Here is a 259,263-nt window from a genome sequence, read left to right on the forward strand (position 1 = left end):
CCTGAAGTAAATGGTTATCATTGTAAATTGTTAACGGTAGGGTATGTACTTTATCAGAGGGACTGGGACGTTTGGAAAGAAACAAGAAAAGAAAATAAACTTATTCCATCCACATTCATTATTTTGATGGTGGCTAGAGCTGGTATCAAACTTTGGTAGGCTACTTTTTAGGTAGGGACTGAAATGTGTCTACATAACTATGGAAAAGTATTTGGGCCAAGAACAAACAAAAAAATGAGAGGAGGAAGAATTTTTTTTATCTTTAATTTTTAGAACAGTCGAGATGGCATTTCCTTTTTTAATTGATCATTATTTTATTATTATTTGATTTTATTGTCAACATTTGATTTTATGTTCAACATAGAGCCTAAAGTCTATGCATGACATTTTGACTTTATTTTCAAAATGGAAAAAAGTAATAATACAATAAAATCTTCTCTGTTTTTAATGCCTAGCTCTAATACTGAAAGTTCAACTTTATACTCAACATTTCAACTTTGTTCTTGATATTTTGACGTAGACCCCCCAGACCCCTTAGACCCCTTACACTAACCTGGCCCGAAAAATAAAATAATGCAACAAACTTGGTCAGATTTGTTATCTTGTTAAATAATTCTTCATTGACATATTTATTGAATCAAATTCCAGTTTAGGCAATATTTAGACCATTAATTTAGACAAGTTTTGTACAGCTGACAGAGAACTTGGGCTTCTTGTATTAAATTAGTAAAATTCACAGAAAAGCAATTAATTGAACAATAAAAACTATTGTCAGTAGTACTGTTATCAGTACTTAAACTCGGGGTGTCTACATACTTCAACTAGCCTATCAAAAAAAAATCAAATAATAAGAAATAGGTTACTATAGTATAATATTATTAGACTTATTCATATATGTGCACATTCTCTACATATATATTTTTATATTTCATTTTATATATACATATGATATTTCTGTCATCTCTAACATGCAATTATCTTGTGCAATACACTGTATTAACAATTTTCACTGTTAAATCATGCTGTGCAATTGTATCTTCAAACTGCAATTTTTCTTCCTGCTTGTATTCTATTTGTGCAATCCAAATCTGTTTCTTTGTGCAATCTACATATGTACGAGGTAATGTCATTTTTTTTTCTAAATATAATGCTACATACTGTGTGTATTTACAACACGTGTGCAATTATCCTGCACAGTTATCCATATATCTCCATATATATTTAAGTGGAATATGTATATAACCTGTGTGTATAGTTTGTTAGATTCACAATTTTCTTGTTTTATATTTTCATTCTACTTATATTTTATGTATTTATCACTCACTCATTTTTCTACCTGTACTCTAATTTCTCTAGTGTAAGATCATTAAAGTCTATCTTATCTTATCTTAATATTAATTTAATATGAGAATCACTGATGTATATTATCAACCTTGCTGAGTGGACAATAGCTCCAGAGATCCTCTGTAGATGAGGACAATGTTTCTGATATATTCAGCCCTTTTGAGTTTTTCAAATTAAAATTGTGATAAAGAGAAACCAGAGTCTCTGTATAGCTGGATATCACTAGCTGTTATCTTTTTTGATTTTGGGTGAACTGTTCCTTTAACGCCTACCTCCTCAATCCACCATTTATGGTCCGGCTTTCATCTACAGAGTGATTCATCTTCTCAATACACAACCTTCGGAGGAAAACCAAAACCGATCGATGGGCGTGACGTCACATGTGTGCTAAAAACCTATTTTCCGCACGGGTAGCGCGCATGAGTGTGTGTGAACGCCCCCTCCAGCACAGCGGAGCAGAGCGGAGCTGGAGTGATAGTATGTGGGACACGCAGGAAGCCCTCAGGACACACAGGCACAAACACTGAGCCATGTTGTGGCCTGTGGTCACTGCCTGCAATATGTTGTCAGTGTGTAGATACACTGACAACATATAGTACATGTGATCAGTCCCATCATTTACACTCACCTGCACACTGTCAGGAAGACACAGGGATAAAAGCAGGTGGGTTACAGTGTGGAAGAAGGGTCGATATTACAACATTTGAGGGACAGCTGAAGGTGTTTTGACTAAATACTTTTTTTTTTTTTTTAAGGGATATAGCCCACTGATGAATAAGACTTCAAGTTGGCCAAAAATGATGCAAGGTTTAAACTGCACATCAAAGTAATTTATTTCTTTATGAGGATGGAGGATGTTATTTTTTACTTTACTTATATATTATTATTACATGTCAAAGGGGTACACACACAGAAATAGAATGAAAATACAAAAAACCCACAAAAACCCATTAGGTTAGGAGAAAGATAAATTTAAAAAAAGAAAATAGATTAATTAATTAACAAATCTAAAATAAATTTAACTTTTAAAATCTTGTGTTTTAATAGAGAATCATATGGCAACACCAGTCAAAATGTTATAAAAGATAAACATTAATGAATTTTCAACATATTATCATTTCATAGCTTTTTAATTCAAAAATACTCAATAATTATATTGTGAGACATTAGCCAATATTTGGAGGTCAGACAATAAAACTTGCACTTTTTTTATTATATGTTATTATTTTTATTTTTATTCTGAAATGCGTTTTAAGTTGCAAAATGTGTGAAAATCTTTTACAGCCTTGTCAAACTATGGCACTGCCAGGGATGGAACTGATTACTACCCCAGTGGTGCTCATCTCTCTCTAGTGGTACACTGAGGAATCTCCTAAAATTTAAAAATGAAATTAATTAATTTAAAAACATAATCAAAGTAAGAAAGTAAAATTTCAAATTAAAATACTTAAACTATGAGATTGCTGAAATGTGATTTAAAATAAGTAACAACAACAACAACAACAAAACTGCATGAACTGTCACCCACACTACTGTACTTTTACATCACTTCTAATAGTGGTACTTGGACAGCCTAATATTTCTGGCGGTATTATGTGATGTAGAAAGTTTGAGCCACACTTTTTTTTACAGCACTCTGACTGCTGCCTCAGGTGTACAGCAGCACCTCTTCTCATGTGATATATATTGCTTTAATAACATTTAAAATGTGAAGAAATTTTTCATTTTTATAATGCAATTTAAGTTGACTTTATTTTTAATTTTCACAAAACTGCACAGTAAAATGAGTCCAAATTCCTATTTTTTGTGACTTGATAACTTTTTCCCATCTCCACGCAGACACCCCATAAAATAAAAACAAAGTAACAAACTGTTTAAGAAATCATATGGCATTTTCATACGCAGGCTATGAAGAAGCTTAGAGTTGATGTAATTGACAATAATCTTAATCTCAATTTAATTGGTGGTACTATGTAATATATCCAAACCCTTAAAAACAGGGATTAGAAATAGAGAAAATCCACTTTTAAAGTTATTATATTTAGACTTCCCAGATAATAGCCTAATACAAGCTTTTTAAACTATTCGTTAATGCATCTATCTGCTGAAGTTCAAACCGAGCATCAGAATGGGGAAGAAAGGTGATTTAAGTGACTTTGAACGTGATTTGGTTGTTGGTGCCAGAGAGGCTGGTGTGAGTATTTCAGAAACTGCTGATCTACTGGGATTTTCACACACAACCATAGAACCCTATGAGAATGGTCAGAGAATGGTCCGAAAAAGAGAAAATATCCAGTGAGCTGCAGTTCTCTGGGCAGAAATGTCAGAAAAGAAAATAGTGAGTAGTAATAGTGAGTCAAATAACCACTCATTACAACCAAGGTATGCAGAAGACCATCTCTGAATGCACAGAGTAGTTGAAAGAAAATCATGACCTGAGTAACCAGGTCATGGTTTTTGGAGACACACTGGCTCTCTGAGCACCTCAAGGCGAGTGCCAGTTTGTCCCATTTTATTAGAGAGAAGGCAGACATCTCTACAGCTGGTATCTCCAAAACTCTGCAACTCACACCAAAACTATTGAGACGGATAAACAGCACTACAGGCCAGGGGGAAAATATGTACTTTTGATTTTAGTTTGAACTGTCCCTTTAAGGTTCTGTTCCATTCAGGTCAAACAGAGTCAGGGTGCTGCTCAAAGATATAAAACTACAGTTTCAATTAGTGTCATTGCTAACAGCTGTGTTTACCCCACTATTTCTTATAAATATTACTGCTGTGGAAAAGGTGTTCATGCTGGTTCATGGTCTCACTGTCATGACTCACTGGGACATAGAACAAAGTCATGCTTAATGTTATTAGTAAAACCTGAGCTTCTCCTGCTGTGACCTGTCAAAATGTCTGCTGTGGGAAAAGGAAATAAATCCCACAATGAAAATATTTAATACATGGAACACAGCAACAATATGAGAGTTCATTTAACTATGAGACTGTTAAATCAGATGTACAATCACACAGAGCTGCCGCTCTGCCTACAGCTTGATACATTAGACCAGGTCAACACACTAAAGGTCATCATCACTAAATGCCAGGGGTGGAACTGATTACAAGTACTGTAATTAAGTAGTTTTTTGGGTACTTGTACCATTATGAGTAGATCTTCAAGTCTATATTTTTATTCATGCTTAAGTATGCATTACACTATGTAATCTACTTAGTTCCCTTTAAAATCATAATTGAGTACTGAGTACATTTTCGAAATAATATCCAAACCTTTCACCTGCAATTTAATAGCCAATAAGATGATCCGATCACAAACAGGCCAATAAATTATTATTTAATCAATAGTCATGGCAGTAACTGCACTTCATTTGACACGGTTTTGTCTGGCAGAGCCATTTACTGACTAAGGAAACTTAAACTAGAGACTTAAAATGAGAAAAAAAAAAACATGTTCGTATAAGTTATTAAGAGGGTCGAGTTTAGTTTGTTAGTCAGAATTTCCCAGGAAAAGAGTATTGCAGAATCTCCCAAACAATGGAAGTGAATGGTGACAAGTTTTCAAACCGAAAAAAAACAACAAAATAAAAACATAAAATGCCTCCATACTGTCAGTCTGGCATAATCCAAGTCTCCTAAAGTCATGACATGCTGTTTGCACACCACCACAACACACACACTCACAGTTCAGACAGTGTGCACATGAATGTGGCTCCAAGCTAAGGATCCACAGTGAAGATTCAGGCTAAAAACATGGTGTAAATAAGATTTTTTTTAGTTGACCTGGGGGACACTTTAGGCTTTAGGAGACTTGGATTGCACCAAATGAGCAGTATGGAGGCATTTTATATTTTCATTCTGTTGTGTTTTTTTCTGTTTGAAAACTGGTCACCATTCACTTCCATTGTTTGGGAGATTCTGCAACACTCTTTTTCTGTGAAACTCCAGCAGTGTTTTGTGGACTAAAAAGAACTAAATCTTACCTTCAGTTGACATGAAGGTGAATAGATAATGTCCAATTTTTCATTTTTGTGTGAATTATCCCTTTAAGCACATTCACCAGTCATTTTATTAGGTACACCTTGCTAGTATCAGGCTGGACCACCTTTTGCCTTCAGAACTGCCTTAATTCTTCATGGCATAAATTCAACAAGATTTTGGAAACACTCCTCATCCTTGAACCATATCTCCTGTTCCACCACATCCCAAAGGTTCTCTGTTGGATTGAGATCTGATGACTGTGGAGGCCATTGGAGTACAGTGAACTCATTGTCATGTTCCAGAGACCAGTATGAGATGATCTGAGCTTTGTGACATGGTGTGTTATCGTGCTGGAAGTAGCCATCAGAACCTTAGTATCCCTGTTAACACATGTGTTTGCCCTGTGATTTCATGTCAAACTGTCTGCTGGGACAAAGGTCTATTGAGATGCACATTCTGAGCAGGCTGTAAACATGACCAAAGAATGCTGCAAAAACCTGAAAAATATCACCATACCCTCCATAACTTCATCACAAAATGCTGCATTCAGAATAGCAACAAAACATTATAGAGTCACTCTTTGTGGTTGTTTTGCATCTCGTTGTAGTTATTTTGTGTCTCTTTGTAGTCATTTTATGTGTCTTTATAGATAGTTTGCATCTCTTTGTAGTTATTTTGTGTCTCTTTGTAGTTGTTTTATGTCTCTTTATGGTTGTTTTGCATCTCTTTGTAGTTATTTTGTGTCTCTTTGTAGGTATTTTGTGTCTCTTTGTAGTCATTTTGTGTCTCTTTGTAGTTAATTTGTGTCTCTTCATGGGTATTTTGCATATCTTTGTAGTTGTTTTATGTCTCTTTGTGGTTGTTTTGCATTTCTTTGTAGTTATTTTGTGTCTCTTTGTAGTTGTTTTGCATCTTTGCATTTATTTTGTCTCTCCTGTGTGTCTCTTTGTAGTAATTTTGTGCCTCTTAGTGGTTGTTTGTTTTGTGCGTCTTGAGTGACATTTTATCAAGCCCATGGGGGGCCCTGACCGTGTGGGCCCCTGAGCCTGTGCTCATGTCCGCAACTGCTGCATGTGTAATTACAGAAAGCAACTGTTGTCTCGCAATTCCACCATATCAACTTAAAAGGTGATGATACATTAATGTTGTCTCCACTGCCTACAAGTGTCAGATTTAAAGGTTCATACAAAGTGTGAACAGGGACAGTCAGGACTCACTACTGGACTGATCGGCAAAACAAACTTAAGTTAGTGTCACTCATTTCTCTAAGAGACTATAAAGCTGGTATACTTACTGGTATTTTGCACATACTTGTAAATGTTACAAATGTTGTCTGAGAGTGTGATTGCTTTGTGTAACTGAACTGTCCTGTTGTGATGTTGTATACATGTCATTTGTTCTCACGTCTTTCCTGTAATACACTCCCTAACTGAATAATGTCTGTACAGTATATAGCAGTGGTGTTATTGCAGTTACACATGATTCTTTTTAATATGTGGTGGAGTAACGACTGCTGTGTTGGTACAAAATGATACAGAATGTAGTACAACTGCCGGGCTAATTGTTGACAAATGTCAGCGTGTGCGGGGTGAAGGGGGAGGAACACTTCCTAATTATATTTAATTATTCATCAAATATGAATAAATCCCTTCTGGCAACAAAGTGACAGTCTGTACACCAGCTGGAAGATACGAACATGTTGTCAGTGTTGTGCAGAAAGATACAACTACAGTTTCCTTTGGATGTTGCTTTGTGTTATCAGATTTTCTACTATGTTGGTCAGCTGGTTGGTTTGTGTGGTGATCGTAACAATCACTGTGTATGATTTACATTAAGATATTTAAATCATATGAGTACAGTTTGGTATCCTATATCATGCATGTAATAATGATAATGCATGGTAAATAATGCTAATAATGATGGTTATCTTAAATTATTATTATATAACCAAACTTCTGCTATCAGATTTGATGGTTATTGTGTACTTTTATTTTAGGTCAGTCCTTGTCACCTCTTCTGAAATGTATGAACATTACAAAGTTTGATTAATTTATGAATATTAAGTTTTGACTAACACTATTTTATGGGAGGCCCTTGCGGATTAATGCTGCTGATATTCTATATTTATTATTTATATGCGTTCTTAGTCAAGAGGGACCTGGATGCAAACCTCTGTTGCAATTGACACGACATCTGATGCAAAATGCCACAAAACAGAGATGGTTGTTTGATAAAACTCAAAAGAAAAATAAGAATAAGATATATGGATCATATTTCATGGAGAAAATATTTCTCTTACTGCAGAGGAGCTTTGGAGTGGAGGTGTGGTGCTGCAGGAATGCTGGCGGGGAGTGGCACTGATATTGGGCACCGGAACCGGAGCCAGGCGAGCAGGCAACAGAACCAGGCTCAACAAAATGTTGCCGTTGGCTGAACGGCTAACTGAGCCAACTAACACAGGCAGCTAGTGGTTGCACTTAGCAGCAACAAGTAAAACAATCTATTCATCAGGAAATTCCAACATCAGAGGGAAAACCAGAAAACTTTTTTTCTGATTTTTCCAAAATCAGTGAATAACGTTATATATAGTTTTGTTTTGTTCACCTTATAAAGTTGTGTTTTTGTGATTTATGAAAAGTGAGAAAGAAGAAAACAAATAGAAACACTCTGCTGTGGGGGTGCCTCCCTCTCTGCCACAGATCTCCGTTGTTGTTCAAGAACTACTAAACTAAACTCATCAATGAGCCACACTGTTGCACTGGAAGACTCATTCCCTCATTACCATAAACACACACACTGTAGTTTATTTGGACTCAGTCTCACACACACTGTCCTGCTGCCCCTAAGAAACACCAGAGCTCCAAATGCAGATTAATCCGCCTCTGAAAATAGTCCCCAACAAATGTGCTATTTGCTGCTGTTTGAGTAACGTTTGTTAAAAATACAGAGATCACCTGTTTTATCCATCTTTTCGTGAGACTAGTCATGATATGAAAAATATAAAATAATACTAGTCTAATCCTTCAACCTTATGATTCTGGTGACACATCTTGATCAGATTTTAACCACAGTGAGTTTTCAGAACCTTTTCCACATTAAGATTCTGAGGAGAAACACTGAGCTACGGAAGCTGATAACGGCCATACTTCCAATATTTTATAGAGTTATTATCTTGAGGTAGCAAAGCTCTTTTTCACCTTTTAAGTGGTTAATTTATCTCATTATCTCCAGTAAACAAAATGCTGATTTCTTGAAAAAATGAGGGGCGTGCCAGTTTACTGTATGTGCCTCGTGTAGTGTTATCGGTCTGCTTTATCCTGTCCGGGCAATTTCTGGAGCTTATTACTACAAAGTTTACTGTGAGAGACCTGAAATGAAACTGTTGTTATCAGGTTGGTTGGAGCCAAAAAGTGATGCTTGTACCTGAGTCATCACACAATGTGATAGAGAGTACACTGTAAAAACTGAAGTGTAATAACTCTCAGTCAGCAGTCTGTTTTTGTGGATTATAACAACTTGAAATTACACTTGTTCTTTTAACCTGCTGTGTCTATTTCAGTACATTTATTAGAGAATCATTTACTTTCTTCCTGGTGTTGAACCAGGCGACAAAATCATATTTTGTGATCAAATATATTAGATATAGTTGAATTGGTTAAACTGAACCAAACCAGCTATTACTAACATTAAATAAAATAATAGACTACAGGTTACAGTTAGGTTAGATAATTGTCTAATTGGTTAGGTCACCAATTAGACTGTTGAGCAGGATTTTCATTCTGGGTAAATAACTGAGATGGAAAATTAGAATGTTTTGAGTTGACCTGCCTTAAATTTAAGTTGCTTTAATGCAAAATTTGAAAGCAATCAGATTATTAAGTATATCTGACTCAAAGTGTTTGTGTTTCATCTAACTTGTTAACTTGATTTGAAAAAACTTGTGTTACCAATTGAAGTAATTTTTCAAGTTGGTCCAACAATTCCCATTTCTCATTGAGTACACAACTGCTACTTTTTGCTGTTTTCATGAGATAACAAGATAACTGAACTCATGAGAAAAACAAGTGTTTTTATCTCGGGACAACAAAATAATTAACTTGTGACCTTTGGATTTCAGCAGTAAAGGAAATATCTGCAAGTATGGTCGTTACCAGCTTGAACTCCTTTCTCTGTTTTTTTTTTTACCATAAAACTGTCTAATTTTACATGACAAAAAGTGTAACTAAATACTCATGATAACTCAAAAGCATTGGTACCTTCTGTTGAAAACAATCACACTACTAATCAGCCATTATAAAATCATCAAATTATTAGAACCTATTCACTGAAACAATATGAAGGCCAGGGTTGGGAGTGTTACTCTAAAAGTGTATTCTGATACAGTTACTTATTACCTCGCCAAATATAGAGCTGCAACTAACAATTGTTTTGATCATTGAGTAACTGGTTGATCATTTTCTTAATTAATTGATTAGTTATTTGGTCTATAAAATGCAAGAAAATGGTGAAAAAGTCCAAGATGACGTCCTCAAATGTCTTGTTTTGTACACAACTCAAAAATATTCAGTTTACTGTCGGAGAGGAGTAAAGAAACCAGAAAATACTCACATTTAAGAAGCTGAAATCAGAGATTTTTTTAATTTATTTTTTAATTAAAAAATGACTGAAAAAGGATTGATCAATTATCAGAACAGATTCAGATTAATTTAATAGTGGATTAATATCAGAGTAATTATTGCTGCTCTAAGTGTTTTATGTTGGTTGTTAGAAATATTAGTTCATCTTTCTGTTTCTTCCTTTATTGTGCACAATTTATTGATTGATTTAAAGACGAAAATTGTGAAATTTTCCCCATATTAATGAACTACAACTGTAATTTGATTGCATCTTTTTATTTGCAACTGTAATGGAATACAGTAATCTTTATTTGTATCCAGATTATGTAATCCATTACTCCCCAGGCCTGATGAAGGCATAAATCCATGTGATCACAAAGTGTGAGAAAGTACAGCCTTTGTTCTATATTTACTCTCCCGAGGTGAGACATGAACCACTGTTGCTTGTTAATAGTTTGTGTGTCTCCACACACACACACACACACACACACACACACACACACACACACACACACACACACACACACACACACACACAGGAACATTCTGAGTACCAGCTGGATTTAAAGCTCTGGGGGTTTTGTTGTTAGATTCAGCGTGGGTGGTAGTGTTCATAATAACTGCAACAATCTCCTATACAATAACCAAGACACCATATGAGGACAAACTGTCCCCAGTCTTTGTCCATCATCCTGTTGTGGTTTGTCTCCCAGCTCTTGAGTCCTGTCTGATCCCTCTGATCTGTGCTGTGAGTTCACCACCTCACCGCTGACGGTCACCTGTTCTGAACTGAGGCTCATTGTGTTGTTGCACTAACAACACTAACAACATAGAAATGGAGTAAGAGAAGAAGAGTGAGACTGACCTGTGGTCTGATCCTCATGATGTCCTCATGGCAGAGATCCTCTACTTGTACTGTGTGTCACTGCGTTCAGATCAGCTTCAAGTGTTCGCCTCACTCTGCTCTGTAGTCACTTATAGAATCTGGGCCAGTAGAATCATACCAGTCCAACAGGGGATAATGCTCTCTCTCTCTTCTCTCTCTCTCTATCTCTCCCATGCTCTTTCTCCCTCTCTCTCCCTCTCAAATTTAAATTTCAAATTTTTCAAACTACTTCATTGGCATGACGTAACTTCTGCCCAACAGGAAAAAGGCAAAAACTTCATTTTTTGTCAAAAAAAAAGTTCTAATCATTTTTGTGACGTTAAAGAATGAAATCCTTTGTCATGTGGACAAATATCTTCTCTCAAATGTGTTTTATTTTGAAGAAAATAGGAGGTTGAAATTACATTAACTGCGAAAAGCCACAGAGGAACCACAGCAAACCACCATAACTTCATTTACTGTATTCTAACAAGTCAAATATCTGCAAGAAAATGAAGTAATATGTCAACTATGTCCATTACACAACTATATATAACAACAGCATAGAAAAATATTAAAATAAGAGCACAGAGTCATAACTCTCAGACTCTGATTCCAGGTGTGAAAATGCATTGCATTAAAATGATCAATCAGTGTCATATTTTATTGGAAAAGGTTTGATGGCTTTTAATATTATTTCTGTTGCAGCATATTGACTTTTATACTTAAAATTTCAATTTTATTTTATTCGAATATAAATATTAGTACCTCCAAATGCTCAGAAACATCCCAAAATCACTGAAATAATTTAATTTAGGAACGTCACAAGTGTACCATAATATAATAATAAATGTTGTAAATAAATAATGATTAAAACAATAATTGTGTTGTCAATAATAGTTGTACACTCTGAGAGGTTACTGCCCTTTTCTTTTGTAGAACTGTGCTGCGAAAGCAAAGCATTTCTGAAAAGGCTAAACACAATGACTATAACAACAACAACAGACTATAACAAATAACATACTACAGAAAAATAAAAATACTACAACAAAGGAGCATATTACAGAAAATAAACACACTACAAAACATAACAAATATCATGTACAAGTGTACATCAATAACCATGAGTGTGGCATAACTGTCTCTCTGTTTCAATTCAGTTTCAATTTAATCAGCTTTATTGGCATGACGTTTTAGACCAAACATGTTGCCAAAGCACAAAATCACATTATACACAATATACGGCGATCAGGCATAACATTATGACCTGCCAAAACAGCCCTGAACCGAAAGGGTGCACATGGTCTGCAACAATGTTTAGGTAGGTGGTACGTGTCAAAGTAACATCCACATGGATGGCAGGACCCAAGGTTTCCTAGAAGAACATTGTCCAAAGCATCACACTGCCTCTGCCGGCTTGCCTTCTTCCCATAGTGCATCCTGGTGCCATGTGTTCCCCAGGTAAGCGACGCACACGCACCCGGCCATCCATATGATGTAAAAGAAAACGTGATTCATCAGACCAGGCCACCTTCTTCCATTGCTCCATGGTCCAGTTCTGATGATCACTCATTGTTGGTGCTTTCAGTGGTGCACAGGGGTCAACATGAACACCCTGACTGGTCTGCAGCTGTGCAGCTCCATACACAACAAACTGTGATACACTGTGTATTCTGACACCTTTCTATCAGAACCAGCATTAACTTCTTCAGTAATCTGAGGAACAGTAGCTCGTCTGTTGGATCGGACCACACAGACCAGCCTTCACTCCCTACATGCATCAATGAGCCTTGGCCATCCATGACCCTGTCGCCGGTTCACCACTGTTCCTTCCTTGGACCATTTTTGATAGATACAGACCACTGCAGACCAGGAACACTCCACAAGAGCTGCAGTTTTGGAGATGCTCTGACCCAGTCATCTAACCATCACAATTTGGCTCTTATCAAACTCACTCAAATCATTACGCTTGCCCATTTTTCCTGCTTCAGAAACATCAACTTTGAGGACAAAATGTTCACTTTCTGCCTAATATATCCCAGCCACTAACAGGTGTCATGATGAAGAGATAATCAGTGTTATTCACTTCACCTGTCAGTGGTCTTAATGTTATGACTGATTGGTGCATATAATATATTATACAGTAAATAGTGGATAAAGATGAAAAAGGAAAAGAAAATAATAATAAAACTTACACTGAGAGATTTCTTGCTTCGTGACATCCAGTATCATATTCTCCTGCCAGTTCTACTGCTCTGCCATCCTCTCAGAGGGTTTGAATGAGTTTCTAATTTCCTTGTATTTGGGGTACAGTCAGTTATGAGAAAATGAGTTTCTGTTTCAACTTCTCCTGTTCCACCGTGCACACAGCTTCTTTTCATTCTTTCCAGCTGTTCTTTTTTATGGAGACCACATTCAATTTTAGTTTATGGTCACTGAGTCTATATTTTGGGTTTGTCTTTTTGTATCTTGCCCAATTTGAGTTACAAAAATGTATTTATTGATTGAATTTCTTTTACACTGGTTGAAATATTTTAGTTTATTGTCTTTATTTATTTGTTTTACTCTCTCTCTCCTGTCCTCTCTCTGATTTATAGAAACTACCAAAATAATATCTTTATTTTCTAAGAAATCATCTGCACTGTTGACAGAATATGGCTTAGACCTGCTCTAATTAATAAAATAGATAACACTGAAATTGAATTGAATTTATTTCTTTGGCTGCAGGTTTAAATGGAGAGAAAAAAAAGTTTCATCATTTAACTATTGATTCAATTTAGGAAATATTTCTACCTTTTACTGCATTTAAAACAGATTTAATTTACCCAAAGCGATATATCCAAAATAAAAGAACCTTAATTGGTATTATTGGTGACTCCTGCGGTTAGTCTACAATTTCATGTCAAAATGGCCTCTAAATAAAATATGAATATTTTTCATAGCTTGTTGTGGTCTCCAGCCAGCAGGTGGCAGTGTGCGCTACTGGCCGACATTTTTACTGCAGAAGAAGAATCAACACAGCTAGCTAACAGCTAGCTAATGTCTCCAAAGTAAGAGCACTGAATTAAAATGCGTGTCAGAGTTTTTTCGTTCGTGTCTCTGAGGTCCTGAGCTTTTGACACCGTGTCTTTCCGTCAGTTCACGGGACGGACACACACACCGCGACACCTGGAGCCACTTCAGCTACATGTCAGACTAAGCTAACTTAGCTCAGCTATGGAGAAGAGGTTCAGTCAGTGGAAGCAGCAGTGTCTGAACAAGCTGGACCTCAGTAAGAAGGGCAGTGTGGACGAAGACATTGAACATGTGGTGTCTCTGCTCAACAGCTGTGAGGAGTACTTCACCACCAGCTCCTGCTCCGGGAGAGTCATCCTCATCGACGGGGTTAGAGACAAGCTGTATTGAGGACAAGTCCTCTGTTTACAGACTGTCCTAACTAACTGACAACGGTCGAACAGAGGCGTTCATAGCGGTGTCTTCTGCCTTCAATTTATTGCTGGAATTTTATTTAAAATAACTAAAACTCATTGAATATTAGTAGAGCTACCATCACTAATTGATTAGCTGCTTATTAATCGATTACTAAATTTATCGCCAAATGTTTTGATAATAGATTAATCAGTTTGAGTATTTTTTTTTAAAAGAAAAAAATAAATGTTCTTTTTCTCAGCATTTTAAATATAATGATTTTTTATTTCTTTACTTTTCTGTAGGGCTGCACAATTAATCGAAATTTTATTGAAATCACAATAAAGCTTTCTGCAAAAGGACGAACAATATTTGTCAAAAAACATTTAAATGAATGACTGTTGTGAGGCAGACGTCCTGTCCTACAAATCAGATTCTATAAACTTAAAAAAAAGTCTTTATTTGGTACAGATTCCTGCAAAAAATCACATCATAGTCATTTTAACATGTGATGTCAAAATTATCATTACCTCTAATATCACAAATCATATCACAATTGCAGTATCAGTCAAAATAATCGCAATAGATCGTTTTTCAATGGCTCAGCTCTACTCCTCTATGACAGCAAACTGAATATCTTTAGGTTCTGAGTAAAACAACAATTTCACTATTTTCTGACATTTTAAAACAAACTGCTATTAATTGATTAATGGAGGGGAAAAACAACCGATTAATTGACTTTGAAAATAATCATTAGTCGCAGCCTGAAATATTAACACAGCATCTTGTCCTCTAACAGTAGTCTGCTGTATATTGTTGTTGCTTTGGTTATTAACATCGTTTCCTGTCTTGTCTCTTGTCCTCCAGGCTCCAGAGAGAAATGATGTCCAGAAACAGAACTGTGTTTGGCTGTTTGTCTCACACCAGAAATGCACTTTGGAAGACCTGGTGAGACATAATGGACTTATGTACAGCGATATGTCATCTAATAATGTGTAGTCAGTTTTAACGAGAGAAAGCGTGAATGCTGATTGTTGAAAAGCTGATGCAAAACTAAATTGCTGGCTTTAAAAGTTGAATAATACCAGTAATGTATGAAAAATGTGGAATAGTGTAAGGTTTGTTAAAAACGCTGACGCTAAAATGCATTGCCAGCTTGAATTCTTATGTATTTTAAAATATGAAGGACTAGGCACAAGTTTAAAAAAGTATGAATAGTTGGAGAAGTGGGAGAATGATTAGGGATGTAAAATATAGTGTAAGCTGGGAACTAAACTGCATAGCTGGCTTCACTGTACTAGTATTTAATATTAACAAGTGTACACTGTGTTGGTTCCTCAGATGTCTGCTCTGGACAGGTCCAGTGGAGATGCAGTGTTCAAGTTTGAACCCTTCGTGCTCCATGTTCAGTGTAGGCGGCTGGATGATGCACAGCTGATGGTGAGAACGACAGTTTATGTGTCTGTGTCTGGTGTTGAACAATTCCAGTGTAAAGTTATTATGCACTCTGTGAAGAGTGGGACATACAACACCACACAGCTCCATGCTGCTGCTTATTATTAACATTATTAAAAGTTTGCCCAAGGATTGATTCTTACAAACTGAGATTAAAGCACCATATTAGTCATTTTACATGTTTAACCAGCTGTTACACACACACTTCACTGTATGGTCAGAGATCTTACAAAGCCCACCATACTGTAAGTCTGTAGGCTGGTTTTTGTCTTGGCACCACATGTCTGTATGTAGTACAACGAGCAGCAACAGCTTCTTATTATTTTGTCTCCCACATGTCAAATACAGTCATGATTGTTGCAGGTATTAGTCAAATCCTCAGGCATTACCAGGGAAACTGAGTTATGACCACTTAACGTTTTTTTCTTCAGGCAGTCAACATGGTATAATCAGGATAATGCCCCTAGAGGTGTCTGTAATCAGGAATTAAGGACGATTAAGGACGATGTGAAGGCCAGAATCATACTCCGTTGCCTCCTTGGAGGGGATGCCGCGTCGGGCATTATCCTTCACATATACACACTAGTACATGGACTGCACTTGAAAGTCATTTTCGGCATATTAAATGAACTGAACAGTCAGTCCCTGAAATGTCTCATCTCTCCTCCAGCACTCAGTGGCCATCAACTCAGGCTTCAGGAATTCTGGTCTCACTGTCGGCAAGTCAGGAAAAATCATCACGGTATGCTTTGTGACATATTTCCAGGATGGTGGACATGGCTACAGTTGCTCTAACTTTAATAGCATTGCACTTTGAACAGTAAAAAACAGTAGAAATAGCATTTTGCTTTGCTGCATGTGTTGCTTCCACGTATTGTGTAAAAGGAGTAAATGAATCTTTGATGTATTTTGTCCCTTTAGGCAGTCCGTAGCACCCACGGATTGGAGGTTCCTCTCAGCCATGAAGGAAAGCTCCTGGTTGGACAAGAATACATCCATTTCCTTACTCAGATAGCCAATCAGAAGATGGAGGAGAATCTTAGACGGATCCAGAGGTCAGTTTGCTGTTCACTGATTGGTCAAACTAACAGTGACTGTTACTTGCAGGGAGTTCCGATTTTTTATTATTTCTGTTTTGTTGGTCATCTCAATCTCAAGGTTTTACCAGAATCTCCAGTCAGCCCTGCACACAGGGAACCTCCAAAAACTACAAGTCCCAGATCCTCCCATCTCACAGGTACTACAAGATTCCCCTGTCAGACTAGAGACAGAAAAGAGGGGAGAATCAGAAAAAAAGGAGGAGAAGAACAAAACAAGTGTGTACAAACGGAGGCGGAAGAGAGAACAACACCGTCAGACTGACTGTTGCCATGGTGACGGGTCCAGCAGCGAGCCAGAACTGGATGACTGTCTGGATCTGTTCACATGAAATAACAGATGCTCCTTTTATCGCTGACAGGGTGATGGTGTCGCTCTCATGTGGATGTTTCAGTGCTGATTATTCATTTTATTTGACGGAGCAGGAGTCTGCATCACACAGAAGATCACCATGGTAACCTGCACTGCACCACTAACCTGCTCTGAGGCAGGTTTAACTCAGCTGATGAGTTTAAAATGAGCAGACTGCCTAGAGATGAATCAGCTCCCTGGAATAATGGATCATTTACAGGATCCCAACATGGACACAAGTACTGCAATTATAATAAAATGAAAAGTAATAAAAATATTTTTATACATCAAGAGATTCAGTTTCCTTTGCAGTGATTTCACAAATCACAGAATACATGTCAACTCTGTAGTCCTTCTAAATCAAAGCTAAATAAGAATTATAATATAAAATATAGTGAGAACTTTGCTCACTGCGACTCTGCTGTGAAATGAAAAACATTTTGTCAACTCTGTAAGATGCCTACATTTAATAAAAAATGAATCACTTGGAGGTTGGCCAGTTACAAGGTTTAACACATTCTTGAGAAAAGGGATGAAGAGGGGTTTGATTTTTACTTCTCAGTTATGTTGGAAAATATAATTAAAAGATGAAATTCTTGGCTATTAAACCTTGTAACAGGCCAACCTCCTAGTGATTACATTTTTTTTTATTAAATCTAGACGTCAGTTCTTTCAGATGGAAAATCTGAAGCAGTTGACGTTGACAAAATGTTAAATCTTTTCATTTCACAGCATAGGTGTAGTGAGCAGCCATTGTATTTTTTTAAGTTGCTTAGAGTTCTCTTGTTTGAAGTTGTGAATTCTTGTCTGGGACAAGGGTGTTTTCTGGCACAGAGAAAATTTAGAAATATATAAATCCTTAAAGGATAAATGTTAACCAAAACTTGGAGTTACAGTGATGGTATTACTAATATTTAAAGTTTTCTTTTTCTTTCCTTTTTTTGGTAGGACATGATTTGTCCCAGTTCTCAAGAATAATGACATACGTCCCAACTTCATGATCTGAGACACAAGACTGTGGCAGTCCTATTATGTGTGTATTTGAGGATTGATTGAAAGCTTGTCATGTCATAAAGTACAGTACATATATGCTGCTGGGTGGAAGCTGTTTGTGGTTATTTACATGATGTTATGTAGGGCCACTAGAGGGCAGCAGTGCTTATTGTTTCCTACTGCAAATGCAAGCCACATTCTCACTGTTTTCACTTTGGAGGCTTAACCTGAGGCATGTCAGTTCACAAACTCATTTATATTTTTTAAATAATATTCATTATCCAATAGTGACGTCATGTGAACCTGTTTGGACGAGGCACATTGTGCACCTTGTTGCTTCCATGTTCCCATCAGGCACTGACTCCACAGCAGAGTACACATGTCAGCTTCACTATATGCCAGGACCAGTGCACTTAGGCCCTGTTCACACCTATATGAGTATTTTTAAAAACATAGATTTTTCTATGTGTTTGTGCCTTTCATTCACACACAAATGGTGTTTTAGATCACTAAAAACAGCTTTTGGAAAAGGCCTGCCTGATAGTTTTCAGCGTTGTGTAGACAGGAAGTTTTTGGCGTCTAACAGTATGTATCTTTGATTTACATCAGTGTGCGCTGTTACAATAATAATAATAATAATAACTTAATTTATATAGCACTTTTCTTAACAAAATTACAAAGTGCTTCACATAAAAAGAACAATAAAAATAGCCAATACAGATCAAAATACAGAATGTGAAAAGGGGCCAAATAAAAACATCATGAGGATCCAAAAAGTTTGAGGGAGACTGTTCCACAGCCCGGAGGCTCTGACAGCAAAGGTCCGGTCGCCTTTGGTCACGTCGGAACATCCAGCAGGAGATTCATCCATGGATCTCAATGACCACCGAGGCACATAAGGAGTCAATAGGTCGTTTGTATAATTTAGAGCAAAGCCATTTAACACTTTAAAAGTTATGAGAAGAATTTTAAAATGAATATGAATTAATATGAAAAAAACAGGGAGCCAGTTTACAGTGGCTGGCTAACAGTAATGTGTTCATATTTTTCAGTGCAATACAGTAAAAAAAAAAAAAAAAGAAAAGAAAGCATGGACATGTTGTCAATAATGGTTTCATTGTGATGCATCAGTGTTATTTAGCATTAGCCTCTGCCCACTTGTGACTGGATCACTGAGACACATGTTAATAGCAGGTGTGAACAGGTCCTCTGTGTCTGATGGATGTGTTACTATGCAGCCGTTTGCTAACACTTCATATCAGCTTAAGGTGATCATATCAGTGCCATGTCTTTAGCTTGTTCTGCTGCCCCCAAGTGACCAAAAATACATCCGTAATAGTGTCAAAACTCCTGTTTTTAATGTTTTACCTTTGCTGCATGTTTAACACCCTGATCCAACCTGTACAGTCAGTCTAAACTTACCTACTTACTCTCTGCCCTCCACTTTCTCTTCTTCAGTAATTCTGAGTTTAGTTCAGCAGCCTGCAAGTGGCTCTTTAGAGATTGTTCAGTCAAACAGAATGAGTTCCTGCTTCACTGCAGTCAGATGATTCAGGAGATTCACAGGAGCGGAAGGACGAGGTTTCCCGCCCACAGAATCACAAAAAAGGCGAAGAACGACTTTTTCTGTCTCTCATCATCATCATCAGTTCATTTAACCATCAACTGTGGTTTGATTTTTGCACTGGAGTATTTTTGAAGAATTGTTCAGCTAGACAGACATAAGTATTTGGGAATTGGGACTACAAAGCATCATGGTGGGTGACATTAACCTAGATTATTCACCATGGTGACAAACTAAAAGCTGGCAACACTGGACTTGAATCAGCTGCAGTAATTGGAAGTTATAAGTTGGATTTTTCATCACCGTGGTAACAGGGGGACTGAATCCACCATGCTGTACTTCCAGGTGGTGATCCTGGCGGGTACAGTGATGCTGGTTTATTACTGTGAGTTCACGGACACGTTCAGTCCAGCAGAGCAGGGCTTCATCTGCAGAGACCCGACTTTAACCAGACCTGATCCTGGACCCGAGCAGGACAGCCTCATCCAGCCCGTCATACTGTACTCTGTGGTGGGAGGGCTGCCTGTCGTACTGGTGAGTCCAGCTGTGATTTAACACACGTTTTCTCTGTTGGGATGAAGTTCTAATGATGCCACTAGACAGAGAGCTACAGAGAGGCCGTACATGTTAGGTGCAGTCAGAATTTTTTAACATTACTTGGCTATGTCTTTATATTTACATAAAATGATATGAACATGGACAGATTATGAGACAAACAGGACCCTGGACACAGGATGTAAAAGACCCCCAGCCCTCCTTTACCAGAGCACACCCAAATTTAAAGAGACACAGTTTATCTTTTAAGTCATTTTGCCAGACCTTGTCAGTTTTGTGTCCTTTTGCAAAGACGCAAAGTAACAAAGTACATATACTTCATTTCCTATAAAGAAGTAGTTTTTTATATATTTGTACTTTACTTGAGTGCTTATTTTTTCTTTTTACTTTTATTCCCTACATTTTAACAAAAATATGTGTACTTACATCTTACTCCTTACATTTTCAAAACAGGCCTGTTACTTTAGTTTTAATGTATGTGAGAGGAATTGATTATTTTTATTTCATCATTTCATCATAGCATCATAGCTCGCTGCCTTCCCAACAACAAGTCTGATTTCAACCCAAAGGGATGGAACAATAACACATAGAAAATATGATTCTTCTGTGTATCTATCAGTACATATCACGCATGACAGATGTAACAAGATGAAAACAATGTAACTACACAAATGGATGTAACAGAACGTAACAAGAAGAAATCAACGCAACAAGATGTAACAAGGCAAACAACTACGTAAAAGACTATCAAGATGAAAAAGACATAACAAGACAGAAAACTGGGTAAAAGATGCATCAAGAGAAAAAGAAAAAAGACAAAAGACAAAAAGACAAAATCCATCCATTTTCTGTAACCACTTATTCCATAAGGGTCGCGGGCTGCTGGAGTCTATCCCAGCTGACATTGGGCGAGAGGCGGGGTTCACCCTGGACAAGTCGCCAGTTCATCACAGGACACATAGACAGACAAACACTCACACTCACATTCACACCTACGGGCAATTTAGAGTCACCAATTAACCTAGCATGCATGTCTTTGGACTGTGGGAGGAAGCCGGAGAACCCGGAGAGAACCCACGCAGACACAGGGAGAACATGCAAACTCCACACAGAAAGGCCCTGATCCAGCAAGCCGGGGATCGAACTCAGGACATTGGTGTAGGACCATGATGTAGCAAGTCCTGCCTATGTTAAAGAGCTAACTAAGACATAACATGACAAAAAATTATGTGAGAAGATAAAAAGATGTAACAATACAACAAACAATGTAGCAAAGCAAAGCAACAAAACAAAACAAATAATTTATAAAATAAAATAAAATAAAATATCTGTAGTTCTATTTGAGCAAAGAATGTGTGTACTTTTGCCACCTCTGTCCGTTTGTGATATTTTTGTGTCTCTGTAGTTGTTTTGTGTCTCTGTGTAGTCAAATGATTGATTTTGTAGGGAAGTGTTAACTGTTACTGTCAGAAAGACTCTGTGACTGTCCTACAGGAACACGCCCAGGGGCCAAAGGTGTCAGGAGTGCTGGGACCCAGAGAGTCATTCCCGTTTTTAATTCTGTTTCAGATTTCAGGTGTGGAGCTCGTCATCTTCCTCCTTCACTACAACTCCAACAACCTGTACGACCAAGATAAGGTTGTTGTCATGGGTGACTGTTGCTACGTGAACCCCATGGTGCGCAGGACCTTCCGTTTCCTTGGTAATCTAACTACAAATATTGTACTAAAAAAATATAACCCTATTATTTTCTTATTTATAATTAAACATTTCTTGTGGTTTAATCAAAAGACCCATTTTGATGATCATCAGTCAGTGTCATTCAGTGATGACTGTCATCATGTTTTTCTGTAGGTGTGTATGTCTTTGGTCTGTTTACAACAGACATCTTCGTCAACGCAGGTCAGCTGGTGACAGGAAGTCTGGCTCCTCACTTCCTGTCTGTTTGTCAGCCCAATTACACCGCTCTAGGCTGCCAGGACGCGGCGCTCTTTGTCAGCCAATCGGATGTTTGTACCGGTGACCCTGATGACATCATGAGAGCCAGAAAGAGTTTTCCCTCCAAAGAGGCTGCACTGAGTCTGTACACAGCTGTTTACCTGGCGGTGAGTGGCTCTCTTTAATGGAATGGAATGAAATATACCAGTTTAACATCACCACTGCTGAACACCATAAAACAACCACACAGTAAAATGATCCTCCTCTTCAGATGTACGTCATGTGCTGCGTCGGGACCAGAGGAGGTCGTCTGACTGGCCCCCTCCTCAGTCTCTCATTGGTCAGTCTGGCTGTGCTGACAGGCATCAACAGAGTGGCCGAGTACAGAAACCACTGGAGTGACGTCATCGCAGGACAGGCCATCGGGGGAGCTATCGCTGTCTTTCTGGTCAGCTGTCACTCAGCTGGAGCGGCACATGCATGCATTAATCTAATTACCATTTAAAAACTTAAGTTGAGAATTTTAAAAAGATTTTTTTTTTTAATTTATGTGAATTCTTGAGCACAATTAGATTTAAAATAAAAAAAAATCTAATTCCTAATCATGTGGCCTAGATGGCTGCAGCCCAGTGTTTGAGAATGGTTGACTAAAGGGCCAGTTTGGATTTAAAGTAACGTGTTTAAAACACTTAAGTTACACAATACTACAAACTAACTAAATGATCGAGGCAGTGATAGACCAGCAAAAAAATACATTTGAAGAGCTCAACAGGATTATCTCTCATAACCAGGTCATGATTTCTGGAAAGAGACATGGCTGTTCAATTTTTCAAATGTTACATAGCTTCCTACGCTAGTACTCTAGTAAATAATCTTCAGACATTGTCTGCAGCTAATCTGTTTTTCACAAAACCAGTTTAGAATTTACTGGGTTTAATCGAGGAGTTTTTGTAAATAATTTTATATCAGAATTCAACATCCAGCACACTTAAATAGAATTTGCTTGCTTCATCTGTAGTTCTGCTACAGTCAGAACAACTCGTCTTTTCCAAGATTACCAAGTAATGATTCTGATCAGGACTGAACTAAATATGCCAATCAACAGTCTCATTTCCTAACCTTTACATATGACTGTCAATGTGAATGTAATAAAGGGAAGAGGCAGGGAGAGTCTGAAGAAGCCAAAATGACAGAACTGTGTAGAAATCTGAATGAATTTAGAGGGTTGATCATTTTAGAAATCAATAAAGCCATTAATAAAATCAATAAATCGGTCAAATAAATCAAACACAATCCAAGTATTTAACACTTCAGTAATCCTTACATTTGAGGTTATTATTTAGTCACTTTTAACTCTGATTACAGTACAGATTTTTAAATAAATGACTTCCCTCAAATATGTTACATGTTAAGGTGGTTTTTAAACGAAGCAGAGAATGTGAGCCTGTTGTCAGAGGGTCAGAGCAGCACTCTGCTCGAATAAAAACTGCTCTAATGGACTAACTTGCTGCAGGACACCAGTTGTTGTTGCTTGAATGAACCTGAATTCCTCTTTTGTGCAACACGCCATGCACAACAGTCCTGACTGGGACAAAAAGCTGGGTCACACAAACAATCCAAACAAACATGATGAAGCTCTGGCTCCCTGCAGCACAAGAAAAAGATCCCCTAACACTCTGTGTCCTGTTAGCCTCACTATTTTGTTGTATGACTCTGTTTATGTATTTTCCTTGTAATATACAAATTTTTTTGGTCACGTAAAAAGGCAGATTTGTCCTAAAAATCATTATTTCAAATGATTAAAATAACTGTCTAGGACTGTCAGTAATGTCTCTTCTCTGTCTCTGTCCAGGTGGTGTTTGTGGTTCAGTACTTTAGAAAGAGACGTGTGATGTCTCAAAGTCTGTCAGATTCAGGCACAGCAAACACTGATGAGGCTTCACCCCAAGTTAATCACACCATGGAGAGCAGTGACAAATACACTGTTGCACAGGTAAAGCACACATATTACACTTCTATACATGAAGGTGTCACTTTTCAGTTTTCTGACATGACATAACTTGAAAGTAAAAAAACGTGAAGCAAAAACACTTAAGTAAAAGAAGTGTCCATCACAGAAGTTTCAACAGTTTTTCAAACAATGATAATATCATTGTTTCATTATCATATCAGTGATAAAGTTCTGCTCAATGTACAATTTCTGTTTCATTATGGAGTCATAGGAGTGCTGAGTGCAGGAATTAATATGAATCCAGGATTCATGTGTGCAGCAGTTGATATTCTGAGCAGGAAGGCCCGCCCAAATCCAGTTGATTGACAGCTAGCTCCTTCAAGGAATAGCAACAGGCATATGAAGGGAAAACAACAATAAAAGGATGATAATAAATAAATGACATTAGATAAGAATAAATACATTTTAAAAATATACTGAAAATATTTTCTATAATTTATTCATTTGTTTGCAAATATATATGTATTTTTAAATATCTAAATAAATATATACAGAAATAAATGAACAAATACATGAGAACATAAATGAAAATACTGATTATTTTTTATTTGCCTTTATATTTACGCATTTATTTATTTATTATTTTATTTATGTCTCTTTATGTTCACACATTATTATTCCTTTTATTTATTTATTTTATATTTTCATATTTTAAATTAACTTATTTATTCTTTTATTTATTTCTCTTTATATTTATATGTTTAATCTTTTATTTATTGTTTTGTTTATTTCTCTCTATATTTACACATTTATTTATTTACTATTTATTTTTCTTCATATTTACACATTTTTATTTACAGGTTGATTCTTTTAATGTCATTTCTTCAAATGAATATATAGGCCATTTTTTGATTTAAATATTTTTATTTTGTGCTCCTATAGAGCCCAGGATCCATCCCAGAAGTCACATGACTATGACCGCCCTCCCCCACATGACAGAGGGGAAATGGAAGTCACCTCATCTACGCCACACCTCGAGTTTCATATCTTTATTATTGTAGCCTCTTTGTTTGTACGATCCTTGTGCAGCATTTGAAAATCATTCAGTCAAACTACTGTGATTACTGTGAACTACTGAAACTACATAACTACATGCATCTGCTTTATATCTGCTGCTTTAATTTACAGGACAGTCAGCGGTGCTGTTCTCTCAGAGTGAAATCTGGCACTTAAAAAAGTTACAAGTTAGAAAAAGATGCAAAATAAGCAAAAGAATGAATCAAAAATGTGGTGCTGATTTTGACATCAGACAAAAGACTTTTTAATAGTTTAATTATAACAAAGCATATGAGATTTTACTGCTCTACTGTAAATGATGGTACATGCAGCACCCTTACCACAAACAGACGCAAACAACTACAAACACTTCATGTCTAATATTTGATGCCGTAAAACGGCATAACATTAATTCATTTTATACATCAAAGAGTATAGTAGCAATCCATAAGTTACAGGGTTTTAAAGGGAAAACTGTGTAAAATATAGTTAATATTTTATATATATATATATATATAATAAAATAGTTGTATGTGTGGTTAGTTTCTCTCCTGTTGTCTATGACTCATGGCAATAAGACAAGATTTTCTCCAGCAACAATATTCATAGTCATTCTTTATTCCAACAACTGATATCCTTCATGTCGTCTTAACATGGTAGTTTGGTTTCACAAACAGAAACATTTTGTTGTTTTGGTTTCATACAGCTTTATTTTGTGATTTTTATTTTTCCCAGTTGTGGAGATACTCCTTATGGTTTAAATAAACTCTACTTAATATGTGCATGTTTGACAGTACAGTGTTATGTGTTACTTCAAACTCACAGGCCAGCAAAGAGATTTCATTATTTTTGATACATTTACTGTGTTTTGTCCTTCATGTTGCTCATGTTCCAATAAGTTCTACTGTACATCTAAACAGCCACAACTGAAGGCCAGGGGGAAAATATGTATTTTTGATTTTGGGGTGAACTGTCCCTTTAAACTAGTAGTTCAACTACATTTAGCAGTAGCTTGCTAGTAGTTCAGCTACATTCATATTTGCATAGCGATTCAAGTAGTTAAATTACTTTGTCATTTTTTCTGTAGTTAACCACTGAAGTGACAAACTATTTTGGGCCATAACTGTACAGTAGAATTTATGTTTTTATTTATTCTATTTTTATTTTATTCTATTTTATTTTATTTGACCATGCTTCTCTAGTGACTGATAGACATCCTATACAAAACCAAAGCTGACATTTCTTGCTCTTTCTTATTAATAGTGGAGTATCTTATTTTTGTGTTTTTTATGTGACCTGTTAACAAGTGGATACTTTTACAATAAACTCAGTTGACTGTCATGTTTGCTGGCAAGTGACTTTCGTTTTTGTAGTTTTTGTATTTTGTATATTTTGTTAAAATTGTACATTGTCGATGTAATACTTTCTTATGAAGTAGCTTGAGCTACATTTTCTACGAAACCTTAGTTAACTTAACTCTGGCTCTTCTGAATTTGCTGTAGTTTTCTAAAAATGTAAATATGTAATTTTATTTTATATATATTATTTAGTGTCATACTGAAGTGGATCTTGACTTTAGTTGTGATGTTGTTATGGTTGAATGATTTCAGATCAAACTCATGCTAAATATCCGAGTCATTCCTAATTTTTTTCTTATGATATATAAACAGATATATGGTGTTTAAATGTGTTTCAGTCTTTGATTTACCTGAGACAACTTTTTATTTAACTTTTAATTATTTGTCCATCCAGTAATATAACTTTTTTTTTGTTGGTGATGTTTGAGTTTCTGAAAATACAAAGAGTCAGACAGGTTACTGCTTAAGTCAGTGCTTCAAAATTAAATGCAATTTCTGTTTTAATTACACTTCACTGTGCTGTCTTGATTCTGCACTCACTGCATTATGATTTCAGTTTTAACCAAATTCTAAAGAAAAGACTCTTTGAATAATAATCTGCATCAATAATCTATAATGATAACTCTGATACAAATGAGAGTAACTGAGGGACACTTCTGAGTGATGATCATGGTCGTTTTACTGGTTTCTGCAAGACTGTAAATGTGACCATTGAAAATGCTGAGGAGCAGTCAGTCAGTCAGTCAGTCAGTGTTTATCCATTAAATGATGCAAGACTCCCATCTGCTGCACGCTGACTTCACTGCAGCTGACTGATGCAGACAGCAGTGTCAGCAGATAAAAGATTACTGAAATATCAAGCTTGAGTAATGCTAAATGTTCACTATTAGACATGCGCCAACATAAAATACTTGATAGTGTTATTATTATTACAGTATCATCACAACTACATACTGCTCAGAAATGAAACCATTCAGCTGTCTTATGACTTACAATGAGTTTATAATGCATGCATATCTTCAATGCATTATTTATTGTAAACCGTACATAAAAAAAAGTACGTGGATAATCTGAAATAAACAAAATAACCACTTGTTTCAACTTTAAAACATGCAGTATCCCTTATGACCATCTAATGTTTCTATCAATGCACATACCAGAACATATTCTAGATATGATAATTGACTTTACATCCACAATAAAACCAATGTTTTTGTTCTTCAGAGGACTGATATTGAACTGCAACATAAGTCATTTCCATCAATGTGGTGGAAAAAAGATCCTGTCAGTCAGAGGTGTGCCTTTTTTTGTCAGCAAAAGACCCTTTAAACAACAGACAATACTGTATAGTCATGTATGTCCCGGGAATAATTTGATGTAGCATGGTTTTTATACATTTCTACTCAGTTATGTGAAAGAACAAATCAAGAGAGATGTATTAGGAAGACATTAGATATGTATTCAAATATTTTCACCATGTCAACATATAATACCCATGTCTTACACACACACACACTGTGACAGTGTTACTGCACTGATCAAATAAATTATTTCAACTATAAATAACAATAACAATAAAAATGTAAAACATATAGAAAATATAATAGGAAGCCTAATAAAAACCCCAAAACAATAACAGTAGGCCTTGCTGGGGACTGGAATATGAAAGATCTATAAAACTATTTGTGGAAAGGAAATAATTTGTGCAATAAGATGTTTCACTGAAAAATCTTTTGAATTTTAGTAACTTCATTGAAGTGAAAGTGAATGATGGTTAAAATTTTAATGTTTTCAACTAAAACCATCTCATTTTCAGATACCAAAATAATGACAAGTCAGCTGTGAGCAATTTCTGAAATACATTTCCTTGAGTTTCTAAAACTCAAAGATTCAAGTTTATCTAAAGAAGAAAAGTAAATAATCTCAACTAAAGATTATAGGTTGGTAATTTTTTTAAAGTTTATTTCAAAGTTTTAAGAGTTTGAGTTGGGCTCAAAAGCCAAAAATCTATTGCAGTAACTTTCCTTGAAATTTTGAGTTGTCTCAACTATTTTTGACAGTGTCATAAAATAAATCATAAAATGAATGCATGTTTTTAAATATCATGTTTTTTAAATGAATGAATCTGAAAACTTTTCACAAACCCTTGAACCCTATTTGAGAACCACTGCAAGTCATTATGAATAAACAGTTTCTCATTATTTTCCTACACTAAGTCATTATTTTGAGACTGAGTAATCGTCTCAAGAAAGATTCTCATTATAATGACTTACAGGATCTTTTTTCATCACACTGGATAGACTTCCCTGCATTTCATCCACAGTTTGCTATAATTCAGCATGGAAATATATAGTTTTTATATAGTTTTTTGTGACCTTATGCTCTGGACTAGAATTCATTTTGAACAGTTACAAACCAGCAGAGTTAATCAGCGGTTTTGTTTGACAGTGTCAGAGCTCTGCAGTTCAACAGAGGATTTACAGTAAGTCGACTTTCTAGTGGCAACACTTATCTCATTGCTATTGGCCAGCAGAAGGTCAGCCAACTGTCAATCAACTGTAATTAACCGCACACACACACACAGAGCCCCGCCCACCTGCACCTGGGGGCTCTCGAGCTTCCCGCGGGACACAGACAGAGCAGAGCGCGAGAGAGAGGGGAAGTCTATTGTCAGGTAAGTTAACAGAACACTGTTTACTGTGTGTTTTTATTTTGTATTTTTAATTAATGTAAAGTATTAAGTGTTTTCTAGTCATACAGATATTTAATAATCTGTACCATAAACTATAACTATTGTTTTGTCATAAAGACTCAAGTTTTTCAACATGTAGCAACATTGTTTCATTGATCCAGAGGCTACAAGCTAACCTAAGTGGTCAAAACCAGTTATAACAACAGGTATTTATGTTGACAAAGTGTCGAGTTTGTTATCTTTAACTCCCCTGAAACTTGTCCTGGAGTTATGTGGACAGTCATGGCGAGTTTAAAGTTGTTAAATGGACAGACTGGATGTGGTGATGTGTGGCTGACTGAGCATTCGGTCTGTCAGAGGGAAAGAGACACAGAAAGACAGAGAGAGAGGTGGAGATAAGTCCTTAATTCTGTTTAAGCTTCAGTTTCTCTGCTGCTGCTCTTCTCTGTAGGAGTTTGAGCCTGGAGTGTAAACCACAAACTCTAACAATGCAGTTTTACACTCATTTCAACATTTTTATCTCACAGGTAAATTCTTCTTTAAAGGCATTTGTAAATTTGCCTGATTTGCCTAACACAAACTCACTGAACTGGTCTGAGCTAGTTCATTATTTTCCAAGTTTCAAATTCTGTTGCATTTGCATGCTCCCCAGATGGTCCCATTTCCAGAGTTGGGAAGTTGTTCCTGACTTTGGTGTGTTCATGATTTTAAGTAGGTTAGGATGAGTAGTACAAATAAATTATTAGCCAATACTGCTTTATGTAGGCAAATATCTGTTATACTAATATTTCATTTGACAGATTATGTCAAAGAAACTACAGGTTATATACACTTAATTTTAAGTACAAAAATATGATATCTTATCATATTGGCCACGAGAAGCACATAATTGTCGGTTATTGGTAACATAATATGTCTTACCTGACTTGTTGTCGGGGTTAATGCTAATAAATAACTTTAAATAACTTTTAACTAACCTAGGTCAAAAATCCAAAAATAGGTCCGACCAGCCCTTCATCCAAAGGGCTGTTGCCTGACACGTCACATGTGGTGATACTATTAAATGTCCTAAAGGAGCAGTTTCTGGTGTGCGTACCTATTTTGGGATTTTTGTACTTGTTCTTCTGTCCAGCACCCAGTACTCATCATTTTTGGATGTGCATGCCGTTTTTTGAGTCTTCAGTTTGTAACAAATCTAAGTCATTCTACATGGCCATCATCAACAGTTTATAACCATCAACCAATCAATCAATTTACTTCAATTTTTGCAAATATGACGTCAACAACTTGGCAAGTCGTGTCAAAATTTTTTTCCTACTTTCCAAGTTTTTGGTCTGACTTAAGAGGCATTCCCATCAGTTTTTCCCAGTTGGGATCTATATGTTCTGGATTATTAAATAAAGTTATATTGCATGGCTTCCTGCATTCATTAGCTTGACTTGACACTAGTTTGAGGTCACTGTGCGCATCTAACAGTGTCCTGCATCACTGTCAGCTGAAAAAAAAAAAGGTTTCTCTGAATTTGTTGATTGTGTTTTTAGAAGAGTGACTCTTGTAAATGTTTTTGGAAGCCCCTTAAGGAAATCATTTCTACCATTCTGAAAAGATTTTCAATGTTTTTACTGGACAAAATCCTACTCATGTCATTTTTCTTGTTTTTTGTGTGTTGATTTGGCCTGTTAGAGTTGACTCCACATTAAAGATCACTACCACTCCTAACTACTACTATGTAAGATATTTATCTATGCTGGGGAAGGGTTCAATCTTGATTCCTCAGTTAAATAAGACATATGGAGATGACATGTCTGTGAATTAGTTGTTTAACTGATGAGTTGACAGAAAATTAGTTGCCAACTATTTTATATTAATCATTTCAGTCGTTTTTCAAGCAAAATTATAAAACATTTGCTGGCTCCGGCTTCTTAAATGTGAGGATTTACTACTTTTCTTTAAATGAAGAGTATCTGTGTTTTTGAATGTTGAACAAGAAGATGTCACTTTGAACTATGTGTTGTTATGAGTACCTGTAACATTTTTTGTGACATTTTATAGAAACAATTAATCAATTAATTTTTGAAAATAATTGGCAGATGAATCAATAATGAAAATAATGGTTAGTTGCAGCCCTACTGATATAACTATCTCTCTAAATTTTTTAGGATGGCATGCATTAATGTTATTTCTTTGAATAAAGAAATCATACTCCTACATTTTTCATTCAAATGTAGAAGCAGAGTGTAGAGCCCTGTGAAATGATAATATCATAGCCATAATATGAAGTAAATCCTTTTGGAAAACAAATGTGAGGAGAATTTTCAGGTATTGAGCACATGGCAGTCACACTCATCAGCCCACATGGTCACTGTGTCTACAGTGTAGCTGGCAAGCAGATGGCTTACACAGATTAACAGCCTCATGAGCAGATTAGCTCGGTGTGCCCACTGTTTACTGACTAGTTACCTGACTGACTGACTGACAGGCTGATGCAAACTCTACTCAGCTTGTAGAAATGAGAAAAAAGTCACCCTAATTGATTACTGACAGGCTGGTTGTGTTGCCTGTCTCTGTAAGACATGATGTGACAGCTGACTGACTGACAGTGTGTGTAACTGTAGGTGGGTCAGGTTAAACCCCCGCCTCAGGCTGACAGGCAGGGCGCCTTGTTTGAGGGAGTTGGGGCAGAATAACGTGTAGTTCCTCTCCTTCAGAGTGGAACGGATGGACTAGTTTGTTAAAATGACTTAGAGCAAAATTAATGTGACCAAGAACCTTTTCTCCCACTGACCTGAGGCACTGGGTCAATAACAGGTTAGGATACTAAGGTTAGGTTAGTTTAGCCCTGTGGTATACTGCTGCAGTATGGAGCATCGCTAAAATAGCTGCAGAATTGAACTTTGATGTAGAATCTGATAGAATAAATTACTGTAGAGAAGCATATGGGCCTTAGAGCAGCCACCTGGATTTTCACTCAGAGTTTGTCAAATGCTGACCTGGAAATAGAAGCAGCAAATATGTTTCTTTCTAAGAATACCTCCCACCCCCTCGACCCCCTTAGACATGGTTGAACCTTGCTATTAACTCTCCTGACCCACATCTATAATAAACAAACAGCCTCCAAACCTATATCCATGCAGCAGTCTGCAGGGTGGGAAACTATTAACCCAAAGAGTGGTTTTACATGTGTCTTTATTTTATAATGAACAAAAGATCAACCCTGGAATTGCTGTGATGCACAGAGATGTTTTTATCTGTTGACTCAATTGATTCCTCCAATGTGGTCAAACAGCTCTTTGAAAGTCCTGCACCTGAAGCTGTCTGTTTTACAGGTGAACAAATAGTGTAATTCAGACTGCTCTGCTGGTGTGTATACTCTGCAAACTGACTGACTGAAGAAGATAAACAATGTGATAATGTTACCTCATGGCCTTTATGATGAACATATTTTTCGTGTTCAATATTGTTTTTTGTTGTGTGCGGTATTACAGATGAGAGGGAACTGACCAATGGGTGAATAAATAAGAGCAAAACAAGGGCTAAATTAAAAAGATGCTCCAAGGGCACTCTGGAGAATCGCAGGTTCAAGTCTGGTTAGGTGCCTTTGTTGCCTGTCATTACCCCCTTGTGCAAACTTGGTGGAGTGCCCCTTTAACGAAATCAAAATCAAAGAGTAAATGAACAAGACTAAGAGTCTGACCTGGAATCTGATGCCAGTTTTCACACGGTACAGACACAATTCAGTTATAATTCAGGCATAAGTATGTAAGTTTAATATCCAGTAGGGGTGTCATAATTTCAACATTAAATCGAAAACTGATTGAAATAAGCTTTTTCAATCTCAATCAGTGATGATTCTGACAGTTGTCAGGGCATAAAACCAATGATTTGTTGATTTTTTTCAAATCAAAACTCAGTCAAACTCATAGTTGAACAATGGCATAACTGTCAGTGCAAAACAAAAAAAATGTTTTCATTGAATTGAATCGAATCTTGGCCTTAAAATTAAAAGCCATCAAAACATGACCCTGAGAACTGTTATTAGATATATATAGTTTTAAGGGTTTTTTGTGTTTCATGTGAGTTAAATTTAAACCACAGACTGAAAAAACATTTAAAAGCACAACAAGGCATTTACACGATACACAGTGTGGACAGCTGGAACAGCGGGACGTCAACACTCCCCCAGCAGACAGCCCACTGACCCAGTGGATAAAAATAAAAGATTTGACCCAAGAGTTTATAAAAAAAAAACACAGTGCTGTATTTGTGAACAGGAAGTCACAGAGCTACTTCATCTAGGGATGACTCTGATAGCAGCTGTTACAGTTTTAGACATTTACTTAAAAGAATTAGCACTAGGATCACAATGACTAATATTAATACAGTATATATACCATACTGTAAACATAAAGTACAGTAGAAGTAGAAATATGATCGTTGAAACATGTCAGTAGAAAGATTTAGGCTTAACATGATACAGGGTCACTTCCAAAATTATCAAAAGACTGATTGAGAGCCTATGTGGCAGACAGCCAGTCTGGGAGAGACTCACACACACACACACACACACACACACACACACACACATACACAGAGTCAGAGCAGCTGTAGTTAACGGAGTCTTGTAAATCAGAGGATCCTGTCATACAGTTGTCTGTTGATTGAATAGACTGACAGAGTGAGGACACAGTGCTCAGGCTGAGGTAGCAACAGTTAGCAGTAACCACAACAACAATGACCTCTGTTGTTATTGTTCCTCAGGGTCACTGGGGTTAAACTGGGAGCAGCAGGGACAGCAAGACCACCAACAGCTGAAGGGAGATTTAGTGGGACAAAGCAGAGAAAGAAGTACTTATGTGCATTGTGTATATTGGTATGCAAAATGAAATGTCCATATCCTAAGAGGACGTTTAATTGCAACATGCAAAATGTGCAAAATGCAACTCAAGTATGTGAGTGGTGTGGACTTTTCTTGAAGTGTATGAAACAGATAGCAAAGTTGCTGTTTGAAATGATTGTTTAGCGATGTTCATCCCAGGAGGAACCAAATCACATTCCTTCAGCAGTGTGGATTTAATTGACCATCTCAAGAACCTGATCATTTTGACGAATATGTGAAGATCAAAAAAAAAAAAAACAAACCTGTCAGCTGTAGTCAGCTGTTATTTTTTTTTTTACATTTTGATAAAGCACTGTATTTTATGTCTGCTTCTGCCAGCAGGCCATCACTACAACAGTATGTGGAATTATATGTTTATCCCACCATAGGAGAGGCTTAATGTTCTCCAAGTAGAGGAAAGAAATTAGCATATATCAGTATCAGCGATTGGGCTAGAGTTGGACGATATGTTAAAATTTTCCAAACGATCATCGGCGATTGGCGATATCATCGTCCCCCCTCCCTCCTCCTCCTGTCCTCTTGGGTCTCAGCTGGGAGATATGTGCAAAAAAACAGAAAAAAACAACAAACACAACCTCCCTTCCCTTTCTTTAAAAGGTAGACATTGTGATATTTGCATATACCCAAAAACCTGTTTAAATGCAAGACTTTTATGATGTTTAGAAGTAGGTGTATTCTCCTTCTGACCAGAAATGTGGCCTGTTCTTCTCTAGCCTGCAAACTGATGGCTAGTTGTAGTTTGTTTATTACTCCCAGAGCTGACCATAGACAGACAACAGGCTGTGTACCATAAACTGCAGCACAAACCCCAAATGAGACATATATTCTGACTGTGCCTTGTCCACAGAATGCTACTACAACCTCAATACTGACATATCTAACATGTCTTAATCGGAGAATGCTGCATTCAGAAAAAGGCCTACTTCAGAATATCTAGATATGCTGTTTATATGACTTGTATACAGTTCATACTATTATCATATTTGGAATAAGACTATAAAATTAGTGGACATGTAAAGATAGTCCATAATCTGTCTGGGGGTTTAAGTTTGATTGGTTAATTTGTAGTTAAATGCAGTGTACATTTATTTCAACATTTAACTGTGGAAAAACATGTCTGACAAGTCCTTTCCTGTCCACTTTGTCCATGCTGTCTTTGTCTCTGTCTCTTTCTCCCCTCCCTCACTGTCTGTCCTGACACAGGATGGAGGAGTCTGACCTGATCAAAGAGAGACTACAGGCCATCACTGTAAGGCTTTTACTCCACTCTGCTCAGTGTGGTAGTTTTGTAGTCATAAGTATATAATCTGCTACACCTGCTAACCTAAACTTTCTATAAAAAATACCTTCTCTGCATATAACTGCATTACTCATTTATCTGCCTTTAATGTGACAGGAGAAGCATCACATTCAGGAAGACATTAGACAGAAGAAACTGGAACTGGACCAGGAGAAACTCAGACTGCAGCATCTAAAGGTTAATTTACACTTAAATACCGTCTGAATAAATCTAACAGTAACACCCAATGAAGTATGTGGTGGTAAACAGTTTGGATGGATGAGTATTATCTCTCATTAGCATGAATAATCACTCTGTCCATCTGTCTGCCCACAAATGTTCATATTATTAGTCTTCCTGTGACCTCTACAGGCTCTGAGGTCACCATTAACTCTTTAACAACCGGAGGAAATGACACCTGTTGACCGCTGCAGCTGTAAACCTCAAATACATTTAAATACATCTATGCCTGTTGGTATCAACATTCATACATGTTCACAAGTGGCATTATAATGCAACTCCTCGTGTCTCGAGAGACCACTTATGAACAGACCTCACTGCCCCACTGTATCTGCAAATAAACATATAGGTACATCATTTCTTTTTACAAAGATAAAATGTGTTATTAGAAATACCTTGATGTATAACATTTGCTTAATTTACAAGAAGGCATTAATGACTAAGAATTTGTTGTAGACAGATTTTCACAAAGTTTATAAAGTTTTTCCTGACTCAACAACTCAAAAATGTATACATTTTTTTTCAGGAACTCTGAGAACTTTATCCATAAGCAACAAAGAAGTAGCCTATATTGGTTTATATTTAGTGTATTTTTAAAGTTGACATGGACACTGTCAATAAAATGTTGTCTCTGTTTATTACTTTAATGAAAATGATGAAATCAGTTGAATCAGTGTGTTCAAACAGGTGCTAAATGTTGTCATGTAGACACACTTAGACAGGAGCAGCCACTAGAACAGCCATAAAAATGACGCAATGTTTTTTATAAGGAAAGAAAAACTTAATGTATTGAATTTAATGCAATACAAAAAGGCACAAATTATTAAGAATTTGCTATAGCAGTTTTACTTCCCTGCTCTATATGCAAATAAACACGTACATCATCTCAGTTCTCAGAGACTAAATGTGTTGTTGTTTTTAACCGACTGCTAAACAGTAGTAGTTAACCACTGGGACAAACAGATGCAGTATTTTTACATAAAGACAGAAATAACTTATTGTAGAACATTTGCAGAATTTACACGAAGGTCCAAATAATTAAGAATTTGTTGTTGACAGTGTTTCACAATGTTTATTAAGTTGGTTCTCACTCAGCAACTTTAACAATTGTTTGATTTTGTAAGGGAGTCTGGGGATATTGCTTTTACTAGCTATGTTGGCGGGTCAGAGAGCCCAAACAAGTCATTTGAATTATAGTGAACAAAATTAAAAGCTATTTCATGTGGACTTACAGGACATCAGTTGAATAGGAGTCTTTCAGTGTGGCTCAGAACACACTGTGGACACACTGCTAAAAGACTGTGGTCACATGCAACCGGACCACCTTAAAATGAGCTCTGAGCGATCAGATCTCAGTGTGTCCACAATACATCTTGGGTGCATTCACATGTACAGCTGGAACAGGCTTTGTATCCACATTATTGAATGTCCACATCTGTCTTTTGAAATCATCAGAAAAAATCTCTGAGAGAGCAGTGGCTGCTACAGGACTCAGCTTCCCACAATGCAATACCAAACCCACAACAACAGAGCCTTTTATCTGACCAGGAGCAGACCAGAGCTCTGCAGCTCAGCATCCACAGGTACAAAACACACAACCACACACACACACACACAACCACACACACACACACACACACACACACACACACACACACACACACACACACACACACACACACACACACACCAGTATGAGGTACAGGGGGTTTTGCTGATCTGCACTGTCTTCTGATCCATCAGGATAGAGATGGAGGTGGAGTCTCTGGAGAGAGAGGAGTCTATGATTTCTACCAAGGAGGGCTTTATCCTTAATAGACTGAAGGCTGTGGAGAAAAGTTCAGAGGACATTATCAAGGTACACACACACACACACACACACACACACACACACACACACACACACACACACACACCATCTCACAGCCGTATTCTTGTGTTTTTATTGCATTGCTTTCACTGTTTTGTGTGTGTCTTATAGGAGGTCCAAGACAGCTTTGTTCATGGTAAGTCATTATATATGAACTTTGTTGAATGTTTTAACCAATACCAAAGATGAACCTGTGTTAACATTTCTGTTTCCTGTCCTGCAGAGCCATTACAAGTCACCACAATGTTCCCCAAAGTCCCAGAATCCCCCTCTCCACCACCCACTCTGCAGCACCAACACTCTGAGCCAAGCACACCAAGAAAGAGTGAGATTTTTACTCATTCCTGTAATATCATTCATTGCACATTGTACATTATATGTTGCCATTTATGAGTTTTCATATACACTGCCTGACCAGAAAAAGTCACCACCTGGATTTAACTAAGCAAACAGTTAAGATCCTTCCATTTGATAATTACTACAGTGATTAATATGATTCAGCTGGTAACTGATGCAGTGAGCAGTTTCTCATTTCTTAAACAACCAGGTCAGAAGACATATCCTGTGGTCGTGGAAAAGATGTTACTCTGTTTAGAAGAGTCAAATTATTGTTCTGCATCAAGCAAAAAACAACTAAGGAGATTGATGAAACTACTAAATCAGTAAGGATCATCAGAAAAAAGGCTTCACTTTACTGGGGAGCATAAAGATTGGACTGTGGATCAATGGAAAAAGGTCATGTGGTCTGATGAGTCCAGATTTACCCTGTTCCAGAGTGATGGGAGCATCAGGGTAAGAAGAGAGGAGGATGAAGTGATGCTCCCATCATGCCTAGTGTCTACTGTACAAGCCTGTGGGGTCAGTGTTATGATCTGAGGTTGCTTCAGTTGTTCAGGTCGAGGTTCAGCGACGTTATGTGACCAATAATGATTTTTTTCTTCACTGATGACACGCATATATTCCAAGATGACAATGTCAGGATTCATGAGGCTCAAACAGTGAAAGAGTGGTTCAGGGAGCATGAGACATCATTTTCACACATGGACTGTCCACCACAGAGTCCAGACCTGAACCCCACTGAGAATCTTTGGGATGTGCTGGAGAAGAGTTTACACAGCGGTCAGACTCTCCCATCATCAATACAAGATCTTGGTGAAAAATTAATGCAACTCTGGACAGAAATAAATATTGTGACACTGCATAAGCTTATCAAAATGATACCATGGTGAATGTGTGCCGTAATCAAAGCTAAAGGTTTTCCAACAAAATATTGGAGTGTGTTTTTTTGTTTTTTTTTGGCCAAGCAGTGTACAACAATTCACAAGTGCAGGGTTCACTCATAATGGTGTAGTTTGATGGCAAACAACCTTGAATAAATATTCAATTGAAAAAGGTTAGGATAAAAAACTACTATCATAGCAGCAGCTGGCAGGACCTGGCCTGATGTAGTCATATTCAGGTGCATATGAGATTTGTCCAACTTAAACTGATATTAACATAGACTCTGTGCCTCTGTCTTCTGTCTCAGCTCTGTTTGCCATGGAGATCAATGTGACTAAAGACCTGTTGACCGGGGAGAGCACAGTCCTCTCTACTGCCACAGTTCCACCTGAGGAGTTAGACCAACATGAAGGGGTCAAGGTTTACGATGACGGCAGGAAGTGTGTTTATGCCCTGAACTCACAAGAGGTAATATAATTTACATTAATAATAACATTTATTTATGTAGCACTTTTCAACCTTGTTACAAAGCGCTTCACATAAAAATCAAAAATGTTTTGCTATAATAGAAAGTTGAAGTTAAGTTACATTACAGGCTGCATTAAAAAATAAATAAATGCAGAAATATAGGTTTATAAAAAGTTAGTTTTTAGTATAATAACTATAATATCATAAATATAATTTAATATAACAAATGTAACTATCAGTATAATGACTCAAGAAATAAGCTGTTTACACAAATAATTTATTGGTATTTACAAAGTACCAATATTTGAACAAATTCATAGATAAAAAATTCATACATGCTTAGCCCTGGACTTGTCAGAGTAACTAGACATGTTTGAAAATGGGGATTCAGGGGGTTTAATGTAATGTGTGTTAACATTTATATTACAAACATTTTGCTATAAAACGTGTTAGGCACCTCACCTTAGGCCACTGAGTCAGCTATGTTTAGTTGCTTGCTTTATTCATTTGCTAATATATCAAACTTTATTATCTCAGCTCAGTAGACCTCTTCTCAGAGGTTCACTCAGTCACAGCTTTGTGGCTATGGAATTGAGCATAACTCACCACTGGTTATGTGCACAGTGTTTCACTTGATATTGAATAAGATTTCAGAATCTCGTCAAAACACACTGGTGTTTAAAAAACACATTGACACAAAAGAGGCACAGGAGAAGACAAAGAAATCAGCTGGGGCAGTGTTGAGACATCAAGGCAACTGTGCCCTCAGAGAAAACAATTTTTTTAGGGGCATGAGGCCAAACTAGTGAGATACGGCAGCCATGGCCTCCATTAAATCCCTGCCCTGTTTCTGTTTAAATTAAAACATGCTTTCACTGGGCAGTAAACAGTGTGATCAGATAAGTTATTTTGCCGTGGACAGTGGCATTGTCCATCTGCCCAACCTTAATAGTAACTTAAGAGTAACTAGTCTGAGGTTAATTGCAGGTATATACAGTATGGGCACAAAAGCTAAGAAATGTAGGCTGCAGTGCTTAAAAAGTAATGCTTAAAACCTTAAAGTTCATTTGAAAATTTACTGGAAACCAATCATTGTTCCGGTTAAGTCTGGCTGCAGCACTCTGTATAACTTGAAGGCATGAGCGGCTTTCACCACTAAGGCAAGAAAAAATATGAAGTTGATGTAAACAGGACTGAACTACTTTATTAACATGATTTAAAAAAAAGTAATATTAGAATAAGACAGAATTGCTGGATTTCTGGCACTAGAATTAACAGAGGAGGGCAGGTTATCACATTTATCAGTAAATTCTGATGTATTTAATGACCTGAACAAGATTTTTCTTCATTGAATTGGAAGAAGTTATTAAATATCCAATACTTAATGTCAGTTAGCCAGTTCTTTCAGGATTTTACAGACACATAAAGTTGCGTGTCATCGCCATAGAGTAATAATAATAAAAGTAACTGTCTCAGTCTCATTCTATGATTTTCCACTCCCAGCAGCGACACCTTTTTTGTTTGTTTTCTCAAGATCATCCGCTCTTTCTGCTTTTGCCATTGACCTCACATTGTGTTCTCCTACTAGTGACCTGTATTCCTCTCCACTTTCAGGGGTCACACGACCGGAGTTGCGTGTCTGAGCTGTCAGCCAATGAGGTGGAAAAGTTGCTAAGAAGTGCCACAATACATCGCCAAGTAAACCACCAAAACTACCAACAAAGTCACAGCAGAAGGGAGGAGCATTGCTTTTACAGACACCAGGATGAGAGAGACAGAGTGGACAGGTATGACCTCAGACACCAGGGAAGACAGTATGGTCCCCATGTCCACAGAAGCAACACAGTGGAGAAAGACTTTAGATATAGGGAAAACTGGCAGAGAAAACCAGGGGTAGAGCATCGCTGTGGAAACCAGGAAAGCCATTACAGATGGCAGGAAGAGAGAAATAACCAGAGCAACCTGAGGGAAGCTCATCGCCTTGGAAACCAGAAGGGGTTGGGACGTCACTATGGAAACCAGATAGATCGTCCCTACAGTGCTTACCAGATTAGAAACTCTGTTCAGGAAGATCGGCTTGTTGGCCGCCACACCAACAGCATTATCAGAAGCAACAGTATGGTGAATGGAGGCAGAGCCAATGGCTGTCCTCCTCCCAGATCACATGACCAGGAAGTAGTGTCCCCCTATCAACCACAGCTCTGCTACACTCCAGCCAATTATATTCCTCTTAGGGATTATATCAGTGTAGACGAGGAAGAACTTTATTGCTACCACAGCCATGATGGAAACTCAGCCACTGCTCTGTACGGTGGCCCCACCCACTCTGACAGAGTGCCCTCCCCCCTGTGCGGGGACAACACCCCTTACACCATCCTCAACACCATGGAGACCACTGAGCCAATCACTGCCATCTTCATGGGCTTCCAGACAGCACAGGATGACAGTAGGCATGATCAGGAGTTTGACGGCTCGCTGAAGGCAGAGCTGGTCATCATCGAGGACAACGAAGACAACAGTGACGACAAAAGCATGAAAGAGAAGAAGAACCACGCCCAGCTGGGAGGATATAGTTATCCACAAGGAGGTTCAGCCAATGGAAACACAGGACGTATGGATGGAGTTGGAGACAAGCGGACAGACAGACGGGTGGGACCAGGTATCAGAAAGATCCAAAAGAAACAGAAAGCCTGCTGCACTGTCTGCTAACTGGACTTAACAATGCATGTCTGAGTGTCCAACAGTCTGCTAACCTAATGACTAACCGCTATCATGCCTATCATTGCTCTGTGTCACAGGTCTAACAGTTACTGTGAGGAAAGAAAGTGAAGCAGGACACCACCCCATCATGTACATTACGGCTGTTTAGTATTGCAGGGCAGCAATCAACAACTACCCAGGTATCTGTGGTGGGACTCATGGAAACCCCCTGCAACAAATTTAGATCCAGCTTCACCCAAGCTGTTATAGCTTATACGAGCTATACGATTAATGCAGAGTTCACGCTACAGGATTGTATCCAGTTCAAAGACAATCTGAGAGCTCACTGATGCCTCGTAGATACCCAAAAGATATCAAGCAGGTTGAATATCCGCTCGTGTCAGGGACTGGTCGGGGAACCATGCAGCGAGTTACAGCCATTAAGAGCAGACCACAAGCTCAGACACGAGTTGGGGGAGGAGAGGAGTTCAGGAAAGATGAAAGAGCACCAAAGCAGCCGCCAGAAAAGTCCACTTTCTTTAAAAATGAGCAAATCGTAGTTATGAAGTAAAAAAAAATAAATGAGTAATGTAGTAGTTCTAAAGTTATAAAGTAGTTCAAATTAGCTCCAACTTCAGCAGCTGCAGCAATAACATAGTGTGCCCTGATGCTCAGTATTCATAATCTACGGTGGTAGATTAATAATCTATCATAATCTATCAGTATCAAATATTCATCCCAGCAGACCAGAAAGGTGGCACTAAAAAGATGCAAAGTTTTCATCTTTGGAAGAGAACATTTTCTGTGAGCTTGAATTCAGTGCTTCACTACAGATAAAAAAAATAAAACATCCACAAGAGTTTTGTAAACCACACACAGGACAACGCACTTGTCTAAATGACTTTAAAAATAATACATATACTTTTAATGAATAAATGCATATGTACAATATGAAATGCAAATAGTTAACTAGAGTATTTAAGAATAGAATATTAGCTTAAGTGATTACACATTATGAGGAGGACCTGAGTAAATGTGTAAAACACAGTGAGCTGCTGTCCTGTGGCTCCCTCTGCTGGTGTAAAGATGCTGATGTGCCCTAGTTCATAATAATAGCAGCTATTCAAGACTGACAGCAATGCTGGACTTAGAGATAATGAAAAACTCTGCAGTATTTCAGCTGAAGCTGTACGGAATTTGATGAGCTCAACAATTGTTCAACAAAGTGCTTTTTTAGTATTATATAGGTCTGTACACTGTAGTCTACTGGTTTCCAAAGTGGGTTTCAGACCTTTAGTGATACCCAGAATAATAAACGCAAATTCATTTCAACTGACTAATACTGGGAGATGGTAGACCAATAACAGAATATGAGTGTGACAGTTCTGATCATTGTTTTGACTTGGTATAAAAATCAAGGTCTTCATTAAATAGGGTCTGAGGTATGACACAGGATTTATTTTAGTTTCTCTAAATAGAAATGTTGGATCAACAGTGTCAAACCTGCACCCATCTGACACAGTACATACTTAAAAATGATTGTAGAAACATAAAACATTTGGTTTTCAGTCATTATTTTTTACAGATTAAAAATATCTTACTGTATCATAATTCAAGTAGAAAGCATGTCAGGCCTGACAACTTTTGTAAAGAACTTCAAATTTGACATTTTAAACTTTTTCCCAGCTGCTGATGCTTTCCACGTTTTTATACTAACATGAAATGTTTGAACTGTACATACAGTGTGTTTGTCTACAATATGCCAGATGATGAGCATGTATAATGATGATGACGCTAATAAACCTTTGTTACTGATGGATGTTAACAGCTTGCTCTGTGTCTAATCCTCATGACAGCACTGCACTTTGTGTACGTGTGTGTGTGTGTGTGTGTGTGACATTAATCCTGTATGATGTGAATCAGCTCAGATGTCCCCCACAGAGTCATGCTGGACATCAGTCTGTTAGTTTATATTGACACTGATGTCATCTCATTATACCACTCTGTGTGTGGCAGGTATTACTCACGCAGTGGGGACACAAACCTGTTTACACGGTCACGTTGTGGGGACCCACCGTCCTTTTGGGGAGAAAAGTCAAGTCTCTGGAATATAACCCATTAAAATTTAGGATGATGAACTTCTTTAAGGTTAGCGTAAGTCTAGGAAATGAATGTAAATCAATGTGATGGTGATGAAAGCCCACATACAAAATCCTAAAATTTTAGACTTTCTTCAAGGACAGGGTAATTTGGAGGTATATTGGGGTAATTTTGAAGAAATTTTAAATATATTATTTGGTAATTACCATGTATTTATGATGAAATTATGGGACCTGGAAATTGAAGCATTACTGACTTACCCCAACCTTAACCACTGCCCTATATGTTACCCTAACCTTAAACAAAGTCTTCACTCTAAAATGTTAGGACTTGTTATGTGGACTTTTGTTTGGTTCTCAAGAAGAAGAAAAGTCCCCACAATGTGAGTTGATTAACAGGTTTATGTGCAAGTAATACATGTCACACGCACACAGTCATGTTTCCAGAGGATATCACATTGACTTAGATTCATTTGCTGGAGACTTACCCCAACCTTAACCACTACTTATGTGATAATTAGTAAGTACCATTTTCATGTAGTGGGTAGAAATTATGAAGCAACATATTTGAAATTTCTCTTTTTTATTGGTAAATTATCCCCAAGTATGTGATGATTTGAGAATGTAGTTTTCAAGCAAGTAGGTGGGAATTACTATTTGCTTTCTTTGACATTAACTGCAAATTTACCCCCATTTCTTTTGGTTAATATGTGATAATAAGGAAGTAACTGAAATTATCCCATTAAAAATGCCCCTGTATTATTTAATAATTACATGTCACTATTTCTAAATAAGCAAATGTAATTACCACCTACTTGCATGAAAATGACACTTGCAAATTATCACATAGTTGACATGAAATTTGGAGGTAATTTGTGGGTAAATTCAGAGAAATTTCTATTATGTTGCTTTGTATTTACCACCAACTATATGAAAAGGATGCTTGGTAATTATCACATACTTCACCATGGAATTTCTGGGTCATTTGTAGGTAATTGCTAAGAAATTTCAAACATACTACTTTGGCAATTACCACCTATTTACCATGAAATTATGGGACCTGGAAATTGAAGTGTTACTGGTAAATATTCAGGGACTGAATGGAAGTCAATGTACTGTCCTTTGAGGTGATGGAAACACGGCTGTGTGTGTGTGTGTGTGTGTGTGTGTGTGTGTGTGTGTGTGTGTGTGTGTGTATGTACAGGTTCCATCCTTTAGCTGACAGCATCAGGTCCAATGACTTTACTGACAGTTCTCGAGTCATTGGCCCTGGCAGACAGCCAACATTCATTAGTCACTGGACACAGTGGTAACATTGTTATTGTTACGGCTGCCGGACAGAATCAGTCCACAGGTTACATTAACACCACCACTACGACCACCCCAAGGAATGTCAAAGACAAAAGACAATCTTTGCATAGCTGAGAAAGCGATCTCAACTCAAGGACTATTTATTTGTTTGTTCAAATGCAGTTTCTAAGACAAGACTGAACTGTAAGCTCAAAATAATGAAAAGTTTTAGCACATGCAGTTCCAAGAGAACACAGTAAATTTCATCTGCTGATGAAGACCATATGAAATGGTGGAAAGCTCCAGAACAGTTTCTTATGTGGACCTTGATTTGATTTTTCTTTTCTTTTTTTTTTTTTTTTTTTTTGTCAGCTGCTGTTTCCAACATTAAGAATGAACATTCATACATCAGTCTGTACGGATGAGCATCAGGGCCAGGCACAAAGGGAACAAGATGTTTTACATTTTGGGTGTTGAAATATTGAGAATAAAGTCAAACTTTGTACCAGGCATGAGAAAAAATAAATCTGATCAAATCGTCAAAATAAATCACAATATTAATTTGTGTCAGGTAGGAAACTTAATTCCCTACAGGATAAAATTCAGAGTGCATTGTAATGTTTCATTGTAATGTTTGTCTTCTCATTTAAAATACTCCCCAAATAAAGTTATTTAGTATATGTGAATATAAAATATACTACATACTCTATAGGGAAATATATAATTTTCAGCAACCTTTTTCTCTTTTTCTATGCATCATCACTTTGGATTATGGTTGTTTTGCTTTTGTAGTTCAACAGCACTATTTCATGGTTTTGTTAATCACAAGTGTCAAGTTTTTGCACCCAAGCCCAAAGTCAAGTCGTAAGTCCTAAACTTTGAGTTTCAAGTCCTAAACAAGTCATAAACTTACCATTTTTTATGCGACTTCAAATGTCAAATGACTTGGGAATTTGTTGCGTCTCTGCCTGTAATTTTCATCCTACACATTTTGCAGGCTACACTTTTTTCTTTTGTTGACCACTTCATAGTTTTTATACATGAACAAAATGATCTATCTCTATCTATCTATCAGTTGATTCAGGAAATGAGCAATAAAGTGATCTGTGCCACACTTTATAAATAACATACTTGTTCATCTTTGGGCTTGGGGGAAGCCATCAAGTATTTTCAAGGCAAAAAACTCAAGTCCAGGTGAATTCACGAATCACTGGTGTTCAGTCATTTGTGTTCATTGGTTAATTTTGTCAAGTCAAGTATAAAGTCATAAAATTTGTCCAAGTCACTTGAGTCCACACCTCTGAAGTTCAGAATGTAGAATTCCTGAAATCATTTCTGTTTTCACCACTTTGCCTTTGAGCCAGGCACATTTTCAGTCAACATGAAACTCAAACGGCACAGTGTAATGTTTTGCTGATGACGGTGTGATGTGTGTTGCTGTGTGTGTGTCAGGTACAGAGGAGTGAAGGAGGATGGCTGATCCATCTGACACACAGGAGCCTTCAGTAGCCTGACCACACTGACCAGTTCATCATCGTCAGCCTGCTGATCAGCCTCCACTGCTGCCTTCTTGCATCAAAATCTCTTCCATATTCCAGTGATCCTCTCAGCTGAGTCCCTCCTCTCTGCACGTCTCTGCAGTTTGACAATCTGCCAGAATGAACATGTTGCATTTTCCTCTTCTTGATGCTTGGCTCTGTGCAACCTTCATACTACACTCTTCTTTGTTTGTAATTCCTAAAACATTTGACCCATTGACATCTTGTTGATTGTCCTGATTATCTTGTGAATTTACTGTTGGTAAGATGCCTCGGGTCTTGTTAAAAGTATAGCTGTTTGTGACTCTGATCTTGGCTGCACACCTTCAACAATAGTGATGCACTGTAGGGAAACTGACCTAAAACTGATTACTCTTATATCTCTTGGACACTTAAGGAATATACTAATTAATCACACATTACCTGCATGTACATGATTTAAGTGATTTTGTTCATTGATTTGTATAGTCATATTTCTAAGGGTAAATATTTTAACTGATTCTTCTTATTGATTTTGTATAGTTGTATTTCACATGGTGTAGGCTTGGAATCACAATAATTGATTTTTCAAATAATCTTAAAGAAAGTTTGAAAAAATCTACTGTCCAAAAATAAAAGATGAAAAAAAAATCCATAGGGCAAAATACAGGGGTCTCAGAGAGTCAGAGACGACTTGATTGATACTTGAGACCCCCTAAAAGCCTCAACAGCAAACCTCTGGGGGGTCTCTGGAAGGATCTTGACAAATATTATTTGTCAATTGTTATTGTCACTAAAAATGTCAAACTATGTCCAGTATTCACTATTTAAATTGCAAAACATTTATTCAAAAATATAAATACAGAAAAATATAGACCCTTTTTACAGCTGTCACTGAAAAGCTGTGCACACATTTCAGCAACAGCAGTAGCGGCCTCCTACAGTCATCCAGACAAATGATCAAGCTGCAAATGTTGAATTAAACATTTTACCAGCAAAAACATTGCCAAAATGTCTGGTTGTTGTGTACACAATACATCAGAATCCATATTCCACTGGTTAACTTCATTTGTTCAGAATTGCAACAGGATCACAGAGCAATCGGTGGTGTCTACATCTGTAAGCTACCAAACATGTTGACTGGACTGAGGATGCAATCAAAACTAATTGTGTTTGCAGCGTCCCATTAATAAGCTGTGGTTGTCCACCATACTTTCCTCGCAAAAATGCATGTGTAGCTTTCTCATTGGTTACAAATTGCAAAATGGTCTATTGTTGGGCTGTTTCATCTTATATTGCTCATTAAGTGCCCAGTTGATTCTGGTTAGACCTTCCATGGGTGGTGCTGCTTCAGATGATCCACAACCAGTTTAGAAAACTTAATGTTTCCCTGTACAACTTGAAAAGGCTTTTTTTTTTTCCCCTCCACAATATCGTGGTTACACTCCATTAAAAACACAAACTCAAAATCTTGTAGGTCTATATTGCAATATTATGTTGTGTGCCTGACCTGGTGTGGTTTGTAAAGAGTTATCTTGCTTTTGTCTTTTGAGTTTGTCAGAGTGTAAATTCATTACTTTGTCAGTAAAGACTTTCTATATCACAGTTTTTTGGCTTGTTTTTTTAAGAAACATATAAAACCCACACACCCACTGTATCATCCTAAACTCAAACGGTGTAAATTCCAGTGAGGATGAAGAGGTCACTATCATTAATTCTTGAGAATTGAGACAAAACTGTATGGACCGTTCCTAACCCTTTCTATACCCGATTAAATCATTTTTATAAAAAATCTGATGGAGTTGACGAAAATCTGGGACACAACTTTAAAGGGCCAACATTTTCATTTAAAATTGATTTTAAAACAAAGATGATTATAATAGTACATTTTAAAACCTCTGTTATCAGGTATCAGGTATTGTTCGTTTTAGGTTTTGAAGAATTTTAAAACATTTTTTAATTGTTTAAAGTTGTGAATTTTTGTCGGGGACAAGGCTGTTTTCTGACAGAGTAAGTTTCGAAATAAAAAAAAAATGAAAGCAAACCAAACATTTCATAAATTACATATATTTCATGTATAAATCCTTAAAGATTATTTTTTAACCAAAAAACTGGAATGAGAGTGTTGGTATTATATTTTTTTTTTCTTTGGTAGGACATGATTGATCTAAATTCTCAAGAATGGGTGTTAATACAGCAAATGGAAATTATGACTACTTCCTTTTTGCAAAACACTGACAGACAATATGATTGTGGTTGCTGACAAACAAAGCGTGCAGACACACAGTAGGTTTCAGGAGTCACCCACTTTATTGTAGATGTCATCATCAGACCTTTCAGTTGGCAATACTAAATGACTGAAACTCAAGGCAAATAAACTAAATAAACAGAAGCAGAATAAATAAATGACACTAGTGAGGAAAAGCTGTAATAGTGAAGACAGCTGTGTACATGAGTCCATACAGAATATTCTAGCAAGTAGCGTGTGGTGTCACCCAGTGTTACCTGTGTATTCATTGAGAAGTGGCATGAACACAATCAGAAATGTTAAAGAACTTCATGACTTTTTTCTCGAAACTTAAAGTAGTGTTGCTGAGTTAAAAGGTGTCTTAGTTAAAGCTGACGTGAAAAATTGCACAAAGGCTAAAAAGCCAAACCAGGTATGAATGTGGATACAACACCACAACTACAATGAAATCACAGGGCAAACACTGAGTGTACAGTAGTGTGTAATATGTGCTATCATACAGTATATCTAACAGTAACATAATGACATGCTCAACATTAAACCTGCCCTGCTTTTCACATAGCAGTTATTATTGTGCATTCAATACATCTCAGACTCTCATATGACATCACAGCTCCGAGTTTTTTGTTCTTAAAAAATGTTCAGATTTTTTTTCCGAGTCTATCTTAATACAATACTCACATCCTCATCTCCATACTGGCCCTAATGGGATCCCCTCCTATGAGACTACACGAGAAAAGATGAAGGACAAAAACAAATCTGTGCAAAAATGTGTTCCAAAAATCAGCTGAAGTTAAGATGAGGGTTCAGGAAATGTCCCATTGGACTGTAACCCCATTTGTCAGATAGTCTGTTATCCTGAAAACAAATGTCCATTGCTCTGAAGGCCCATTGCTTTGAAAACCAAATCAAGTTGGTATCTTCCAGGGTGCCATGTCATTGTTCCGACCACCCACACACTCTCCATCTGCAGTGCAGTAATTAGTTCAGTGACTGCCGGCCCAATCCATGGTGCTGAATCTTAAGGGGTTTTGCCCTTATTAGGCTATCTTCCTGGCCTTACACCGAACATTTTATCTCAGTTGGTGCATGCCCCAATCACCCAAGCCATTAGATGTAGGCTGATCAAACCCCAATCCTGACCCAAACTAACCATTGCAGAGAGTGTGTATTTTTGAAGCAATGGAGCTTCAGAGAATTGGACGTCTGTTTTAAGGATTTCTTGAACTTTTGGGACCATCAAAACAATGGCATGACACCCTGGGAGATATCGATTTGATTTGGCTGTCGGAGTGATGGGTCTTCAGAGCAATGGTTTTCAGGATAACAGCCTATCTGACAAATGAATTTACAGTCCAATGGGACATTTTTAGGACTACTGTTTCAGAATAATGGGCCATCGGAACCATGGGCAGTCCCCTCTTCAAGTTACAGTCAACAATGAGCTTCCATTCACATGTAACATGTAGTTTATTGCTGCAATAGAGTTTCAAAAAGTTTTACCTCTGTGCATAAATACTGCACAGGAACAGTATACATGAAATTGTAGAGTTACATGTATACTATTTTGCTCTATTTTTATGCATCTGGTCAGCAATGATCCAAGCTCTAGCAGCAACTGAGTGCATATTTGAGAAGCATCTTTGTTGTATGTGGGAAAAAAGGACTGTTTCCTGTGGAAACCCATTTCTGCAAAAAACACAATTATAATGACAAACTCATTATTTCAAGATAGTAAGCCATAATTTTGAGATACTAAGTCATTACTTCAAGATAAGTTAAGTCATTATTATGACAAAGTTTGTCATTACTTTACAATCCAGTGTCATTATATATTTTGAAATGCAAAGTTATAACTTCAAGAAAGCTTCCCAACAAACTCCTGCTTGCCTTGTCCTCAATCTTGCAATACTCATATCTGACAGCAAAATTTCAGTGGAAACAATACAGCTAGGTGAAAAGAGACTGTAAGGTTGGGTTTAGGTGAGGAGAACATACCCTTGCCTGTACAAAGATAACCTCTTGATTCAGCTGAGTCAAACTGCTGACACCTCATTTCAGCTGAAGCTGAACTAAGCATTTTTTCAAAGAATGAGGATATTTTGTGCCAAATCTCTTACAGTGTAGCTGCACTGGAGTAGGATCATTTACAGCCAGTATAAAGAGGAGGGAAAAGCAACCAACAACTCTTTCAATGTATATGAAATTGAGTGTTGTATCAAGATAGCCTTAAACAAAATCAAACCTAGCCTCTCCATATTTAGGGCAGAAAAAACAGATACAGGCTACATCATATAGACACAGCTTCAGGTTGCACAGTGACTCATAGTTCAAATGTAGGCTAGTTCGCTACGTAGGTAGTTCAATCCTTTGTATATTTTATACTGTAACACAGTAGTGCAAACACATCAAAGCTTATAGCACAATCAAAATATAGTGTTGCTAAACTGAAACTGCTGCTGTTAGCATTCCACTCGCCTGGTATTACTTCACCCTGGCAGTTAAAATCATCCCATTTCTGAGTTGACTTGAATGCACCATCATTCCACAGCCGAGTCAGGTTGAGTTTGTCAGGGAAACCAGTGAGCGAGCTCGTCCTGGAGCTACAGAAGCCAAACTAAAATAAGCTCCGACTAGCTGAAGTATGAGGATGGATTACTATAAAACACTCATACACACATGCACACACCACACACAAAAGTCATCTTCTAAAAAACATGGCAGACTTCAAATAGTCATTCTGACACAATATATTATAAACCTTTTACAAATAAAAGCTTTATAAGCATTGCTCAATTCATAAATATATGCAGCAAAAATACAATACAATAAATCTCTTTTTAGGAATCAAGACAGGACATAAAAATATGTAGAAATCTTCACTAGACATTAGGATCAGAAGATCTGATTCTTCAGAAGTGCTCAAGTTATTTAGCTAAAACAGCAGAGCCACAGAGCCGGCAGAGTTTGACCAGGTTGTAGCAATCAAAAAAACAAACTCTTGACTATATGCTAACACTTCTAAAGCTATAACATTTGGGCAGCAAATAGGTTCATAATTTCTCTTTATTCACCCCAAACAGCTAATACAACGACTGCACAGATGTTAAGTGTAAGCTAGCCCCCAATATACTCACCATGGATGTATAATAAGATCTAGATATCATGCTGCCATTCAGCCTTACTTCAAATTCTGTCCAGTACTGCGGCGTAAAGCCCCACTAACCACCATTATACAAGAGATGTCATAAATCTATTAACTTTTTTGGCATATACACCAAGTTTGTTGGACTGAACAGGCACCATCTCTGTGTCTGGTATTCAGGTTTTATTAATACATCCATGGTATCCATATGTTTCATTTGATGCCAGTTCGCCACATTCACATGACGGCCATTTTCATCTGACCGAACAGTCAGGGTGGGAAGCTCTAATGTCGCTCCTGTTACGTGATAGCTAACATTAGCATTCATCCACTTCCTACCTAACATTACCAACATCATTACTGCCACACATAACACTCACTCCTAAAGTGCTTAAGGAAAGTAAGTACAAAGTTCTGTGTTGGACATTACACAGAAATTTCTGAGGTTGGGTGACAATAGCAAGAGAGTTAACGTTAGCATTAGCCTACATTGCAAGCTTCATTACAAATACTGTGTTTTACTTCCAGTTTAAATGAATGTCTATATTTCAATGTATGTATTTCAAAATTAATTTCTATCCTGTCGTGTAAAACTATCAAACAGTAACATTAGCTATGATGTGGCTGAATGCTAACATTAGCCACACCAGCTACAATAGCCTGATGCCCCTCCACATTTTCACTATCCATTGTCTTTTCAATCCTGATCAATCAGGACATGGTGAAATGATAACAATTTGTCAGATTCCCTACGTTTACACAACTTGTGTGACATCAGCAGAAAATGTCCGCCATGTGACTATGGTGAATGGGTGCTGCCTTGACTTGACTACCACTATACTTTTATGCTGTTTTTGTAATGTTTCTGGGAATCTTACAATTGTATGATGGAGTACAGTTGTCTATTTTGTGTGCCTTTGTATGGAAATTCAAATTCTGATATCATGACAACTCTGTGATGGAGGGTAGCAAATAACTTTGTGTAGAGCATCAGCAGCTTTAGTTAAAAATGGCCATGCCTTGTGCCATGCGCCTTTATTACATGCTGATGAAGGAATTAAGAAAACTAGCAAGGCTTCAAACTTTGAGAACACAGTCTGCTCATGAAACAAGAGTGTATTTACTCTTTGTACTTTACACAGAGCTGTACTCCGATCAGGAACTCTATCTGGATTAGAACCAACCTCCAAAGAAGAGGTGAAAACTAATCTGTGCAACTGACTGTGACCCAAATACACTCTTACAAATAAAGGTGCTAACTAGAACCATAAAGGGTTTCTCTGTTTGTCCCAATAAGAGCAACCTTTTAGGTTTCTGGTAGAACCTTCTGGTTTCCACTTAGAACATTTTTGGAGTGTTCTACCAAAACCCAACATGAGGGGTTATGCAAAGAGCCATCTGTGAGAGGTTTCACCCAGAGCTCCCTATGAGCGGTTCTACAGAGAACCCTGCTATAGTGTAATGGTTCCACCCAGAATTCTCTCAGGTATTCCAAGGGTTTTATTTAGAACCCACCAAGGGGGTCCTACCAAGAACAGTTTTTTAGTTCCAAGGGGTTTATCTAGAACCCACCAAGGGGGTTCTATGCAGAACCATTTTTTTTAGTTCCAAGGGTTTCATCTAGAACACAACCAGGGGGTCTGACCAAGAATAGTTATTTAGTTTAGTTTTATCTAGAACCCACCAAGGGGGTTCCACAGAGAACCCTATATTAAGGTACAAAGAACCTTTAACAAACCCTTTAGAAAAGTGTTCAAGGATTTCAACAATCCTTGAAGAACTCTTTCTCTTAAGAACTTTAGTTCAAAAAAACAAAAAAGCCTTTCTTCAAAAATGCCTTCTTCAGAAGCAAATGGTTCTGGGTAGAACCTCAGCTCATCAGGAAGAACCCTTTTGAAAGCCTTATTTAGAGTGTAGCATCCAGTTAGCAGCTAGCACTGTTTAGCCAACATGGCTGACACAGAAACCTGGGACATCCAAACTCTCTTGATCAATGGCTCGTTATAACATCCCACTGAGGCGGTGACTTTCAAAGTCTGGGTCGGCACATTTAAAATACATGAATTAAACACAACATGCGAAATAATTTTTGCATATAACTTCTCAAATTTCTGTTATGCATAGTTGCAACATTTTCAAATAAACTGCTGTTTAAAATTGAACTAAATGAATATCTGAGATGAAAAATGTGACCGCCCAGAAAAGTTTCAAAATCACTGCACTACAGTCAATCATAAAAAATCAATACATGTCAACAAACAGTTGTACTAGGAGCATAATTAATTAACATCTAGAAACCAAAGTGCAGTAAATATTAAATATTAAAGGAGAATACTGCAGATTTTGACATGTGCTTGCAAAGTTTAGTTAAAATATAGGCAACGTGTCAAAATCAGTGCTATTATTGTGATTGCAATTTTATACTCACCTATTATTGTGATACACCTCCTGGGAATGTGAAAGTCCACAAAAGTTATTATATATATAAGGAAAATGTCTAAACTGTGCCATGGCAGGCAGTTCCATTGTGTCATACCTTTGCAGACATCATGCAAAAGACCTGTGTGACTTTAAAGCAGGTTCTCTCGACTTTTTAAACCATTAAAACATTTTGGAAACCCAAACTAGGTCAATTATCTTCATGTGTGAAACAAAAAGAAAAGAAGTTCTCTTCCCACAGAGAACAGGTTTGTGACTCAGTGGTTTTAACCCAGACTTTTGACAGACACTGCAGTAGAAACTGACTGCTGACAGAGAAGGACAGAATGAGGAAGAAACAGAGGAAAAACATCATTTTGGCTTTTTAAATGGCTGTCAGTTGAGCGCCGTCGTCGTCGCTCACTCCTTCTTCTGATTGGCTAATAGGGAGGCCTCCCATCGCTGCGCCATTGCGTTCTGTCGTCGGGGCACGGAAGAGAGGGAAGGGGGGAACTGGAGGGGGCGAGGGGGGAGATTCAGCTAAACCACTGGAGTCAAGATGGATGGACAGATGGATAGTTTCACGGTGGGATGGATTATGGGATGGATGGATGATTGATGGGCGGGGCAAAGGGAGAAATGCACAGAGGATGGGATAGGTGGAGGGATTATTGGACAGATGAATGATGGGTGAGTGATGTGCAGATGAAAAAATGAGCCAAATAATGAAAATATTTGCTAAATTGTGAACCAGTGGATTAAAAAATTAATCAGTCCAACTGATTAACAAATCAGAAAGTTCACAATTAATAACAAATGAATGAATGAGTAAAGGAAGAAGTCAATTACCAAACATGGAAATTCCAAAAGAAAAACTTTGAATATGATATGATATGATATAGACAGTGTAACAGTATTCAGTCTAAAAGTCATATTTACACATTTTACATTACTTCAGAAACATGTGAGACAATATTACTGTAAGGGAATAGAGTATTATTATAAAGTCAGATCAGGTGTCAGCAACCTCCAATATCAAAAGAGCCATTTTTGGCCTAAAAAGAAAACTGTCTGCAGCCGCAACTATTAATTTCTTTAGTTTCTTCTGAGACTTTTCTTTTGTTGGATTTGGTATCCAGAGCTATTCTGGACAGACTCACCATTTTGAAGAAATGGCGCTGAGCCATAAACAGAGACTATAGATGAGAGCAATCCATCTGGGTGCATCATGATTCTGCCTCTTTCTGGGTGAAAACAGCCACTCTAATCTGGCTGTCAATACAAATTCTGAGGTCTTTGCCAGTTTAACTGTGTAAAATAAGAAAACCACACCACCGTTGAACTATTAGAAGCCCAAACCCTGTGGGCAGTCAGGTGAATGATGCCATGTATTTGGCATTTTAGAAAAAATTACAGAAATTGGGTTTGATGAGTGTCTGTTTCAATCAAAGTGGAAGAACAAATGTAAGAGTCGGTTTAGGCCAACAGCGAGGATAATTGGAAATTAAAATGTTAAAAAGAACAATTATTCATTTCCCTCTGTTTTTCTGTCAAAGCCACAGGGAGCCACTGGAGAGAGCTGCAAAAGAGCTGCAGTTTGATGTTTCTTCAGTGGTACATTGTATATGTACTGTATTTTAAAACTGCACTCATTAATATCTGTATGCAAATAATGGATCAATATGGAGCATTTTAGTGTTGAACTTGGAGCATTTAGTAGCTACGGTACCAGATATTTTTCTCTGAAGATGCAAAGAGTAAACTGTATATTGGACTGCCGTTTCATCAAGTGAGCCAAAACACAAATCCTAATAAATCATCATGTTGCTTTGTCTGATAGATGTGTCAGTATTTGTGTTGCAATTCAATTACATCAATTAATGCAGCTTTAAAGGCTACTTCTCAACTTGGACCCTATTTTTCCATGTTTTTTTGACTAGTGGGGGTGACAGTTTTTTAAGTGAGAGTGCTGAAGCTGTCAGCCGCGAAACCGAGACTGGAACGTAAATCCTTATGGTGAAAGGCACCTGTCAAAGTGCATCCACTAAAATGCTGACAGACTCTGATTTGTTAAGTGTCTGACAGCATTACTGAAAGGATCCCTACAGGGATATACATTTTTGTTAAAGAGTAAGATCATTTTTGTTTAACTTCAAACTTCTGTTATTGCTCTCACCAAAGCCACCAGACTCCATTTACAAAAACAAACTTTTTATGCCTAACGCTAACCTGCTGTCTCGCTCAGTACAGATACAGATGTTGCAGCATGAAGCTTCGTCTCTATATAGATAGACAGATACTGTAGATAAGAGTTTTTGTGTGCGTATGTGTGTATATGTGTATGTGTCAGCCAACCTTGTGGTCACAAGACAAACTGGATCGTTCTATTTTACGGGTCCTGGAGGGGGATGATGGGGAGGAAACACATCTGTCTGGAACCTCTGGCACTGGAATAAAAACAAAAGGCATTTATATTAGCATATAATACAGTCATCTGCAGACAGAAACCATAATCCTTATATGTTTTAGTTTTTGGAAAGTTTTATATGTATTTCTTTTTCTTTCCAAGAACTTTTTATTGAGATCTTCAACAAAATTTTCCAGAGTTGTGAGGATATATTCCATATTACTATAAGGTGTACATCAATGTAAGACTGCAAAAATATAGGCAATGACAGTGATGACAGCAAAAAACCCCCACATCTCTAAAACTTTTCCTAAGAGCCACTGATTGAGATGTGTATCATCTCCACTGTGAGGCAGGACATTATCTCTCGAAGCCACTCATTAAGCGTGGGCGGGGCAGCATCCTTCCACTCCAGCAAGACTGCGTGTCTGGCCAAAAGCAACGCAAAGGCAACCATGTTGTGCTCGACAAATATCAAATGAAGACTGTCTCTGTCAATAACACCAAGCAGGCTAACAGAGGGTCTGGGTTTAAGTTCTTATTTAGGACGTTGGAAAGAGTGTGAAAGACGTCACTCCAGAATTTCCGTAAGCGAGGGCACAGCCAGTACATGTGGATAAGGGTAACCTTGGACATGTGGGCTCTATGAACCACCTTAACTTGCACAAGGCAGTGTCTTGCTATATGTGTTTCTTATCCACACAACACAACAGTGCACAGGTCACCAGGTGATTCTACTCATTTATAGAGCTGATAACCTCATGGATTTATAACAGGAAGCCTTTTATGTGTTCCTGGATAAATAGGTCGTCGCCTCCTCTGCTACAGATAAATTAAAAAGATGGCCCCGTCAGATTATCTGTTGGATGTCTCCGTGTGTGTCTGTTTAGTGCACACAGCTCTGTGTCAACGATGTAAAAAGTGTCCACTCGTCTCCCTCTTTCTCATATCTTAAAACAGCTAATTTAACACAAACAGCAGCGAACATGTAACTCAACAGCGTCCTGCAGAAACTGAATCTGGCTGGGAAGGAAGGGTGTGCTACATTTACAACACAAGACAAAACGTGACACTCCACCACAGCATGCAGCACAATAATCGTTTGATTTGGATTATCTTGTTTTAATGATCATGGGAAGCCAAAACTGTAATTGAAATTAAAATCCAACTAATCGCCCAGCCCTACTTTATATAATTGACTTATATATAGTGTTTAAAGGACCTACGCTGGCCTCGCCCCTCCAGGTTCTGATCAAGTGGGATTCATCACTCAGATCACCGGGTAAGAGAAGATTTGGATGGTTAAAAACATATTTTTTTTCTCTTCGCAGATTTTTTTTTTTTTTTTAAGATTTTGAGTTTTTTAAGGCATTTGCCTTCATTTTGACAGATGACAGCTGAAGATATGACAGTAAAGGGCTGGAGAGAGAGGGGATGACATGCAGCAGACGGGCTGCAGGCAGCAGTTGAACCAAAATATATTTGAAGCCCAGTGACACCAACACAGCTGAGCACTGGCTCAGTTTTTTCTTTTTTTTTTGCAGTCTGCGACTAAATTTCTGATCGCATATTTTCCTGAATATTGGCCAATATATTTGGGGATCCATAGCGGTTACATCAAATATAAGCACCGGTTCAGTTGGTGAAGTTTGGTTGGTGTCCAGTTGATTGAAAATTTCAACTGACATGTATTTAAAGTGAATCCTATAAGCTGAACTACAACACAATAGGAATGTTGTTCATGTCTCTGATACTTGTGTAAGTGTGTTTGACTCTACGTACCATTGTAACTGATGTTGTCGCTCAGGCCCGGTGACACCAGCACAGTATCGTACCTCTCTCTCCCTCTCCTCCACTCATCCTCCCTCCTCCTCCTCCACATCTCCTCCCTCTGCCTCCTCCACTCCTCCTCCCTCTGCCTCACCATGCGGATCTCCTGCTCCACCAGCGACTGGCTGCTGAGGGAGCGCAGCTTGAAAAACGGATTGGACGAGAAGGTGCTCTCCTGGGTCTCCATGGACACAGGGGCGGAGCTTAAGCAGAACTCGGAAGCGCTGCGAATGATCAGATTGGAGGTTTCCACGACAATGACATTGGCCGAGGGCACCGTGTCCAGGCTCGACGGCCAATCGGAGAGGCCCCCGATCGCAGAGGAGAGCAGGCGGTTCCTGGAGGCGGAGCCAGCGCAGTCGGGCTCCAGGATAATGACGTTATTGGCCGTCATTTCATGGTAGACAGAGCGGGAAAGGGAAGAGGAGCAGGAAGGGGATGGAGAGATGGACAAGGTGGGGGTACGGCAGGCTGGAGGTCTGGCTGGAGATCGTCCTGTCTGCAAGGTGGTTGGTCTGAACACAGAACAACAGAAAAATAACAGTTAACAAGTTTCTTTTTGACTCAGTTTATCTGGTTCATATTAGAAAGGAACAATGTTATACCAGTCACCTGCTCTGCAGTTCCTCTCAGCTGTCTGGGGCATTTTAGACTATTAGTTCATTGTTTAGGTTTTTCTGGCCCCACATATCACTCTAAAACCTGTTTACAGACACAGCAGGCAGCTGTTTCCAGCAATAATGCTCTGATAAACCCACTGCAGAATATCTTTGGGTTTTGGTCTGACAAAAGAAGACACTTAAAGACATCACCTTGGACTTTGAGAAACTAGGATGGACATTTTTCACTATTGTCTGACATTTTATAGATGTTGCAGCCCTACATTTAACATGACAATTAGCTTTAGTCTTAGGCTATTAGGCTATTTGGTAACCACTAATAACTAAAACAAGTGGTACAGGGGCAAGTAAAAACTGACTTCAGGCAAGAGATTTCTGACTGAGGTCTGGAGCAAAAGCCATCATCACCCCGCGTCTTTTCAAGCTGACCTAGAGTCAGTCATGGCCATCGCCACAGAGGCAATGCTCGGCGAGGGGCAGCTGGTGTCAGCTCTCTGGCAAGGATGCTTTTCCTCGTGGATACTGTTCTGTGCACTCATATCATGTCTACATAGTTGAAAACAGACTCTGATTGGTTGACAGACTTAACCCAATCCTGTCACTTTCAAACTTTATAATATGCCAGCACTGTGTTTCCTTTGGTTTCCCCAAAAATATCAGTGTCCCCAAACTTTACAACTAGTGACAGATTAAGGACTTACCACAGACAAACAATGCAGTATTTACCAAGTCTTTCCATATGGCATCATCCATTTAATCAGCTGTGGACAATACTGAATGGATCAGATGTGTTTTTCATTACAGACAAGGTAATACTAGCACAGTATATTTAACGATGCCATTTTATACACGCCTTAAGGCTTTTATTGTGAAACATTTGCTGGAATGTGTTGCGGAAAATTCACTGACTTACAAGCTTTGCATAGAGCCACTTGAAATTTAGTTACTGCCATCTTGTGGCGCTTTTATGTTACTACAAAATAGCTTGGCTGAGACATTATTAAATATACATCTACAGTAACACTTTTGATGACTAATCTAGAATGGAGAGGTGTTGAAAATAGCCAGATTATACTGCAGAATTCATTAAATCAGAGAGATGAAATATACATTATGCTTAGTTGGCATCCACATAATATGACCTGGAATATATCCATCCTTGTTTTTTACCCAGCCTTTATTTGTTTGTGCTGACCATGCCCTGTCCTGTTTGCGTCTGCTATTATGTGAGACCCATCTTTTACTTGATTACTAGTTTTTATTTGAGGAAATAAAGCATAAGTTGTTGTTATTAGTTATAGTTAGGGTCAATTTGAAACCCCTAAACCAAACTCAATGAAGCTGGGCTCTGATTCCCAAAAGCATATTATGGCTGATATGATCTTTCTCCTATTTCAGATCTCTGAGCTATGATGAGTCTATAAATGCTTTAGGTGAACATGGGCCCACGTTCTGTTCTTTTCTAGTTGTTAAATGTCACATCCATGAGGTCTAAAATTTATTATGTGGTGAAAACTACTTCAACCCATTCCTCCTCCTAAGCTGCTCCAACCTCATGTTCCTCTACACGTAAAACCCAATCTATAATATACTTCCTACTGCACCACAAAGACTGCATTATTCTCATGTGAAGGATTCTACAAAAGTAATAGCCTGAAGAACCTAAAAAGAGCAGAAGAGGAACGTGACCATGTTCCTTGTTAGTTACCTGGGTATAGTCAGGCCCTGTGTGATCATCCCCCTCTCCCTGCGGTGTCGTTCCTCTCTCTCCAGAGTCAGTCGGATCTCTCTCTCCACCGCAGTCTCTTGCTCGTCCAGGGGGCTGCGGTATGACGAGTCATCCAGGCCTGAGTCCTCTGAACTCGGGGACAGGGTGGAGGACAGGGGGGGCTCCCTAGGCACTGGTGGGTGGATCTCCCTTCAAGAGGAACAGAGGACACCCAGCTTAAGTCAGGATGAACTGAAACTAAGATCTGTGTTTCCATTTAAAAGTTGTGCGAGTTTAAAGAAAGTTTTTGCATTGTTTTTCTGATTTTGTCCTTTCTGATCTACAAGTGATCAACATGCAGACTGCAGTGTTTTCACCTTTCTATCACCACTATGTGATAGAAAGGGGATTAAAATACAATAATGGTCCCTATCTGGTTGCAAAATGAGGGAGTTAGAATTATGTACACCTCCAACACTCAACACAGTTTTTGAAAAGTGTATTTCCATCAGCCTTGCACCATCTTCCTCTTTGATTTGCCAATTTCCCCATTTTATCTAAGCGTAAAATCATTTTTGCAATACCATGGCTTTTCTCCAAATTTCTGTCCATACAACAGGTAGATGTGTACCAAATGTCTGACATGCAATAATACATTATAACTTTGGATAGATGAATCTGCAAGCTCATGTTTCATTGGTTCTAGCCACAATCTCATTCAGAGAGGTTTCCAATAGCCCTGGAAGTCTTCATACCAGTCACAGCCATTTATTTAAAGGAGAAATCTGTGATATATTTACTGTAATAAATCATAAAATGACTAGAATGTTGTCATCAGAGATCAAGGAAACATGCTAAGTTGAAAAACTCGCTACTCTGACATCAAGGCTGCAGCCATGGTGTCCTCCTTTGAAATTTCTATTCTGGACCAGACTGTTTCAGTTTAGTTAGTTAGTTAGTTTAGTTTAGTTAGTTTTCATGTTAATCAGAGCTCAAAGTAATGTAGAATGTTTGTCGAATGAGTTTTAAGAAATCTTGTTGAATCTTGCAGAAGCTGTAGATGTTCATAACACTTCAACTGAGCAAAATGTTAATGAAGTTTGGCAGGCAGTTAGACAGGCAGCCGCTTTACCCATCATCCAGAGCGTGTTAAATCAGAGCAGAGAGCTTTTGTTTTCAGGATAACGGGCTTAACTACATCGACAGACAAATGACCGCTGATCAACTCACAGTGGAAGACTCGTCCTTGCTTGTTATTGTCACTTTATGATGTTGCGTGTGTCCTGCAATCCTGCAGAGCTCCTGCAGCCTGCAGAGCTTCCTCAGGTCCTGGGAGGAACTCACTTTAACCATAGATCATATATTAAATAGGATATCAACCTATTCAGGCTTTAATTTGCTATCTGGACTACTGTACTCATTTTTGCACAAGCAATTGCTACATATTGCAGATTTTAGAAGTCATATGTCAAATGTTTCGAGTGCAACACCCCAGGATAATGGAAATCAGATCAAACTAGGCGGTGCTGAATCTAGATTCTGTTACTGGATTGCCTGTTCCTCCCCTCAGATGTTTTCAGAAGCACAGTCTATTGTCCTTTTCAGATGTAATTTGACCAGGATGCTATTTTCTACTTCTGGAAAACAGACTGAGCACTGGCCCAACTTGCACGTATCACTCAGTGATTTGTCACGTTTCTTTGCTTTGATTGATTGTAGGTCCATCCAATAACAGAGGCATTGTGTTCTGCACCTGTTAATTAACAGTTAACAGCCTTTGGAAAGTGAAAATGAAGTGACACTTTGCAGACTAATGTGCATTTGTGAATTAGTCTGGAGTTGCCAGGCTACAAAAATCTAAAAAAGTGTGAAAAATGTCAATCATACTTTCTTAAAGCCTAATGAGACATATTCAAATGTCTTCTTTTGTCCAACCTATAGTCCAAAACCCAAAGATATTCAGTTGACTATCTACTTTACTGTCACACAAGGCAAAAGAAAGCAGTAAGTCCTCACATTTAAGAAACTGGAACTGTTTGCTAGTTTTGCTAAACTATTCACTTGGACCAGGCTTCACCAACACACATTAAGTTAATCTAAGTTTAGAAAAAGAGCTTCAAAATGAGTAAATCCAGATTAAAATTAAGCAGAGCTCTGCTGCACATTAAAAACTAATCTAAGTTTAGTAAATCAGAGTCTAGTAATTTAAGATGAAATTAAATAAGTGTTTGATGTATATGGAGATGCTTGCTTCACTTCACTAGCTAAAACATTAACAAAATATTACATTGTTTGCAAGCTAACTAAAAAGTTAATAAAATGTTAAATTGTTTGCTAGCTAGAGAAAAAAGAAAAAAGTTACATTGTTTGCAAGCTAACTAAAAGGTTAACAATATTTTTTATATTTTCCTCGCTAGCTAAAAGTAATAAAGTAAGAAAAAGCTAAGGAAAAATAAACACTAAGCTAAAAAGTAAACACTGAAAATTTGTTCACCGAATTATCAACTGGAGTGAAAGAAAGAAGAGATGCATCATAAATGTCAACTGGATTGAGTCTGTCCCGTAACTTTTTTCAAGGACCTTGATTATTTTCTTCAATCCATCTCAAAAATGCAGCTATTTTTAAGCTATTTTAAGTTAAGTTAATCAATTAATCCTCATTAGTACAGCCTTTATTAAGTAGTTGTTTCAGCTGCACAGCATGATCTCTAATAAATCAGTCCATTCAAACTAAGGACTGATGTTCTGATTGATTAAATCATGCACAGAAAAGGAAAATAAAACGAACCCTGGCAGTGGGATGAGTTAACTCAACTTGATTCTTATTGAGTTTTAGTTTAATAGAAGTTATGTTATACTTGTTACGAAATTGGCACCAACAAAATCAGCTGTGTTGTGGAAGAGCAACACATCTAACTTCTGATTTGGGCACAAACTTGCAATTGAAATTGATTGATAAAATGTTTAAATTGTATAAATTGATTCAATTTTTGAATTAGTATAAGCACTAAAAGTACCTGCAGTATTTCCTACCTGTGTTTGAGTCGGGGGCTGCGGGTCGGGGGGTACAGTGAAGAGTGGGTGCCCTGGAAGCTGCCCTGAGCTCTGAGCCCTGGTTTGGGGATTGGCTGACCTTTAACCTCCTCCTCCATCTTCTTCCACTGCTGGCGGGCCAACAGGAAGTCCACATGCTCAGTGGAGACGTTCTCGCTGTGGGTGTCCTGGTGGACACAGAAATCTACGGGAAGCTGACGGGACAGATGAGGCTCAGGATCAGACGACTGAACGTACAGGACGTATTCTATAGGACATATTCTGATTATGCTGTCTGCACAGTAACATCATGTGACACGTTATCTGACAGACCTTTGCCATGAACAATCTACAGTGACCCACAGGCTTCATTGACATTCACCACCCGACCTTCACACACGGCTAGCCAACAGCATCGAGGGTTACAGTAATATATTGCTTTTATTACTAACAAAGTAAAATAGCATCATTTTCATAGGATTTCAGCAATATTACTGCATTTATTATGTCAAGTAAATCCACACCGAGTCACTACCACCAAGTGTGGAAGGAGTTATGGGAGCGGAGTTATGTCATCAGAAAAAAACAAAACAGAACACTCCTGGTCTACATATATTTCATATAAATTATATTTACCTTCGAGTCTTGATCAGACCAGCCATGTTGACATAACACAGCAATGAACTGAAGCAGTCAAAGTGGTGTCTACGTACTATATGTCTATGGTTAAAATTATGAACCAGAACAAAAATTAATATTACCAACATAAAGCTCCGTCCACAGCAGCACAACAGACAATACACACTTAAAAAAAACTAACATTTGTATTCTGAAACACAAAACAGCAAAAGTCCAGCACGAGGCATGATGGGAGATGTGGGCCATTGCTTGACTTCATGCAATATTTTAAGACACATTACATAACATAGCTCTAGTTTTCAGCAAACTTGGTTGAAAATAAATGTCTAGGCCAGGGGTCTGCAATCTGTATGATCAAAAGAGCATTTTTGACCAAAAAAGAAGAAAAAATCTGTCTGGAGCCACAACAACTATATTATCTGTTTGCCCTGAAGGCATCCATAGTGAGCTTGCATTTTAGCTGACAAAATATTCATTCATTCATTCATTTTCTGTAACCGCTTATTCTGTAAGGGTCGCGGGCTGCTGGAGTCTAGTAGTAGTGGTAGTAGTTTCTAGTAGTTTGTAAAACTTTTTCAAAACCTAAAAATTATGAGTTGTCTCAATTTTCTCATAGACCTACAGAAATGTTTTTTGTTTTTTTTTAAATAAAATAAATAAACTGTTTTTCACGTCCAAATATTTTTTTGCCAAAGTCAAATGGACTCACTGGAGACGGGCTAAAGAGCTGCATGTGGCTTTGGAGCTGCAGGTTACAGACCCCCAGTCTATGCTGTTTAATTGTTGTATATCATCACACTATTGTTAATATAAGAGCCTGTGTCCACATGGCGTTTTTAGCCAGTGTCCTTTTTCAGTTGTTTCCAATGAGGAGAGAGCATCTTTTTAGTGTTTTCAGTTTAAAATCTCTGAACTTTGCAGAAAGGTTCTGTAATGTTCACTGTCACTTCTTTGCAGGCAGCCTGTCATATATTAGATGGGGACTCATCACCCTGGTAACCAAGAAAATAGAGCCTTTTCATTGTTTTCCTTTTCCTTGACTCAGCTCATGACTGTGCAGGAGCCAAGAGAGAAAGACATCGTGTGTCTGTGTGTTCAGTTCTTCGTACTTTTGTAGCTTCTTGTGTGTGAATCTCTGTGGCTTGAAGTGTAGTTTTTCTCCTGTGTTACTGTTTGAACTCTGAGGTATCTGCTTTATTCACAGTTGCAGCTGATAGGAGTCACTGCTGGCAAAAATCCAACATTTCCAGATTTTGCTGCTTCATACTAAAAGTTTTAAATAATAAAAACAATGGGGGAGACTTATTATTAAGAATTTATATGGAATTGCATATGGTTAACCAGCTTTTTACAGCCTTGACTCAAGACAAGCCCTTGCCAGGGAACATGTTCAAGTGGGTGTGGAAGATGAACAATCTTGATTAATAATCAATGTATAGATTTTGTGATGCTCTGTGTTTAAGTAGTGAGGAAGACAGATGACAGTCAGCTGAGAGAAAAACTAATGGGACATTGTATTGAGGAAGACTACTGTGCTGATTAATTGTGAACAACTGGAGGAAGCACTGATTGAATCTATGCTGTCATGGAACATTCCTATTTTTCATATTTCCTTTTGCTTGTATTTTTACATTTCATTTTTTATTGATGCTTCTTTGTATTTTTATCATCTTATCTTGGACTGGCACTTAACACTGTTGTATGCTGTATAATCATTTAATGTGAATGTAATTCCTAGGATTACTGGACTGGATATAAATTATGTCTCACAGCTAAACATCAGCGTTCATGTGGGGAAGAGAAATGGTAAATGTACTTTTTGGGAGTGAAGTTTGAGGTGTGTGTCACAGAGGGGGAGGTCTTACCCTCTTGTCGGGGTCTGTGGAGCTGGCTGTGGAGCTTAGAGAAGGAGAGCGCAGGAACAGATCTCTCCTCGACCTCATCTGCTCTTCATCATCCTCCCTGCCTCCCCTCCTCTCCTCCTCCTCCTGCTCCTTTTCCACCTCCTCTTTTCCAGTCTCTACTCCTGCCTCCCCTCTCTCTTCACCCTCTCTTCCCCTCTCCTCTTCCTTGCTCTCTCCATCACAGACACTATCACGAATCCCACCGCCTGCCTCTTCCTGGTTGGTGACATCGCCGGGCGTGAAGCCTGCCCATTGGTCCTCCCCGGCGTCGCTGTCCGAGTACACGATAGCCAGCTCGGCCTGGAGGCAGTCGCTGAGGTGACTGTCGCTAAGGTCGTCTCTGTTGCCGAGGTCATTACCCCAGGTCTCCTGCAGCATGGCTTCCGCAGGCTGCTCTGAGGTGACAACCAGGGGCTCTGAGGAGGGAGGACACACTTGACTGTCAGAGAGGGAGAGGAGATCAGCCATTGTATCATCCTTCATCTCTCCCACTGTCTCTCCTGTCCACCCGTCCTCTTCTTTTGTGTCTCCTCTTCCTCCATCTTCTCCTTCTGTTCCTCCAGTCCCTTCATCCTCAGCTTCTATTTTTACTTCACCTTCACTTTGTCCCTCAGTTTCTGTTTTCATCCAATCTTCGCTCTCTGTTTCTGCTTTACTTTCATTTTCTACCTCTACTTTTCCTCTTGCTTCATCTTCTGTCTCTATTCCTCCTCTCCCCTCATCCTTTCCTTCTGTTCCTCCTCTTCCTCCATCTTCTCCCTCCACTCCTCCTCCCTCTGTCTTTTCTCCTTCTTCCTCCCCTCCACTCTGTCCTCCAATCTCAAAAACAAGATAGTCACACTCATCTCCATCTGTTTTTCCATTTTCTCCCTCTGCAGGCTCTTCTTCCTGCTGCTGCACCCCGTGGACCTCTGGGTAATGGAGTTCCTCTACTTCCCGGCTGCACCAGCTTTCCAGGTCTGTCAGCGGTGGTGATGAGCTGATCTCCATGGTAACTGGATCTGTCGGCTGTATTGGATTTGGAGAGTCGTTGACAGGGTTACTGTTGCTGGAGTTACCGTTGTCGTGACTACCGTCCGTCAGCTCAGCTGTTGTCCTCCTTAGCCCAGCTGTGGCTCTCTGTGGACACAAACACGTCATTACAACCCAATCATTTCATTACAGCCTCAATATCAATACAGGCTAAACATTTTAAAATGTGTGTATGGAAGCCTATTACTTCCAAGAAAAAAAAAGAAAACTTTGTACTTCAAGTCAAAGTTATAAGACAACAAATAGCTAACAGGGTTGTATACCTGCCTACGACTACCTACGATATTAAATTCTACCATTATTCTACCATTTAGTGTTGTTGAAGAATACAGAATTTGTGAAATCATAATAAAGCATTTCTTCAACCTCAAAAGCCCTTTTGTCTTCATTCCTTCATTCAGGGTCATTGTGGGTGATGATAATAATGTGTAGTGCAATAATAATAATAATAATAATAATAATATAATTAGATAAAATAAACAATATATGATATTTTGATTATTATCATACTTCACTGGACAAAATATAAAATTGTGAATATCATAATTAAAAATATTTGATATCATTAAACCTGACATTTCTTTTATTAGATTAGTTTAGATAAATAAAAATACAATTAAAACATTTTGATTATTATGATATTTTATTAGATAAAACTTAAAACAGTAACATTGACTGTTATAGAATTTCATTAAAATTCATCAAAATTTAAAAATGAGAACATTTTGATGCTTTTAGAGTAAAAAGGTAAAATTTAAAAATAAAATTTGATCAGACATTTGAATGATTGCATTTGAGTCTTACTAAATCAAAATGATATGATAAAAATGAAATGATTAAAGTCTGACTTACATGATGAAATACTTTTGATGTATTATCTCATAATTGTGACCTGCAGTAAAAGGTCACAATTTCCACAATGTATCTCAAAATGTTGACTTAAAACTTTTCACACATTTTGTCCCTTTATACACATCTTTGCTACATATGATCTGATATATGAGATATGAGAGAGATTCAACCTGAAAAAAAGCAGATTAATATTTAAGCAATAAAAGTGGTTTTAAGTACAGAACAAGGAAATATCAGTGATCACTTCAGAAAAACACAAATTTAACTGGATGATTAATGCATTCTTAGGTTACATCAGACACGCGCGCGCACACACACACACACACACAGTTGTATGCACACATAACCAGGTCACATACAGTACGTACAGGAGCTACACAAACACAGTGTAGATTAAAGCAGTGTATTTGCCCTGTAAATGTTTGATGAGCTAAACTCAAGCCTTCATATTGTTACCATGGTGGCAGTGCGTTGGCTGTGAGTGGGTTAGCAGATTATTATGGTCTGTCGTTCCAGGCATGTGCTGGTGACAGGCGGGAGGTGTTGCCATGGCAACACTAAGTATAGATGCAGAGGCAGGCAAGCTGCTAAAGTCATTTCTCCTCAGTTAAGTCACAGTGTGTGAAGTGAGAAAGATCACATTGATCACACATTACACAGCAGCGATCCTCTGTTATCTACACGCTCTTATGCTGATGTGATGACATAACAGATGTACAGAAGTTTAACAACTAAAATATGAAAAGTGCCAAAATCTGTATCCATGTTCGCTAAGCTGAAAACATTCACAAACACTCAGGAACACGAGAGCTAAAATAAACAGAGTGCAGAACGCAGCCCAGCCTCAGAAGGCCAAATGAGAGCTTTTATGAAAAGATTAGTGATGCTTCTGCACCAGTATGAACATGTGTCAGCTGAACGCCTGCCAGAGCATCTGGAACAAGCCAACAGCTCTGTCCACGCACAGGTTTTACAGCTTCCAGGTGGAAACACACTGAGCGATGCATTTTTTATGCAGACTGGTTTCTAAATGTTCGCACAAGGAAGCAAAATGTGTGACAGGATTGTTTCATGTTGGTCTGTACACGAGGGAGCGTCATCTTTAGATGCACTTTGTCTTTCTTTATGTTTATTCTTCACTAAGTAGGCCTCGGCAGTATATTGGTATTATATCATTATCATGATATGAAACTAGATATATAATAAATGTTGGCTTTTACTTTTTTTAAAGTCTGCATCACTGTAAAATCATGTAATTTAATCTGAACTTATCAGACTGTTTTAGCTGTTCTGTTATCTGTCTTTACCCACTTCATCATTAGATCCACATTACTGATGATTATTTATCAAAAATCTCATTGTGTTAACTAGACATGTCAATGATTCATCCTAAATTGATTAATTGATGTTAAGAATTTAACTTAATGTATTAATTGATAATTAATCAATAGAAATGGCTGTGATTGCCACTCATTTGACTTTGCTCTGTCTGGCTGAGGCATTTGTTGAATAAGGAAACTTAAACTAAAACTTAAAATGAGGAGAAAAAAAGAGAAAAAAATTAAAATGGGAAAAAAAAACTGCATTTTGTATCTTATTTATTATTATTAATGATTAATTGATTCTCAGCCAAAATATGCAAACTTTGAAACTCTACTTTTAATATTTTGTGAAAGCACAAAGAGTCATACCTATAATATTGTTGCAATAGCGATATAAAAGGTATTTGGTCAAGGATATTGTGAAATATGATTTTTGTCTTCATTGCCCTAGCAGCTTCCACACAACATGTTGTTAGTCGCATCCTATATGATCAATAATTACCAATATCGACCGGTATAAAAGTTGGCTATCATCATAGGTGTTTCAGCTATATGACCCAGACCTATCACTCAGCCAAAGTTAAATCATGTCAGAAGTAATAATGACTCCTGAATTTATCCCTATCAACTCATGTCTCATTCTTTTAGACCCCATTTATTAAAATGCGATCTTTATGCAGACACGTTATCTGCACAATTGGAAAAATGCATGTTAAAGCAAGATGTAAACGTTATGATCACAATGTCAACCAGTTTGCCTGATCACATCTGTAAGTGCTCTGGATTAGGGATGGCAATTTAGTAGTCGATACCAATACCTGTGAAATCCTAGAAATCATCCCATTCCTAGTCTAGCTCACCATGTGTTCCGATCATAGGTAGGCATAAAGGCAATGATTAGGATATTTGTTTGTAGTGAATATAAAGTATAAGTTGTTATTCAAATTATGAGAGTGAGCAAGTGAAAGATCAAAAGATGATCAAATTTCAGATTTCCCAAAAAGAATTCCTGTTTCTTATGGCAGATTTTTTCATTTTTTTTCTAACAGCAGCCTATCATACCCTCAGAAAATCACGTGTAAAATATGTCTTTTCTGTTTTTGTAATCAAATTTGAAGTTGTCAATGTGTGAGTTATAGATCAGCAAGAATCTGTTTTCCAAAAAATGTGTACTTGTCACCAGAATGAAGCAAAGTCTCTGAAAGTCAAATTTTTCTTAGAGAGGACTGGTCGGCAACTCTGTGTCTGTTCTATGTTATGAAAGCACTAAAATATGTTAGTCAAAATAACTGCACTACTGAGGTGGTGAATGATGTACAGCAGGAAACATCTTTGAGTGTGACGGTTCACGTTGATCTGAACTGATCTGTTGTTATCAAGATGTAATTTACCTACACAGAGCAGCCTACATGTCGGTACTGCAACACACAAACTGACAATATTTTTTATACAAAGAGAAGAATAACTTAATGTATTACATTTGCCAAATTTACAAGAGGGTACAAATAATCAAGAATATGTCATGGACAGCATTTAACAAAGTTACTAAAGTTTCCCTTTGTTCAGCAACACACAACTCAGATTTTTTTAAGGAGGTCTGGGTCTGATTTGCTGCCACCTCAACTTACTCACAGAGGACAGAGATCTGATCTCAATGAGGACAACGAGAACTAGGACTGAAACATGTACATGGATCAGTTTGACGATAAACCACGATTAAATTTGTGATGGTTTACATTACTGTTTCAAATTTTAATGATCATAAAACTGTGTATGATTACGGCGCTTTGAAAAACTCACCATCCAAAGTTAGTAACAGTCTCCCAGATGCAGGCGCAGCAACGTGGGTTTGTTTTGCGCCAAAGTTTACCAGTACATTTTGAACTTTTTCAGCACATTTTAACATTACTGCAGTAATACTGCTTGTTTTTTGGTCATTATAATTCTTATACTTTCCGGATATTTAATTTCTAAAAAGAACACATAACAAATACCAACTGTAACGGCAAAGGCAAGACCAGGTTGCATATTCTCCAGATAACATATACCAGGTGTAAATGTGGTCTACAGCACTATTGTTTGGACACCATTTAGTTGTATAACATCCATTCTTGAAAACTAGGACAAATCACGTCCTACCAAAAAACTTTTTGGGTGAAAAGGTGTTCTTTAGGGATTTATTTCTATGAAAAATATTTATTTTATTAAATGTTTTTTTTCTTACTTTTCTGATAACAGAGGTATAAAACTGTGCTATTATAATCGTATTTGTTTTAAAATAGATTTTGATGAAAATGTTGGTCTTTTAAAGTTGCATCCCAGATTTCCATCAACTCAAAAACCTGATTTAATCAGGAATAAATAGGGTTAGCTCTACCCCAAAGACTCCTGTCTCACTTCCTGGTTTAAAACAGGCAGGAATACTGCTCAAGCACTGGTAAACTTTATATTTTTCAATAAATTCATGAAATAATATTGCTATCAGATGTCTGAACCACAACATATCAACTCTGTAGTCCTTCTAAATCAAAGCTAAATAAGAATTATGGTTTACAAATGTGTATTTTGATTAACATTAAGAGAACTCTGAGACACTTTAAAAATAAGATGGCTGCTCACAACGACTATGCTGTGAAATGAAAAAAGTAACACTTTGTCACCTCTAACATTTAATAAAAAATGTAATCACTAGGAGGTTGGCCCGTTACAATATTTAATAGCCAAGAGTTTGATCTTTTTTAAAGTATATTTTCCACTTTAAAAATAAGGCTTTGTCCCAGTTCTCAAGAATGAGTGATACATTTAATTTCCTTATCATTCAAACCCTCAATTAACTGTGATGGCAGGGCTCAATAGGCATTATCTTGAAACAGCCTTCATTTCAAGTGCATCACACAGCCGATGAACAGTTCTTTCCATCACTCGAGCATCAGCACGAATTCTTTCTTGATTGGATGAAAGCACCACTAGCTGGGCTGTCTTCAGTCAAGTAAGAGTTGAAACGGTGAGCAGACATTCTGAGCAAAACATGATGCATTCACATTTCTGTTACACGACATGCACAGGTGCTGCTACAGTCATCCAATCAGTTTATTCTCAATATAGCAAAATCTTCAGTTCTTCAGAGAGGTCACATATGGGGACGGATTGCAGAGTTATTAGTTACGCAGCAGCTCTCAGCTCTAATCCACGCTTCTGATCACTGGCTGCCAGGATCAGAACCAGCGACCTCTTGGATTATTGGCAGACCTCTATGACCTCTGTCAATTGCACAGCTGCACTCTGAACCTCAGATTGAAAATATATGGAAGCTTGCAGTTTCTCCTGTACATGGAATTACCTCTGAAAGTGAAATCACTTCTCGTCTCAAACCTCTGTTTGTCCCCATCAACAGCTGGAGATCATCAGCATCACTTAATCAGACACCTCTGTATGTGCGTGTGTGTATGTGTGTGTGTCTGTGTGTGTGTGGTGGGAGGATTACAGAGCAGCTTTAGGCATCATGTGTTTTATCAAAAATGAGGAATAAGTGAAGGCGTGTTCAACAATTCTGTCCTACTTTTCTCTGTCTTCAGTCATACCTGTTCTATTGCATATATTTTGCTGTTATGTTCTATGTTCTGTATCATCCAGTGCAGTTACATTATAATGATAATATTGTGTTCTGACTGTTCTGCCAGATGTGTTATATAAGACAGCATCCTAACACCGGGCAGAGCCCCAGAATCGTGACAGATAATCGGACACACAGCAGCCAGAGAGCCGGGCGGCTCTGCTCTTTGATGGTAGCTCGCGCTAAGCCAACCTCGCGCACAGGCTCGTGGTGGCCGCCAAAGAACGTCCCCAAATCTGCGCCGCACGAGGAGGAGGAGGAGGCCATAAAGCCCGGGAAAAAGTGTCGTCGTGTGCTCTAAAGACGTGGCGGACGTGTGTCAGTGATTGGTTCGTGTACCTACCAACAGCTTCCAGCACAGCAGCCAAAACGAGATCATCTCCAGGCGGCCGCGGCGCGCGCATTCCTCTCCACCTCTCCCCAACGGCAGCGCGAGCAGCCAGGCGGCCACCCGCCGGCGCGAGGACGGACGCATGTACAGTGTGTGTGTGTGTGTGGTGGAGAGAGGCAGGCACAGAGTGAGGAGAGAGAGAGAGTGAGAGAGAGGAAGGATGTATCGACCGGTGCTGTTGTGTTGCCGGTGAATTAGAGCAGAACAGATGAATGTGTATTGACACACTGTTGGACATCTCTCTCTCTCTATCTCTACTGTATCCCTCTCTCTCTCTCTCTCTCCCTCTCTCTCCCTCTCTCCATCTGTCATCCCTCCACCTGCACGCGCGTGCTGCATCCGGCCGTTCCCGCCCTCGAGCCTCCAACACTGTAACAGATAGCCATCTTAACAAGTGGGCTAGCTCTACAGGGAGGCAATTCACTAAATACATGGTCTGATTGGACGAATTATGGTGACTTCGCGATTTGATAGGCTACACTCCTGATACAACAAAATAAAAGAATAAAACTGTTCTCAGGCCACAGACTGTGAACATTAACTCGGTAAGGGCTTGCTTTACCCTGTAAGTACTGCATGTCAAAAAAAGCTAAGGAAGTTCACAAAATCATACATAAAATATACCCTGCTAACTGTTTTATTGCTAAGTTTACAGTCACTGATGTTTCAGGTTTCTTTTGTGATTACAAGATAGAAACAATCTCTCGTCTACATTTTATAACTCCTTTAATTTTAAAGATATTGTTTGTTAATATTCCAGATGACAGTACTCTAGAGTATTTCATTAACTTCATTATTCTATATGCAACGTTATTTTACCCACAAACAGAGGTTTTGCAGATCACTTCCTAAGATTGCACCTTTTAGAAATTAAATAAATGGTTTCATGATTTGTTTACCCAGCTCTTTTTCTCAGTGTTTATGAATCACCATGTTAAGACATTAATAACATATTTACATGGAAAAATAAGAACCTATGGTTTTTTTAGGTGGCCAAAAAACATTTTGCTGCTGACCCTGTCCACAGCAGTACAATGCTTATATTCCTACCTGCTGCTTCTCCAAACTGGAGGTGGGTCATAACTGACCTTATACAACCAAACTTCAGATAACCTGAACTATCCCTTTTAAGTCAGAAGAAATGTTGTTTCTGGCTATTTAGCACAATTCTCATAACATAAACTTACAGTCTATGCCAGTTCACAGTGTCACATGTTATCTGGTAAAGAAAGAAAGACAGAAAGAGGAGACTTCACATTGTTTGTTCAATCCAGTACAGGCCAGTATCTATCCCAGTGTAATTTGGCGTGCTTTCAGTAAATATTGATGCATCAGTTTTTGTGCTTTTTCTCTCATAGCCCAGGGTGCGCAGGTTTCCGGACAACAGGTCAATATGTTAGCCTGGCACACAGCACAAAGCAAACTTAATGCTTAGTGTAACAAAAACCAACCAAGACTTGTTCACTAATCTAATAGATTGAAGGAAGCTGGTGCATGAAAATAATGCATATGAATCAACATAAGTTACACAAGAGCTTCTTAAACACTGTGACACACTGTCAGTTGCTTGTACAAAAAGCTTAAATTTGTTGTGTTTGCTTCTTTTAAATACCATTATCTTGAGATCAGGAGTTAATTATTCCATTATCTCGAGAAAACAAGCTCTGTAATCTTAAGATAACAGGATAATCAACCTCTTATTACAGCCAACAGAAAGTGTCAGATCAGCGAGTAGCCATCATCGAGCAACGCATCACACCGTAGTTCAATCAAGGTCTAACACTGGCTGAAACTGTATTGTGTCTTTCTGTTAGAGATCACATTCAAATCAGTCCTCATCAGTTAAGCAGAAGACTAGCTGCAACTTCAGAGCGCACTTCAGTGATTGTTTTCTAGTTAAATTATCTTCTAACAATTACATTACAAAAGTCTGCCTTTTATTTCTAAGATAAAGATAAGATAACATAAATTAACCTGATATCACAAACAAATTTGCTTTGTTATCTTGATCTTGTGATAATGACATTGAAAAATAATTGCAAGAAATTCCATACAAAAGATCATCCATAAATTCACTTTAAAAACAAGAGAAAAGGCCCTCCTAACCTCTCACGAGAATTTAAGTTTTCTTCAATTTTCCACTGATGGTTGATAGCTACTTCTGCATTATTTTAATGGTGCCAATTTGCCAAAATATAAATAAATTAATAATAAAACCCTTGTTTCAAAACAATGAGGTGTTTTAGCAAATGGTTGCAAATGGACTGCATTTTTATAGCACTTTTATCCAAAGCAATTTCCCTCTTGAGAGATGAAATCGACTGTCGGATAAGTGCTTAAATGCAGCAGGAGCTGGCCTGATCATCAAGAGCACTTTAGTGTCTTACCCACGGACAATAAACAGGAGAAAACAAACAGCATGAATTAAACATTTAATGTGTTTAATGTATCTAAATTTGAACTGACCAAAATTTCCTTTTATCCTCGTCTTTTATGCCTCCCTCTTCACTCCTCTTCCACCTCCTTCCTTTCCTTTCCTACATTCATTTGTTTGTAGTTCATCTTTCTCTACTCAAAGGAGATATTTGCAAAATCATAACTAAATATTCTTGTCATTGCTGCATGAGATGCAGCTGATTGAATGAAATGACCCTGCTGATTGATTAATGACCTTTAACACTGACTGACAGACAGTTATGTCATCTGTGTGTGTGAGAGAGAGAGAGAGACAGAGAGAGAGAGACAGAGAGTTTGTGAGCTAGGTGAGCTGAGGTAAGGTTCCAGTGTCTGGACGCTGGATCACATCTGGCTGAGTAGACCAAACACACACGCACGCACACGGCAAATGACTGGGTGCCAGCCACCCTGGATAAGGCCAACAGATTAGGGAGAGGGATGCAGACGGACAGACAGACAGATGAGCAGGAAGAGATGGAGACACAGACAGACAGAAAGAGAGAGAGAGAGAGAGAGAGAGAGAGATGAGTGGTTCTGCCATCATGGGAGGCAAAACCCCGATTTGACCTTCAGATAGGAAATCATTATTGAACCGCCACCAAACGAGACGGTTGATGTAATGACTTGGACTTTAATCTGGTGACAATCTGCTCTTAACCCTTCATAGTAAATAAAAACCTTGGAAGGTACTGGCCACTACTGGGACTATTTTATATGCAATATTGACAGATATTTATATGAAAATAATGTCAGAGATTACAGTCCATACATACAGTAGTGCCATTATGTGGGCGAATTCTAACTGGCATCCCTCAAGTGTGCAGTAAAATCAAGTCTAAAAAGACAAGACTATGCCAAGTATATCCTTCATGTCTGTCCCAGTGTTTTCATATGAAATAATGAATAGTACTTATTCTTGAGAATTGGAACAAAACTGTATTTTGAGGGCGTTTTGATTTTTATTCAATTATGCTGGAAGATCAAACTCTTGGCTATTAAACCTTGGAACAGGCCAGCCTCCTAGTGATTACATTTTTTATTGAATAGACGTCTTGAGTTAAAAAATGTCAATTTTTTTCATTTCACAGCAGAGTTCTCTTAATGTTAATCAAAATACACATTTTAAAACCATAATTCTTATTTAGCTTTGATTTAGAAGGACTACAGAGTTGATATGTTATGATTGAGACAATATATGTATAAAAAAAAGAAAGTTTAAAAGGAATTATACTAGCAGACCTATATGAGGGAGGTGATCTGAAGTCATTTGAGAGGTTGGCTACTGAATACAACCTACCCAGAAGTTTGTGGAAGTATTTGCAACTACGACACTTGCTTGTCCAAGTTATAGGGAAAGGAATCCCACCTCAACAGTCAGATCTCCTCTCTCAGATTACAAAGATAATTGATCTGGGACACAAGGCATCAATTTACTATGTAATAATTTCCCAGCAGAAAGCTAATGCACCTTATGCTCTTAAGTTAACTTGGTCAGCAGACTTGAACACTGACGTCACAGAGAAAGAGTGCGATCATGTATGTGAAAATATTAAGAGGGTATCAAGAGACATCAAAATCAGATTCATCCAGTTTGGACTAGGCTGTTCAAACTTAAACTGAGGGACGTGCTGCAGCTCTGAAGGAACTCAATTCACCTACTCTGAGAATGTCCCATGATTCAGAGTTATTGGCAAAAGTTTCCTGATCGTGTAAAAAACATCACCCGAACCAGCTTTGACTTCTGTCTGAGACTGTATGTTCTCAGCGACCCACAAAAGACATCTCACCATGGAGCCGAGGCCTTTATTCAGACCAGCATAATGGTGGGAAAGAAAACTACTGAGACACCGGAGGGACCCAGGTGAGCCGTCCTTTCAGGAAAGGTTCACAGAGTCGGCAAAAGTGGCAGCATTTGAACAAATATCTTTCAGCTGTAAGGACAGGACTGAGAAATACATGGTGAAGTGGAGAGACTACTTGGAGTTCATTATGAATGTGGAAAGATCTTGATGTAACAAACTTATCATGCAAATATTGTCATTCTTAATGGGACTGAGAATGACACTGTTGATTGTGAATTATTTATTTATTCATTTTCATTTATTTTTAATTAATTACTTGATAGATATTTGGTATTAGTGTCTTTGTTCATTATTTTATACATATTGGAGTTGTTTAAACTGCTGAGCAAAATGTGACAATGTTTATTTGAAAATTCAATTAAATACTAATTACAAAATGGATCTATGTGTTTCTAATTACAAGAAAGTTGACCAGTGCTTGAGCATTATTCTACCTTTTTTAAACCAGGAAGTGAGACAGGGGTCTTTGGGGTATAGTTAATCCTTTTTATATCTGATGAAATCATGTTTTTGAGTTGATGGAAATCTGGGATGCAACTTTACAAGACCAAAGTTTTCATGAAAAAAAAATCTATTTTAAAACAAATATGATTATAATAACACAGTTTTACACCTATGTAGGTTTTGTTTGGTTTAGATTTTTAGGCTTTTAACATTTTTAAATTGTTTGAATTTGTGAATTCTTGTCTGGGACAAGGCTGTTTTCTGACACAGAGCAAGTTTAGAAATTGAAAAAAATTGAAGCTTACTAAAATGTTTCAGAAATTACATATTTTGTCATATAAATAATTCCTTAAATAATATTTTTTCACCAAAAGTGTTGGTGTTAATCATTTTTAAAGATTCTTTCAATAGGACATGATTTGTCCCAGTTATCAAGGATGTAATGATAAAGGTTGTGTTTTGGCAGTAACCTACTGAATCTCTGTAATAAATCAACCTGCTGCTGTTCTGCTCTGTCTGGGTTGAAGTCACATGTCACCTCAGTCAGTGACAGCAGCTGTTAGTTTTTAGCTGTCAAAGACCAAAAGTACTTCAGAACTGAAACTCATAATGAAACCAACCACCTCATAAGTTCTCCCATCTAAATAAATACATTTTAATGAAGTTGTGGGGACAAGTGAAAAGAACCAAGTTGTGAATTTTCTTAGCAACTTGTCCCATGGAGAATAAAATCACACTCTGAGCATGTCAAGTAACAACAAAACTAAAAAGGCTCAGGATTATAAATCATGTAACAAAATCTGCTTTATTCGTTTAATTCATATTTGAGTGAACCTGGGGGTTTACACAAAGAAGTCAAATCTTTTTGGAGCTAAAACTCGGTCAAAACAGCGGCACAGCATGAACATGTGAGAGAACAGAGCACTGATGAATGTCAGCAACACTGACAAATGTTATTTTTTGATCAAATTAAATGACATATATCACTGCAAAAAAATCAGTGAATAATTCAACCAAACACTGAGCAAGTTCACTGAGACGTACATGTATGATGTTTGTGGAGGGGACTGCTATGATTGGAAGAGCTCACAGGAAACTGTGATGATTGGTCAAGTTAGCAGAAAAGACAAATTTGCAAGGTTACACAGAATTCACAGGGATTTGGTTGAATTTGCGTAAATTGTTGCGATTACAACAACACATCACAACTTCTGGGACGAACTGTGTAATTTGCCATCACATTGCAAAATGACAAATACAGTATGATTATTTTCTGATCTCTGCAAACCATTAATTGATTATCAACATAGTAGGCAATTAATTTAATTATTGATTAAATGATTAGTTGTTGCAGTTCTATCAATCTCAGGCACAAAAATTGTTTGGTTAAGTTTAGGAAAAGATGTTGGTCCTGGGTAAAAGAAACCAACACTGGCCAGAATTCTGGCCAAACGTAGCACTACTGGCCTTTTTCTCATCAGAGATTTTAACACATTAGTGATCCGGTGAGTCAGATTTAGGGGGGTTTATTGGCAGAGTACGTCAGAAATGGAATTTAATAATCTTAAGTATGTTTTCATTGGTATATAGTCACCTAAAAATACAGCTGTAAGAATCGTTGTGTTTCCGTTACCTTAGACTGAGCCCTTACAGAGGTTGTCTGTCCTCTTTCTCTTAGGACACCATGCTGCAAGACACACTGGCTCTTTAGATTTTTTTAGGAGTTTGACAGTGACAGTAGTTCCCCCTACAAACGTCAAAGGAAATGGTGAGGCGAGTGGTATTCAGTTGGTGGTGATCTACAACCTGACTGATGCCACTGAATCCTACAGACACTGATCCTTTTGAAGCAAGAACTTCACAATTCAATGCCTGCTACTGAGAAGAAGTTCTATTTAATGATAAATACATAAGTTTTAATACAAAGTAAGTAGATTTAAAATAATTAGTTGATTAGTCAATTGCCAGAAATTGATATAAAAAACTACAAGCAAAATTCCCAAGTCTGGATTTGCTTCTTTTCTCTGTTTTGTATGATTCTAAATTAAATATCTTTTGTTATTGGACTACTGGCTGCAGTGCTGCTGCTACATAAATGTGCATCATGGTCTGTGCGAAGGGCATCAAGAGCTGGAGGGGGCAACAACACAGCCTGATCATGGACATGGGAAATGTTGTAAAAACCATCAGCTGATGATTTAGAAACCCTCTTTGATTACAAGGCCCGATGTTTCTCTGTAATTCTGTAGTGTATCAGTTAAGTGTATGAACAGCACTGCAGGCTGGAGTCTCAGATAACAGTGAGAAATACACATATCTGTGTTACATGCTCATCCTTCATGAAATGTTTATATATAGAAGTCAATTTCTGCTAATATGAAAGGAAAAAAGAATATCATGCAACTCATATGAAAAAGAAAGTTATAATCTAAAATCATGATTACATATTTCAAAATATTAAGTAAATATCTCAAAAAATGCCTTAGCGTCTTAAGATAATGAGAAACATATCCAAAAAGACTTACCATTATCTATTACAGCTTAGTAATAGTAAATTATTTAATTAAGTATTTTGAGATAGGGGAGGCCTGGGACATTTGTAACATTTTTTATATTTACTTGCACTTAAAAAAGACTAGTTATCTTTTAATATGAGAAGCATACATATGTGCACTAATTAACAATACAATTGATATATTTTCACCAATGAGGACAAGACTGTAATATTAAATTTCATGCAAGAAGTCAGAGTGTTCATTCAAAGCAAAAATGTAGATCTGTTTTTGCAGAGGGCTACATTTTGATCATTTGAAGGGTTAAGAGCATTCTTAATTTATTTTTTTGTCAGCACAGGTGAACAAGGTGCATCATGGTCACTGTTTCATCTGGATTTGTCATAAAGAGGACTGCACTCCCAAATGGACAAAACAAGTCATATGAAGGCATAATAAGCCCTTGGGTTCTTGGAACTTGCCATGCACATTTTGTACAATTTTCTGACATGTTACAGATTACAGAGCAATCAATTTATTAACAAAATAGTTGCTAGATAAACTGAAAATGAAATAATAAAAAAAGGTTAGTTGCAGCCTTAAATGTATGGAAATTATTGTTTTGAGCTCAGCTGCCATTTACACAACAATTGTGAGACGCTGTCACTGTGCAGCGGGAGTCATTATTTAAAGTGATATTATTTAAGCACAGTGATATGCTGTGAAGTTCACAGTGACCTGATCTCTACCCAGATGAAGATAAAGACAATTTTAGAGCGACATTCTAGACAGCACTCTGCACCAGCACCAGCATCATCAAAACACCAAATGACAGAATATGTTTCATAAGAAGGCTGTTCATTCATCTAATAATTTTTTACACACAATTTTTTTTTTGTCACCATGCCATTTCTATGCCAGTGACTGGACCAAATTCATTTTTTAATCAAGCAGCTCCCTATATGGTGTAATCCTACTTTTATATGATATTAAAATGCCTTTACTGTGATTGTATCACACCACAGTGGATTTTTCCAGCAGTGTCAATCATTACGTGCTTTTCTCCTGACTAGTAGATGAAAGACAAGGTCACAGCTAGATGCCACTGTGCTGCCAGCTCTATCACTCACACACACACATACTGTACACACACACACACACACACACACACACACACACACACACACACTCACTGCCTTCCTCTTCCTTTCACTCTGTGTTAACATCATTACAGTGTTTCCTGTACTCCACACTCACAGATCAATGGATCCATTGGATAACACACTGCATGAACTCACCCCTCGGGTTAAGAGACCAAAGTCAGGCAATCAGCTAAATAGACTTTTTTTTTTTCATGTTGTATTATAATGACACATGGCACACAGATTCCATCAGAGACCACCATGTTGCTCTTTATGCAGTTCAGTTCTTTCGCCTTTGTGCAGTAGTTTTACGTAACATGAAGAAGCCATGCATCAGTGTGACTGGGCAAGATTAATCAATCAACTTGAGAAATATTACTAAACATTTTCTAATCCACCATTTTAAGACTTGCTAAATCCATCAAAGTAGAAGAAAATCCCTCCTCCTTTCACTGATCTTCAATCAGTGTATTTCAGAGGATACTTAAAGATCCTGAAAAGCAACAATAAAAATCTGTTTGAATGATTAAAAAAAATGCTAAGTATAATAAATCAGGTCTCAAAATCCTGAAAAAATAACCACAAAAATGAACTGAGACATGCACTGCAAAAACAAAAGAATTTGAGAAAACTCTGGATTTCTGAGTTTTGAGCCCAAAACAAATTCTTAAGTTCAAGAAAACCTTTTACCAACTACTGATCTTTTGTTGAGATGATTTTCTTTTCCTTCTTCTTCATCTTTTCTAATGCAGTGCCTTGCCATGAAATTTTAAGTCATCTCAGTACAGTACTTTTACAATGTGGACACTCTGTCTGGTAGTAGACATGTCCAGAGGACGGTGACAAGATGGTATTTTTTTCTTCTGTGTCAGGTCGTTGGAACTGAAGTGAGCTGAAGTGAACTGCTGGGCTGATTTGGACTGAAGTGTTGCTGAAGGTACGTTTGTAACTGATCATTAGGGAGGGTTACTAGATAGATAAACAGCCTTCTCTTTTTCCTTTACACAGACTTTAATCATCAAAAATACATTTTTGCATCAATTTTCCTCCCTTGCCCACTTCTACCTCAGTTAGCAGATATATGGACTGGATCACATGGTTTGGACTTGAATTAGACACGAGTCACAAAGAGTCTTCACTTGGTCTTAAGTCCTCTGCCTTGAAAACCTTCCCTCAAGCTAAAAGATGAAAAAGTTTCTTATTTAAAAAGTGTGAATCCATGAATTAATTAATCTCCCTTCATTTCCTTAATCAACCAACATTAACACTACTCATCCTCAGCAAGTCAACACTGAATTCTCAAGATCCATTTAATCTGAACCAATCTAACAGCACCCAATCAAGTCACAGGAGAGAAACACCAAGAACTAATGTCACGTTACTACAAGGTGGTCAAAAGAAACAAATTACATTGTGAAAAATATGCATCCTGAAAATTACAGGTGGAGATGCAACAGCTTCCAGCTTTGTTGAACTAACACAGGGTTAACAAAAAGAATGCAACTAACGATTATTTTCATTACCGATAAATCTGTTGATTATTTTCCGAATTAATTGATTAGTTGGTCAACAAAATGTCTTGTGAAAATCAATTGATCAGTGTTTCCCAAAGGCCAAGATGACGTCCTCAAATGTCTCCTTTTGTCCAAAACCAAAAAGATATTCACTTTACTGTCATAGAGGACTGAAGAAATCAGAAAATATTCACATTGTAGAAGTTAAACTGAGAGTCTGGACAGTTTCTCTCTGAAACTGATTCAAAACAATTAATCAATTATTAAAATAGTTAGTGATTAATTTAATAGTTGGTTAATAGTTGATTAATAATTGAGTAACTGCTTAACTGTTGCAGCTGTAGTTAACAATGTGAAACGTCACAGCGTGGTAGGTTTAGGGACTAAAAGTACTCGGTTAATTTTAGGAAAAGGTCATGGTTTGGAGTAAACTATGTATGTAATGTTATATAAGTCTCATGACATAAGTGAAGTGACATGACACAAGACATGTGACACATCTCATGTTATGTAACTTACTGAAAACTTTAGGTAGCTTTGACCTTTGGTTTCACCTGGGACATGAACCTCAGCATGCTGGGAGAAAAGTCCCATGGTTGTTAGACCAATCCACCTCCTCCATATGTGGACTACATTGCTCTTTATACTGCGTCACCTGACATTGATGGGTTTACACTGAGTTTACATGCTAAAGGAAGACTGTCTGAGCTGCTACACAACATTTCACAAACTTGTCAGGTGCATTGACAATATATTGTATATTCACAAAATGTAATAGAATCAAGTACATGGACACAAATTGTCATTCAATCAATAACTATTTGTCCCCACTAGGACATTTGATTGTGCAGCAGTGAGATGCAAACATTTAGCACACATAAAACACAGGTCACATATATACAACACTAAGAGCAAAATAACAGAGATACAATGTTAAATTGCTCAGTCAATTGAAAGGATAAAAAATATATATATATATAATTATAAGGGCGAACATAGTATAAAGAGCGACAAAGTCCATGTATGGAGGAAGTCTGGGTCAAACACAGGACTTTCACACAAGCAGGAAACTTTAACCAAACCTAACCAATTAGTTTTGGTGCCTAAACTTACAGATGATCTTTACTTTTAAAGCGTAACCAAATGTTGCAGATTACTACAGAAGGAGAACAATGGTGAACAATAGAGAGGCGAAGTCACGCCCCTTCTGGTGGACCACCATGGGACCTACTGTAGTCAATGGTAAGAGATAATATTTTTTATCTTGTTCGACCACACATATGATGTTTGACAATTTAATTGTTATAATTTCATAAATCAAAAAGGTTGCCTTTTGTTGTACAACTGTTGAAGTATCAGACTGTGATAGGAAGATACGTAATTAGAAAAATACACACCCAGAAGTCACACCGGAAGGGGCGTGGCTTCACCTCCCTAAATATTTAGTCTTACTGTCACAAAACAACAAAACAGAAAATTCTTGTCCATATCACAAATCTAATCAATTAAACTACACGACTATTTCACAAACTGCTGCAAGACTATGTTGAAAATTTAAAGACAAAACAATCCTACATTTTAATGACAACCTTGAGCTGCAGGTCAATATTCTGCAGAAACTTTGTAAGTATACTTTCCAGAGTTTTACCCTTGGTTTGGCTTGGGATTCAGACTTTCATAATGAGCAGATCACACACCATGGTGAGAATACACACCAGATTGTGTTATTTTTTCCCTTACAGGTTGCATCCATACAGGTGTTGTAACTCTAATCCTTAGCTTCACTGCAGAACACCTTGGATGGATGGACCCCTTCCTAAATGCATAAACCATGCAGAAAACCACACAAAGATAACAATCTCCTGTTGGAACAAAGAAGTAGTTATTAATTCCTGCTTTTTAGTCTTTTACAGCCAAGAGAAAAACTTTAAATCCATGCAGAAGCTCAGAAACAGTAAGGAGGGAGGTGTCTTACCTGCTGTTCCAGCTGTTAAAGTGCTGTGATGTCAACTGTGTGAAAGAGATAAATTGTTCTGTTTCTGTTCCTATACCTCTGTGCTTCTCTTCTCACTTATATTATTTCCGTCTTTCCCCTTTATATCCCCCACGTCTCACTCTCTCTCTCCCATACACACATCTCAGTGCCAGCGGGGTGCATATTGAGTGTGTGTGGGCAGCAGCCAATCAGAAAACAGCAGCTTTAGCGACATTTGCGACACACACATGTTCAGCCTCATACTCTAACACTGACATACTTATCATAGGATGGATACAGGCATTCACAATACACACACAGAAGTGAAGCACATCTGTCGGCTGCGGCCGTCTTATCCAACCTTTCAGAGGATTAGTGTGTTTTTGTTTTTTTGACGTTGAAACTCAACTTGATAATCTCCTACACACACTCACAGTCTATCTGCCATCTTCATTGCATCATTGTGATTTTGTGTGCGATGTTTTTGCAGCGTAACAGTGCTTGTTGTGTTTCATGTGAGGCATGGAAAAGCTCCGATTTGTGATATCATACCAGTTTACATGCAATATCATGTGGGGGTAAGAATGTTATGTAATATACTGATGTCGAATGTGATGTCACAGCAATGTAGTATTTTTACTCAGAAATGCTGCAAATAAAAAAAGCAGCATTGGACAACATGAGCCTGAGGACATGACATGAAATTATTAGTCATGCAATACATTCAAATTAACACAAAAAAATACATTATCATGCAGCTTGAGTTCTATGTAAAAGAGCCCAGTGTCTTCTTAAGGAAAATGTACTTCATCTTTTTTAATTGTGAATGTTTCACCTGTTTATTCTAATGAATGTAAAGCTTTAAAGCCCAGCCAGTGGACCCCTAGATCAGTGTTTCTCAACCCTGGTCCTCAGAGCTCACTGCCCTGCATGTTTTAGATGTTTCTCTGCTCCAACACACCTGATTCAAATGATCAGATTGTTATCAGACTTCTGCAGAAGATTGATGAAGAGATGATTATTTGAATCAGGTGTGTGAATCAGGACCAGGGTTGGGAAACACTGCCCTAGAAGCTTCAATGTCTATCACTCTTATGTTGCACCCATGTTTGAAAAAAATGTGTAAAGTGCCCTCTAAAATGCCCTTCCAGTAATTAATTTGCTACATTAGCTTTGGCCAAACCAGGCATTTTTGTTTCTATGGAGAGAGTAAAGTATGGAAAGTATGGAAAAAAGCACCGTTGGATACTGGTATGGAATTCCAGGTACCATTACTGGTATTGACTCAAATGTGAATGGCTTTTGTGTATTTGTTCACGGTTCTTATATTCCAGGGTTGCGAAATAAATTAAATAAAGACTATGTCCAATATAATAAATATACAATGTACCTAAAAGAAAAGTCAAGTTTCAGTTTTGCTGTCAGTTGGATGTTGTATGTCAGCTGTATTTACAGTTATTATGGTTCAAGTAAATGGAAAAAAATTAAAAGCATCAGAAAGCATCTGCAGGAGACTATTTTGCCGATTCAAGAGTTTTCTTTACTGAATTATTCAATAAAAGCCTAGAAGTGCTACTATTAAACATTAATAATACCACTGAATATAGAATTAGAAAATCAACATTAAATTAAAAATGTATTGGAATGCCTACACACATACAAACAAAAATCTGAATATGAACAAAAAAAAAACAAACATACAGTAAAATAATTTAAATTGATAAATAAAAATGATTGTATGTTTGGCTGAATAGTACAGTGTTATTTGACTTAGTTAAACCTGGAATTACAGTGTGTATATAGAGTAGGTTCTAAGCTTTATTTATTTTAGTTTATTTGTCATTAAATGTCAAATTTCTGCAATATAAGACAATAAGGCCATTAGGAGACCAGCGTTTCCTAGAGCCAAGACAGCCAGGATGAGGGACTTCATGAAGGACCCCTGAAACAGAGAGTAGAAACATGATCTCAAAAGTGAGCTAAATTCACCTGGCGGAGTTTATACACCCTTTTTTTCTTTTCTTTTTTTTTTTTTTAAATCAAGGCTGCTTAAGGAGCTTACTTGTTTTACCGTAGGGTGTAAAAAGGATCCCAGCATGCATTTTGCATCAACCCGTGGTGGGGGTTGAGGATATCAGACAGACTTATTAATAATTTCTGTTCCATCACTGTTATTGTATTTTTGTTTTTGGATGAGAAATCCATTGTTGAGATGGATTTGAATTGTGTGGCTGACTTACTAAAATGTTTGTTTCAACATTTACTGGATTTTTTTTAATGAGAAGGAGAACATGACTAACCTGAAGTGGATGTAACAGTATCAGTGAAGTGCCATTAATGATGATTTTCACTAAAAGTCTCTCATTTTGCATATTAGTCATGTAACCCACTGTTAGTATAAAATATTGATTGTAGCCACTTAAAGGGACAGTTAGCCCTAAAATCTTCAACATATTTTTCCTCTTACCTGCAGTGCTGTTCAATCTAGATGGTTTTGGTGAGATTTGAATGTTTGATTTGAGGGTGAACTGTCCCTTTAAAAGCAAATGTCATTTTGTGCAATATTCTTTTTGACTTTCTTGATAAGACTTGGATGAGAAAACTGATACCGCTCGTATAGAAATGAAGTTACAACCAGCAGGAAGTTAGCTTAGCTTAGCATAAAGACTGAAAACAGGGGTAAAGAGCTAACCTGGCTCACTGTTGATCAAACCCATCAACCAAAGCTCACAAATGAACTCTTCTCATTTGTTTAATCTAAACTAAAATTGAACATTAATTGAATGTTCTTTTGGTTTTTGACTCCTTATGTATACAGATCTGAACATATTTCAGTGAAAAGTTATAAATGAATAACAAAAACAAAAGTAAGCAATGTGAAATAGAAGATCACAATTCATTTCATGTGAATGTGTATTACAGTCAGGTTTGGTGCATCTGTTCACTGCATCTCACTACAGCACTTTGAAAAAAAAATGCATTAATATAGTTTGTTTGTGGCTGATACTTACCCAGCAAAACGTCTCTGATTGGTCAGGCAGGATGCCCTGTGTGTCACCTGACTCTAGTGCTGCCGGTTAAACACACAAAAGTTAGAAGCACACAGGTACGTGGAATATACTGTAGTGCTCTCAGTACTCTGCCATGTCATGAAGAATACACTGAAAAAACAAAAAGGTTCAGAAAACTAAAAATTTCAAGAAAATGGCCTGCGACAGACTTTTGAGTTTTGAGCTCAACTCAAATTCTTAAGTTCTGAAAATGTTTTAACATATACTGATCTTTTGTTGGGATCATTTACTTTTAAATCTTTGAGTTTTAAAAACTTTTAAAAACTTTTAAAAATATTGAGTATAATCACTGAAGTGAAAGTAACTGTTAAAATGTTAATATTTTCAATTAAAACAATTACATTTTTCAGGCACTAAACAAAGACAAATCAAGCTTGCAGTGAAATGTGAAAATTTATTGATTTATCTATTGATTTATTTATATTTTTTATAACTTAAAGATTCAAGTTTATCTAAAGAAGAGAAGTAAATTGTCTCAGCTAAACATTAAAGGTCAGCAAAACTTTTTTAAGTTTATTTCAAAACTTCTGAGTTTGAGTTGGGCTCACAACTCAAAAATCTATTGCAGTGTGTTGCCTTTAAATTGTAAGTTGTCTCAACTATTTTTTTAGTGTAATCTTTGTCATCATATATCATCAAAATAAGTGTAGCTGTAAAACCCTAAATGTACAATCAACATAATTCAAGTTTTCATACATCTCTTGCTGTAAAGGTGCTTCTGTATCAGGAGGAGGACTCTAAATGAGGCCAGCCATGCCACGTAGCCAATCAGAACATCCGTTGCCCAAGGCTGGGGGAGGAGCAGTGATGATTGACGCATCCCCAGAAACATGGCCGCCACTGCAGTCACAAAGAACACAGGAGGGAAATTTAAGCAATACTTTGTCTAAAAATGGTCAGCCACCAATCCTACGCTGTATTTATAACACATTTTTATAAACTGTTTGTAAAATCTGTTTGGTATAGAAGCCCATTTCCTCCAGTGAAAGAAAAAATACTCTCATGGTAAGTCAATATTATGAGATTCAAAAGTCAAAATTATGAGATAAAAAGTTGTAATTATGAGACAAAATGTCAAAATTAAGAGATAAAATGTAATATTTAGATAAAACATCATAACTAAGAGATAAGAGTTTAAAGAATGCACTAAAAAGTCAGAATTATGAGACAAAAAGTCAAAATTATAAGATAAAAAGTCATTATTATGAGATAAAATTCAAAATTCCGCAATAAAAAAGTCAAAATGATGAGATAAATAGTCATAATTATGCAATAAAACGTTGAAATTCTGAGATAAAAAGTCACAAGTTTTATATAACATTTTTTTTTTACTTTTTATATCATAATTTTGACTTTTTATCTCATAATTATAACTTTTTAAAATCTCATAATTATAACTTACCATGGGGATCTTTTTTCTTTCATTAGTGAAAATGAGCTTCCATATTTTTAAACGTATCTGAATGCAGACCAACCTGCCATGATCTCAGTCACAGATCCAACCCCCCAGTGGGCCCAGTTAAATATAAATCTCCTGGACAGAGACACAAATAATAATATATTGACATACTGTCAATACAAAAAAACAATATAATTACATATAAATGCAAATCAATCTCACAGTTACAATCTCTCAGTCCACTGATTTTTCAGTCACAGATTCATGCAGTCAGCCAGAGAAAGCAGAAATCTCTATAAAGGATATCTGTAAAACTCTGTAATCTGTAAAAACTCACACTACAACTGTCTAGACGGATAAATAGCACTACAGATAAGAGGAAACATGTCTTCTTGAACTGTCCCTTTGTGCCATATCTACCCAGTGTTGTAATCAGTCATTTTAAATGTCAGTGTACCCAATCACACAATACAGGTGCCGTCATTAACCTTTGCAATCACAAACCATTAATTAGACTGACAGTTCAGAGTGGGAGCAGAGAGACAGCTGGTATTACTGGTCCATGTTTTAATTACTGTTTTATGCTCATTTACTCTGACAACAGAAACAGACACATCTGTGAATGAGAACAACAAAATCACATGTTTGACTGTAGTGTGCAGGTGTTTAAGTGTGGAGAGAGATCTTTATGAAAACAACCTGTAAAAAGGCTGAGGATGGACTCTTAGTACAAATGTGTCAGAAGTCCACACATTCTGTACTCAAGTAGAAGTAAAGATACTTTTGTAAAAAAAAAAAAAAAAAAAAAGACTCTGGTATAAGTAGAAGAACAAACTCAACTTCTTCACTTAAGTAAAAGTGAAAACGTACAGGCACTGAAATGTACCAGAGTATCCAAGTAAAGCGTCGTCCTCTGAAGGACAGCACAAAGCAAAGCTAACTGAACTCACCTTTTCTCCGGTCAAGCCGTCCTCTCTGTCTCTTTCATCTTTTTACATCTTTTACATAGTTTTTAGTGTTAGTGTAACTTCTTTTCATCTTGTTAGTTTTTTGTCTTAATGCTGTTTTTTTTAAATTTGTTATGTTTTTTATGTTGTTTTTCCTCTTGTTACCTCATATTTAGTCTTGTTACGTCTTTTTTGTCTTTTAGCGTTGTTATATCATTTTCACATTGTTAGTTTTTGTCTTGTTATGTTCATACTGTGCCTGAAGTGATCTCTTCCTAACATGAGTCTAATGTCAGAGATGAGGGACAAAATCCACAATGTGAACCTGGTATTGGCTTCATGAAGCAGGCTGACCTGATGTTTACCTCAGAACCTGAGGAAACACTGCAGGTTCTTGTGCATATTAATGTAGTGTGTTTGTGTTTGTGTGTAGTGTACCTGTGTGAGTCAGGTGGTGGTCTGAACGCAGCCATTATTGGTTGAATCAGCGATAAAGCCAGAACACAGCAACCGAGGTACGGATGGACACCTGCATGCTGTACACACACACACACACACACACACACACACACACACACACACACACACACACACACACACACACACACACAAAGATAGACACTACAGCTGAACAGTTACTGATAAGTGATCCAACATCTCTCTCTGCTGGTGATGTCTGAATATAACAGCAGGTCAGTAACAGATTGTGCTTCTCTTGTAGGCTGCTTTGTGTTGTTTAATACTAACATGTGTAATAATAAAATATACAAAAACTGCAGATACACATGAAATAACTACACACTAACTAAATGCTAATCTGAATCTTGAGTTAAAATAATATTATCAAACATTAATAATGTGCAATTTATTCTGTTTAACATCATTTTAACAACAGGCAGAATTACTAGTAATAGTTCATTTAGTGCTTGTGTGTGTGTGTGTGTGTGTGTGTGTGTGTGTGTGTGTGTGTGTGTGTGTGTGTGTGTGTGTGTGTGTGTGTGTGTGTATTGTACCTTGCTCCAGCCTTTCCTGTAGAAAAATGGGAGGCAAAAGGCTACAACAGTCAGAGTCACAGTCAGCATCAACAGTCCTCGATGAACCTGCACACATACACACACATAAGAAATTGCAGTGATCAGTGGTAAATGCTGCAATGTATTATGACGTGTGCACGTGTGTGTTTGCATGATGTCTACCTGGAACCAGACTTTCTGGCCGAACAGAGTTTGATTTGGCCAATCAGGTTTGTAGAAGCTGGCGATGAAGGTACCAACACTTCCTGTTAGCATCCAGGCTAACAGCATTAGTGCACCTAGAGAAGTGGAGGTAAGTTAGTGGTTACTGCAGGCTGCAGAAATCTGATTATGATTATCATTACATATGTGACATATGTTATACATATGACTTATCACCAGACTAATTTGCAAATGCATATTAGTCTGGAACCTCTCAGTTTCTATTTGATTTGCAAGGGTTAGGGTAAGTGCCTCTCAACACAACCATTTAGATCAACGAAACATCATCTACAAACAACTTAAAGCAATGAAATGTATAAGTTACACATACAAGTTGGGGCAGTGCATGGTCTGCTTTCAAGCAGGAAAAAAATGTCACAAACTTGCTCAATTTACAGCTAAACAGTAGGCTACACCAAAATGTGTTTCTGAAAACATTTGATGAACAGGCCATGTGGTAACAAAATCTTGATCCATATTTGATCAGCACTGCCTAGTTTGACAAGGCTGGTGGAAATCTGTCTGAACAGGAGGGAGGCCAGACGTATCTGCCAGAGCAAAAGAAACATGAACTCACAGATTCATCTGATTCTCAGGCGTGGTAACTCACAGAGAAAAGTAATCCTTGGGTTAATTTGACAGTACCATTTCACAGGCACTCTTGCAGTCTTTGCACCAAATATTGCTCTGTTTGTTAACTGGTTCCATTCAGAATTCTTGGAACGTTTGTGCTAGAACCAGCCCATGTTTCCTCTAATTCTGAGCGATCAAGGATGCGTTATCAAGGAAGTAAACAGTAGTAGCAAGACAGTGGTGCTGGTACTCTTTCTAACCTGTAGAATATGACAAGCCCACTGATGTTGCCATGGTTCACACCTCAGGTCAACAAAAACCTTTTATTTTTTTTTTTAATTCCATCTGGGAACCAATTTTTTGGGTTCTCAACCAATTTAGTTTTGGATGGAAGGGGTAACTGTCCGCCAAATTTACTTTAGTTCTTGAACTGGTGCTGTTTAAGATTCTCAGAACCTTGATGCTAGAATCGGCTTGTGTTTCGAACGGAAACATTGTAATAAATAATGCGTCATCAACGAAGAGCCTTGCACAGTGCATAACAGTAGTTAACAGTAGTAGCAAGATGATGGTCCTCTTTAACCTGTAGAATGATTTTTTAGGCTTTTTATGCCTCCAGTCAATAGGGCAGCTGAAGACGTGACAGGAAATGGGGAGAGAGAGGTGGGAAATTATATATAGCAAAGGGCCACAGGCGGGACTGGAACCCACAGCCACTGCAGAGGACCCACAGCCTCCATACACGGGCCATGCGCTTCACCAACTGAACTACCCAGGCACTGCACTTCAGATCAACGAAAAAAAAAAATATATATTTTTTTTTAGTTCCAGCTGGGAACCAACTTTTTAAGTCCTGAAGCAGTTTATTTTGTTGAAATGCTCTGAACGTTTTAAAATTAGGCAACCAGAACGGAACCTGCTCTATGTTGGTGAAAAAGGAGTATCAGTGCCAAAAAGAACTCTACTCACCATGCATTTTCATAATGATGGGACCCCGGGAACCTGTTAGAACCTCAGGGGGTCCAGTGATGTGTATCCTCTGGGTGGAGATTAACGGCTGGCGTTTATGCCTCCATATTTTACCTAAAGGAGAGACAAAAATGGTGTATGCATTTTTAGCAATTACTGTAAATGTCAGATTACGACTCTCCCTAGTGCATTCAAGACAAGTAGGACATAAAAGTTCTCAGTGATACTGTTTAACAGTCATTCTAGGAATCTTAGACCTTTAGAGGTCAGATAAAGCTGACAGGAGCAGGTTCACATATTCTCTGAACAAACAGCCATAAAAAAAAATACTTATCCATCAAGTATGTGTTAATTATGGGACACACAAGTGCTACTTATGGTTAAACTTAAACTACAGCAGCTTCATAACATTTTCTCTGGTAGTAAAGCAACCAGGAAGTAAAAAGTGAGAATCAGTTCATGTCATGCAGTCATAAATTGTTTCAGTATTACAAGGCCAGTTAACCATTAACAGAACTGTAAAAAGAAACTCTTAATCACCAAAACAGCAGTAAATAATACTTTATGTGCTCATCATTTCCTCTTAATGACATCCTGAAACCTGACCAGCAAACTCTACTGTGACACAATAAAGACAGACTGATAAGATCTTGAAGAAAAAGGATGACTGTCAAGGTCAGCAGGTTCAGTTTCAAAAGTGTGTGTGTGTGTGTGTGTGTGTGTGTGTGTGTGTGTGTGTGTGTGTGTGTGTGTGTGAACTTTCTCACCGTTCTGAGCATGTCCGTCGGCTAGAAACAGAAAGTAGTCTTGGTCCAGATTGAAGCGGGCTGCTTCCTGATCGCTCAGTTTGACTGGTCTACTGAACCTGCACTGAATAGCTCCGTCTGCCAGCCGCCATGACACAGAGGACAGACCAGACTGCAAACGCACACAGACACACATTTGGTGGTTTAGGGTTTAAAATAAAGATTTTAAGGATCCTTCCTTCAGTATTTTTGGGGTAATATGTTTATTTGCTTTCTTTGTGAGAAGATTGATACTCATCTCATGTCTGTCTCCATGTCTCTCCTGTCTTTAAACACATTATATGGTGAAGTAGCATGGAATCATGGGAGTTTTTGTTTTCACTTTTAAACAACTGCCAATTCCTCTTACCGCTGCCTCTAAACCAAAAACTGATATTCTCTGTTTGTGTACAGATTAAACAAATGAGACACAACCTTTTAATTAGCGCAGTTTAGACATGGTAATATGTGTATTTATTAACTTTGGACAGAGCCAAGCTTACTATTCCCCCCTGCTTTCAGTCTTTATGCTAGCTAGGCTAACCATATCCTGATTCCAGCTTGCCTATTGCAGTATTTTCAGGAACAAAATTGTAAGATAGAGTACCCTGGTAAAATTTTTAAAAAGTTGAGGATGAAAGGATGTCCCCTCTAACCCACAGTTTTGACTGCCAGCAAGTCAGACGCAATTGTCACTCACACGTAGATATGCTTAGATTTTTTACAGTACAACTTTGCACCAGCTTGGTGCATCTTGTGTTCCAGTTGTGTCTGATGGGCATAAATGTGAGCTACGCCATTTATTTAGATTTTAAGTCTTTTTTTCAACAAAATGCACATAAATGCAAGGCTGGGGCCCAGTAAAAAAGCACCGGGAACATATTACATCCATATGTTGTAACCTATGTGGAGCAGAGTGTGTTCTCCAGCTCAGGATCATCTCACTCAGCTTGAGTTTAATCTCTCCCTTCACTTCACCCTGCAGTTGGTCCAGGAACTTCTTGAGCTTTTTCTGCAGCGTTTTCGTGGGCAAATTGTACATTTACTGCCACTAGACAACTTTACTTTTAAACTTGAACCTTTCTGATCTGTTCACACAGACCTGCCTGCACTGAGCACAATCACCAGCGCTCTCTTTATTTCCTCCTCTCTTTTCCTCTTCCACATCCACTGCATGCACGTGCACATACACAAACACTGCTGTGGTCAGGCATGATGTTGATGGAAAATAGATCAGGAATATTCATATATATTGAAGGAAAACTGCACACTGCACAGAAAGTTGGGCTGCTCATTTGTTGCTTTGTTACTATATATACAATATAGACACATGCTTCAGTGTGGTGTGAATGCTCACGTCACATGAGTGTGATGCTGACGTGACGTTTGCAGTCTAAACAGGGGGCAACTCTTCAACATTACATTAGATAAGAAAAAAAACAACCATATAAATATTTGTATAAGACCTGACAACATTAAGAAGATCTGAATGACAAATGTGAAAATATCCATATTTAGCATACACGCGGTAAGTGCTTGTATGTTTTTTGTACAAGGCATCTTGAAAACTGCTTTCCTTTTGGTTCTCAGTGATATCTACTGTATTCATTGTTCTCTCCTGTATGTTCTATTTATATTCTATCATTGACAGAAAGTCTCACCTGTGACTGGTCCTCAGGGTGTGTTCGTCCACTGACGAAGGCAGCACTCACTGATACTCTATGCCCGTCTTTTACACACATATACACATCGTCATTGCCCTGCACACACACACACACACACACACACACACACACACACACACACACACACACACACACACACACACAAGTACATAATACATACAGTATACTTTCATAATCAGATTAATAGAGGTGCAGCATGTTGGTAAATGCATCCTAAAACAAAGGTGTTCTCAGAATTTCTGCAGCACACTGAGGACTGATTCTTGCTTAAAGCTGATATTTTTCAAACTGCACTGAAAATCAGCATTATCTATATTTGATGTTGTGTTGCACTGAGGGATAAGCTCACCATCCATGTGTCCCAGGACAGTGCAAAGGAAACGTATCCCTCCGCCGGGCCACTCAGCTCAAACATTACAGACTGTAGAGAAATGTGATTGTAGTGAGAAAGATCATTTTCAATTTTATTAAATATATTATTAATATAATTTCAGATAGTCCAGTCTTCTTGTAGCTATGAACATACATTTTCCTGGTGTATGAACCAGTTGACATTACTGTATTCTGTCAGTATTTACTACAGTTTTCCTCATTTGCATTCTGAGAGTGGGTGCTCCTGACAGTTGCTAGAGAACAAATAGAGACTTACAGAAAGATTTTTAGTGCAACCAAAAAGAAAGAGAGTGAGTGCTCATTGTTCACCTTTGTAGTGTTAAAGGGAAAATTCAATATTTTTTATGTGAATGTCCAGTCAATATTGATGGTAAATATAGTCATTTACATAAGAAATAAATTCCTCAGTGTGTGCTATATTGACCAAAAAAGCTGAGTTCTCCAGCTGAGAAGTCTGTTGTTCTTCCTGCATCCAGTGATGTCAGTGGTGTTAAAGAAGAACTACAGACTGTTTCAGCTTGGATTTCTAGTCTCTAACTATGCGTGGCCAAGGGGATGTGGTAGACAAGTGTTTTTGTCACCTAATGCCATGTTTTGGCCAACAAAGTAATAGCTATAAGCTTGGGCGGTGATACCCAGCAACATGGGTGGGCGTCAGCAGCTTGTGTACAGTGCATCCTGGTAGATGTAGGCACTGATGCCATAGTGAAGCAACCAGGAGAATTAAGCTTTCCTGGTCAATAGAGCACAAACACGGACTGGACATCCAAATGAAAAGAGCAGAATTTTTATTTTAATTTAGCAAAAATTAATTTAAGAAACAGAATGAAACAATATATGAATGGCAACTGGCAACTCACAATAGCTGCATTCCCATCTAATTGTCAAGCAAATTTAAAGAAAGCTTTTGAAATGTTGCAAGAGAGGGGAAAAATGAGTTAGACACATCTCCATCAACTGGTTTTAAGCAAATGAACTCCTAGAAAAGGTTTCTTCTTCTTCTAATGGAGCAAAAAACAGCCCATAAGTCATGTGAGTTAAATGTTCGCAATGTCAGGAATTAGGCACCTCAAATGAGCATAAACACGTTTTTGCGAAATTTAGCTGAGTTTACGAATTTTGCATTTCCATCAGCCTTTTCTAAGGTCATCATTCAAAATGCATGTAAAAATGCATTGATGCAAACACAACTAATGTCTCAGTTTGAGTGTGGTAAATATTCATCAATGTAAAATATACAATAATGTAGCACATGTAATTGTATTAATTGTACCTCTAAATGAAACAGTTAAAAGTCAAACCGTTTTGCCTGGTCCCTCTGTGGTCATGGACAGGAAGAAGCAGTGAGGATCTTCTTTTGGGTCACAGCCTGGAGGATCTAGCAGGCAGGATTTTGATTGGCCACATCCCTCAGAAGTAAACTGAGGGTGTAATATGAGAAAGAAGTTATTAATCTTAATATGTTACACTCATTTCATATTCAAGTTTATAGATTATTACTGCATGTACACATAGGGTATACAAATGTATCACTCACAGGCCCAGGCAGGATGGAGGGTGTGGTTGTCTGCACTGGAGGAGGTGTGGTGTGTGTCTGAGGTGGGCGGGGAGTAACTCCATGCTGATAGATTATTGGTCCAGGAACCTTCACCCAAAACTTACTGTAGTGGGCAACTACAGTCACACTGGAAAATATACTCATAAATACACATGCATTGTAAAAAATGGCAGCACAGAAACAGATGAAGGCCGATCATTCAGGTGTGCATGCATAGTCAGTCTCATTGGTGTCTCACTGAGCTCAGTTATTTCAGGTTACATTAGCTAACAATGCTAACACTTAAAGGTGCAGTATGAAAGAATTGGACACCTGTCAAATTTTTTCTCCAAACACATAGGGGGCAGGATATCACCAGAGTAAATGTTAACTGCTGCTCACTGTAGCTGTCATTAGCTAGTTAGCTCAGTTAGCCATGCAGCTAGCACCCCTATTTGAGTCTGCCCAGACTGGGAGCTGTGAACTAGCTTCAACTCTGACTGTGGGCATGAAGACATCAGCAGCCAGGAAAAATAGCATGGAGAGGCAGAATATTTTCACATTTCCACAACAGTGGAAAGCCTAATCAAGTTAATCAGTTTTGGTCAGTGTTATTTTGCTTCTGTTGAGTTTCAATGAAATGTGTTTTATGATATTTTAACAAGGCATTTAAGTTAGTCTTAGTTTGGTAAAAGAGACAAGCTATCCAACTCAGTGCAAGAAACACAAGAAGTTCCACAAGGCATTGTTCTGGGCCCATTAAAATGTTGAATTTACATGCTGCGTCTTGGTTTTATCATTAGGAAACATGGGCTGGGATTTCACTGCTATGCAAATGTTACACAAATTTATACATCAACCAACACTAATATGAGTAACTTCTCCTTGATCCCTCTCTCTGCATGCTTGAGGGACATCAAAATTCAAATGGAGACTATTCTGACTAGCACTGTCTCAACTATATAAAAAAAAAAATTAAGCAAGCAATCTAAACATAATAATTGACAACACTCATCACTCATTCTTTCACCCACACAATATTACAAAAAATAAGGCAGTTCAAAACTAAAACTGTTCTTTCTTTATATTCTGTTGACAATTTTAGTTAGGTTTTTTTAATGTTTTAAACTAAACTTCTTACATATTGCACCTTTAATGCTGTTTCACTGGTAGACTATTTTTCCACATATCCAATTCAGCTCTACAGTAATCATCACTTCAGACCACAGTGGCCACAGCTGAGCATAGTTTCATATGCTAGCTTTGAATTAGCATTTAGAAAAACATAAACTCACAAAAACTGAACCTGTGTGGGAGAATCTGTTGGAGCATTCCAGATGACAACAACCTCTGTCTGCCTGGCATCACTCGTGTGGCTCACTCCTGAACCCTGGACACACACACACACACACACACACACACACACACACACACACACACACACACACACAGAAACACATTTCTGTAAGTGAATGTCATATATTTTATTTTTTGTACATTTTATGTTTTGTTTAATAATAGTTAATGCGATATCTTTCTGGATTTGTGTTCAGTCACTTTTTACTGTTTAATACTTGTACATTTTGTGTTTGTTATCAAAGGGACAGTCCACCCAAAAATCAAAGATATATATTTTTGATTTAAATATTTATTTTTGCTATTTTCTACGTTATTTTGGTGTGAGTTGCAATTTGACTGAGAGTTTGCTCAAGAAAATCCCCGGACCTTGTTGCAAGTAATTTAATTCAACTGCTACTCTCCCTCTGTAGCAGAATCTACTGGAACTACTTTCATTTGTACTAGAAATACACAGTAGTTCCTACAGGAAACTGCTCACAACAAGTTCTGTGGGTTATCTTGAGTAACAAGGTCGTGATTTATGATTTATGTGCCTCGAGCACCATCAGTCGAATGCCATTTAGTCCCATTATATCGGAGAGAAGGCAGACATCTCTGCGGCCACGATCTCCAAAACTCAGCAACTCACACCAAAAAAAATCTAGATGGATAAACAGCACTACAGGCCAGGGGAAAAATATGCATTTTTGATTTTGTGGTGAACTGTCCCTTTAAACTTCACACCTCATCACCATCACTACTACTAACTATGAGTCTTTGTGTTCATATGTGCGTATGTACACCTGGTGTTTATTACAAGCGAGCAGCTGTGTTGTCTTCAGATTGGTCAGGGTGAAAGTGCCAACCGCGGATACTGAGCCCTGATTGGCTGCATCTCTTGCCTCAAGCAGGAAGCCCTCAAAATACGTTGCTCCGGATAGAGTGACTGGAAAAGGGTGTTTCAAAAAGTAAAAAAGCGTTGAGTTTGAACAACAGATCTTGACGACTCACCCTCACAGCGATTTGTTACCTTGGATTTGATCTGTGGGACTGAACGTGGTGGTGTTGGTTTCTAGGTGGTAGGGGCTGGGGCCGGTCTGACCAGGGGCACCATGGTGGGGTTCCATGCTGCCACACACTTTGGTGACCTTGCCGTTGGCATAGCAGCCTGCTGGCACCCAGTAACAGGCCAAGATGGAGATAAAGAGAAGACAACACACGCCTGCAGGAGACATCTACAGGGTAAAGTATGAGCCGCTACAAGGTGTCCACAAAGTCTGAAATAAAAAAGAAATCACAGATTCATCCCAATAATTAATTAACATGATCATGAGCAAGATTTATGAACATATCTACAAACTGTTTCTGACAAACTGTATCTGCTTTGCAGATTTTTTGGGGAATTTTTTGCCTTCATTTGACAGGGACAGCCGAAGACATGACAGAAAAGGAGGTGGAGAGAGAGGAGATGACATGCAGCCAATGGGCTGCAGGCGGGAGTCGAACTGGCGGGAGTAGTGCTGTTTATCCATCTAGATTTTTCCCATGTTAAACCAAAAATACTACTTTTTTGGCTTAGTTGGCTTGTAGGATTTACGATGTATAAAGCTGCTGAATGCACTTTGTATACAAACTTTGACAACATAGCTGAGCACGCCTGTTCGTGGTAATGACATATTTCAATTTTACCAGGATGCTGAAGAAGGGTGGTCACCTGACAGCAAGGTAACATCCTGGATGAATTTTCTTCTTGGAACTATTTTTTAACCATGACAGGATGTCTAGGGTGGATGTTCAAACCACACTCATTTAATGTCTCAGTGTTCACTGGGTACTAACACACTGCAGTTCCAGTGGCAGACTCAGACTGGTTCCTGGTTTAGACAATTGCTTTACTATGTGATCTAAAATAAAACAACTACTACACCTCTGTAGTAAAACACACAGGACACTATTAACTATTTCATCATTTAGATGCCAACTAATTTTCTAGCATGTATAGCCTAGGGGTCGAGAGATAACTCCTGGCAGCAGCCAGATGGTTGTAATGAAACCATCAGCATGTAATGAAAGTAGGAAAGTCAGGAAGCAGCTTTCAGGAAAACCAGCCCCTTAAAAAAATCAACATGGCAGACAACCTCTCAAAATTATGCAAAAAACTGGCCTCAAAAAAATGTAACAGTCGCCTCACTAATGGTTAAAATTATAAACTAGCACAGACACAAACACCAACAAAAACTATCATTTGGCATTTTGCAAATTAAAATAGCTAATCTAACCAACTACTCTGTCCAAGCATGATGGGAAATGAATTCCATGTTTTGGACTGGGAAAAGGGTTTTATATTACATCACTTAGTCATAAACATGGGGGGTCATGACTCAAAAAGATCACTGCATTTAATTCCCCAGATCTACTTTGTTTGAACCAACCTGACAGCAGTGAACCATGAGAAACATTTCAAACGTTACATTACTGAGCTCCAGTTGGATGATGAACAATGAGAGAACTTGACTGCAAAGACTTTAGACCAGGGGTATTCAATTAAAATTCAAAGAGGTCCAGTTAGAGAAAATTTCCTAAAGCAAAGGTCCGGAACATCATAATGTCTAACTTTCTTGAGTGGGCCGAACCAGTAAAATTTAAGTATAATCTATCGATTATTCTGCCGATTAATCGAGTAATCAGATAAGAAATATTATTCTGCGTTTTCTTTTATTACATTACTTTTGCTTTATTTAAGAACAATGGTAATATACAAAAGAAAAGATAAGACAGGTCTATTAAATGAACAACTATAAATTGCTAAAGTAAAAAAACTTTAATAATTAATGTAGATTTACTTTTACTGTATTTACTTTACTTTTTTACTTTTTTTTTCAAGTACAAAGGTAAAAGTAAAGGTAGTAATGTCTGCAGAAACCACAAACAGAAGATGGAACTAACTCTTTTAACTGAAACAGTCACCAGATGTTTTGTTCACATGTTAAAATCACAATATTTTTCTTCTGGAGCAGGACAGATGCTCCCAGACCCCCAGAGGACAGGGGACTGGTTTACCAACATGCCACCTTTTTCTCCTCTTATGAGTTTGCAGGTCTGTATTTAGTCATTAAAAAAAATAATGATAAGAATACAATTAAAGTACAACAACAGCAATAAAAATGTTGATTTTTCAAAAATGGAAACAATAACATGCAAAATATTAAATTGTAATTAAGTAAAAACACTAATACCACAATGTAAAAATACCAGTGTTTCAGTGACTCTCTGTGGTTTAGTGAATAGTGTTTTATTTATGGCGGCCCGCCACATTAAAAACATCGGCACCGAGACATGATCTTCCATTTTTGGAGCTGCGCATCTTTTTCGGTCGTGTCTTGAAGGTAACGCTTTATTTGCACAACTCTCGCGAGATTTGTGTTCGTTGTTTCTACTAAAATAATCAAACTCGCGCGATCTTTCGCGGGTCTAGGGTTACCTTCTAGACACGACCCTCTCTGTCTCTCTGTCAAACTACAGACAGCAGACTGTCTGTAAACGGCACGATGTTACACTCAGCAGTGTTTCACATAAAGACTTTATTTGTGTGGACATCCAGGTTTGGTTTGTCACGAGTTTTGGTATTTTTATTTTTTTAATTAGTCCGAGAGGACGACGGTATCAGTGATGGATTAGTGATCAGTCTGTCCTCCTCTCCGCACCTGTTCACTCTGCTGTGAGAAGGTCTAAAAGTTTCTCACAGAGAAACACAGACTCTCCTGTTTTATGTATAGGCTTTTTTATACAGTTGTTTAATTTTATAAGTGCATCTGGTTGGTGTCGATGTTAACCATCACGTTAGTTTCTGTTGTAATAAACTCCGTCATTAACAAAAGTCTCCTCCACACGCAGCTTCTCTGCAGTTGGTCTGTGTTTCCTGATCAGATAAACCAGCGCTGGAAAGACTAGAATAGTTGCGCCAGTTAAAATAGAAGCGTCCCGTAAAAAAATAAAATCTATTAATAATTTATTGGTTATAGGTCCGGGTCCGTATCGGATGGCGTGTGGGTCCGGACTCGGACCGCGGTCCGCCATTTGGGGACCCCTGCTTTAGACCAACTTGTGACTACTACTGGTAGCTGGATTTTGTTCCCTTTGGGTGGAGCCATGCTAGCAGTTTCCCTTTTTATAAAGCATATTGTTTAGTGATGAGAGGAGAAAGAAAAGCCTGTTAATTCCATCTAAGTGCACTTAATCTGTCTCATTTCTGAAGTAGGCCAAAATGTCCCATACTGCTTTCCCGATAAGAGGAAATAAAACCAAAGGAATGGCCTGTTAACACAGTCTGAACGCATTTCACCAACAGTATCTCCCTTCACCCATTCACTGAACACACATCAGCACTTGTGGCCTCAGTGACCTGACACAGTTTCAAAACAGTTTCAAACACTAAATAGAAAAGGTTTCCATTCTATTCTAATCACTGCAACACAATTTTGATGATGGGTTTTGTGGTGACAAGACACTTTGCCCTGACTTAAGTTGCTGAGAAACTGTCACTTGAGGTCCACCACTTCAGTAACAACTCTCGGACAAAACAACAATTAAAAAAAAAAGTGAGTCTTCCTGTGGACGAAACTTCTAGAAGAAAACTCTAAAACTGTAGAGAACGACAAAGCTGTTACTCACCACTCTGCTGCAGTAGAAGAAAAACCTGACTCAACTCTGCAGAATCATTTCAAAGTGTGACTATAAATACTGTATATGCATGTGTGTGTGTGTGTGTGTGTGTGTGTGTGTGTGTGTGTGTGTGTGTGTGTGTGTGAGAGAGAGAGAGAGAGAGAGAGAGTGTGAGTGTGTTTCAAAGTGTAGCACAAGGTATTATTGCAGCAGTTTTACAACCCGATGGATGGACTATTGGAACGTGCTGATATGAGTTTTCACTGTGGGGCAGGGTGTTCATTACTTCATCACATACACATCTCATTTACATCTATATACTGTTCAGTACTGTAGAAGTAGAATTAATTTGGGAAAGTATATAATTCATCTAAAAAAAGTTATTCCTAAACAGGACAGAGGAGTAATGGATTACATGTAACAAGATTACATAAACAGGATATAAATAAAGGTAACTGAATTCTATTACAGTTACAAATAAAAAAATAAGGAATGATATAGAACCATGCACAGTGCACACACACACACACACACAGCTGCACAGACTCAAGTGAGAAAATGCTTCACTGGGTGGATTTATTTATTTTTTTTATCTTTAAATCAATCACTCAATCACTCAATCACTCAGTCAATAATCAATCAATCAATCAATCAATCAATCAATCAATCAATCAATCAATCAATCAATCAATCAATCAATTAGTTGTGCACCACAAAGGAAAGAACAAACTATTACTAATCTATTGTTAATCTTAATTTTTTTGTCTTTTTTAATAAATGTGAATGGTTTCTTTACTCCTTTCTGACAGTAAACTGAGTATTTCTGAGTTGTGGACCAAACAAGACATGTGATGATGTCATTGTAGACTTTGGTCAACTTTTTTCATCATTTTCTGCCTTTTTATGGACCAAGAAACAAATCAATCAATTGAGAAAATAATCATTAGTTGCAGCCCTAAAAACACTATATTTGGCAAAACAACTTCACCATATTTGATATTGAAATAAGAGTAAAAAATAAGAGAAGTTACATTTATTTAATATTGTGATATTTGGATTATGTTACTACATTTTTTAACAGGTAATAACTGTATCAGTATCAGTGGTGGACAAAGTACTCAATCCCAGTACTTGAGTCAAAGTATAGATACTCCTGGTCAAATATTACTTAACTACAAGTGAAAGTTGCTCAGTTAAAATTTTACTTGTGTTAAAGTACTAGAGTTCTTGCTTTTAAAAATACTTAAGTATTCAAAAGTACATGTTTTTAAAAATACTTAAGTATTCAAAAGTACAAATTACAAAGTACATTTTCTAATATCAATACATGCTGTATTGTTTTCATGATGCATTTACAGAAGCTTGTAACTCTCTGAAACCATCTAATGATGCACTGACCTGCTTGTAGAACCACTCTGCTACACAAAGTCTATAGAAACACCTATAAAAACTTCAACATAGAAATACAATCAAAACCAAAAAGGACAGCTGTTGTCATTTTCTGAAATAAATGTATTAAAATCACTGCATAAAATTAGATTGAAGTTAACTGTAAGGAGTTCTCCAAGTCTGTTAAATAACTGAGATTTCTTTCTGTCTTCAGAGACAGTATATATACATGAATTATGTGGTATTTTTCACCCCAATAAAAACAATCCAACTTTAAAAGCTACCTGGAATAATGAATAATTATAATAACATCTTGAGATTTAATTGAGTCTTTCTCTGCCGTCACCATTACCACTTTTTGTTTGAATGAAAGAGGGAGAGTTTACTTGTTCTTGTTAGTGCGTCTGGACGTATTTCTGCTTTTACATCAGTCCCATTTGAGAGGAGCTACTGTGATTGGTTTCCTTCTGTGAGGAACACAGCATGTGACCAACTGCATTTTAGAAAAGAAAAAACACCAACAGCTGACTTCAAAGCTTAGTCGAAAAGTAACAACAACCTTCCTAGAAATGTAGTGGAGTCAAAAGTACAATATCTGTCTTTGAAATGTAGTGGAGTGAAAGTCAGAAGTTTCCAAAAAAAACAAATACTCAAGTAAAATACAGATACTCAAAAAATGTACTTAAGTACAGTACTCAAGTAAATGTACTTCACTACTGTCCACCACTGATTCAGTATACATTTTGAAGGTAACCCTCCCAACTTCTTCCCAAGACAAAGGAGCATTAAGATGGTTTTGATACAAAGTCTTCCTCTTTTCATACCTGTTGTTTGTTTCCTCCTTGGAAAACTGGATGCCATCTGCCTCTGATATAGACCAAATGATATATAAAACCTGTTGGAAAAGTGGTGAGGATGTTGTCTTAGCTGTCAAAGAGCAACCAGATAAAGCGGCAGCATGTGCTACCGACAGTTTGTCTGCTGCTGATTGTGCAAGACGCCACATCCTGTGCATTATAACAGCAGGTTTTACAGTATATTGGCATCAGTGGACCAGGACTGTGAGACAGAGTAAAGGAAAACTGCTTCCATCATGTCATTATTTTATTGCACTGATGTTTATTGCTGTTAGTTTCCTGCTATCACCTGAGATTTCTGCTACCGTTGCAATGCAAAAGTAAGATTGGCCAGATGAGTTCCTGTCATAAACTCATCGTTAATTACTCTTGTGATTTGATGGCTGCAAATTGTGCATGTGCAACAAATATTTTCCAGCATTTAAAATGATTTCAACTGTATTTCTGTCTCCCATTCCAGGATGTGTTGCTGTTTTATTGTCATTTCCTGGCCTGGTGTACAGTAGGTACCAGATGTAAATGGCCCTTACATTCACAGATGTATGCTGAAAAGTGTACGGATGCCAAGTGTAACTACACAAATTTGTAAGCCGGTAAAACAAACAGTGTTGCACTGTCTTTGGGTCTATACAAAACATGGATGTGTACAATACAGACCACAAACTGCAGCATCACTCCCAGATCTCACCCTCCCCTTCCAAGCATGTAGAGCTCCTGTGGTGGCTGTGAAACTCGCCAAAAAAGTGAAGGCTGTATCTAGAGCCAGTGTTTGGTTTGTTTGTTCTGGGCCACTGTAGAAACATGGCATTTCAACAAAGCGGCCTCCCTGGAAGAAGACTCACTCCTGTAGATATATAGGGCTCATTCTAAGGTGATGAAAACATAACAGTCCTTATTTTCAGGTGCCTTTATGATCTGAGATCATTCAGAGATACAGCCCTTCAATGAGCAAAGCTCCATTGTGCGGCACATTGACAAGCAAGGCTGACACTTGTAAACACACACATGTGGACTCTCTTTTCCAGCTATGTTGCTTTACAGCAGTGGTTCCCAAACTGGGGGGAGGGCCCCACTAGGGGGGCACATGGATGAGCAGGGAAAAAATATGGAGCAAAACAAAGTTATATGCAGTGGTGGAAAGAGTACTGAAAATCTGTATTCAAGTACAAGTACTGTTACACTGCTTAAGTAATATTCAACTAAAAGTAAAAGTACTGATGTTAGAAAAATACTTGAGTAAAAGTACAAAGTATTCATTGCCAAAATTACTCAGAGTATGAGTTACTTTAACCGTTGATGTCTTAGTCACCACTATGAGCTAGGGTTGCAAATTTTGTGCAATTTCCTGAACCCAAATTCTAACAACTGATTAATAATTAATAACTCGTAAGTTTCAAAACCCATTTTTTTCCCCTCATTTTCAACAAATGGTTCCATCAGACAAAACAGTGTCGAATGAGGTGCAAAGTACTGCCCTGTCTATTGATTAAATATCCATGAATATATTTGTAATTGATTAAAGTCTTAATGGGAATGAAATGATTGATGATTAACGTCCTTGCTCCAGATGTGTGCTGCTGCAGGGATTTGTTTTGTTTTTCATCCACATGTCCTGGTTTTCATTGGCCTGTTTGTGATCAGATCACTTCATTGGCTACTAAAATGCAGATTAAAGGTTTGGATATTAATTCAAATTGTACTCAGTACTCAACTATAATTTTAAAAGTAACTAAGTAGATTACATTGTGTAATGTATACTTAAGTATGAGTAAAAGTGCACACTTGAAAATCTACTAATAAAAGTACAAGTACCCTAAAATCTATTTAATGACAGTAATTTGAGTATTTGTAATTAGTTACTTCCACCCCTGGTTATATGAATAAGATTTATGTATGGAAATAAACAAACAAGAGTTTGCTGATGCTATCATGCTGATTTTTATTTCACTAAAATTAAACTTTTTTCTTATCAGCTGCTTCCAAAATTATTGTTATTGATTGATTAGAAATGTAGGGTCAGAGGGGCCTGAACATTTTTCAGCTTCTGAAGGAAAGTGTGCCAGAAAAAGTTTGGGAATCACTACTTTTCAATATGCAAAGTGTATGAAATTATATGGACCCACAGGTTTCAGTTTGAACATCAGGACAGGCCACACGCTTTTAGACACTGCTCCATTTCAGGTTCATTTATTGTCCCCTACTGCCATCATGTGGTCAAATATAGAAAACAAATATTTTCTATTCAATGAATGGACACTGTAGGAAATGTGCCCTGATTTTAAACAGACTTTTGATGTTTTTAAAAGACATTTTCATTAGGTGTTTTCTGAGAACAAATATATAGAATATATGAAGAGATGACATAATCCTGGCATTATGTTACCAGCTCTTACAATGCAGGCCTGCCTGGTGTGCTGCTCTCTGTCTCTCCGACAGCTGCACTGCAGTGCCAGGTTATGTAACTCTCCTGTCTGTTTGAGTGTGTACGTGATGTGTGTATCCTATGGGGCTAGTAAAGCTCAGAAATTGCGCAACAGAAATGAAGCAGTCTTTGTGAGCATTTTGGCAGCAATGTTCCATAAAAATTAATTAGTTATTGCTGTAAATAGACAAGATTACATTGATTTATTTGGCATTACACAAATACTGTTAAAATCAAGCTAGAGTATAATGTCACACTAAAATTAGATACAAGTAAAAGACCTTTGTCTCAGCATTCATGTTGATAGGAAATAGAGTGTCAGTGATACTAATTTAGGTCCTATTACATTAAGTTAAGTGTAAGTGTAACCTTTACAGTGAACCAACTGTTTCATGTAAAAATGAAAAGGGCCTACTGACAAATAGATGACAACTTTGCTGTTTACACTGCTATAAAAAATCACAGCAATAAAAATATGAGACTTGGGTCAAGAGTTCGAATTAAAAATGCAAGTGGAAAAAGGTAAATTCAGTACTTCAGGAACCACCATTTAAGTTCTCATGACCAAGGCACAACTAAATAAAGGTATGTTATGAAATTAATATGTGCTTTACCTAATCACAAAATTTTCCGCTAAATAAACGTGGTCTGAAGACAGTATAGTGTTTTCTCCCCTATCTATTCGGGTTATTACGGTAAGGGAAGGGGACCTTCTTTTCCGTCGTGCCTAGAAGGGAACTTTTGACCTGTGAAAGATCTCGCGAGAGTGATCAATTCAACACCAACTATGATCTGTCTCAAACCCTAACCAATTGTTTTCTCATCTTGACCCTACACAGATTTTAACCATAGCAGTGTCACAAAACATAACGTAGTACGCATGTACAAGGTGCACCACAAAAAAAAAAACGCCCAAATCTCGCGAGAGTTTGCAGATTCCGGGTTCCCTTTTAGCCCATATTTCGTGCCACGCCCCCTCAGTTCAGCCACTATCCAGGCTTTCAGGAAAAATAGAGCTGCCAGTCTGCAAACTGTCCTCCTGTTGCTGTGACTTAGCGAAGACACAATTGACAGGTGAGTGGGACTGGGCATTTAAGCATGTTTTTTGCATTGTCGTGTAGTATTGTCAAATATTATTTGGCTTTTACAAGTTTCATCGTTAGCTGGCGGCTGAAAGGAGGAAGATAAATTAGTAGCTACGTTAGCTAGCTGACATAACTTTAGCTAACGGTTAACTGTTATTACCTCAACTCCTAATATTAACGCTTTTCATGCAAATGGAAAAAAGTGGGAAAATGCTTTCTCAGTTGTTTTGAGACAACGAAAGCTTCTGAACATTCAGAACTCTCTCTTCTAAGTAATGTTTTAAAGTCTTATTGCGTAATGACGAAGGTACATAATGTTTCCAAATACAACACGCTATTTAAATCAATTCTCACGTCTGCCACCTTGCATTACTGTCTTCAGTAACGTTTCAACTTGACGGCACCGCCCACTGCAGGGCATTCTGGTGGCGGCCGACTCCATCAAGTACCTAATATACCAATGGTTAATTATATTGCTTTGTTAAAATAACGTACCTTTGGTCAAATATACGGACGCCGAATTAGTAATTGGTTGCCAATAATTAAACATGGGCCTTGATTTTGTGTTATGGGGAAAAGGAGCATGCTTGTAAGCGATGCAACTTTAAAGTACCACTATTTTGAATGGAATTTGGTGTGGAGCTACAAACGGGACATTAGCTTTGCAGGTTCTTGCATTGCCGTGGCAAATAATTATCTACCGTCATCTCTATATGATATTACGTCTGTGTCTCTGTCACTTTGTGTACCCGATGTGCTAAGCAAGAGGGAAGGGTTTTATAAATAGATGCTGACATTAACGGTTGGATTCCTGACCTTGTTCTGGTCGGACAGAAGCACTGCGCAGACTCAGAGGGAGGGTTCAGTAGGGTTCAGTGACTCTGGATGCATTCACCTGCTCCAATTATTACAGAACTGAACCCAAACAAAACTCTCATGATTTGGTTCTCTGTGCAAGTATGGGCTGATGTACTGCAGCAAACGTACCATTCAAACGTACTATTCAGGCCAGGTTCAGGTCAGGAAGTGTTTGGCAAACAAAAATAAAGAAACAAACAAAATATTGCACATGCAGTCCTAATTCATCAAAACGTTTTCAAGTGATTTTATTGGAATTCAATTCTATAAAACAGGATGAGTCTGATCTTAGTCATTCAGTAGTGTTCCATCTTCTAAAAACATATCGAGGAACAACTTTATGTTGGACTGCAGTCCTTGAAAATCAGATTGCACACTGTAAGGAAACAAAGACATTTGTAATTTGTTGATATGTAATGTAATCCCATAATCCAAGATGCTAAAATAGTCAGTGGTATATGAGGTCCGGTATTTACATCCTTTAAGGAAGTAAAAGTAGCAATACCACACTACAAAAATACTCTATAAGAAGTATAGGTCAAGTAAGCAAGTAAAGTAAGCTTTCATTGTGCAAAATCGCCTGGGACCAATGCCGACAACGTCAGGGTTAACCTTAGGCCCTTTGCTGCATGTAATTCCCCCACTCTGTCTACCCCTTTCTTGTCATATCAGTGTCAGCAGTGCTACTAAATAAAGCCAAAGGAAAAAACAAAACAAAAAAACAATAACAACAACAAAAAAGAAAAGAAAAAATTAAAACAGTACTAATACTATACAATACATACTGGACAACATATATGCCAATACTCATATAGACTGGTATAACTGTGATAGGTTAATATCAGCCAACCAGTATATCTGTATGGCTCCATTAATTTGTTATTGTTAATCCATTAATATGTATGTGCAATTGGCAGTCAAACAGCATTTTAATTTTTAATTTTTACTACTTAATATGTACTACCAGGTAGATGAAGCTTTTGCAAAATACCATATTTAAAACAATATAAAGTACAGTATTTGTAGCAATAGTATATTGGCTTCTGAAATGTGGTGGAGTACAATTATACTTAATAAGTGCTTGAGATGGTAGCTAATTCCCATCACTAACACTGATTGTTGGTTTAATTTTTCCACTTGTCATCATGGATAATTGCTTTCAGTTATGCCAGATGCTTAACAGAGCACCATTTGCAATCAGTTGCAATGCAGTCTCTAAAATTAGGTTACCAAATCACCAGCTGACTGAGTGACTAAGGAAGGTTTGTGTCCAAACTCGGTTTTTATTAGCAGTTATTGATTGTTTGAGCTGAAGTACATACAGTGTTGGGCACTAAGCTACCAGTTACACTATATGAAGGTTCACTACACTGAAGCCCCTCCCAGAAAAGTACCAAGTTGTGTTCTTTTTATATTAACCAATTTCATTTCAAGTCATTAGTAACTCAGTGATCAGTAAAACTGTAGGTCAGACAAGTTGGCAGGTAAAAAAAATTGGATTAAATGAAAAAATTAAACAATAAGCTGTGTGCTCTGCTCTCACTGCTCCACAAACAGTGTGGCAACAAAAACAAACAAAACATGTGCTCCATATGGAAGAACAAGCAGATGCTGAGAGCATGTATATGGTCATTTATGTTTGTGTGTGTGTCTGCATGGGTATGGTCCATTTAGACTTGGGCTTGTTGTTTTACTAAAACTCATGTATTTCTCGAGGTACAGCCACGGTGACTTCCTTGGGAACGGTTCCTCTCCGTCCTTCGTCCTCACCCTCTGTCATCTTTCCATCAAGTAAACTCAAGCTAGTGTATCTGTGCTTCTGTCAGCTACACGTCTCTGTATGGCAGTGGCGTCACTTATTTATCTTTATCAGTTTTTTTTCAGGCGGCAGCAGAGAGCTCTGCTACGCTCGAGCTTCAGAAATGCTTAGGAAAATATAGCTTGTGTGGACTGTGATCAATAAAAGATCTTCACTACTGAAAAGCTATTTGATTCAGAAAACAGCCATGCTACCACCACGCTACCACCACGCTATGCTGCTGTTGACAAATGTAGTTAAACTAGCAATGCTACTACTTGCAGGTAGAGTTGTTCTGATACTGGCAGGTGTTTCCAGTACAGCTCAAAATGCTGTTTCGCATATCATTTGTGAGTCTATGCACCAATTTGATACCATGTAATTTTTTAACCTGGAAATGGGACCCTGGGTCTCCTTCCCAGCAGGGTCCTGTATGCCTTATTTTTTCCCAGGATGGCAAAGTCATGTTCTATGGCATTTATTCTCTCTATATGCTATTTCTTCATGTTTTACAAAGGGGTTAACTTGACCCAAGCTACCCAACAATGATAGGAATTATGTCACATCCATACAGGATTAATAGTATACAACTGTAGTAATAATAATAATAATGATAATAATAATAATGATGATGTAAACTTTTTAACACATTGGATTGAGATTGGTACTTGGTTTTGGCCAATGTGTAAAATCTGGTATTGTAATCTGTATTATGAAGGAAAAAGTGGTATCGGAACATCTCTACTTGTAGCACTGCTCCTGCTCAACACTGAGTGCACACTTCATGTACCTACTTGTACTGTGTTACAACAGGTTGCACAATGCATGTCTCAATCAACTGATTGCCTAAAAATTCTTGTTTAATATTTAACCCTTCAAATCTTCATGTCAGTTGGAAATATTTGCCAAATTTATATGTGCTATTTCAGTCAGTCTGTTGATGAGTTTCAATATGTGAATGCTGCTCATTTTGGTCAGTGCATTTTGTGTTTGGGATATGTTGTCATAATTTCCCAAATGTTCCCTTTTGACATGTTAAATTAGTGTGTTTTGCTATATATGTACTTTGGTCACATGTGATTTGGAGCTTTGATAGTTTTTTTCATGTTGCTTTAAGAATTTGCATATTGATTACATTTCTGATTGCCAAACCTCTCATACCTGACAAAAGCAGATAGATAGCATTCAGCCTACTGTGGTATGACTTACTTCAGTAGCAGATTATGTAACTTGTAACATGTTACTTCAGAATTTAAGTACTTTTCTTTGAGGCATTTACATTTATTATGTGGACGAACACATTTGTCTCTGCAGTTTGTGGCTGTATTGTTGACTGGTTCCACTCCATGGTCCTTATGCCACGTAATAAAAAATATATAAGCTCTAGTTCTGCATCTCTGCAGCTACGATCTGAATAGCAGCAGTTTCCAGATACTAAATCAGATGGTTGGTTCATTGGGTGGAAAATAGGGCTTATTTTCCCACACAATTAACCAACCATCTATTTTAGTACTTGTTTCAAAATGAATGACTTAAATCCTAAAAACACAGTTTTATTTTGTTTGACCTTTGTTGGTTTCCGTCACCATCACTGAGGCATCAGTGAAATGTAGCTGTTTTATTTTTAAAGAGGATTAGTCTGTGTCAGTGTATCTGTAAGTATGACTTTGCTGTTTCTCACTATGTAGAGTAGCTTACATGTAATGGAAAATAAGGGTCCACAGAAGTAAACCGCACTACAGCCACAAACGACAGCTGGACATTACTATAAGCTTAACAAGCAGCAGTATAGTGCATGCTTTTTTGTATAAAGGGACAATTCATCCCCAAATCAACAAATTTTCCCATACCTTGAAGTGCTATTTATCCATCTAGATTTGGTGTCAGTTGCAGAGTTTTGGGATATCAGTCATGGAGATTTCTGCCTTTTCTTCAATACAATACAACTAAATGGCACTTTGTCAAATACATTTGACAAATTCAAAACCAGTGTCTCTTTCCAGAAATCATGACAGTTAGAGTTAGTAAGATATCCAACCTTGTTGTGAGCAGTTTCATGTAGGTAGATTCTAAAGTAGATTCAACAGATTCTACTGCAGAAAGAATATAGTTCCTACATGAAACCGCTCACACCAAGGTGAGTGCCCTTTAGTCCCATTATACTGTAGAGAAGGCAGACATCTCTACGGCTGATATCTCCAAAACTCTGCAACTCACTCCAAAAAAAATGTAGCTAGATAAATGGCACTACAGGCCAGGGGAAAAACTATTCATTTTTGATTTTTGGGTGAAGTGTCCCTCTAAGTATGTTCTTTCTAAATATTTTATGCTGCAATTAAAGAAAAAAAAGAAGATAAAGTAAGGTGTCCGCCACAAGCCTCTAGAACAGCTCCCATGGTTGTCATGGATTCTCCAAGTGTGTGCAGCTCTACTTGAAGGATAAACACCATTCCTCTGAAAGATTTCCCCTCATTTGGTGTTCTGAGAAAGTTCTGCTTGACACAAGTCATGATTAAATCCAGTTTAATCAGCATAATTCTCTAAACAGGAGTCACCTTTAAAGCATGTTAAGTTACCACTGCACTGATGGACTAGTTAACAAAAAACAATTTATAAGATTCAACTAAATGAAAATGAGGCTGTTTGGAGCACTTTGAGAAACTTGGAGAATCTGAGGTAAAGAAATGATGCTTGGTAACATTCAAGGTTCAAGCAAAACTTTACCAAATTTGAAAGTCATGAGTTTTGACCATGGATTCCTGCTCTCAATTTTTGTTTCAATAACAACAGTTCATCCAGTAGAAATTCAGGTAAGATTAATCTGACGTCCACTGTACGCACAGAGGCTTGAATGTTATTGGGTTTGATTTCCTGCTTCTTTTCACTCTGCCGAGCTACCTGTCAGCCTGGATTTTTCCATCCATCCATCCATCCATCCATCCAAGCATTTCCTCATGGTTAAGGGATTTCATTCCGTTTCAAGACTTAAGAATTGGTTTAATAATTTGAAAAGTGTTTTGTGGTAGATAATCACTGTTTATTTAGTAACCTGTATCTTCCTCTCTACAGGAGGCCAGAGATCCGTTCACTTTAAAGAGATCTACTTAATATGTTGCCACAACACCTGAAGCAGATACGAGTCCTGATGCTCAACGACAAGGAGAATTTAGAGAGAACCCTGTTCAGGCTTGAACAAGGTAATGCTCTTTTCAAACAGCTGTGCTCTCAGTGTTCCACTTTAATTAAAGCCTGAGGCTGTTCAGACAATACTTTACATAGAGTAGACTAGACTCTACTGCTGCAGCTAACTCAGATATAGATATGGTTTGGGTTGAAGCTGTTGATTTAGATATTTTGTGTCAGTAATCATTACCTTATAAATCTGTGACCATATCTAAAGCCCCACAATCTCAATGTTTCCCCCAGAATTTGAACTCCAGCTGGGTGGAGTATTTCATTCAATATGAAAGTTCCCCCACTGGCAACCAGTATAATGTTCAAGTATGAAGTAAATAAATATGTTATCAAACACATATCAGTGGTGGTGAAAATCAACTAACTGATTTTTAAGTGAAATTTCTGGTATACAGTAGACGTCCTATTGGCCCCTCCTAGTGGACTTACAATCTGTGATGTGTTCAGTTAGTGACGCAGGTATGTTTTGTGGATTGAAAAATTGGATTTTGGTAAGTGAAATGAATTCCTCCTTAAAGGGGTAGTTTGGATTGTTTGAAGTGTGGTTGTATGAGATACTTCTCCATAGTGTATTACCTATAGTAGATGGCTGTCAGCACACCCCCAGTTTGGAGAAGCAGCAGGAGTACTGGTGTTGGAAGCAAAGCAATGTACTGCTGTGGACAGGGTCAGCAACAAAATGTATTTTACACACTTTAAATTCTATTTTAAATATAAGTATTATCAATATTTTTTTTAACCATCTCTGACACCCGAAGTTGTTAGATCAGGAGACTTGGACAGAAACTACACTGTTTTGAAATGTAAAGTTTTGCTAAATCATATCAAAACACTCATGTCCCAAATCACAAGTAATGGGCTAAATTTATATATGTAAGTACGACCTGAGGCCTGGATGAGTCATCAACAATATTCAAATCTTTTGTTGAAATAGAAAAGAGAGGGGTGTGGATGTATAAAGTTTTAAAATCCCATTTTGATACATATTTGACATCTCTCACAGAGAGACAATGCAGGGACTCAGGATCAGAACTTGATAAGAAAATGTGCTTCTGCCTTTAAAGCAGGATTCAGTGTGACACATGCCCCCAGTTACATGAAGAGGAGTAGTTGGTTGTCTTGGAGAGAGAGAAGTGAAGCATTTGACATTTACAGCACGCTGAACCTGATAGGGATTTAGAAGGCTGCCTGTTAAACTGGACTATATATAGACATCCCTGTCAGGGTTCAGACTATGTAGAGTCAGGAAGTTTGACATTTTTTATGTGTATGTGTTAGGTATTCATTTGTTGATTTCAGAGCTGCTGAGCAGTGTGTGTGTGTGTGTGTGTGTGTGTGTGTGTGTGTGTGTGTGGTTGTCTGTGTGTGAGTTTGTTGAAAGAGGGTTACAGACCCAATGTTGAAACTATAAATGGTCAGTGTGGATGGGGAGCAAGCAAAAAACAGGCTCATTACAAGAGTTTGTTTAATGAAATTTTCACCTACAGAAATGAAAGTTTGAAGGTAAAATAGGAAATAGTTTTGGACATATAATATAGTCACAAGGGTTTAGCCTAAACATACCAGTTTGTCTTACAAGGTTCCAAATGTTGAAATAAAGCACTTAGTTTAAATGTTTCTTTCTCCTTAGGGTTTGAACTCCAGTTCCGACTGGGTCCGAGCCTTCAGGGGAGGAGGGTTATGGTTTACACCAACTATCCACTTGAAGGACAAGAGTTTGACCGAAACAACTTCCGTGTTTTGGCGTGGAACTACCCGACAGGAAGAGAGGATGACTCTGATAAGTACTGCTCTCTGGACCTAAAGATAGCCGGCTCCTATCAATACTACTTTGGATATGGGTAAGACCTTATGGATAATGGACTACAGGCTGTGTGAAAAACCTGCTTTGTTTCCAGAACAGCATTACATGATGTCTTATCTTCTTGAATTTATCTGGATGTTTCTGTACTGATAGTAATGTCACCTTGAATTAGTCTGCATAACATAACATGATACTCATTGAGTTCATTCTTAAATAGTCTGAATTAGTTCAAAATAGTAGTTCTATAAAGCAATCTCAATTCAGTTAACTTATTAAAGTAGCTTTTTCCAGAGCTTTCAACCGTATCACACTCCTCATCAGCATGTGGAGTTTTCAGCTGTCATGGGGATGAATCTGTTGATATTCAAGCTAAGTAGCAGTTATTAACATCATCCGTGGCACTTTTAGAACTTCTCATCCATGTTGCCTTAAAGGGTGACTCCAGCATGCATTCAACACCCGCTCAGTGGTTAGCAAAAAGCAGTGATGGAGGTTACAGTGCTGATGCCCTCCCCTACCCTTTCTTACTTATGATGCTTCTGAGCGTAACTACTTTCACAAGCTCTTAGCTTTTATAGTCTAATAAATAAACAACACAAACACACAAAATGTCAATAGAAAAGTCACAGAAAAAGGTAGTAAGTAGACCTCGAGTTATGATGGCTTTGTCAAATGATACTACCTGTTTTTATAATGTAATTTTGCCTCCAGAAAAGTGGTGATGTGTGACATTTTGCAGAATACTCCCCAAAGATCACTTTAAATCAAACTTTGTCTTTATCTTTGATGTGATGTAATGTGTACTTATGTGTCCTTTTATTTGTATAATAAAGTAAAGATAATCTCCATAAACAGATGTCTGCATATAAATGTAGAATCTGTTTGCAAGGGACAGATTTTGGTTTTAGAAGTGTTCTGCTTTCAGTTTGGAGTGTGTTTGTAGTTCAAGTAGGATTTGAGTGGACTTTGGTTGCATGCAGGTAAACAGTCAATGTGGAGAGCAAAAGAGATGGAACGCATTAGCCACAGTGTAATCTTGGAACCCACTGACTGTTGTCTAATGAAGGTGTAGCTTTTTTCAGCTTTTTAAAAAAATTATCTGCATTTATATTCAGATATCTTTTTATAGGGAAATTCAACTCCATTCTCATGTCTCAAATTGCTAATTGGGCCATAAACTGTGACCAGTTTGAGACTAGTTTTGAAAGGTCTTATAGTATTAATTATCTTACATAAAGTTTTCTGTGATGTCTCGTAGTTTGGATATTTTAACTTTTGTATTTGATTGGATTCATTCTTTTCTGCTCAGTCACTCTATGATACATGTCACTACACTTGTTAACCAGAAGTGATAAACACTTCTTCACCTCCACTTTGTCCATCATTATTTTGATTTTTCTTTTCCACAGAGATACAGAGCAGGCAGGAAAAGGATACATTGTTGTCGACCCAGTCCTCCGCGTTGGAGCAGACAATCATGTCCTACCATTAGACTGCATCTCCATCCAGACCTACCTGTCCAAATGTCTGGGACACCTGGATGACTGGCCAGACAGACTGAGAGTGGCCAAGGAGGCAGGTATGTGGTGCATTTCATTTCATTTTTGGTGGAATTGATTAGTGAGGTAGAGGTAGCAGTAAAGTTGTTAGTGGAGGCTTATGTTTATTGCATCACTAAATGAACTCAAGTGCTGTTTATACACAGAGATAACTTGTCTTCCTTGATTAATGTGTCCATTATCAAGGTTTTGTAGGCAAAGATTTCCAATTCATGGGAACAGATTAGCTGCTGAATGAGTTGTTCAGACATAATGGATGATTTCAAATTAAGTTTTGAGTAAAAAACTTTGAGTAAAACAAAAATCTAAGTATATTTAGTAATAATGTATGTAGACTGCAGTGAAGAATGACATTCTTACAGATGTGTGAGAATGTTTGTGACCCTCCACCTAAGAGGTCACTGACAGCCAGTCAGTGTTTACAGGATGCTATTTTAGCCCTCACCTTGAACTCAAATGGCTGTCAGATCAATCATTACCTTTGTGGTGTGTGTGTGCGCATCCTGTCTTAGAGACAGTGTGTCAAGACAGTAGGCTACTGTATCCTAGTCAGAGTCACAGGCAGTGCACATTATCATTATTAACCGGTGTGATGGGTTGGCTTAGTAATAGTCTGTGTGTGTCTTTCTCTCACAGGATACAACATGATCCACTTCACACCTCTGCAGACTCTGGGAGAATCCAGGTCCTGTTACTCCTTGGCAGACCAGCTGGCCTATAACCCTGAGTTTAGTCCACCGGGTCGGAACTACAGCTGGGCAGATGTGGGGGCGCTGGTAGAGAAGTTACAGAAGGAATGGAACATGCTGTGTATTACAGATGTGGTGTACAATCATACAGGTGAGTGACTGTGTGCATCACTGTATTCCTACTGATTTACAGTCCAACCAGAATGGAGACCACACTGAAATAGAACAAACCAACTTTAGTGCCTCTGCTTAACCTTGGAAAGTCACTCTATAAACTACTGCTTTAATATGGATACAGTCTGTAATCACACTGTTGTGTCATGAAAGTGGTCCACTTAAAGAGCAATTATCCATCCATGATCTCACTGATAATAAATTAAAGTTTTCGCTCATATTTTAAATGAGCACCTTATAAAAGGAAAATATCCCAGTGCTTGAATATCAGGACATGGTTACAGTTAAAGGGCTGAACACGCTTTTTAAATCACTTGAGGTGATTAGAATGCAGGGTCAGTACAGTTTATTAGCCTTATTCTATACTGACAGTGTGTTTACATTAGTTTACTGGCAGCAGGGTTGAGACCAAATCAGATAAAATGAAACTTTTGATCCCTGAAGTTGAATCCAGAAACTAAGTCAGTGCAGTAAAGATACATTAAGGAAGAGCAACGTATGTATGAAAAAGAGGCAAAACTATTAGTATATCAGTGTATATACTTTGCCATTCCATATACCAACAGCTACATAGTATATCATCTCATAGTAACTACTCTACACTGAGTTTATGGTAATATTCCTATATGGTATCTGTTTGAACCTTTTGAAATTGTATTCCTTCTTCCCAGAGCAATAACTCAGTCAAATCAAACACAGACATTGCACACACATTCCATACTGTTTCAACAAAGCATGATGGGCATTAGGGGATTAGCCCTTGTTAGCAGGTTAGAGAGTGCAGGGAGGTTGTTTAGTTGAATATCGTCGCTGTCCCATGAAAAGCATTCCAAAATTTCCTTTTCCTTTTCCTCCTTTTCAGGAGCTAAGAAAAACAGCCATGTTTTCAGCTTTGTGGCTATGTGTTTTTCAGATGATCCAGTGGCTTTGTAAATGGTTTGTTTGGCTTAAGAAATAGGAAAAGTGTCTCAACTTATAAAGGAGAACTCAATCCGTCAGTTACAGTGAAATATTCAATGTCCTGTCATGCAATTCTTGTGCATGCTGGACTTAATAGTTTGTAGAAGTCATTCTTTAGAGTCTGTGTAACGGAAAAGGGAGTTTTACTTCTAAACAAATTATACGTTAGAAAATAGTTGCTGAAAACATATAAAAAGACTGAGAACTATGTAGTATTGAATTGTGGAGTTAAACCATTAAACTATTAAACACACACTCCCTAACAAGCTGTTAAGAATGTGACTCTCTCAGTCCAAATTAGCCCAGCAGTTCACTTCAGCTCACTTAAGTTCCAGCAACCCGACACAGAAGAAAAATACCACCCTGTCACTGTCCTCTGGCTCTGGTAGCTCAAATATGTCTGGACATGTACAATAAAGCTGCTAGACAGAGCGTCCATGTTTCAGGTGGTTTCCAGTCCGTAGTGGTGCTTGACATTGAGACAAACATTTGTTGTTGCTTTACAAGATATTGAATAAAATTAAGTGAGGAAAATGATAAATGTGAGAAGCAGGATTATCACACCTCACACTCACAGCAGTCATTTATTAAAGCTTCACTGGAAAAATATGTTTTAAAATCCCATCAATGATGCAACCTGAGAGAGAAAACTGTCCTTAAGTCACTGATATGTCCCCCTCTCTCTTGTGGTATGCATCTCAGACCACAAGGTCATCATGACTAGTATCAAGTTAATGTCATTGGATTGAAGAAGCTTGTTTGGTGGGTCCTTTAAATCATCCATTTTTAGATCTGACTGTCTCTGTATAACTTCATTAGTTATATATACAGTATTTAACACTGTGAATAAGACTGTGGAACATTTTCTTCAACTTTCAGAGTATAGTATCTCTCAGTCTCTCACTCTTTGTCTCTGCCACACCCACACATGCATTGTGAAGTATGTGGTGTGTGTGTGAGCAGCATACTAAACCAAGCCACTGGCATCAAGGCATAATGCAGAGTCATGAGCCTTTAGGGAATAATGAAGAGAGGAAGGTGACCCCACTAAATGAAGTGCTGCAGAGTCCTCCACATGCTCGGTGACATTTGTGAAAATGCTGGACATTAAAGGGATAGAACATATGATTAAATTCATAAGTCCTTTTGACCAATAAGGATTCACATAATAACAGTGGATGAATAAATGTCAACATTAATATCTCTGTCTCTATTCATTGGTTTTCTTGTGATTGCATGAAGCAAAGACCAAGAACACATTCATGTCTAGTAGAATGATGACAGATTTAGTGACTTATTTCACAAGTTAAAAGACAAATATTCATGATGATATAGATTCACTCTGTTGTAATGTTAATTAATCTATAAAAAAAGAGTTGAGGGAAATCAGTGATAAACTTGCTTTAGGTTCAGTATGCTGTTTAAAGTGCATTTAATGGGGTGTAAGTAATTAATAAAATGTGAACAAACTCATATGAATAAGAAAGAAGGTAAAAAGACGCTGCAGCTCTGCACTGTCTGTGCTGTCCTGTGTGTGCGGCCATCTACACTTATCACCCCAACCTCCCTTTCCCAGTAAAGGTCAGTAAAGGCCAGTAAAACGAGCCTGATTAAAAGGTTAAAGACTAGCCGAGTGGTTTATTTATTGTCTGTCTGTCTATCTATAGATCTCTGCAAACTCTTTTTTTTATATGGCAATCTTTTCCAAATTATTGAAATGAGAATGGTTCTTGATCTGCTGCTGAAAATATGGTATGATACGACATCCCTTTTTGTCTGATATGGTTTTGAACCCCTTCATATATATGCATATTTTTTTTCTTGTACAGTACCAAATTGTACCAAATTCCTAATAAAACACAAAAAAGTCCTAATTTACAAAAAATGACCATGTTGCCTGTGGCTTGCTTTACAAAAGTTAATAATGGAAGTTTGTTTTTTTTGTTGTTGTTGTTCACAAATACTTAGCCATAGCATTTTCCAAATGTATTAATGTAACAAATATTGTTGTATGTTGTATAATCTCAATGATGCATGTTTGAAGGGAAAATTTGGTACTTTTCATGTGGATGTACAGAGAGTGTTGATGGACTGCGTCCAGTGATGTCAGAGTGATGTTGTTGGTAGGAAAAACTACAGAGTAATATCAGCTTGGATTTCTAGTCTCTGCTTCTGGGTAGGCAGGAGGTGTGCTAGCTAAGTATTTATGTCACCTACCACTGTGGTTTGGCCAGCAAAGTAATAGCTGTAGGCTAGGGTGGTGATGCATGGCAAGATGGGTGTGAGCGTGAGAACCAATGCTGGCACGGCTCTGTGAGCAGGGGAGCTCAGCTTTCTCAGTCAATACAGCTGCAGGATTAATTGCTTCAATTGACTACATTTACCATAAACACTGATTTGACACATTCACATAAAAAGGTTTGGGTTTTCCTTTAAAGGGTGGGTCCACTATTTATTTATTTATTTATTTATTTATTTTAGTTTTTATGTCATTATATAACTCTCCAGTAGTGCTCCTTGTGTACGTTTCTGCAAGATGAGGTTGCTACATAGAAACCTCCTAGGTCTGAGGTGCAGTAGGTGATTCTGGAGAGAGATGATTGTAGAGTCTCGTTCCCAGGTCATAAAATACCTTGAGGGAATCACTTTCTCCATAATTGCTTATACACCTTTGAGTGAGGGGAGGGGAGCGCATCTGTTCTGTAACCTTCGTCACTGTTTTTTCTCTAACATACAAGTGTGCATTTCCATTTGAAAAATTCTGGAAAAAATGCAGATGGTCGCCCTTTAATGCAGATGCCACATGAACATTGAAATCAGATTCAAGTCTGGTTTTCAGTCAAGACTTTCTGTTCAATCCAGGAAATAATGTCAAATGAATTCCCAGCTGTGAATAGAGTCACTACATGAATCCTTTCTAGCTCATCATTATTGCCAACAGTTTTGTATGTTTTCCAGTATTCATCATACCTAAGACAGTTTAATCACTTGTTATTTAAACAGCTAAAGGGTGGTGATTTTGATTGTGTGTTTCTCTTTTTCTCTACAGCTGCTAACAGTGTTTGGATCAAAGAACATCCAGAGTGTGGTTACAATCTGGTGAACTCACCCCACCTCCGCCCAGCCTGGGTCTTAGATAGAGCTATCTGGCATTTAACCACAAGAATAACAGAGGGACGCTACAAAGCTAAAGGACTTCCTGCTGACATTACCAACGAGAGCCATCTGAATGTGAGTGAACACAGCCGATATATTTTACCATAGCATTCTGTAGGCCTTGAAAGACATTGTAAGAAAGGCTGATTTAATAATAGTGATCATTTGTGTGTTTGCTTCTTTCTCTCTGTGTATGTTCATGTGTGTATCAGGCCATCCGTAAGGTGTTGTGGGAGGACGTGTATCCTCAGATCAAACTGTGGGAGTTCTTCGAGGTCAAAGTGGAAAGTGCTGTGGAGCAGTTTAGAACCCTGCTACAAAATGGTCTGTAGATCAGTGGTGACTAGAAATGTTTCTGCAAGGCAGTGTAAACTAATTAATGGTTACATGTGTGAAAAGATAGACCTGAAGTGTTAAAATTCACTCCTTTGCAAACACCTGTATGAATTCAAATAGAAGCATATCTGTTCTGCCACACACACAAGTGTGCTAACATGGACACATTTGCTTTAGAGGCTATTTAACAGACTCAAAATATCCTCTGTGTGTACTCTGTGTGTTTTAGGCACCAAGCCAGACCACAGTAAAACTGAAGGGAAGAAGGGCCTGAAGATCATTCAGGACCCAAATTACCGTCGTTATGGCAACACAGTGGACATGGACTCAGCTCTGGAGACATTTGTACCTCACAGGTCAGACTCAGAACTTTTTTTCAGTTAACTGCAACTCATATGGTTCCTTCACTGCCAACAGCACTAACTGTAGATGTTGAAGATTTCCTACTTCATAAATCCCTTCAAAACATGACACGAAGAATAAGTTAAAATGAAGAGGGCAGAGATTACAGAGACATAACATGATGTTGTCAAGTCAATATAAACAATAAAGGGATCACATACAAGCAAGTCTATAAAAATGGGTTTTAAGAAGTGATTTAAAAGATGTTACTGAATCTGCAAGCCTTATCTCCTTGGGCAGGTCGTTCCAAAGTCGAGGGGAACGAAAATGTCAGGAAACCACTCAAAGGGTGACACTGTTGCAAAGAAAGACATAAATGTTGAAAATAATAAGCACAATACATAATGTTTACCATGTAATTAAGTTTCTGACATTACAAATGACAACTGTAAAGTAGACTGCAGGATTATATAATTGTGGTTCACATTCCATGGTTAGGCATATATCATAAACTAGAAAAGCAAGAATATATGCAGTATGTACGTAATATATGCCTTGGCAATTTCATACCGTTACAACAAGTGTTAACAGGTTGAAAAGCACAAACACCTCCAATTAATAAGCCTGACCGTGCAGACTCTTCATATACTATAAAGAACAGCTATATTTTCTTTTTTATTCATGTTACCTCTCTCTCTCTCTATAGTTCCTCCCCACACCACATTGAGGAGTGCTGTGGTTGGCTGAGACAGAAACTGAACGATCTGAATGCAGAACAGCTCCACATTGTGCGCCAGCATCAGGAACAGGTGAGGTTAATAATATAGTATACTAATTAAATTTTAAATTAGAACATAGTGTATTCTGCATAGTATTTATAGAAAATGTGGAACTGGAGACACACAATTCAAACTGTGCATCAGTAAGTGTTCATTATGTTCTCCTTCTCTTGTCTTCAAGGCTGTCAACTGCGTTGTGGGAAATGTAGTGTATGAGCGTTTGGCAGACCATGGCCCCAAACTTGGTCCTGTTACCAGGAAAAACCCTCTGGTTACCAGGTAATGGATTTAAAGATATGAATGGGTTTAAGGAGAGTGGAAAAGTGATGGGATAGATCCAGTACATTGAGGTAGAAGAGAGGTGAAGGCATGGGAGATTTCCTCCATGTACTTTTTAGGTTAAATTTACTGTAGACTTGAGATGTTAGCTGAGGAAAACTCACTGTCACTAGTCTTGTAGGATTGCAGTGGACCATGTGAGATTCTACCAATGTTTCAATACTACATTGTTTAAAACAATACAATACTGACATTCGATAGTGTCAAGAATACCTAAGCTATAATAAAGAAATGATCTAAGTGGTTCAAGACTGCAGTGCTGTTCAGTTTTAATTGTTCTGTCTGAAATTTGGCTTGGAGCACAGCAAAACCACGTCCATCCAGCACTGTGTACAGGTTGGAAAAAAGAAAAGAATGTCCTAATTTTTGAGTGAAGGATTCTACAAATATGAATGACAACACATCACATCAGCCTGACACCATAACAGACGTCAAAATAAGTGTGTGGGCAAAGCTATTATACAGGATTCAAAGTATAGATAGTTTTATAATTGTTACAGAATATATTTTTTGTCAGATGCTAATCTGTCTGCTTAGATCCCTTCCTCAGATGCTCAGGGATTAGTTTTAAGTACACTGAATATCAGCATGCATGTTACTTTGGTGTTATTCCACATACACCAAGAAAATACTGAGAAATATTTAACCAGTCCAAACTTCATTCCTATTAAAAGTAGCTGCACAAATCAGCTTTTTCTCTAATGTTGTATACAGTGGGACAGTTACTCAACCAGCTTCTTCCTCCCCTGTGAATTGTAACAGTTGAGATGGATGATACAGACACATAATAATGATAGAAATATTAAGAGTACATTCTTTACAGCTAACAGGGATCTGAGGTTCATGGTAATATGTGATTTCATCTGTCTGTCTCAGGTATTTCACCTTCCCGTATCAGGACATGACTCTGGAGCAGGAGATGCAGCTGTTGGACCAGCCGGACAAGATGTGTCACTTCCTGGCTCACAATGGCTGGGTGATGAGTGACGATCCACTGCGTAACTTTGCTGAGCCAGGTAGATATATTGAACAAGTTCTTGGAAAACATATTCAGGTAGATGAAGTGAACAGAGGAATCACTTGTGAAACTGTGACTCGCTGTATCAGTGCTAGTCTGTGTGTGTTACCCACAGGCTCCAATGTGTACCTGCGTCGAGAGCTGATTTGCTGGGGTGACAGTGTCAAACTCCGCTATGGCAAAGGGCCTGAGGACTGCCCGTACCTGTGGGCCCACATGAAGGAATACACTGAAATCACTGCCAGATATTTCCATGGAGTCAGACTGGACAACTGCCACTCTACACCACTACATGTAGCTGAGGTATTGTATTATCATAGTTAAGTACATGTTCTTGTAATCCTGTAATTAATACCAACTTTGTTAAACTTGGAATTATTAATTATTATTAGTTGTTGTATAGTTGTTGACACTGTGTCAGAAGGTTCTTAATTCAAATCTGGTCATTTTTGAGGCTGTAGTTTGTTGTGTTATTGTTGTGTTAGATATTTTTCACATAGTTTGGTGGACATCTGGTGTTGCATGTTTAAACATCATATTCAGCACATAACCTGTGCTATGTTAGCTGGAGTGGTCTAACAGAAACCAGTATATTGTAGATGAAAACACCTGATCCTGGTTTCTGAAGATTCTTTTCCATGTGTGCAGGTGCATCCTCAACTTAAGTTACACACTGTAGCAGTTAGTCAATAAAACCTAATATATGATGATGGAATGGAAAGATAAACATGCTGAAATCAAGGAGAAGCTGACATAAGTAGGAAATGCAGAGCATAAATTGTTAATCATGTTGTATTATTGATGATCAGATGGAGAACCTAAATCCAGAGTAGTGAGGAGTGGTAAATGCAGCGGAGTTCAGACAGCAAGTGAACAAACTGTGTACATCCTCAACCTTTGGCTACAACACCTGGGTACTGTCATGAGCATGTGTACACTGAAATAAATAACCAGGCTTCTCATGTTTCAAGTAAGCATCATATCCTGAGTACCATTAAAAACAGAATGAGGAAAAACACTGGTGTGCACTATTAGAAACACATTCCAACACTAGAATGCAGTTCTATGCAGGATCACCACAAAGTACAGCCTCAACAATGACCATACAATTAGTCAACATGCACAAAACTACAGTTTCAACAAAAATGGAACATTTGGGGTTTGCATGACATCATGCAGGTATTATTATTTTTCTAGGCACGTTGTGTAAGATGAATAAATAGTACAGCTACACATTGGCTTTTCTGAAACAACTCAAATGTTCTGATTTTTCAGTGCTGCAGTCACTGTGGGATGCAACATTTCCTACACTTCATAGTGTCGTCTTATTACACAAACCAATTTCGAAACATTTCTCAGACGGAACACTGTACCCATCTCCCAACCCCGCACTTATCTGCAAAACTGCATATTTACTTTCCACTAGTGATCAGTATCAAGAAGCGGTTCCTGGTGCCTGGTTTCTGATCGGTCGGTACCAAAGTATTGATCAGCTCCTGGACAAATGGTCCTGTTATCGATATTGATGCGACCTTAATTTGCTCTAAAAGGGACATTAAGACAGAATGAGGCATTGCAGCAATCAGCTACAGGGCTGTGCAGTGGTGTGGGGAGGCTTTATTTGTGCTTAGAACATAACTACTGTGAAACAGTCAGAGAATAACATTTTATTTCTCTGATTCAGCATTCTCTTTTCCCATCAGTCTGTACCCTGCACATACTGTCTATCCCCCTCTCCTTCTCAAACACATACACTTAAGGTGGGCTGACCTTTAAGGTGGACCAGCCTGTTTTCATTTACCCCAGATGGTATTTTTCACATCTTTGCATACTGTCTTTATTTTTTGCATCAAATTATGAAAAATAGCATTAATGAAAGTATTGTCAAGTATCAGTGTCGATAAACAGTATCAGTATCAATAAAATATTAATGATACCCATCCCTACGTGCCACACCAGTCTAATGCTTAGGCTTTTTCTTGGATACTTTGTGCCATAAAAATGACAATATCATGTTGTCAACCTTAAAGTGCTGTCTAGCTTGAGGATGAGCTAACTTGCCTAAAACAAAACAGCACTCTTGCTCAGTGTGGCCACATTCTTATGACAGACCTACAGGAAATGGTATGTGCTGCAAACTTACCCAACTACACAAACATGTTCATGCCGAGGGTGAATTTAGACAGAAACATAGAGAACAGTGGCTAATATAGTTTCCATATCCTGTTTTTCTAACTGTATTTGTAAAATATTAAACATTTGTTGGATAAAACCACACCTTATAGGAGTGTAACCCTGTTAACTGCAGACTCTTCTTCTCTCCCTGTCTGTAATGCTGCTGTATTGTCTTGTCCAGTACATGTTAGATGCAGCGAGGTCGGTCAGACACAATCTGTATGTGATAGCTGAGCTCTTTACAGGCAGTGAGCTCGTTGACAATGTGTTTGTTAACCGGCTGGGAATTAGCAGCCTTATACGAGGTACATGTCTCACGCATGAACTAACTTTGTGTTTTTGTCTCTTTCTTCTCTTCTCACTGCATTATTCTGCATTCTCCATCATACCCAAACATGCCCTCCCTGTGTGTTTATGGACTGTGTGACTGCATGTTGTGGCTACTTTGAGGCCTGTTATCACTAACTGGCTGCATCCCCATCCTCCCCCTCCTTCTTACCTCTTCCCCAACCTCTTCCTCTGTCTCCCTCTCTCTAAATCATGACCCCTTGCTCTGTGTGCCTTTTTGGTGTGTTGCCTTGCTGTGGTTGGCCAGTACATGCTGGACGTGGCCAGAGCAGTTTATCCTAACCTGTATGTGGTGGCCGAACTGTTCACCGGCAGTGAGGAGCTGGATAACATCTTCGTAACCAGACTAGGGATCTCATCACTCATACGAGGTACAGTCATATATATATATTTAAAATGCACACTCACTGCTATATACATACCTACATATACAGTATATTCATTAACACTAACAAAGCAGACAGTTTGAGGTACCAAGGTAAGGATTTATGTTGCTTGTCTATGTTTTATGGTTATATACAGTACATACAGATGGGTGATAAAGTAAAAAGCAACATATTTACCAACAAGTGTGTTAGTAAGTTGTTGTTCCACACAAGTTTCCATGTTCAGTGCTACCTGTTATAGATTCTCTGAGTCTGTCTTGCTGTAGCATATTATTCACAGCTTTCATGCTACTTATATCATTCAGTGAGTCTTGTGAATGGACAAATTAGGAAACGATGGATAGATATGTGACCATCTCTGCTACATAGGAGCAAGACACAGACTATGTGGTTAAGCCTCTTTTTGTAGTCACTTTACATTACTTTGTAGTTGTAATGTGTCTCTCTGTAGTTGTTCTGTGTCTCTTTGTGGTCATTTTGTATTGGTCATTTTGTTTCAGTTTGTAGTTGTTTTGATCTCTTTGTGGTCATATCACATCTCTCTATAGTTATTTTGTGTCTCTTTGTGGCCATATTGCATCTCTTTGGAGTTATTTTGTTTCTCTTTCTGGTCTTGTGTCTCTCTGTAGTTATTTTGGTCTCTTTGTAGTCATATTGTGTCTCTGTAGTTATTTTATTTCTCTTTGTGATTATATTGCATTTCTGTGGTAATTTTGCATGTCTCCATAGTTATTTTCTGTCCCCTTCTGGTTGATTTGTGTCTTGTTTTGTTTTTGTTTCTCTTTATGGCTGTTTTGCGTCTCTTTGTGGTCCTGCTGCATCTCCTTGTGGCCCTGACCGTTTTGGTGGCTGGGCCTGTACCCAGTAGGCCCATTCAGTAATCCATCCCTGTCTGTTAGCTATATTGAAAGTTACATTGTTTTTTTTTTTCGCTTTAATTTGTCACCTGCCTTTATATTTGAAACGAGTTCCCAAAAGTACAAATGCAGACCTAAACAGTGGTACAGTATTAGTTTTCTTGGCACAAGTGGAATCCATTGTGAATCTATTCACAATTATAACATACACTGTACATAATGCCAGAAATCTAGTTGGATGTAACATCTAAAATAATTTAGAAATATGCAAAACTCTGGAATAGTCATGCCTGTGAGCCCTAAATGTAGCTACTGAAGGGAAGCTTGTGTGCTTTGCCAGATTGGAATGTGGCCCAGCTCAAATGTGTGAAGTGCTGCCCCAGCATGGATTGTGATTTGATAACTGTTCTCCCTCTCATGGACTTTTCTTTACCTGCCACTCTGTCCACAGAGGCCATGTCAGCTGGTGACAGCCATGAAGAGGGCAGATTGGTCTATCGTTATGGAGGCGAGCCAGTTGGAGCTTTTGTTCAGCCCAGTCTGCGCCCACTGATGCCCTCCATTGCTCATGCCATGTTCCTTGATGTAACCCATGACAACGAGTGTCCCATACAGGTGGGTTTCTGTTAGGGTCAGGTTATGATGGGGTTGAATGACTGAAGATGCTGATCCATTTGTGCTAGTATGTAGTTTCTTTTTATTTAACTATATCTAAGCCAGAAAAAAAATGCTAATTTTGTGGGTTTCCCTCTGTCTAATTAAATTTTCATTTTTCAATTCTCACTATAATGTATAAAATTCCAATTTACCATCTTTCCTCTAATAATAACTGGTATTCAAATAAAAGCTTGGTTTCGTATAATTGCTGGGGGCATGATCAACACAAACAAATACAGGGCCAGCCCCAAATAAACCCAAGGAAAAAAACAAATGTATTCCAGCTATGGTAAGCATAATGTATATTTACATTTGTATATCTAATTGTTTGACTACAGTCACTGTGGATGTACGTGTGATAATGTCTCAGCCAAACTGCATTGTATAGTAAGGTACAAAACACAGCAAGACAGTAGCTGCCTTTGACGTGTTGCTGTATAGAATTTCACAAGTCGATGAGTTTGACAACATGTTGTGTTTCATAATAAAACCCTTTTTTGATAATATTTTACTGGAAGGAACATTAGGTGAACAAAAAATATACAGATACAATTTACAATGGATTGTATCTCCATTTTTTGCAAATTTTTGAGAGATCCTGGTTAAAAAAATGGAAGATTTCGTGCTTTAGTTTGAAACTGATACAGGAAGTGTTTGTATTAAAAGCACAATGTAGTTACTTTAATGCAGAAAATGGGAGCAGATCAAAACAATGCAAAAACAATTACACTTATCAGACAGAGGGAATTAGCTTCAAATAAAGGCCACTTTGCAGTCTAGGTAAATAAAGGCCTTGGACACTATATGAGGAAATACAGTAATGGCAGTCCTCATTCTGTTGCTGCTTTCTCTATTTTCACCTGCCTAAAGAAGCATAAAATAAAACATGACATAATGGCCAAAACCTGTAAAAGTAAATGTGATGTGGTCACTGGGTTCCAGTGTAACATATGAAACTATCCAGATGTCAGAGGGTGTTTACAGTAACTCCTGCTGTGTGTTTGCCTCTTTGTTCTACAGCTGCGTTCAGCCCTGGACTCCCTCCCCAGCTCTGCTATCGTCTCTATGGCCTGCTGTGCTACTGGTTCCACCAGAGGATACGACGAATTAGTGCCACATCAGGTTCATAAAAAAAAAAACAAGCACACACACACAGAGCTATTTCTTCCATTTGATATCGTTTTGGCTCAACAGTATTGTCTAGTGTCTAACTATAATCTGCTTTCTTACAGTGCAGATGCTCTGCTGCCTGCACTTTGCCTTGCTTCTTTTGTGGATATACTTGTTTTTTTCTGCTAAAAGCTACAGAAAGTAAATCCTGGATACCTATAAATCACTTGGACTTTAATTTGTGAAAGATACAGGGGACTATTGCCATGTTTTTCACCACTTTTCCACCTCTTTAGTACTGTGTGCGCAGGGCTGAGACACATTGCAAGCCTTTTACTGTGTCTGTGACACAGACACAGCCAACAGACAGGCAGAAATCCTTTAATGATCTCAAACGTAATTTTAATGTTCTTTTAATATTTTATTTTATTTTAGCCTTTATGGTACTATATAAATAAACTTGCCCTGCCTCGCCTTTCAAAGCATAATATAACTAACTAGTTAACTATAAACCAATATTGGCTCATTTTTTGCAGTTATGAAAATATGATTAACGTTTATTTTATATAACACACTTGCTCAACTGTTTGCTTTGCTAGGAGAACTAATATTAGATTAACACACAATTGACATTGCTTGGTGTGTTTGTGTTTAGATCTCTGTGGTGAAGGAGGAGCGTTTTTACCCCAAGTGGAACCCCTCAGCAGCCTCCACCTCTGCTGGTGAGGTTGGGCCTCATACTGGTATCATAGCTGGGAAACTGGCACTCAACAAACTGCACCAGGAGCTGGCTGCCCAGGGATTCATACAGGTACCACAATATACTTTGTGTGTGTGTTAATGGAATCAAACATCATCTCACACTAAAAGCTGTTTGACCAGAAATGCTAATTGTTGCGTTTTTGCACCACTTTTCCATGTCAGTGACCAGCTTGTCCAAGTTTAATCTCTACTCATCCTCCTCACCAGGTGTATGTAGACCAGGTTGATGCAGATATTGTCGCAGTCACTCGTCACTGTCCCAGCACACACCAGTCTGTGGTGGCAGTGTGCAGGACAGCTTTCTGGAACCCCAAAAACCACCAGTATGACACCAACGTCCCACCCATGTTCATACCTGGTATGACCATAATGTGATTTTCTTTATAGTCTTTGTAGTATTATTGTGTTTCTCACACTATATCAATATTATGTCAAAGAATCTGTTGACTACATATATAAACATGGCTTCCCAGTGTTGAAAATCTCTCTCTCTGTCTCTCTCTCTCTCTCTAGGGAAGATAGAAGAAGTGGTACTGGAGGCAAGGACAGTGGAAAGGCATGCTGGGAGTTATAAGAAGGATGACAAATACATCAATGGCATGCCAGAATATACTGTGGAAATCAAAGAGCATATTCCTGTAAATATCGCCATGATCATTGTAATTCTATGTATGATTGAAATAAATTAACATACCAATAAAATAATCATGTTCTATATCTATAGTTGCAGGAGAGTACAGTGGTTAAACAGGCTGGAGTGACATCTAAAGGTCGATCAGAGTTTGTGCAGGAGATCACCTTCCAGAAGCTGACACCTGGCAGCATCATTGCTTTCAGGTAATCCACACACACAGTTTACATCATCACTAAATTAAATTACCAGGCACATTTATCATTCTTTACATGGTTTGTCAAAAGAAAATGTATTAGCAACATACATTTTGGTCAGTTGCTCGTCTCTAAGTTTTCTACCTATCTTCCTCACAGGGTTAGTTTGGACCCCAAAGCCCAGAAGTTGGTGGGGGTTCTGAGGTATTATCTGTCCCAGTTCAGCCCAAAATACAGGAGAGGAAGTGTAGCAGAGGAGAACCCACCAGAAGCACTGCAGAAACCCCTGGCACAGTGAGTACACATGTACATACATCACCCATGCCCTAATCGCCCTTATTTCCCTGATTTCCATTGCTTGTATGGAGATTATGAAGATTAAACTCACCTTAACTACAGTAGGCTTATTTCATATTTGTATAGTAGACTTTAGCATCCATTTAAGAATAATATTAATTATAATAGACGGGAGTCAACTTTAAAGAAGTCTGTTTGCAGGAGTTGTGGAATTCTAGTGTATATGTGAAATAAGCCTTTGTGTCTCCAGAGGGAGCTGTATGAAGCAGAGTGCAATGATAAATCTGTGCAGAACTCTTTTAAGCTGTTTGTGATCTCATCAAGGAAAAGTAAATAATTTTAGGTTCATGTGAATTAAAAAAAAACATCTCGTACATTTGATAGAATGGTTTAGCCTTGGGTGTACATTAAAAAAATTGCAGAAGATACAGAATATAACCATGTACAGTATCTCATTTGGTATATAAGGTACAGTAATAGATATACAACTTAGCTAAAAAAAACTGAGTGAAACAGTATAAATATATAAAAGGATTCTCTGAGCTACATGTCTGTGTTTATTTTAAAGTTGCATTCTTTCACAGGCTGATGTCTAAGCTGACGTTAGCAGATCTGAATGTGCTGCTGTTTCGCTGCGACTCAGAAGAACAAGAGGATGGCGGAGGCTGTTACAGTATCCCAGGATGGGAGAGCCTCAAATATGCTGGACTACAAGGTAGTTACACAGCAGTTACATATATACAGGTATATTTGTGGTGCATTAAAGGGTATTTTTCAACCTGGACCCCTTTCCAATGTATTTGTGACTAATTGAGACAAGAAGTTTTTTGTTCCAGTATTGAGTGAGACTGCTTGAGCCATCAGATAAAGCTCACTGACAGGCTCAGATTGTATTGTAATATTCTTTTTGTTTGATTTATCACTCTTGCCATAGCCACCAGACCCGGTTTACAGAAACAATCATTTTGTCATCTTTATTAAAACTCAACAGAAACAAAATAAAAAACACCAAAGCCATTTTAGTTCATCTGTTCATTGTTTCAGCAAGCACCAGCTCTGTAGTTTGGTTGAAATATACCCTTCATTCATGGAGTTACTGTGAAAATATCAGAAGAGTAGGAAGAAACAGTGCGTACAGCCAGAATATTTTCACATCTAGCTCAGGGAATAAAGGGTATATTTCAACCAAACTATAGTTGGTGACTTTTGGTCAATAAAAAGTGGAAAGATGAGTGAGTTTCATTTTGTTTCTGTCAAGTCTAAATGAACTATGCTTTTATAATAACAAAAGTACTGTAAATGAAGCCTGGTGGCTATGGCAAGAGTGATAAATCTGTTACTGGTTTAATAAAACTAATCTAAGGGGCTTTCCACACCAAGAACTACAACTATAAAACATTTAAAATCATTCAAACTCAAGTGGATGGTGTGTCCACACTACAACTGCAGTCCAGACTCCACCATCCACTTGAGTTACAGCAATTTTAAAACTGTATTTTGTGTAGTTACAGTCATTTGTGTGGACGGCTCTTTAGTCTTTAAAAAGGTCTCTCTTTGTATCCTTTCCATAATGTCAGACACTCACAAAAACAAACACTTTTAGTTGATGTACTTTGACAATGTGCAGTTGCCCATATGTTTTACATGTGCCAGCTGCAGCTGCAGTGGTCTTTCTCAGTGCCAGTTTGGGACTAGTTTGTCCCCACTGGATACAAAAACATGGGATAATACAGTCCTGGTTGAAAAATACAGAAGTTATCCATGAAATGTACAGAGTGTACTCAGAAAACTATAATGATCTACAGCAATGAGCAAGTGCAAATGACAGAAGACAGAAACATTCTGTGTAGCTTTGTAGTGGTGTCAAGACGAATCAAATACTCAAAGCTTCATTAAAATGAGATAGGTGCTTCCATTATAACTGCATTGGGTTTATCCCTTGTCACAGTCTGGAAGTAGACACACATGCATCTTAAAATGATGAGCAAATCCCTGCTGACACAGTTTTACTAAATTTAAGAATTGATCAGGTGTGCTGGTGTCAGCCATGTGATATTAATGCTTGCTATCATATTCAGGACTCAGAGGGACACATTATTCCCTTTTATTTGCAGTGCCTTGATAGACTTGTCCTGTGCAGACTCTCAGCACTAACACACAGACAACTGATCTGTGATTATACTTGTGAACATGCAGTAAGGGTACAGAAAGGTAACAATCTCTTGCCAAGTTGTTCATGGGAGTTTCTTTAACTTTACAGCAACTGTCAACACTGGTGCTTTAGTTTGTACAGTACTGTTACAACCATGCAACTTAAAAAACTATACTCCTGTGTAATGCATCTTGTGCGTTCACCAGACAACACTGAGAAGATTTAGCCCCAATGCATTCATTAAAACACTTGAACAAGTGTGACCAATCCTCTCTACCGGCTTGTTTTGCCAGCACACTGTTATTTGATGTTGATATTTCTCACATCAGTGGCCTTCTAATCTGACAGCAGTGTGAATGTTGTTGTTGTTATTGTTGTGTGTGTGTGCAGGTCTGATGTCTGTGTTGGCTGATATCCGCCCCAACAACGACCTGGGCCATCCTGTGTGTGCGAACCTCAGACAAGGGGACTGGCTGATAGACTACGTCTCCAACAGACTGATAAACAGAGAGGGACCACTGGCACAGGTTAGGCCTTTACAGTTTTAAAGGGACACTCCACCCAAATTACAAGAAGTACAAAAAGACATATTTTTATTTGTCTTTACTGGTATCTAACCATGCACAATAGATTTAGCTTCATTTGTTAAGGTTTTGAAATATGTCTCTTTGTTATGATGAGTACTCACAGCCCTTAAGCTAATCCTGGAGCACATTATCCATTGTAACACTGTGTGTCTGCAGGTGGGTCAGTGGTTGGCAGCCATGTTTATCTACTTGAAACACATCCCACGCTACCTCATCCCCAGTTATTTTGATGCCATCCTGGTTTCAACCTACACCACCGCTCTGGACGCCACTCAGAAACTCATGTCTGGGTAGGAGACACTCTGGAGACTGCACGGTTGACATCAGAAATTCAAATATAAACTATGGATTATAGGGTCTGATATGTTGCTGTCAAGTGAAAATTGAACAAGCACGTCTTGACTTCCTGGAGCTGCTTATTTTCTGTCTCCTTGTTCCGCACAGTTTCATCCAAAATGGTTCCACCTTCGTTCGTCACCTGGCACTAGGTTCAATTCAGATGTGCGGTGTGGGACGCTTCCCTGCCCTCCCTCCCCTCTCTACGAAACTGGAGGGCGTTCCCTACCGTGTCAGTGCGATCACAGGCCAGAAGGAGCAGTGCTGTGTCTCACTGGCTGCAGGTAAGTAAACTGAAAAAATAATGTCTGTAAGTGAATTTATTAAGCTTGTAGTACCTTCAGGAATTTGTTAATAATTTTCTGGTTTTAAATCACCAGGAGTGTGAACTTATAATGTACACGCAGTATATAAAGTAGGTGGAAGTCCTTTCCTGATTGGACTGACATGCTAATTGATATTCTTCAGGTCTTCCTCATTTCTCCTCTGGGATTTTCCGCTGCTGGGGCAGAGACACTTTCATCGCTCTCAGAGGACTGATGCTGCTCACTGGCAGAGACACTGAGGCTCGGTACGTACGTGCGCATGTGTGCGCGTGGCTGCTTCTGTGGCCATTTTTTTTTAAATATCAGCACTAAATTGCACTTTCTGTCAGGTTTATAACAGCACCAGCCTGCAAATGTCCACAGTAATTAAACATACTGTCTCATGGTCTCCATAGTAACATCATCCTGGCCTTTGCGGGGACGCTGCGTCACGGTTTGATCCCCAACCTGCTGGGTGAGGGTCGCTGTGCTCGATACAACTGTCGTGATGCTGTGTGGTGGTGGCTGCAGTGCATCCAGGTAAGACAACACTCTAATACAGAAAGTAACGGGGAAATAGATGTAGAGGCAGAGCTAGAGGAGTGTTAATACTTAAAAACTTGAATGCTGGGTGGTTTTTAGGCCCCTTGGGGGCAGCAGAAAAAGCTGTAAACACCACAGTAACATACCATTACCTAATACTGTAAAGTTAGCAACAGTTCATCATTTACAAATCCAGCAGAATCAGAGCAACACCAGCTTTTATTTGGCCTTTGTGTCCACCTGATGAATCCCAAATTCAGTTTCTTTTAGCTCTAGTTTGGTCTCCACTAACTCTGGAGAAAAATATCTGTCTCTTTTGCTGTAAATGCTCCACTATGTTGCTAACTTTGTCAGCCATCTGGTGCTGGGCAGGGAGTGTACAGTGAGTTTATCAGAGATATTTCACTGAAAGCAGCTGCTGCTGCTGGGAAAAAAAGCTAAAAGATGCTGAAAGGTTCTGTAGAATCGAGGGAAAGTGCTCAGTTGCTAATCAGTACAAATGACCCTTTTTACATGACAGTCGTTTGATAAAGTGTCATTAATATAAATGTATAGATTAGAGCAGCTTTAAACTGTGGAAAAATCCCAGCAGCTCATATAATTAGCCACCCTGGCTCCTAATTGTGCTGAACGTACAAAAGACTGCCTGAAATGCAGTGAATAAGAAAACTAGTTTTATTTACATGCATTCACACTCAGCATGCAAACATTTGACCTGTCAGATGGAGCCCTGAATATATGGGCCATGCATTCACACCATTTGGCCAATCAGATGAAGCCCCAGCTCTAACCAACAGAGGAGAGAAGGGAGGTGAAAATGTAGTTGACGAAGACCTTGTAGTGAAAAAGAACAGCACTTTGTAATTATTTTGGATTCAGGAGAGACAACAGCTGTGCCAAAACTACCAGAGGAAACAAGCTAATATGCACACTTAACTATTTATTTATTGCAGTCAGATCATTATCACAGTATTAACCAATGTTATATCACATTACAGATTTTACTCATATCATGCAGGCAAGGGCTGAACAATTTTGAAGAAATATCTAATTGCAATTATTTTGACTGATATTACAATTGCGATTTGTTTTGCAATATTAGTGGAAAGGAGTAGAATTATATAATTATTCTCATTTTCATTGAAAAAACACAACAAAACAACTATGGGTTTATTATGTTCAGGCATCTGTACTAAACAAAATGCTCTCTGATGTCTAGAGAATGATATGTTACCCAGGACTTGTCAGCAGCACAACAATATTTCATTTAAAATGGTATTTTGACACATTTTGCCTTTAACAAATATTGCTTATTCTGTGATTTGAAAATTGCAGTAGACCATATTGCGATTTCGATAAAATTTTGATTAAATATTCAGCCCTACTGCAGGCCTACTACTAAATGTGCTTGTATAAATAAAGAATATAGGCCCATGATCAATAAGTCAGTGGTCACCCACCAAATAAGCCAAAAGAGGCATCAATATTCATCTGATGGTATTTCTCATTTTTAAAAACAGCCTACAAAACATGCTGTCAAATGTTGTTTCATGTTTGACTTGGGCTGAAATGATAAACTTAAAGATAAGATGTTTGCTCTGTTTTGGAAGATTTAGTTTGGAATTACTGAATGCTTCAAGTTCGGTGAGAACAATGATCCACATGTCAAATACCACAATGTTTGCTTCACACTGTTAAACATAAGGGATTATCCCAGTTTAATAGATCTTTCTGTTGTTTTTGCTGTTGAACTGTTGTCACATACTTACTTCTAACTCTATTTAGAAAAGTTATTATAATAATTATTCAAATAAATGTATATCTATCTATGATGTAATATGTCATAATGATGTATTTATGTACTTACATGTACTCAACTATGTACTTTTGTTTAGGACTACGCTAATCATGTTCATGATGGGCATGAAATCCTTCGCTGCCCTGTCACACGCATGTATCCCACTGATGACTGTGAACCCTGCAAACCTGGAGAGGTGGTATGTACACACACACACACACACACACACACACACACACACACACACACACACACACACACACACACACATAGAGGCCAGCAGTGTGCTGTGCTGTCTGCCACATCTCACACGTACAGTATACATTTGCGTGTGTGTGTGTGTGTGTGTGTGTGTGTGTGTGTGTGTGTGTGTGTGTGTGTGTGTGTGTGTGTGTGTGTGTTTGTGTGTGTGTTTGTGTTTGTGTGTGTAGGAGCAGCCTCTGTATGATGTGATCCAGGCGGCTCTGCAGCGCCACCTGGAGGGAATTTCCTTTAGAGAGAGAAACGCTGGACCCAAGATAGACATGAACATGAGAGATGAAGGTAGGACAGGGAGTGTGTGTGTGTGTGTGTGTGTGTGTGTGTGTGTTAAACTATACCTGTGTATGTATGAATAATATAAGTGTATGATGATGTACAACTGTAAGCAGGGGTGTCCTAGTGCAAGAGAATATTGAACAGTAATTCTATAGATCACTAATATACCAATCAGAGCCATAGGGGAAATAACAGCTTCACAAAGTATTCCTCCATACAGAACACAGTATCTGTGAAATCCTCCACCCCCTCTTTCCCAGGGTTCAATGTGGCTACTAAGGTGGATCCAGTCACAGGGTTTGTGTCTGGAGGAAACCGCTTCAACTGCGGCACGTGGATGGATAAAATGGGAGAGAGTGAGAGAGCGAGGAACAAAGGCATGCCTGCTACTCCAAGGTAACACACACACACACACACACACACACACACACACACACACACACACACACACACACACACACACACACACACACACACACACACACAACAACAACAACAACTGACAGAAAGTCATCCTAAAACTAATTCCTCACAGTTATTCAGGAATACCAGTCAGAAAGTTTGCATTTCTCCCTGATCTTTGCATCACTGCCTGGTTGCATAAAATCACAGAGACTAAGGTTGCCTTTAAGTTTTTTAACTTGGGATGTTGTGAGAGAAAATCCTTTTATGTTTAAGTGTTTTATCTTAGCTACTTAAATACTTCCATATGCACTGCTGAAGGGCCATAGTGAGCATTTTCTGCAGGAAATTTTAAGGGCCTCTTAAAAGTGAAATATTTATGGTAATTGAAGAGGAGGAGGAGACACCAAGACACAACACCAGCTGTTATAGTAAATCTTTTGAACATTGTAACATTAATATTTACACTAGCAACTTTGTAACTAGCTAAACTTAACCCTTGGCTGTATCATTATTTTAAATCTCAACAGTTTTTGTCGGCTCCTGTTGAACTCCTTTCTCTGCTGTCACAGTAATACTTTAATATTTCTTCATCTACAGTTGGTTGCTCACATTGATTTTAACATTTACATCTTGCTACATCATGTGCTTGTGAATATTTAAGACTCAAAACACTTTATCACAGTAACAGAAATCTGTCTTAAGTTGGGGGCTAAAATGATATAAAATCATAAACATATTAAAGAGTCATAAAATTGCATTAAATCACAAATAATGCCATACATAAATAAAGAAATAAAAGCAGATGATGAGAAGTTACTGTACTTGTGCTCTTCAAGTTTTTTGAGGAGAACAACATTCAGATTGTCTGTCCGGTTTGGCTTTATTTTTTATTTTTCTGTTCTCTTTGTTCTCAGTTTTGGAGAAGCTAGCTAACTGTCAAGTAACATTAAAGGGTAGCGATGTGAGTCAAGTGTAGCCATGGTAACTGAAGGGCACATGTGCTGTATTCTGACAGCAACTACTGTGAAAACCTTTGGCAAGGAGACAACCTATGAAATGCTTCTAAATGAAGCCCTCAGCTTGGGGACATATTTTGCATGAGGGACACTGAGGGCACTGATTTTGATGCTGTGTTTGATTTGATCAGTCCATCAGCTGTTCCAAATGTGAAGATTTGCTGTCTCCCTTATTTTTACGTCATTGTAATTGTATATATTTCAGTTGTGGACTGTTGGTTGAACAAAACAACATTCAAAGTGGTCATTTTTCACTATTTTTCTGATGTTTTATAGACTAAATAATGAATCACATAATCAAACATATTTCAGAGATCAGCTAATAATGGAAAAAACAGGCAGAAGTTGTCTAATTAGTATCATGTGTCACTGTTTGTGTCCAGAGACGGAGCAGCAGTGGAAATAGTTGGTCTCAGCAAGTCAACCATTCGCTGGGTTGTGGAGCTCCACGCCAAAGGACTGTTCCCTTATGATGGAGCTAAAATACACAGAGACGGTACTACACTCTCTCTCATACACACACACAGGCACACAAACAGAAGCACTGATCTATACCTTAGCCTATATTTTCAGATAAAGACTCAGTCACTGTGAATGACATCTGTAATAAGCACTTGTCTTTGTGTTCCAGGTAAAGAAGTGTTCATCTCGTACTCCCACTGGAACCAGCAGCTCCAGAAGTCCTTTGAAGGTTGTTTCTGGGTGTCTGGGGTCCCAAATGACCCCAATGAGAAACACCCTGACCTGGTGCATAAAAAGGGCATCTATAAGGACAGTTACGGGGCCTCCAGCCCCTGGTGTGACTACCAGCTTAGACCCAACTTCACTATCGCCATGGTGGTGGTGAGTCATCTGTTACTGAGCGTAACTATTGGCTGATAGGCCTTTACGTCTGTTGATTGGCTGCCTGATATGATGTGTGTGTTAAAAGGCTCCAGAGCTGTTCACAGTGGAGAGAGCCTGGAAGGCTCTAGAAATGGCTGAGAAGAAACTACTGGGACCACTGGGAATGAAGACACTTGACCCTGAGTAATATATGTCTTTATACACTCAACACATAATAACACAGAACTATTTTAAATACTTGTGGTAGATCTACTGCACTCACACTGTTGTCTGGCCACTTAAAAGAAATGTTTCATTACAAGTTAAATAGAGTTGTATTTAAGTGCAGATCACACTGCTGTCAGCCACATACTGACATCATATTTGTGTTGTCCTCACAGTGACATGGTGTACTGTGGTGTCTATGACAACGCTCTGGACAATGACAACTACAACCTGGCAAGAGGCTTCAACTACCATCAAGGACCAGTGAGTGTGACACAGTACTTTAACTGTATTTTAACTCTTCTGGAACAGTTTGTCTGAAACCAACCAGCCACCCAAAGCCTCTGGAAATTTGTAATTTGAAATAGTAAAAATACAAACAAAAAGTATGATATTAAAGTTTACTGTAGGGATATCCTGGTGACAAATTTTCCTGTGGATTAAATGCAAATTCTAACTAAACTAGTCAACTAATCTAATAGAAAGAAAATCAGAAAGCTGTTAAAACTGTCCTAAAAACTACTGCATGTATTAAGAGTCATTTGAAGCCTTTAATCAGTCTACAGAAGCCAAATCATGTTTTAAAAGCTGCTGAAATGTGACACATTGTGCCATGCATTATGAACATTACACATTATCCTTCAAAGCATGACAACAACTCACTAAATGCTTCAACTTTTCAGACTAAACAGAATCACAGTGTCTGCAGCTAAACAACATTATTCACCCAGAGCTGACATTAGCTGCCAGCCTGACACACAGGCTAACATTAACGCAGTGCCAACAGCAACAGCTGCTCTGCTTGCAGATTAATGTCTGTGTTTGTGCTGCGTGTGGTCACACATTGCTCTAGTTGAGTGGTTATATATGAGATTATTTTGACAGAGCCTACATTCAACCTCAGTTTCATTTTCTACATCAAAATATTGATAAAATGTGCTGTTTACCAGCTGTCTGTCCCACTTTGCTGATAACAACATCCGGACCATCGGGGCATTTGTGCTGGGCGAGAGGGGCTGTTGTCTGTCTGAGCTGCAGCTCTGACTAGTGGCTGTCAGCTGGAAACAGCATAGAGGCAACATTTAACTGTCATTGTACATGATTAAAATATTGATTAATAGTTAAACTGACTAGTATTTCTGGTGCAGACTAGCGAGGGTGGTGATGTTTAATCATATCATCGACTAATTGAAGGCATCCACGAAAATCTGAGCAAAAGTAAATAATCATAACTTAAAAACAAACAAACAAACTGCATTACACCATTTCAGCAGCAGATCAAGTTTTTTTTAACATCTCAGGAGTCCCAACATGGAAGCTGAACAATGTACTGCTGTGGACAGGATCAGCAGTAAAAAAAAAAAAAAAAACAAAAACAAAAACTTCAGTTAGTTAGTTAGTTTTTTTAATTGGACACTGTATTTAGAATATTTCCCTGGTTTACTATATCAGTCAGCTTTTTTCAATGGGAAAACAAAGCCAGCAATTAAATGCGTAATTCTTGTAATAAATGTCCAAACATAAACATACAAAAAAAATTATATTTCAAATTTGGATGCAAACTTTCTAATAGCTTAAATGTAAAACTGTATAATACACATAACTTTGTTATGTACATAAATCCTAAATAATGTCATTAGAAGGCTTTTGTGGGTTTAAAGTCTTTTTTTATTGAAGATATTGAACAAACAGGATCATCAACCTGAGCTGTTAAAATGTTTCATGCTATAAATGTATTGATAACACACTGTTTGACATATCAGTAACTCTGTTTTTATCAGGGCTAATTTAGGGATTCTATACCAATATGGAGTTGGGCAATATGTTAAAATTTTCCAACCAGCCTTCCTTAACTCAGTATATATTGTTTTGTGTGTGTGTGTGTAGGAGTGGCTGTGGCCAGTGGGCTACTTCCTGCGTGCTAAACTCTACTTTGCCAGGAAGATGGGAGAAGACACCTACAGCAAGACAGTGACTCTGGTGAAGAACGTTCTGTCCCGACATTATACCCATCTGGAGAGGTACGACTGTTACCACCTGACAACATTTAATAACTGCTCTTATTTCTCACTCCTCCTGTACCATCCTCTGTTTTCAAATCTAAAACTCATCATAAAACAAGTCTTTTTTTTTTTTTTTTTTTTTTAACGTGACTGAATGGAAGGTACACTAACTGATCAGAAACATTTCATTGCTCTCTTCATTGTTGTGTTATCTATCTGCCTCCTCCTCAGGTCTCCATGGAAGGGTCTGCCTGAGCTGACCAATGAGAATGGCCAGTACTGCCCGTTCAGCTGTGAGACCCAGGCCTGGTCTCTGGCCACGGTGCTGGAGACCCTTTATGACCTCTAAATGACATCACCCTGCCCCCCCACCCACCCTCCACCCTCCACCCCCCACCCCTAATCCCCTTAACTGATAACTCATTAGTTCATATAGAAACCTCAGAGTTTATTTTCTTCCCTATCGGACATAAATGCAGCTTAGTTTTAAGTTGTGCCATTAACAATTAAAACCAGTAGCAACTCCTGAGCTGATCTTGTGTCACTGTCCTTCAGTGTTCTTTCTCAAACATGTATATGTCACAGTCCTGGTGCCCCGCCCCCACACAAGTATTAATATCACAAATATTTTATCATTTTGTAGACATTTTCTTGACCTTAATAATCCACAAAGTATTTTGTCACTAGTCAAGCGAACTGAAATCTCCCTCCTTTAACTTAAACTTTATATTAATTTTTTTGAGAAGTAAAAATTGTAAAATTACATTTAATTAAAGCAACATTTCAGATTTAAAAAACAATGCAAAATATTCTCTAGTACTTACATGAACACTTACATGAAGCTGAACTCAGCTGTGTGGTGTTGATATGTAGCTTATATCATATCAGTCATTACACACTGAAGCTCTTGTAACCTACCTACAGCCAGCAGTCCAACTAGAAAGGGCAGAACATACAGTTTTTGCTTCCTGAGAGGGTGCTTTTATTTTGAAACATATCTTTTATACTGAAATCCAACAACCTGCCACTGTGTGCATTTACACCTTGAATCCTACCTCCCAACCCGTCTGAACAAGTGACCTGAACACCCTGTGAGCTGCTGTAGCACCAGTGATTTTCACACATTTAAATGGTCTGTTCCAGTCCAACACCCTCCACCTGATGCCTTTATACAAACACATGGTCTTCCAGCTGTTTCGCCACATGTTCCCCACCAGCCTTATCATGTAGTATTATGATTCTTTCGTGTGTAAAACAGTTTTGTGCATGATTGTTGTTGTTGTGGTGTTTCTAAAGGTTTTCCTCTAGTGTGTAACCATGCTGTAGATCTCTGCTGATGGCCTTCCACTGTCTCACAACCGTAGATGTTACACATTTTTAAGTAACAAAAATGAGGAATCTGGTGAGCAGAAATACAATATGAAGTATTGAAGCTCCTGTTTGAATCGTTTTAAGATGCTAAGAGTCACTGGTCCATTGTCACTGCTGTTAATTGTTCTGTTTTTATTGCTTGTGTTTTAAAGTCCAGCTGACTTAATCACAACATATCATCTAGTCTCTTTGGATTTTTGGGTACGAAGCAGAAATTTTAATGTGAATCGTAACATCCTCCTCCTTCGATGTTTGGAAGAGTGCCACCTGTGTCTCTACAGAACACAGCAGCATCTTAGATCCATTTGTAAGATGCCGACACTGCCAGGTCTGGAAAGTGTACAAACATATCCTAGTTACGCTGTTGAAAAGTGAAATTAATGGTCAAAATCATGGGGATGATAATAATTGCAATGAAAATTAAACTACTCACAATAAAGAGCAAAGTGCAATGTCTGATCGAATGTGGAGGAAACATTAAGTCCAAGTTCCAGACCTGTTGTAACAGTGATATCACGTCTCTACAGTCACACAATCCAGTCATGTAGGATAGTACAACGCTATGTGAACTCTGTGTTGTGACATGCATATAGGTACCTGCTGTTTCATCAGTGTGTCTGTAATAATGTTGTTTACACTGTGTGTGTAGTGTTACAATCGCCACAGAGACAGAATAAACTGTTACAAGACTTGACTTTTGCCTCCTCTTGTGTGTGTGGGTGTGTGTTTGATACAGAGCGTAAAAAAAAGAATGAATCAAACAAAACTGTCCATGCAGGATGCAGGACCACTGTATGCAACCAGATGGACAAAAAACCTTCAGAGATACAAAGATCCATTTACAGTTTTTACTGAACCTTCCTCCCTCCTCTCAAAACTTTGAACTCAAAACTGTAAACTACTCTCACAAAACCTCTGACTCTTCTGACAAAAATCAAATGCCTTTTCAAAACCATTTATCTGTGCTCAAAATCAAACAGTAAAAGCATCAATAAAAATGTCTGAAAAGTCTATTCTAGTCAGCTGCTTACTGTAAGGTGCAAGTGTTACCCCTGTGAGGAGTGGGTGTTGCCAGTTTGTTATTAAAGGAACAAAAGAGATTTTACTATCATTTTGAATGTTGTGTGTGTCAGAAACTGTGTAGTATTTTGCAAAAATTGTGATTTACATAGGATTGAAGGCAGAGTGTATGGCAGAAATTGTGCTTGGTTTAGGATCTTGAGTTTCAGATTTCAGTGATTGTATTTCAAGTTCCAATTTTAGTGTGTAAACAATAGTTAAAAACTGACATCAGTAAAAACAAAGCAAAATGATTCCATAAATGGTTTTAGACCCCTGAGCATTTGCTTCACAGAATGAGGTTTAGAGTGTTTTAAAAATTGTTAAAGTCTATAAAAAGTGCCAAGTTCTGTATATAAAGTCAGAACACTTCCTCCACAGGACTCACTAAATGATCTCTTATTAGTAGTTCAGTGTGCCTGATGTACAGGCAGATATATAATCCACCATACTTCATTTTATTATTTTTGGCGCGTAACTATTCTACACAAAAAGCACATAAAAACGTGGAAAATTCAGAGTTGTTCAGCGTGCTCTGCAGTGAGACGACTTCTCTTGCTTTCATAAATGGCAGAGACTTCACTGAAGACGCGCTCACTTGGGACTGATGAGGGTGGTGCACAAAGAAACTTTCTTGCTTGTTTCGCAAGTAGCTTGAACCACCCTTCATTCTGTCTCCCCTTTCCGCCCGTCGATCACTGGCTCCTTGAGGTACAGATGTAGCTCATCCTCAGTGCAGCTCCTGGCCAGCAGGTCACCAGTGTGGGGTGCCAGCAGAGAACTCAACATCTCATCAACACGGCTGCAGAAGGATGTGTGTTCTCTCCGTTGCTCAATGTCGTGGCAGAGGAGAATGCATGACTCTTATAACGAGGATCTAAGAGACAGGCCAGCACCACAGTTTTTGTGTCTTCTAACACTTGTCCAGGCTCTCCCTCATGGCTTGCCTGAGCCTTCTGATGCCTTTTGTGGAGGGACCCTCATCATCTCGAAGTAGCATCTTCAGCACAGTCAGGCATGAAATGATGCAGGATGCTGATGAGTTACTGTGGCTCACCTGAAGTGTCACTTCCTCTATAGGGAGAAGAGTTTAAATTGGACACAAGGTCCCACTGGTGAGAAGTGGGACCTGCAAATAATGGCATGATAATGGCATTACTACGTTCTCTTGTGATATTATTTCAAAAAATTCTAAAAGAATGGGAATTGCTAGAACTGTGTTAACATCTTGTCCAATTTGGCACAATGCAATTTTTAAAGCTACGGGGAACCCACTGTCTAAACACATTTGGCAGCAACAGAACATTACAGAAGTTTCACAAATTATTCAGAATGAGGAAACATTGTCTTCTGAAGAACTCAGAAGGAAATATAATTTGGACACAAACACCTTTTTACAGTATGAGCAGTTAAAGTCAATTTTCTCAAAACTCCACAAAGAATATTTTGATTATGATCAGGAGACAGATAGACAATTCAAGTCTGCAGCATTGAATAGAGGTACTGTTTCAAGTCTGTATAAGATGCTGATCTACTCCTCACCGTATCCCGACACCCAGACTCAGTCTCAGTGGGAATGAGATCTGGGCGTCTTACTGACGCCTGAAGAGTGGCGAAAAATATGGAGGTACCCAATGGTGATTTCTAAGTCTGTTAGAGACAAAGTTATACTATTACAGATCCTTCATAGAGCTTACATCACACCATCCAGAATTAAAAAAATAGATCCTAGCTCTTCTGATCTTTGTTGTCATGGTTGTGGGTATTTGGGAACTTTGATTCAAATGGTATGGCACTGCCTGGCAGTCAAGTCTTTTTGGGCGGAAGTGTGTCATTCGATCTCAGTAATAATGAATATAAATCTCTCCCCATGTCCTCTGTTTGCTTGTTGGGATGTAGGACTGCACAAATTAAGTCAAGAGAAGACTGGAAAACAGTAGGCTTAGCCTTATTGGCTGCTAAAAGAATGATACTGTTGAATTGGAAAATTCGTAAGCCAGCATGTTTCTCAACAGAAGCATGGTGGCTCGAGTTCTCCAGTCTTCTTGGTATGAAACGGGTAGCTGATGATTAGTGACAACTTTTTGAAGTAGGACCAAATTTGGAATTGTTTCTGCGTGGTATATTTGAAACTCTGTTAGACTGATACTGAGCAGCTTTATGGGAAATATTTCTGAATTTCTGGTTTTCCATATTCATGGCAAGTACTTTTTAAGATATATGACTTAATTTATCAATTATAGGGCATAATACTGTATACCCCCTTTTATGTTATATGGTGTCTCATAATATGTTACTGAATTATCTTATACCTTTTGTTGTCGTGTTTGTTATTGTCGTTGTCTTTGTTATTGTAGTAGTTGTGTAATTATTTGTTGTCCTTTTTGTTGTTAATCTATGTTGACAGGAAAATATAAACAAAAAAATAAAAAGAAGAAATGCAGTCAGTATCTTAATACAAGTACACAAAATTTAAGTAATATAACATGATTACTTTCCGTTATTTTTGGATTACCATAATAACATATGTGAGAAAATTGTTTAGCCTAATATGTGTTATGTTCATTGTTAGGTTTATTAGTTGTTATGGACAAATGTATGTTTAGATTAACATCATTTATTGTGCACAGTTCAATGTTGTTTGTTTGTCTTTGTCCTGTTTCACAGCTGAAGGCAGAACTGTCACTGTTCTGTCATGTTGTTCCTCTTTTATGATTTAAAGTCAGAATAATGTTGAAATTTCCACCCAGAGACAGTCTGTTTCACCAGAGGCCATCAGCTGGTTTCAGTCCCGATCACATGGTAGTGTTACGCACACGCCGCCAGGTCCACACCAGCTTCCATACATAAACAAAGCTTTTTATTAAATGTATCTGTAATCTGATTACATCTTTTGTTTCTGTAACTGTAATGGAATACAGTTACCTTTTTTGTATCCTGATGATGTAATCCCATTACATGTAACCCATTAGTCCCCAAGCCTTACTACTAGCACCTCATCATATTAACCAAGGTGACATGGTTAAAGCACTCTTTTTATTGTCAGCACAACATTCAACAACTACAGTTCCCATGAGTCAAAACCACAGACTGTCAATAGTTCATGAGCCACATGACTGATTTCATGTACAACAAAGCTGATGATCATTCACTATAAAACAACTAGATTTGTTCAATAAAATGAAATGAAATGAAATTTCCATTATTGTTTTACACAATTATTTTGTTAAATTTAAGGTGAATTTCTTGGCTATAGAATTTACACTGGCAAAAATAAAATATAAGTGTGTGTTGTATGTGTGTCAGCAGCAGGCAGACAGACTCAGCAGACTGATGAAGAGCAGAGCAGAGGACAAGACCTGAAAACAGAGACATGTCAGCATCACAGTGCAACTCCATCAGCAGAGACAGTCAGTCAGTCAGTCAGTCAGTCAGTCAGTCAGTCAGTCATTCAGTCAGTCAGTCAGTCAGTCAGTCAGTCAGTCAGTACTCACTCCAGCTGCAGAGCTTCCACTGCTATCCAGTCTCAGAGTGCTGCTGTTCAGCTGGACCCAGAATGTGGTGTAGTCCTGGACCAGACTGGCACTGTCAAGAACAGGGACAGGAGACGTGAGTGAGTGACTGATGAGGTCACTAAGTATACTTAAGTCACACGTGCTCCAGTCTGGATCCACTTCTTCTGTGGTGGATTGATGGATGCTGGACATTTATGATATGTATTCACAAGTTTGAACTTGAATCCAAAGATCTGGGTTTGGGTGAGGACATAGTGTCGCGCGTGCGTGTATGTGTGTGTGTGTGTGTGTGTGTGTGTGTGTGTGTACCTGAAGTAGATCTCTCCATAGTTACTGTTGCTCGGTGCCTCCCAGGTCAGCTGGACTTTCTTCCTCTTGGCTCCTGTTGCCTGACTAACGGTCGAGTTCTGCACATGGACACACACACACACACACACACACACACACACACACACACACACACACACACACACACACACACACACACACACACACACATACACACAGATTGGCTCTCACAAAGATGGAAATACAAGCCCACCCCCACTGGATGTTCTTATAGAGAGTGTGACTCTCATGATGTACATGATTTTATTCATGTACTAATAAAATCAACTGTTTTTTCAGTCCACTAGTTGGTGCTTTTTTGTCTGGTGCGGTCAGTAGAGGTCATGGTAGGTTTTGATGACAGTGTTGGTCAATGTGTGTCAGTGTGTGTCAGTGTTGGTCAGTGTGTGTCAGTCCCTTTGTGCTGCAGTAAAAATGACTGAAGTGAAATGAACTGACTGAAAACTTCTTATTAAATAAAACAGAACAAAACAAACAAAACAAAGTTTTCCTTTGCAGACATTTGCAGTTGGAAAAAGCTAAGAAATCACAATGCTGCAGTACTGAGAATATTGCAAAATGTTTAAAATCACATACCTCCTTGTTATTACAGTGCAGTGCAGTAAACAGGGTGGTGTTGATGTTGGTGAACTTTCCTACAGGCCACAGCACAGCTGCAAGAAAACAGGACACACAGTTTGTTCCACACAGGTGCTGCGACTAAATCTGTACTGACCCTGCAAACTAGTTTCTGTTGTAAAAACAAATAAAGACACTGTGAAATTAAAACTAATTTAATGATGACAGCAGTAAACAGAAGATTTATGGGAAAGTACAAGTAGGGCGAGGCATAAGGGAAAAAATGAATAAAGTTAAAATGTTATGGAATAAAGTTGAAATGTTGAAAATAAAGTTGAAAGCTGGAGAATAGAGTTAAAATACCATTTTAAGAATAAAGTCAAACTGCCAAAAAATAAAGTCAGAATGTCAACATTGTGACCTTATTCTTGAAATGCAAAAAAGAAAACGAAAAAAATGTATATATATTATTTTTATTTATTTTTTATTCTTTCTTATGCCTGGTACTAATAAAAGAATGGTATCCTTTCTTGTGACTGACTCCTCAGTACAAACATTATCATCTTGAAAATAATCATCAGCAGTTTCTCGTTCAGTGGAAACAGATGTCACACTCTACAATTAACTACTGCAAGGATGACACCAGGGACACGAATGTTGACACAACACCAGCATGAGGTACCAGCACAGAAAACTGAACCTGGTTACCATGGCAACCACATATGCAGTATTTATCGTGACCCACACAGTAAAATCACAGCACTACTACTTATCACCTCAGTGCTCTAATTGATTTCCTGTAAATATCAGTACAGATTTTTGTGCTTACCGTTGCCCTGCCTGCTCCTGGCCTGTAACAGGAAACCCTGGAACTCTGCGGAGCTGTTCACCACCACCTCCACCGTCACTGTGAGGAGAGAATCAGGGAGGTGAGAGGAGGGACAGGTCCAGGTGAATATGAGACAGACTGACTGACTGCAGGAGCAGCAGGAGGTGAATCAGAGACGGCTAACGTGGGCTAACTAGAGAGGGCTGTGTTGTTGGGAAGTAAAGGGAGGAGAGGGGAGGCATGAAGGCAGAAACATGTTCACTGAAGTGTTCTGATGATGGAGGGGAAGAAGAGAGGGGCTGGGGGAGTCTGAGGTCAAAGGAAGTCCCCCTTAACACGACCTTTGACCTCCGACATGTTACACAATACCACCTCTGGGATGGAAGGAGGGGTCAGGGAGAATTAGAGGGGAAGTCAGAGGGTGAGGAGGAGTGAAGAGAGGTGGGATAACACAGAGGGAAAAAAGGGAAGATTCAGCTATCGTTCCACTTCAGTGATCCTAACAGCATGGTTCCTTGACTTTTACTACACTTATTTTTATGCTTCAATTATGCTGTAAAATATATTTTAAAAGATCAAACTCTTGGCTATTAAATCTTGTAAAGTGCCAACCTCGTAGTGATTACATGTTTTTTTAAATGTAGACGTCAACTTTATCAGACAGAGTTGACATTGTACAAAGTTCTCTTAATGTTAATCAAAATACATTTTTAAACCATAATTCTTATTTAGCTTTGATTTAGAAGGACTACAGAGTTGACATGTTATGGTCGAGACACATCTGATAGAAATATTATTTTATGAATTTGTCAAAAAAAAAAAAGGACAGTGTAGTAGTGCTTGAGCAGAATTCACACCTTTTTAAACCAGGAAGTGAGACAGGCGTCTTTAGGGTATAGCTGACCCTTTTTTTATGTCTGATTAAATCATGTTTTTGTAAAAATCTGGAGTTGATAGAAATCTGCAACACAACTTTAAAGGGCCAACATTTTCATGAAAAATATCAATTTAAAACAAAGATGATTATAATAGCACATTTTTTATACAGGAGGTATTGTTAGTTTTAGGCTTTGAACACATTTTTAAATTGTGTGAATTTTGTCTTGTCTGAAGAATCTAGCAGAGAGCAAATTTAGAACTTAAAAAAAATCAAAGCAAACCAAAAAATTGGAAAAATCGGACTGTTGGTATAAATAATTAAAATCTTCCTCTGACCAGATGACCTGTCACACACACACTGAGCAAGAAGCCTTGATTATCTCACTTCTTCAGATTGTTCTTTGGTCTTTTCACAATATTTGACCTCGCAGTGTGAGACAGACACAAGATTAAAGAGGGGACAGGATGACGTAACAAGGGTCCCTGGACAGAATCAAACTATGGACACTGCTGTTATGTGGGAAGAGAATTAACCATTAAGCTGCCGGGGCACATGCACTCTCAGGGTTAAACCAACATGAACTTTTGCATGCAACACAGTTATGGACTGTTAAGAACAGTTATGGACAGTTATGGACACACCTGTGATGACTGCACCGGGCCTGTAGGTGGCGTTAGACGTAGACAGTGTAAATGGCGGGATGCTGGTGGAGGGGGCGAAGGGTGGATGTACAGGCATCAAGCTGCCACAGGAGAACGCCACTGAGCCATTAGGGAAACACACACACTCCTCCACACAACACACACACACCACTGCTAACAGCAACATTACAGATGTAGGCGACATCTGAAAGACACAGACGAGAACGAGGCTGTGACATCAGGGTCAAAAAAAAAAAACAAAACCCACAGACAAGATGAAGTTAAAATAATGTATCCTGTCAGTCTAGCTCAAGATACGCAACAAACAAGGACTCATCCCCCCCACCCCACCCCACCCCCGTTTTGGTGTGAGCTGTCTGTGATAATTAAAGAACCAAAAAAATGCATTTGTAAAAATTCAAAACCAGTGTCTCTTTCCAGAAATCAGGACCCGGTTGCTCAAAACAATCCACAGGATTTCACTCTTCACATAGGACTCAGACTACTTCTTTCTGTAGTAGAATTTACTGGAACTACTTAAGAATCTACCAGAACTTGTTTCTTTCTAATAGAAAAAAGTAGTTCCTACATGAAACTGCACACAGCAAGGTCTGTGAATTATCTGAAGTGACAGAGTCATGATTTTCTGAAAGGAATGCTGATGCGAAATGTTTCAAATGTATTGTTTTGGTGCTTGGAGAAACACAAGCAAAGTGCCATTTAGTCTCATTAAACGAGAGAAGGCAGACATCTCTACAGCTAATATCAAATCTGCAACTCACACCAAAAAAAGGCTGGATGGCTAAACAGGTCAAGAGAAAAATATGTATTTTTGATTTTGGGGTGAACTGTCCCTTTAAAAAAGCAACAGATCTACTGAAATAATCACAGGTTCATAAGCCGTCAGCCTTTTATTCCTTTGGGTAAAGTGAATCCATGTTGGATTCACTTTAGACTTTGATCAAATGTCAATTTTCCTCATCATCAACATGTTAAGACACTATAAACAGACTAAACACTCAGAATCTAATCTGCAAATAAATCTAAGAGTAGAAACCATCCTGAATGTTAGTCAAGTTTGATTTAAAATCCATATATTTTGATCTGTATAGATTGGGTGCAGATACTTACCTTGTGGCTGGAGCTGCTGGTCTTTTTTCTGCAGACACACACACACACACACACACACACACAAAGACACACACAGGTTTATCAGGGGTCCTTAAAATAAAATGACAGCTTAATTGTTCCTGTATCTAGACAAAATTGCAAAATGAGATGAAATCACCTGGAGGTCCTCCTGTGTAACCGACAGACGCAGACTGCCTTGTTGAGACCAGTTAAGATGAGTAATTGGAGTTTGTTCATGTGTGTGATTTGGTCTCACCAAGGAGACCTCCACTGGGATCCCATCTCATGTAACCATGACAATGCTAATTTGTGCGTGGTTTGAGGGGTGAGAATTCTAAACAACACAATGGTCAATTATGACACAATCACAAAAACACACCAGAACAACCAGGTCATGTTTCAGGTGATAGCCTAATTGGTACCCACAGTTCCCCTTTCTTAAAGGTACTTCCTTTAAATCATCATATATTGTATCTCTGCTATTTGCTTTCCATACGACCTCAGCTCCAGTTACCATAGGTAAGCTGGAAACCACTGAAATATAAGATATTTGTTTTGGTTAGGTTGCTGGCTTTTCAGGTCTTTACATTGTTATCCAACAGTCCTCCTCTGTATTCTTAAAACTATCACCTGAGGAAAGCTTTATTGTGTCCCACACTACATTAAAGGGTTAGTCCAGGCTTTGCCACAAAAGCCATTCCTTATACCTGACATGTCTTTTATTCACTTCAGTACATTTCAAGTGACCACTTGTGGTTAGAAATAAATCTAAACACAAGGGTTGTTTTATCAGTTGAACTATTCATTTGTTTTTTAATTATGAAGATTTGACAATTTGTTGCTTTTTTCCAGTTTAGCTTCATGTTATTCCCCTCTGTCAGCCTACATGAGCATCACATTTTACCTGTGCTGTCACTCCATGGTGCGCTGGGATTTTACACCTCAGCTGATGTTTTTACATCACAGATGATGAAGAGGCACACATGTCAGAGAAAGTAAAAGTGTGCGTCCTGCTCAGGTGTAAAATCCCAGTCCTCTTGCCTGCCCATCACAGCAACTCACTGTGGACCTGATTTACTAAGATCCAAAATAAAGAGCACCAAATTGCGTGTTCATTCTAACATATTGCGTGTTTGGTTGGTGTGTGTTTTGTGGGTGACTGACTAAGAATAATTGCGTAAATGACAACGGGTGCAAACACTGTGGAGACAGCAAGATTTAAATAATGGTTTTGCATGTTTTATAAGTGTCCACTATGGGGAGTTTGGATGGAAAGCAGAATGGCCACAAGCACAAAATCAAATTTGATTCCATGGAATTATGGTTTGTGAAAGAGGCAAATAAACATGTTGTTGAGTTACAGTGAAAAAAAGCCTGAATAGTACAAAAAGAAAGGTTATATGGGAGAGTATCTGCAAGAAAATCAAGAACAACAGATCAAATTAAGAGAAGATATAAGGCAAAGAACAAAAGAGAAATTGGCTTATAATAAAACTTAATCTTGGTAATTTTCACTACAGTGAACCAAATGTTGTACTTACAGGATGTCAGTGGGTGGTCCTTTAATGAGTCCCAGCAACCCAGAACACATTATATAAACACAGCTAAAACAATGTGACCATATGCAACCAAAACCAGTTCTGAATGTGGTCTGAGGTCTCAATGAGACACCACCTGTACCTGTACCTGTACCTGTACTGTCAGTGTGTGATTGGATCAGCCTAAACACAGTTATACCAGGTGTGAACAGCGCCCAAGAGCAGCAGCAATCAGGAGTCAGACACAGGTGCTTGACAAAAACAGCTCATCTTTTATTCTTATGTGTGGTACAGTAAGCAAAAACAACAACAGCAGCTCTGTGGGCGACAACAGGTAAACAACAGTGAGACCGACAGTGACAGTCAAGTGTACACAGTGTATTGATAGATGAGAGATTGGCCCTACAAACACAGTATGTCCCTGCAACATTACAACTGTGACATATCACTTGTGATGTGTAACGACATTACTGCAACATTACAGTTGCGTTACCATTAGTTGTGTTGCTGCTATGCTGCTGAAGATATTCTATGGTATTTTGGCAACATCTGGTCAACGTCCTCGGCATGACCTCCCGTGTCCTGTACTTTATATAATGATGTTGCTACAACATTGCTAAATTGTCACAACATACAGGCAACGTTTAAAATTACACTGGAATTTCACTTGTTGGGTTGCTACATCGTTACATGTTTTAAACTATGTTTCTGCAACAACTTTGTGAGTAAGGATGTTGATGTGGTACCACACTTATGCCTATAAGCTGTTTCTGGGTTGTGTTGTGTTAGTATTATCCTTCTGTTTTCAAGCCAGCAGCTTCAGTGGTGTATTTTCACAGAGTTGCTTGCTGAACTGTAGTAATAACCAGGGTATAACCAGGTGCACTAAAGTTACTGCACCTGCAGATGCCACTTTTCACAGCACTTGAATTGATTTCTACATTTCTCATTTCTGACAATTCAAATTCCTTCAAGAGGTAAACTCCTCAGAGGTACCCTGGACTTCTTGTACGGAAAATTGTTTAATTTTAAAAGAACATGTCAACATCTTTAGAAATACGCAAGAGGCTCCGGGCTACATTGGCCGCTACTAGCATAACACATCCAAATCTTTGACCGAACTGTCTGCAGTTCAGTTGCATTGTGAGTAATGTGAGTAACCCTTTGACATGAAGAAGAATGTGTGCATGAAAAAAGATTACTCTGGTTCTGCTACATCCAGTTTTAAGTACCCCTGTCAACTGTTCATAGTTCAATAGTGTGTTTGACTTGTTTGTCTAAGTGGATGCAGTTGTGTTGATGTGGTGTTTGCACGCAGTATGTGGTAGGTGTTATATAACCATTACTATTATATTTCAGTGTTATACTTTACTTTTTTAGTCTGCTACTGTTTGCATGTAGTTTAATTACCATAAACTGTTGCCTGTCTTGATGTTGTAGTAGTCTTGATGCAAGTGGTAGTTAGCTAGGTTTCAGTTGCTACATACACAACTTCATTCAGAGCACCCACTGGACGTTTTAGAGGAGTTCCTTTCAGTGCTGCAGTTTGCTATTTTGTTGACAAAAATGGAGCTGTGGCATGAATCAGCTGCTCACAGTGATGAAGCATTGAGCTTTTTTGGCACTTTATTAAAAAAGGAGCAAGTGACAACAGTGAAGTTGGTGGTAACTCAGTCTATGGCAAACCCTTTTAACATTCAAAGCCAACATACCCATGATGTGTCATTTATGACTAGTAACTGTAATAATTAATTTTCTAATTATCATCACTAGTCAAAATGTTAATTCTTGATATTAATAATTCAGTTCTCAAGAGTGGAAATGTCAATTGTTGATAAACAGTTCAATTCTTACTAGTGTTCAGTGTAAATATCTAGAATTGTTCTTCTATTACAGATATGATAAACAGAGTTCTTGATATCTAAAGTTGAATTTTGACTCATCAAAATGAAATTATTATTATTATTATTGATAATTCATCTTGGACTTGAACTAGTAAGAATGTGTATGTAGTGAAAATTATATTGGTACTAGTAGAAATTGTATTTGAGATTTTTACAGTTCCTTTTGTAACTAGTCAGAAATGAATTTTAGATATCAATAAAGGAATTTCCATTCGTCAAAATGTGACAGCAGATAACTTCATGTACATATCCAAAATGAATATGTAATTAGGGCAACATATCAGAAATGTGGAAAATTAATTGTAGATATCAGTGATTGTTATTTTTATTAGTGAAAAAAATCAAAATCACACTTGACATGCTGTAATGTCATTTCCACTGATGAAAACTAAACTGCTACTTGTCAACCCTGCTGACAGTGAAGAAGGTTTGCCATAGTCAGTCTAGGGCAGAGGGTTGTGTGTCTGTTGTGTGTTGTGTAAATTCATTTATTTTTGCGTGGCAGAAAAAGAGCAGAGTTACATGTCAGCATGGCACCAGTAATACAACTTGAAACATACTTTGAATATGCTGTTAGAGGGACCAGATGAAGGCTGGGCTCAATTGCAGTTTTGTCCCCTAGTCCAGTCTGTCTCTCTGTTGCTGCAGTAACAAGCTGCCTTTGAGCTTTCATGAGTTTTGGATGCACCTTCTTTCATGGGACATAGCACCATAAGAAGTGAAGGAATGGATAGATTATAGATATTTACTATATGGAGCATTACTTTGAAAATGGGATGGGAGTTTCTTGCAAAGACGCACTGATGGATGAATGGAGAGCTGTTGAGGGTTTTTACCCCTTAAATGGAGGTCACCCAAAAGTGAAAATTCAGTCATTATGTACACACCATTATGTGGACTGAAAGTCGGCTTTAGGTGTTTAGTCCACAAAACACTGCTGGAGTTTCACAACATCATTGTAGAATCTCCCAAACAGTGGAAGTGAATGCTCACCTGCTCCTCTTGTGTAATCCAAGTCTCCTAAAACCCCGATATGTCAAACTGACTTGAGAGACGTCATTTACACCATGTTTTTGGCCTAAATCTTTTCTGTAGATTCTTAGCTTGGAGCCATGTTCACGTGCACACTGTCTGAACTGGGTATGTGTGATGGTGTGCACACGCAAGTGAACGGCATTTTAGTTTTCTTTTCTTTTGGTTGTTTTTTTTTCATTTGAAAACTGGTCATCATTCACTTCCATTGTTTGTGAGATTCTGCAACACTGTTTTCCTGTGAAACTTCAGCAGTGTTTTGTGGACTAAAAAACTAAACCTGACCTCCAATCAGCATGAAGGTGAGTAGATAATAACTGACTTTTCATTTATGGGTGAACTATCCCTTTAAAATGGTGAGCGTGGCAGTGAGAAGAATGGGAATGAAGAACAAAGGTGAGATAAGGTTTACCATTAGACTGGTTTGCTCCTTCTATTTTGGATAAACAGGAAACAAAGTGTGTTGTAAAGTTAGTCTGTCTTCACATTGCTGGGGAGGCCTGGGTCAGGAGGAGCAGGCTAACTGCTTGTACGTTGAGTTATGACGGGGTTTGGAGCTGTTTACCCTTCCAGTTGTAAAATATCACCACAGAGCAGGAACTGGACTTTTGTCTGCAAAACTGTTCTACCAATGCCTCTTTGCGGAAGCAGTAGGGGTAATTCTGATTGGTCATCTTTAGTGGTGATGATACTACAACGTACACGAACAGATTGACTTTTAGGAGCAATTCTAGGTGTGAGGAAACAAGATCAAAGGGATATCATTGACAGGTACAGACAGTGACCACAGGCTGACCTTTGACATCAGTGACAGGAAGAAGAGTTAGAAAGTTAACCTAATGTCATAAGGCCTTACTAGCAGCAGGCTTTTGTGTAGCACCAATATAAATGTAATGTGACCTTTGGTACCAGTGGTTTGTGTGTTAAGGGGTTGAGGTGAGAGGTTACAGTTATGACTTCAGGGTCTTGGTGCCTTACAGGACTGGCAGCAGGCCTTTCTGTAGTACCAGTGGGAGCACAGTTTCACCTTTAGGACCAGGGCACAGTTGGCTGTTGGTTTGTCTTGACAGGAGTCATCTACTGCTACTGATGCTGCCGGGGCCGCTGCTGGATAAACACACAAAAACCAAAGAAAAGTCTGAGGAAAAAAGCACCATTTAATTTATTAGGGCACTGCAGGGAAATACTTCCTCAGAGTGACGCATCTAGGAGTTAATTTATCCTCTCTGATGGAGCTGAAAGTGTGCTGAAATGTTGCATCACCTGCAGTAAATGCGCACACTGTGTTTGTTTTTGTACCTGGTGCCTCCGTCGGACAGCTCTGGATTTCACAGGTCTGTCTGGCTTCTGGCTTGAGGGCAGAGTCGCAGCTGTGGCCCCTGGTTACCAGCTCCTCCCCTTGGTAACACTTCACTTCTCGAACCTGGACGCCACTCCCACAGGTCTTACTGCACTGAGGGGGCATGAGGGGACAGGATCTTTCATTTGTCTCTAAATATTATTGATGGTCAGACTTACACTCTGTTCAAATATAGCTGGACCTGCAGAACACAGTCTGTCAGTTGAGCCAACAAAATCCAAAATAGGACTTTTGTACAGAAATACAGTTTATCTTTACGGATTATATTGATACTGAATTGTCAACATTGAATACCTTTTATCTTGTGTTTCTAGTGTTATACATTTGTACATGTAAGGAACTGTTAAAGTGTCATATTTCTTAAAGGGAGTTTGGTGTAATATTTTCCTTGGAAAGCGCAGGGAGCTTTACTTTAATTCAAACTGCTAATACATCTATTTTTTAATGTTCTGTCGGCACTACAGAAAAACAAGGTAACTGCTGAAGTATAATAAGGTTGTCCGACTTTGACTGCTTTTAGTTTGATTAATGGCTTAATAATGTGTGTATGATTACTGACAGAGGTTAATAAAACTAATTATCAACTATCAATTAAACTCAATTTCTAATGGCTGTATGCACTAAATGGTTGCCATTTGCGTGAGTTAATCTGTCACACACTGCTGAAAGTACTGAACACAATGAACAGTGCGGTAAGAGCTGAGCTCTATAGTAAAAGAGCTGCTTTATTGATCACTAATGAGGCCCTAGTGGAGGAAAAGCATTTTTCAGAGGTTAATTAAAACTTAAAAAATAGGCTATACTAATCCTGCACCCCACCTTTTAACTAAAACTCAGAACCCATGAGTAGTCGGGATGGACGGACAGATAGTTACCTGAGACCAGGATGTGGTGAACCACTTGGAGCAGGGTCTCTGGAAGCATGAGGAGCTGGTCTCTGGTTTGTGGCTTTGGTCACAGCTGCTGTCTGGAAACTCTTTGAACACACCACCTTCTAACCCAGCACACACCACCTGACGCTGCCGCACCCCGCGCCCACATGTAGCATTACACTGACACAAACATACACAACAAGAACACAGGCAGACATAATAACTTACATATATGTCTGTGAGGTTTGACTTTATTTTGTTTGTCACACCTTCCCACATAAGGTTTCTACTAAAGCACCACACTCATGGACTAATTCTTTAAATGTTTACCTGTTGCCATTCCTGTTCAACCCAGTGGGGGGCGCAATCTCTATCACCACAAGGATAGATGGCGAGCGGGCGCAGTGATTGGTCACACTGCTCTTCTGACATCACTACCCCACCTGACGATCGACACATCACTGCACGCACCATCCTTCCCTCTCCACACACACCTGAGCACTGACACATGGACACAAATTTTTAACTGAAATGAAATGTAAAATTATAATTTTCATAAAGTCAATACATAATGAATGAGAGGTGGTAAATTGTCTGGACTACTCTGGCATGTGTGCTGCTGCACTGAAGCTGTGTGTGTGTGTGTTGTTAAACTCACAGGTCCCCAGTCAGAAACTGTCCATCTTCTGTCACAGGGCGGGCCTTCACATTCCTGACTTTCTATTGGTTGAGAGGACTTGTTACATAGTTTCATTTCCATGGAGCAACGAACCTCCCGAGTACGGACACCCCGAGAGCCACAACGAGCTGAACACTGTAGTGACACACACAAACACAAATGTACAGCATGTAAAACTCAAGTCATTGGATTTTTTTTCTATCTCAGCTACCCACTTAAATATCACAGCAGTGAACTCAGAAAAATCATTCAACAGCAACCAACTCTCACTGTCACTGACAGCATTACTTAAAGTGACAGTTCACCCCAAAATCAAAAACATATTTTTCATCTGGTCTGTAGTGCTATTTATCCCTCTGGATAGTTTTGGTGTGAGCCACAGAGTTTGGGAGATATCGGCCATAAAGATGTCTGTCTTCTCTCTAATATAATGGGAATAGATGGCACCCAGCTTGTGGTGCTCAAAGCAAAAATAAAAAAAATAAATTTGAAAAACTCTGAAAGTGTCTCTTTCCAAAAATCACTTTCTTTTCTACTTGAAAGAAAGTAATTCCTTCATGATTTTTAGAAAGAGACGGTGACTGATTTAAAATTTTTCACAATTTTTTTTTGGAAAATAATCTTTTAAAACTTTAAACAATTTAAATTTCAATTAGAGCTCATTTGCTGCATGTCATTCTCCCTCTCTCTACCCCCTTTCCTGTCATGTCTTCAGCTGTCACTATCATAAATAAAGGCAAAAGCCCCCAAAAAAATCTTTATATAATGAATGGTCCTGTTTTTCTTAGTCTGTCCACTTTGTCCTTGTGTAATGTACCTTTTTCTTGATTTTTGGAGGTTATATATTATATGTTATAATTTGTATAACTTATGTATATGTATATGTGATTATGTATTGGTCAAAGAAAGCTTTGCTCTTAATTGGAATCCCCTTGATTAAAAAAATTTTCTCTCTCTATTTAGGTTGTCTGTCAGGGAATCATGACATTGCATATGGAGAAAATATGAGCAATCTAATCAGAGATGACCAATATACGTGATACTGCTAATGTGTTTCCTTTTCCTTTCCTTTTCACCTACAAGCCAATGAGGTGTGCTGTTCTGCAGTTATACAGAGCCTCAATATTGAATTGCTGCTCCTCAGAATTGAGAGAACCCAGCTGAGATGGTGCAGATACCCAGTGAGGATGCCTCCTTGCTGCCTCCTTTTGTGGATATCCTGGGGGCGACCAACTGGGAAGACACCGCAGGGCAGACTCAGCATATGGTGGAGGGATTAAACGTCCCAGCTGGCCTGATAGCTCTTGTAATAGATCCTCCAGGACAGGCAGGAAAGTCTCCAGACATTTGAGCTATTTGGCCATCCCACGCTTCCCACCACAAATTAATGAATGAATGCCAAGTTAATTATTCAGATTTTAAATTCCAGTTTAGTTTCAGCTTAAAAATATGTATATTATTTCTGCTACTGTTTGTTTGTTTCTGTTAATGATGACTGCTCACTGCAAATTTTGGTGTGTGACATTATATGGGAAATGTTTTGATACTGAGATTGAAACCTTTTCATTAAACCTTTGGTTAACAAAATGTGCAATTTTAGTTTTTGGACATTAATTATGCGTTTTTCTGCTTTGACAACACTAATTCAACTTCAATTTAGTGTCAAAATCTAAATTATGTGACCAAGAAAATACTAGCTATCGACATCAACAATACCACTGCACATCCCTCCATCAGAAACATTGCACCGTGGCCTGCTGTGTTACCTCTGACCACTCAGACACCTCCCACTGGGGTCCACAGCTCTGGCCATGGCAGACCTTTCTGTTGGCTGGTTTGTGAAGGTCATGTGACAGACACAGTGAATCGTAGACAGAGGAGTCCAGACCAGGTGACAGCATCTTCCAGCAGCGCACAGTACGATACTGAACGCCCTCGCCACAGGTTCGAGAGCACTCACTCCAACCACTGGTCTCCCATCTGAGGAGACAGTGGTGAGATGTTTGGGAAAATGTAGGACAGTTTAAGTCACAACAAGAGAATCTCATTCCTTTCTCTTCTGCCTATGCTTTGAATTTCTTGGGGATAATCGTTGCCACCTTGTCTTTTTTGTTACGACCACTAGGGATCGCCATTGTCAAAAATGTTCAAATCATACACAACTCCTTAATTAAAGATAAAAAATATAGATTACTGAAAATAATTCACACTGTAGGCCTGTATGACTCAACAAACAGCATATAAACATTTTTAAAATAGAGGAGGTAAAATTCAAGACCTTTAAGAGCTTTGATTCGGGACACATAATTAGAGCTGCAATAATTAACTGAATAATTGATTATTAATCGCCAACTATTTTGAAAAATTAATAATTTGAGTAATTTTTAAAGAATACTTGATTCCAGCTTCTGTAATGTAATAGCTAATCTATTCATCTAAAAAATAAGTGAAAGATTAAAAAAATGGGAAAATAATTGTTATTTGCAGCCACTGCAAGTCACTGATTTCACAACAAAAATCTCCAAACTTTGATCTATACTTTAAATAATCTTGTTTGATTTTAAATCACCACTTCCTTTCCACTGGCAAATGAAACTGTTCCAGAGTATTTCATAAGAGTTTTAGTTTGACAAATCAGTCAATCGGTTTATTAGAGTCAGTACCTTGGAGGGCATTCCTTTCCAGTGCAGAACTCGTGTGTGGGCTCAGGTCTGGTCAGAGAGTCACAGTAACTGTCATCGACTTCAGTACCATCATACCGTACACACAGGGCATAGCTAGTGGTGATACCTGGCAACACACACAAACACGCAGTGTTAAAAGGGAGAACACAGAGTGCAGACATAGAAACTGTTTACACCTGGCATAAACATGCGCCCTGGGTGATCTGATTACAAGTGGACAGCTCTGAGTACAGAGGTGAATGCACCCAAGACACATTGAGATCTGATCGCTCAGACCACACTCAGAGGTGGTCTGGGCTGCATGTGACCACATTCTTTCAGCAGTGTGTACGCAAATGTGTCCTGGGCCACACTGAAGGGCCGCCTACTCAACTGATGTTCTGTAAGTGTGTCATTTGTTTCACTGTGATGCAAATGACGTATTTGGGGTCTCTTTCAGTTGATTTTATAAGAGAGAAAATTCTTAATCATTCACACCTTGTAAAATCAACATTACATGCAAAACATTAAAGTTGTTTCTTTCCTTATAAAAACATTGTGTTGCTGCAAAGAGCAAACAGGAGAGACGCTCTGAACCAAATTAAAGAGGAACATATGAGAATCTTCATATTGAAAACAGTACTGGACTGGACTGTACTGGACATTCAACTGAAAAACCACTTGAGACATCTGGAAACACACTGTAACACCAGGTGTGAAATGACAGACTCAGAGCTGTCCTCTTTTGATAGGATCACCCAAGATGCATGTTAATACCAGGTGTGAACAGCCTAACAGATCAGCAACATGCAAACATGTGCACAATGTGTTTCTAGCTCATAGTTTGTATTAGAAGAGATGGACAGGGATCACAGCAAATAAAGATAATGCAACAGATAAATGAGTACAGAACCTCTGTGGACAGAGTCAGAGGTTAGATAAGTGATAATGAATGACAAGTAATACAAGACATTAATGGATGAGGCACAGGTCAGGAGCAGTATTTTCTAACAGCAGTTTTAACAGACAACTACAGTACTAGCCAATCAGACACTAGTATTTTAGTACAGTCGTGGCTGAAGAACTTTCACAAGCTGCATGATCAGAATAAATAGAATAAATGTGGGTATTATCATATTGGTGTAGCTACATGTTGTGTGTGTGTGTTTACCTGTTGTACAGGTGGAGCTGCATGGAGCATATGCAGAAACTTTCCAGCGATACATGTCTGCCAGACTGATATCTGGGTCCAGACCCACATCAAAGTCATTACTAGAGACAGACAGAGACATAAAAAGACAGGAAAACTTTTGTGACCTCAAGTTCATTTTATAAACACCCATGAATCCATGAATGTAATAATTATTATGATTTGTTCCTTACTTTTATAATGTCTATGAATATCTTTTATCTCACCAGGAATGTGCAATCATTTACATATCTTTTTCTTATTTTTGTTGTATGTATTTATTAATATTGGCCATATACTGTATTTAAGATTATTGCAGCTGTGTAGACTGTTGCCTGGGCCAATTTTCCCCTTGGGTACAATAAAATATATCTTATCTTATCTTATTATGTTGATGAGTTGACAAGTTAATTAAGTTATGTTAAAACATTTAGACCAGCAGGCAAGCCTCTGCACAATCATCACATTCTTTTAACAGATTTTAAATCTTTAACATGAAATATCTAATATACTATGAATGTATCATGTAAGTATTGCTCTCTATAAAGTACATACAGCACATGGTAAATGAATAATGATCAGGATTATAAGGTTATTATGCAGTAAGCAGCAAAGATCCATAAATGTACAAATATGCAGTGACAGCTGTCCCATCATACCTCTCTGTGTTGGCTGCCTGGACCGCAGACACCTGCTGCAGCTGAACCAAGATGACACTGTGTGTGTCTGTGTGTGTGCCAGGTTCTGTTTCTGTGTGTGTAACAGAGTGTGTGTCAGTAGCTGTGAGCATATCTGAGTTTATTGCCAGCTGTGGGTCTGTGTCGACTTCTGTGTCTGTAGCATGTGTTTCTGCTGGTGAATGTGGATCAGTGATCGTGTGTTTGACAGAGTGTGTGTTTGACTGTGTGAGGGAGTGTGTGTTTGAGTGGGTCTGGTTGTAATGTAAGTCTTCCAGTAGCAGGTAGGGGGCGTCTTCTGGCAGGGTTGCAGGATGAACACTCTGACTGCCTGCAAATAGATATAAACAAATGAATATTGATACTTTAGACATTAACAGATGTTAAACATATTTATTTTACAAAATTTCTTTTACTTTTTTAAAAACTACTCTGTAATAGCTATTAAACTAAACTTATTTTTATTTTTTCTGTTTAAATATTTGCTGGTCTCTTCTCTTCACATAGAGGTCAGAAGTCACAGTACAGCTACAGAACAGCACAATGGAGTTGCTAGGACCTGTTGAGTCTGTATGTTGTATGCTTGAATAGGGTATAATGTCTTTCCAGCCACTTCCCCTCCTATCCAATCTCTTTGTGTAGAGGATTTGCCATATTGAGGCCTGTTCCAAGCATGAGGACAAGCATAACAAAGGTGTATTGTTCTCATAAAGGTGTTTCAATACTCGACTGTGGAAAAAAAAAAGAAGCTTCATTTGTCTTTCCTACCTGGGTAAGAAAGTACGAGGGTGTTGTCATCAGCAGTGGAGGGCTCGTCAATTGAGTTAGAGGAGCTTCCTTAATGGCCAGAAAAACAAACAGGCGATGAGACAAATAGATACAGTATACTGATGACACACGGATAAGTCCACATCAGAGGCTGGACAGAACAATTATACTAATGTTAGGGACAGTATGTACTCCAAAAGAAGTGCTGTTTAGAGTCAGTCAGTCATTCCCAGAGACTCAGGAGTCAGGGCCCACAGGCGGATCACAGGAGATTTTATTTGGGTCACGAAGTCATTAATTATGAAAGAAATTCAGCAAATTAAAGATAAAATGTGTATATTGTTTTACTGATGAGAGGAATGAAAATAAGTGCATTTATTTCTCATTTATTATGTATGTATGTTTTCAATACCTCACGTCAAGTTAATATAAGTTGATGTCGAAATGTCAGTAAAATGGTCAGGAAAGTTCATTTCTGCACAAATTAACACTTCCCAGGGGTTATTGATAAGGCCTGTTGTGAATTGGATGACGATGGTTTGATATTTTTAAAAAGTTGGTCCCCAGAAAAAAGTTTGGGAAACACTGGTCTAAGTGGTTTGTTGTTTATCAAGGCACCAGTGAGAGCTGTCAAAAGGACAAATACACAATTACACCAGCTTTCTGTTGTCATTAGCCAGGCGTGCATGAGGGCGAGACTGATCATCCGAGATGACACATCAGCCATATTAGATTATCATAGACATACCATGTTGGCTTATATGACAGCCAATAAGTAACAAGACATTCTCATACAGAAAGATATGTTTGAGGTCAGTTACAGTGTCCCCCTGTCCCCCATTACATAGTCATAGTTTTAGAGCCGTTTCAAGTGTGAAACATCCCACTCAGTACATATCTTGGTTACAGAATCAACTATAGTGTGATAGTGTGCATGAATATGAAATAAGGCATAGTGTGGAACAAAAACTCTTTTTTTCAAAGCAGTGGCAGTGGCTTGTGGTCAATATATCCCTGCTCTGGAAGCATACAAATGGACAGGCTGACAAAATGACAATGATCTAAAGGCTCTGTTGCCAACAAAAAAAGCCTGTTTCATATGATTACATCACACAGTTATATGAAACAGCGAAGCAATCTAGCCTTTGATTTTGAAAAGCTATAACAAACCAATTTTTAAATTGTAACTCGATGACTCACTATTTGTCAGCTGACTGATCATTTCAGCAGTGAACTGTCTACTGACAGAGTCTATGCACAACTGTGTTACCAGTCTTTAAACGTATCAAGCTAATCCGATAACAATCAGTACTTAAAAGGAATGGTGATCAGCCAGCCATGTAGAGGTTCAAATTATCCAAAGCAAGATTTTTAGCATTTCTTGCAAATCACACATTATATGTATGACATTATAAAGAGCATGACTTTTATGGATAATCTTGAGATATCTACTGTTGAGAAAACGCTGTTTCAACAACCAGAGAAGGTGACTCTGAGTTCGTTATATCATGTAATGAATGGCATGTCTCCTATAAAGACACATATGATTAAGGGTATGTGGGGGAAGGAACTGTCAGTGACTTTTGATGAAGAGAGATGGGAGGAGATTTGGAGTCATGCCAAAAAATATCCATCTGTACTTGGACAAAATCTTTAAAATGTAAAACTGAATCTGAATCTTACAAGTATTTTACATGTCAAAGTAGATCAGTTCTACAGAGTCTGGCAGTCCTATCTGAATGATACTGGACATGATTTCTCCTCCATTATCTTACAAGGAGTCTCCTGAACATTAATTCTTATATTCTGTGATTATCCTTCAATATGGACTATTTCCTGTAACCACCTACTATGTTTGTTGATCTGAACTGTTTTTTGTTTGTTTATTTATTTGCATTAATATTGCTATCATGTCTGTTTGTTTTTATTATTGTTCTTGTGGAAAATAAGAAAACTCAATAAATCTATTGTATTAAAAAAAAAAAAGACTGATCTGTCAGATCAGTCTCTGACTCACGGTAGCTGGATGGTACTGGAGGTCCCCGCTCCTCAACGTCATTATGGCTGAACACATGACTGGTGACATCTGCCGGTCTGTAGACCAAAATGGCAGCTGGCGGTGGAGGGCTGGGTGTCCTGATCTCCCACACTACATCTTCCTCCTCATCTTCCTCCAGCTGGACATCTGACTGGCCATCAGCTCCCAGCTGGGTGTCGTAGTGATGTACAGACGTCACACTCCCTCTGCTGTGATTTGTCGCTCTAAATTGATCCCCTCTGATGTCCTCGTTAACCTCGTTATAGGTGAGGTTAAGATGCGACTGGGAGGGGCCTGTGGTGATGCCCTCTACAGCTGTGATGTCATGAGATGTGCGGGGGATAGTGTACTCGTAGGTGATATGGGGGAGCTTCCCATTCAGGTTGTAATACTTCATGTACAAAGAGAAAATCACAGGTTAACTACTTCATGAAATCATTTTTTTGTTATAGTAAAATGAGACACAAATGTGTGTGTGTATTACCATAACATTGAGGCCCTGAAGCGTGGGTCCCTGGGCAATGATATATTCCAGCCCATCAGAGAACACATTGCTTGGACGTCTGTATTTAAACACTGTTCCTGCCACACGGAAGTTTTGAGGGTTGTCGAACACGGTGTTTCCGTTAAAGAAGAAGTGACCAGATTCATCTGATAGGGCTAGAGAGGAGAGGAAATGTCAGGGGGAGGGACTAAGACAGTCATATTCAATACTGGATCAGAACCCCCCAAAAAACCCAAAGAAAAAGTCATTTTCAAGATAATGGTAGCTACAGTACAATATAGTTACTGGTTCTTTTTTTCTTTTTCGGAAAGACCAATTACCACATTACCCAGAATTTGGCAAGAAGATCAAAATGATCTTTGCGCAATCACTACAAATATAGGTCCTTACAAATTTAGTCTGATCTCAAATTAATGTTAAAAACATATAATTCTATAGTAGAATATAATCCTACTTCTATGCTTTACATGTTGATTAAAAGCTGTTGATTTTGTACTCAGTTTATTGACCTTAAAGAAGTTGTAGGTTCTCACCCAGGATGTTCTCAGTCTTATGTCTCTCTATGATCTGAATGTCTGAAGCTCCAGCTGGGATATTGGTGATGAACACGTAGCCTGAGGACAGACACATTTACTTTAAACACTGGCACAGTTGTCTGTTGTGAACTGTGAACAGGAAGCATCACAACAAAATTGTATACAAAATGAAGCAAAAGACAGACTGTGCTGGGATGTCACATGTCTTCTTTTGAGTAATTTTATTGATATGGAATACAAAACCAAAGTGCTCTAAAATGATAGATACCAAAATATGAAAAATATTATTTTTTGTGATTTCAGTACAGTATTAATTTCTTTAGTGAAAACTACAATGAAATATTAGTCAACAACATTTCATTCCTTGATGAAGACAAAATGTTGATAAGACGACAATAAAAGCAATAACTGTGACTAAATCTCCATATTATTGTGCCGACACTAGGGCTGCACAATTAATCACAATCGCAATAAAATCTCAATGTATGAATAAATATATGCAATATATGATATATATATACACAAATGTGTGAGAAAACAGCATCATAATGCGTTACTGTGGTGTTGCATAGATGTCCTGGCCTAAAAACCTTGTTCTACAGAAAAAAAAAAGAAATGTTTGCTTGGTCGAGAGCTCAATAAATACCATATCAACACAGTTTTTTTTCAGTGAACATGAAAATTGTAATGCAAAACTAATCATTCAACTAATTGTATTGCAGTAAATAATGGCAATATGACTTTTTTCCCAAATTGTGCAGCCCTAGTTGACACTGGTTACAATGTGACTAAATGGAATCTCAAAATAGACTAAATTGTTTTCACAGAATCAAATTTCCTTTGTGTCATTGTATGGCCACACATTTCTCTTCTTGTATACCCGTATCTTCTTCCCAGTGACTCAGCAACAGTGTTGGGAAGTGTAGCAGTTATGTTTTCCACTAATGAGTAGTGTAAGGGCTTACAATTTCCAAAACAGTAATTATATATAGTTATTACTTCAAGTAACTCTGAGTCACTGAGTTACTTTTTGACCTAGGTATGCAATCTTTTCATGATGTGTACATGCGGCAGGTCAGGGCAGGTCACGTTAGCTAGTAGCTGAATAAAAGCTAAGTGAAGGATGGAGGATAAGAGAGACAATACTTCCACTGGTGCAGGTGTTGTCATTACTTTGTGTTTGTTTGGCTCCTTGAGAGAGAATATGTGATAATGGAATCTAATTTGAAGGCCCCACACTGGTCAGCTAACAACAAAAGCTTGCAGAGTGTTCAGCGGATCAAGAGTTCAACTTTGGAATGCAATAACACTGAAAACAAGGCACAAAAGCAATTTAACAAGTAATGTAACTTAATAATTTTGATACTAAGTAATAAGTAAGGTGCTATTATTAATTTTTCATATTGTTAGATATTGTGGATTTTAGATGGCTCCATGTAGATAAATATAGTCTATTTATGACACACAGCATTTTATGTGGAAAACTGGTTTGGGGCTTGAATATAATACAATGGCTGTCTAGTACAAACTATTATTAACACTTATGGATATAACACAGTCTATAAAACAGCCCAAACCAAACACTACCACTAAGGCCCAAAGAATTAAAATTAAATCACCATCTCTCTAGCATTAAAATACTATCATTACTGCATCTAAAAGGGTCTTTATCTCTGCATCACATAGCAGTCAACCAGTAACTTAGTTGTGTCTAATAAGAAAATAATAAAGACAACATGGAGATGTAATGCAAAGAATAGCAGTAACAGCTACTACAACATTTAAGAAACACAGAGCAACTTTATGGCAACTCTAAGGGGATACAGTCCCTCAAATACAGAATGCTTTTAAATCACAATGTTAAGATGGTAAAGGACTCTGTGGTTGATGACTGTCAGCCATTGCAATGGACGATGGCATCAGCTATCAGCTCAACGCTATAATTTGCAATAATCTTTGTGAGGCTATAACAGCCATCACACTAGTTTCAGGCTTCTAAATCTAGATGTTCTGCAGTAAACATGTCATGAACATTAATTACAGTGTAATTGGATGAGTGGGCTACTGAAGGCCAGATAACTGTTTCCTTGGAACTTATGTGGTATAGCTGAGTGTAACCAAATTCAACACTAGATAACTTGACTTTTATCATGATGGTACATCATTTATACTTGTATGCACATCTGTCTACATGTGTGTTTGTGTGTGTGTTACCTAACTGTGTGAGTGCCTTCCTGTATGATCCAGAGACGCGTTGGCATGATGTCCCGTTGCCTCCACACACTCCACATCTGTCTACTGTCTTACTGCTGTACAGCTGCCCATCACAGCCTACAGGCTGGAGGAGAGGAAAAGTTAGAGCACTTTTTAAACAAGTACACAACCAAAATATATATTTGCATGTTATTAAATACCTTTAGTAAATATTGGTGATTCTTACAGAAAAAATCATTCTTACCTGACATATTCCCTCGATGCAGACTCCATGGTATTTGGTATCACGACAGAAGGTACCATCGTGAGCGGGAACTAGCAGCTGACGCTCACCACTGATGGTTGTACACTGCAGGTCACATGGCTTATTGGAGATGCTGATGTAATCAGCTACATAGGAAATTACATATTTAAAAACGTATTTACATCACTGACAGCACATCATAAGATTTCTGTGTAATGAAGTTTAAAAAGTAATGAGCAATTAGTTACATGTGGTTAACACAACAATGTTCAATTGTGCAAAAACTTATTTTCATTTCATTACATTTCATAAAGGAAAACATACCACTTGAATTAAATATTATACTGTATGTCAAGTATGGCTTGAAGAGTATGGCTGAGGCCAGACCGAGGAATTATGGTTTCTAATGACTAATGGATTTGTATAATACCTGGGTAAAGAGGTATCCACTGATAGTATCTTCTTCCAAAGGCTTTAGAATTGAATTGGGAACACTGATGCTGTTTGAAGCTAACACTGGGGCTGGGACAGGCCTGAAAAACACAACAGCATAAAGACTGCTTAAACAGTATTTTTTACTAATTTCTTCCAGTGAATCTCAATGTTTTAATGCTGAGGCTTCAATAAAGAACTAATCAGTATAGCATTAATATAAATGAAGCTTCATACCTGGTTTGGACAGAGTTGGTACTGCTTGGGTGAACCAACACAGTATGAGCTGTTTACATTCTGTGTGGTGGACAGCCTGAGACAGGGACAGGAATTGATATAGGGTTAAAGGCTGTTATTGAGATCACAAGTGAATAATTTTGTCATCTCAAGATGACAATACTTGTTTTCTCGAGAGAACAAGGTAAATGAGCCTATTATCATGAGAAAACAAGCTTTTTTATCACAATCAAAATAACTCACTTGTGATCCTGAGATAATGGCACTGAAAATATTTGCACGTACAGCTGTGCTTGGCTTTCATAAATGTACACTTTGCTGATAATGCTTCTTTTACTTATGTATAGATTTTATACTTTTACTTGTACTGGGGTATTGTACACTGTGATATTGCTACTTTCACTAAAACAAAAGATATCTGAGTACTTTTTCCACCACTGATAGTTACTGAATTTCAGTTTTCACACCAGTCTACTAAGAAGAAATATTCCCCTAGTCTACATCAAGTACAAGTTTTATGGCTGTGGCATTTATATAAAAGAAAAATCATTAAACTTCTGGGCAGTTTAGGGACCAAACTGTGACAAGTACAATATGCACAGATACAGAAAAAACTTACAGAGGTCAAGAGAAAAAAAACACGAGAAATTCCTGTTGCGCTGCTCCAACTACAGAGGAGGAGATAAATTAAAGAAGAGGGCAGATCTCAGAGCAGTGACCACAGACTGCGACGGAGTCAAAGTGGAGAGCAAATGTGCTGTGACTTACAACACAATTCACAAAGATGCATCTATTGCAGTTGATGATGATAATGATGATGTGGGCTTTTATGGTGAATAAGCTGATTATGCATTTCCTCCTTTTTTGCATCACACTTCTTGTTCTGCAGGTGACGGACACTAATCAGCCCCATTGTGACCAACTAACTCAATATGCACACAATGGCGAGTGCTGCAAAATGTGTGGTCCAGGTAGGTCAACACATTTGCTCTACTGAACTTAACACCAGTGTCTCTTTCCAGAAATCATGAACCAGTTCTTCAAGATAATGCACACACCCTGTTTTGAGGTTCGTGGGATGTAAATATTAATGGTGTCTTCATTGGCTAAGCTGTAACGCTGGCACCACTGAGCTAGCTAGCTTTTTTTAAGATCGGTCCAAAGTGTATTTACAACATTCCAAAAGCTAAAAATTACAATACTGTATTTTAGACTATTTAAGGGCAGATTCACACCAGTCTTGTTTAGCCTGGCTGAAGTGAACCCTGGAGTGAATTTTACCCTCTTGGTTCGGTTTGTTTGGGTTGGTGTGAATGCTGGACTCAAACTCTGGTGCAGACCAAACAACCACTCTCTGGTCCACCTCAAAGGAATGGTCTCAGACCGCTGTCATGTGAACTCTGGAGTGGTTAATTTCTAGTGTGAACATCATGTGAACAAATCACAGGAGCGTACCACTGTATGTGTCATTTCATTCTCTCCTGTTTTGGAGACTGGTGAACTCGTAGTGTGTTTCCTACCAAAATGTTGACAGGCAGGGGACAAACAGAACAAAGTAAGAAAGACCTCCATTATTAATAGTAATTAATGTCACTGTCTTACGAGACGTTCATATTGGTGGTCCACTAAAGTTTGCTTATATGTGCTCCAAATCAACACCAAAATGAGAAGAACTTAATGGTTCTACATGATAAATGATAGCCAAGTTGAAATTGGGATAGGTTTGTCATTTTACCCACCGACTGACTGTATGACCAATAATCAAACAACATTTCCATTAAATGACTTTTGTTTACAATTTCTAGACCATTTTGATTTTAGTAAGATTGCAAGATCTCAAGATCATGGGAGAATCCATCTTGCCAGGCTTTGAGCTATCTGTTTGCGTTCGCACTGAAAGTGGTGCAGCCAATCAGCATCCAACATGTGACGACAGCAAGAAGCATCCATGGAAGCAACTTGTCTTGAAAAAAGTAACGGCAGCTCCTGAAGAAGTTAGCATAGATGTTGTCATAGCATCACTTATATGAGTACTGGAGAGTATTTATTAATTGAAAGAAGAGCAAAGAATGATTTTTTGAAATTTGGAGAAAATGAATGAAATTTTGTCCATGGAAAAGATGTTTTTTCACTCTTCTTTTGATCCGCTTCAGCTAACTGGTTGAAGTTAGTCCGTGTTAGACAAGATAGACAGATGTGTCATCCAATCACCTGCCAAGTGCTTTTGTGAATGTGCTTGCTCTTTTCCAAACAGTTTCTTAACTTCCCAGATGGTTCTGTGTAACAAACCAAATCAAACAAAAACTTTCTTTTACACAATGTGTGAAATTTCTTTTTATAGCTTTTCTCTCTGCTTTTGCCACAATCATCTTAATGCAGTCAGTAGAAACGAAAATTAATTAGGGATGTTTCGCTGACTATTTAAAGGCAACTATGGATGTTACATGATGCTCGCAAAAGGCGTGCCACAGTTCAAGTTGATTGGGATTTACAAAGGGACATCGACGTACAACATCCCTGCACAGTGTTATGAATCAGAATATTTTTTGGCAAAAGCGCTTTGCATGTTTCGTCCGTATGCAACCTTTTGAGTTGAATCCTATGCACAGTTTTATACATGAGGCAGGCATCCAGCATCAGCATCCATACAACTGGAGACAATAAGGAGAAGGACAGCAGCAAGGCTTCAACCTGGAGGTTTAAGACAAAGTGGAGCCTGTGGTGGTGCTGAGCTTGCTTGTTTACTTATGTTACTGACACTTCCTAGTTTGCTACCTTAGTATTAGAAGAAGTAGCTGTGTACAAGCTAGTTTACATTAACACATCAACTTTGATGATTTAGTTCAGGTGCAGAGAGATTTTGTATGTGAGGCATTAATAGCTTTAACAGATGCTGACAACTATAAACATGCAAAGTTAGTGTTAATGTTAGGTAAACAGCGGGCTGAATCAAGGTTGAAGAAAGAACATCCTTATCTTTTTCAAAAGCTTTTCTTCTGATGTACTGTCTGCTGTACCCACACACAGCTTACGTGACATCTCACCAATTCCTGTTTCTTTGCGGAATAAACAGTGATTCACTGACATTTAGTGCTCATAATGAAAAGTGAGTTTGTCTCTGTAATGAGTAGCTACAGCAGCTGCCACTATGAGCAAACAGTACTTATATACACTTCTCAGACACTTGGCACCAATTCACACAACACATTCAGAGTTCTTCATACTGACTAATGCTAAAGTTATCCCAATTTCTCTCAACTTTTATACACAGACTACTTCCTAACAAACTTATTGCCTTTACTTGCTCAAAATTTTGCCATGTCAGCCCTAAACTCCACCTCCTTTTTACTCAATCTCTTGAGTTCCACAAGCATTAGTATTACTCTGTACATTACAGTTACTGTAAACCCCTATATATCTCCATATTTGGATAGTTTTTCATTTCCCTCAATAATCCAATTTTGCACACCACAGAACACTCTGTAGACTCAACAACTCCAATGTATCACCTGTACAGGGTTTAACATATTTATACACTTAAAGCTGCATTAATTGACATTTCTTATATTAATAATGGGTCAAATGGCAATATGCAACATGAAAGGTATCACTAGTAGTGACAAACCCACAACAGACTATCAACCAACTCTAAAGTTTTTAAGAAGGAAAACTGTTATCATCCCACTGTGTGCTACCTTTCCAAACAGCAGACTCACATAGACACAGCTGGTAAACATACTTAAATATTTAGGAGTTAGAGCCAGAGGTCTTTTCTCAGGACTTGGCGGAGACCAAAGCAGAGCTAAGAGAAGACTGATTGGATTTACATTTATCAGGTGGACAAAACTCGATATAACGCTAGTGCCCAACAACTGCTCTGTGTCTGCTGTGTAAATAGGTAACAATTACAAAAAATGTAATTAAAACATGTCAGTTGTGTATTTTTAGCCTGTTTGTTGCCCCCTCGTGGCTAAAAATTAATTAGCACAGCTTGAAGGTGAGACTGATCTATCTATCTATCTATCTATTATATAATAACAGGTGATATGTCAGCCACTGTCCCTGTATCCTATCCTGCCAGGTGCCTGTAACACAAGGAAAGCCACTAGGTTCTGATTCAGGCCCACTTTTATTCATTATTAACATGCTGCCTCTTGGATAAATCTCAAGGAAAGAAAGAAAGAAACTATGTTGCTACACAGATGACAAAAAAAATTATATATCAAACATTCCTGATATGATGTGATAGAAAAGCACTTTGTAAAATAAATACATTATTATTGTTGTTATTATTATTATTATAATATTATTTCAGTTGTATGTGTTATCTGTCTTATCCTTGTATCATGCATGTCAGAATATACTTAGGAAGCCTTTCACACTCTGGAGGTGATGTCACTATATGGGTTATTTTTGGGTTTTGCATGTTTTTGTTTAACAGCTGGGCAAAGCGTCAAAATGTAATTTTCTATTTCAACAGTTAAGGAGTAGTGACTTCTAGATTCACTTTAAACCAGCTGATTGACACACATCTCAAGGTTCTCAGTTTGCAAAATTTTGTAACAACACTTGCATGCATCTGGAACAAGAAAAATCTATCTGATTCCTGTCGGTTATGGTTAACATGATTCCAGTTCTGTGTGTGTTGGGAAGGACCTACAGAACTCCAACATGGAGTTAATGCATCTGTCTTTCATTACCATGTGAACTGCAACCCCCCCCCCCCACACACACACACACACACACCTCCTCTGTCCATCTATCTGTGCCTCTCTTTCTTCAGTCCATCCTCCTACACTGTTTAGACGGTAAAGTAAGAGAGACAGCAAGACGAGGTGAGCGGGAGGTCACTATGTGAGAGTGTCACATCTAATTGGTAGAAGGTGATGAGGGTAGGACAGGAGAAGAAGGGGAGAGAAAGAAAAAGCAGGAGGAGAGGCTTTATGGGGAGGAGGTGAACAGGGTAGGGAGGAAGAGGAGGAGAAGAAAAGGAGAGGAAAGGGGTAAAAAATGGAAAGAGGAGTAAAAGGGGCAGACATGACAAGAGGAAATGGGAGGAACAAAGACAGGAGAAAGAAAGGGGAGGAGGGGGAAGAAGGGGAGAGACAGAAGGCCAACAGTGAGGGCAGAGTGGCGTTAATCTTGGTTGACAGAAACTTCCGCAAGTCTGACAGGGGGAGGTCAAAGGTAACAAGATGGCTACAAACACACACATTCTGTCAACGCCCTACCCAGCTTCCCTCACTCACCCTTCCACAGTGTGTTATTGCTGTGTACATGACTTTACATATTTGTGTCTATACATGCACTATGTGTACAAGGCATGAATCATCAAATACCCAAGCTGCTTTTTCTGTTTTTAGCATCAAATTGCATCTTTCATTCTAAATACTTGGGGTCCTATTTCCTGCCAGCACAAAGTCAGCAAATGCAAACTAAACTGCAATGCAGTGTGCAGGGAGTCCACTTGTGAAGGTTTGGTCGTTTCCTAACTCCAAACAAACCCACTTGCGCAGAGGTGGCCAGTTCTGAGGATCTGTTTATACAGAAAAGATGGCACAGAGCAATTTTGGTGCTCATTTTGGCATAAAATTGTGTCCACCACATGTCCACCTGGTTAGACCACCTCTTATTACAAACATAAGGTGATTTCAGTGGCTTTAGTTTGAGGAGTCATGCAAAACCCACGTGTCTAAAAAATTACAAAATAATATCGCCTTTCATGTATGCTGAGTTTGTCTCTTTCAGTTGGCCACATAGTTTTTATTAGGGCTGCACAATTAAACAATATCAGAGGAAATGATACATTTCATTATTCTTATTTTCAGTGAAAAACATTAAAATGATTATGATGAGATTTTTGTGGGGATTTGTATTAAACATTTTTTTTTCTTAAGTCTGTTCATTGTTTTAATGGAATGTTGAACTAAAAAGTACAAAGGATTTGAGAGGTTTGTGGAACTGTAACATGTTTGTGAAGATTCACAGTGCGGGGATGAAACTTGGAGGCCACAGGGAACTTACATGGAATATTTGGTGGCCATTTCCTCACAAAGTATCTTTTGGCTCGTGGCCACAAAATCATAATATGATCTAGTGCAATATCCAAATATGATACAGGTAAAATTTAGAAGAAACAGCATGATAATTAAGTACTGTAGTGCTGCAGAGATGCCTAAAAATCATTCTCCATTATGGTTTGCTATAACTTTGTATGGCATGTACATTGTCAATTTGATCAATTTTATATTGGACTACTTTTTCAAAATACAGTTAGTTAATCAAACTCTCTTGGGTAGCTTTAGTGTAGTTGAAATTCTTCCAATGTGAAGTAATTGGTAGCTTTCCAAGCTCTGCCTTTAAAGTAGCTTCCCCAACACTGCATTTGAATGTGGTTAAAGGCAGAGACTGTAACGGGCAGATTAATGGCTGAGTCTTATTAATGATGTCATGCAGCAGTAACTCCAATTATTTAAATCTCCTGACATGGTGACAGGGTTGGTTGGGATCTAACAGGAATGGAGGTTCAGTGTTCCTCTACACACTACACAAATAAGCTGTAACACACAGTTTCCAGATTAATTTAGTATGGCAGCCGTCCCGACAGCTTTGATGGAGTTCAGGATGGCATTTATATTTTAAGCAAAAGTCCTAACTCCATGTGCTGTCACATCTCACAATATTTTCAGTAAAGCATTGCAGATGAAAGCATAAACAAATACTTAACACAATCTTTTTCACTGCTCAAGTGTATAAGAAAAAAAATGGCGGATGGTAATAAAGGACGTTATCTCATTATACACATAGGCCTACCATTTGCTCAACTAAACTTACAATTTTGCAAACTTGTGGTCAGTATAGACGTACTTTGCTCAAATCAGAGATGAGGACAGTCTTATCCATTTCTGCCTCCAAGGCAGAGACAGGCGAGTGAATGCTGAGCAGTTGCAAAAGCATAAGGAGAGTTGAGCTTGTGCTTGTCACAGCTCACCAGACGGCGTTTGTGCATCAGGAGTAGAAATACTCCCTTGCAAAGATGCTTTGCAGCTCTGTGCACTCATATCATGTGCATGCATCTGTTTTTTATGTGCGCAGGTTTTGGGCAGCACTTGAAATTAAGGATGTCCCTTTGTCTCTGAGACTACAAAAATAGTACCCAGGACTCAAAGATTGGGTGTGTGGGACAATTCTAGGACAGTGGAGAAACTTATCGATATGTTTATGCATTATGGAATTTATATTAGTTTAATTGTTCAAGCGTTCAAAACATATGAGCTGCCACATGCACAAGCTGTAATCTACTTTACACGCACACTTACACTGTCATGATGTTTCACGTAGAATTTAGTGTTTACTTTGAGATATGTTCAAAGTGTGTCTATGTAAATTTCCATAGCTGTGTACCAACCAGAAACACTTAGAAGTAAACAAGACACAGTAACTCAAGTTATGACTAAAAGAATAATGGCCCATTTTAATTTAGATATAAGTACAGGGAACAACTAGCAGAACTTCTACGGTGAACCAGAGTGAGCCTGTGAAGTGATGTGAGTTACTGAGACAAAGTTACTTGGGACAGTTGCAGAACACTGAGGAAAAAAGTTAATTCCCAGGCCTAGTTTTTAGAACTAATTAAACATTTTGCAATTATTTTGACAGCATTTAGGGAGAGTGATCGTTTTGTATTAAAATTTTCATATTTACTGGAAGAAAAACAATTAGAATCGTAATAATGTGACATTTGATGGGGTCTGTATCAAATAAACATGTTTTGCTACATCTGGAAAACAAAATTTGTTGGCCAGAGCATCTCGGCAGGACTACAGTTCTTCATTGCAATTAGGTTCTGGTTGTGCAATTTGGATAATGCACTTGGCCACATTGCGATTTCGATCATTTTGCGATCAATTATGCAGCCCTAGTCTATTTCTTTCTTCAAAAAAATAAAACACTGAATACTGATTTGGATATTGATTACCATGGCAATGGTAGAAGCTTTAAAGCTTCAAAGTTTCAGGTCTGCCCTAATGTACAGAATATTTGTGCTTTAAGACTTCAAAATGACACCTCAGCCTTACACCTGTTGGTCTGTTCCTGCTGTGTTTAAAGGGGATGAACAAAGCTCCTGTGATTGGCCATTCTCCACCTGCTGATTCTTTATTCCTAATACTTATAAAGATATCAGTCTACAAGCTGTCCCTGGTTTGAGCTATCACAGGTATATAGTTGTTCACATTCACATGCACTTGCGAAACAAGATTGCGCTTGTCTCTAAGCTTGCAGTCAGTTTCCCTATGTCCGTCAGTGTAAAAAAACTTTTATACATGCAACCATAGGTTATAGCATTTAACACACACTACCTCTGTATAAGACAGTGTCTCTCCTGACTCCTCACTCCTCCTCCACAGCTCCTGGAACAGGAGGACCAACTGGACCACTCCCCCCACCACTGAAATACCTCCTCCTGAGAGAAAATATACACAGTACAGCAGTCAGAAAAAACAAGGTGATAGAGCACATCATTTCAACTATGGAGACGACAACATCAAATTTAAGGGCTTGAGTTAGAGAGAATCATCAAAATCCTGCTGAATATTAACCAGCCTTGTTAAATCAGACAATAGAGCACTCTGAGGTGATAAAAACCTATTATGATGGGATCTTACCCCACTGCTGTGTGAGTTTACATTGAGAGCAGTAGGTATGCAGCTGTATTGTCCTTAATGTTAAACAACTATAACCTAAACAGAAGCATGTCATTGGTGGTGACTGTCTGCCTCCTGGCAGCCTGTCCCTCATTACAAGATTAAAATGGTCCTACCTGCAAAGATGAAGAGTCACACAAATGATAAATAAATGAACCTAGCAAAAACTGTATTCTCAAAGACTGGAAGACACTTGTTTCAGTTATTCACATGGAGAAACTGTGATCTGTTAATCTAATTCAGTTCAATTCAATGCAACAGGCTTTACTGGCATGAATGTTATAAAAATAATATTGCCAAAGCATCAATGATAACAGTTAATAATGACATGAAAAAATACAATAATTCATTTAAAATGTCAACATTAATGGGGAGAATCTTGAGGTCCCTTTTTGAAACATCTGGCCTCAGTTTGACTGCATTTGTATTGTGACATTGATTGTGATTGTGTTTTTTTCCTTATGCGTTTTCCTCTTGGTTCTGGTTGGAACTGGTATTCTGGTTGGGTTCATTATGAGAATTGAGACAAATCATGTCCCACCAAAAAAAAAAAAAAAACTTGAAAAATTAACACTCAATTTTTTAGTGAAAATTTGTTCTTTAAGTATTTATGAACATGAAATACATGGAATTTATGAAATGTGTACATGTGCTTTCATGTTTTCATGTTTTCATGTTGGTCTGTTATCAGGTTTAACAGCCAAGAGTTTGATCATAACTGAAGAGTAAAAACCAAAACCTCAAAAAATACAGTTTTGTCCCACTTCTCAAGAATGAGTGACAGATAAACCTAAAACATTTACATTTAATTTACACATTTAAAAGTGATACAAAGAAACACATTCAGAAGTGTGTGAGTGTGTGATTACAGTACCTTGTTGCTTGTCTGTTTGACATTCTGACTTCCAAAGCTGTGTGATTGTAGCTGGATGTTATGCTGCTCCACCCTCCCTTCACTTCTGTCCTGGCAGACACACACCACACACACAAACACATACACATGAACATGGAACACTTTTACTGTGTGAGCCCCAATGTATTGGGGTGGATGCACTGAAAATTAGAACTCTCGGTTTAGTTGAACTGAACCTTTAATCCACTGACGAACTTAACCATATAAAAGCTCCATTACACTAGAATGTCTTTGTGGTCCACTTCTGTCACAGGTGTTGTGATTAGTTAGCACATGTGAGGTCAGTGGTAACACCTAGGTCAAATATAACTATTTCTATCCAAGTTCAGTACAACTTTGCAGAAAAATGAAGTTGAAGTCTGAAACCACATCTACATGTATTTATTTTCAGCATGCTATGAAGAAGACACGATAAACTGATAACTAAACAGCATAGGTGTAATATTTTATCTGTATGTGACAACCAATCAGGTCCAAAAACAGTGTCAGTTGCACTCTTGGTCAAATTATGCACCAACACATTTGCCTATCAATATAAATTCATTTAATAAGATGTTGGATGTCTTTTTTGTCTTTTTTTTATTTATATAATCACCTAGCGCTTAGTACGTTAGCTCGATGTTCATGCAAATAATGGTAATTCCCACTGACGTGCAAACAGAAATTAGCATTGTGAAACAGGAGCTCAGATTTTCAGGAATATATTTCTTCTGTTCTGTGAAAACAAACAGTTGCTGACTTCACATTGTTAACTCAATCTGTTTTCAAGACTCCACATTGACCAACTACAGCATGAGCAAAAACTGTTACAGGCAGCACTTTACTTCAAAAAGTATTTTATTTCCTACTTTTAAATGCAGTTTTGAATTGATGCTGCTCTAATAAAACTCAGTAGGACTGACTGACATGTGATGTACATTGTACAGAAGTGTTTGACTTAATTTTTCATGTGGTCTTGTGTTGAAAAAGCGAACAAAACTGCAATAAATTGTCAAATCAAATCACAACACACATTGAATAAGCCTCTAAGTATCACAAAAGTGTTGACTCAATAGATAAGTGTATTGTCTCAGCCCCACAATACAGGTTTGTTTGGCTTGTGGAAACAACCTAATGGTCTGTGAAATGGTTAAACAACCTGACACTGAATGTGACAACATTTCACTTTTTTGGATGCCTACCATACTGAAAGCCATTAGTACAAATGCTGCATACAAAAAACAGTTCACTGGGTCAGTAAAACATCTGTATTTTATTAAGTGTTACCAAGGCTAATAATTATCAGCCACTAATGGGACATTATTATTATTGTTATTATTGTTATTTATTGCTCTAATAATGCAATTATAGTTGATAAATGTCAGCAACAATATCTGACTTGACAGATTATGTCATTTCATTTAATTTGAATTAATGAATGTTTGTGAAGTTTTTGATGAACTTTACTAGAAAAATGAACTGCATGTTTGAGAGTCAGAGCTGTTTGCTTGTGGTTGGTCAGGGCTGAGGAATACTTAATCACTAAATCTGAGCCTTTCTTACCCTTGGATGAGCATAAATGACAGGTTATAGGTCCTTCTATTTAAAATGTGAAATTCTCGGGTGTCTCGACAGTATCAGGGCATGAGGAGGAGGATGGCTGAAAAAAATCCATGTCACACATCCCTAATTTGGACACTAGTTGGACATGAAATTAGTGCAAACATGAAACTTGACAAATCTGTCCCACTTAGAGCTAGAAGTGAGAGACAGAGATTTGATTTGCCATGTATCAGAAGGATGTGATTTGTGTCAAGTCAAATCTTGGTTAGGTTGTGTCTTTTTTAATCCCACAACAACAAACACACACACAGAGGCTCAAAGTCCCACTACTACGTGTGTCTCTACAGGGTCCTTAACAAGCCCACACAGGCTCCTTACTCTGTCAGATTACCCTCTGGCTAATTCAAGACATAAACACACAAACACTCATCGCTACAGTGTGCATGTGTGTGTGCATGGTTGTTTGGATATTTGTGTGATTTGGTGAGCAAGTGTTTCTAAGAAGACGATGGGACAGGCGTCAGAAAAGACAACTTTATGTTATTATGCTGGAAACATCATATGTAAAACGTTTGTGCACAAACAGCATGCGGACACCTCTCTGCTGAGTAAGGCTGGTCCGAGGTGATGAGGTATAAGAAAGGAGCCTCTTCCAATATAACCTGTAATGTGTATCATAAAAAGAATTTCTATGTAACTTGACTACAGCCATTGGACAGCCTGTCCTGTATCTCTACATTTATAACAGAAATAGTAGGAATAATCTAGTAGAAAAGAAAGTAGTTCTGGCAGATTCTACTGCAGAGAGAAAGTAATTTCTACATGAAACTGCTCACAACAAGGTCTGTGGATTATCTTGAGCAATGTGTTTTTGATTTTGGGGGTGAACTGTCAGTTTAAAGTCAGAGCCTTTGCATTTGAATCCTCCTGATGTGACTGATTTTTTACTTGTGCCTATGAGCTGTGTATACTGACGTTTATGTTGGTGTTTATTTTATTTATGATTTTAGCTACCTGCTCTGGTCTGTGTAAGAATCTGGTCAATGTAAATGTGATTTATAAATAAATTTGGCTTGACTACTCTGAAATGTATTTAATCTAAACTATATTTCATGATTATGAAAGCAAGATTGGACTTGTGTTGCTCTTACATTTTTCACAAATATGAACACATGTTAATACAGGCATGTTGGGTGTGTCACGATTCTCTGAATCATGATTCGATCGGACTTTCGATTTTAAGGTTTAAGGTTTAATATTTCGTTTTAGCACTGACAGCTCTGCCATTGTTAGACCAGTTAGATCAGTCAAGATCAACAGATCATTGGTTTTATGCCCTGACAACTATCACTTAAATTTTAAAATTCTTCTTTAAAAAGGTGGTATCTCGTGTGATAGAACAGCTGGTGAGCTATGCTGTGTCATCTCTTAAGTGTTGTTTTTCTCTTCAGACAGACACCACAAGTAGTCAGGGGTGGAGAGAAAAAATGATGGAATAATTGCCAATTCTGCCTTTTTGATTCAATTATTGAAACGGAAAGCTAATTTCAATTGATTTTGAATGTTATATTGAAATTGTGACACCCCTGCAATCATATATCATTACATACTATGATCTAGAGTTCAATAACCTTAATAGCTCAATGCAATGCACATAGGCATTACCTGTATCACATGTGCATGCAGCTGAATTAACCAGTCCCTCTCTCTATGTCTTGATAGGAAAAATGACGAATGCTTTTTCAAACTAAGTCATGTTAGCACCATAAATCCAAACCTTTAAATAGAAAGCATTACCTCACTGTTGCTATGGCGCATTACGTTTGTGTGTAATAATGTGCAAAGAGTGCTTTAGCACTGTTGGAAGACAATGTCTTTCAACAGACTTTGCCAAAAAAACATTTTAGATGTCATGCCAGTTGTTGTGTGCTCAACACAACTTTCCTTTTTTACTGTCGCCATCAATTTTATGTGCAGTCGACTTCATCCACAAAACTCAGCTTCATATGCAGAAATCCAGACCTCTTTCAAGCTCACTATACAGTATGAGCTTTTTCTTTAATTGGCAAGAATGAATGGACTGAATGATAAACCCAGTGCTAACCAGACAAATATGAGGCATTTTATCAGCTGTCTCTGGGGCATTAATGCTCAGTACATTCATGTGCACTGAATAGAAACCAAGCAGTGTTTATGGTTTCGAAGAAGAACTGTGAGTGCTGCTGGAAAAGTGTCTGCAAACAATTGTTTGCACAGCCTTTGGTAATGCATCTGTTTAGAGTTTCAACCATGAGACCCCGAGACACCCTGATAGGCTGGCTGGCTGGCTGTCACCATGTTGTCCTCTTTACTCAGGCGAGCACTCAGACTGTGTGAAAGCCTTTTGGTCAAGAGGCAGAAGATCAATCTGTTAGTCTGTCAGTCCGTTAGCTGTTCATTTAGCCCACAGTCAACAGTGTAGCCAAATGGTCAGTCAGTGATGTGACTTTCCAATGTTAAGACAAGGACATTGTCTGTCTTGCAATCTATGAGACTGGAGTCACATGTTTGTTTGCTGATAGATAATGTTCATTTGACAGGTTGAATTACCGACTCACTTATATACTGTCTTGGCCACATGAAGAAAGGCTAACTGATTTTTCCTGCAACAAGAAGCTACAACAATGCCTTTAGGGGGAATTAACAAAGATAAAATCAACAAAATAGCTACATACTGAATGTGTATCACTGTAAAGAAACTTCTCACTTGTCACTGTTCATCCAATTATATTATACTCATACAGAAAAGAGTGAAGAGGATATAGAGTGAAGGGGAGCACAGGAAAGACAAACACATATTTGCAAGAAGATGTATAACATTATGAGAAAACTGTTAGAGGACAGCACACAAATAACACTTTGTTCTTACATAACAATAACCCAAAAATAAAAAATACATATTCTTCCTTTCCCCTGTAGTGCTGTTTATCTATCTAGATAGCTTTGGTGTAAGTACAGCTGTAATGATTAATCAATCAATCAATTAGTTGCCAACTACTAAATTAACTGCCAGTTATTTTGACAGAAGAAAAGAGTCAAAATTATCTGATACCAGCTTCTTAAATGTGAATATTTTTTGGTTTCTTGTTAACTGGATATCTATGGGTTGTGGAGAAAACAAGATATTTGAGGACATCACCTTAGATTTTGGGAAATAATGATAGGCATTTTTCATCCTTTTCTGACATTTTATAGACCAAACAACTAATTGATTACTTAAGAAAATGTTTGACAGATTTTTTTGACAATTAAACTAATCATTTGTTGCAGCTCTGTGTGAATTGATGAGTTTTGTAGAAATTGGCTGTAGAAATGTCTGCCTTCTCTCCAATATAATAGGACTAACTGGCACTCAGCATGTGGTGCTCAAAGCACCAAAAAAACATTTGAAAAGTTCAACACCTGGTCTTTTTCCAGCAATCATGACCTGGTTACTCAAGATAATCCACAGACCTTGTTGTGAGCAGTTTCATGTAGGAACTATTTTTCTACAAATCTACACTTGCCAAACAAATCACTACCCTAACCCTAACCCTAGCTCAGTACTGCTACCATTACAGTTCAGCCAAGGAAGATGCTATTAAAGTTTACATTTCCACGGTGTCACAAGTACAATCCACTCGTCCATGAGTACATGCATGCTTCCATTTGCACAGCGATATGGTTGGCGGGTGTAATTGGGTAGAAAGAAAGCAATTCCTATGTGAAACTGCTCACAAAGGTGTGTGGATTATCTTGAGTAACTGGGTCAGGATTTGTGGAAGGAGACATTGCTGTTGAGCTTTTTAGTTTTATTATATTGGAGAGAAGTCAGACATCTCTATGGCCGATATCTCCAAAACTCCACAACTCACACCAGTACTATGTAGACGGAAAAACAGCACTATGGGTAAGACAAAAAAAAAACATATTGGAAAAACAGCACAATGGGTAAGACAAAAAAAAAACATATTCTTAATTTAGGGGTTAAGTGTCCTTTTAACCTGCTCTTGCGCTTGTTATTGTCATGATTTGCATTGACAGATATTTCTCTGAATTATAAAATATAAAACGTATCAAGCATTGATTCTGTTACATCCAATGATGAAGTTGACAAGTTAAACAAAGCTGCAATTTCTAGCTACACCACCAACAAACCGGCTAGTTGAACAGGGGTAAGCAGTATGTTAGTCTAAACACTGAACCACCCTCAGAATGTATGCAAGTCTGGCTATAAACTGTGGAATAAATATTTCTACATTTTATGAAGTAAAAGTAGCAATAAAACACTGTAAAAATACTTGGTTCAGTAAGTCTTACATTCAAACATTTACTTAAGTAGAAAAGTATTACCAGCAAAATACTTAAATACTGAATAAAAAGTACTCAAAGTATCCAAACTAAGTGATATACATCATGAATATTAGTGCAGAAACAATAACTGTTGCATAACTGAGTTTATGACAAAACATCATATCTTATAAACTTTTAATATCTTTTGTTTAGTAAAATCTTAATTTATAGTCACTAACTATAACTGTCATATAAATGTAATTAAGTACAACATTTCCCATTGAGATGTAGCAGAGTAGAAGAAGAAAGTGGCATGACAAGAAAAAAAGTATTTTAAATTTATATACATACATATATATATATATATATATATATATATATATATATATATATATATATATATATATATAAAAGTACATTACTTGAGTAAATTAACTTAATTACTTTTCACCACTGGTTTTGAACTAGACTTAATAACTTGTCACCTTCATTTCTAATAATTAAGTAATTAAAAGTAGTAGGAACCTTGCGTGAATTCTTCAGGAATTCGTCAATGCTGTAGTTAGTTTGGAGAAGAGGTCCACCAAACCCCATTTACAATTTACATAATTTATGTTGTGTCATTTCGCTGCTGCCTTGTTTATCGTCTGGTGTAAACACATCTAAACAGCCGTTTTACAAGTCGTTACCGTTCATTCGTTGACGCAACATGCATGAGAGCATCCCACTGGCGTTTACTCAACAAAGTATCAACTTTTCTAGGAGGTTCGCCGAAGGGAACAGTGACATTCCCGCATTTGGTAACAGTTAGCTTACCTTCACATACACAATTACACTATGGTTAAATGCTTTTCGAAGCCCGAACTAGTCCAGGCACTGAAGTTTCATTTAGACATTAATTATATCTCAGCCGAATTAGAAGACGGACTCCAAGAATTAATTTGAGGTGAAAACTACAGAGTTCTTGACGATAAAGCAAGGCAGAATCAAAGTGACAGACTTATGAGCAAACTACCCCTGTCCCCCTTCTCAACTTTAAACCAGTCTGCTAATGCAGAACCACAGCTCTGAGAGGTGAACAGCTAACTGTTCTGCGAGCTACATTTACCTTAACGGGCCAGTTGTTGGTTAGCGGGAGAACCGGGAGGTGTAGCAGGAGAAAGGAGCAGACCGGGAGAGCTAAGGCTCCGTTACCGAACATGGTTCATTCATGTCAGGGACCGACAAGTCTTCCCCTCCCCTTTACCTCCGCTCCCCTCCTCCTTACTCCTCTCCTTCCTCCGCCCACTCCGACCCCCTTTTGATGTAGCCACGCCTTCTGCTTTCTCGCTCGTGCTCACACAATGTGCACGCGCGTAGCCTACTCACGCACACTGCACAGGACACCCCGACTTATGTTTCATTCAATACACCCACATAAGGGCTAGGCTTTGCTGTAGGCCTTTCGGGATTTTTTATTTTTATTTTTTGTTGGATTCAGTTAGAGTTGTTTTGGTGTTTTTTTTAGTATTAGGTGTTTAGAATTTATTTTGTATAACAGACCATTTTCACAGCAGCCACACTGATATGAAAGAGTAGTGTAAACACAGGTGTTACCAATGACTAATTAAGGTCCTGTTGCATTTAGTGTAGCAGAGCTTTTCCAGTGAGCCAACATGGATGGAAAAGAACTTTAATTAGTATCATTGGTAACACCTGTGTTTACACTACGGTTTCATGTCAACAGCTGCTGTGCGAAAGGTCTATTTTTCAAGTTGTGTTATAAACTAATAGGACATATACTGTAAGCCAGTTCCCAAAGTGTGAGGTCATGAATTTGCAATTTTATATGTTTTAAATTACAATAGAGTATTTATGATTCATTTGATAAAAGTAATCAGAATTAATGAAACAAAGTCATGGGATTTAAATTAAATGTTATTCATATTCATTTATCTGACCCAGTTATAGATAGATAGATAGATAGATAGATAGATAGATAGATAGATAGATAGATAGATAGATAGATAGATAGATTTTTATTTCAAACATAAAAATAGACAGCAAACAAAACATTAAATTATTTTAAGAATAATAAAATGAAAACATAAAGTACAGAAAAGTTCAATGAAGAAATACTAAAAAAAAAAAAAAAATTAAATTAAAGATCACCCAAAAATGAAAATTCAGTCATTATCTACTCAGCCTCATGCCAAATGATTAATTTTTTAATCCATAAAACACTGCTGGAGTTTCACAGGAAAACAGTGTTACAGAATCTCCCAATTTTCAAATGCTAAAAACAACAGAGAAAAACAAAACAAAACATAAAATGATCTGTACTGCTCGTCTGGTGTAATTCAAGTCTCCTGAAGTGTAGAGGTGTATAGTGAGTTTTTTGGTGTTAAATAAATTTGGTATTGGCTATAGTTATCTATCAGTGATAGACTGATTCATTTGAATTTTGATTCACTTGTTAGTCATTTTTTTTTTTTTTTTTGGCATTTTGAGGTCACTGGTATCAGCTGATGCCTGCCATCATGAAGCTGGTAAACAACAATGTATGCAGACACATCTGCAGACAGGCTTGTCAGTGTGGATGCTGTGGAACAATGTTGGTGCTCCTCCTTGTGAGTGTTGGGAAGGCGGTGAAAAAGTTAGCTTAGTTTGAGGAAATGTCCTCAGACACCACTGTTTTTTTCAAATTTTAATATGTTTCTAATGTCATCCTAAATTAAAGCAAATCTAATCGAAAACTGTCACTGGCTAGTGTTAAAAATATGATGTTATAATGTATAGAATAATGCAGTTATACAGTATCTCTTCTGACATACTGTATGTCACTCTGTCCTCATGTTCTGAAATCCATAGCGGTACCTGATATATTTTTCTATTGAATTAATTAATAAAAGTTCCATCTAAAACAACATGTATCTGGATAAAATAAACATGTATATTAGATTGTAATGTGCATGGAGTAATGGCATTATGCATGACTTTTCTTTATGGAGACAGTTACAGGTGTCAGTCTGACAGGGCTCAGTCTCTAGTCCAGCTGAAATGCAGCTTCCTAGTCAGTTTCCAAAAATATTGTTCAACTTGTACTTTTGTCTAATAATTTGCCAATATTGTTACCCACTCTGTCTCATCATTCTTTGTGAACATAGCCATTCTATTACTACTGTCACCACTTTATCATTTGCACACGTTTGCAGAACACGACTGCCTGCTGTGCAGAAATTTCAAACCTGTCCCCACTTGGCCCTATTTAATCCAAACATTTGATCTTTTATCTGCTAATGACCCCTTGCTCCACATGCTGTATGGGAAGTCACTGTGTCACATGCACATTTAACAGTATTGTAACACTGATTGCACAGTATCCACAGCAGCCAGTTTTGCACAGTAATTAGGAATAGCTTTACAAAGAAATATGATCACTTAAATGATGAAGTGAAGCCTAGACTTCCAAGAAGCATCCATGCTGCCAACTGTAGACATCGTTTGACCTTCGCATCACCAAATGAATACTTAACAGCAATAATCAATAATAGATCTCTAACACTAGAACTCTGACATCTTCTAGTGGCAACAATGTAAAACTACACCACAGCTGATATTAGATGAACAGCACCAGTAGAACCTGAATGAATGAGAGCAGTGATTTGGGATTCTGAAGGGGAGATATAAAGGAGAGGAGACAAGATGTAAAATATTAAACAAGATTCCCTCTTTTCCCCTTTTTTCATCAGCTTATTTCACTCTCAAAAATTTCCAGCACATACCTTTGCCCATCAGAATTTAAGCCACATAGTCTATTAGGATCTGACTGCTGTCTTCTCTCTTGTCATTGCCAAGCAAGGCATTAATAGGCTTCCATGCTGTACTTCTTACCTGCTTTCAGAGCTTGATTTATCATTGAGTTGCTCAGATTCAGTGCTAGGACCATGGATGGTCTTGGTTCTTAAATAATATAATTTTAGATTCAAGGTTGTTTCAAACATGCTATCTGTTGTTTTCATCTTATCATGCAACTCCATTCCTTTTTTATTATTTATTTGGCTATTTCTCTATCAACATTAACAGTAAAAATAAATCAACATAGGTGGACTGTTTCCTTCAGAGGGGGTTCTGTATTTATTAGGTCTAATATAGGGAAACAATTCAAAATGGAAATATATATAAAAGTAAATGAAAGCAAATTGAAAAACTACTACTACTACTACTAATAATAATAATAATGATAATGATAATGATAATGATAATGATAATAATAATAACAACAACAACAATAATAATAATAATAATAATAACAATAAGAAAAACAATACAACCAAACCTGGGTTATATATAAACACCTTACATAGATATGCAGATTCAATCCAGTATATACAGGAAAACATCCATATTACTTATAAAAAAAATAGAATAAAATGTCCTTATTTTATCTCATTTCAAATAAGTTATATTAGACTATGATGCTTTAATTATTTCCAAAAGATATCAACAATATGCATCGCCAAATTATATGTAAATGAATAGCCATGATCCCTCCACATGTCCTCCAACACCTACTTGAGGGGTTTGGAGTAATCTTTCCTCAATTCCTTTTTGATTGGGGGACCCCGGGCCCCTCTGGCATCGCGCCTCAATTTCCCAGACAACATCGCTTCTTATGCAGCCGCCATATTGCCTTCATCTAAACGCGCTGGCTGGATCGGCTCGTACCTACAACAGAAAATGTAAGTACAGAAATCATTTTTCATACAAACTAGGAACGATTTGATCATTTTTGTATACATGTGTATATTGTGGCCGTTCTCATACGAGTTTGCAGCAGTTTAATTATTGAAAACGAGGTTGTAAAAGCACGTAGCTCAGCTCTGGAGGCTGGAGCGTCGGCTCTGTCTCTGTTGTTGTTTTTCCCTCTGCTCTGTCACAGACACAATTTACATCCACGACTCCCTCGCAATATTTTACATAATAGCATTTTGTATCCCCAGCTGTAATATTTAAATGGACAGGAAGGAACTGCCTGTTCTTCTTTGTCTTCTCTCGGTAGCATACATGCTATATCTTGAGCTTATTTAGCTTCTAATGTTGGCGTTGCGAAGAATAGCTAGCTTCTGTGGTAGCTAGTTAGCTTTAGCGTTAGCTGTAACATGAAATCTGTGTGCCGCGTTTGTCTATTAGTGTAATGTTAACTGTTATTACTACGGACCAAATCAAATGTCGGTGCGTTACCTCTCCTTTTATTGTGCTAGCTAGCAAAACTGACCTTACATAAAGCATGCATGTAATTAGAGTTAATAATATTAACACATTGGGCTTTGTTTATTGTAATCAATTCATGATTGCGGTATAGATAATGTATAAGTTGCGGTTAACACCTATGAACCAACATTGTTGGTTTTGATTTTCTTGACATTTTTAAGCTTAGCCTCTATGTGGGAAGATGAGTTTACCTGCAACGACCCGTGTGTTTCATCCGGACCACCCCCACTCTCACCTCGTCTGTCACATGTATGGCAGCATGGCCACATAACTGCGGCAGTCTGAGGAGAGCTTTGACGTGTTGACATCCAGGGTTCTCGATTTATTTGTCTTTTATAAAGGCTATTTGGTAGGAATATAAATAATATTATCTAAAAGACCTAGATGGTGCAGTGAAATAAATGTTGTGTCTGCACAATACCTTTTAAACTGTTATAGGAAATCTTATTTGTACATATATGCCGGCTGAATGATGAAATACTCTTGCATTTATGTAACATAAGGTTAAGCACTACATGGTACCAATCCCAGCTGTAGAGAAATTGGCATAGTACTCAATATAAGGCATTAATATATACAAATATATATTATCTAGCATGACCTTTTGTTGTGCTAATTGTATGCAATTTATTATATGTATTGTCTTGTTATTTTATCTGAATTTTGAGTCTGTGTTAGTCTATAGGTAGCCTGTTAGGCCCAGTCCTCAGTGTGGGCTGTGTCTGGTTGAGTTGAAGATATTTTGGTCATGAATTCAAGCTATGCACTGCCCAAAGGTCTCAGGTGGCACGGACAAAGAGTCAAAAAACGATTCCTTGACCTGAATTGAGATATTCAGATTATTCAAGGCAAACCTGCCCAGACTCCGGCTCTGTTGTTTGGAAAATTCCTTTCTCTTTCAGGCTGGGAGATATGAACAAAATCAAAATATATCAAGATGTTTTTGACCAAACACTTTTTATCGTTATTTATTAATAATCATCAGTAATGTGGATGTAAAGGCAAATGACAAAACAGTCCATCACTTTACTGTAGAACAGTAAACAAGAAAAGACAAGAAAGGAGGACACCACATGCATGCATACATATCACAAAATAAAAATATTTAGTCTTATTTCACAAAATTTATATAATATCGATATATTGCCAAGCCCTACTTTTTTTTTTGTCTGTTGGGACCCAAAAAGATTAATTTCTGTGGAAGGGGAGTAAGAAATAAATATTTTATTGTAGGGGTTACACTTCAGTGTGGATGAATGCTGTAAAATTATTAGAAAACTGTGACATTTTTAAGTTGAAACTTAAACTCCTGATTTAATAACATGAAAACATTGTATTTTAATGTTAAAATTGACAGTCTCTTAAATGTTTCTGTTTCTTGGCATTTCGTTACTTTTAGAAATAAGCTTAAATACTTCAGGGGGGTTAGACATAATAACAACAATAAATGTATAAAGTCATCCAGTACAGTGCAGACATGGATTTAACATGGTTGTATAACATAATATGAATATTTAACTTTTTAAATATCACAGTTATCCTTAATACCAGTATATCAAGACACCCCTAGTGTTTATGAAAGCGAGAAAAGTAGCCTTACTCAGCAAGATGGGAATATAAGGACATAAATGCTAATGAACAGAGGCGTTGAATTCAGGTGTTTTAGTCTTCTTGAGAGTTGCCACCAAGTGTGTTTACATGAGCACAAGTATATTTTTATGACTCCTATCCTGTTTTTGATCATATTCAGGCTATTGCACTATCATGGAATTCATATCCTTGTACATGATCATGGCAGTATCAGGGTTTCTAATCATCTGCCTGTAGGTGTGTCTTGATCTCTCACCATTTCAACCACTCTGTTCTGTATGTTCAGAAACCAGGATGAGGTGTTTACATGGCACAGTATCCCTGTTTCTATAGGAGTACTCCAGATATTAGATTCAGGTTTCTGAAAACTGGGATGAGGCCTTATCCAGATTTCTGAAAGCAGATAGGCCATATGTTGTGCAAAACATAATCATCAAAAATATGATCATAACCAGGATATTAGAGTGCATGTTAACACACTCACTGTCACTGTGTGTATTACCCATCTCTGAAATAAGACAGCCTTGAAGCATTTTGGTGTAAACTTCTCTATTCCCATTCATGCTCGTACTCTAAATAAAAATTTAGGGCCTTTTGTTTTACTAGTGAACAAGACCCACAAGCAGGGTTTAACTAGGTTTGGGTATTGGTACTCAATATCTTTTAAGGTACTGACTGAAATAACCCAATATTAAATAGTATTGAAACCTCTTCAGTCAAACAATACCGTCATTCAATCCTTTTTGTACCAGATCTAGAAAAAAATGAGTATTCGTTTGTTTTGCTGGCAGCCAGTCACCGCAAGTGTTCGTTGACTTCATGTAACATGTGAATGGTCACTACTGCAGCTACAGCTAGCAGCTACATACAGACTGAGAGGATGAAGTCAAGTGTGGTATATTTGACTGGTTTGGCAGTTCAGCAGCAGAGATGCCACCAAAACGTTGAAATTATGAGAGTTAAAAAGGTACAGAATTAAGTACACTATTGGTATCCTTACTACTAAATTTGTTTAATCAATACCCAGCCCTTCTTGGACCCCATTAGTACTGGTGGAGCCCTTTTCTTTACAACCAGAAATTCTATTTTGATATCATCACCAGGTCCTCATCACATCCCAGATTTCAGAGGAAAAATCTAATTTTGCCTTTGTTTCAGTGTTGCAGTGATGACTCAGACAGTTCAGACCAACGGGGTCCAACCCCTCAGTAAGACCTGGGAGCTGAGTCTGTATGAGCTACAGAGAACACCACAGGTAACAATTCATACTAAATGACTTCATTCACACAATTGTCTTATCAAAAGCAATTTTTTTAAATCACCCAACATGTTCATATTTGTTTCTGGCAGACCAACTGTAAATCTAAAGCACATAATCACTTCATATCAGTACACAGTTATGAGCTGCACATTTAGCTCCCCCATGCTCCTGAAAATAGAACAATGAGATGTGCAATATCCAAAATGATGACTCTTCAGTTGCTGTGTGTATGAGATTTTTAGGACCTAAAAACATCAGTCAGACCTTTGAGCTGTATCTGAATCACTTGTGACATATCACTCCAGAGCCTGATGTATCTTGCTGCGTACTAACCTTCATCTCCACATGTTTCCTACTGGCACAGGAGGCTATAACAGATGGTCTGGAGATAGCAGTGTCGCCCAGGTCCTTGCACAGCGAACTTATGTGTCCTATCTGTCTGGACATGTTGAAGAACACAATGACCACCAAAGAATGTCTGCACCGCTTCTGCGCTGATTGTATCATCACAGCTTTGAGATCTGGGTGAGTTTTACCATCTAGTAGAAACGAAGAGAGCCCTCTCTGCCTCTGTAGTGCTATTCAGATTTCTAGTGATCTCACCTGAAGGTGGGAATGCCAGCTAATTCAATAAAGTGAATGTCAGAGCTGTAGAGAATGAGTAATGGTGACCTTTGAGGGAAGAGAGACTGTCAGGTGAGGATTCTTGTCATCATCTTATTACATCATTAGTTGTAGAAGCTAACATCTCTCAAAGACTTAAGTTGATGTTGATATACTGGACTGGTTCACATTACTCACATGCCCAAATGTACATAAAAAGTGCTGTTGAGATTGTTCTTCCTGTCTATTATGGCCACAAAGAGACCCTTAAAATCAATTGTCCTCAATTTCTGTGCAAATTATTGGCTTTAGCTGAAATTAAGAAGTAATTTTTACCCAGAATGAGGACAACCCATCACTTATATTCACATTTCTTGAAAAAAAGAATCTCTTCACAGTCAGTATTGACAGCAGGGGTGAGTACTTATCCTTTCAGTGTACATATGGGCATGCAACGATTCATCAATTATTTATCAACTATTAAATCATTGCTTTAAGTCATTTAAAAAATGTTCAAAGTCTCTGATTTCAGCTTCTTATACATGAATATTTTCTGGTTTCTTTACTCCTCTCTGTAAGTAAACCAAATATGTTTGGGTTGTGGACAAAAGAGACATTTGAGGATTTCACCTTTGGCTTTGGGAAACACTGATCCACATTTGTAGCATTTTCTGAAATGTCATGAACCAAACAACTAATCAATTTATTGAGAAAATTATCAACAGATACTATAATAAATATAATCAGTAGTTGCAGCCTTACTTGCTATGTTGTGTAAACTCATACATATACCATGCATTTTCTTATGGCTTTTATTAAATTATAGACATAAGCTTAAACATAATGAGAAAAATAAGGAAATAAGGAAAAGGTGCAATATGTCAGAATTTAGTTTAAAATGTTCAGATACTTGAATTATCAACAGAATGTGAAACCATAACAGCCATTGTTGTGTTGCATGGCATGCTAACTAGCAGCCAGTTTGGTCTAATAAATAAACAAAATAATCCTAATAACATAACCCTTTTCTTATTAAAGAGAAAAGTACAACCATACACCTTCTCAATTCAAATTTGCCTCTTTTGATGAACTAAGGTGACTGTAATTACCTTGTTAATGCATCATAAAACACACTTTATTCAAACTTGACAGAAACGAAATGACATGAAAACTCACCCAACCATCACCGGTCTTCATCCTGTTCCAGCAATCATCAGCTCTGCTTTGATGGAAATAAACCCTGAATTCACTGCGTTAGCTGTGAAAATATTCTGGCTCCAGCCGCTGTTTTCCTTTCAGTCATTCTTCAGCTCAGTGGTCATGTTCTCTGCCACTGAATGAGATCCTGTCGCTGAGCAGCAGCTCTCAATCCTTCTCCTGTGGCAGAGCATTACAAGTAGCAAAATAAAATGACAAAAAGCACCCAAAAAAAATAACCATTGATGGCCAATGAGTCATAGATAGAGATATTTGTCCAACTGCCCAACCCTAATGTGAACCTATTCTTTAATAATATATTCAGGCCTACACAGCGTCATATATTCAGGTCTACTCAGCTCTGCACAAGCTACTGTCATCAACCATTAAACTGTGGCAAATGACATGTTATTGTACTGCAGGTGCTTAGATGAGCACTTACTCATTAGTCTGCAGCTCTCTTATTCCACTAAGCAGTGACATTTACTCTGATGTGCTTTTGACCATAAACTTTAAAAGGTTGCTGAGTAAATGCCAAAGAAAAGCTTTGTGTACATCAGTTATGTGTTGTCTTCGTTCCCACATGTAGTCTGAAGAAACCTCTCATATTCAGGTTAGACTCTTAACATATTGTTTTTCAGTGTATTGTTTGATTGAAACATACCCAGACTGAGATAATGCATTTGAAATGTGTTGCATTAATAATACAATTCCACAGTGTTGCCGTGCCACTGTTGTTTTAGTTGATGATGAACATGTCTGTCCTTCCTGTCTTTGCAGTAATAAAGAGTGTCCTACCTGTCGTAAGAAGCTGGTGTCCAAGAGGTCGCTGCGTCCAGACCCGAATTTTGATGCTCTGATTAGTAAGTAACCAGATGTGCACACAGGCGATCAAGAATGAATCAGAATACTGTGTTAAATGTCCTGAAATTTACTTTTATATTCATTTATCCTCTTTCAGGCAAGATTTATCCCAGCCGTGACGAGTACGAAGCCCACCAGGAGAGAGTGTTGGCCCGCATCAGCAAACACAACAACCAGCAAGCCCTGTCCCACAGCATAGAGGAGGGGCTGAAGATACAGGCTATGACCAGGTAAACACAACAGTCTCAGCACACAAACATAATGCAAACACATTTAAATCACCATCTGCTCTAACAAGTTGAATATTTGTCAGACTTCAGCGTGGTAAGAGACACACAGTGGAGAACGGCAGCGGAGCAGAGGACAATGGAGACTCCTCCCACTGTAGCAACGCTTCTGTCCACAGCAACCAGGTAGGTTATGATGGCTAACACATTAGTAGGATGTGAGTAGGGATCTTTAAAAGCACACTTCTCTTCCAGGTGTGCTTTGTCATACAAACACTTTGTATTTGGACATTTTTCTTCAGGAGGCAGGCCCAAGCATCAAGCGCACCAAGACGAGCGACGACAGCGGTTTGGACATGGATAACGCTGCAGAGAACGGGGGCGGGGACTCTGTGATCGATGGCGGTGCCAGCGAAATAGAACTGGTGTTCAGGCCACATCCCACCCTGATGGAGAAAGATGACGGTCACAACAGGTAGTGGGACACACACATACAGAATGAAATAAGCCTCATAGACCATGTGCACCTAAACCAGAGATCTGGGCCACGTTCAGCCTTGACAAAACGTTAGCAAAACATTTATTTAAACAGAGACCATGCTGTGTTGAACACCCTGTTGTGCAAGCAAGTGCACTGCACTTTATTGCCTTTTTTATATGCTGGTGTTTACATAGATGTTGCTGCTGATTGGGTAATATGAAAGTTCCCCTGTTAAGTGTTTCCACTGCAGACAGTTCTCTTTGATGTCAGGGTTCTTACCTGACATCAAGCCACATCAACCATCACAAAACTCACGGTTCTGATCTTATCACAGTTTCAAGTCACGGATCGGCACTTTTTGGATCAGCAATAAAATAAAAATAATAACCATACTATAGTAGTATAGTATAACACACTGCACAGTATAATACACTACTACACTCTGTAGTCTGGCTCATTGCACCGTTATCTGATTGGTTAGAAGTCATGAGTAATAGCCAATCAACACAGACACACTGCATCACAGACAGAACTGCACTGCTGAACAGAGAGGAACTACGTAGAAGGTGGGAGAACAGATATTGCCACAATTTCAATAAAAATCACAATCTTCTGGTCAGTTTCTATGACGACAGCATGCCCAGTTTCCCCAGTTATACACCAATGAAAATGCCAAAGTCGTTGATATTTCACTCATCACTCTTCCTAATTTTTTAAAACTTCGCTGCGTCACAGATATGCGCTGTAGACAGTGTGTGAGATTTCGGCTATTATTACGTTAAAAAGTATGATGAAACCGTGCAAACCTGCTCATTTCTGGCCATTTGTGTTTGTGTGTGTCTGCAGTGTGGAGTTTGTCCCTCGCTACATCAAGACGTCCGGTAACGCCACAGTGGATCACCTGTCCAAATATCTGGCTGTCAGACTGGCTCTGGAGGAGCTGAGAAGAAACGCAGAGGCCAGTCCTGTTAATGTGGAGGCAGCTTCAGAGAAACAGTACACCATCTACATCCCTACTGCTGGAAACCAGTTCACTGTGAGTACACACACACACACACACACACAGTGATCATGTAGGACAAGCATGTATGGCAAGCTGTTTTAACATTTGACGTTATCTGTAATGTAATTTGAAACTAGTAATAATTTTAATTTAAAAGTACCTATAACTCAGTTCTCACTTGTCAAAAATTATTGATATCAAGAATTCAATTCTCAGGAGTGGAAATGTCAATTTTCAGTATCTACAGATACATGTATCATAAATTGAATTCACTCACTAATTTAAAATTCAGTTTTGACCAGTCAAAATTATGACAGCTCGGAATTGTAACCAGTAAAAATGTAATTTCAATTGTAACTAGTGAAAATTATATTACTTACTTGTAACAATTATATTTGAGATATTTGATCTAAAATTCTTTTTATATCTAGTCAGAATTTAAGTTTAGATATCAAAAAGTCAAACTGTCATTGTAGATACCTTTATTTTTCATATAATATATGCTAATTAGGGCAGTACATCCAAAATGACCTGTTGATATGTCAGAGATATCAGAAATGCAGTTGTTGATTTCTTTTTTCAACATGCATTCATTTATTTGTAGATATCTGTTGTTACTAGGCTTAGGGTATTGTTTAAAAAATCCTGATACCAGTAATAATCGCAGTACCCTTAAAGTGATACTGATACCAATAGAGTACTTCATTCAATACCTTTTTTCAAAGGCTTGTCTTTCCTGACTTATAGTATCATAACATCAATCCACTTTTGTGAGTTAGTAAATTATATGTTCAGAATTTTTCTTAAAACACTTTACTCCTCAAATCAAAAATCAAAGCTTTATTTCACCACAACATATTACATATCGTCACTGTCAGGCACAAATCTTGTATCTTCATATTTTGACATTTTTTATTTTTTTCATGAATCAATGCTATTGGTCACCCTCTCCATCTGTCTGTGTTTTACAAATATTTAACTACTGAAAAGTATTTAACAGTGCTACTAACTTTGACCAAGCAGCATTCAGTTAGTTTAAACATGTTTTTTTTTTTTCTTATTTCCTGGAAAGGAACATACAGGGTTTCTGCTGGAGAGCAACAATATTCTCACTGCCTATGAAACATAAAGACGTAAAGACCAACCTATTAAACACATATAATATCAGATGACATGTGAAGCCCAGTCATAAAAATAATGTTATATTCTAGATCATTTTTTGACAGCAGATTGATTAAATTCTACTTATTCTACTTATTAACCATTATGATTCCTAGTACAGACACTTTATTATACCTCAAGATGCAAGGATTAATTGATTATTAATCAATCATTAAATTAAGCGCCAACAACTTTGATGGTGGATTCAATATTTTTTAGTAAAAAATATCCAAATTCTCTGATTTCAACTTCTTAAAATGTGAATATTTTCTGGTTTCTTTACTCCTCTCTGACAGCAAACTGAATATCTTTGTATTTTGGACATAATAAGACATTTGAGGACACCAACTTGGCCTTTAAAAACAGTGATCTGATCCCAGTCTGTAGTCTTTTTTTTCTTTTTTTATTGTTTGTCCTTTTCTGGGAACGATGAGTCCTTCTGTGAGAGGTATCTGTTACTTCCTCATGCTGTCCTCCACATCATGAACTGAGTTGCAGCATATCTACTTCCTCCCTAACACTCCATAAAGCATTCTAGGTCTGAAGTGGGTTTTGAATATTTAAAAGGGACATTTTCTAAACAAATCAGGATGTTGTTTCTTTTAAGAATTTTGAAAAGTAGCTGCAGACAGACAAGTTTGGAAATAGTAGGGAATTATATTTTAGTAGCTGAGAAATAGATTGCATTTGATGGATGTGATTCAAATGTAGTGGAACAAAGAACAACTCTGCTAATACGGGTGAAGGTAATTTGGGATGACACAGGAGTGAAGAGGTTAATTCCGTCAGCCCTCACGGATGTTTGAACTCTGTCCACAGGTGCTGAATGGTTCCTTCTCCCTGGAGCTGGTTAGCGAAAAGTACTGGAAGGTGAACAAACCCATGGAGCTCTACTTTGCCCCTACTAAAGAACACAAGTAGTCACACATAAAAACACATATGCATACACACACGCATGCACACACACACACACATACATACACACATACATACGCACTCACCAGTAAGAAGTAAACACATGGACTTGGCTACACTTGCACACACACAAACACGAGGAGAGGAATGTGTGTGTCTGAAGGAGATGAGAGGGGTTGGTGAAACCCTCAAAAGGACTCTTGTAAAAAGAAAAAAACCCTTGTTTTATATTCTCTGTATCTTTCTCTGTGTCTCTTTCTATCTTTCTCTCTGTAGAAGGTAGCAGATCAGTACAGCAGCCAGCAGCTAAATCAAAGAGATCGTGGATTCTCTCCAACTCTGAAAAACAGGGTCCATGCACAGTCTGAACTAGAAATACGCTGTTTTCCAAGTTAGAAAAAGGGTATTTGACGATATTTGTCTTCAGCAAAGGCCCCTTTACACTACGTGATTTTGTTCTGTACCTGTGCTGATGAATTCTTTAGCTCTTTATCCAAAACTGTGGTCCTAGATCTCACTGTGGGACATGTCCACCAGTGGATGATTTGGAGCTTTGGAGACCAAGACCACCTGTGTTGGTGTTTTAAATGTATGACCATGACCAAAATTGGGACTGCTGGTAGGAAAACAGCATGAAATGATGAAGAATACATGGACATATATACAAATACCAAGATGAATCTGACATGTATGGAAGCAAAGAGAGGCCAGAATAAATCTAATTTAACTGAAAACTGAAACTAAAAACTAAATTGTGAAATTGAATCACTATTGAATACGTCATATTTTACTTTGAGATCAATCTATCTCGATTAATGTGTTTATATTTTCCTCTTTGAAATCTTTGGCAATTTCAAGTTTTGCGATTTTAAAAACTATTTTTTAATTTTTTTTTGCTGGGGTTACTATTCGCTCATCTGAACTTGTCACATGACTAATAAAATGAAATCAGTCACAGATTGAGGTTTGGTTGATTACCCTCAGTAGTCTGAATTTTTCCGTTACAGTTTCTCACTGTGAATTCCTACAGAGGACGAGAACACCAGAGCTTGTAATTATTTTTTTGAAAGCCATCTAGTAAGCTATCTCAAGATCACAAGTTATGTATTTTTTGTTATCTCAGTAAGACAGGCTTTACTATCTCTAACAAAATAATTAATCCAATCATTATCTTAAGATCAGGAGTTAATCCTTTTTTTGGTAACTTAAGAAAACAGGCTTTTTGTTATCTCTAATAAAATAATTAACTTGTGATCATTATCTTGAGATTACAAGTTAATTATTTTTTGTTAACTTAAGAAAACAAGCTTTGTTATTTCTAACAAAATAATTAATCTGTGATCATCTCAAGATCCTGAGTTAATTTTTCATTATCTCAGGAAAATAAGCTTTGTTATCTTGATAACAACAGAAAAAAAAACAAAACAATTGCAAGCACTGTCGTTCCCGGCCTCAGCAGAATCTCACAAATCCACGTCAATATTGTGAAAATGACTCTGTGGCATCTGAGCATTTTCTGTCTTAATTTTTGGATCCTAAAACCTTTTTGGAATCGCAATTACTTGAAATGAGCTACTGGATATTTTTAAGAGTAAAATTCATAACCACATAAATTCAGACAAGAAGCTTTTCAAAAGCTTTTCAAAATAAAATCAGGAATCAGTAGTGATTTAAGTTTCAGTCTGACACAGTTGTATCAGACCCATGAGGCACAGTGTGACATGTTATCACATAGTGTATCCTGTGTTGAATACTAATACAATAGGTTAAAGGTGCGTTCACACTGAGGAACCTGACAGTTTTGGGAAGCATGTCCAGCTGCATCTATATGGTACAGATTGTAGCAGGCCAGTCGTTTTAAGTTTTTTTTTCCCCCATACTGTTGCAAATGGTCTCAAAACTTTTTTTTTTTTGTCATGTCTCTGTAGTCTGAAATAAAACTATAGAACGGTGAAAGTTTGAATGTCTGTAGTGTGTCAAACTGAAACATAATAACAGGGAACAAGGGAGAATGGTCTCTCTTTTGAGCTAGCAGTGTGAACGCATGCTAACAATCCAGCTGCACCATCAGCAGGTCTTGCTTTAGTTTTGTATAATACAGTCAGGGTTTAGTGTACAGCAGAGTAACTTGTCTCAGACTCTTTGGAGAACCCTTGAATAGTCTGAATCTCGTAGCTGTTGTCTTGATCTGTTGCCTGTAGGAACAAACTGTCCTCTAATATCTGTGGCTGCTCTCTATGGCTTGTCCTTTTATAAATGTCTTTTGTAACATGGAGAGGAAGGAGTGCGTGTGATTGGACGAGGTGGGTGGGGTGGGAGGGTATTTTTGCAGCACCATACACAGCCAGACCATTAAAGTATTGAGCATCTCCACAAACCTGCTCCCCTCTGCTGTTGAATCACCACTGACTCACCAGTGGAAGGTGATTGTCACTGGAACATTTTCTCGCCATCACTTGTTGGATGTAAAGGACGGACGCCGACGCGACACCCGAACTGTCTTCATCTATGGCTCAGACGTGACATCACAGAACACATGAGTGTACGTTTGTTTCTGTTGTGTTTCATGTGAGGACAGACACATGGTGAGGACTTGGTTCAGTGTTTAATACAGTTTGGTTTTAGTGTCCATGTTATGGAAACCCATTTACACCAGTGTGATGAAAAAAAAAGATCCTGTAACTTCCTCAAAATTATGACTTAGTGTCTCAAATTAATAAGAAACTTTACCAAAATCACCTGCTGATGTTGAAAATAATGACATTATTTTGAGATACTAAGTCATTATTGGAAAATACTAACTTGTTATTTTGAAATATTAAATGATATTTTGAAAATTATTTTGGATACTAACACATTAGTTAGAGATAATAAGTCATTATTTCATGGTAACTAAGTATTTAAGGTTTCTCATTGTAATGACTTTTAGGATCTTTAGGTTCTTTTTATATCAAAATAATGACTTTGTATCTCAAAGTAATGACAAACTTTATCAAAATGACTTGCTTATCTTGAAATAATGAGTTGTGTCACAAAAATAATGCCTCAACTTATTATTTTGAAATACAGACTGTTAGTTTGAAATATTAACTCCTAATTTGACAAAATAAACCATTATTTTGAAAGTATTCAGTATGAGATATTTGAGATATTAAGTCATTATATCAAGATAAATAAGTCATTTAAAATTTGTTATTGTACTTTTAGGTTCTTTGTGTTTTTTTTTAAATCTGAAAATAATGACTCGGTGTCTCAAAATAATGTCCTGGTATCCTAAAATAATGAGAAAAATTACTTTTTATGAAATAATGAGTTAGTGACCTTTCTTCAAATAATGTCTTATCTCATTATTTTAAAATACCATGTAAGTAAATCATTATTTTGATAAAGTTTCTCATTGTATAAATCATTGTAATCTCAGAGTAATGATTTTGTATCTCAAAATAATGACATCTTAAGATTTAAGATTTTATTTTGAAATGCAAACTCTGTATTTTGAAATAATAACTCATATTTGAAATTATAAGGCATTTTAAAAGTATCTGATTATTCTGAAATACTTTGAGACATTAAGTCATTATTGTAAGATAATTAAGTCATTATTTAAAGTTTAGGATTGTACCATTGTAATTAGTACCTTTAGGTTCTTTTTTTTTTTATCTCAAAATAATGACTTAACATTAAGAAATAGTGACTTTTTTTCTTAAAATAATGAGAAAGTGTCACAAAATAATGACTTATTTCATTAATGTCTCATTATTATATTAATAGGAGTTCATTATTTTGAAAGTACCTCATTATTTTGAAATACTAACCCATATAAATTCTCATTGTATCATTATAATAAGGATCTTTAGGTTCTTTTTTTAATCTCAAAATGACTTATTGCAAAAGATACTGACTTCATATTAAGAAACAGTGAAACTGGAGAAACCGTCTTAAAATAATGACTCATCATTTTGAGAAAGTATTATTTTAAAATACTGACTCATTTTTGTGATATTAAGTCATTATTTCAAGATAAGTATGTCATTATTATGTCTACGTTTATCATTGTAATGACTCTTAGGTCTTTTTTATCTGGTAGTAATGACTTTGTATCTGAACTAATGACTTTTTAATTCATTATTTAGAAATATGAAGTCATATGGAGATAACTTGTCATTATAATGACTAACAGGATATTTTTTCATCACTGACAGAAATTAGCTTCCCTACTGTGTGACTAAATGAGGGGAACATTTGTGCTGATTTAAGTGAGTGAGAGTGAATGAATGTGAAGCCAAACATGTCTGTACCATAAATGTCCTGTTATTTTACTGCCCTCTTGTACTCCACATCTGATTGGCTACATCGTCACGCCCACATGAATCCCGACTGGACAATTATCACATCCGTTTTACCAAAACATCTGTGTGTTTCCAACATGATGCTGCTCTTTTTAACTCTGTGGGCTCGACCATGCACCGGTCCAATCTGTGTGTGAGGAAAACATGAGGAGCATCTTTTTTTTTTTACGTTTGCATGTATGAAGCTCCTTATGGTGATGGACAGTGAGGTCATGTCGGCGAACGTGCTGCGACCGACCACAAGGGGGCAGATACACTAATCATGAGTGACTGGATGAATCAGTGTGTGTGTTGACAGCCCATATCAGGTGTGAAGAATCCCTCAGTACAACCTGTCAGGGCTCACAGTGACACAAAGGCCTGCTGTTATGAAGTGAGATGTTTTTTAGGTCAGAAGCTGGAAACATTTTCCTTTCTTGTCATTCTCATGCTACATATTTAACAGTGCATAACCCATTTATTCTCAACATTTCATGGGGCAGTCAGCTGATGGTTACGGTAGTGAGCGAATAAAAAGATAAAAGGCTTCACATCCACGATATTCAGTCAGGTGATCAGATAATCAGAGCAGTTTGTCACATTTCTGGATAAATATTTCACTGGATTCAGTTCAGTTAATATTTGTGAGAATGTACTACAGTTTCCTAAACCTAGAAACTACCACTAACCTTCACCTGCTCCTCATGATCCAAATCATTTCTGTTACTTCAACAAAAGCTTCCATCAACAGATGTTGTTTGCTCAGTTGTCTATTAAAAAAGATGAGTGGATCTTGAGTTCTGATTATTTTGTCAAACTACTATTTAGTCAAGAGGGAACTTTCACATTTGAATTTATTTCCTGTTCTACTCGTCAGTGTGCCAACTCAGTTCAATCTATCAATACTTTTAATGCCAGTGTAGCTGACACCATAAAAGGATTGTATTTCTAGTTTTAGAAAAGAGAAAGCAACAGGTTTGACAAACTGAACTGCCCTGGTAGGAGTGTGTCAGAGGTGTAGAAGCTTCACTCCGTCTCATTTGCTCCGTGTGTCTGATTAGGTGTCTGTGTGTGTGGAACCCGTATACTGCATCTTTCTGTTTGGACAATAAACCTGAATCTGTGTGATCAACAGGGAACATAGTGTGTTGGTTCTTCTGCTCTCACTGTCTGATCTCCACGTCATAAACAATAAGCTGACAGTATCTCTGCACTTCCTCTCTATCAACTAGGAGTATAAAATTACTTCAATCTGTATTTCATACATGCCTCTCCGTATTCAACTGAACTTGCAATACAACGAGAAATGATCAAGTTGAATTTGGAGAATAAGAAAAAGAATATTGGGGCCGGGCAAAAGAAGAAAAATTATATTTTATTTTGCATTCCAGGAATAACTTTGAACTTTGAGTATTTGGGCCAGGCATTTGGGGGGGCGGGGGGGTCGACAGTAAAATCAAAATGTTTAATAAAGTCAAAATGTTCAGTTAAGTTGAAGTGTGAAAAATAAATATAAATGTTGAATAAAGTTGAAATGTTGACAATAAAGTCAAGTAGTTTTAACTCTTCTCAAAATCATTCTACTGCAGAGTATGAAGGTCAGGCATGAGGAAAAAATGTGAAGAGGAAGAGTTTTTAAATTTTTCATTTCTCAAGTCAAAATGCCAAGGGTAAAATAAAAATGTTGAATGAAGTCTGAATGCTGAGAATAACAAAGTTGAAATACCATTTTGAGTTGACATGGCCTCATTTTTCCCTCACTCCTGGTCCTAATATTCTTCTTTAATAACCAGGCAAACAATATATATATATATTGTGTGTGTGTGTTATCTTGAAAATGTCTGAGATTTTACTCATTAAAACATTTCTATGAAGTGCAGTACAGTGTTTAATTTGTGTACCATCAACCACACAGAATGATGCATCTCAATCAGTTGTCCACACATCTAAGCAGACACTACACTGACTTCACCTGTCACTAAACCTGTCTGCACAAATGTGCCTCACTGTTATCACTTTAATTACACAGGAAAAAGCTCATTTGAGCTGTGACTTTTTAAAGTAACAGGACAGGAACGTAATCAGTTAATACTCAGGTTTAGCACTTTATTTATTTTTGTTGTTCATTTCATAAAAAACAATATAAGCAGTGTCACCTGAAAGTCAGGTTACACACAACAATGTGGTATAAGTAGAAAAAAAATAGAAAATGAACAAAGTTAGAATGATAAGGGGGGAAAAGAACTCCAATCCCAGCATGCACTAGGCAAAAGGCAGGGAAACACCCTGGACAGGTCAGCAGTCTATGACGGTCCATCCAAAAACAATCTTTTCCATTTCCTCAACCTGGATGAGTCAGAAGCTTCAGAGAAGAGGAGGAGGAGGAGGAGGAGGAGGAGGAGGAGGAGGAGGAGGAGAGGGGAGCGATGTTAGAGGGAGCCAGCAGAGGCATCAGAGCAGCTGTGAAGCAGTTTGAAAGGAGCGTGGAGAGCTGCTTTGGAGAGAATGTGTCCGAGTGAAGCGTCTGAAATGTGTCTGTTCTCTCTGCGTGGCTGGCAGACGCAGACAGTCTGAGGTGCCAGCACCTCCCCGCCTCCCTGCCAGCACTTCTGAATCCCAGAGGAGTGATTGAAAAGAGTGAATGCAGAAGAAAAAGAGGAAAGACGCTCAGCTTCAGTATAAAAATAAACGGGGATCATGTCCAGAAACAGAAACAGAAGAAGCTCATCCCTGTGCTCAGCTCCGGAGGTCTCGTGTTTGGCCAGAGTATCGATTAACGTCTGTTAACAGATGGACTCTGTGGGTTCGGGAACGATCAGACAGTCTTCCTGGCAGTCAGGACTCGAACTATGGAGCCCACTCCTCCCACTGCCAGGACCTGAGGGCACACAAACACACACATACACACACACATTAAAGGCAGACAGCAGATCTAGTGTACTGCAGCAGACACAGCAGACAACAAACTTGTTTATTACAGACAGGGTTGCCTGATCTGTGTAACAAAACAAGTCCAAAACCACAAAACCATTTTATTTTTGTGTGTTTACAGGTCCTGGAATGGGCTGCACCAACTGGTCTTTACTAAGCCCAGTCCTAACTGCTAGGTCGGTCTTAGTTAAGACCGGTCTGGACTCAACTAGAGCTGCAACGAGTAATCAATTATTAAATTAATCGTCAAATACAACTTTTGACTTTTGAGTCATTTTTGTTAGAAGAAAAGTCAACATTCTCTGATTTCAGCTTCTTAAATGTGAATGTTTTTTGGTTTCTCTTCTCCTTTATGACAGTAAACTGAATATCTTTGGGTTGTGATCTAAAAAGAAAAAGACATTCTAAAGACATTAGAAGACGTCACCTTAGGCTGTGGGATTTATCACCATTTTCAACTAACTACAAAAATAACTGACCGAGTAATCGTAAGCTGCAGCCCTAGACTTTACGCCAGTTGCACCAACCAGACTTAAGCCTAGTCTTAACTATGCCCAGTCTTCACAGTACTATGCCTATTTTGTAGCTGTATGTGTTTCTAGAATACATTATTAACAGTATTCCTCTGTCTTGCTGATTTGTTGCAAATCATTGATAATTTGCATATATGTTCTGGAGGATCAAAGATAAAGAAAACACAATTTCACCTCACAGTGAGGTAAGATAACTACTAGAGCTGTGCAGCCAGCTCAACAAAAGTCTGACTGTCAAGCAAAACAAACAGTGAACTTAACAAAAAGGCATAAATAGTTGTTCAGATAAAATAGATGGACAGTTGCAGTAACCATAATATCCCCAGACTACCTTAAAAAAAATTGTGCAAATTTGAGTTGCTGCGTGAGGAGAAACTTAATAAATGTAAAGCACTGCTAACAACAAATTCTTAATTAATTAGGCCTTTTGTAAATTCTGGAAATCTTATGTAATTCTTATGTCTGACTTTAATGTCTGACCTGTATTTCTTTCATTTTCAACACAGTTCTGTTGAATTACTCGTCTCTTTGAGCATTCATAGCACAGAATATAAGCTACCTTTGACTAGAGGCTGAACATCTGTAATAATGAGGCTAGACTTGACTTTAAAGTGATAGTTCACCCAAAAATGAAATTTCACTCAATATCTACTCACCCCTGTGCTGATGTGAGGATGGGTGAAGATCTCCAGTTGTGTTCTTTTTTTTACATTTTAAAACTGGTCACCATTCACTTCAACTGTACTGGATTTGGCTGCAACACTGTTTTCTGCTGCAGCTCCAGGAGTGTTTTGTGAACTGGAGATCTTCACCCATCCTCACATCAGCACAGGGGTGAATAGATATTGAGTGAAATTTCATTTTTGGGTGAACTATCGCTTTAACCCTGCTCCTGACTAAGCATAAAATTTACACCCAGTCTTAGCAAGAAGAAATCTTAAGTCTAGATGGTGCAATTGGTCTAATTAATAGGGTGGACTTAGAATGCCAAGTTAAGACCAACATAGCTTAGCTCCTGTTAGTGCAACTGGGGTCAGTTTGGTAGTTTTTTGGTAGAAATAAATTATTTAATTTCCAACATGGATGTGATTTATAGGTATAATTCATGTAATTTCCCTGCAAAATAAGTCTTCCCAACCAAGCCCGACAAAAATTCATCCTGCGAGTACACTTCAGAAGTAGCCCAATTCTGTGGAAAAAATGCAGACCTGTTAACCCTGATTACAGATGAAATTCAAAGGCAGCTGCTGAGAAAATGATGATGGTAAAACATCATCCACTGGCAAACCAGTTCTTCCCTATTATACTAAAAGGAGAAGTCTTTTTCTTCATCGTCATCAATCAAATCCCATGATAACATCAAGCTTGACAGTGAATGTATCCGCTAACAAGTGTTCTATGTGTATCAAAGCCTCATCTGTTTTCTTCCTCTGAGCCACAAAGCTCCACTGATGTCCAAAAATATTAGAAACACATCAGTGAGTCACACTGCTGCACTGGCTGACATGTTCCTTCATCACCATGAACACACACACTGTAGTTTATTTTGATTCAGTCCCACACACACCATCCTGCAGCCCCAAATACTCACTAGAACACCAAATGTGGATTAATCCACTGCTGAAAATAGTCCCCAACAAATGCACTATTATAAAAATTAAACTATATATTTGTGAGCCTTTTTTAAATCACATCTTTAGTAGGAAGAATGGGCGGGGTAGAGAAGTCAAACAGTATTGACAGATGGACTGACAGCTGTGTTTCTTGAACTGTAACTGAGTTGGTTCATTGAAATACACAACAGGTTGGCGAAGTGAAAAACAATGTAGAAAGGAAAAATTTTCATGTATTAATGTGAGGAAGGTTCCATCAGATCTGTGTGGAACATCGTGGACCTGTTACAGAGACATGAGGAGACTGATAGACATGAAAACAGCTTATCAGTCATTTGAGTTCAATGTTCATTACTTCAAAACTAATTCAGAAACACTGTGTGCATCTCATATTAATAGAATTAACTCTAGAAAAAAGCAACAACCACCTCAACATGTGTAAATACCTCTGCAAAGTTGAGGAAGAATTTTGCTGTTTGCTTTTAAAATGTGATCCTTCAAAATGTGCAGAAAAATACACTGACAGGAGCAAAGTGATTGTTGATTTTGGTCTATCTCAAACAAAAATACAGAACAATAATACCAGCCTATTTTTGCAAATGGTCCAATGGAAAGTCCTTGAGGAGACTTAATGAACTTTTATCTCATTTGTGTTTGTTTGGTCAATCAGTCTTCCCAGTAATTTTACTTTCCACCACACATGGGGCATTAAGACACCACCTCATCCTCTGTAATGGTCAGTTATCAACGTACCTTCAGCGATTCTTTCGGTCCAATCAGCCCAGCAATTCATTTCTGTCCAACAACCCGACACAGAAGAAAATAATACCATCCTGTCACCATCCTCTGGCTCTAGTGGCTCAGACATGTCTGGACATGTCCAATAAATTTACTCGATGGAGCGTCCATGTTTCAGGTGTCCATGTTTCTAGTGGTGTTTGACACTGAGAGAGCGGAGTGGACACCCCCCCAGTGTTTCAGAGCAGAGAACCACTCATTTTTTCATGACTTTGAGACCTAATTTTTACATTTAGAGATTTTTTGGCTGGATGGTTAAAAACAACGCAGAAGACACAATGATTATTGTTTTACACTAACTTTCTAATGAAATGTTCATCAGATTTTGAACAGTGAGTTCAACATTAACATCTGACCAGCTGATTTTACCATCTCAAGTTTACAATGCAACAGAATGAATGACCATTCTTCTTAATACTCTTACACGACAATGCACAGTTTGTTCATACAAAAGTGATTTTCATTTGCTTTCTCTTTACTCACACCAACTACAGGACATACCTTTTCATGCCACTGCAGCAGCACAGCGCTGCTGTTGTCCGAGGGTTTCTCGAAGCCTCTGTAGATGTATTTCATCAGCAGGTCCACATCAGCTCGGTCCAGAGAGCCCACGGCCTTCTCTATGTCGCTGCTCTTAAAACTGCTCAGCACTTTGACCACCATGGCCTCTGCTCGGTCCTGCACACACAGAGGGAGGAAACTGTACATCAAACAACGTGGAGCTCAGTGACTTGGCTTTCCCTCCTGCTGAAGCCTTCTGGCTGGTGGAGATAATTAACACTTCAAATAAGTTGACTGATGAATGGCAGCCATCCAGAGATAGAAGACAATAATAGACAGAAAGATGAAGAACATTGTCAGTCAAAGTATAGAGGATTTCCTCTGTCAGCACCTTCTGACTGTATTATTACACTTATTACAAAGACAAATACTGATACCTTGGCATTCTGGTTCTTGTTGTTGATTGGAGGATTCTTTAGCGCAGCGACGAGAGCTCCATTCATGTTCCCCTTGCAAAACAACAGTTAAGGACAACACAGTTCCACAGGAAACACATGCATACACATTTATATTTTTGGCTAAATAAACACAAACACATAAGAGGAACTGTTTGCATCACTGCTGCGCGCACTTCCAGTTAACATATTCATGACATTTGTGTGTTTTTAATAAGTAAAAATCACTATGAATTCTGCACAGCCTTGCAATTTTGTCCAATCATCATGGGATACTTTTATGCTATTGATTATGCTATTATGCTAAAGAGGTTTGTCATCATTATTGATATTTGATCAATGCATGTACACTTTTATATTTTACAATTCTGTGCTTGTTTTTTCTGACTGAATGTGAGCTCCTGAAAGAGTTCCCGCAGGTGCACTTCTTCATTTACACATGACGCAGATTTTGTTTTTTTCTAATCCTGAGCCGTTTTGGTAAGGTTACGTAGAATGCTCATAGCATTGTGTGGTTTAATTCTCAGAACAAGCTGCCTTTGAGTTTTAACGAATGATACCCCACCCACTCCCCTGAAAAACAACATTTCTTTGCAACTTTTATTTGCTCCTGCAGTTTCATTACAAGAAACCCATAAGAACATCGCAACAAGGATCACAATTTTTTTAGAAAGGCTGCTGGGAAATCAGGCATTTTAGGTCGCAACAATCCCACCAAAAAAAGCTAGGGAAATCCTGGAGGGACTGATTAAATCTACATCCTAACAAAGAAAAGCTGCAGCTTGAAAATACTTGCTGAATTTTTAAGCTCTTGACAAAGAAACTCAACACCTGGAGCACATTACTGCTGAATAAAAGCCACCAGTGAAGCACAGGAGCTTAAACACAAGGATGCTTCTGTTTTAAAGATTAAATCCTTACTTATTAAATTAAGGTGAAATCAGAAATTAACATCTGACCAACTTATGATCAATTTCAATCTCAACTATGAAAAACACAGAAAACCACATATAAGTAGTTACTTATAATATCTCTCAGAACTTCACAAAAGCCAAGTCAATTTTTCTCCGATTGGAGGGGGCGTTCAGGTGAATTTTCACAGTCGGGAAATAATTTTTCCTATTATTTCGACACCACATGAATGCACTACTAATAATAACTAACTACTAATTAGTACGTAAACTGCACTGGATAATTAAAGAGCACTGATGTTAGGTATTATGACACACACACAAAAACACGTCTGATTACATCACTTGCTAACGCTTTAAACGCTAAACCCTGAAAAGTCAGCGACCACACCCTCCTGTGAACTGACACCCGGAAACGTCACTTTGACATCTACTCAGCGGAAATTTCCTGCAAACCGCGAACCCAAAGCCTAATAAATATGTCTCACATAACACCATACAACGGTTAAAAGAATATATATAAAAACAGTCTGCGAAACTGGAACTTAGACTAAATATACAATACTGTGCCTTCTTTTAGCCCTCAGCTAGCTAAACATATCCTGTACGGTTAGCCCTAAGGTTAGCTCGCTGCTAGCTGCTGTTCCGGGTGGCTCGCGCCGTGTCTGTCTGAGCTCGTGTAACTTTAGAACCAGTTTACTTTCATGAAGAAGAACTTAAAGGATATTGTCTGAGCAGAGAGTCCACTTCTGCCTCGTCCGGACCTCCCTGGTTCTCTCCGCTGTCCTCCTCGTCCACAAACTTGTTGTCGTCGTATTCATCAACGTCTACTTTTCTGAACTTGCTGTCATTACATTTAGACATGTTGGACACGGTAATAAAGACTATTTAACGCAGAATGAAGCGTTATGAACAGCAAATACCAGCAGCTGCACTGTCCAGTTTCCAGCAGCGCGACCACTTCCTTACTTCCTCACTTCCTCTTCTACTTCCTCGTTGGTGTTTGTTAAACCAGCGTACGTCTTTATTAACGCCACCTAACGGACTGGACCGTGGTGTACAGGAAAGAGGATTCAAAGTAGAGCCCATGTTTCTATATTCTATACGTATATTGCTTTACTAAGAAGAACTCCTAATATTGTGTCATGTTAAGTACTGATATTGGTTTGTTTGGTGTAGATATTACTAGGGTGACCAGGTGTTTCACTTCATGTGAGACTGAACAGCATTTTTATCCCTCTTCCCATCATCGCACATATTGATAATGGCCCACATTTTGATTGTTTTTTCAAATGTCAAACCACAAGGATAGACACTTTTCTAAAACTGATTTTTCAAAAATTTCTTTTTGCTGATCTATATTCTTCAGTTGAGGTAATTTGCTTATCTTCATTAGATAAGCCTTGAGTTTTATAAACGCAAAAATAATTGTATTTCAAAAATTGTTCACAGTGAGTTATGAACCCTATCTGTAATTATCAATATTTAGTGCCTGAAAATGAAAGTTTTAATTGATAATATTAAAATATTAACTGTCATTCACTTTCACTTCAACTAATTTACTTAAAAGGTTTTGAAATAGAATTTTTTTCCCCTCAAACTCAAAGATTGAATGTTACCTAATTATTATTATCTCATTATCTCAAAAACAGATTAGTAGTTGATAAAACTTTTTTTTTTCTAACTTAAAGAGTTTGAGTTGGGCTCAAAACTCAAAAGCTTATTGCAGTAAGTTGCCTTGAAATTTTGAGTTTCTAAATTTTATCTTTTTTTTTTTTTTTTTCTTTTTTACAGTGAACAAAGACTGTGAAATTACTTGTCCATTGTGTGCTACCTGGAGGGCAAAGCAAAGAATAAAAACCTTAAAAAATTCTATACCACTTGCAAGATGCCCCCACTGGTTTCAGGGTTTTGTTTTTCTATATGTTCTCATTTTTATTGATATGTAACAATGAATAAAAGGCACAAATACCATGATGTCTGAAAAGAGAGGAAGAGATTGTATTATATCTGAAAGGAAATGAACCCAGATGTTGATGTGCCACTCATTTATTTGCTTACAGAAAAATCTAAATGTTAAGAGATCGTGTGAAACTTATTGGGGTGAAACCTTAAAGCACATTAAACTCCTCAGTCAGTGATATCAGAGATGATGTTTTACCTCAAACTTGAAAGTAATGCAAAAGGGTAATAATTTGATGAAAATATAAATGTTATTAAATAATTATGACCAGTAGAGGGCAGAAAAACAAAGCAAACAAAACAAAGCAACTGAACCATTAGATTAATTTACCCAGCAGCCCTTCCACATCTGATTCAGTGTTGATGTCAGAAACATTTTGCTGGAGCTTTAAAAGCTGATGACAACACGAGCGTTCATTCATATACTAAATAAAGACAGATGGGTACTCAAAGTGAATAGAAATGAAAAAACAAAGTGATCAAACTATGTTTTAACAACCTACAACATGTGATTATATCTGCAAACTACAAATCCTCAGTGTTGCCACTAACTCATAAGTACAGAAAAGAAGGCCAGATTCGTGGTGTTTGATTATGTTGCTGTTTCTTTCTGGATCTGCCTCCTTGGTATTGTAAGCCAGTGAGTTTCACTGATGTATAAATTCAAAACAAGTTATTTTAGAGCACAAAACACATGTGCACCATAGTCATTTAAAGCCCTATTATGCAAGAATTCATCCTTCGTAAGCCCCGCCCCTTTTTGCTCTGTGCTCCAATAACAGTTGTGCATGTGTTAGGCTTGTCAAAAACACATTTTGAAAATGATTAAAAGATGGTGCGGGGGGAACTGTAAAGTGACATATAGTCATTACCCTCTGCAGTCTGGCCACTTTTTAAAATTATATAAATACTAGTACCTTGAATCTCTTACTATTTAAATTATTGTATACATTCAGTACTGTAAGATAAGTAACTGATATCATTTTTTTCAGCACAACCTAGGCTATTTGAATATGTATAATGCCACATAATATTATAAATAGTTATAAGACTATGTAGACAAAAGAAAAGCTAAAACTGAATTACAATATATACAAATTTATACATTTTTCCACACAAAAATACCATGTAGCACATGGCTTCAGACTGTGAACCTGTAAAATGTAATCTGGTCACTGACTGAACTTTGGTGATCTGATGTTTCCTGGTGGAACTTTTTAAAGGTTGCGATAAATACATTTGCAGACCACAGCATCAGAGGAACCAGGTATTTGAAAAGGAGATGGTGGAGCATATCTACTTCTTGCTGCAACAGGAGGCAAAGACACATGGGAAAAACTGAAGGTGCCCTAAAGGAGGATGTTCAGAATGCACTGTTGGCCTGCTGCCTCATAGTCAAAGAGATCACGAACCACTTCAGGCCCGCTGAGAGCTTTGGGGCCAAGCCAAAGCTTAGAGATGAGTCACCATATAACCTCAACATCCCCAATCGAAGAAGAGGAAGCAGAGCTAAAAAGAGAGCTAACCCAGCTGGATTGAGTATAAGCCAGGGAAGAGGGTTTTCTCTACACAGACTGTTACAGAGCCACTTACACTGACAGACCCTGAAGAGACAAACTAGAAGAAGAGGAAGTTCCTCTCTTGGCTCACTAAATCAGCCAACTGCAGGACGACATAGAGGCTAAGACACAAAGGCTGCCCACGAATCAAGAGCTGTCTACGCATTTATTGTAACATTTTTATATTTGCTTTATTTCAGCACCTTTTTTTTTTTTTTTTCATTGGAATGGGAGTCGGGGAAGTGATTGAAGCACTAGAATATGTTCATGTTTGCATGGATGCCCTCATGGTAAATAAAATATGATAAAGTGCGCTGGTCTAGGGTTCCCCTCCAGTGGAGAAAACTGTTGCCCTACATGTTAGAAAATGTGTCAGCTTCTGTGTGCCTTCTTTATCACAGAGGTGTACTAATCGAATCAGCATTTGAAACTGTTTCAACATAAATGCACACAAGTTTTCTGTGTGCTGTTGCCCCACTGCATACAGCTGGTGCCCTTTTTATTTTCTCACCACTGCCCCTCAGACAGCCTGAGGGCCACTGTTATAAACACATCTTCTGATACCTTCATTTCTTCAACCCAGTCTTTTTGCGTTTTTTAATTTCATCTTTGCCACACAACCTTCTCCTTACCTGCAACCTGTCCCATTGAATTGTATCTGTCTGCCTAACCTCTGTTCCTTCACCTATACTGAAATTCTCTGCCATTTTTTCTTGCCCTGTCAGGTTAATAGAGGTAACCCGACAGAAAAGAGAAGAAAATGAGGAATGGAAACTTGAGGCATAAGCAATCTAATTTGATTATACTTCCCTCACACATATTTTGGCCATGAACCAAGACTATATAACTTTTGAAAGAGGAAATAGCGAATTCCTTTGCTGTCAAATGAACAGCATTATTTGTCCTGGTATTATAGTAGCTTATTGTAGCCACTATTAGGCAATCTTTGGTGTAGTCAACACACTATTCATGTCATTTTCTAAACAACAGTTAAATATACACTGGCAGTTCAAGTACCAAGCTGGAATGAAGCAGAACTTGAAATGTCTCCTTATACTTCTGCTGTCAGATGCAGCGATCTGTCAGTTTGTCCACATATTTCAAGGTTCCTCTTTATCAACTGTATGGTCAAAATACAGTAGTAGTAGTAGTAGTACTGGGAGAAACAGGTTCCCATGTACCCACATCACAATTTTTGGAACCTGTTTTTTAGGACCCCAATGGTGTCTAGTAAAGACTTTTTGCTAGATCAACTTATGGCCTATGGGCTCCAGCAGATGTTTAGTGAGTGGCAAAATGTGACGATTTTCATAACTCTTGAACCAGACGACATACAAAGACAAATAAACCCACTATTTCATTGAATGTTTGACACGACGGAATGACAATGAACCAAATGGAAAGGTCACTGAAATGGTACAACCACTCTATACTGGTGAAAAACAGGCAAATAACACATTTAAGGCCCATAACAATGTAACTTTTGTTGTTTTCTTTCACAGTAGTTTCCTGCAGTAGCCAAATTAAATTAAGTTTATTCTCTTGTATCACTTGTAAGGAACCTTGTTAGATGAAGGTATTAATCCATTAGTGACAGTGCCTCTGCATTTACTCAGTCCTTTAATTTGCACTTCTTTCTCTCTTTTAGTGTGAGATGTTTAACCTTTGTGGGTTTCACTAATCTTCAGGTCTGTTCCCAGTTAACACTGTCTCCATTTAAGTGATTTCTTTCACGGTGGGGAAACATACTGTATTCTGCTATACACATGAGCCATATAGTGTTTTTTTTTGTTTTTTTTTACAAATTTTTAGGAAACCAGACTGTGTTAGATGTGAAAAAACTGCTTTATTTGGAAATTCAGAATGAATTCAATCTCTTAATTACTTTTAGAAAAGATAACTTCATTTAATCAAATGACACTGTCAAAAAGCCAACATATACTGACAGTATATCTATTGTAACTATATGGATAGAAAATGAAAAAAGCCACAAATGCAATAATAAAACTACCTTAAAATAGTAGTACAAAACACGATACTCAAACCATATGCATGCATTTGTATAAAAAGTGCTTTACATACAGACAATATTAATGGAAAGTAGTGCAAACAGTTGCAGTTTATTAGTATTTCAAGCAAAGTGTTTGAGATATGAAAGCATTGTTGAATAGTCTTAAGAGCAGACTCTTAACACTTCCCCTTTCTTTCTCTTTCAAGCCTATTTCAAATATTCTATTGGAAGAAACAGTTATTATCCATGACAAGTTAAACACTATCACAAGCGTAAAAACCTCATTCTAAAACTGGCAGATTTATCCTTGAGCACTGCAGTGGCTTGTGTGAAAATGTAAACAAAAGTGGGTCTACGCCGACAGTTTAAAGGCGGTAGTGGGACAGGGAGGCACTGAAATACTTCCCATTGTTTAAGCAAACATCTTGAATTTGCTGCCGTCGAGGGGTGAGATCATCAGCCGTGCAGAGCCTGGAGAGAGGAGAGGCCGCCAGGTGTTTCTCCAGGCAACGCTACAGATTCGGAACACCAGCAGGACGCACGCTACCACCAGCAGAATGACTGACAGGACGCAACAGAAGAAGAGGGAACAAAATGCAACAGTGAATGACTGGGTCAGCAACCAGAACTTCAAGTTTAAAAATGTCAATTATTTTATGGAATACAGTAAGGCAACACACTATGATTTTTATTCTAAATACAACAACGATTGATGACCTCCTTTGGTGTTCAGACTCTCTTGATTCATTGAATAAATTCCATTTCATTTGTTTGGCCCTGTCCATTCTGTTCATAACCTGTTCGCTCAGGCTTCACCATAAATGTCAAAAACTGTTAGCTTGTTGCTATGAACATGAACGTAGATGTGGTGCTGGTGAAGTCACAGTTGTGGTAGCACTTACTCATGAATATAGAATTTATCGTGGGATCCTCAGGGTGAAAATGTCTCACGATGTTTCCAACCAGAGCCACGATCACCACAGGGTACACTGTCAGGATGTTACGCACCCAGCGGTCCAGCACCCAGTTCTCAAGGATGTACCTGCACACAGAGACAAAGCAATCAACCATCTGTAGAATCTACTGGACGTTAATGTTTCTGTTGACTTGGTTGAGAAAATCAAAGGCTGATACTGTCACCAGTATTTCTGCACTGAAGCTTTCCCTGGCAGCAAAAAAATATGACCATTATTCAGATTTTTCACCAGTATGTTCTTACAGTCATAAAAAAGAGAATGGGATCATACCTTCAGCTGCTACAGCACAAAGAATTTTTAGTTCAAAACACTAAGTAATGGATATATGATAACAGTGTTCATTGTCAGAACTAAAAGCTGATTCATCTGCTAGCATCAAATGGTCAGTTTGTCGCTTGTCTACTTTTTGAAATGCCCACAGGACAGGAATTACACCATAGTCAAACAGGCTGTGTTTAATTCATCTGATCCACTAACCAGCTTGTATTTTAGTGAGACATTTGAATTCTTGACCTCTCATTCCCACTGTCTCCTCCCACTAAAATAGCTGAGGCTGGCAGGGAGCTGAGATGACAAGTTTATACAGAAATACAGTTTATCTTTATGGATTATGTTGATGCTGAATTGACAAGAAGACTGTAGACATATGAGACCTTTCATCTTGTGATTCTAGAGTTTTTTCATGCAAGTAATTGTTAACATGTCGTATCTCCTAAAGGAAGTTTGGCTTAATATTTTGTCCGAAGAGCACAGGGAGCCTCTGTTGAATTCAAACTGCTGTATGTGGAGTTTTAATATTTTGTCACCACTTAAGAAACACTTGATACCTGCTCAAGTATGAGGTGTAATGCTGTGTGATGTTGTCTGCTGCTAGTCACAGTTAATGGTTTACAGTATAACACTGTGTTTGTATTAATTGTGATTGATCAGGCAAATTATCACATAATTGTCATACTGTTTTGCCTTCATACACTGATCACTTATTGCACCGTTGTTTTTGGGCTTGTTTCACTACATTGTGGCTGCAATGCCTAACTAACTTTTCACTTATTCTTGAACTTCAACAAAACTTCAAACAACAACTAACAATACCTACTAAACTAAAATTATAAGTATAAATATGTGCTATTATAATCATTGTGATTTAAAATGTTTGTCCTTAAAAGTTTATCCCAGATAAGGGACAAGACCCCTGTCTCACTTCCTGGTTTAAAAAGGCAGGAACACTGCTCAGGCACTGGTAAATGTTCTATTTTTTTTTTGATAAATTAATTCAGTAATATTGCTAGCAGATATGTCTCAACCTAAACATGTCAACTCTGTAGATCTTCTAAATCAAAGCTAAATAAGAATTATGGTTTAAAAATGTGTATTTCCATTAGCATTGAGAGACAGAGAGAAAATGGCTGCTCACTCTGTGATGTGATATTAAAAACATTTTGTCATCTCTGTCAGATGTCAGCTTAGTTGACGTCTACATTTAAGTCAGTAGGAGGATGGCCCGTAATAAGGTTTGATAACCAAGAGTTTGATCTTTTAAAATATATTTTCCATCATGACTGAAGAGTAAAAATCAAAACCTCAAAATATGGTTTCGTCCCACTTCTCAAGAATGAGTGATTTATAAGTTTGTAGGCCAGTCTATAAGTGTCCTTGCCTTACAAATGACCTAATTCCAACCCATTTATCCTCGTCCAATCAGAGCTTACCATGCCATGATCTCTCCAAACAGGATGCAGAGAGAAGCCGTCGCTGCTGTGCTCTTGGCCACACCCCACAGCTGGAGAACCAATGTGAAGTTGATCAGGGAGGCGATGGACGTCCATGTGGTGTAGAGAGCCAATCCATTCTGGAGCTGAACACATTAACATGTGGAAGCACAAAGATGACATCATTCACAGGGGACAGAGTGCGTATGTGTTTTTTTTTTTTGTAATGAGACTTTTCATCAGCAATGTCCATCCACACACACTGTATCATACCAGTACTCTGAGACAGCACAGGTCTTTGCGATGGTATGTTTTTAACCAGAGTCCGTAGTAATCAGTGGCATAGCAACAGAAGAACAAAGCACCGTAGTTGGTAACTGCTATCATGATTAATACCACCAGAGCAGCCAGCATCATCCTGCAGGGCAGAGAGAAAAAGAGAGAGGGACCATAAATGCATCATATCAGCAGGATGAATGACAATTGTTTTATTTCATGCAGACATTTCAGACAAAGCTAATATATTAAATTTGCCTGAAATAATCATTCACCTTCACTACTAAGTCTATCTAAAACCTTGGTATGTGTCAGTCGTAACATACCACATGATACATTCTATTTTTACAGATTCTTCAACAACATACCAGCGGCTTTACATGATAGTCACAATCATCATCACCTACTGAACAGTACTGCGAGGACTTCCACAAGGCCTCCCTCTTATTTCACACATATATATTGATGATCATGTTTCAGCACCTAACCCAAAAGCTATTACTAAAGACTAAATATCAAATCAAGATCCAACTAATTATATTCGCAGATAAGAATAAAAAGTGCAACAAATCCACTTGTAAAATAATAATAACTGATTATAACACATCTCATGTTTTTTTCTGAAAAGAAGACAAATTATTAAAGCTTAAACGAAGAGTTTCTATTTTAACTATCCCAGCTTTTCTGGCCTTTTCAGCACTGGTTTAGTGGCCCAGGAAACCAACAGACCAATTGTGCGTTATAAATTGTCTCACGTGATGCTACTCTGCCAATCACATCGCTGCATTTTGATAAGCACTGTGACTCCAGTCAGTGAGTGAGATACACACACACACATACACACACACACACACACACACACACACACACACACACACACACACACACACACACACACACACACACACACACACACACACACAGAGGAGAGAGCCGAGAGGAGAGAGGACAGTCAGAGGAATAAGTGAGTCAGAGAAAAGTAATTTCATATGGCGTGCTATAAAAAGAGAAAAGTAGACAGAGAAAACAGAACTTTTAATCATGAAAAGGACAGACTTCCTTCTTCCCATGGGTGGCTCAAAACCAGGATGTCTCATACGTTCCGAGACTGTGGTGATTTTTACTAAGAGATGTATAAGAGGGAAAGAAAGAGAAAAGGAGGAGGGATAGAAAGAATAGGATTTGCCTGACCTGTTCCTAAATGCACCAGAAAGATAGTTGATTGTTAAGTCTCATTCCCAGGATGTCAAAAACTGACACAGCAAAACTATGAGAAAATGAGGAAATACAGGCCTGGGGCAGAGTCTCAGTAGGTACAGACAACACCACACACTTCTTATAGATCATAAGTGACAATTGAAAGGAATCATGTTCATATGAGTCTATGTTTTTTAGGAAAAGGTTGCATATTATGCCTTTATAGGATAGTACGGGTTGTAGGCAGAAAACTATAGGACAAATCTCTTTTTTCTGATGAACTAAAGCTTTAAGAAGGATTTCCTTCATAAATACACATATAAATTACTGTTCTTATGCCTAAATGCTTGCACTGTCTTCAATCCCTCCTCCTCTAAATGGTAATACACCACAGCTGAAATGTAAACAGCTGTTAGTACTTACTTCTGGTTCATTTCAGGGTATCTCTACCCCTCCTCAGTCTCGCTCCTCCTCTTCCTCACAGGCCTGCCCTCTCCCTCACTAACCCTAAGTCACATTACACTCTTGACTCTTTTTGTTTTGCTGTACATAAGAAGTAGAAGTAGAAGACATACTCTCTGTCCCACAGCAGCAGCCAGGTCACGTTCAGCACCAGGTTGGACAGCCAGCAAAAATAGAAGCCGTATGGCAGCAGATATTGAGCCCAGTACCTATTCACAGAGAGACAAGGATCAGTTTCAACTGCAAGTTGCTCAGTCACGCCAGTCAGCTTAAATATGCAAGAGTAAATATCTAGTGTGACTGTTGCTATATGCTGTTAGCTCACCCTCTGAACACGTATGTAGTGATGTATATGACCATGAGGGTGAGCCAGGTGTAGATGACACCCCAGATAGAGAAGGTCCACCCAGCTGGAGTGATGCCTGTGTCATAGCGGCCCGACACGTTACCTGTAGTGGTATGGAATGGACCTGGAAAAAAGAAGACAGAAACACGGGGGCATGGTCATGTGGAAACAGGAAGGGGCCAAACAAACTGTGACTCCATGGTTGCATGAAAACTATTGTCTAAAAAATGACTGAATGCTGAATAAGATTTTCTTACACTGGAACTAAGATGCCTCACTCAGACCATGAAAAAGTGCAGCTTGTGGATTATTAATGGTAATGATATGGCAACAAAGTCTGAAATTGCAGTTGTGATGCGCAATACGATTAGTGGGAAAGATCTTTTTGCATTGCAATTTTTACTTTTTACTGGAAAAACAACAACAACAACAACAACAACAAAAAGATATATTAAAATCAGGATGATGTGACATTTGTTGGAGTCCGTACCAAACAAACATGTTTTCTTTCATTTGAGGAACAAGATATTTAGACCAGGGCGTCTCTACAGCACTAAAGTACCTCACTATAAAGAGAGGGTAAATCTCTGTGTTTGCTGGACCTGCTGATAACTCAGACATGTGATAAGGACACCCTACTAGACTCAAGATGCTTCAGTGCCATATTTTCCCTTCCCAATGCTGATTCTGATGTCTGAACTTTGCATATAGGTCAAAATTGAGTACAAATCTGATATCAGGGGATAGAAGTGGCAAAAACACATATCCTTTACTCAAGTATAAGTACAGATACTGCTAAAAGTAGAGTACCAAAACTGATGGCACTTCTTTACTGTGAAAAAGTTCAGGCTCTGAAATGCTGCAAGCAAATCAGTTTGTTGAGCCACAGCAGAGGCTGGTTCTCAAAGTTCTTTGAATGTAGATGTGCCCTTTTGGGTCTAAAAATCACTCTGTAGTGATATAAAGCCTCTCACAGGCAGCTGACAGACTTACTAGATGCCTTTTCTCTGTAGTCGACTCTCTTCTTGTCTGTTTCATTTTGTTACATCTTTTACACTGTTTTTCATCTTGTTACATGTTAGTTTTGAACTCGTCATGAATTATTTTTCTATCCATTTGGATACTAAAGAAGCCTGTTTTGAAAACATAAGGAGTAGAAAGAACAGATATTTGTGTTGAAATGCAGGGAGTTAAAGTATAAAGTTGTCAGACAAATAAATACTCAAATAGAGATACCTAAAAACTCTGGTCCAGTACAAACAAGTATTTGTACATTATTACTCCACACCGCTGATTATGAACAGCTGTATATTATTAACCTTGTATGGGTGTGATATGCATGTTTTTATTGTTATATGGCCTGGCTCAGGATAAACAAATTGGCACAAATGTAACTTATTAACCCTGAAAGAGGACGCCGCTACTCTCTGATACCCCAGAAAAAATATTAGGCTGTACTGGAGGCATTTTTGATACCTGGAACAACCTTAAACTAGACAGTGCTTTGATGTAAGGAGTCAAGAGCCAAAAACACTGGGAACCACTGAATTAGACTTAAACACTGTATTTTACAAGCTTATCTTTTATTTTTATGAAAACTTGAATCTGAAATAGCAACAGTAGCTAAAGCTGACAGATAAATGTAGTGGAGTAAATACTTCCTAAATGTAAAAATGTAGTGTAGATATAGAAAATTGCATAAAATGGAAATACTTAAAAAACGTATGCTAATAGTTACGAATTGCCTTTAAAAAGAATGTAGTCAGTAACGCAATCGAACGTAACATAATGTAACCTGAGTACTTTCTGTTACTTTTCATAACATATGGTGACAATATTTAGCTTAATATAGTGTTTTTATTGTTTTATTATTTTCTGAATTAATCAATAATTTGTTTGGTCCATAAAATGTCAGAAAATTGTGAAAAATGTTGATCAAAGCTCAAAGTGACGTCCTCAAATGTCTTGTTTGACCACAACTTAAAAATATTCCGAAACCAGAAAATATTCACATTTAAGAAGTTGAAATCAGAGATCCTTTCCTTAAAAAAAACAACAACGTCTAAATAACTAATCCATTATCAAAATAGATGCATGTTAAATTAATAGTCAATTGATGCCGTGTTTTATGTTGGTTGTTAGGTTTATTAGTTTGTCCAGCTGTTCCTTCCTATGTTATGTACAATTTATTTATTGATTGATTGATTTAAACACAAAACATTGTGAAATTTTCACCCAGTGAAGCATGTTGTCACTGTGCATGGTGGTATATCATTCTTTATTTTAAAACTGTAATCTAAATGATGTCCATTTTTTCTCTTTTATTTGTGACTGTATTGGAACACAGTTACTTTTTTTTGTATCCAGATTACATAATCCCATTACATGTAATCTGTTCCCAAACCTGCTCAAAAACATACAGCACTTTAGTATGTAACCTTAATAGTTATTCACTGCTAAAGAGCATGTAAACACACTGCCTGTTCCTCTGGATGGTCCAAAGACATCAGTTGTCTCATAGATCCTCGGTGTGGCATAAAACATGTAATTGTAGGCCCTGGAGTGAGTTGAACATCTTTAATAAATGGATGGGATAGTACAATAGTAGGAATACAGTAAAGGAAGAAAAAGTGCGCAGTCCAGGAGGCCAAGTATTTGAGAGTCTAGATTTAGATTTGGATGCCACACCCTGACCAGAGATTGAGGCACTTTTTCCTTTTAAAGAGGACTTTTTTTTTTCTCCATCCAAGAGCAGCAGAGAGTGTGGGAACCACAGGCACTGATACAAACCCACAGAAACTCCCGTTAACATTCTTTTACTTCTTTCTACATCTTTTGGTAGAAAGTAACTCTAATTAAAAACTATTCACAGTGATTTTCGGTTGATTGCTGCTGATTTCTGAGGTTACTTTTTAACGCTGTAAGCACCATAAACTATAGTCAACTCTAGTGTTGCATAGAATTTAGGTGCAAAGATTAACCGCAGTAACTATGAGTTTGAGGAAAGTGAGAAAAAGGTCGTTTTATTTAAGTTTGGGAGCATCTTTAAATTAATGTACGGTAACAAAACGCCAGCTCTTCATATAAAAAGTTCTTTTGTTCTCCTACTTTTTATATAACGAGTTAATTACGCAACTAGTAGCCGAACCTATTCATTAAGTTCAGGTTAGACGGTCATGGAAATAATTCCTCATTGTTTAAGTCGAGCAGCGTCCAGGGACATCACATAATAGTTAATTAGCTGCCAGCCATCGAACATTAACTTCCCTCCTCCCACTAAAACGGTTTCGTAACCACTGAAAACACAGTTGTATAAGCGAAGGACAAAACAAAGCAGTTTAGGCTTCATATATGAATGTTTTACCACATTTAACGTGTTACAATGTAGCGTAAAGTGAGCTGAGAATTCAGAACATCGGAACGCCAGAACTTCAAATTCAGCTCTCGCGCACTGAAAAACACCAGAGAAAACGAGTGACGTTTTTGTTGTTAGTTTTAACTCACCTCTGCCCGCTCCCGCCAAAGCGTTAATCACTAACACGGCGACAAAAACCACCGCGCAGACGACAATGACAAAAATTCGAGGCAAACTGTTGTGCTTCATGTTGCTGCTCCGTCTGTCACACAGATGCGTGCTGCTCTGCTGCTGTCAGTTACCGTCGGGGCGGAGAGACAAACACTAACGCACGTTGAACAAATGATGCCTTCACGTGCTCTACGTGAACGCCCCCAGCCCTACAACAAATAGTCGTAAAAGACAGTGCTGTTTTCACCAAAAGTCACCCTTCTATATACTGGATGACTAGAACTATTTTTTATACGGTAACAATACAAATGGGTGCTAAAGCCAGTAGAAGAACCGTCTGTCACTGTCATATGAGGTTTGAGGGCTCCATGCAGACATGTGACGCATTTGAGGCGTAATGGTGTCCTCTGCAGGAAAACTGTGGACATACAGAGAACACAACTGCTGCACATTTGCTGTACGACAGGACAAAGGTTCTCAATTTTTGCTCAGCCAAAGACCCCTCACAAAATAGAAAATATACCTGGGACCCCTTATCTATTTGTATGTGGCCTATTTGTTACACTCCTACATAATTAGGTGAAAGAACAAAGAGAGATATATTGGGAAAATATTAGATATTAGTATAAACACACACATCAAAAGTGTGTTTCACTCTAGATGCACACATAAAATAAAAATCAGAATTATATAGAAATAGAAAATATAAATAATAGAAAATAGACCTACTGATTAATCAATTAATGGTTGCAGCTCTAGTCACATGTGCTTGACTGGATTTGAAACTAATGTATTCGATTTATAATTTTAAATGTTATTTGTTGAACTGAAGCCTTTTGAAAAAAAAAAAAAAAAACTCAGCAAAAGTTTCACAGACCCCCTGGCAGAGTGCCTCTGGACACTAATTTGAGAGTCACATAAGAGTCCATATTGGTTTAAAATTTGTCAGAATACTTTAGATTTTTTTTGTTCATCTATGGAGGCTGCAAAACACAGGCAGCACATCAGTCAGCAAATGTTAATACCAACAGTGACCTCTAACTGAAACCATGACTGAACTAAATTGCTATGATATTTGTTCTCAGTTTTGAAGAGATTCTGTTTACAAAGCTCTGTTTATTCTCACCATTGAGTCACTGAATCTTAAAAGTGTCTTTGGTCACTGTGTAACATCTGAGGAAATCTGAGCGAATATGTAATTGTGGCCATGCTAAGAGTTAACTTACTGTAAATTTAGATGCACCATCTTATCTGTGTTATTTCAAGTGGAATAGAAGATTAAATAAAGTCATAGATACTTTTGTTTTTTGTAATATCAAGAACATGTTGTAGAAATATTACGGCACACCACCTATTTTAAATTCAAAGCTCATGCATCAGGTGGAGTGACAGATGTAGAACATCTTCTGTGGCTCTGGAGGAGCTTTGCAAAGCTGTGTCATAAAATCTAAGTGCAGAGCTGGGTGTACAGGAGGGCGTTTAGAACCTGACAGATGGGTGCTAGTCACAGGCGCACTGAGTTAGAAATTGCAGGTTTGAGAGTTTTTGGAGTTTGGCTTATTCTAGGGAGAAAAAAGTATATGTTGTCTCTGCTGCTTTGATTTTGACCATTCTTTTAAAAATGTTAATGCAGTGTGTCATTGTTGGAATGCACCAATGTGAAATTTAAAACTCTGAAACAGTTGCAAATAAATTATATTTAAACAGATTGCTATTTTAATTAGAGTAAATATTATTTAGAAGAGTGGTGATGAAGGGAGAATTTCTTTTGGTTTAATTGAAGACAAGAAGTAGAACAAAGAACATACAGTAAAATCATCACTTAATATATCTCGTACTTACAGATTTAGTGTATGCTGAAATCTGTCAAGAATGATTTCTCCACTGTGAACTCAGCAACGTCTGTGTGGGCTGACATTTTTGAATAAAATGGATATTGTGATCCTCCACTGTCAAGTGTTTCCCAGAATGCATCAGCAAGCAGCAGAATTCTCACTTACTAGATGGAGAAAAACTGGAAGAAGAGCACCAATCACATCTTCAGGTTCACTCTAAGTGGTAATGACACAGTGATTACTGCTGACTGCATTAAACACTTGCTGCTGCATGTCTGAATAAAATCATCTGATGAACTGTGCAGGAGTAAACAACACTTTGCTGTAACTGTCTGTCTTTGTTAGAACATGTTCATTAACATGTTCTGATTTTTACTGGAGCTTTTGACATCATTTACATGTATAAAGCTGCAGTCATGTACATGATTAGCATGAATGTACACACAGAACTAACCCAACTCCCACTGACAGAGCTGACATATAAAGTGATGATGGTCACCAGCACATGCTGCTAAAGATTGTTGTTTCCAACAACTGCCAGTTTTACCACTGGAAATTTTCATTAATCAGCTGATGTTTTTCTGTTGATTGCTGATCATAAACATACAGAAACGACTGAAACTGAAATATGGGAAAATTTAAAGCTGTTTTATTTGATTTTTTTTTTTGACACTTTGGGGCCAAACAAAACAAAAGAGTTTATTATCACCCAAACTTGGCACCAGCAGCCAATGTTTCAGAGCTTCTGGTATAGCCAGCATTAATCAAGATAACTGATATCTGGTAGGGGCGAAAGAAAATATGGAGTATCGAGATATTATGTTTTTGTGACACTGTATTGTAATATTGTGTTACATGCAAAGATTTGTGGCAGTGGTTCATTTTGTATTGTGTTATAATTCTTCACTGTGCTGACTGCATAAACAGTTTACTTTTTTAACTCTAATATTACACATATGGTGGATTATCTTTACACTATTACAGTTTTCCTAAAATTAGCTATTAAAAATAGCAATATATCACCATGCTTACAGTATCACAATATACTGAATCAGAATCAGAGAGAGAGAGAGAGAGAGAGAGAGAGAGAGAGAGTAAGTGGGTAATGCTTTCACCATCCTGGGGAAAAAAACACACATCCAGGCTAGGACTTCCTCTTCCCTCTGCCAGTCACACTGTATTGTTGCATTATCGATAAAGGTATTTGGTTAAAAATATTGTGACCTATGTTCAAAATGGTCTATTTAAATGCTGAATGTTTCATCAGCTGGTTTCTGAGTGTGCTGTTTGGTGCTGAGCTGGTTGTATACAGTGAGTTTATTAGACCTTTTTCACTGAAAACAGCTGCCTGCTGCTGCTGGAAACAAGGTTGATGTGAGGCTAAAAACAACTGCAAGCTAAAATGAGGTAAAACTCAGCAGTGCTGAGGGAAACTGCGGGTTGAGTTTCATGAAACTTGGTGGAAAGGTTTAGCAGGTGTCAAGGAAGAACCCATTAAACTCTGGAATGGATCCATGTCACCAGGCAGATACACAAATTATTCTTCTCGTTTGTTAACAATGTGAGAAAGGGCATTTGGCTTTGGCTTGTGCTATCTGAGTGCCCTTCTGCTTATTATTATATTGATTAATGTGATAAAATATGTCATCATAAACCTGCATAATTTCCTTTGTAGATGGGAGAAAGCATCATAAAACACACACAAAGCATAAAGTTATTCTGTGCTGCTGACAGACCGACAAACCCTGCAGCATCACGATCCCCTGAACTCCTTTCTACCGACTCAAGAGTCAAGTAATGATTTTTTTTCTCCTTCTGTAGTGCCAGAAATCTGAGGAGTAGACAAACCATCATTGTCAGACACATCCTTACATCCACATCAGAGTAATCTAGTTAACATGACACTCTTTGATCCTATTAACTATAAAACCTGCTGTATCCAACACCATCCATCTGCTGCCTCCATATTCTGTCTACAACCTTTTTTAAAACTGCTTTAATGTCATGCCAGCACTTATCAGTCATATCAGACTATTTTTAAAAGACTTGAGCAATTTAGTGTAAATGCCTATATAATGATCAGACTTAGTGTTTTTAATTGAGAAAGCTGTTTTCCAACATTTCAACACTTTACTTGTCTCAATCATTGATTTGATTGCATCTACACTTCAGCACTGAGAGCATCGGTCAAAGCTTTAAATGACAGTCCTTTAATAGAATGACTGTGGCAGCAGTTACTGGATCTTAGTGTTGTGTTTAACACAGGATGTCTCACTATATTATTATACAGACTGGAGAAAAGACTGGACGTGTCTTTCTAGTTCAGGCCTTTTCACACTTGACAGTCATTTTGCACACTATTCCTGATTGACTTTTCTGTCTATGCTGCTTCATTTCTTTCAATGCTGCTAATTTGCAGTCTCTGATACTGCTTAGTGAATATTGAGCACTGTATTTAACATACAGTATACTGGATGTTTTATATTGCAACTGTACATTGTGTTCCTCAGTTACTTATTTATGTTTGTTTTATCTCTCCTGATATCTTATGTTTTTTGTATTTCTAGTTTATATTGGTGCTTTCAGATTCTTTCACACTTCATACTAATTTTTCTTCACTTTTATATTTTGTGTTTCATTGTTCAACAGCATTCAGTGTGGAAGGAAAAGCAAGAATTTCATGTACAAGGAAACAAGGAAACTGATTCGACTCAACTTGAACCAAGATTCATATTTTGCTACACTACATTTGATCTGCTTAGTTTTGGTTTCAGATTGCAATTAGACAAGTGAACTAAAGAACTATTCATGATGTCCTCTCATCATCACCTATATGAGCTGCGTCTCGCTATACTTGCAGCTGATTGGTCTGTAGATGTTCATGGCGCTGGTGTGTTGTCACTCTCTCTAATCCTCTCAAAAACTGTGAAGTGTTTTAACAGTTGTGAGTTTTTTTTTCTTTTGCTGACTCTTTACAACGTTGTGAGACCAATGTAAATTTTGGCTGTGCTACCATGGCTCATTTTGTTTTGTTGTGTTTTTCTTTTTTCCCCGGGTCTGACGATAAGCTGTCCGATCTTCCTGTAATTGGTCTGAAAGTCTGACCCACCCCCCCAAAAATGTTTTCACAATAGGAACGATCCAAACCATGGTTTCATTTGATCTGGACTGAGACCACCTCTTCAGTCTGACCAAAGTTTTGTTCCAGACCGTGGTGCAGCTGTAATTTTGGTTTGGATCAAACCGAAAAGTCCAAAAATCTGGACTAACTACCTAACGTACCACTGAGGCCAATATTGATATTAAAGAGATTTAAAAAATCAGAGCATACAGCCTCAAAAATATTCATTATTTTAAGATAGCCAAATAACAGACTATGTGATGGAAACAATTTTTAAATGTCTTTTGACATATCTGTGGCATTTCTGCAGGTATCTGCAGACTGTTTAAGTTGTGTGACTTATCGGTCTATACAACAACACTCATATACTGGCACTGAGCTAATATCTACTTCATAAATAGGATAAATGTTGTGGAAACCTTGACTACAGTAATTAGCACAAAAGTGAGATGACAAAATCCATAGTCTTCAAATAGAGATAAATGAACCCGGCATCAAGAGAAACCAAACGTTGCTATCTCAAAACAACGGAATAATGAATCAATCAAGCTTTATTATCTTAAGACAAGAACATAAATTAATCCATTATCAAAAGACAACAAGCTTTGTTATCACAATGTAATAAGTTAATCTTTTATCATGGGAAAACAAACTTTGTTATCTCAAGGTAATAAGATAAACTAGAAAATTTCAAACAAAATTTTGAGTGTGCCTGATGCTCGCTGCCAACTAGTGTCCCCACCATATCACCAGAAGTATTAATAGCAGTAGATGTATCATTGAGGTCGTGTGTGTCTATGTGCACATGCACATGCTGTTGCACACGTGTGTATGTATGTAAATGTATGTCTGTATGTGTGCATGTGTTATCATGTGCGTTTGTATGTATTTGGGTGAGAGTGTATGTCAATAAAAGTCCCCTTACAAACACAAAGAACAGCTTTTGTGTGTGTGTGTGTGTATATATGAGAAGTTGTGTGAGTAAGCAGGACAGAAGAACAATATGGCTGACATTAAAAATGTCAGTAGGCAGCCATGGATATTAGACATTCAATTAAGCCAATCACAATCAGCCTTGTCAATTTCTGCCCAGCAACTGTGAGTGGACATGTATCCACTGTGTAGACAAGATGGACATTTCATGAATGAATGAATGAATTTAACATTAACCAGCTCAAACTTTGAATTTATTAACGGTTAAAAAAGACTGCAGTCTAAAATGTCCAAGCTGGACACAGAAAGACACAGACAGAGACAGGCAGACAGACAGTGTTTTTAAACTGTTAATAACTTCACACTTTGAGCTGCTTCAGGTGTAATTCTCTCTGTATGAGGTTTTAAATGTCAAAAAACAGCTTTAGGTCAATCCACCAATCAGAAGACAGGACCGGCCTCAGGTTGGTGAAACTGGCCAATCGCCTGTATGTTACAACACAGACAAATTTGAATGGGGAAAGGAGGATTATATATAGCGTGCCTCCTCAGGCACACTGAATTAACCCATTACCCCAAGAAAACAAGCCTTGCTATATGGAGGTAGCAAAACAATTAACTTGTGATCTTGAAATAATCACATTAAAAAAAATATTTGTGCAATTGAAAATACCTACAGACTCTTTTAAGGGATAATTTGCAAATTACATCCCTTTTAAATCATATCAAAACCTTTCTAAGAATAGCAAGAACAACTACCTTCATTAACAGAAAGTTATCATCCTCTGGATCAGTGTGATTTAATGAGTTGTTCTGTATTCCATGATACAAGTAATGTATATTTAAATTTAGGGTTCCCTGTCAGATTTCACAGAAGAATCTAATCCAGTTGCCATTTTGAACTATTATTCTGGTGTTTAGTTTTTATTTGATTTTCCTCCTTAATGTTTAACTGCGTGTTTTTATTTGCTAATTATTGTGACTCTGATACCAACTAAAAAGGGAGAAAAAGCTATTACCAGCTGATACTCTAGTTTTTAAAATTACCTTCACATTGACAGTGCTGTAATAGTTCCATCAAACTGACAAGTGCACCAAGCACACTTAAACAAATCAGTGATTGAATGATTTACACTTGGATTACTTTATACTTGGAGATTTCTCTCTAGTGGCAATAATGAATTATCTTTGTCTCTGGAGGAAAGAGTAGATCCTCAGACTGCTGCAGTGAGGCTGAGATTCTCTGTGTTGTGGTCTGAGATATTAAAGACAGCTGAGGAATGAGGAACTGTTCTCCATGAAGGAGCCTGAAGCATTTCACACATCTGTTATCAGTTTAGAGAAGGTTAAAGAAGGGTCCAGGAACGCGTGGAGAAACACTAGTGGTGCTGAAATAATCCTATCACTCAGGTATCATTCAGTTAACATGTTTTGTTACTGAGACAAATCTAGTTTACACTGATAGAGTGTTTCTGTGGGGACTTACACCCCCTCAGCTGGGTTTAAAATACTTACATTGCTTGAGTCTGTATGTGGGATTTATTGACTACAGGAGGTAAGAAAAAACAAAAAAAGACCACACTTAAGCCTGTATTCTCATATAGACGCCTGAACAATGAAGCAAGCAGAACAAATGCATCCCTAATATTCAGTTAGAGCAGGTGTCTGCATCCTTATACAATCAAAAGAGACATTTTTGGACAAAAAAAGAAAAAAAAAATCTGTCTGGAGTCACAAGAATTTAATTCTTTCTTTATCCTGAAGACTTTTTTGATTTGGCATCCATAGTGAGTTTATGGAGACTCAAGTAGACGAGTCACCATCAACATTTAGAGGAAAATGCACTAAGCCACAGGCGTAGGCTATGACGCACATTTTAGTTGATGAAATACCAAAACTTTTTGAAAATTTGTTGTATAGGCTACATATTCTTACATTTGCCAATTTGGAATCTCTTTACACTATAAAAAATAGCTGAGACAACTCAAACTTTTGAGGCAACTTACTGCAACACATTTTAGTTTTTAGCCCAACTCCAATGGTAAATGAAAATAATGATGTTGAAGAAATAACTGTTAGTCATTTCCATATATTTTTTTTGCCAAAGTCACAGGGAGCCACTGGAGAGGGACTAAAGGGCTGCATGCAGCTCTGGAGCTGCAGGTTGCTGACCCCCGAGTTAGAAGGAGCAATGTTATGGTTTTGCTACTCCACTTTTTGCTTTTTAAAAAATAGAGTTATCATCTTACAGTCACAGGGACTGGAACATTTCTGTCTGCATCTGAGACACAAGCATTTTGTGGCTACAACATCCTTTGAGGTGATGTAATGTTAACTACTGTCAGTTATTCACTAGTCCAAACAAAATTTTATTACTATCAATGTATGTAATGTACATAATGTTACAACTTTCAAGCCAGTGAGCGAGAGAGATCACCCATCAAGTTTGGTTCAGCCACCAAAATGTTTTCAGTCAAAACAGATCTACTGTTGGCTAAAGCTCACATTTTTCTACTACAGAGTTGAACAGGGAAATGGTACTGTGCCCTCCTCATCCAGTATATTTTCTAAAAGAACAAACCACTTCAACACAGGTTACCAGTTTTGTTTGATTTCTTAGACAGCTTAAATGTCTGCTCTAATCAACTGTCTTTTGACCATTTGTGAAAAGGATTAAACTCCACCTTGTTTACCATGCTTTGTTGCTTTGTGGATGTGACTTTTTGCTGTCATCACCATTCAGTTCAACCAGTGTATTAATGATTAAATTCTTAATGAGTTCTTCATTCATCTAGCCTCTTAATTTTGCTTTAAAGTGCACCAGACTGATGCATTTAACTTTAAAATGTGCAGAATTTTGTGTAGTGTCATAAAATCCTGCACATGGCACTGTGCTCATCATTTTAGTATGATTTATGTGACACTAGCTAAAATGATAGATACACAGATTCCACTGGATCCAGGACTCTGTCTCCTAGAAAACATGACAAACTTGAAACTAAATCAGAGTTCCAGGAAAGTCATTGTTATAGCTACTTATTTATTCTTTCCAGAAATTGTATCGCATTAACCTGGAGGCCAGATTCCCCCCCTCTAATATCAAAATGGATATCAAACATGACAAACTGTATGCCCTTAGAGAAGATCACCTAAAAACAGACCTAAAAACAGATATGACGCCTTTTTAAAGATCTGGCAGCCCTTTATTGAATATAGAGAAACATCAGCTGTGGATTCACTGTAACCTTTGACCTTTGTAAGCTAATACTAATGTTCAGTTTGACAAGTGTGGCACAATATAATCAATGTATTTGACTGTTTATGATTTTATTTTCCCGCCTCCTTGTCTTTTAACTGTGTATTTTATATTAATTTTTTAGTGGGAATACATTGTACTGTTCTTGTATAATTGAAAACTTGAAAATAAAATATTCCAAAAAAAAAAAAAAAAAAAAAGTTCACTGTAATCTGGTTTCTTCTGTACATGTAAACAGTGTTGATGTCCGCTACAAAAACTAGATCCAGGATGAAGAACTTCTGTGGCCACATTTCATGTCAACACATTACAGAAATCATGGTGAAGCATGTTGCAGCTGTCGGACAGAAGATATATTTACTTCAAGATTCGCTGTAGCAGCAGACGATGTGTCATTTTCTTTATCAAACAGTCCATCCACTAAATCAAAAAAAAAAAAGTGTTGTGTGTGTATGTGTGTGTTTGTTAAGAGGCCTGAGGCTGACAGTTCTGAGTCTCTGTGCTGCTGTTTTCATAGTCTTTGTGCAAGTCCAGTGGTCCATACAGGGTCTCCAGTACAGCCAGTACTCTGCTCTGGACTGAATCCACCTGCTCTACTGGGCAGTATTCATCCAGACTGGACCTGAAAACACACGTTAACAGACACATTTAACCTCTTTCTGACATCACATCTCACTTCAGACTCTCTTCCATCTGCAAGACCTTTAACTCTGTGTGGACGTCTTGTGTACCTGGACATGGTGACCAGTGTGGGTTTGGGCAGGGCCTTCAGAAACAGCTGTACAGCTGAGATAAGTCTGTCGATCTCCTCGTCAGTGCTGATGTGGTGAGGCAGCTCAACAGAGTCACAGGTTAACCCCGCCTGATGCACCTGAGACACAACAGATGGAGTGAGGAGGAGGAGGAGGAAGAGGAGGAGGAGGGAAAGGAAGACAAAAGAAGAGTCAGGATGAGGGAGGACTGCAAAGAGAACACTTTGAAGAAGAGAAAAGCAGTGAGATCAGAAAAAGGTCATAAAAATAGAATGTCACTTTTTTTCTGGGGATCCATTTTTTAAGAATTACAGACCATTATGATCCAATTAACAACAGGCCTTATCAATAAATCTTATATGGAGTTAATTTGTGCATGAGTGCTCAGTCCTGCCCATTTTTTCATCACCTTACATTATCTTGATGCATGCGTATACACGTTAAATACAAAAACGAAATGAATATATTTAGGCTGAGTTAACAAGACATCTCGCTGTTTTTATTCCCTGTCACCAAGAAATATATTAGGGGGCTTCTAAAACACAAAGATTCAAGTTGATCTCAGAATTGGGCTCAGAATTCAAAAATCTATTGAAAGAAGTTGCCCTGAAACTGAGCTTTCTGAACATTTTTTGTTTTTACAGTGTAGCCAACTTCATAAATGGAATTAACATCGCCTTGTTTTTTGTGTCATCAGTAAAACATTAAACACATTTTAATGTTTTATAAAAGTGTATACTGCACATACAAATATTAAATTTACAGAATTTCGTCCACAGTCTTTTATTTAGTTGGTGACTCAAATAAAATCTCCTATGACCCAACTGCGGGTCACGACCCGATCTCTGGGAATGACTGCTTTAAAGGAGCAGTATGCAACAAATGCAAGATTTTGACCATCTTTATTAACAGTCCAAACAAATAGGGGACAGTATAATTTCTTCCTCACCACTGTCTCATTGGTGGGAACTATCAAGTGTCTATAAATAATATTATAAATAGTACAGTCTAGACCTGATCTATACTAAAGTGCCCTGAGATAACTTTTGTTAGGATTTGGCGCAACACAAATAACTTGACCTGATTTAAACACAACCATCATCTCAAAATAATCTATGAACATATAGACTCATTACTGCAGGACAATGCTAGTTATAACTGCACTTATACCATGACATAGTATAATAAATATAGTATAATTACATAATGCTATAGCTGTTATTACCACATTTTATTGTGGTTCTACAGTTACAGTACATAAGTGAACTAGAATTCTTACCATTTCATAGTCAGGGCACTGGTTTCTTGACTTTAAACTGTAAACCAGATGGGCTAATGAAGCCATGCTGAAAACACACAGAAGGAAAAAAATGAATAGCTGCACCCTGAAAATATTTCAATAATAGAGAGAAAAAGTATCAGCATGGACTAACAGTCACACAACATAAGGCTCTGCATTTTGTAGTTGCAATAGCTACAATATTAAATGTCAGAAATCTCTCTCTGTTTATTACTCAATAAAGAATAAAACACTGATTGTCTATCACATAGGCAGTTAAGTCACTACATAATCATCTCACTGCCCACATGGTCCTGAGACACGGGAGTTTTCACTTAGTTTAACTGTTTTTTGTTGCAGCTGTCAGAGCTGGATAAGTTTCACCTTGTAAGAAGGCTTGATGTTATATATGTATACTTTTTGATTTTTTCTCCACACTTACAAAAAAAGAAGGAAGGATACAAATCAAAGAGTCAATCAATCAATATATTAATTAATAAATTCAGTGATAAATAGCAAAACAACAACAAAAGAACCCAACACAAAGCAGAAGGTTCACAGAATTACAGTCAGCAGGGGTAATCAGGCAAAATGAAGAGACAGTGGCATATTGAGCACAAAGACCCACATGGAGATGTATTTCTCAGTCCATGTTAGTCCACACAGTCCACTACTATGGGCCATCATTTCTGATATAGCACAGAAATCCCAAATATGAAATAACTTGTATGTTTGGTCCTCGAGCCAGAAGCTTAGAGCTTCTTAAAGGGATAAGTTCTATAGTGCTCCACATCCAATGAAACTGTAGGAACAGTGTCTGAAATCCACTGAAGATGAACACAACTCCATGCACTAAAAGATGCACCTTAAACAGCTTCAGTGAAGAGGAGGTGATGTTCAGAGCTGCTGAATGAATGCCAAGAACGCAGAACATGGATTACAATGGAAATATGATTGAGAAGACATTTTTACATGCAGGTAACATTCAACACTTTTCATGTTGAAACAATAAATTCCTCAGTGCTGCCATATTGACAGAGAAAGCTGAGCTCTCCTGCTGCAAAATCTGTTGTTCTTCCTGCACCAGTGATGTCACAGTGATGTCGCTGGTTTTAAGGAAGAAGTACAACTTGTATTTCTAGTCTCCTCTGCTGGATAGCCAGAGGGTTTGCTAAATAAAAATAAAATCAAATTTTTGTCAACTAACATTATGTTCTGGCCAACAAACTAACATCTATAGGCAACATGGGCGTGGGTGTCAGAAGCTCATGGTACATGTAGGCACTGGTGGTGCGGCTCTGTCAGTAGAACTCAGCTTTCTTGGTCACTATCGCAGCACTGAGGAATCTATTGTTTCAACTGACTACATTTACCATCAACGCTGACTGGACATCAACATGAAAAGTGTGGAATTTTCCCTCTAAGTTTTAGTAGTTAGGCCTGTTTCAGAGCCCTGGACTTTGTCTGAAATCAATCCCTCATTCACTCATTCATTATTCCCCACATAATAAACACTTTATTTTCTCACAGTACTCTATAGTGAGCAGTAAACTGAGATTTCAGACACTCACTAATCATTGCTATTGTGTGTCTAATTTCGTCATCTGTACAATGTTCTGCATTGCATTGTGGGAGTGTTAGCAATGGCACTGACACCGTGTACATGGGAGGCATGGAAGACAACACAGGCTGAGGGTTATCCCCAATGATAAATAAACTGGAGAAGACATCAGTGGAGTTCCCCTTTAAAAGAAACATTAACTCCAATGTTTATCTTGGAGTTGGAGATGTCCAACCGATGTACTAAGGCTGGACAATGTACTGTCAATATTATATTGTATTGTGATATGAGACGAGATATCATCTTAAATTTTAAATATTGTTATGTAGTGATAAAGTAGAAGCGTTGTCTTTTCCTGGGTTTAAAGGCTGCATTACAGTAAAGTGATGTCATCTTCTGAACTTACCAGACTGTTCCAGCTGTTCTATTATTGGTCTTTACTCACTTTATTATATCCACATTACTGATGATTATTGATCAAAAATCTCTGTGTTCATATTTTGTGAATAGTCCTCCCTACAATATTGTTGCAATATCGATAAATATTGTTATCTGGCCAAAAAGATTGTGATATTTGATATTGATTTCATTTTTCTCCCTAGCCACCTCCATCCTTTGGAGCACACAACATGTCATCAGTCACACCCAATATGATCAATAATTATGTCTATTGACCAATTTGAAACTTCACCATCGTGATATGTTTTTCATCGATATAGCCAAGGCCTACAATATGTCTTAAATTGCATTATATGCTTTAAAGATATTCAGTGGTGAATTTATTAACTCAACAACTTGAGAGTGAAAATAAACTCTGATGTTAAGGCAGCATGTTCTTTATAGTGTTCTTTAGTTTATACTGTTACTGTTAGAGAGAGGTTACCCAGGGTTGCTGGCCCAGCGTGTGACCGTCTCGTCCCCATCGTCCTCTAGCAGATCAGCAAATGCTGCTTCCAGGTCTTCTAACTGATGTACGCGTCGATCTACACACTCATCAAGCTCCTCCTGGATGTACATGCACACAGACAGACAAATTCATACACAATGTTAAGCTACAAAAAGTTAGCGCTGCGTTACAGCGTTGATATGTCTTGCGTTACAAGACATATAAGGAGTGAAATAAGCAGTAAACATCGTGTCTGAGCATCTCTTGCTTTGAAACTGCAGTGAACAAGAGCAGACTCAAACAGGCTGTGTGTATGACATCATAAACCTAATCAACCAATCCTGTTTATTGGGGGGTGTGGTGCTATACAGATCATTAGCGGTGATGCCCCGCCCACAGGAGAAGCTGGATGTAGCTAGTAATCGTGATTAGTGAGAAAAACAGAGGAGAAGCCAGGTGCTGCTACTTAAGGGTAGGGGAGGTGGAGAGGGTGGGGACGATTTGAATGTTCATCTATCCTTTAATATTAAATGAAGACAAGGTGTGGAGCCATATGTAAACCATTTTAACAAGGTACTTGAACTTATTTTGCAAAAACTGGTGGACTTTAAAGTACTGAATCACATACATTTCATGGTAATTTGAAACTTAATTGAAAATTAAAAACTTGTTTAAAAGTTTTTTTTTACTTGATGGCTTCTTGCGGCCCATCTGAAATACCAGCTAGGGAATGTCTGCTCTGTAGAATTACTCAAAGGCATAACATGCAGAATTTGTTGTTTTGTACACATGCCATTTTATTTATTTATTTATTTTAGACCGACAGCCCCCGCACCCAGCTGAGCCACAGGGACGCCCCCTCGTTCAAAGTTTTTAGTGAATGAAGAGAAAGAGTGGTGTTAGCAAGAACCAAGCAGTGAATGAGAGAAATGAAACGCTATTTTCTGATTGTTTCATGGCAATTTGTGTGTGTGTGTGTGTGTCTCAGCCCCACCCTGGGTCAGGCCTACAGCTCTTTATAAAGTCATGACACAGAGAGCAGAGGAGGGAGGTGGAGACAGCACCGTAACCTGGTAGCTACATTTTTACAGAGATCCGATCTCAAAATCTGTGAGCTGTCATAGCTGGGAGCCACGCGCCACTGCCAAACAAGCTGACGCCCAGAAACAGCCTCAACACAGAAAAATAATAAGAAATTGCTGGCAGAGGGCGGCGGCAACACACGTGGGTGTGGTGGTGGCTGCAGGGTGGGTCATAAGTGATGATTCAGAGGAATCATTTTTGTTTGAGTCTACATTTTAAAGGAAAATCCTGCATAGTATGTCTTTAAAACTTATATGATTCGTCTACCTCAGCAACCTCATACAGAGTCAAAGTCTCTCTGAAGTATCTACTGTTTTTATGTACCACTGCAGTAACTGAAAATTACATTCTCACTCACTCACCCAAATGATTGCTTTCAGGATGCAATAATTACCTGCAGACACTGACTGTGTATATGAGCACAGCAGCATACAGTCCCCACAGATACATCATTGTTTGCACATGTTCAACCACAGCTGTTTGTGTTCCCACTCTTGTGTTTGTATGTTACCAGAGGGATTAAATCTTTGGCAGAAAACAACAAAAAGGTCTGACCTGATCAGCATCAGGGCCGGGTCCTCTGAAGTTGTAGAGCTCCTTCAGGATGTTGTACTCTTCCTTGAAACAGAGACAAGATGAAGCTGAGGTATTCTTACTGTAAAGGATGCAACTGCACAATAATGATGACACAGACATTTAAGCCTAAAACAAAGCAGCAAAATCATTATCGATATCATTATAGCAAACCTTATGTGAAGTATAACTTAAAAGGCAAATATTGTTAAGTGCACAGACTAGCAGGTTTAATGCCACTCCAGAGGAGGACACGCTCTCTTTGTTGAGAGTGAATTTCATTTTTTATTTTGCTGTCCTGCCTATGAGGACTTTAAGAGATGTACTTTTTTTTTTTTTTTTTTTACTAAAATGTCCTCTATTCATGTCAGCTTCTTTTGGCTGGATGAGTAAGAGAAACTTGAGTTGTGCTTTAGACAGGGAACCTTTTTGTAGCAGATTTTATTTGTCAAGCTTGGGAAAGAAGGCGGACTATTAAGTTCAAGTCTAAGCTATAAAATGGACTGCAACAGTACTTTGTGTCTTATAAAAGCATGATGGTTGGACTCTTTGTGTGCATGAAAATAAAATAAAAGGAAATCAAATTGTATTTTCATTTTGAAAAAAAAAACAATAAAAATCTTTAAACCAGTACTTTCACAAAGGTATAAACTGCAGATATATAGCTGATGATCTGCTTGGGTTTCTCAACTGATCATAGAAAATATAGGCTTGTTTGACTCCTGTGTGTACCACTGTTAACTTAAATTACATTCATTTTCCAAACAGACAAGCACAGTAATTTGGACTTCACTGTCTTGCTCAAGGACCTTTCTTTAGCATGTATCGAGGACAAGCTCTGAGATGAGAAGACCAAAATTTAATCAAGGCCTGACTCACTCCGCCACCTGAGCTGCAGCCACTGAAATCACTGATGTCCACAGCAGATGTACCTGTGTATTCGATCCACTCTCCCTGGAATGCTGTGTTCACTTAATGACTGCCTTTGTGGCTCTGTGATGTCCGAAGCTGATCTCAAACAAAACAAGAGTTCCTTGTCATTGTGTCCCAGCACAAGGCAAAACTGACTCTGCCATCTGCTGTTTCCTTTTTGGATCATATCAGGCCTGTTGGAAGGAATCTGGGCGTCTGATTTGAGAGCAATTTAAGTTTTGAGCAGCGCACCACAAAGCTTGTGCAGTCATGTTTTTATCGTCTTAGAATTTTTTCAAAGATACAATCTCTCTTAACTTTTAAAGACACAGAGACCATTGTAAACGCCTTCATCTCATCACAGCTGGACTCCTGCAACTGCCTGCCTGAAACAAAAATCTACTGATCGACTCCAGACTGTGCAGAGCTCAGCTGCCAGGCTTTTAACTAGAACCAAGAGATGTGATCACATCACTCCCATTTTAGCCTCTTTACACCGGCTCACAGAAGCATAGATTTTAAGATTTTACTGAAGACTTTTAAGACTCTCATGGCCTCTCTCCCTGCTATATTTTGCACTTTACACACCAGTAGATACTTTGAGATCCTTAGGCAGAAATATTTTGTCTGCTTTAGAGGCCTGATGAAAACTAAAGGGGACAGAGTGTTTGTTGTCCGCCCCCCTGAGGCTCTGGAACAATCTGCCTGAAGAAATCAGGTCGGCCGAGTCACTGATCTCCAACCTCTTCCACTCCCTCACTCCTCCCATAGACCCATTTTTTATCTTTTTATAGGGGGAGCTAGCAGGTCAGCAATATATGCCACATAAAAGTAGCATGCATCATCTGAAAGCTGGAACCTGAATTAAATAAACCTGTAATAAACATTGTACGTTCTAGCCGTCTATTCCCATGTTTACAGTTCAGACAGTACAGGGGCTTGGAACATTATGACAGAGGTATATGATGGTCATTCTCATGATGCTCAATCAAGCATCAGAAGTTGTGGCATTTTTTTGGGTTGATACCATTTATTACTCAGATTACATGTAAAATTTAACCATTTTTGACCACTTGAGAACTGATAAAAATGGTCATAAATCACTAAAAAACACCACATCAATACAAGCAATAGTTCTCACCCCTGTGCTGATGTGAGGATGGGTGAAGATCTCCAGTTCACAAAACACTCCCAGAGCATCAGTGGAAAACAGCGTTACAGCCAAATCCAGTACAATTGAAGTGAACGGTGACCAGTTTTAATACTGCTCGTGTGGTCTAGCCTCTCAGACACACCTGCAGCAGGTACACAGGTTCTCCCCCAAGCGGCGCGGCTGCAGCAAAGAATTGATGTTCCTATTCTCTGTCAAAGTCCTCAGACATTTTCTTCTTTGTTGAAAGTTTGCGAAGTCAACTATATGCGTAACAAGTTGCTATTTCTGAACTGATCTCTCTCTGTTGTCTGAGTCACTTCCAGGTAGCATGTAAACACAGATGTGAAGGTATCACGAGATCTTGTATATCTCGTGTCGCACTGCTTGGGTGAGAACCTGTGTACCTGCTTCAGGCGTGTGCATGAGGATCAGGTCTGAGAGGCTACAGTTGACATTTAGGTTCAAAACATGGTGTAAATGGCGTCTTTTTGGGTAAAATTTTAATGTTGCGGCTTACTGACACTTGGATTACACCACACGAGCAGTATGGAGACATTTTGTGTTTTTTTTTTTTTTTTTTTTTACATTTTAAAACTGGTCACCATTCACTTCAATTGTACTGGATTTGGCCTCAATGCTGTTTTCCACTGAAGCTCCAGGAATGTTTTGTGAACTGGAGATCTTCACCCATCCTCACATCAGCACAGGGCTGAGTAGATATTGAGTGAATGTTAATTTTTGAGTGAACTATTGCTTTAAGGAACATCACAGAAAAATTCATGCTGTAAGCAGCAACTTGAAAGAATTGAGACCCACTTACTGTCAGTAACATTTGCCGTCCATCCTGTGAATGCTCCATGTCTCTAGTTAGAGGTTGTGAAGCAGGGTTGTGTGATGTTTGCTGAACTGGTATATTTCCATGTCCACAGTGGAACATCATGATGGACATCACTGATAAAGTTTTAATATTCTTTCTTTCATATTTTTTTCTTATATGTAGGTTGGATAGTCATTACAAACTGGGCAGTGCTATATGCTGTTTTTCTGGCTGACATTTCGTAAAATTCATTTTCATCAGTTCTACGTCTCTTTACATCACAATGTTATGATGGTAGAGGGCTCAGTCGATGAAGACTGTCAGGCAGTTCACTATGGTTATATTACACAGAGAGGTCAAATTTCAAAAAATGGTCTCACTACAGTAAAATGGCTACTATGGAAACTAATATCTTCATACATGAATACCACTGGGCTGATTGAATCCACGTGAGTCACAGCTTGATATTCCAACAGGGAGCACAGTATGCAGAAATATTCAAATAGAACAGGTTAATATAACACATTTACACTGCACACAAAACTGCATGGAACTGGCATTAAGTGGGCATGTCTGTAAATGGTACCCATAGAACTGATTTTCATTCAGATACCTTGAGATGAGAGGTCAAGGAACCCCTTTGAAAATGGCCATGCCAGTTTTTTCCCTCACCCACATTTAGCCTTCAACTTTTGGAGCTCGTGGTTCATACCATTTCACTCCAGATTTAAAACTGAGCCCACTACATCCTCTCAGAGAGAGTCAGACAGCTGCTGATGAGAACATCCTCACAGAGTTGAAGAGGGTTAGTCCCTTCTTAAACCAGACTTTTAACACAGAGCCTTTCCTCATTTTACTTGAGTATTAACTTTCTTTGAAATGTCTTTTATTTCCTCAAAAACGTTTTTGGTTTTTAATGTTTTCTTTTAAAATCTGCTGATTTTATGACTGTTTTATTTTGCTGCCTTTATGAAGCATGGACGCTCTCTATAAATAAAGATTATAATTATTATTAAATCTACCCAGCACCAGAAAACATGAACAATGTCCTGCCCACTGAGGGTGGCACTGTACCAGCAGCCCTTTTGTTTCTGTTTGAATAAAAGATTTTTCCTTTCAAAGCCCTGTAGACTCTTTACTTTGTGGATGTGATGTATTTCCTGTTGAAACAGACCAGGGATCAGTCCAAACTCTCGTCTGATGGTGATTTCCTGTTTTTCAGGAAGTTTAAATCTCTCACTGTTAAAGAGTGCTTCTGATCAAGGATAATAATGAAAAAGAAGTGTGAAAAATCAGTTGACTGGAAGAATTCTCTGCAGTTGTAGGTGTCTGAGTACATGATCACATGACAAGAAGCTGCTCCAATACTAACCAATGAGGCTGAGGTGTATAAGCTGAACATACCTGTGTGTATAACTCCTTGAAGGGATTCTTACATGAGAAGAAATCTAAATCAATGTCCAAGATGTACGGATCTGTCTCACTCAGAAATGAAGACAGTTTTTTCACAACATAACTGGTAGATCCTTCATCATCATCATCACCCAAGTTTGTCCCATTGCTGCCCTCTGCTGGCTGTAGCGTGTCGGTGCAGGTAAAGAGGGGCTCAGAGCAGCTGGCTTCCCCAGCTTTATCCTCCTCTGTACGAGCTCTCTTGGCAAACCACCTCTGTGTGTCATCTTCTGTTATCTGATCTGAAAACAGCATCAGACAGTGTGAGAAAGAAGTTTGTTCACTGGTGAACTGAGCTGTAAACTGGAATGTAATCACAACTAAAATAATGAATAAAAGACAATGAAAATAAATACTAGGAAATACTAAACTAAGAAAAAACAAAAATAATACTCCAGACCTAATTATGAGATTATATGTGTAGGGTACAAACACTGCAAACACATGAATAATATCCAACACTATATAAAAACTGCATTTCTTGAATGATACATTTAATATTATATATACACAATATTTTGTACTGTAAAATATATTTAAGGTATAAAAACTTTTGACCCCCTGCAAACTTTAATACAAATTAAATGCTGACAATAAACTGACTTAAAAACAACAGTTAATCTATTTTCAAAACAGTTGGCAATTAATGTAATAGTCAATTTATAATACATTAATCATTGCCACTCTGTTTCAAAGTTTCTCTTGATGACATTAGATATTCATGACTAAATAAGCTTTTTAGGGAGACCATCACATAGTGTGTCCACCACAGAGCTCTGACAGTGTGAAGGATTTAGTGGCATCTAGTAGTGAGGCTGCAGAGTATCACTTTACAATAAGTCTACCCTTACAAATGGTGTATAAATGTTTAGAATAATTAGTTATTAATTGAGGTTGTAGACACTTTACAAATCATGAATAAATTGTGAGAACACATCGGATAAAAAGGGCAGCAGTGACCTGCTGCTTGCCACATAGTGAGCCCACATTAACCTGCACTGTCGAGTCTCAGATTTGTTAATAATTCACCGCCAGTAAATCTTAATAGTCAAAAAGTTTCATTTGGTGTATCAAATTTATATAATAATAATTTCCTTAAGGATTAATAAAGTTCTATTTTATCTAAGACTCTATATTTCCCAATTTATTTCTTATTTCATAAACAGAATAATTTTATGTGAACAATCAACATTTTTTCCATTTTAACTCTTGTCCTGCCAATGATGAGACATTAGATATGTTCTATTGTTAATGTGAGGAGTCAACAAATATGGCGTAACACCTGTTAAAATAGGTCAGATAATTAAGGAGAAAACATCATTTCCATTCCATGGGTTTGTTTTATTGCTTCTGATTACCTTTTTTAAATGTAAATATTAAATTCAATGACCTCTCATGGCCCATCGCAGGGCCGCGGTCCACACTTTGGGAATCTCTGCTGTATCAAATTACTAGATTCATACACTAAGGCTTTGGCAGGATTGTTTACCGTGACATTTTCAGCACACAACATTTTACACTTTACATGAGGCTCCCATTGTCAATTATTAATGGCAATAACCTTTAAGTAAGGTTAATTATTAGTAAGAAGTAACTCAAACTGATGCATTAAAACTGCATTATAACTTGCTTATAATTGTCTATTAGTATATTTGTTGTTGTTTTTTTAATTAGAAGTGTTTACAACCTAAATATAAATCATTTATTAAAGGTAAGGTTAGGGTTAGCAAAGAGGTACCTGTTGCACATTGCAGTACCATTAAGGTATAGATTGAAATAACCAAGTACCAACCTTCTCCTGACAAATGATACAAGAAAGCATACATTCAATTCTTTTGGTTCCCAGATCTAGAAAAAAATAAAGACTATATTGTTTTGCAACTGCGAGACTTCTTCATGAAGAAGATTTATCTGGGCTACTGTACAAACATAGCGGTGCAACATGGTGGACTCAATGGAAGAGGACACACCCTCTGTAGATATAAAGGGCTCATTTTATAGCAGCAAAAACACGATTCTTATTACCACATGATTATACACTAATGAAAACATACTTATGAATATTATATTCCTTTTTTGCCATATTCTGTCAATAACTCCCTGTAAATCTTACACATTTGGGCCTTTAAATGTTCAACTCAGTACCTGTCTTGGTCACAAAAAAAAACCTTAGAGATCCATATCAAGATTGTTTAAGTTATGTGTTTGTGCATACTGTTAACAGATTTTCTTTGAAACTCTCAAACATCAATTTCAGTAGCCTACTGGGCTCAAAAATTCACAGCCTGGCTTTATGTGAGATGGCTGTAGTGTTTCAGTGAAGTGAAGGAGAAGCTTTTCGTACAGCGTACATCAGCTGAGGACAACAGAGACTCTTAGAGTCACTCATTCATTTAAAAGATCAATGCAGATTGATTTACTGCTGCTCCTGCTTTAACCTCATTAAACATAATTTCTATGGTTCATATTAGCTTTAGCTGAACTCTAAAACACATTTTGTCAAAGAATGAGGACTGTGGAGTCACTTCAAGGCCAGCACGGACAGACACAGTTATTACAGGGACAAATAACTATTTCAGAGTTCATATAGGCATGCAAGCATCGTATTAAATTACTTTGGACGTATCCTTTAAAGTGGAGGAAAAGAAGACTGCACGCTGATGGAAACAATGAGGTTTCAAAGAGGCTTAGCAAATGTTTTATAAATAGGAAATGTATTCTGCATGTTTGTTGGGCTTTTTAAATTCTAAAAAGAAGTATGATTATATTGCAATTCCCATGTTTTGCACAAACCTGGTAATTTTTAAGCATGGCTCTTTCACACTGAGGGCAGCATTCAGCTACTCATTTCTCTTGGTGATCAGAGTGAGTGCCTTAAAAGCGGGGCACATTGCAATTTTGCAGCTCTGGTCCCAATGACACTGGCACGCTGTTTTGGCACTGAGAGAGGAATCAATCACTTGAGTGCTGGCGTCGGTGATAACAGTCAACAGCGGTTGTATTCAGCCACCAACAAACAAATCTCAAAAGCACCCCGACAAGTTCAAATGAGACACACCTGATGGAAGCCAGAGCGCATAACTGAGCTCTTAAAATCCTTCTGTAAACACTTTTTAATAAAAACTGCTGCCAGAAATATTATAACCTTAACAGCATAATAGTTATTTATAAGTAACATCAAGGAAATCTTATTAACTGTGTCCGTTTTTTTTCATATCACTCACTCTATATGACAGTACAGTACAGTTGAATACAGTACAAAGACAAGATGTTTAATGTTCAAACTGATTAATTCTATCAGGGCTGCACAATTTGGTAAAAAAAAAGTCATGCGATTATTTTCACTGTAATTGTGATGTGCAGTATGATTAGTTGAAATGATCAGTTTTGCATTACAATTTTCATGTATGTTGAAAAATATAACTACACTGCAAAAAAACATGTTTTCTTTCATCTGGAGAACAAGGTTTTTAGTCCAGGTCATCGCTGCAGCACCGCAGTACCTCATTATAATACTGTTTTCTCACACATTTTTCCTTTTTCAAAATTTGCAGTTTGGTTCTTGTTCTGCAATTTGGAAATTGCACTTGGCCATACTGCGATTTTTGATTAACTGTTCAACCCTAAACTTTAATTTTTTTTGTAAATGTACACTCATTCTAATTTGCCTGCAACACGAGTAAGTTTACCACTGTGACACATCACTTTTTCTTTCAGCAACACTTAGTCAGCATTTAAGAACTGAGGACACTAATCGTTGAAGTTTTGAAAGTGAAATTCTTTCTCATTCTTGTAGGGCCGGGCAATATATCGATATTACATCGTATGGCAATATGAGACTGGATATCATGATAGATTTTGGATATTGTTATATCAAGATATGTATAAGTGTAGTCTTTCTGGTTTTAAAGGCTGCATTACAACACAAAGATGTATTTTCAGAACTTACCAGATTGCTCTAACTGTTCTGTTAATTGATTTTCTCACTTAATAATATTACACATATAATTATACATCAAAAAATGTAATTGGGTTAATATTTCATGAAAGCACCAATAATCATCCCTACAACATTGTCACAATATTGATATTGAGGTATTTGGTCAAAAATATCGTCATATTTGATTTTGTCTGTATAATATATAACAATACAACAAACTCATTTTTATCACTTTAGCTGCTTCCACCTGTCTGTCAACATGTCTTCAGGCACAACCTACATAATCAATAACTATCGATATCAACCAATATGAATCGTCACTATCGTGATGATGCTATCAACAGTCCAGTGTGTCTGTTGTCATATTTTCTGCTTCATAATGCACCACACATGTTCAGTGGGAGACAGATCTGGACTGCAGGCAGGTCAGTCTAGTACCTGAACTCTTTTACTACGAAGACACGCTGTTGGAACACGTCCACAATGAGTCTTGGCATCGTCTCGCTGACATCTCTGAAAAAGATGTGCTCTAAAACCTGTGTGTACCTTTCAACATTAATGGGATCTTCACATATTTGACAGTTACCCATGATCCCATGGGCACAAACACACCCCCATACCATCACAGATGTTGTCTTTTGAAGTTAGTGCTGGTAACAATCTGGATGGTTCTTTTCCTCTTTACCCCAGAGGAGAAAATGTCCATGATTCCTGAAAACAATCTGAAGTGTGTTTTGGAATGTGCTGCAGGCATCAAATTCAGAATGAGTATTTACAAAAAAACAATGAAGTTAATCAGTTTGAATATTAAATAGCTTGATTTTGTATTGTATTCAATTAAATACAAGAAAAGTATTTGCAAATCACTGCATTCATTCTGGTTTTATTAACATTTTACACAGCATCCCAACTTTTTCAGAAATGGGACTGAAGAAATTGGCAACAATTTTAATAACTAATTAATCATTTCAGTCCTTTTTTCAAGCAAACATGCCACATATTCTTTGCTTCCAGCTTCTCCAATGTGAGGATTTGCTGTTTTGTTTGCTTTATATGATTGGAAACTGAATGTGTTTGAGTGTTGGACTGTTGGTCTGACAGTCCAGCTGTTTGAACACATCATTTAGGGCTCAGCAGAATTATAATAGGCATTTTTCATCATTTTATGGACTAAACTCAATCAGTCGACCAGGTTTTCTGCTAACAAGTAATTACTGTTTTTCAGCTGGAAAATCTGTTCAACCCATGCACAAGACAGACTTCCTCATGAAAACATCCCTCCGACAGAGCTCAGTAAACTGAGGTACAAGACGTCAAAGTAAACCAATTCCTTGTTTGACTAACTCTGTCAACTTTCCACACACCCTTTAATGGTTAAAGTACACACCTGTAGGTGACCTGCGACTTGCTTTGACAGGGTTGACTTTGACCACGTTCAGTGTAAGCGGTTTAGGGTTCTCCAGCTGCTCTTCACACACGTACAGACCATCACTGAGGAAGTAGTTGTCTGTACTGGTCACCCTGCAGAGAACCAGAGAGACAGAGACAAAAAAAGCAGCTCATGATGAATCAAAAAAATACTCAAAAGGACACTTCAATAAGGCATTCCTCAGCCAAGGCCAAAACCTATCTTGCAGTTTTAAGGAAAGTGAAAAATAACTTGTCATGTTTTTGAAACCGCCGGAAAAGAATTGACTTAACATATAAGGCAGGAATTTTTAGATTTTATTTAAAGATAGATATAATGAGGCTATAACATGACAACGAGACGAGTGATGAGAAGAAGGCAGCACTGTGGGTAAGTGAGAGGAGGCTGTTGGCACTGCAACTCACAGCTTAAGAGAAAAGAGAGCAAGAAAGTACACCTCATACCTGAGTATTGTTACTGCAAAAAAAAGAGTATTGAAAGGATTACATGTATTCAGTAGAGATGTTTATCAATATTTTTGACAACATTAGTCACAACACAGGGGAGTTTCAAAACAGCCCATCACAAGACAGATGGGTTTTTGGAATAGCCAATCACTGCCCAGGGAAGTTTTTACAACAGCCAATCACAGAAAAAGTGTTCTTTACAGCCGCCAATCACAGCACTGAGGGTTTATAGCAGCCAATCACAACACAGAGGGATTTAACAAGAGCTCAGGTGGTTTTTACAAGAGCCAATCAAAACATGCCAGTTACAAGACAGGTGGATTTCACAACAACCAATCACAAGACAGATGGGTTTTACAACAGCCAATCATATCACAGGGGAGTTTCACAACAGCCAATCACAATATAGGGGAGTTTGATATCAGTCAATCTCAGCAAAGGGGGCTTTACACAGGGGAGTTTTGCAACAGTCATTCACAACACAAGGGGATTTCAAAAGAGCCAATCACAGCACAGGTGAGTTTTTAGCAGCCAAACACAAAACAGGGCAGTTTTATAACAGCCAATCATAACACAGGGGAATTTTGCAACAGCAAATCATTACACAGGGGAGTTTTACAAAAGCCAATCATAGCACACAGAGATTTTACAACAGCCAATCAGACCACAAGGGGGTTTACAACAGCCAATCACAAAACATTGGACTTTATACAACCACCAATCATAGAAAAAGTGTTTTATAGCTGCCAATCATAGCACGTGGGATTTACAACAGCCAATTCAACATGCCAATTACAAGACAGATGAATTTCACAACAGCCAATCACAACACAGGTGGGTTTTACAATTGCCAATCACAATATAGGGGAGTTTTATATTAGCCAATCACAGCACAGGTAATTTTAAATGCAAATCACAGTACAAGGGGATTTTACAACAGCCAATAACAGCACAAAGAGATTTTACAGCAGCCAATCACAAGACAGTTAGCTTTTACAAAAGCCAATCAGACCTCAGGGGATTTTCACAACAGCCAAACACAGCTCACAGGATTTTTACAACAGCCAATCACAACACAGGGGAGTTTTTACAACACCCATTTTTTTTTACAATTCTGAACAATAGGGGAAAAAATCAGCAGTACAGTTCAAGGACCTGCATTTTCCCTCAAATTTGCATTAATTGTGACTTAAGGTTTCCTGAAGGCACATTTTGATGAAAAATGAGCCAAACTTCTCCGGCAGTTCAGGAAAATGGTGGCTCACACCACAGTACGTTACGTCCTTAGGCGTGTCAGAGAGATTTTGGTTTTGCATTGTGTTAGCATCTCTGGTTCTCCTGTAAGGAGTAGCCACAGTATATTGGTAGAGAGCCACTAATGAGTACTGTTCACTGTTTATGTAGAAAGTTGAACTAAAAGGTGCAATGGAATCAGGATACTTGTACAGTCACGAAACTCATATGTACCTACATGAACGATAACAGGGGAAACTGTCCCGCCCTACCTAACACCAAAGTGAGGAAGATATATATCAAGCCCAGCTTGTCCTGAGAAGAATTCTGCCAACAGTGAAAGCATTTGTGTGTGTGGACTTTGGGCTTTGAAATGAAAGAGATACACTTAATGAAGCAACAGATGATTTCACAATAGAGTATGAATCTGTTTTGGTGTGTACTCTACCTGATGGTGGTGGTGGAGGAGTCTCTTCCTACAGCCATACTGTGTTCTCCCTCTCTGATCTGCTGAGCCCAGTATGGATGCAGCCAGGCCACACAGGACACATGACCAGCATACACCATGGGCATGATCCAGTTCTCTATACTCAGCTCACTGAAAAAGAAAAATCAAGACATGCTGTGATTGGTGGGGTCCAATCAGTCCTACCCCAGCACACTAGCTGGCACATGCTGCTGCTGATTCACAACTAAAGGGTCAGTTCATCCAAAACAAGACAGCATATTTTCTCACTTAACCGTTAATGGTATTTAGCCATGCAGATAGTTGTGGTTTTATCTGTCCAGGTTTTAGACATCTGGAATCACATCTGGGTGGCGTGACAAGACATCAATACCACCGTTAATCAGTTATTAAATGTATACGTCAGCTCCTTCAGATGGAAAATGTTTTTCATTTCACAGCATAGTTGTATTGTGAACAGCCATTTTATTTTTTTAAAGTGTCTCAGAGTTCTCTTAAAGCTAATCAAAATACACATTTTTAAACCACAATTCTTAGTTTGATTTAGAAGGCCTACAGAGTTGACATGGTATAGTTGAGACACATCTGATAAAAATATTTAATGAACTGGTCAAAAATTAGAAAGTTTACCAGTGTGTGAGCAGTATTCCCTCCAAGGGTCCTTAGAGTAAAACTTTTTATGTCTGTGTCTGTCTGTTTGTGTAAAAATTTGACTGAGTTGACAGAATTCTGGACCGAAAAGATAAAAATCTGCACATCAGAAGACCACCTGTACAGGGAGCTCTTCTAATGTGCGGATTTTTTCCTTTTCTCTTTAGATACTTTGTGATCCAGAACCCAACCCTTTGAATGCAGGGATGTGTGTGTCTTTTTCACACTGATTTTGATGGAAATCTGGAACACAACTTTTAAGAGTCAACATCTTCTTAAGAAATTGCACATGTATGTGTGTTGTGTGTGTTTGTGTGTGTGTACACAATACAATAAGTCACTGCTGAATGCCTAAATGCTTTCAAAATCATTGACTAAAACGTCATTTTCTACATTTCTTTTATTTTCCCTCCTGCACCAAAAATGTACAAACCATGACCCTAAAACTGAGTTAATTTTAAAACAAACACATGGACGACTGAAAGTCACAAATTAGGATCCAACTTAATTTTTCTATATTTTAATTTTACTCTACAGAAAACAGATTGTACAAACAACTTTTCTCCCCGTTTTAGATTATGGTTATATTATTCATAGACATGCTCCTGCCTTTATCCTTAAATATCTATCTGAGGTTTTACTTATAATACTGGTTTCTCAGGACTGGCTGATAATATACACCGATCAGGCATAACATTATGACCACCTGCCTAATACTGTGTTGGTCCCCCTTTTGCTGCCAAAACAGCCCTGAACCGTCGAGGCATGGACTCCACTAGACCCC

The 259,263-nt window shown here is 37.9% G+C and overlaps 12 protein-coding genes across 21 annotated transcripts in view; 5 read left to right on the forward strand and 7 right to left on the reverse strand.

Annotated features, from left to right (window-relative positions):
- The first annotated feature begins 14,007 nt into the window (after window positions 1-14,007).
- tyw3 (tRNA-yW synthesizing protein 3 homolog (S. cerevisiae)) lies at window positions 14,008-17,411 on the forward strand. Its single transcript, XM_084732233.1, has 6 exons — window positions 14,008-14,190; window positions 15,082-15,162; window positions 15,556-15,654; window positions 16,340-16,411; window positions 16,591-16,724; window positions 16,828-17,411. The coding sequence occupies exons 1-6, from the start codon at window positions 14,023-14,025 to the stop codon at window positions 17,096-17,098; spliced, it is 825 nt and encodes a 274-aa protein (XP_084588359.1). The 5' UTR covers window positions 14,008-14,022; the 3' UTR covers window positions 17,099-17,411.
- A 2,280-nt stretch (window positions 17,412-19,691) lies between these two features.
- LOC146318402 (phospholipid phosphatase-related protein type 5-like) lies at window positions 19,692-26,936 on the forward strand. The gene is made up of 6 exons (XM_084732086.1): window positions 19,692-20,209; window positions 21,800-21,932; window positions 22,085-22,335; window positions 22,440-22,616; window positions 24,021-24,161; window positions 25,062-26,936. Exons 1-6 carry the CDS (start codon window positions 20,006-20,008, stop codon window positions 25,089-25,091), a joined length of 936 nt encoding a protein of 311 aa, XP_084588212.1. The 5' UTR covers window positions 19,692-20,005; the 3' UTR covers window positions 25,092-26,936.
- Window positions 26,937-35,261: 8,325 nt separating this feature from the next.
- Window positions 35,262-46,923, forward strand: LOC146318403 (palmdelphin-like). 3 transcript variants are annotated; one of them, XM_084732958.1, is made up of 9 exons: window positions 35,262-35,371; window positions 35,519-35,599; window positions 37,097-37,224; window positions 37,385-37,499; window positions 37,623-37,647; window positions 37,735-37,836; window positions 39,040-39,200; window positions 40,815-41,859; window positions 46,742-46,923. In XM_084732958.1, the coding sequence occupies exons 1-9, from the start codon at window positions 35,327-35,329 to the stop codon at window positions 46,753-46,755; spliced, it is 1,716 nt and encodes a 571-aa protein (XP_084589084.1). In that variant the 5' UTR covers window positions 35,262-35,326; the 3' UTR covers window positions 46,756-46,923. The 3 variants fall into 3 exon arrangements, with proteins under 3 accessions (XP_084589084.1, XP_084589082.1, XP_084589083.1); XM_084732956.1 differs by lacking the exon at window positions 46,742-46,923 and adding an exon at window positions 41,999-42,566; XM_084732957.1 differs by lacking the exon at window positions 46,742-46,923 and having other exon boundaries at window positions 40,815-42,566.
- A 6,948-nt stretch (window positions 46,924-53,871) lies between these two features.
- On the reverse strand, window positions 53,872-85,994 carry LOC146318404 (uncharacterized). Of its 3 annotated transcripts, none has more exons than XM_084733166.1 (7): window positions 85,855-85,994; window positions 66,720-67,877; window positions 64,216-64,430; window positions 61,183-61,392; window positions 58,807-59,369; window positions 56,973-57,064; window positions 53,872-55,130 (listed from the first exon to the last, which is right to left on the reverse strand). In XM_084733166.1, exons 2-7 carry the CDS (start codon window positions 67,746-67,748, stop codon window positions 55,038-55,040), a joined length of 2,202 nt encoding a protein of 733 aa, XP_084589292.1. In that variant the 5' UTR covers window positions 67,749-67,877; window positions 85,855-85,994; the 3' UTR covers window positions 53,872-55,037. The 3 variants fall into 3 exon arrangements, with proteins under 3 accessions (XP_084589292.1, XP_084589290.1, XP_084589291.1); XM_084733164.1 differs by lacking the exon at window positions 85,855-85,994 and adding an exon at window positions 73,921-74,217; XM_084733165.1 differs by lacking the exon at window positions 85,855-85,994 and adding an exon at window positions 73,921-74,217 and having other exon boundaries at window positions 53,872-55,165.
- Window positions 85,995-86,911: 917 nt separating this feature from the next.
- On the reverse strand, window positions 86,912-106,806 carry frrs1a (ferric-chelate reductase 1a). Of its 2 annotated transcripts, XM_084733033.1 has the most exons (17): window positions 104,458-104,570; window positions 100,817-101,063; window positions 100,590-100,732; window positions 99,744-99,838; window positions 98,449-98,596; window positions 98,213-98,332; window positions 96,868-96,939; window positions 96,495-96,593; window positions 94,816-94,966; window positions 94,049-94,162; window positions 92,468-92,583; window positions 92,285-92,371; window positions 91,710-91,807; window positions 90,401-90,459; window positions 89,622-89,765; window positions 88,866-88,924; window positions 86,912-87,796 (listed from the first exon to the last, which is right to left on the reverse strand). In XM_084733033.1, the coding sequence occupies exons 2-17, from the start codon at window positions 101,019-101,021 to the stop codon at window positions 87,704-87,706; spliced, it is 1,803 nt and encodes a 600-aa protein (XP_084589159.1). In that variant the 5' UTR covers window positions 101,022-101,063; window positions 104,458-104,570; the 3' UTR covers window positions 86,912-87,703. The 2 variants fall into 2 exon arrangements, with proteins under 2 accessions (XP_084589159.1, XP_084589158.1); XM_084733032.1 differs by lacking the exons at window positions 86,912-87,796; window positions 88,866-88,924; window positions 104,458-104,570 and adding an exon at window positions 106,662-106,806 and having other exon boundaries at window positions 89,593-89,765.
- Window positions 106,807-110,099: 3,293 nt separating this feature from the next.
- agla (amylo-alpha-1, 6-glucosidase, 4-alpha-glucanotransferase a) lies at window positions 110,100-145,889 on the forward strand. 4 transcript variants are annotated; one of them, XM_084732398.1, is made up of 36 exons: window positions 110,107-110,190; window positions 112,782-112,850; window positions 115,927-116,054; window positions 117,683-117,893; window positions 119,266-119,435; window positions 120,052-120,255; window positions 124,288-124,469; window positions 124,607-124,718; window positions 124,960-125,086; window positions 125,779-125,881; window positions 126,033-126,130; window positions 127,067-127,206; window positions 127,324-127,511; window positions 129,565-129,688; window positions 131,426-131,589; window positions 132,652-132,753; window positions 133,397-133,552; window positions 133,711-133,861; window positions 134,017-134,141; window positions 134,228-134,340; window positions 134,491-134,625; window positions 135,213-135,343; window positions 137,171-137,307; window positions 137,524-137,657; window positions 137,812-137,987; window positions 138,172-138,274; window positions 138,425-138,548; window positions 140,447-140,548; window positions 140,781-140,892; window positions 141,147-141,282; window positions 142,691-142,803; window positions 142,939-143,150; window positions 143,239-143,336; window positions 143,534-143,621; window positions 145,245-145,378; window positions 145,592-145,889. In XM_084732398.1, exons 3-36 carry the CDS (start codon window positions 115,967-115,969, stop codon window positions 145,707-145,709), a joined length of 4,611 nt encoding a protein of 1,536 aa, XP_084588524.1. In that variant the 5' UTR covers window positions 110,107-110,190; window positions 112,782-112,850; window positions 115,927-115,966; the 3' UTR covers window positions 145,710-145,889. The 4 variants fall into 4 exon arrangements, with proteins under 4 accessions (XP_084588526.1, XP_084588524.1, XP_084588527.1 ...); XM_084732401.1 differs by lacking the exon at window positions 129,565-129,688 and adding an exon at window positions 129,979-130,102; XM_084732399.1 differs by having other exon boundaries at window positions 110,128-110,190; window positions 112,776-112,850.
- A 4,915-nt stretch (window positions 145,890-150,804) lies between these two features.
- On the reverse strand, window positions 150,805-154,766 carry LOC146318407 (ferric reductase 1-like). The gene is made up of 6 exons (XM_084732402.1): window positions 154,562-154,766; window positions 153,041-153,118; window positions 152,230-152,306; window positions 151,615-151,712; window positions 151,285-151,375; window positions 150,805-151,149 (listed from the first exon to the last, which is right to left on the reverse strand). The coding sequence occupies exons 1-6, from the start codon at window positions 154,764-154,766 to the stop codon at window positions 151,093-151,095; spliced, it is 606 nt and encodes a 201-aa protein (XP_084588528.1). The 3' UTR covers window positions 150,805-151,092.
- Window positions 154,767-160,455: 5,689 nt separating this feature from the next.
- Window positions 160,456-191,274, reverse strand: LOC146318408 (ADAMTS-like protein 2). The gene is made up of 20 exons (XM_084732897.1): window positions 191,160-191,274; window positions 184,160-184,249; window positions 182,941-183,044; window positions 174,581-174,656; window positions 174,342-174,444; window positions 173,912-174,057; window positions 173,668-173,791; window positions 171,451-171,531; window positions 170,897-171,072; window positions 170,392-170,803; window positions 168,375-168,443; window positions 167,589-167,937; window positions 166,912-167,012; window positions 165,741-165,867; window positions 164,844-165,057; window positions 163,057-163,212; window positions 162,729-162,899; window positions 162,402-162,578; window positions 161,466-161,619; window positions 160,456-161,273 (listed from the first exon to the last, which is right to left on the reverse strand). The coding sequence occupies exons 1-20, from the start codon at window positions 191,250-191,252 to the stop codon at window positions 161,125-161,127; spliced, it is 3,072 nt and encodes a 1,023-aa protein (XP_084589023.1). The 5' UTR covers window positions 191,253-191,274; the 3' UTR covers window positions 160,456-161,124.
- A 3,397-nt stretch (window positions 191,275-194,671) lies between these two features.
- On the forward strand, window positions 194,672-205,044 carry rnf2 (ring finger protein 2). 2 transcript variants are annotated; one of them, XM_084732748.1, is made up of 9 exons: window positions 194,672-194,772; window positions 198,053-198,149; window positions 198,520-198,680; window positions 200,736-200,818; window positions 200,917-201,049; window positions 201,133-201,232; window positions 201,349-201,521; window positions 202,374-202,563; window positions 204,511-205,044. In XM_084732748.1, the coding sequence occupies exons 2-9, from the start codon at window positions 198,063-198,065 to the stop codon at window positions 204,610-204,612; spliced, it is 1,029 nt and encodes a 342-aa protein (XP_084588874.1). In that variant the 5' UTR covers window positions 194,672-194,772; window positions 198,053-198,062; the 3' UTR covers window positions 204,613-205,044. The 2 variants fall into 2 exon arrangements, with proteins under 2 accessions (XP_084588874.1, XP_084588872.1); XM_084732746.1 differs by having other exon boundaries at window positions 198,053-198,148; window positions 198,513-198,680.
- A 5,971-nt stretch (window positions 205,045-211,015) lies between these two features.
- Window positions 211,016-217,674, reverse strand: LOC146318410 (actin-related protein 2/3 complex subunit 5-A-like). Its single transcript, XM_084732524.1, has 4 exons — window positions 217,404-217,674; window positions 215,748-215,820; window positions 215,311-215,487; window positions 211,016-211,812 (listed from the first exon to the last, which is right to left on the reverse strand). Exons 1-4 carry the CDS (start codon window positions 217,538-217,540, stop codon window positions 211,750-211,752), a joined length of 450 nt encoding a protein of 149 aa, XP_084588650.1. The 5' UTR covers window positions 217,541-217,674; the 3' UTR covers window positions 211,016-211,749.
- Window positions 217,675-222,023: 4,349 nt separating this feature from the next.
- Window positions 222,024-230,840, reverse strand: LOC146318411 (uncharacterized). The gene is made up of 7 exons (XM_084733050.1): window positions 230,680-230,840; window positions 227,155-227,299; window positions 226,943-227,038; window positions 225,168-225,312; window positions 224,895-225,040; window positions 223,111-223,250; window positions 222,024-222,769 (listed from the first exon to the last, which is right to left on the reverse strand). The coding sequence occupies exons 1-7, from the start codon at window positions 230,777-230,779 to the stop codon at window positions 222,621-222,623; spliced, it is 921 nt and encodes a 306-aa protein (XP_084589176.1). The 5' UTR covers window positions 230,780-230,840; the 3' UTR covers window positions 222,024-222,620.
- Window positions 230,841-239,771: 8,931 nt separating this feature from the next.
- Window positions 239,772-259,263, reverse strand: part of c12h5orf22 (chromosome 12 C5orf22 homolog) — a 23,351-nt gene continuing 3,859 nt past the window's right edge. The window contains exons 3-10 of the mRNA XM_084732964.1: window positions 257,811-257,960; window positions 255,642-255,775; window positions 250,267-250,556; window positions 245,963-246,025; window positions 244,322-244,443; window positions 241,878-241,944; window positions 240,578-240,717; window positions 239,772-240,468 (exon numbers count right to left, since the gene is read on the reverse strand). Coding sequence (XP_084589090.1) covers window positions 240,312-240,468; window positions 240,578-240,717; window positions 241,878-241,944; window positions 244,322-244,443; window positions 245,963-246,025; window positions 250,267-250,556; window positions 255,642-255,775; window positions 257,811-257,960 — 1,123 coding nt within the window. The 3' untranslated portion in view covers window positions 239,772-240,311. The remainder of the gene's footprint in view (window positions 240,469-240,577; window positions 240,718-241,877; window positions 241,945-244,321; window positions 244,444-245,962; window positions 246,026-250,266; window positions 250,557-255,641; window positions 255,776-257,810; window positions 257,961-259,263) is intronic.

Source organism: Lutjanus erythropterus, chromosome 12 (assembly GCF_056507025.1).
Source record: "Lutjanus erythropterus isolate fLutEry1 chromosome 12, fLutEry1.hap2, whole genome shotgun sequence".
In the NCBI taxonomy this organism is placed as follows: Eukaryota; Metazoa; Chordata; class Actinopteri; order Lutjaniformes; family Lutjanidae; genus Lutjanus; species Lutjanus erythropterus.

Coding starts and splice junctions, on each gene's coding strand:
- tyw3 (XM_084732233.1), top strand. CDS start 14,023: ATGGAGAAGAGGTTCAGTCAGTGGAAGCAGCAGTGTCTGAACAAGCTG. Junction 16,412..16,590: donor AGTCAGGAAAAATCATCACG/GTATGCTTTGTG, acceptor TTGTCCCTTTAG/GCAGTCCGTAGCACCCACGG. Junction 16,725..16,827: donor AATCTTAGACGGATCCAGAG/GTCAGTTTGCTG, acceptor CTCAATCTCAAG/GTTTTACCAGAATCTCCAGT.
- LOC146318402 (XM_084732086.1), top strand. CDS start 20,006: ATGCTGTACTTCCAGGTGGTGATCCTGGCGGGTACAGTGATGCTGGTT. Junction 21,933..22,084: donor CAGGACCTTCCGTTTCCTTG/GTAATCTAACTA, acceptor GTTTTTCTGTAG/GTGTGTATGTCTTTGGTCTG. Junction 22,617..24,020: donor GAGCTATCGCTGTCTTTCTG/GTCAGCTGTCAC, acceptor GTCTCTGTCCAG/GTGGTGTTTGTGGTTCAGTA.
- LOC146318403 (XM_084732956.1), top strand. CDS start 35,327: ATGGAGGAGTCTGACCTGATCAAAGAGAGACTACAGGCCATCACT. Junction 35,372..35,518: donor AGAGACTACAGGCCATCACT/GTAAGGCTTTTA, acceptor TTAATGTGACAG/GAGAAGCATCACATTCAGGA. Junction 35,600..37,096: donor TCAGACTGCAGCATCTAAAG/GTTAATTTACAC, acceptor TGAAATCATCAG/AAAAAATCTCTGAGAGAGCA.
- LOC146318404 (XM_084733164.1), bottom strand. CDS start 74,052: ATGCGTCCGTCCTCGCGCCGGCGGGTGGCCGCCTGGCTGCTCGCGCTG. Junction 67,878..73,920: donor TGCTGTGCTGGAAGCTGTTG/GTAGGTACACGA, acceptor TTGTGTCCACAG/AGAGCCACAGCTGGGCTAAG. Junction 57,065..58,806: donor CGACAACATCAGTTACAATG/GTACGTAGAGTC, acceptor TTTTTATTCCAG/TGCCAGAGGTTCCAGACAGA.
- frrs1a (XM_084733033.1), bottom strand. CDS start 101,021: ATGTCTCCTGCAGGCGTGTGTTGTCTTCTCTTTATCTCCATCTTGGCC. Junction 99,839..100,589: donor TCGCTTGTAATAAACACCAG/GTGTACATACGC, acceptor GTGTGTGTCCAG/GGTTCAGGAGTGAGCCACAC. Junction 96,594..96,867: donor TGTCCTGGGACACATGGATG/GTGAGCTTATCC, acceptor GTGTGTGTGCAG/GGCAATGACGATGTGTATAT.
- agla (XM_084732400.1), top strand. CDS start 115,967: ATGTTGCCACAACACCTGAAGCAGATACGAGTCCTGATGCTCAACGAC. Junction 132,754..133,396: donor ACGAATTAGTGCCACATCAG/GTTCATAAAAAA, acceptor GTTTGTGTTTAG/ATCTCTGTGGTGAAGGAGGA. Junction 135,344..137,170: donor CAAATATGCTGGACTACAAG/GTAGTTACACAG, acceptor GTGTGTGTGCAG/GTCTGATGTCTGTGTTGGCT.
- LOC146318407 (XM_084732402.1), bottom strand. CDS start 154,766: ATGTCGCCTACATCTGTAATGTTGCTGTTAGCAGTGGTGTGTGTGTGT. Junction 151,713..152,229: donor TGCACTGTAATAACAAGGAG/GTATGTGATTTT, acceptor GTCCATGTGCAG/AACTCGACCGTTAGTCAGGC. Junction 151,376..151,614: donor TATGGAGAGATCTACTTCAG/GTACACACACAC, acceptor TGTTCTTGACAG/TGCCAGTCTGGTCCAGGACT.
- LOC146318408 (XM_084732897.1), bottom strand. CDS start 191,252: ATGTTCGGTAACGGAGCCTTAGCTCTCCCGGTCTGCTCCTTTCTCCTG. Junction 168,444..170,391: donor TCCAGTACCATCCAGCTACC/GTGAGTCAGAGA, acceptor CTGGCCATTAAG/GAAGCTCCTCTAACTCAATT. Junction 162,579..162,728: donor TTGAACAGGAATGGCAACAG/GTAAACATTTAA, acceptor TGTTTGTGTCAG/TGTAATGCTACATGTGGGCG.
- rnf2 (XM_084732746.1), top strand. CDS start 198,063: ATGACTCAGACAGTTCAGACCAACGGGGTCCAACCCCTCAGTAAGACC. Junction 201,233..201,348: donor CTTCTGTCCACAGCAACCAG/GTAGGTTATGAT, acceptor ATTTTTCTTCAG/GAGGCAGGCCCAAGCATCAA. Junction 201,522..202,373: donor AAAGATGACGGTCACAACAG/GTAGTGGGACAC, acceptor GTGTGTCTGCAG/TGTGGAGTTTGTCCCTCGCT.
- LOC146318410 (XM_084732524.1), bottom strand. CDS start 217,540: ATGTCTAAATGTAATGACAGCAAGTTCAGAAAAGTAGACGTTGATGAA. Junction 215,821..217,403: donor GTGGACTCTCTGCTCAGACA/ATATCCTTTAAG, acceptor GTTGTTTTGCAA/GGGGAACATGAATGGAGCTC. Junction 215,488..215,747: donor ACAAGAACCAGAATGCCAAG/GTATCAGTATTT, acceptor CTGTGTGTGCAG/GACCGAGCAGAGGCCATGGT.
- LOC146318411 (XM_084733050.1), bottom strand. CDS start 230,779: ATGAAGCACAACAGTTTGCCTCGAATTTTTGTCATTGTCGTCTGCGCG. Junction 225,313..226,942: donor CTGCTGCTGTGGGACAGAGA/GTATGTCTTCTA, acceptor TCTGCCCTGCAG/GATGATGCTGGCTGCTCTGG. Junction 225,041..225,167: donor TGTGCTGTCTCAGAGTACTG/GTATGATACAGT, acceptor TAATGTGTTCAG/CTCCAGAATGGATTGGCTCT.